Source organism: Cnephaeus nilssonii (genome assembly GCF_951640355.1).
Source record: "Cnephaeus nilssonii genome assembly, chromosome: X".
NCBI lineage: Eukaryota > Metazoa > Chordata > Mammalia > Chiroptera > Vespertilionidae > Cnephaeus > Cnephaeus nilssonii.
This window is the reverse complement of record NC_137071.1, coordinates 127,854,039-128,142,396: the sequence shown is the minus strand read 5'-3', so window position 1 is coordinate 128,142,396 and position 288,358 is coordinate 127,854,039. Positions and strand designations below refer to the sequence as shown.

The 288,358-nt window shown below is 41.9% G+C and overlaps 5 protein-coding genes, 1 long non-coding RNA gene and 1 pseudogene across 9 annotated transcripts; 5 read left to right on the top strand and 2 right to left on the bottom strand.

Moving 5' to 3' along the window:
* Positions 1–46,056: 46,056 nt before the first annotated feature.
* Positions 46,057–65,776, top strand: ZNF674 (zinc finger protein 674). 3 transcript variants are annotated; one of them, XM_079764957.1, is made up of 8 exons: positions 46,057–46,168; positions 47,507–47,611; positions 50,260–50,304; positions 54,735–54,861; positions 55,181–55,276; positions 61,323–61,369; positions 61,688–61,728; positions 64,157–64,323. In XM_079764957.1, the coding sequence occupies exons 3-8, from the start codon at positions 50,290–50,292 to the stop codon at positions 64,170–64,172; spliced, it is 342 nt and encodes a 113-aa protein (XP_079621083.1). In that variant the 5' UTR covers positions 46,057–46,168; positions 47,507–47,611; positions 50,260–50,289; the 3' UTR covers positions 64,173–64,323. The 3 variants fall into 3 exon arrangements, with proteins under 3 accessions (XP_079621083.1, XP_079621082.1, XP_079621081.1); XM_079764956.1 differs by lacking the exon at positions 61,323–61,369 and having other exon boundaries at positions 64,157–64,371; XM_079764955.1 differs by lacking the exons at positions 61,323–61,369; positions 61,688–61,728 and having other exon boundaries at positions 64,157–65,776.
* Positions 65,777–78,548: 12,772 nt separating this feature from the next.
* CHST7 (carbohydrate sulfotransferase 7) lies at positions 78,549–94,101 on the top strand. The gene is made up of 2 exons (XM_079764965.1): positions 78,549–80,172; positions 93,719–94,101. Exon 1 carries the CDS (start codon positions 78,679–78,681, stop codon positions 80,137–80,139), a length of 1,461 nt encoding a protein of 486 aa, XP_079621091.1. The 5' UTR covers positions 78,549–78,678; the 3' UTR covers positions 80,140–80,172; positions 93,719–94,101.
* Positions 94,102–96,133: 2,032 nt separating this feature from the next.
* Positions 96,134–214,245, bottom strand: SLC9A7 (solute carrier family 9 member A7). Its single transcript, XM_079764980.1, has 17 exons — positions 213,808–214,245; positions 157,511–157,710; positions 155,278–155,355; positions 152,536–152,612; positions 150,488–150,600; positions 139,945–140,050; positions 138,886–139,015; positions 137,675–137,804; positions 137,150–137,238; positions 136,944–137,057; positions 134,070–134,181; positions 130,038–130,191; positions 121,104–121,163; positions 117,747–117,810; positions 107,401–107,483; positions 104,496–104,601; positions 96,134–101,514 (listed from the first exon to the last, which is right to left on the bottom strand). Exons 1-17 carry the CDS (start codon positions 214,148–214,150, stop codon positions 101,263–101,265), a joined length of 2,211 nt encoding a protein of 736 aa, XP_079621106.1. The 5' UTR covers positions 214,151–214,245; the 3' UTR covers positions 96,134–101,262.
* On the top strand, positions 167,311–169,425 carry LOC307096061 (erythroid transcription factor-like; the record flags this gene model as incomplete). Its single annotated transcript, XM_079765640.1, has 4 exons — positions 167,311–167,740; positions 167,844–167,950; positions 168,452–168,577; positions 169,057–169,425. 4 exons carry the CDS (start codon positions 167,311–167,313, stop codon positions 169,423–169,425), a joined length of 1,032 nt encoding a protein of 343 aa, XP_079621766.1.
* LOC307095616 (adenylate kinase 2, mitochondrial-like) lies at positions 187,744–189,461 on the top strand (annotated as a pseudogene). The gene is made up of 2 exons: positions 187,744–188,293; positions 189,224–189,461. The product of its transcript is annotated as an adenylate kinase 2, mitochondrial-like (transcript).
* A 27,701-nt stretch (positions 214,246–241,946) lies between the features above and the next one.
* On the top strand, positions 241,947–277,814 carry RP2 (RP2 activator of ARL3 GTPase). The gene is made up of 5 exons (XM_079764969.1): positions 241,947–242,221; positions 254,184–254,849; positions 260,586–260,700; positions 269,219–269,304; positions 273,202–277,814. The coding sequence occupies exons 1-5, from the start codon at positions 242,120–242,122 to the stop codon at positions 273,283–273,285; spliced, it is 1,053 nt and encodes a 350-aa protein (XP_079621095.1). The 5' UTR covers positions 241,947–242,119; the 3' UTR covers positions 273,286–277,814.
* Positions 254,621–286,822, bottom strand: LOC307095628. Its single transcript, XR_013813207.1, has 5 exons — positions 286,183–286,822; positions 284,895–284,982; positions 283,153–283,304; positions 282,751–282,871; positions 254,621–254,745 (listed from the first exon to the last, which is right to left on the bottom strand). It is a non-coding gene; the product is annotated as an uncharacterized lncRNA (long non-coding RNA).
* Positions 286,823–288,358: the final 1,536 nt, after the last annotated feature.

The window sequence follows — 288,358 nt, the reverse complement described above, 5'->3', positions numbered from 1 at the left end:
AGTAAATTTAAGGTATGACACTTCACCCCAAATATTTCAGCTTGCATATCTTAATATAAGTTCATTCTCTTATATAAATAGCATAACATCTAGCACCCTTAAGAAAATTAACAGTAATTTTTCAATATCATTTTACTCTCAGAATCTCTATCTTCAAATCTTCCCAATTTACACTATAATGTCTTGTAGCAGTTTCTTTTTAAAATCAGGATCCATGGAGGGAAAGGGAGACTCATGTAATACTTTAAACAATAAAGAACTTAAATTAAAAAAAAATCAGGATCCAATCACAGTTCATGTTTGGTTTCTTTAGTCCCCCTATTTCTTCTTCTTCTTCTTTTTAAAATGACATTATCTTTTTTAAGAGACTTTGTATAAAGTCTTGCATTCTGGATTTATCTGATTATTTCCTTGTGGTGATATTTAACTTGTTCTTCTATCTTTTAGATTTCCTGTTGTTATGAGTTGAATTGTATCTGTCCCCTGAAATCATATGTTGAAGCCCTAACCCCCAATACTTCAGAATGTGACCTTATTTGGAAATAAGGTCGTTGCAAATGTAATTAGTTAAAATGAGGTTATACTGGAATAGGGTAGATACCTAATCTGAAATGACTGGTGCCCTTATAAAGGGGAACATGTAGCAATAGAGACACACAAGGAGAACACCATGTAAACATAAAGGTAGAGATTATGCTTCTACACATCAAGGAATGCCAGACTTCCAGCAAACCACCAGAAGCTAGGAGGGAGGCATGGGACAGATCCATTTTCAAAGCCTTCAAAAGGAACCAACTCTGCCCACACCTTAATCTCACACTCTTGGCCTCCAGAACTGTGAGACAATAAATTTCTGTTGTTTAATCTCATTATCCATTGTGATAATTTGTTATGGCAGTCCTAGCAAATGAATATACCTGTAACCTGGATGCAGGCGTCCTCAAACTACGGCCCGCGGGCCACATGCGGGTGTTTTTGCCGTTTTGGTTTTTTACTTCAAAATAAGATATGTGCAGTGTGCATAGGAATTTGTTCATAGTTTGTTTTTTTAACTATAGTCTGGCCCTCCAACGGTCTGAGGGACAGTGAACTGGCCCCCTGTTTAAAAAGTTTGAGGACCCCTGGTAGAGGCTTAAATAGAATCAGGTTAAGAATACTACATAGGTGATGCTCTGTAATCACTGTCTTGAAATTCTATGCAATTTTATCTTTACACTAGAGGCCCAGTGCATAACATTTGTGCACTGGGGCGAGTCCCTCAGCCTGACCTGCACCCTCTCACAGTTCAGGACACGCCCCCCCCAGGGGTCCTTAGTGCTGCCATGGAGGCCAGAGAGGCTCCCTCACCACTGCTGCACTCACCAGCCGTGAGCCCAGCTTCTGGCTGAGCAGTACTCCCCCTGTGGGAGCGCACTGACCACCAGGGGGAGAGCTTCTGTATTGAGTGTCTGCCCCCTGGTGGTCAGTGCGCATCATAGAGACCGGTCATTCCACCGTTCGGTCCATTTGCATATTAGCCTTTTACTACTATATATAGGATTTGTGTTTGGTAAGTGGAGTCCAATGGGATAATGGAGCATGCATTAGAGGCTTGGAGCCTCAGCTTATGTGTGGCTTCCTAGGACAGATTCTTGAGGACCACTCCCCCAACCCCCGGTGCCATAGGCCCTGCCCAACCTCCCTGTCCCCAAAGTTTCTCAGCAACTGTTGTTGCCTTCTGTCCCCAATGGGAGCCTGGGTTTGAGTGCAGGAAAGGTAAGGGTTGAATGCATTTGCCCTACCACATCTTGGGATAAGGCATGGTGGTGGTGTTCACACCCCAGGCTGTAATGCCACATCAAATTCAACAGGTGCCTAGGCAAGGATAGCCTCTCATCCAACACCAATTCAGGTCCTGAGTGCATCTCAGCACTGAGGTTGTAATACGATTGGAGGCCTCCCATTAGGTGTTGGTTTAAGGCAGTGGTCGGCAAACTGCGGCTCGCGAGCCGCGGTTTGCCGCTCTGTTGACTAATGAGTTTGCCGACCACTGACCTAGACTCTCGATTCCAATAATTACAGGCTGTTGTTGTTCCTTGTGATTAAACCCCTATCCCAGTGGTCGGCAAACTCATTAGTCAACAGAGTGGCAAACCGCAGCGGCTCGTGAGCCACAGTTTGCTGACCACTGGTTTAGGGCAGCAGGCCAGTGGGAAGGGGAGATGCTTGGCTTGACTTCCCTGCCTCTAACCAAGAGGGCACATCACATTGCATTAGCCTAGAGAGTCCAGGAGTGGTAACCTGGCAACCAACAGGCTGGAGTGCCCGCATGCCCCATATCATGGAGCAGGGCCCGTGGGTGCCTATGAGCATCTGCATTTGCCCCCTGAGGGTTCCTGTGCAAAGTGAGTATCCCATACTAAGATAGACCCTTGCCTCTTCCTCCTACCTTCCTGAATCTGGTTTATGTTAGTATCTTCTGACAGCTCAAGGCAGTCTCCAGGACAAGTCACAAAATACAAGTTATAAAATTTTAGTTATTCCACATGCAAATTAAGTGCTCTTACATTTGCTTTTATTCATTTTTATTTTTAATATCCTCACCCAAGGATATGCTTTTCATTAATGGGAGGGAGAGAGAGAGAGAGAGAGAGAGAGAGAGAGAGAGAGAGATATCAATCGAATGTTTTCCATATGTGTCCCACCAGGGATCTAACCGGCGACTTGGGTATGTGCCCTGACCAGGAATCAAACCTGTGATCTTTCAGTGCATGGTAGGGCGCTCTAAACAACTAAGCTACACAGACCAGGGACCTTTGCTTAAAAAAAAAAGCCTTTAAAACATTTTAAATTAATTTCTAGAGAGAGAGGAAGGGAGGGGGACAGAGAGACAGAGAAACACAGATGTGAAGGTGTAACATAGATCAGCTGCCTCCTGTCTCCCCCTACAGGGGACTGAGCCCTTGACCCAGGCATGTGCCCTGACCAGGAATCTAACCAGCAACCCTTCAGTGCATGGGGCGATACTGAACCAACTGAGGCACACTGGCCAGGGCCAGGGACATTTGCTTGTATTTTTGTTGTTGTTAATCCTCACCCAAGGATATTTTTTCCATTTTTTTAAGAGAGAGTGGATGCCCAGCCGGCATGACTCAGTGGTTGAGCATCAACCTGTACACCAAGAAGTCGCTGGTTTGATTCTCAGTCAGGGCACATGCCCGGGTTGCAGGCTCGATCCCCAGTGTGGGGTGTGCAGGAGGCAGCCGATCAATGATTCTCTCTCATCATTGATGTTTATATATATAAACATTTCCTCTCTGAAATCAATAAAAATATATTTTTTTAAAAGAGAGAGAGAGTGGAAGGGACAGGGAGAGACACACACAGGAAAACATTGATGTGAGAGAGATGCATCAATTGATTGCCTCTTGCACGCACCCCGACTGGGGCCAGGAAGGAACCTGCAACCCAGATAGTGCCCTTGATCAGAATCAAACCTGAGACCCTTCAGTCAGCGGGCTGATGCTCTATCCACTGAGCCTAAACCAGCTATAGTCAGGGGCATTTGCTTTTAAAACAGCCACTACACAATATAAAGATGAAGGGTAAAATTCATGCTAATTAAAAATTAGGCAGAGGATCTGAATAGACATTTCTCCAAAGAGGACATACAAAAGGCCAAAAGACGTATGAAAAAAATGCTCAACGTCACTAATCATCAGAGAAATGCAAATCAAAACCACAAAGAGATATCACTTCACACCTATCAGAATGGCTATTCATAAAAAAAATCCACAAACAAGTGCTAGTGAGGATGTGGAGAAAAGGGAACCCTAGTGCACTGCTGGTGGGAATGCAGACTGGTGCAGCCATTATGGGAAACACTATGGAGTTTCCCAAAAAATTAAAAATGGAACTTCTGTTTGACCTAGTAATCCCACTTCTAGGACTATATCCTAAGAAATCTGAAACACCAATCAGAAAGGATATATGCACCCCTATGTTCATAGCAGCACAATTTACAATAGCTAAGGTTTGGAAACAGCCCAAGTAGATGAATGGATTTAAAAAAATATTGTGGTAGATTTACACAATGGAATACTATGCAGCTGTAAAAAAAAAAAAGGTCCCTCTTACACTTTGGGACAGCATGGAGGGACCTGGAGGGCACCATGCTAAGTGAAATAAGCCAGCCAGAGAAAGACAAAGATCACATGATCTTACTTATTTTCAGAATCTAATGAACAAAATGAATTTACCATCAAAATAAGACCCAAAGCAGGAAGGCATGGAACAGACTGACTTACCTCGATGTGGGGCTGGGAGGATGAGAAGAGATAAATCAAAGTCTATTTCTAAAACTTTTCCAATGGTCAAAACAAAAACTCTATAGCCATCCTATCTAATAAAAGAGTAATATGCAAATTGACTGTACCTCTGCTACACCCACAAGCCATGCCCACCAGCCAATCAGGAGTGAATATGCAAATAAACCCAACCAAGATGGCTGCAGCCACAGAAAGCAGGAGGGAGAGTTGGGTTTCCTGGCAATGGAGGAAGCCAAGCTTTCCGCCTGCCCTTGCTGGCCTAGGCCTCCACTCAAGGCTACAAAGTTTCAATGATAGAAGATAAATAAATCCAAACAGAAATGGTGGCAGCCACAAAGCTGGAAAGAGCAGGAGGCTTGAGTTGCCCCCCGCGATGGAAGAAGCCAAGCTTCTGAAGCCCTGGCCTACCTTGGCCTCCGCTCCAGGCTACAAAGTTTCAATTATAGAAGATACATAAATCCCAACAGAAATGGCTGCCGCCACGGAGCAAGCAGGAGGCTTGGCTCCACTCCAGGCTACAAAGTTTCAATTGTAGAAGATAAATAAATCCCAGATACCAGGGCCTCTGCTTGGGTTGCTGGGGGGCATGGCCGGCCTGCAAACCACCACAAGCCCCTCACCCAGGCTGCCCCACACCCCAAGGGAACCCCTACCCTGATCTGGGACACCCTTCAGGGCAAAGCAGCTGGCCCCCACCCATGCACCAGGCCTCTATCCTATCTAATAAAAGAGTAATATGCAGATTGACCATCACTCCAACACACAAGATGGCTGCCCCCATGTGGTCAAAGATCCTGCCCCCATGTGGACACAAGATGGCCACCACAAGATGGCCAGCAGGGGAGGGCAGTTGTGGGTGATCAAGCCTGCAGGGGAAGGCAGTTAGGGGTGACCAGGCCTGCAGGGGGCCGGCAGTTAGGGGCAAACAGGCTGGCAGGGGAGCAGTTAGGCATCAATCAGGCTGGCAGGGGAGTGGTTAGGGAGTGATCAGGCTGGAAGGCAGAAGCAGTTAGGGGCAATCAGGAAGGCAGGCAGGCGAGCAGTTGGGAGCCTGCAGTCCTGGATTGTGAGAGGGATGTCCAACTGCCCGTTTAAGCCCAATCCCAGTGGCAATCGGACATCCCTAGAGGGGTCCCAGATTGGAGAGGGTGCAGGCTGGGCTGGGAAACACCCCCCCTCTCCATGCACGAATTTCGTGCACCAGGCCTCTAGTTATGTAATAACTGCCTTTACTCCTCTGCCCTCACCCAGCCCCTGGTAACCTCCATTTTGTTCTCTGTCTCTATATACTTTTCTATTTGATCTTTTCAGCTTCTCTCATTATTACTTTCTATTCCTTCATCATTTTAGTTACTGTTCCCAAAAAGATAGCATATATTTGAAGGGAAGACAGAAATTGCAGCAGCCACAAAATAAATACATAACACTAATAAATGTCAGCTACAATGACAACAACAAGAAAAACTAAAGTGATTTACTAACTTCTAGGAGTTTTAGGTAATTATTTCATTTAACGTTTATATTAACATTGCAGGAAAGATATTATTAGTACCACTTTATGAATGAAAACATTTAATCTTGGAGAGGTTAAATAACTAAGCCAAAATCGTGCCTATATAAAAATGATGGAGTGGCAATAAGAATGCAAGTGCATTTGGCACTAGAACTTTTGCACTCCCCCCTGTGAAGAACTGAATTGAATGTAGGAACTCTCATTTAGAAAGAGGCAAGACATTCACTAGGGCCAGGTCTTTGCTTGTCCCAGATCCCAGAAATAAAATATCAGCCTCTAGTCCTGCATTAATTTGCTAGGGCTGCCATAACCAAGTGCCACAAACTAGGTGCTTGTAACAGAAATTTATTTTCTCACAGTTCTAGAGGCTAGAAGAGTAACATCAAGATGTTGGTATGTTTGATTTCTTGTGAAGCCTTTTCCTTGGCTTGCACATCTGCCTTCTCCCTGTGTCCTCACTTTGTCTTTCCTCTGTGAATGAAGGTCCCAAGTGCCTCTTTCGGTGGGAAAAGTTTCCTCTGGCACCCTAATGGCCTCATTTCAACTTAATTGCCTTCTTAAAGGCCCTATTTCTGAATCCAGTCACATTCGGAGATAGGTGGGACTAGGGATTCAATGTATAAATTTGGGGGCGGGGCAACAAAATTCATAAAAAATTGTATGTGATTCAAGTAGGTACAATCCTTCTGTTCACTTATGTTTTTCATCTTGTCCAGTGTCTTTCAAACTTTTTGCTACACCCATGAAAAAAATGTTTATGCATACATGCATAAATTTTATGGTCTATGCATAAGTTTCACAATTAATTCTGATTTTACTATGTGAAATGCATTCTGACATTTTCTTTTTTTAAAATTTCTTTATTGATTAAGGTATCACATATTTGTCCTCATCCCCCCATTCCCGTCCCACACCCCTCCCCACGCATGCCCCCACCCCCCTGTTGTCCTTAACCACTGGTTAGGCTCATATGCATGCACACAACATTCTGACATTTTCTATTTTATTTTGTTCTTTTTAATCAAAATAACTGCCCGTTGTCCCTCACTGCATTGATTTTAGGAACTACTTTTCTCAACGAACTGCTATTGGAAAATTAACATTCTGGTTTGTGTTACCAGCTGTGACTATCAATTTTTTTTTCATTCTATCACTGTTCTCAAAGCTCTTATCTCCTTCTCCCACCACCCTACACATGTATTAGATCAATTGGATTTTGTGTTTTTCAAAGTCTTTATGCACTCATCCATTAGATTCAGTCTCTAATACCGTCATTTCCGTCAACTGCCCAGGAAACTGTGGCCCCATTTCCTCTGTAACAAATAGAAAATTGCCATCTAATGGTGGGAGAGAGACAATGCAGGCCTACATTTAGCATCCTTCCTCCCAATTCTCCCTCTCTCTCTCTCTCTCTCTCTCTCTCTCTCTCTCTCTCTCTCCTCCTCCTCCTCCTCCTCCTCCTCCTCCTCCTCCTCCTCCTCCTCTTCCTCTTCCTCCTCCATCACCCGTTTCTGGTGCAGTTTTCACAAACATTTAACAGCATTTTAACAGGAACTCTGTCCTTTCAGAGACTTTTAATGAATCTTCCTGAAGTGATATTGCATTCTGTAAATTTAGCTACTCCTTTCACAGAAGTTTGAGGATCTGGGTGCTAGATGCAGCTCTGTCCTCTACTAGCTGTGTGACCTTGAACATACCACCTACCTCTCTGAGTCTCAGTTGCCTTAACCACAAAATGAGCATGATAAAACCTGCCCTGTCAACTTCCTTGGCTTGTCTTGTGGTTCAGCAAAGAAAATATAGCTTGCTTCTGTTCCTCTCCTCTTCTGTCTGTTCTCAATTCACAAGCCAGATCCTGTTAAAACTAAATCAGATCGTGTCACTCCCTGTTCAAAACCCCCCACTGCTTTCTCCGAGTAAAAACCCAAGTCCTTACAGTCACCAAGAAGGTCCTATATAAGGTAATCTGTTCAGCTCCCTGACACCATAGGGCAGGGACATTGGAGTACCACTGCCAGCTTCCGTGGGGTCTGGGGTGGGGGGTTAGGTGGAAGGTCAGCATCCTGCTTGGCCCCATTGGAACGCTGGTGGAGGTTGTGATGTGGTTGGCTGGAGTAGGGCCGGGTATTTTCAAAATCTTTTCTGCCCAGTAAGGCCACCTTTTCTGTTTCCTTGACTAGGGGAAACAGGCCTTTCTTGAGGCATTTTGTTTTTCTGCCTATTGACAGTTCCAAGTTGGGGGCTTCTTCAGCCCCTTGTCTGGAATATATGGGTGGCAATAAGGAAGCTGAAGAAATGGACTACCATATTGTTCCTCAAGTCCTGAGGTCCCTAGACAGTCTGCCTTCTTCTTTCTACCTTCCACAATCTTCCTATGCTTATTTGTATGTTTTTGGTGGTTTTTTTTTTCTGTAAGAGGTAGGACCTGTGAGGAATGAGTCTACTCCATCTTGCACAGAACTGAAAGTGGATATTAGATTTGAGAGCCTCTGAGAAGGACCTGGATGTTAAAAACAGAATGTTTTTATGTGCTGCCTTAAAGAACACTTTCCACATAGCACTGAAGAATCACCTTCTCTAGGAAGGGCCAAGGAACTCCAGTGTACCTGTCTTACAGAAACACTAAAAAATACAAAAAGCTCCCTGACTGGTTTGGCTCAGTGGATAGAGCGTCAGCCTGCGGACTGAAGGGTCCCAGGTTCGATTCCGGTCAAGGGCATGTACCTTGGTTGCGGGCACATCCCCAATGAGAGGTGTGCAGGAGGCAGCTGGTCGATGTTTCTCTCTCTTTGATGTTTCTAGCTCTCTCTCCCTCTCCCTTCCTCTCTGTAAAAAATCAATAAAATATATTTTTAAAAAAATACAAAAAGTGAGGCAACCAGCTAAGGTTGTGGAGGTTTTACTCTGAACAGAGGCATCCCACTGAGATAGTGAATGGGGCTTAAATTCAGTCACATTCCCCTTTCAAAACTCTGTGCCCTGGTGTGAGAAATTCATAAGGAAGATGTGTAATTCACTTACTAACAAGGATCACCATTTCCTATGCACCAAGGTGCTATATGAACTAGGAGGCACTGAATATACAAGTTATGTCTTCACTAGAATACCACCTTACTATAATAACCATACTCTTCCTCTCTGATTATGGACTCAGAGCTTGGTTTTTGGCTTTCTGGAAAAAAAGGGGTCTCCTCAAGGCAGCTCTCCTTTTTTGGTTTTCACATCAATAGGAACCTTTTCACTTTCTATCTTGCACAGTACACTTAAAAATTTTGTTCCACTGCTGGCACCTTTTTTTTTTCTCAGAGCTTTCAGGGATATTTTTTAAAATATCTATTTGAGCCTTAGCTTGTTTGGCTCAGTGGATAGAGTTTTGGTTTGAGGACTGAAGGGTCCTGGGTTCAATTCCGGTCAGGGGCACATGCCTGGGTTGCAGGCTCCATCCCCAGTGTGGGGTGTGCAGGAGGCAGCTGATCAATGATTCTCTCTCATCATTGATGTTTCTCTCTTTCTCTCCCTCTCCCTTCCTCTCTGAAATCAATAAAAAATATTTTTTTAAAAATATATCTATTTGAACAGTTCACTAGGATTTGGAAGAAAGGCAAGGCAAATACAAGTGCTGGTTTCTCATCTTGTACTTGAAATGACAATGACCTTTGAAAAATTTATCCAGCACGTCTGTGACCTATCAATCCTAAAATAATAAAAGATGCAATGAAATAAAGTGAGAAAAAAATTACAATGTAACTGAATTCTAAACAATACTGATATCAGAAGTTTATAAAAGAGGAAACAATAGACAAAAGACTTTGTAGCTCAGCCTGGCTGGGTGGTTCAGTTGGTTGGAGTGTCCTCCCATACAAAAAGGTTGCAGGTTCAATTCCCGGTCAGGACACATACCCAGGTTGAAGGTTCAACCCCCAGTCTGGGGGCATACAGGAGGCAACCAGTCTATGTTTCTTTCTCACATGGATGTTTCTCTCTCCCTTCCTCTCTCGCTAAAACCAATAAAAATATATCATCTGGTGAGCATTCTTATAAAAAGTGCTAAATTCCTTTAAAAAAGTAATAGACTATTCCACATAAATAGGTTAAATGAGAAAAAAATCTTATGTTAGTATCACATCACCAAAAAGGATATGGTAAAATTCAATACTCATTCTTGTTAAACCTATTAGCAAACAATAAAGAGAAACTTTCTCAACTTGAAAAAAAAGTTTATATAAGAAAGCAACATCAAATATCACACTTAGTGATGGAATAAATGTCAAGATTTTTTTTTTAAAGATCATCATTATGACTGGTATTATTCCATATTGCCCTAGAGGACATAGGTAATATGATTTTTAAAAGGAAGTGATATGATTGTCTCCTCCGAAGGCAGACTTCATAAGTTTATGGTCTTATATAAGATATATGATACCAATACTTACCTGGCAGGGGAGGTACCATGATCATGAAGATATATGATACAAGAGAAATATAAAAAATTAATAGCTTTCCTATGCTAACTATAATCAGATATAAATTATAATGACAAAATATTCCACTTACAATGGAAGCAAACCTATTTTAAAATCTAAGAATCATTTTAACAAGAAATTGACAAAAACTATATTAGAGTATGAAACTTCACTGAAAAAATCTGATTGAGTGAACAGATATACTAAGTTACTAGAGGGAAGACTCAATATTATAAATGCTTTGGCTCTCCCCAACATAATTATGAAATGTTAAATAAAACTGTTATAATTCTATATTCTCCATGTCAAATGTAACCTCCTCAAAAAGGCTTTCCCTCACCACTCTATCAAATATTTTACTTGCTCCCTCTTTTGTAACACTCTAGCCCTCCAATTTGTTCTAGTCTTCTTTATAAGTAAACTAGAGGCCCGGTGCAAAAATTTGTGCACTGGTGGGGTCCCTCGGCCTGGCCTGTGGGGGTCGGGCCAAAACTGGCTCTCCAACATTCCCTGAGGGGTCCCGAATTGCGAGAGGGTGGTTCTCAGGTGATGCACCCTGAAATCTGGCTCCCTCCTCTCTGGTTCCGGGTGCATCACCCAAGAACCGCAGCTGCCAAGTCACCACAGCTCGGCAGCTCCTGCATTGAGCATCTGCCCCATGGTGGTCATTGCACATCATAGCTACCGGTCGGACAGTCAAACAGTCAGACAGTTGCTTAGACTTTTATATATGTAGCTAATATAAAGCACTAACTTTATGTTACATATTTATTTGCTTTATCTTTTACTTCTCTCTTTATTAGAAATAAGCTTCATGAAAGCACATTCTATTTCTTATTCACCACTATTTCTTCAGATGCCAGAACTGTGCCTGGTACATAGTAAGTGCTCAATAAATATTTGTTGGATGAATGAATAAATGAACAAATGAAAGGCATAACATATTAGTTCATGTAATTCATTTACATATTGAAGTATTGAATAGGAGATATCTTTAGAGGTTCTATTTCTAGGATTAGATAATAATATATATTTGTAATTTTGACATCCCTAATGAGAAGCAATTGAAAATATTTGATATTTTTTATTCCCTTGAGTATTTAATCTCTCACTCTCAAGTATCATGAAATTTTTTTTCTATATTTATTTTTTTCCTTTTTAATTTTTTATTTATTTTTTATTGTTTAAAGTATTACATATAGTAGTACATATATCTCCTTTTTTTCCCCATTGACCTTCCCCCAGCCTCCCCTAGCCCCTGTTGCATGCCCTCATCCCACCCCAGCCCCCAGTGTCTTGTGTCCATTGGTTGTGCTTATATGCATGCATACAAGTCCTTTGGTTGATCTCTTTTGCCCCCTCCCCAAAACTCCCCAGCCTTCCACTGTAATTTGACAGTCTGTTCGGTGCTTTACTGCCTCTGTATCTATCTTTTTGTTCAGCAGGTTATAATGTTCTTTTATTTTCCAAAAATGAGTGAGATCACGTGGTATTTTTTTTTCATTGCCTGGCTTATTTCACTTAACATAATGCTCTCCAGGTACATCCATGCTGTTGCAAATGGTAGGATTTCCTTCTTTTTTATAGCAGCCTAGTATTCCATTGTGTAGATGTACCACTGTTTTTTAATCCACTCATCTGCTGATGGGCACTTAGGCTGTTTCCAAATCTTAGCTATGGTAAATTGTGCTGCTATGAACATAGGGGTGCATATATCCTTTCTGACTGGTGTTTCTAGTTTCTTGGGATATAATCCTAGAAGTGGGATCACTGGGTCAAATGGGAGTTCCATTTTTAGTTTTTTGAGGAAACTCCATACTGTTCTCCACAGTGGCTGCACCAGTCTGCATTCCCACCAGCAGTGCACGAGGGTTCCTTTTTCTCTGCATCCTCGCCAACACTTGTCGTTTGTTGATTTGTTGATGATAGCCATTCTGACAGGTGTGAGATGGTACCGAATTGTCATTTTGATTTACATCTCTCGGATAATTAGTGACTTTGAGCATGTTTTGATATGTCTCTTGGCCTTCCTTCTGTCTTCTTTCGAAAAGATTCTATTTAGGTCCGTTGCCCATTTTTTTATTGGATCATTTATCTTCCTTTTATTAAGTTGTATAAGTTCCCTGTAAATGTTGGAGATTAAACCTTTATCAGTGGTAACATTTGTGAATATGTTCTCCCATACAGTGGGCTTTCTTGTTGTTTTGATGATGGTTTCTTTTGCTGTGCAGAAGCTTTTTATTTTGATGTAGTCCCGTTTGTTTATTTTCTCTTTAGCTTCCATTGCCCTAGGAGCGGTATTGGTGAAGAAATTGCTTTGGCATATGTCTGAGATTTCTCAGCCTGTGGATTCCTCTAGTATATTTATGGTTTCCCATCTTATGTTTTTAAGTCCTTTATCCATTTTGAGTTTATTTTTGTGTATGGTGTAAGTTGGTGGTCTAGTTTCATTTTTTTGCATGTATCTGTCCAATTTTCCCAACACCATTTATTGAAGAAACTCTCTTGACTCCATTGTATGTTCATGCCTCCTTTGTCAAATATTAATTGAGAATAGTGGTTTGGGTCGATATCTGGGTTCTCTATTCTATTCCATTGGTCTATATGTCTGTTCTTGTGCCAGTACCAGGCTGTTTTGAGAACAGTGGCCTTGTAATACAGCTTGAAATCTGGTATTGAGATCCCACCTACTTTGTTCTTCTGTCTCAGAATTGTTGTGGCTATTCGGGGTCTTTTTTTATTCCAGATAAATTTTTGGAGAGTTCTTTCTAGGTCTGTGAAATATGCCGTTGGTATTTTAATGGGGAGTGCATTGAATCTATAGATTGCTTTGGGTAATATGGACATTTTAATGATGTTGATTATACCAATCCATGAACATGGTATGTTCTTCCATCTGTTTACATCTTCCTCTATCTCTTTTTTCAGTGTCCTGTAGTTTTCCGTGTATAGGTCTTTTACTTCCTTAGTTAAGTTTATTCCTACGTATCTTAATTTTTTTGGTGCGATGGTAAATGGGATTGCTTTTTTAGTCTCTCTTTCTGTAAGTTCACTATTGGTGTATAGAAAGGCCATACATTTCTTGGTGTTAATTTTGTATCCTGCTACATTGCCGAGTTCATTTATTAAGTGTATTAGTTTTTTTATGGAGTCTTTCGGGTTTTTTATGTACAATATCATGTCATCTGCAAATAAAGACAGCTTTACTTCTTCTTTTCCAATTTGGATGCCTTTTATTTCTTCTTCTTGTCTAATTGCAATGGCTAGTACTTCCAGTACTATGTCGAACAGGAGTGGTGAGAGTGGGCATCCCTGTCTTGTCCCTGTTCTTACAGGAAATGGTTTTAGTTTTTGCCCATTGAGTATGATGTTGGCTGTGGGTTTATCATATGAGGCTTTTATTATGTTGAATTATGATCCTTCTATTCCTACCTTACTGAGAGTTTTTATCAAGAAAGGGTGTTGGATTTTGTCAAATGCTTTTTCTGCATCAATTGATATGACTATGTGATTTTTATCTCTCAGTTTGTTTATGTGATGTATCATGTTTATTGATTTGCAGATAATGTACCATCCATGCATTCCTGGGATAAATCCACTTGGTCATGGTGTATGATCTTTCTGATGTACTGCTGGATTCGATTTGCTAGAATTTCGTTGAGGATTTTGGCATCTATGTTCATGAGGGATATTGGCCTGTAATTCTCTTTCATTTTGTTGTCTTTATCTGCTTTTGGTATTAGGGTGATGCTGGCTTCATAGAATGAGCTTGGAAGCGTTCCTTCCTCTTGAATTTTTTGGAATAGTCTGAGGAGGATAGGTTTTAATTCTTTTTTGAATATTTGGTAAAACTCCCCTGTGAAGCCGTCTGGCCCAGGCTTTTGTTTGCTGGAAGCTTTTTGATGACTGCTTCCATTTCTTCCATAGTTATTGGCCTATTGAGATGTTTAGATTCTTCTTTACTGAGTTTTGGAAGGTTGTATTTTTCTAGGAATATGTCCATGTCCTCCAGGTTGTCCAGTTTGTTGGAATAGAGTTGTTCATAGTATTTTTTAACAATCCTTTGTATTTCTGTGGGGTCTGTTGTTATTTCTCCTCTTTCATTTCTGATTTTGTTTATTTGGATCCTCTCTCTTTGCTTCTTGGTGAGCCTGGCTAGAGGTTCATCAATCTTGTTTATCCTTTCAAAGAACCAGCTCTTGGTTTTGTTGATCTTTTGTATTGTGTTTTTTTTGTTGTTGTTTTTGTTTGTTTATTTGTTTGTTTGTTTGTTTTTTGGTCTCTATGTCGTTTATCTCCACTCTGATCTTTATAATTTCCTTCCTTCTGCTTAAACTGGGCTTTTCTTTTTGCTCTCTTTTCTAGCTCTTTGAGCTGTAGGGTTCGGTAATTTATTACCATTGTTTCTTGTTTTTTGCAGTAGGTTTGTAGAGCTATGAACTTCCCTCTCAAGACTGCTTTCGCTGTGTCCCATAGATTTTGGATTGTTGTGTTTTCATTGTCATTTGTTGCCAGGATGTTTTCTATTTCTTCTTTGATCTCTCTGGTAACCCAGTCATTATTTAATAGCATGCTATTTAGTCTCCATGTGTTTTATTTTTTTGGATTGTTTTTATTGTAGTTGATTTCCAGTTTTATGCCACTGTGGTCTGAGAAGATGCTTGATATGATTTCTGTCTTCTTGAATTTGAAGAGACTTTGCCTGTGACCCAATATATGGTCTATCTTTGAAAATGACCCATGTGCACTTGAGAAGAATGTATATTTTGTGGCTTTGGGGTGAAATGTTCTGAAGATGTCAACTAATTCCATCTGGTCTAGTGAGTCATTTAGGATTGATGTTTCTTTGCTGATTTTTTTGTTTAGAGAATTTTTGCGATGGTGATAGTGGGGTATTAAAGTCTCCTACTATGATTGTATTGCTGTCAAAATCTCCCTTGATATCTTCCAGGAGTTTTTTTTATGTATTTGGGTGCTCCTGTATTGGGTGCATATATGTATACCAGAGTTATCTCTTCTTGTTGGATTGCTCCCTTTAGTATTATGAAGTGGCCTTCCTTATCTCTTTTTATGTCCTTCACTTTGAGATCTAATTTGTCAGATATAAGTATTTCTACCCCCGCTTTTTTTTCATTTCCATTCGCCTGAAAAACCTTTTTCCATCCCTTCACCCTCAGTCTGTGTGCGTCTTTTTTTCTGAGGTGGGTTTCTTGTAGACAGCAGATATATGGGTCAGGTTTTCTTATCCAATCCATTACCCTATGTCTTTTGATTGGGGCATTTAATCCATTTACATTTAAAGTTATTATTGATAGGTACTTGTTTGTCACCATTTTTATTCTTTACCCCTGTGTTCCTTCTTTGCTTCCTATTTCTTTTTTTTACAGCAGACCCTTTAGCATTTCTTGCATTGCTGGTTTGGTGGTAATAAACTCCCTTAGTCCTTTTTTGTCTGTGAAGCTCCTGATTTCACCTTCAATTTTGATTGATAGCCTTGCTGGGTACAGTATTCTTGGATTCAGACCCTTCCTTTGCATGACTTTGTATATTTCATTCTATTCCCTTCTGGCTTGATGTGTTTCTGTTGAGAAATCAGTCACTAGTCTGATGAGGGATCCTTTGTAGGTAACTTTCTCTCTCTCTCTCTGGCCGCTTTTAAGATTCTTACTTTGTTGTTGGTGTTTGCCAATTTAATTATAATGTGCCTTGGCGTCAGTCTTTTGGGGTTCATTTTGCTTGGGACTCTGTGAGCTTCTTGGATTTGTGTGGGTTTTTTCTTCCCTATATCAGTGAAGTTCTCTATCATTATTTCTTCAAACAGGTTTTCTATTCCTTGCTCAGTTTCCTCTCTTTCTGGCACCCCTATTATGCGGATGTTGTTTTGTTCCGTGTTATCCCAAAGTTCCCTTAGGCTCTCCTCCTGCTTTTTAATTTTTTTTTCTAGAAGCTGCTCTACTTGGGTATTTTTCCTACCTTGTCTTCTAGCTCACTGATGCGGTCCTCTGCTTATTCTAGTCTACTCTTGATGCTTTCTATTGAGTTCTTTACAGCAGCAATGTCATTTTTCATTTCTTCTTGATTCTTCTTCATTTCCTCTTGGTTCTTACACATATTGTCGAATTTGTCTTCCATTCTTTTCATCCACCTTATGACCATTTCTCTGAATTCTTTTTCTGACAGGTTGCTTGCCTTCATTTCATTTACTTCCTTTTCTGATGATGCCTGCTTTTCTTTCATATGCAGGCTGTTTCTTTGTCTCCCCATGTTCTCTCTTTTTCGCGAGTCTGGTTATGTAGTTCTCTCTCTCCTTTCCATGGTGGAGTGTAGACCTCTTCTGAATCTGCATGCTTGCGCCACTTGGGGACTGTTATTCTCAGGTTTGCAGCTGTTCATTGGGTCTATCATAAAAATTTTAAGTGGTGGTGTCCAGTTGAATAAAATTTTACTCTACATGTATGAAGCTTGTAACTATTCTTTCAGATTTTTTCAGGATGAATGAATTTATAACTAAATTCATGATGCCAAACCTGTGTAGCAATTTCCTTAGTTTAGTGAATTAAAGACCATTCATAGCAGTTATATTTCTCAAATCCCCTAGCTTCTTCTAATCCTACATTATCTAAGTGTTAACTTTCTTATTCTAAACAGTCCATGGGCATTCTTCATTATGTCATTTAAGGCAAGAAGAAAGTAAAATGTCATGCTCTCTTTTAATATTATAAAAACGATTATTTTACCAGTAGGAATAAATGGGAAAGGTTGTTTACTGGTCAATAACTATTTTTATATTCTGTGTGCCCTTAACTAGAACTTGACACCTCTTCCAGGATACGTCAGTCAAAGGACTTTTTATCTTCATGAGAGGGTCATTTCTAGTTTTTCCTGTGATAAAATGGGAGAACTTTTAATCCCTTACCTAATAGTCTAAATAAACAATCCTTTTAATCAGGGTGGGAAAAAGAAGGTAGAAAATAGCTATGTACCATTAGAGTTAAATAGAGCAGAGTCTGTTAGAAGAAGAAAATCAGCCAATGAGAAATAGATGCATGGGTCATTGCTTGTTCTACATCATTTTCTGGGGTTAAATACTCTACGATGTGCTTCAGGAGGCTAATACACCAGTATGCTTCACAACTCATCCATCTCCTTGTCAGGCTTTAACATTTTCCAGCCCATATACATTTCTGTCCTCAATTTCCCTCATACTTGTCCTCCAATCAACATCCCTTTGAAATATGATCTCCACCTTCTCCCTTTACGTAAACCTTATCTACCCTTCTAAGTACCAATCAAATCTCACCTCCTTGAACCTTTCTCTGACATTATCTGTAGGGATCACTGTCTTCTCTGAATTCCTAAATTACTTCTCAGGGGCAATGCACTGCAAGTCTGAGGAAGACAAATATAAGACATTGTCCCTGTCCTTCACCTCACACTGCCCAAGGAGTTTCTCATTTATTTAGACAAATGAAACAAAACAAAAATATACCACAATGGAAGAAACATTGCCAGTAATTAATTAATTGCTTGAGAATTTATAGAAAGGAGAAATCATTGAGCCCTGAAGTAGTTTGCAAAGGATTTGCCAAGAACACACTTGATCTAGGTCTAAGGGGATGGATAGGATACAGATATATGGAGAAGAGAGCATTATAGGTGGTCAGGACAGAAGTAAATAAAGAATTGAGATAGAAAAGAACAAGATATGTTCCAGGAAGAAACAGGAAAAATGTCTGGACTGTATTCTTTAATGTACTAACCATAGTAGGTGCTCAGAAAGTATCATTGATTGATAGAATGAACTGAGCAAAGTAATATTTTTGCCAGATAAAAATCTGCCATTCTGTGAATATATAAACAGAAGATAGTTTCATTTCAAGGAAGTATAAGAGCATTAAGTTCCCACAAATATGAAACATTAATCATCTGGTTATCATATATACTGATAGGCAGTATTATTAAGATAAGCTAAAGAGAACTCATCTTTTAAAATTTAGTGTAAATTAATAATAGAAATATAAGTATGATCTCAATTAACAATATTACTAATGGTTGCTCTCTATATATGGCTATCCAAAATGTCAATATTTAAGTTAAATATCTACAAAAATATGTACAATTTTAGCATAGTTCCATTTTATTATGTAGTTAACCTTTTTATTTTTGAAAATGCCTCTTTTGAGAGATGATGTCTTCTACGAATAAGGACTTATGTATTCAAGTAACCATTGGCTATATTGTTTCTGTAGAATAATAAATGATTACAAGAAGAACATATCTATTTCTGATTCCCAGAACCACCATTCCACAGTTGCTTGAGGCACTATGACAACAACCTTGAGTAAAGACTTTTCTCTTGCTGAAATCTGCAACATGTATCAGCAAGAATCAGGATGTCTGCTGTGGACTTGTAAGACCTGCTCCCTCATGCCTGACTTTGAGCAACAAACTGATCGCATCACAGCTTTTCCCCCCTAAGTGTCAGACAACCTGACTCAACTTTGAAAAACCTAACTGCCCAATTGCTTAATTTCATTAATCAAATAAGCTTATTTGTGTTCTGTGAGTGTGTATGTTTATGTATTATGTATACATGAGCTACGACGGTTAGTTACAGATTATAAAAACTCCAATTTAAAACTAAAACAAGAAAACTAGGTCTCAGAGAACATAAACCAATATGTCCGAATCATGACTACATGTTGGGAAGATGTCACATTTTCTCCACTAAGGCACCTTTGACAAGGTCAGTTTCTTCACACCCATGAATAATCTTTTGTGGGTCATTAGTTAGGCCCTTACATAATAACAAAGAAATTAATAAGAAAGCCTGATGTTAAATCAAAGATGCGAATTATTTCTCACTAAGAATGAGAAAGCTATTTTCATACAGTTAAGCAAATGAAGTGAAGTGTTTTGTTGAGTTAAATACAGGTTTAGTTAATTCACACAAAGGTACTTCAGAAGTTAAGGAGTTTTTAGTAGAGATGTTACTCTCAAAGAATACTCATGAGAGAGAAATAAGAAAATGAAATCAAGTTGGAAGAGAAAATTAATATATACAATTGTTACAATAGACCAGTTAATGTTGGTCTTAAAATTCAGTTATGAGAATAATATAGAAGCTGAACACACCTTAATTAATACAAGTGAGAATTAACAGTTACTTTCTGCCCCTAATTGTATCAAGAATTCCTCTTAAAGAGTATGCTCAAAATAGTACAGAGTTAAGAAATGGGCAGGGAGCAGTTTACAACTTCCCCCTCACAGCTAACCATCCTCAAACATACTGTGCTCTAAATTCAAAGTAAGCATAAGACATGAAAATTCTTCTAGTCTTGCTCTAGACACATGTCTTTTCATTTATCATATAGTGTGATGCTCCCCAGAATCATAGAATTTGGCAGTTATCTGAAAATGTCATGGGGAAAACACATAGGTAACAAATTTGCTTTGATAGTCAATGACACTTAGATCATTGTTCATGTCACTTATTTCTCCAATTATGGAAAAATTATCAATTTTAGTTGGAGATATAATTCTGGCATTCAGTCATTTTTTTCTTCCAATTTTTTGGCTTGGGCCAGAGTTATCCAACATTTAATGACATGAGTTGCAGGGCCACAGTCTTTTATCTGCCCTCCCACACTCTTCATATCACAAGGCCAAGAATACAAGTACCTGCCCATAGCGAATAGCTCCAACATGTTTGCTTACAAGTCTTTAAATCCCATGGAAACCAGGCCAAAAGAACCTAGGAAACTGGAAGAGAGTGCATTCCGAAACAACCTAACAAAACAGGCTCCTTTTTCTAACATATTTTACCAGTATGTTTCTTTTGAGAACACACAACTAAAAGTGGACAGGCCAATTGTGATAGTTAATTTTGTGTAAACTTGACTGGGCTAAGGGATGCCCAAATAGCTGGTAAAACATTATTTCTGTGTCTGTGAGGGTGTAGCCAAAGAGGTTAGCATTTGAACCAGTAGTCTGAGTAAAGAAAATCACCCTCACCAATGTGGGTGGGCATCATCCAATCACTGAGGGCCTGAGTAGAACAAAAAGATGGAGGAAAGGCAAGTTCTCTCTTTGCTTGAGCAGAGATATCCATCTTCTCCTGCCCTTGGACATCAGCACTCCTGGTTTTCAGGCCTTCAGACTCAGACTGAATTACACCATCAGCTCTCCAGGTTTTCCAGCTTGAAGATGGCAGATCATGGGACTTCTTGACTTCCATAACCACCAGAGTCAATTCTGGCAATAAAACTCTTCATATATACACTGAGTGACCAGATTATTATGAACTCTGAACGCATAATAATCTGGCCACTCAGTGTGTGTGTGTGTGTGTGTGTGTGTGTGTGTGTGTGTGTGTGTGTATTACAGGCCTGGTGCATGAATTCGTGCATGGGTGGGGTCCGGCCAGCCTGGCCAGGAGGAGGGGACATGGGCGGTTGGCCGGCCTGCCTGCTGGTCGAACTCCTGGTCGAGGGGACAATTTGCATATTAGCCTTTTATTCTATAGGATATACACTGAGTGGCCAGATTATTATGCATTCAGAGATCATAATAATCTGGCCACTCAGTGTATATACCATATTGGTTATGTTTCCCTGGAGAATCCTGAATAATACACCAATGTTTCTGTGGAATGTGGAAAGAATGTGGCTTTTTATATAACTTGGCGAAAGAATGTAGAAAGAAAGAAGGCTTTTTATATAACTTGGCGATATAAATACTCTTACACCGTTAAATCCAAACTTCCAAGGTAGAAAATGACAGTGGGAAGGAATGATCATATTTGAATTGTTAAAATATCCACAAGGAAGACATATAAGCTCACCACAGTGTGTTATAAAACATCAGTCATTAGCTATCTCATCCTGACATTAGTCTCAAATTTACCTTCGGAATATCTGAGCTTAAGCAAGAAAGATTAGCTATACTTGGAAATGTGGGAACAGAATCTTAATGGGAACTAAAAAAATTAACTTGTCAAGGAAAACATATTTTCTTAACATACCTATACAATTTCCCCCAATGAGACAAAAGAATTAGCAGTATACTTAAAGGAGGAAATGAGAGTATAAAGGATAACATTTCTAAAAGGAATTTTCTGCTTGCACACTGATTCTGCTTCATTACATTGATGATGTGCAGAAAACAAAAATAGGAATCCTCTGTGTTGACTAGGTTACCAGCCTGCATCAACAGTGACCCTGCTCATGGACCAAGGGCTCAGCACACCCAATAGAAATATAACCATAGCTGACATTGACCACAGGCCAGGCCCATACCAACTGCTTTACCTGCCTTTTATTATTTAACTCTCATAGCAACCATCTGAGATAGATATTTTTACTTCTATCTTAAAGTGAGGAGACAAAGACATCAAGAGGCTAACTAACCTGTCAAGCTAGCTGTATAGAGGCTAACAGAACTAGTAAGTGACAGAGTCAGGAGACATCCTAAGCCTTTCTGACTCCTCCCTTTAAGCAACTCTGACTTCATGCCCAAGGCTTCACAGTCTCTTTTTTTCACAGATATTCAAAAGATAATGCCATGATTAACTCATACAGCTTGGAAAAGGTCATTATAAAAATCACAGAGGCTCTCTCTGATATAGAAAAAGCCACAATATCAGTATGAAAAATAAAATTCAGTCAAGCCAACATTAATTCACCATGTCTTAAGAACTGAGTGCTAAATTTTTTTATTTGCTAATATATCCCATTCCTAAAAGTGTTGTATAGCTGATATTTCTGTTTTAAATTTAAAAAGAAAATTATAGGTTTCAAAACTGTTAAAGATATCATGACAGTGCTTAAATTTTTTTTAATTTAAATTTTTTATTGTTGAAAGTATTACATATGTCTCCTTCCCCCCCCCCCCGGCCCCCATTGACCTATCCCCACCCGCTCCCGCCCCCAGCACATGCTCTCACCCCCTACTGTCTGTGTCCATTGGTTATGCTTATATATATGCATACAAGTCCTTTGGTTGATCTCTTACCCCTCCTCTTCCCACCCTCCCCTGCCTTCCCTCTGAGGTTTGAAGGTTTGCTCGATGGTTCTATGTCTCTGGATCTGTTTTTGTTTATCAGTTTATATTGTTCATTATATTCCACAAATGAGTGAGATCGTGTGATTTTTTTAAAAAAAATTTAGATCATGTGATATTTATCTCTCTCCAACTGGCTTATTTCGCTTAGCATTATGCTCTCCAGGTCCATCCATGCTGTTGCAAATGGTAGGAGTTCTTTTTTTACATTTTTTTTTACTGAGAAATCTCAAAACCAGAGCTGGGAAGAGCTGGTTTGAATTAAAAAAAAAAAAAACTATTTTAGCCGACTTATACAGATGAAGCTCACATCTTGGATCTGTGAAGTCCTGGACTGCCTGTTGGCAGAGGGAAGCAGGGAGGTAATCTATTACAACCCACACCTCAACTTCCCCTTCCATGCTTCCAGTCTCTACCTAAAAGCAAAGCATCCCAAAAGAACTCAATTGTCATAAATCCCTCACCAGGAACAACTCTAATCTTCACTTCTCTAGGACAGAAGTTGACACCACAACCAAACACATTGTCACAACAGTATCATAACTCCCATTTATTCTCCCAGAAGTACTCATCTGTCCTTCCCCATCCCCTATTGATATTTAAGCTCCAAATTCTAACCCTCTCCTTGAGTCCCATTTTTTCTGTGAACTGCTGAATACCTATGTGAATATATATATATATATATATATATATATATATATATATATATATATATATATATATATTCACATAGTTTTATCAGTTTAATTTGCAGACCTCCAAGCACTTTCTCTAAGAGGGTAGAGAAAAAGTTTTTTTTCCTCTCCCTAAGTTGGATTTGGCCCAAGGGACATCGTTTTCCAACCCTGTATTGAATAATAACATCAAATTAGCAGGAACAATAGCTGCTGTGTTTCTTCATTTCCCCTTTCACTGAGGCAGACAAAACTTTGTTTCCAATTTGGATCAACACACACTCAATAAAGGGCTTCTCAGAGCTGATGTCTATGTGCCTGCTGCAGGGATGCAAAAATAAGTATGTGAAAATTCACTTATGAGAGTCCAGTATAGAAATATTTGGCATTTTATCGAATCATTTTCTCTATATATATTTCCCAATATATATCCTGTTACTTTTAAACTCTGCTAATTGTTGGCATTGAAAATAGATTCTGTTTTCAGAGTGATGTGCCATTTTCTACATATATAACATTTTCCCCTTCTTAAAAATTTCTTTTTAATTGAGGGGGAAAGCACATAAAAATAAATCAAAGTATTGAATTAAGTATTAACTATGGTATCAACTATATAACAAATGTTCACAGAATTGGTAAGTGAATACTTTTGTGTGTTGCGAGAAAAATTTTGTTTCAATAGGGAACTCCATCTTTTATAGCACAGGCTTCTGGGTTATCAGATTCAGGTCCTATTCATTGTCTTTGAACTATTTTGCATTTCTTTGTAAATTGCAGGTAACTGATAGATATACAAACTCTACTTGTCTGATGGAGATTTGATTGACTTCCACTCCCTCTGGGAAAACCAGTTTTGTTCCTTCCTGCAAATTAGACTGGATCCTGTTACTTTACCCAAATTGTCCATTCTTATCAAATGGTCGATTTTTCCAGTTTTCTTCAATATCTGACTATCACCCTCCATACTAACATATCTAATTTTCTCCCTCCTTCCTGACTCCGTCACTCACCAAGAACAAAAACCTGACTGCCCAGATCCCTGTTGAGACTCTGGGCTCCCTTGCAGCTGGCCCTTTCCCCCAGGCCCTGAATAAACTTTGTAAGTTGAGTCTCAAAGACTTAATATCAACCTTGAAGAACTCACTATCACAGTAGACCAGGCATGGGCTGGAATTCTGCTTGGATAAGCTACTGTGTAAAGTACTAAGGAAGTCCAGTGAAACGCTCAAGTCATGCACACCTTTATATGAGAGGTAACCAAGACTGTGGACAATATGACCAAGAACATGAGCATACTAACTGGAGAGCTTCAAGGAAGTCAATGAGCTGTGCTGTCTCACCAGCTGCTGCTCACATAATTCTGGTCTCCAGAGATGGTTCATGCTCAGTAGTAACTGCTATACATTTGTTCCCCAAAACTTCTCTGACATTTTCAGTCAATAATCACAGTCCAAGTGCCAAGAAAGAAATTTGTCAAATATCTATAATTCTTCTGACTCCTGAACAGATTTTCCTCCACCCATTTCTTGGAATCTAGTACACTGGTTACCCTAAGTGTTAAACTGGCTCTATTTTATGTAACTTTTTATTTTATATCAATGTTTCTCTTTTTCACTTCACGCATCCCTCTTTTGAAACGCTAGATCTCTGGGAGACTAAAACAACTTAACCTTTGCCAGCAAATCTCAACAGATGGTTTAACTGGTTTTACAAGTACAATGCCAACAAGAGTCCTAGAGAAACTATTTCTTAGACCCTATTTCCTCCACTTGGGAGGTTATGATCACCTTGGAGCTGTTAAGTGACTCATTATCTTTGTCTTGAACAAAAGGAGGGACTGACCATATTGAATTTTATCTGAGCCCTGTGTTTCTAGAAAGTAGCAACAGTTAAGAAATCCCACAGCCCTTTCCAGGAAAGGATAAATGCAAAGAACCACTCTGCCCTTGGTACCCAAAGATAAGACCCACCTCCATCCTTCATCATTGGGGCTCCTCAAAACTCACATTAGATTCCCTGTCCACGCTGCCACATGACTCCCTTGTTTCCTTACCTCTATAAAACCTCAGGGGTTCTCTTTCTTCTTTGGGGTATTCCTCATTAATGAACATTGTCCCTATTACAATAACCTGAACAAAATAATCTCCTTAATTGGCCAGTGTCTTATTTTCTTTGATTACATTTTTACAATCAACATTTATTATTGTAGGGGAGGAAAAACTTAACTTTTTTCTCTATCTTTCTAGGTTCTCCCATTGGGCCCTACAAATTAGCCCGACAAAGACAAATTAACAAGAGATAAATAGAGTTTATTAATGTGTGCACTGTGCATAAACACAGGAATATTCAGAGATTAATAATTCAAAGGGGTAGTTAGAACTTAGACTTATACATCATCTTAACAAAAAAATAATACATTTTATTTTTTAAAATTTTTTGTTGAAAGTATTACATATGTCCCCCCTTTCCCCCATTAACCCCTTCTAGCCCACCCCTCCACCCTATTGTCTGTATCCATGGGTTATGCATATATACATACAAGTTCTTTGGTTGATCTCTTTCCACCCACCCACCCCTGTCTTCCCTCAGAGATTTGAAAGTTTGTTCCATGCTTCTATGTCTCTAATCTAATTTGTTCATTAGATTCCACATATGAGTGACACCATGTGATACTTGTCTTTCTCTGACTGGCTTATCTTGCTTAGCATAACAGGTACCCTCCATGCTGTCTCAAAGGGTAAGAGATTCTTCTTTTTTACTACTTCATAGTATTCCATGAAAACCAATACATTTTAGAGAAGTGACAAGACACAGAACAAGGACTTTGAATTTTGGTGGGTGGCAAATTGTGGCAAAGTAAACATATGGGGAAACTAATGGAAAATAAGAGCTAGTTACTGAAGTTTGTTATATAGATTCCTATGGTGTCTAGAGTTGCCTCCAGTAATTAATAATATTTTTGGCTTTCTGGTAGAAAAGAAGGCAGAGATTTTCTCATGTCTCCTACTTAATCGCCTTTAGTTCAAAATAATCCTTATGCCATAGTAACATATTTTGGAGTGGCATATACGAAACATTATTCATATATTTAATAAAAAATAAGTAGCACAACAGTTCTTTTTTCTTTCAAAAAGTATTTTGGTTTTCTGTGATCAAATGATTTTTTTTTTAGTGGAAGAAAATGTTTTTTAGCTTTATGGCAGTTACTTTGCATACATTTTTTGAGATAGCTGTAGTTGTGGATAATTATGATCTCCATTTCACTGATGATTACACAGGCTCAGGGACATAAGGTCTTATTGTGTCAGACATAGTCTGTGCTGACATTTCACATTCTTGCACCTCCTTCTATGCCTCTCCTGGTTTTCAGAGGTTAGAAGTCTGGGAACCACATTTCCTAGACCTCCTTGCCAGCAGGATTCTGGATTCATTTTAGGTTCCCCTAATGAAATGGATATGCACAAAATTTGGAAGGTGAATAAAAGGCACCAGCAGGTAGAACTAGATATGTCAACAGATGTGAATTTTTTCTTTAGACTCCAGGTGTTTCTCTGCTAATCACCCTCCCTGATGATGCTGGAAGCTGTGATAATTGGTGGCAGTCTCCTGTGATTCCTCCTTTGGAGATATGAAGCAACTTCTGAAAGCTAGCAGTAAACCTGAGAGCTAGCAGTGGCTTTCCCTGACCTTTGCTCCTCCAGCCCTTCCAACGGTCATATAAGCATCTAAGTATCTGCATTATCACCCCTTTTAATTGAAATACCGAAAGTCATTTCTGTTTTGTTGTCCCAATCCTGAATAATACAGGGGTGCCTGGCATTACAGACCTTTTCATCACAGAGCTAAACTTGTGATCCAGTTGTGTTTGATTCCATAGACCAAGTTGTCTACCAGCTCCCTGGTTTGCCAGCAATGCCTATATTACAAATTCCCCCCCTCCCCTCACCTGCTCCTTGCGCCATCACCCTCATTTTGGTATATGACAACTCCATTTTGAAGTCATCCCTGATTTCTGATATCCTCATGTCCAATCCATCAGTTCTGCAATCCTGCTCTATCTTCAAAATATATCCAGAATATGACCTCTTCTCACTACTTCCAGTACAAGTCAACATGATCTCCTCTTCTCCTTTTGACTGCCAACAGTCTATTCTCAACACTGCAGCCCTGTCACTCCTCAGCTCAACACCTTCCAGTGACTTTAGCTCCCACCCAGAGTAAAAATTCAAGTCCTTTCCATAGCCCTATCTTATTTTCTTCTGCTTTCCTCCTCACTCCACATCACCATCCTCCTTGCTGTTCTTCAAACATGCTAAGTACAATCCAGCCTTAGGGCCTTTGTACTTGTTCTTCCCTCTGCTTAGAATGCGCTTCCCCAAAATATCTGCCTAGCTCATTCCTTCCCTTGCTAAAGATTTTGCTCAAATATTACATTCCCAGCAAGGCATTCCTCTTTCCCAACCACCTAATAAAAAATAGAAACTCATCTCTCCCCAGCATTTTCTAATTCCCTTAACCTGTTTTCCACTCAATACTTATTCATTTGTCGTCTGTCTACACCCACTAGAATATAATCCCTGTGAGACTGGAGACTGTCTATTTTGTTCACTCCTCTATCCCTAAGTCTAGACCAGTGCTGGGCACATCGTAGATACTTAACAAATAAGTAAACTCAGAAAACAGATTTAAATTAAGTGCTAGAATAGATGTATAATAAAACAGGCTTGAGAATTTTGAAGAGGAAGGAATTTATTCTGATATCTGTGGAGGGGTAGAAATCAATAATGTCTCACAAAAGAACTAATATTTCAACAGCCATGGAACATGAGTAGGTTTTCCATTCACTGAGAAAGGATAAAGGGCATTACACAATTCCTATGCAAGCAAAAACACATTATTACTTGAAATAAAATTTTAAAAAATAAATTTAAAAAAGTAAAAGGGATTGTTTCATATTGTAAATCAGGACTTTCCCTATCAATTATGAGATCAGTTGAAAATACAAGTATAGGGCAAAACTTATGCTGGAATAAACAATCTCAAGTAATATATAATTCTTAATAGAATCTGTTTAAGGATAATAAGTTCAATAACTTTACTGGGGGGGGAGAGAGAGAGAAGAGAGAGAGAGAGAGAGAGAGAGAGAGAGAGAGAGAGAGAGAGAGAGAGAAGAGAAACATCCATCGGCTGCCCTCCATATATGCCCATACATGCCCTGACTGGGGACAGAACCCACAACCCAGGCAGTGCCCTGACCAGGAATCAAACCAGCAACCTTTTGGTGCGTGGGATGACTCGCCAACCAACTGAGCCACTCTAGTCAGGTGGAAAGCAAGTGTTTTTGACTACTGATTTGAATAGTAGTGTCTTATAATAAAACCAGATTTACTAAAAAATGTTTATAAACATGTCTATTCTTACTAAGATTTCTAAACCAAACACTATAAAAACACACAAAAGTAGCTTCTTCAATTTTGCATGTGCTTCATGTGATGTAACATGTAAATAAAACAAAATGCAAATCAACATTTATTTTCTGTGCTACTATTTGTAAGAAAATGAGTAAAATTTTAAACTGAGTGACCCTGAAACTGAATCTATTCGATAAATGTATCACCTCATATTTTAACACTGTTTGGGTGGTCAGAGGTAAAACAAAGGTAACCTTGCTCAGAAGACAAAGCCCTGCATTCTGATATTCTGGTTTTGGTTTTGCCCCTTATAAGCTTGGGCAAGCCACTAAGTCTCATTTGATCTATACTATTTACAAAGTCAATTCCTGCTCTCATGTTCTATCTGTAGGAGGTAATGCATTTGGAATTAAATCAAACAGGCATTAAGGAAGCTTAAATGTTTTGAAATGCTGGTGCAGAAAATCATACACTTTCCCAAGGTAATCTGAGATTCAAGAGGAAGTTATTTTAATTGGTACAGATTCTGATTTTGACGTGCCTATGGCCTTACACCACGGTTCATTGTTTCCCCTTCTAAATTCTTCCCACAATGAACCATGGAATGTTACCATTAATCATTCAAGTTTTTAAATAATCAATTCACAAACCAGGTAAGTCAGTTGTGAATTTGAGAAGCCCTATCAGATCCAAATAAATTAAATGATACCAGCCTACACAATAAAGTCCAAGTAAAATGATGACCTTTCTATTTTTCTCCTAGTTTATTCTCATGTGACGAGAGAGGAAAGAAAAAAAAATGCTTCATCGCATGCCCCTACAAATTCCTTCCTAACTGGTGTTGAATCATGGATGGGGGATTATTCAATTAGACACTTACTGCTTCTCTTTCTGTCTACTTACAGGACAGCACATGTAGCAGCCTGAAACCTGACCTCACACACTGGTCTCTATGTGACCCTATGAACCTTGCCTGAGACAATTTGGTTATACACATTCATGAATCATGTGGCTATCACTTTCTCCTGTCACAGCTGATTAACCTCAGGGAATTACCATGGGAACCCATCAAGCACTAACGAGATGCAATATAGATACTGTGTACCTGCCCAACCTGTGAGTTCCCTGAAAAGTGCTTCTCTTTTCTCCCTGGGCCTCTGTCTCAGTGAGAGAAGGATTTTGTGTGGCCACGTACACCCCAAGACTTGCACATCTGTAATGAATTCTAAACCCAGGAGACTTACTTCCTACCCTTCCCAATGTTTAGATTTGAACTGGGATCTTTGAAACCCAAAGGTTTCCTCATTATTGTAGTAGCTTAGGAATTCCAAATATTTTAACCAAGGGGTGTTGCAGGAGTAACTTCAACACAGAGAAAATTACTTTCCTGGATGCCAGTGATCCCAGGGTCATGCTAGTGGCTTCAGTGTGCTGAGGTCTCAGTCTGGAAAGTCTAGTAGTGGTTCTGGAGGGCTGCTAGTGTGGGAGAAGATCCTGAAGACCTACAGTTCACTGACAAATTGCCTAGGTCTAGAAATATTCATCAAACTCACAGTCTTTTGTTGATAAGGTTAAGAATATGCTTGGGAAAGTGCATCATTCAACTCTCAAACAGAATCATGTAGGCTCTGAATTGCTTTTAGAAAAGGATGCATTTCACAGATATCTTCAGGGATTCCATTTTGAAGAGATCTTATAAGCCAGTTAGAACTACACACATAAGAAATGAGAAAGAAAAAATAGCATGGGGAGCTTCTTTCAAAGGAACTTCTGAGAAACTCAATTTGAGGTTCTTAAAAAATATCATGGGCCCAGCCAGTGTGGCTCAGTGGTTGAATATCATTCCATGCACTAAGAGGTCAAGGTTGGATTTCCCCTCAGGGCACATGCTGGGGTTCTGAGCTTGATCCCCAGGAGGGGGTGTGCAGAAGGCAGCCGATGGATATTTCTCTCTCATCGGTGTTTCTCTCTCTTCCTCTCCATTCTTCTCTCTCTAAAATCAATAAAAACATATTTTAAAAAGTATCACCACCATCAATGCAACCAGAGATTTGCTGGAGAAGAGAAGGTCAGTCTTAGGAAGAACTTCAATCAACTTCAGGAACATAACACAAACATCAATATCAGTAGCATGGATATTTGCTTAAGCTCACTGGCATCAATTGGTGTAAGCGTTACTGAAAATTCAATGCCCACAACAAATACTCAATGGGAACTTTCTCAGCAAGTAGGACCAAATAGGATCCTCGGGACCCAGCTACCATTCTCACACTCAAGACAACTCCAAAAGACTCTGTCAAATGGTCAGGCCATTCCTGAATTCATAGACGTTCACTGCAATCCAGATCAACAAGGCTTTTTGGAAATCAGAAAAACAAATGCCAAGTCAAAGGAGAGTTCTTTGTCTACAGGCAAGTGTCCAACAACTATAAGTCAAAAGGGATGGCAGATGGTGAAGGACTGTAAACTTCTCTGTTCACAGAGAAGACAGCAAACAAAATCATTTTTCTTCCCCCATGATGCAGGCTTTAAGAACAATAACTTGCACTCACTCTTAGAATACCAGAGAAGAAATAGTAATGGCAGTTCATGGGTGGGGATGAGAGTTGAGGTGAGAAAGAGAAGATCTGAGTACAAATAGCAGAACAAATAAAAAGCATTTCTTATTCCAGCAACTTTCCCCCTTATGTCAAGTTTCTTAACTCCAAAGCTAGGCATGTGAGAATTCATTTAAAGTAGAAAACAACCTATTCCCAACTTGATCATAAATTCCAGGAAATGCCAGGCGCTTTGATTATTATGGCCCATATGCCACGAATTCATTAAAACACAGACCTATTTAAGTTACAGGAAGCACCACTTTGTGGAATGAGTGTGTCCTGGCTTGACTGTTCTCTTTTAAGTGATGCTTAGGTCTTTTTCTGTATTTAACTCCACAATTGGAAAAAGGAAAAGGGGAGAGGGTGGGAGGGAGAGGGAGAGAAGGAAAGACAGAAATTCTCCATTTCTTCTGCGTATCATTCGGAGATGCTGTGAGAATTGACTAATAGCATCCTTAGAACATTGAGAGGTTTCTGGAAGCCCAATGTGGAGCATTTCCCAGAATTGCATGCCTCAAGCTTGGCTCTGAATAGCTTTCAGAAAAGGATGCATTTCACAGATATCTTCAGGGATTCCATGGGACTCCAAAGTGCCTGGGATGTTAAGAGGTTCATACTATGGTGTCCTCCTCCTTCAGCAAGGCTCACTTGTAAATTTTCTAAGAAGTATCTTTTTAAAGAATGTCAAGACAATTTAATTGAGGAAAGGAAGCTAAAGGAAACATCTCATTCAGTGATAAACAGGTTGATTCATTTAATCATTTCACAAACATGTTCCAGAAACTCGGCTAGTCTCTGGGAATGCAAAGCCAAATGAGGCAGGGCTCTGGCCTCAGGGAGCTTATGGACTCACAGGAGAGGAAGACAAACAAGCATGTGAACTGGTACTGTGCTGAAGGTAAGACTGGGTGCTAGAAGAGTCCATTGAGGCCACATCTCAACTGCACTGGGGTTTCCAGAACAGGGCATGCCTTGAGCTGGACTGTAAAGACACATAGGATTTAGGTTGAGATGGAGGAAAGGGTATTTCAGGCAGAAGGAGCAGCAGCTGCAAAAACAGGCGTGAAGCAGCTTTCCTACAATGTAGAGCAGGGGTCCTCAAACTTTTTAAACAGAGGGCCAGTTCACTGTCCCTCAGACCGTTGGAGGGCCAGACTATAGTTTAAAAAAAACTATGAACAAATTCCTATGCACACTGCACATATCTTATTTTGAAGTAAAAAAACAAAATGGCAAAAACACCCTCATGTGGCCCGCGGGCCGTAGTTTGAGGACGCCTGATGTAGGGAAATACTAAATGAGGTATGTGTGAGGAGCACCTACGAAAGAGTAGGCATTGAACAAACAGGTGGAACAAATGGAATAGAGTCAGTGAAAGAGCTAAAGAGCTTATGGTGGTGCCGGCATGAGAGCCTCACCTCATCCATGAGGCCCTGGAATTTATGGCTGGTAGGGGAACAGACAGGATGGTTGAAGTGGTACGCACAGGATCCCAGCCTTGGCCCTCTCATCCTCATCTTCCACCCTCAGACCTCCAATTGTAGTTCATATGCTGACACCATGTAGATAAAGGGAAAGTAACCATGTCAGAATGGCTTTTCTCAGAATCACTGATTTTATAAGATGTTTTGAGAAGCTGGGAACTGAATCATGTCTAGATTTATGACTATGGAATTGTAGAAAATGTGCAAGCAGAGTATCCTTAAGATGCAGCGCCCTCTGGATGCAGTGGTCTGAGAGTTTAGAGATTAGGCTTTGGTGAGTTGTAGCAGTTGCCATCTAAAAACACTATTGACAACTAATATTGATTGAGTTCTCACTAGATGCCAGGTAAGAAACAAAACAAAAAAACTCTTGTTCAATCTCTACAACTTCTAATTAACACATGAGGTTTCTGTTGTTCATATTTTAAGGATAGTCGTTTCTTTCAATTTGGCAGTCTAGAAAAGACATTTGGATCAAAGAGAGTGAATCACGTATATATGAGCTCCATTTATTCCAGTTTCAGGGGAGAAAGCTAGGAAAAACCTGGTCTCTGCTGCCCCCATGTGGCCACTGTTCATTCTTTGCTTTCAGCAACCACATGAAAATACATTTCATACACCAGCATCAGTAGAAGTGTGAAATTAAGAATTTGGGAGAATAAGGCTACAGTCTTGTGTAAGAGGTTCCTCCTTTTCCATGTCCCTAGGAAAATCCTATGATGAGTCCCGAGGAGATCAGTTGGTTGGAGGGTCATCCCCATACTCCAAGGTATCTGGTTTGACACCCCACCCACCCCCCAAAAAATCAGGGCATATGCAGGAGTCAACCAATGAATGCATAAATAAGTGGAACAACAACAACAAAGGGTTAAAAAAAACACTGTAAATCTCTTCAGGACAGCTTAAGAGATCCCAGTAGAAAATTCTGGTTTATCCGTTTTAAAACATTTTAAAATTAAAATATATTTGGCATACAATATTAGTTTCAGGTGCACAATATAGCGATTCAACATTTATATATCTTAAATATGATCACCAAAATAAGTGTAGTAACCATCTGTCACTGTGCAAAGTTATCACACTATTATTGACATTCCCTGTTCTGTACACTACATCCCCATTGTTTCTTTGTTTTATAACTGGAAGTTTGTACCTCTTAATCTCCTTCACTTTTTTCACCAATCCTCCCATGCCCCCCTCTGGCAACCATCAGTTTGTTTTCTGTATCTCTGGGTCTGTTTCTGTTTTGTTTTGTTTGTCCCTTTGTTTTGTTCTTTTAGATTCCACATATAAGTGAAATCATATGGTATTTGTCTCTTGTCTGTCTGACTTATTTCACTTACATAATATCCTCTGGGTTCATCCACGTCGTTGCAAATGACAAGATTTCTTTCTTTTTCATTGCTGAGTAATAAATTAATCACATCTTTATCTATTCATTTGAATTGAAGGCCCTTATTCTAGCATTCTAAATTCTATAAGTTTCTGCAATGTCCAAACTGGTAAAAAAGCAGTTTATGTCCAGGAATTCAGTAAACAAATTCTGGAAGCTATTTCAACCAATGTCTTAGCTATGTGCTGTGAGAGCTTTGAAGAATTTCAACCACACATCAAATTTATTATTTTCAGGTCTTCTTCAACTAACTTATCCTACAATCTCTCCTTAAGAATTTGTTATGAAATAAGTTTAGCCAAACAAATTAATTTGTTCTTCTCAACACATAAGCCAAAACTACTGAATCAAATTATTCTCCCACATTTATTTCTCCTTTGTGAAACACTTTATTCTTTTCATCACACCAATTCCTTCCACTCTAGGAAATTCTAATTCAACTTTTCTATGAAATGTTCTCAGACTCCACTCAGAAAACTTAAGCCAAAAATTTCAGCATCTTCAAGCTGGAGGAAAAAATAGAGACAGAGAGAAAGCAAGAGAATGACTAGGAAACCTTTGCTCTTTGTGTACTTACATAACTAGTATATATTATTCAAAGCAAAGACTGCCTCTAGTCTTTCCATTTTGTCTTTTTCTACACTATTACAAAGATAGATAGATGATAGATTAGATAGATAGATAGATAGATAGATAGATAGATAGATAGATAATAGATAGATAATAGATAGATAGATGATAGATAGATAGATAGATAGATAGATAGATAGATAGATAGATAGATGATAGATAGATAGAGATAGATAGATAGATAGAGAGATAGAGAGATAGATAGATGATAGATAGATAGATGATAGATAGATAGATAGATAGATATAGATAGATAGATAGATGATAGATAGATAGATAGATAGATAGATAGATAGATAGATAGATAGATGATAGATGCCGCAATCTTTTGCAGTGAGGATTCAGGATCTGGAAAAGGGGCCAACACACAAATGAAGACACTAAACAAGAAATATGAATTTAGAAGGCATGGAGGCCAGGCGGAAACATTTCTCTAGTGGAGAAGCTTGCTGAAGCCCTGGACCTGTTAGCTTTTATTCAATTTTAGAATACACATCTTGCCCTCAGTTAGGCATAGAATCCGGTAGCAGACAGACTACCTCAAAGGTCAGTAAATATTAGTAAAGACTTACTTTGAGACTATTAGGTCAGGAAATTGCTTGAGCCACCACTATCTCAACAGAACAATCGGTGCATAGCTTTTAGCCCTTGCAAAAGCTCAAGGTTCATCAGCCTTCTGAGTTCCTTGTTGCACTTTCATGATAGTGTTTGACAATGGATAGCTTCCTGCAGATAGATAGATGATAGATATAGATGATAGATAGATAGATAGATAGATAGATAGATAGATAGATGATAGATAGATAGATATAGATAGATATAGATAGATATGAAGAGAGAGGCATGAGAGGACAGTTCAGGATAATATTAAAAATCACATTTTCCAAGAAGAATTTTGAATTTTGAGATCAGGTGTGAAACATGAGAAATAAAAACATAGCATATTGAATGCAGTTCTATAAATGAAATTACCTCAAATTATTACATTTGCAGATATGTCTGTCTCATCTGTTGAATGTCAGGTACCTTGCATCTTGTGGGGAAGAACCATGACTGCTTTGGGTGTTTTTTTAAAACAGCTTTATTGATGAATAATGTATATGCCCTAAAATTCTCTCGTTTTGAATGTACAATTCAACATTTTGGGGGGAAATTTATAGAGTTGGAAGACCATCGACACAATCCAGTTTAAGAACATTTCCATCACTCAAAAAAAAATATCCTGCATGATGCTTGGAACAACCATTAAACTGCTTTCTATCCCTTTTCTGGACCTTTTATATAAATGGAATCAAACACTATATGGTCTATTGCTTCTGACTTCTTTCTCTTAGCATAATGTTTTTGCAATTAATCCATGTTATAGCATGTATCAGTATTTCATTATTTTTATTATCAATTGAATGAATACATACATTTTGTTTATTCATATATCAGTTGATGGACATTGAAATTCTTTCCACTTCAGCCTATAATGAATAAAGTCGTTATGAACATTGGCATACATGGCTTTGTTTGTTATATTTTCATTTTTCTTCAGTGGTACCTCAACAATTGCTGGGTTTTATGGTAACATTGTTTATTTAAGAAATTGTCAAACTGTTTTTCCAAAATGGCTGTCCTATTTTACATTCCCACCAGCAATATATGAGGATTCTAGTTTCTCCACATCTGCACCAACATTTTAATAGATATGAAATGGTTTCCTGTGGTTTTTATTTCCATTTCCCTAAAGATGAATGATGTAGAGCATCTTTTCATGTGCTTATTGGTCATTTGTACATTTTCTTTGATAAAATGTGTATTCAAAACGTGTGCCCATTTTTAATTGTCTTATTATTGAGTTGTGAGAGTTCTTTGTACATTCTGGACACAAGTCTTTTGCCAGAAATATGATTTGCAAATATTTTTCTGGTCTGTGGGTTGTCTTTTCATTTCCTTAATAGTTTCTTTTGAAGCACAAAAGTGTTTTTAATAAATCTTTATTGTTCAGATTATTACATATGTTCCTCTATTTTCCCCCCATAGCTCCCCTCCACCTGATTCCCCACCCCACCCCATGTCCTTACCCCCCACCACTGTCCTCATCCATAGGTGTAAGATTTCTGTTCAATCTCTTCCCGCACCCCTCACACCCCCTTTCCCCCGAGAACTGTCAGTCCACTCCCTTTCTATGCCCCTGATTCTATTATATTCACCAGTTTATTCTGTTCATCAGATTTTTTTATTCACTTGATTTTTAGATTCACTTGTTGATAGATATGTATTTGTTGTTCATAATTTTTATCTTTACCTTTTTCTTCTTCTTCCTCTTCTTAAAGAATACCCTTCAGCATTTTATATAATCCTGGTTTGGCAGTGCTGAACTCCTTTAGCTTTTTCTTGTCTGTGAAGCTCTTCGTCTGACCTTCAATTCTAAATGATAGCTTTGCTGGGTAGAGTAATCTTGGTTGTAGGTTCTTGCTGTTCATCACTTTGAATATTTCTTGCCACTCCCTTCTGGCCTGCATAGTTTCTGTTCAGAAATCAGCTGACAGTCATATGGGTACTCCCTTGTAGGTAACTAACTGTTTTTCTCTTGCTGCTTTCAAGATTCTCTCTTTGTTTTTTGCCCTTGACATTTTAATTATGATGTGTCTTGGTGTGGTCCTCTTTGGATTCCTCTTGTTTGGGGTTCTCTGTGCTTCCTGGACTTGTAAGTCTATTTCTTTCACCAGATAGGGAAAGTTTTCTGTCATTATTTCTTCTAATAGGTTTTCAATATTTTGCTCTCTCTCTTCTTCTGGCACCCCAATAATTCGGATGTTGGTACACTTAAAGTTGTCCCAGAGGCTCCTTACACTATCTTCATATTTTTGGTTTCTTTTTTCTTTTTGTTTTTTCTGGTTGGGTGTTTTTTGTTTCCTCATGTTTCAAATCTTTGGTTTGATTCTTGGGGTCCTTTGATCTACTGTTGAATTTCTGTATATTCTTTATTTCAGACAGTGTATGCTTAAGTTCTGACTGGTCCTTTTCCATTTTTTGGCATTCTCATTAAGATCTTTAAAGGTCTCACTAAGTTCCTCAGAGGTTTTTAGCAGATTCTTGAGTAACCTTATAAATGTGGTTTTGAACTCTATGTCCAGTAGTTTGCTTTCCTCAATTTCTTTCATGCGTGACATGTTTCTTTGTCTCCACATTCTGGCTGCTTCCCTGTGTTGATGGAGTGACTTTGTGTGGTAGGTGACCTATAGGGCCCAGTGGCTCAGCCTCCCCAGTCACCTGAGGTGGACACTCTTGGTGCACCCCTTTGTGGGCTGTGTGCACAGTCTTGTTGTAGTTAAGTCTTGATTGCTGTTGGTACACTGGGAAGAATTTACCTCTGGGGCAATTGGCTGTGAGGACCTGCTGTGTCTATAATGGAAGAACTTCTGTGCTAGAGACACCCTTATGGGGCAGGACTTGTTTCAGTGGGGCATTGGTGCTCACTGAGTCTGACTTTTGAATGTGTCACTTATGGATGTGAGAAGTTGAAATCTGGTGTCATCTCACACTGACCACTAGGTACACTGGCTTCTGGATCTCCAATGGCGTGCAGGTCAGCTACTGGCTGAGGCCACCCAGCAGGAGCTACAGAGAGGTCTGCAGTTTCTCCTGGTTTGGGTGGGTCTCTAAATTGGGTGGGGCGGGGTCTCGGGGAGTCACTAGGGCATGGCAAACAGTAATGGCTGCCAGTCAGCCCTCTCTGCATCTCCACGTTTCCAAGCCCCCGCGTCCCATGCCCCAGCGCAGTAAACAATGATTCCTGCACACAGCTCTGCAAGAAAGTCACCCTCACTTTCTGACCCGATGGCAGACAGTCTAGCTTCTCCCTGTAGGGGTCTGGGTCCCCAGAGTCTCACCAGAAACTGGAGTTCAGAGTAATGGGGAGCTGTGTCTCCCTTCGGGTTGAAAGAAACAGCACACCCAGTCGCCAACCGCCAGCCCAATTTGCGCGCCTGCATACCTCAGCTTTTCCGTGCTTGTGCACGTCTCCATGCTCTTTTCTCTTTCCTTCTAGTTGTAGAACTACTCAGCCAGCTTTCCCGTGGTTCTGGGTGATAGACATTTTGTCTTTTAGTTGTAGTTTTGGTGTGGTTGTGAGAGGCAGCACGTACAGGTGTATACCTTATGCCACCATCTTGGTTTCTCCTGAAGCACAAAAGTTTTATAATTTTCATGAAGTCCAATTTATTAATTTGTTCTTCTGTGTATTGTGTGTTTGGTGTTATATATAAGAAAATTTTGCCTAACCCAATATCACCACAATTTTCTCCCATGTTTTCCTTTAAAAGGTTTATAGTTTTACCACTTACATTTAGGTCTGTGACACACTTTGAGTGAATTTTTGTATATGCTGTGAGGTAAGGGTACAAACCCATCCTTTTGCATGTGGATAGCCAATTGTCCAGCACCATCTGTTAAAAAAGACTTTCCTTTCTCCATTGAATTGTCTTGACATCTTTGTCAAAAATCAATTGACCATACATGTAAGGATTTATTTATGAACTCTCAATTCTATACTATTGTCTATTCTCATGTCAACACCACACTGTCTTGGTTACTGCAACTTTATAGCATGTATTGAAATCAAAAAGAGAAAGTCCTTCAACTTAGTTCTTCTTTTTCAAAAGTGCTCTATTTCTTTCTCCCCCTTCTTTGTGCTATTGTCATATATATTAGATCTTTATATGTTATAAGCTGAATAATAGTTTTATAATTATTATTTTATGCAATCTTATATCTTTTGAATCTTAAGAGAAGAAATATTTTTAAAATGTACTTATACAGCATTTTATATTTAGCTACAAATTTAATATTTCCAGAGTTTTTGTTTCTTTGAGTGAATTAGAGTTATCATCTAGTGTTATTTCCTGGCAGCCTAAAGAATTTTATTATTTCTAGAAAAAAACACATATGTCTATGAAAAACAAGATTTTTTCAGCTTTATAAAATACTAAATAACCCAACCCAGAGGCAGATAAAATGAGAAGAGTACAAATATCTATATCATAAAAGGCCCGTGGTCGTCATGCAGTAACACCGTCACGACCAAAGGAGCAGTGGCTCTTGTGGCGGGCGGGGCGGGGCGCGAGCTACTAGCAGTGGAGAGCTAGGAGCATCGGAAGACGGGGCACAAGCTAGAAGCGGCGATGGGTGGGGTGGCCAGCTGAGGCAAGTGGAAACGAGCTACTCATGCATGATTTCGTGCACACTGGGCCTCTAGTTTTATTTATATCCACAAATTCCTGGCACGTTCATATTCTCATGTGGTATCTACACATATTCTGGAAAATTTCTTAGATTGTCAGTCCAGTATCTGCATCCAATCAATGTGGACCTCACCACTTCAAGCCAAGAGAGGGGACTTCAAAATAACTCAGAATAATGGATATTGCCTTCCAGATGGAGAGACTAACATCTGTCTCTCCCCCAGTGGCTGAACTGCAGAAACTCACAGACCCACTCAACCCTGTCTCTGGGGTGCAGCTTGAGAGAGTCTTTGGTAAAGCTTGTCCTTAGGATTTGGGGATGCAGGTAAGGATAGACTGATGACTGCTCCCACCTGGATGAACCTGTAGAGAGGAGGCTGATGTAGCAGCCTGAAATGTCAGGGTGAGGAAAGAGAGCAGCAGTGTAGACAGTGTGTGCATCCTTAGTTTGGTGAAATGAGGGTGTGTGGGTTTTTCCCAGGGGCCAGATGCATGCTACAGAAGGCAGCCAGCTGGAAGAATTTCAAATGGGTCTCATGGAAAGTCTTCCAGGTGAGGAGACTGCGGCTGTGGGTAACCCCTGTGATAGAAACTGAGGCAGTAAGTAGCTGAGCTGAGAAATGCTTGCAAATTCAATGTTCTTGGGCTCCTTTGACTATCAGGAACCCCCTATATTCCCTCTGCTACACTTCTGTATCACTGCTAAACCTATGCAGGATTGTTGCAAAGGTCTTGCTGTTATCAGTGCTTTGGTTTCTGTGAAAAGCCATGGCCAGCGTGGCTTTCGGGTTCAAAGGCTTGGAGAAAGAGCTGACATGCAAATTAAAACACAAGACAAGAAATATTAATTTGGAATTATGGGGGGAAGCCAGGGACATCTTAACTGTAGTAGTCAAGCTCCACTGAATCTCCGTTCCCAGCTGCTTTTATTTACTAGAATACACAATTGACTCTTAGGAATGCAAACAGACATATCAGTGGTAATGTTTAGTAAACAGTAAAATTATCAGGTTTGGAGGGGTTTGCTTTAGGCCAGTGGTCGGCAAACTCATTAGTCAACAGAGCCAAATATCAACAGTACAACGATTGAAATTTCTTTTGAGAGTCGAAAACCGACTTCTGCGCATGGGCCACGAAGTTTCAATCGCACTGTACGTGCGCATCTGCACTTGGTATTTTGTGGAAGAGCCACACTCAAGGGGCCAAAGATCCACATGTGGCTCACAAGCCACAGTTTGCCGACCACTGCTTTAGGCCATTGAGTCAGCAGTAAGTAATAAAATTAAGGTGACCAGACGTCCCGCTTTTGGCGGGACAGTCCCGATTTTTAACAATTTGTCCCGCATCCCGCGGCGTTTTAAAAAAGTCCCAATTTTTGGAAAGAATGCAGGACAAGCTAGGGAACGGCGGGAGAACAGGAAGGGAATATACGGTTTTCGGCGGCCATGTGGCTATTTAGCCAGGATATGAGTTTTATATTATTTTTGTTAATTTTATAATGTTAAACTTTAATAATAACAAATAATTGTTGAGAACTGATTATCGAGAACTGCTTTATCAAAGTTCGCATTGTTGATCAGTTGTTAGAATTCGACAACCATTGTTTGGACTTAATGAACAATGGCATTTTTGGGATTGGCAACGACGAAAACATTTTGTAACTGTCTCTCAGACGATACACATCGTACTGCGTGCTAGTAAGCTAGTTAAACAAGTGATGTCATTACAAATCAGCTATTCAGATAATTAGGTAATTTATTTATTTCATAAATACATAAATTTTCTTGAATTTAGCAGACATACTCGTATTATTTACATTTTATAGTGGCAGCAAAAAGTCTAGCGCCGGCCTTGAAAGTGACACTTACGACTTACGTTACGGCAAATTCATGACCTTTTAAACAACGACAGCAATCTACTAAAAAAAAATCACTCAAATGAGAAATATGCCAAAGAATAAAATAATACTATACATAATTTTTTATTTATTATATTTGTAAATTGTACTCATGTTGAAATTTAAAAAAATATATTACAATACTATTTTTGCGTTCTATGAAAATTTTTGTTGCTCCATATAGACCAAATTTTTAATCAAGAACATTCCCCCCCCCCCCCCCCCCGCCGGTCAATGGTGTCCCGCTTTACCAATGTTAAAATCTGGTCACCTTAAATAAGACGCAAATTCACCCTGTGAATATCAAAGGAGCCCAGATCAGCCTTCTGCTGGATTTCTCACATTTATATTAATTACTGTTGATCTTGGTTTCCAGCAGGTTTCATCCATTTGCATTCTGGATTCCTGAGGATTTATGTGACCATGTTTTGTTCAAAATGTAGACTGTGAATTTTTTTTCCACTTTCAAAACAGTTCTGTTCTTAAGATAGTAATCAGGGAAATCAAAACACCACAGTTATCATCATCTTGCCCTGATCTGTTAGTCTGATGCTGCCTTTTAGAAGAAGCCAGGCCAGTTAGCTTGTAGAATTCCCCAAAACAATCATGATTGTTTTTTCATGATGTCATTTAAACTTTAATCTCTTGTACCTTCTATAAACTTCAAGTTAGGTCTAGAGGCTTGATCAGTTTCAGGTTAAGCATTTTAAACAAATTCTTAATAATTGTTAAGAATACTTCATAGGTGCTACTGTGCTACCCACTACTAATGATGCTAAGTTTTCTACGTAATTAACAAATAATCTGTAGAGTGACATTTTGGTTCTACTAAAAAACATTTTACAAATGCTTTTAATATCTGCTATGGACTGAATGTTTGTGTCCCACCCCTCAAAATGCATGTGTTAAAACCTAAGCCCCAAGTACTAGGAGATAGGGCCTTGGGAGGTGATTAGGCCATGAGAATTGAGCCTTTATGAGTGGGATTAAGGCCTTTATAAGAAGAGACAAAGGAGTTAGCTCACCCCTTTTTTACCATGTGAGGATACAACAAGAATACAGCTGTCTGTAATCTGGAAGTGGGCCCTCACCCAACCATACTGGTACCATGATCTTAAACTTCTAGCCTCCAGAACTGTGAGTAATAAGTTTCTGTTGTTAATAAGCCACCCAATGTATGGTATTTTGTCATAGCAACTCAAGATGACTAAGACAACATCCCTTGAGGTGCCTTGCCTGAATCAATTATTACCTGGAGGTTTTCAAAATAGTGATGTATTAATTATATATTCTTTCTTTCTTTATTAGGTGACATTCTTCTATAAATAATTGCTGTAGTAAATACTGTGGTGCTCTGCTCAGACCTCCTCTTCAGGGCCAGTACATTGTCCCCCAGCTTCTGGGAAAGTCAGCTACTGACCGCACAGCTATGTCGCTCACTGGGAATGGCCCTCAGATACAGGGAACTGCTTCACTCAGGGGTACACACTCACTTCCCACCCCTGCCCAGGAATCAGGCAGTAGCCAATGAGTGTCTGATGTCAGAATACAAACATACAGCCCATTCGCCTCAATTTACTACAATTCTGAAGGGCTATCCCAGCTCCACAGCTCCCTGTAGTATTGTCTGAGGCCTCAGTTGTAACTGCATTACAAGTAAATTCTCCCGCTGTCCAATTCTATCTTCCTTAACCTTTGCAGATGATTTTTTCTCAGTAAATCTTCTGTATACAACTCTCCATCTCTGTTCATCTGAAACTCATTTTAAAACAATAAGAGAGCCCCATGCAGCCTGCTGCTCAGCCGTATGGTCGGGGGGAAAAACAACAACAATAAGAGCGTTCTCCTTATTTCCTTTTATCTTTTTGTTCATTTTTAGAGTATCACTATGAACTCATGGGTTTTTGTTTATTTAATGTATTACAATAAATTGCAGACCTTGCTCTTTTTGGTGTTCAAATGATCTCAAAAGTGGCTAGTGAAGGCCCTTCATGATGCCCCTATGTCCTTTAGACATGCCCCATTAGTCTTTAAGTGCATTCTTGCTTTCTAGCAGAATAAGATAACCATGCTCATCATGCATTCTTCCAGCCCCAGACCCAGAATCTAAAAATCTCTGGTTCCATTTCCATGGGAATGGTGGCAAGATATCAAGATCTGGGCACTAGGGGTAAACTGTTTTCTCTTAATTTCATTTTCTAAATGTGTTTTTGCTGTGATACAGAAATACAATTTATGTTTGTACAGAAATTTGACTGTGGTCACATCAGAATTACAATCAAGTTCTCCTGAATCTCAGTCTATATCAGTTAGAAATATTTTCAGCTGCAAATAACAGAAAGTTGGTTCTCAACTGACTAGGAAAACAAGATGTTTAATTAGCTCATTTAATAAAGAGTCTGTTGATAGCCAGTCTGTGACTGATATAATAGCTTAATGATCCTATCAGGGACCCAGTTTGTTACTATTTAACCACTTGTTAGTTTGTTCTCATGTTTCTTGCCTGGTTCTTACAAGAGCACTGGCCTACTCCCAGATATTATGTACATTCCAAGCAAGAATAAGGGAGAATAAAGAGGTTAATGATTAAATAAAACTCCTTTCCAGGCTTTGCTTTTTTTATTTGAGAAAGATGCCCTCTCCATATAATTCCACCCACTCGTTATTGGGAGAGCTGTCACAAGTCCGACTCTTGCTGTAAGGTAGGTTAAAAAATTGAGCAACTTGGGTCTGTTGGGATTACCCTTTACAAGAAATTTTAACTTAATCAGACACCGAACTGCCATTTCAAAAACATTTTCAGTTAGATATGAGTGGTGATCCTGGGCAAGGTTGGTGGCACGCATAGGCATAATTGCGCAAGGAAATGGCAAAGGGAAATCCTACAGTAAGGACAGGCACAGTGTCACCAGGTGCCTACAGTGGGACCAATCCTGGGCTTAAAACTCTCGAGATGGTCCTTTGAACAATCAAGACAGCTGTCTGGACAGGTGGACCTCAGATATGACATAGAAGAGGGTCTGAGGCCCAAGGGGCCAGGCAGAATATGGGTTGGAAGAATAAATATTCGTCAAATTCGCACTAAAAAATGCTGGCATTGCATGAACATCTGTATGCCCGTCACCAGGCCCCACCTGAACAATCAGCCCCTTCTCTTCCTGTGCAAGCACTTGTTCCTGTACAATCAGGATATGGAGTCTGACCAGGGCCAACGACCAGGTTTTCCTGCAGCTGGGATTTCTCTACTGTCCTCAGAAGACTGTCATACTAATTCTATTACCGTCTTCCTATCTCCTGATAGTGATGACAGAAAAGATGGTTATCAGGTCACCTCTCCTCTGGAAATAGATTAATGCCTCTGAACCTGGCCATCATTTCCAAAGGCACAATGATTTCACAGTAGGGGGCAACTCCCCACTCACATTCCCGACAGAAAACTGACTCTTTTCCTGGGACTTCTACACAAGGCTTGGACAGTCACTTCCCAGGAGAATTCTGGGTTGCAGATTTGGGCTGGGTCATCCAAACCACCGGGGGAATGTTAGTTAAGTGGCAGAGAGGAAAAGGAAAGAGAGAGAAACCAGTATGTTGGCTCTAGCACAGAAGGAATTGGGGTGTCTCTGAGTGGGACCCTGCCATGTCTCACCCAAGTTCTGTTTGGTGAGCAGACAGGTACAAGCGCTAAACACACACCTGGCCTCTTTTCCCCAGATACTGACAGGAAACAACTTTCCTCAAGGGCACTACGGGCTTTTTAGCATGGTGCCAAAAGCTGGCATTAGAGAGGGCAGCTGTCTGCTACTTGATGCTGAGTTTTCGAAAGAGCAGAAGCCAGATTCTCTGGGGTCCCTGAAATTGTAGCCTCTAGATTTATTTCAGGGCACCAGGCATCAGAGTTTCTCCCTCATTTGTGTACGTTGCTACCCTCCCCACAGCCAAGTGCAGTTCCCAGGTCCTCCACCAGGACCCTTCCAGGACTCCCCCCTCCCCACCCCCACCCCCACCCCCACTCCACACACACACACCCCTGAGCCAGAGAAGACAGCCCGACTCTGAAGGACTAGCCCTGGGCCCCTGTGCACTGTGAACAGCAGGCGCCGCTATTGTTCTTCTTCTATTCGGAGGAGCTGAAGAAGTGCATAGCGGGGCTTTGGAGGATGGAGGGACACCAAGTCCCTAGGGGACACGGGTGGGGAAAGGGGCCGCCGGAATAGCCCGCTTGCCTCTCGCTGCCCAGAGACCTCTCCCCAGCCTTTCAAGTCCTCACGGAAAATGGTCGCAGAGAACCACGTCAGATTCACTGTCCCCTAAAGACGCCATGTTGGTCATTGGGGGGGGGGGGGGGAAGGGAAACCGGGACGCACAGGTTCTGCGCTTGCGCCGAGCTCCGACCCCGGGCTCCGGGGTAACGGGGTGGCGGAGCGGAAGTGCTCAGCTGACCCCGAGGGCGTGAGAGTCCGCAGCCTGTGGTTCTCTGCCCGAAGCTGTCAGTTTCTGCGAGCAAAGTAAGGGGAGGGTCCGGGGGGTCATGGGGTGGGGTGTCCAGCGACAGAGCAGGGGTGCGATGTGTGTTGCGGGGCGGACTGCGGAGTTCAGCGAGTGATTGAGGGATTCATTGAGTGCCTCGTAAATGCCCTATGAGTAGGTACTACGATTATCTTGGTTTTATAGAGCGAAAGGAAGAACAGAAAAGCTCGGAAACCTGTCCATAGTCACACAGCTAGTAAACTGGGGAAGCGTTTCCTTTTTTCCTCCTTTATTTTTTTCCGTCTAGCACTATGCCTTTGTAATGTACCTAAACGTATTTATCAAGTTTGTTACTCTCTGTCTCCTCTGCTAGAATATAGCTCCACAAGATCAGGGAACTCGGATATTTTGTTCCCTAACGTATCTCCAATAGGAAGAAAGTAGAACAGGCACATAGCGGGCACTCACTTTTTTTAATTAAAAGAAGAAAAGGGGCAGAGCACACAGTTTGGTTCCAGAGCTCAGACGCTTCTGAAGTAAGGCATAGCTCCTGGTCCACCTACAATTGAGCTCTTACTAAATGTTAACACTTAAAACTAGAATGAGGCACTGTGCCTCCTGGTGTCCAGGAAAACACTGGTTTTCCTTGTGGACGAAAAGGGGCCACAGGTTAACCTGACTAGCTCAGGGAAGGCCTGCGTGGTGGCCTGGCAAACTCAGAAACCTAAAGTCACCACAAAAGATGGTCTGACATTCAAACGTTTTAAATTAGAAAGCAGCTGTGGTGGGTAGTCATGTCCTAGACTGGTATCTTCCCTGACAAAGATCATCTTAACTGAGCCTATTGTGGTATTTTGCATCTATGATAACATACCTGTGGAATGTCAGGTAACTTGTAACTTCCCTTTTCCCAGACCCCTCAGGGCACAGCCAATATATCTAGGCACCAGGGCAGAGACCACATATCCCCTCATTCTTATTGTTATCTTATTAACTATTGACTATAACTACCCTGTACCCACCTATGTAAAGGAAGTGTGTGTCTATCATTTTACTTTTTATCCAGTCCCACAGGTTTCCCCACTTTGCTTTCTCCCACCTCCCTAATCTATCACCAAGGGATTTCCTGTAACCCACTTACTAGTACGTCTCCTCCTTTAATTGTGATGTGTAAAACTAGGTGAAGAAGCTGCCATTCTCCAGAGCATTAGCTCAGTACTTTGAGATTCTGCTTCCCGGTATTTGTCAACAGTTTGGCTCAAATAAACTCACAAAAATTCTTTACAAATTTGAATGTTTTATATGTTAGCGTCCTCAACTTCACTCCATCATGAAAGTTGCTAGTTGCATTTCTTATGTGGTCACTATCTTTCCAGAGTCGGGGTGCATAACTGAAACTACTGCTCATCAACTTCAGACTCCAGCTTATCTGCCCTGGGCTTCTTTAGTCTACAGAAGACAGTCTGAAGCCCCGGAAGGAGGTAAGTTTCCCAGATCACACACAGATATCTGCTGCTAAAGCAATTGTGCCGCGCCAGCTCAGCCAAGGGTTCGGCGAGCCTGAGGGAGGGCGGTGAAGGATGTAGAAAAGACAGACAGAATAAGCTGGGTCTAGGTGGATCTCCTGTGCCTGGCTGAGGCCACAGAGAAAAGATCCAGATGGCAAGCTGAGCCTTTATTTTATAGCCAGAGGTAAACAAGGTAGTGTTCACCATAGTTACAATGTTCTTGTGAGTTTCACTTGTTTTGGCAGCACTTGCTGCACCTCCCACAGCCCATTAGCTTCCCAGGAAGGATCTAGGGAGTGTCATAAGGTCAAGCTTAATTATGCTAAGAGGGCTGTGCCCTCTAAGCTGGGACTTGTTTGTGGCCCTGCCACAGGTCAGTCCTATAGCTGCTCCCTACAAGTGATGGTCCCAGATAAGATGTGTTTATCTTTGAACCCTTCAGTCCTTCTTCCTTAGGAAACAGAGAGTTCGTGTGACAGGAATTGGAGAAGTCCCAGCCCAGACCCCAGACCTCCATGCTCAGAGCAGAGAGAGAAAGCTCATAGGACAGCAGGTCCTAGAAGAGCTGGACCCACAGTGGCCTCTGCCCCTCCCTCCCACTCAGAGAGCATGGCTGGTATGCTGACTCAACCTCCAGCCATACCGAAGGACTAGTGACAGTTGGCACTTGGACCACTACTGGAGAGATGAAAGTTACAGACACATGGAGGGGCACTGCCCTGAGGGAGGTGCCTTGGTGTAGTGCCTGCAAGGTCAGGATCAAGCTGGGAAGGATGGCTAGCAGCCTTCCAAGGCTTTCTCCTCTCCCAACACACCTGTGTGCACAGCGTTATGCTCCCCTCTTTTGCCATTGGCTACTTCTGGATGTGAGTCAGTTCTGCGAGATGAATGTCCCACCTGCTTCTAGCAGAAGTACTGAATCTCCTCTACCCTGCCCAAAGTGCACAATAGGTTTTTTAAATATGTTTTTAGTTTTGTTTTTTTAATTTGTGGAACTTCAGAGTCCTTGCTAGGTATGCTGTCATCTAGTTCTGCTGCCTTCTTTTTTTAAAAAAAGTATATTTTATTGATTTTTTACAGAGGAAGGGAGAGGGAGAGAGAGTTAGAAACATTGATGAGAGGGAAACATCGATCAGCTGCCTCCTGCACACCCACTACTGGGGATGTGCCCGCAACCAAGGTACATGCCCTTGACCAGAATCGAACCTGGGACCTTTCAGTCCGCAGGCCGATGCTATATCCACTGAGCCAAACAGGTTAGGGCCAGTTTTTCTGCCTTCTGTTGATGCTACTGTAACTGGGCCTGACAGCATGACTTATTAAGCTACAAGTGCTAAACCCTGTTGTCTCAATGCTGCCACACGGTTTGTAATAATGTTATTCTGCACAAAAGCTCCTTGCTGAAACTTTCTTTGCAAAACTGCCCAACAAGGAAGAGCATGGTAAGCAAATCGAAATCATGAGAAAGGGGGAAGGGATGGTGGGGTGAGCCAATGAAGGGCAAAGGGCGCAGGAGACAAAGTCAGTGGTTTCCAGCTCCATTGGAACTGACCAGTGCTAGGCTCTTCTCCTCCCAGCCCTCTCAGCCCTTGTTTGTCTCTTTTCCTCCAAACCACAGCAAGACATCCCTGTCCTCCAGACTTTGCTCAAGGTCTGTCACCTATAGGGCTCAGTGTGATAATCAGGGATTTGTAATAATTTTTAATTTTTATTTAACTAGTAATTAATATTCACTGTCAAAACTGAGAAATGCAAATAAACAAAAGAGGAAAGGTGAAATCACCATTCAAAGGTAACTGTCAACATTTTAATAAATGCTCTTCCAGACTGCTCTTCCTTAGTACACACATACTGCTTAACAAATGGGATCACACTGCAGTTGCTTTTTGTAACCTGATTTTAAACATGTTAAGAAATGAAAACAGGATCCACACCATTTTTAAAGCCCATGTGGTATTACTATTTGTATTTCTTACTTTTTTAAATATATATATATATATATATATATATATATATATATATATATATATATTATTGAGTTTTAAGAGAGAGGAATAGAGAGTTAGAAACATCGATCAGCTGCCTCCTGCACACCCCCCACTGGGGATGTGCCCGCAACCAAGGTACATGCCCTTGACCAGAATCGAACCTGGGACCTTTCAGTCCGCAGGCTGACGCTCTTTCCACTGAGCCAAACCGGTTTCAGCTGTATTTCTTACTTTTTAATAGAGTCCCCTTTGCTGGAGGTTTAGTTGAGTCCAAATTTTTGAATGGTGGAAACAACTACATTAACATCCTTGCAGCTTTGTGCTCTTTGTATTTGCTTTTTTTATGATAAATTTCCAGGAATAGAATTATTGAGAGAAAGGAGGTACCGGGTTATTAATAGCTTCTGAGTAGATGTTTTTAAACACAAGTTATACATCTGTCCAGGAAATGGGGAATATTCCATGTGCAAAACTCACAAGTGCTTAGCAACATCTCAAGGGAAAAGACTGGTGCTACCAGGCCATGTTTCCAGATTATTCTACCCAGGGTACAGGGTGATTATTATTAGGCTGATGATTATGGTCTCATGGTTGTTTGCACTGACCTTGACCTTCCTAATTCTGCCTTTGTAGATCTCCATCCTTTGTCCAGAGCAGAACAGAATGGCCATGTCCCAGGTGAGTGGCTCGTTTCCCCCCTACTTTGTTTCCAGTGCGCTTCAGGCAGTTTTGGGGAATCTATAATGTAACCTTGAAAAATCTGTTAATCCTCTCTGCTCTGGCTGTTTTCTCTTCAACCTGTTGTGCACCTCAGGTTTCTCCAATCCTTGCCCTCCCCCAAAAAAGAATAAGAAAAGATAAAAGACAAAGACTTTTCACATCTTATTCCTCTGAGAAATTCACCTCGTCTTTCTTCTCTTCCTTCTCAGAGAAGATTGTTTAAATACATAGAACCATCTGGCTTCTTCCATTTCTTCACTTCCAGTTCACTTTTGCTTTTTCTTTATGTTGAAAATAATGAAAGTAAATCGATGCTTAATGTTTTAATATGCATGAAAAATAGTAGGCAAAACAGTCCCATTTCTTCTCCCCCCAGTACCACGTTCTTCCACAAGATGCCCACTGTTAACAGTTTGGTGATGACATGGTGTGGATGCATTTACATCAGTTAAATTAACTAAAAACAGATACATATGTAATGTCATACATGTTTTTGCACCAATGCCATCCAGCTCCCATACCCATCTTGCTTTTCCCGCCTGATTATATATTCTGGGTGGTGTTCCTCATCCTATATAATAAAAGGTTAATATGCAAATTGTCCCCTTGACCAGAAGTTCGACAAGGGGGTGGGGCCGGCCATCCAACCTCCCGTGTCCCCTCCCCCTGGCCGGCCCAGCCGGATTGGCCCAATCCAGGCGGGCCAGCCGGACCCCACCCATGCGCAAATTCATGCACCGGGCCTCTAGTCAATACATAAATATTATTTTCGTTCCTATTTCGTAGTATGGATGTATCATTTAACTTTTTCTCTATTCATGGATACTTAGGTTTTTAATTTTCTTCTTCTATTATAAACAGTGCCTCTTGAACAACTTTCTAGGTATCTATCCAGTAGTGCAGATATTTATGGAGAATACACCTGGAAGTTGGAATTTTAAATCAAAGGTATTCACAATTCAAACTTGCCCTCCCAAATCCTAGATTAATTGCTACTTTCACAAAATTTTTAAGGCCAGGTCATTTCTATGTTCAGCTTTTCCAGGCTCTTGAAAGATGAAAAGGAATTCAATTCATTTTATGAAGCCACTTAACCTTACATTTGAAGAAGATACTAGGATGTAAATCATAGACCATTTTTACTTAAGAATATGCATACTAAATTTCTAAAAACATATTCTAAATAGTTAATGCATTGAATTGAGCATTTTTAAAAGTAATTTGTACATATGATAAAAATTCAAACAAAAGGTTTGTTTAACAAAAGGTGAAAAGAATTCTTCCTGTCCCCCTGTCCCCTCATCTCCATTTTTATACATTCTTCTAGATATCAGGTATGCATATCTATCTATCTTGAAATAAGAATCATTTTTTATTTATTTTCTTTTTCACACATTACAGCACATTCTGGTCCTTTTCATGATCATTTTCACTTCACTGTATTTGGTCAGCCCCAGGTTTTCTCAAATTGGCCTCTTGACATTTTAGGCCAGATAATGCTGTGTTGTAGGGGGCTTGAGTATGCATTGGAAGATATTCAGCAACATCGCTGACCTCTACCCTCTTGATGTCAGCACCTCCACCCCACATGGCAATGAAAAATTTTTACAGACATTGCCAACTATTCCCTGGAGGACGAAATCACCCAGGGTTGTACCCCATTTACAAAGTGGCTTATTGATATCCCACTGGCTGGAAATACCATTATATATTTACCTTCTGTGATGTACATTTAGGATGTTTTGATGCCATAAACAACATAGCAATACATATCTATGTACATTTCAGTTTGTATCCATATCTGATCTGGAAGATAACTTTCTAGAAGTGAGAATTCTAGGTCAAAGGCTGTGAATCTTAAATTTTGACAGTTTAGGGCTTCTAAGCCAGGTGGCCCCCTGTCTTCTCTAGTGAGGTCATGGTCCCTAGCAATTGAGCTATCATTTGGGAGGAGTGAGAGGAGAGGGTGAGCTGCTCTGAGAACTCCTGCTTCCTGTCTCATCCTTCTGCAGAGCTAAGTAAAACTGATGCCATGTAATGCCTATTGGAGCCTTGTGGGTGCAAAATGTTTCCTTGAATTCAAGACCACCAAGTGTTGGTGTGACAGTATAGAATCCAGAGTGTAAATAAATGGGTTATTGGTCTCTGACAGGAATCCGGGCACTTAGAAAAGTGAGTTTTTGTTTGATGGTGACAAGCCAAACATAGACCTTCCTTTTTTTACCTCAATCTGCTTACCAGGCCAGACACAGACCCTCCGGCTTCCTGTTTTGTTTTGTTTTGTTTTGTTTTTATGATTGACTAGCTAAGATTCGAACTGTTGGTCGTTGTAAAGGAAAAATCCATTGAGTCCCTTCTGTATAAGGGAAAACCCAGTTCTTCCCCACCATGTCTTTCTTGCCTGTATTTCTCCCTTTTGTGTCTCTTTCAGTATTCACACAGAACACTTCCTTTCTGCCACTTCTGGTCACCAAATGTGTGGAGGTTTTTCCCCACAGCAAGCACTTCTCTGTCGCTGGGTATCCTACAATCTAACCCAATTTTAACACTAACTACCTGGAGATAGCATCAGCTCCCACAAGTTAAAGGCTCAGTCCCACAAACTGCCTACCGCACCTGTGTTTCTGACCAAGCAGCTATAGATCGCAGAGGTTCCAGTGACGCCCCATCTTGGTTAATTTGCTGGAGTACCTCACAGAACTCAGGGGAACACAGGATATGATAAAGGATACAGATGAGCTGCCAGAAGAAGAGCTACATAGGGTGAGGCCTGGGAGGGTTCTGAGTGCAGAAGCTTCTGTCCTCATGGAGCTGGGGGGTGTCACCCTCCCTGTATGTGGGTATGTCCACCCACCTGGAAGCTCCCTGAATCCCTTACTATAGGAATTTCTTCAAGGCTTCCCCTCATACATACAATCAATTATTAACACCATTTCCAGCCCTGGACCTATCTCTGGAGGATGGTGGTTGGGGCTGAAAATTCCAAGCTTCTAATCATGGCTTGGTGTTTCTAGTGACCAGCCCCCGATTCAGGAGTCAATCAAGAGTCACCTCTTTAGAACAGAAGGCGTTCCTAGTGATTTTATCATTTAGGAAATTATAAGCGTTTTAGGAGCTCTGTGCCAGGAACCAGAGAGCAGATACCAAATATACACTGAGTGGCCAGATGATGATGATCTTTGAATGCATAATAATCTGGCCACTCAGTGTATATCCTATATAATAAAAGGCTAGTATGCAAATTGTCCCCTCGACCAGGCCAGGCTGGCCGGACCCCACCCATGCACGAATTCATGAACCTGGCCTCTAATACACACACACACACACACACACACACACACACTGAGTGGCCAGATTATTATGCATACAGAGATCATAATAATCTGGCCACTCAATGTATATTTTCTATTATCTCATAGTCATGATTGAGTAGCTGCATTTAGAACTGTTTAGTTCTGTAGTCTCTGTGAAGTCTTCTGTGTCAGCCCCAAGGAGAATTTACATCTTCCTCTCCTCTGTTCATAGTCTTCTCTGTCACTGTCCTCTGAGGGCCAGTAACCCTCCTTCCCTCTCACTTTCCCTCCCTCCCTCCCTCTCATATATGAGTTTCTAAGTGTTGTTCTTTTACCTCTGCTATACTGAAGCTCCTTCCATTCAGGAGGCGTTTGTTTTTATTAATCTTTACATCCTTGGAACTTAACTGCTTGGTCACTATTCAATAAATATAGGTTGAAAGAATGAATTTCCAGGGTAAGATATTTCTGACACTTAATCTGTTTTTTTTTCATAAAGCTTAAAATAATTTTGTAACATAAACACTTTATATCCTGTACTATGCCAAACTGTGGACAGTGAACAGCATAAGGACAATTATATAGAGGAAGGCAGTGCAGTGTCCTGTATTAAAATGTAGGTGTGGAGACCTGGCCAGTGTGCTCAGTGGTTAGAGCATCAGCCTGTGCACCAAAGGGTCGCAGGTTCGATTCCCAGTCAAGGACAGGCACCTGGGTTGGGGTGCAGGTGGGAGGCAACCAACTGATGTGTCTCTCACCTCTCTCTCTCTCTCTCTCTCTCTCTCTCTCTCTCTCTCCCCTCCCTCCCTCCATTCCACTCTCTCTGAAAAGCAATGGATAAAAATATCCTGTGGTGAGGATTAACCAAAAAAAATGTGGGTGTGGAAACCAGACCACATGGGTTTTAATTCCTAATTCCTAGGTGTGTGACCTTGGGTGAGTAACTTTACACTGTGTGTGCCTCACTATCTTCATCTGTCAGGGTTCTGGGTGGGGGCAAGGATGGAAATATTTAGGATAGGTACAGAGTAGGCAGTTGATATAAATCATGTATATCCAGTCCCCCAAGCGCTAAAGAAAAATGTGCTGTTGTAGGAATCATTGACCTTCAGAGACGTGTTTGTGGACTTCACCTTGGAGGAGTGGCAGCGACTGGACTTTTCTCAGAAGAACCTCTACAGGGATGTCATGCTGGAGAACTACGGCCACCTGGTCTCTGTGGGTGAGGGACTGCTCCATGGTGTGGCTAGAATACCCCTACTCATGTCTCCCTCTCTAGGCTGCTGCATGCTCAGGGGTGTCTGAAGCCCTGAATGAGTTCAGGCCTAAGGCTCACTGTCAAGAATTCATAATCCTGTTTGCTCCCTGCACAGTATGTTTGTGCTCTCGCTTTCTATGTGCATGTTCTGCATGAAGGGAAAATAGCTGTGCTCATGGGACAGTCACCAAGGCCAGACCATCTTCACTCTGCAAGGATGGGCCTCGGTTCTAGACTGCCTCCAGTATTAATAATAAAGTCCTGTGTTATTTCACCTCCACAGGATACCTGGTGGATACACCGGATGTGATCTTCAGGTTCGGACAAGGAGAAGAGGCTAGGAGGGAAGATGGAGAACCCATAATACAGAGCTGTCCAGGTGAGCCTGAGCCAGCCAGTCAGGACAGGGCCAAGAGAACACAGTAAAGCAGTGAGAGCCTGGCCTTGGGCATGCCTTTGAGCTCTTCTCAGAGCCCCAGCCTTAAGGACAGGACTCAGGTTGAAATGAGTTGCTGTGATATCCACAGGATGCCCCCCATACACTGGTTGCCTAGTGAGAAGGGCCAAGCCTTTTCTTCTCCATCTTTTCTGGAACTTTCAGGGCTTTTCCCCTCTTGGGCATTTATATTTTCATCAGAATAGAAGTAGATGCAGGTGTGATGTTTCCTCTTTATTTGCTATATGGTGGGCCCTTTGAGTCTGAAACTTGGAGTCTTGTCTTCAACCTCAGGGAAATGATCCTACCTGGTTTAATAGAATCAGTGTGGACAAAAAGCTTTGCTAATGAACTTCAACTCTACCAGACTAGGTACCCACTTGTCTTTGCCTGCCCTCACGGTGAACAGGGTCAACATTCACACAGGTCTCTGTTTTCTCTTCTTATTTCCTCTCAGACTATTCCAAAACTGACTTGTGACTGCTTGTTTTCATATTCCTCCTCTTATCAGTACTTCCTTCCCACTCAACTCTTTTGTCTTTTATATTATCTGTTTATTCAAAAAAGAAATAAAAATTGGAGGGGACATTACTTCATGGTGGCAAGCTTCAGTGAGCCATACCTCAGTCCTGGACAGAGCTGTTTTTTTTTTTTCTTTATCTGTTTGTTTGTGCTCTGCACCCCTAATGGGGATTCAGGCAATCTTCAGATGTTAGTTTTCCTCTTTCTCCCCCACTCACAGTGGCCACTCAGTGTCCCTATTCCAAATAAGTCTGTCTAGAATGCTGCTACTATTCAGTGTGGTTCATGGACTAGCAACATGATCAAGGCCTGGGCTCTAAGAAGAAATGCACCTCAGATTGACTGAAGCTGAATTTGCTGTTAAAATTAATGTCAGAGTTCCAGCTATAGTCAGATGCTGACCCAGCTGATCCCAAGTGACTCCTGGGTGCCTTTCCCAGAGCCCATGCCTACTGGGCAGAGGCATCCTCTCTCTCAGAACCTTCCTGTGCAGGCGTGCACCCACCACTCTGTAGCTTCTCCCAGGGACATTTTGGGCTACAATTTCCTCTTTATTGCTCAGTCATTCCCATATCTACTGCCTTGTAGAGATTCACCAGGAGTTCCCGTCTACTGATGGCATGCCTTTTCCTACTTCCAATGTTTCCAGGGATTGTAATGACTGTGAGTTCATTCTTATTTCAGTGGTAGCCTGGAAGGATTAAAAGCAAACTAGAGGCACAGTCCAGCCTTGGAGTTCTGATTCCCTTATATAAAAAGTATACAATATTGCCCTGGCTGGTATAGCTCAGTTGGTTAAGCATCATCCTGTGCACCAAAAGGTCACCAGTTCTATTTCTGGTCAGGGCACATACCCAGGTTTTGGGTTCGATTCCAGGTCCAGGGGCATATGCGAGGACACGGATCAAAGTTTCTCTCTAAAATCAATGAAAATATTTTTTAAAAGTATCCTTCCTTCCTATATAATAAAAGCCTAATATGCAAATCGACCGAACAGCAGAACAACTGGTGGAAAGACCGGTCGCTATGACGTGCACTGATCACCAGGGGGCAGGCGCTCAATGCAGGAGCTGCCCCCATCCCGCAGGCCCCAGGCCAGCCAAGGCGGGTGCAAGTGGGGGCCCCCCCAATTGACCCACATCACCCTGCAGAGGGAGGCAACCTGTGGCAGCAGCAGGGGGCAGGGCCAGTGAGTGGGTGGTGCCAGGCCAGCTCATTTCAACCTGAGTCCTGTCCTTAAGGCTGGGGCTCTGAGAAGAGCTCAAGGGCATGCTCCCTAATTGCCCCGCCGATCGCCCCACAGATTGGCCCTGATTGCCAGACAAACTTAGGGACCCTACCCGTGCACGAATTTCATGCGCTGGGCCTCTAGTAAGATATTAAAAGTAGTGGGGGTTCATATTATGTAGGCGTTCTGAACAGTATGTTATTTAGAGTAATCCTAGTGTGTTTCTAGTCATGCTTCCAAGTGCAGCCTCTTCTCAGGGTTTCTGTTTTTAATTCTTGGGAGTTTTTAGTTTTGCCACCCTTCTGTGAAAGCTAAGGATCTAGCTCAATTACACATTGGCCTTCTGCTCCCAGCTCCTTCACAAATTTTTTTTAAATAAATCTTTATTGTTCAGATTATTACAGGTGTTCCTCTTTCCCCTCCCCCCCATAGCTCCCCTCCATCTGATTCCCCCTGCCACTGTCTTCATCCATAGGTGTAAGATTTTTGTCCAATCTCTTCCTGCACCCCGCAGACCCCCTTCCCCCTAATAATTGTCCATCCCCTCCCTTTCTATGTCCCTGATTCTATTGTATTCACCAGTCCATTCTGTTCTTCAGATTTTTTATTCACTTGATTTTTAGATTCACTTGTTGGTAGGTATGTATTTGATGTCTTTTTGTTGTTCATAATTTTTACCTTTACCTTTTTTTCTTCTTCCTCTTCTTAACCCTTTGCACTCACTTGCTTTTTTCTCGATTCCTTTATTCTACTCGGGATTTAATTTTTTAAATACCCCAGATTTTACAAAGCGCGGCAGTAGAATAAAAAACTGGAGTTTCTTTTCATACAAACTTATTTATTTGGATTTTTTTATATTTCAAATGCATACGAGCTGCTACCGATGCTAACCGTGTCGAGTCACACTCGACATCCGAGTGCAAAAGGTTAAAGAATACCCTTCAGCATTTCATGTAATCCTGGTTTGGTGGTGATGAACTCCTTTAGCTTTTTCTTGTCTGTGAAGCTCTTCGTCTGACCTTCAATTCTGAATGATAGCTTTGCTGGGTAGAGTAATCTTGGTTGTAGGTTCTTGCTGTTCATCACTGTGAATATTTCTTGCCACTCCCGTCTGGCCTGCATAGTTTCTGTTGAGAAATCAGCTGACAATCGTATGGGTGCTCCCTTGTAGGTAATTAACTGTTTTTCTCTTGCTGCTTTTAATATTCTCTCTTTGTCTTTTGCCCTTGGCATTTTAATTTTGATGTGTCTTGGTGTGGTCCTCTTTGGGTTCCTCTTGTTTGGGGTTCTGTGCGCTTCCTGAACTTGTAAGTCTATTTCTTCTACCAGGTGGGGGAAGTTTTCAGTCATATTTCTTCAAATAGGTTTTCAGTATCTTGCTCTCTCTCTTCTTCTGGCACCCCAAAAATTCGGATGTTGGTACGCTTAAAGCCATCCCAGAGGCTCCTTACTCTATACTCACACTTTTGGATTCTTCTTTCTTTCCGCCTCTCTGGTTGGGTGTTTTTTGCTTCCTCATATTCCAGATCTTTGGTTTGACTCTTCGGGTATGGTGGTCTACAGTTGAGTGTCTGTATATTCTTTATTTCAGACAGTGTATGCATAATTTCTGACTTGTCCTTTTCCATTTTTTTTTTTTGGTATTCTCATTAAGGTCCTTGAAGGTCTCTTCAAGTTTCTCAGCGGTTTTTAGAAGATTCTTGAGTAACCTTATAAATGTGGTTCTGAACACTGTGTCGTCCAGTAGTTTACTTTCCTCCATCTCTCCTATTCGTGACATACTTCAGTGTTTCCGCATTTTGGCTGCCTCCCTGTGTTGATGGAGTGGCTTTGTGTGGTCAGTGACCTATAGGGGCCGGTAGCTCAGCTTCCCCAATCACCCTAGGTGATCGCTCTTGGTACACCCCTTTGTGGGCTGAGTGGAAAGTCCTGGTGTAGTGAAAAGCCTTGATTGCTGTTGGTACACTGGGAGGAATTGACCTCCAGGCCAATTGGCTGTGAGGACCCGCTGTGTCTATAATGGAAGCACTGCTGCGCTGGAGACACCCTTACGGTACAGGACTTGTTTCAGTGGGGCTTTGGTGCTCACTGAGTCTGCCTCCCGAATGTGTCACTTATGGATGTGAGGAGTTGAAATCTGGTGTCTCACACTGACCACTAGGTACACTGGCTTCTAGATCTCCAATGGGGTGCAGTTCAGCTGCTGTCTGAGGCCACCCTGCAGGAGCTACAGCAAGAACTGCCGTCCTCTCCTCCCTGCTTGGAGCTTGGAGGCTTTGGCGCTGTCTGTACCGGGTTGCAAGTTTACTAGTTTAAACTGCAATAGAGAAGGCCATTCATATGCAAAAGCCACTGCTAGGAGCTTGGGTGTGTTGGTAGATTGTGCGGGGCGGAGTCTCAGGGCATCACTAGGCTAGGGCGTGGCCAACAGCAATGGCTGGCAGTGAGCCACCTCCAACCGCGTCCCCGCAACCGCGTCCCCGCAGTCTCGTGCCCCGGCGCAGCCAACAATTCTACCTCCATGCAGCTCTGCTAGTAAGCCACCCTCACTCTCCGACCCGATGGCAGACAGCCCAGTCTCTCCACAGAAACTGGATTTCAGAGAGATTGGGGGCTTGTCTCTCTTCGGATTGAAGAAAGCAATGCCCGCCTCCAGCTGGGCTGCGCCGCCAGCCTGTATCATGCATGCACTCCCCTGTACCTCAGTTTTTCAGCGTTTGCGCCCTGATTGCTCCTGTCTCTTTCGGTCTAGTTGTAGAGGTTCCACTCAGCCAGCTTTCCTGTGGTTCTGGGTGATAGTTGTAGTTTTGGAAATTGTTGTGGGCGGCAGCAGCCCAGATGTTTATCTATGCCGCCATCTTGGATCTTCTTCACAAATTTTTTTTAAAAATTATTTTTAGTTTCTTTAATTTGCTGGTTCTTTATGTTGGATAATTTTGGATTCTATCGTAGATACTGGTGATTGTTTTGTTGTTTTTAATGTTCATTTATCATGTAATAAACCTGGTTAGATTCAGACCACTAGTTTCATCTCACCACCTGAGGGTGTTGATTACAGTCAGTTCAGTTTTCAAAGCCTTCACTGGCTCCTTTGGATCTGTGTTGTGTATGCACCTTTCAAGAGTTAATGTAAGACTTAAGTGATGGTTAAGTCTTTGTACAATTTTCAATCTTCGCTGTCCTGCTTTAGGTCTGTCTCACGCATGTGTTACTCAGGTGTTGGTCTCAGACTTGAGCTGTGGTTTAAATCTTAGTTTAGTTCAGTTCTTAAAGCTTTTGTATGAAGTTTTGGTTTCCTTGCATGCACAGCTCTTGGATGAGCTTATGTCTTATGGAGATTCATATGCCAAAGTTTTGTGAGAAAAACCTGAGTGATGTACGGCTGCTTTTCCACTTTCTGGTTCACCTTCAAGTCTCTATGCTTTTGTTTACTTGTTAGAATCCTCAAGTAGTTGCTTTACATATTTTGTCTAAAGTTTTTAGTTGAAATAATCAATAGACATACTTCATTGTGGCCAGACGTAGAAACCTTAATTTAATTAATTCTAGGTTTTATCTTATCTCTGTCCTTTTGCTAGTTTGAATTTAATTTTCTCTTTTCCTAGTTTTATAAGATAGAAGCTTATATCATTAATTTGATAGCTTATTTTTCTAATATAAGCATTGCAAATGCTATGAAAGTCTTTAAGAACTGATCTAGCTGTTTTAACACCCTTATTGTATAATTGACAAGAAATTGCACATATTTAAAGTGTACAATTTGATAAGTTTTGACATGTACACACCCATGAACCTATCACCACAACCAAGATAATGAAGTCATAGATGAGTTGAAAGTATTTCTGCATCTCTTCAGTTCTTTGGAAGAATTTGTGTAAAATTGGTATTAGTTTTTACTTAAATGTTTGATAGAATTCTCTAGTGAAGGCATCTGGGATTGGAGTTTTCTTTGTGGGAAGGTATTAAACTACAATTTCAATTTCTTTAATAGATATTGGGTTATTCAGATTAATCTTGAATTAATTTGATAATTTGTATCTTTCAAGGAATTTGTTCATTTCACCTAAATTGTCACATTTATTGGCATATAGTTGTTCATAATATTCCCTTATTATCCTTTTTATTTTTGAGGATCAGTGGTAATCTCATTTTAGTTTTTAAATAGTCTAATTGCGTGTAGTAGTGAAAACTATGAACTTCATTTAAAGGGAAATCTTTCCCACTTTTCCCCCTCTTGAGTCCTGCTCCCCTCATTCCCTCCCTGGACAAACAATATCAAGAATATGGTGAGTATCCTTCTAATCCTTGTTTTTATACTTTTACTACATATCTGTCATTAATATAACATTCTTCTTATAAATTTACCAGATTAGTGTTCTCAAACAATGGGGGTCTTTCTACAACTTGCTTTCTGTATTTAGTGTTGCACTTTGAGCTTTACCTATGCTGATATGTTACATTTAGTTCATTCATTTTAACTCTTGTATAGCATGCCAATGTCTGAGTATTGTAGTTCATTAATCCATACCTCTATTGGTGAGCATTTGGTTGTTTCTAATGCTTTTTTGCTGTTCTTGTACATGTATCCCGACTCACATTTGCAGAATTTGTCTATGGTGTCACTACAAGTGGAATGCCTAGTAGGGTATGTACATTTTCAATATCACTAGGTGTATTATCTCTTTTCTCTTATAAATAAGTTCAGTTTGCCTTGTGTGCTTAAGAGTTTTGCATCTATGTAAATGATATTTCTTTATAATATGCTTATATTCTGACCTTATTTGCTTTTGGCATTAAGTTCATTCTGTTTTGTATAATATTAAGCATTGTTTTACTATAATTTTATTTTCAACATTTCTCTCTCATTTTGTTCCAATTGTCTTTTGAAAGCAAAGAGCTGATGTTTAAAAATACAATTTAATATGGTTAGCTTTTAGTTAATATTTATTTATTGTACTATTACTATATTTGTATTCTTTACTTGTTTGTATTTTCTATATATATCCTGCTTTTTCTTTACCTCTTTTTTTCTGCTTTTGCTGTATTTTCTTTACTTCCCTTTTCCCCTTTGGCCATCTTCCTCCTGAATATTTCAAGTACCAAGCATGAGTCTTTTCTTGTCCAAAAATGTCTATATTTGTCATCTTTCTTTGAAATAATTTATCTAGGAGTAGAGTTACAAAATGATAGCTTCTCTCAGGACTTTGAAAATATTCTTTAATCTTTTGGCTTTTTTTTTTTTACCTAGATAGGGGGTCCCCAAGATCACTACCAGATTCAGATGAGAAGGATTCATGGGAATCAGCATATAATTGTGTTTACAGCTAATATTTATTACAGTGATGAAGTGAGCGTATATAATTAGATCATAAGGGGTAAAACACTAATAGATTCTGGAGGAATTCATGTATAGTATCCCTTATGCTTTCTCTCTCCCATGAAAGGTCACACAGGGTACACTTCTCCTAGTAGTGAAAATTCAGCAACCTATGTGATGTTTATGCCCAGAGAAGACTATTAGAGGCTCACCACCCCTCAGATTTTGTTGGAGGCTGGTCAGATACACAAACTTGGCCTAGCACATACCAAAATTCCAGACTCCCAGAAGGAAAGGAAATATTCAGCATAAATCACAGTGTTTGTATGAGCAGCCTTATCTCTTAGGGAATGGTGGGGACATTCCTGAACTCCAAATTCCCAGATGTCAGCCAAGGGCCAACCTCCCAAAAAGGCTTATCATTTCTCTATTTCTCTTAACATGTTTCTATTTTGTTAGCTCTTCATGCTACATTTTTTGTGTTATTTCTCAAGCTCTGTCATCTAATTCATTAAATCTGTCTTTATCTGTGATTAGTTCAACCTCTCTAGTTTAACAACACCTATATATTATTTTATATTTATATTTGTTTTCCCCAAAATTTCCTATTTTTCACCCATAGCCCAATTCTTATCTGATTTTTTTGTATACTTAAAATGTATTTATTTTAAAATCCATATGGTTCTACTAGTTATATTTCTAGGAATATGGGAGTATCTTTAAATGTATCTGCTAATTCTCTCTCACAATGATTCATTTCCTTGTGAGGTTTTTAATTGCTTTCTGTGAGCTCTTCAGTGAGAATTGGTTTTCCATAGATGGTCTGTGAGCCCTAAACTATAAAAACATAACAATATACCTTTTGGAAAGTTTGCCATTGCTAGGAACCTACTAATAACAGGACCAATTTTCAGGTTAATTTTCAGATTGTTGTTGTTGTACTACACTGATAATCACTTGAATAGGGTTACAGAACTAGGTTTTTTGTTTCTTATACACTAGAGGCCTGGTGCATGAATTTTGTGCACGGGAGCGGGGGGTGTTCCCTCAGCCCGGCCTGCGCACTCTCACAGTCCGGCACCCCTCGTTCTTTACTGCCTGCCTGCTCGCTGATCCTTACTGCCACCACTGCTATGCTCACCAGCGGTAAGCCTGGCTTTTGGCTGAGCAGCACTCCCCCTGTGGGAGCGCACTACTACCAGGGGGCAGCTCCTGCAATGAGCATCTGCCCCCTGGTGGTCAGTAAGCATCATAACGACCAGTCTGGTCATTCTGCCATAAGGGTCGCTTAGGCTTTTATTATATAGATAATATCCTTATTTTCAATTTCCTTGACCAGTGGGGAGTCCTTCTAGTTCCTGTTAAACAAACATGGAAACACCTTGTGATTCCAGCTTTAAGTGCAAATTACATTCCTGAACATTTGTGCCCTGTGGTCTGGAGTCCCCTGCAAATCCTCAAGCTTCAGTTTCTGTTCATCCCTCCACTTTAAATTCCCACTTCACTTCTCACATGTAATAAGTTTATTTTCTTGATTTTGAGCTTGACTGTGTTTTAAATTATTTTTGTTAAATATGGAACAGCATTTCTTTGCCTTTTCATTTGGTAGTGGTGGAGGAGCATAAGGAGGGTCTATCCACATCAGCTCAAATCTATTGATAGAAATTCTCAGTGGGATGTTTATGAATTAATTTTATCCCAGAACATTGTAGTAGGAGCATTTACAAGTTTGATGATATATTGCATTTTTTTCTAGAATTCTGGCAAGTTGATGACCAGAAAGATAATCACAAGGAAAGCCAAGATAAATCACTGTGGCAAGCTACATTTATACACCAGGAAACACTGAAGGATGCGAGTGACCAAGAAATAAGAACATGCAGAAAAAATATTTATCCCAGCACAGACTTTGTTTCTATAAGACAAAGACTCCTTAAACATTATTCATGGGAAAGATGTTCAAAACATAATTTTAACATTGTTAGTCAAAATAGAAGCTATGGGAAAAAGAAAGATGAATATCAGGCATATTGGAAATTATGCTTCCATTCTAATCTTGATAAAGTTCAACCTGGAGAGAAAATCTTTGAACCTAAACACCATGGAAAAGCCTTCCACCATAAGCAAGCCCTTAAAAGTCAGAGAATTCAAACTGGGGAGAAACTCTATGAATGTTCTGACTGTGGAAAAGCATTTATCCAGAAAGAAAACCTTGCTGTACATCAAAGAACTCACACTGGAGAGAAACCTTATGAATGCTGTGAATGTGCAAAAGCCTTCAGCCAGAAGTCAACCCTCATTGCACACCAGAGAACTCATACAGGGGAGAAGCCCTATGAATGCAATGAATGTGGGAAAACCTTTATCCAGAAGTCAACTCTAATTAAACATCAGCGAACTCATACAGGACAGAAACCATTTGTATGTGGTGAATGTGCAAAAACTTTTAAGAGTTCATATCACCTTATTAGGCATGAAAAAACACACATTAGACAAGCATTTTATGAAGTTATCAAATGTGGTAAATCAAGCCTTATGCATCAGAGGACTCAGATGGGTGAGAAATCTGAATACAATAAACATAGGAAAACCTTTTATGAGAAACCCACCCCCATTAAACATCAGAAAATGCATACAAAAGAGGAAACTTATGAGTGCAACGAATGTGGAAAAAGCTTCAGAGGAAAGTCAGACCTCTCTGTTCATCAGAGAATTCACACAGGAGAAAAATCCTATGAATGTGGCATATGTGGGAAGACATTCAGTGGAAAATCACACCTCTCTGTCCATCATAGAACTCATACAGGAGAGAGACCTCATGAATGCAGAAGATGTGGGAAAGCCTTTGGTGAGAAATCAACCCTTATTGTACATCAAAGAACTCATTCAGGAGAAAAACCCTATAAATGCAATGAATGTGGGAAAGCCTTCACTGAAAAGTCACCACTGATTAAACACCAGAGAATTCATACAGGAGAGAGACTCTATGAATGCAGTGACTGTGGGAAAGCCTTTAGTAGGAAGTCTACTCTCATTAAACATCACAGAATTCATACAGGGGAAAAACCCTATGAGTGTAGCAAATGTGGGAAAGCTTTCCGTGTGAAATCAACTCTCATTGTACATCATAGAAGTCATACAGGAGAAAAACCCCATGAATGCAAAGAATGTGGCAAAGCCTTCAGTGGGAAGTCAACTCTCATTAAACATCAGAGAAGTCATTCGGGAGATAAAATCTCTTAATATACTTAAAAGTGTTACATCAGTAGCAGTTGTACTCCATTGTATATCAATTCATCCTCTGAAGTAACTCTTAAAGGTCAGAAATTCTTCATATAGTATTTAATGTTCATTTAATAAAATCTACAAAAGTATAATTGCAGAAGCATATAATAAATGTGATCAATTTTTCACCCAGAATTCTTATCCATGCATGGCAAGTTGTATATCAGAATTCAAAAGTGGCAAAACTGTGTCTTGGTGTTGGAAAGCCTTTGGAGAGAATTGAAATGCCATTGCTTATCGGAGTATTTATGCTGTGGAAAAACTACAGATTTAATGAATTTATAAAACTGTTGGAAATTATGAGAGAATCCAAACATTGTGGAAAAGGTGCAGAGGCTGCAAATAAGCACTCATTAGTAACACTAAGATATATTCATTGTGGAATAGAGTATGACATTTTTAAAAGAACAGTACACTAAAGCATAAAGTATTAATCCTATCTAGGGCAAACTCCCAGTGCATTTCTTAAATAGAAAGGATGGGTCAGCATGATCCATGAGAGGAGCTCAAACAAAAGATCTTCCACATATTCAGTGCAGAATTGCAAACACAGAAAAGACATATAGTAAGTTTTGACACAACTTGCTTAGGAACGGTGCTTACAACATAATATTTTGCCTTTTAAGAAAAGTTAATAATTTTATGGTTACACTAGAGGCCCAATGCACGAAATTCGTGCAAGAGAAGGCCTTCCTTCCCCCGGCTGCTGGCACCAGCTGCCAGCACCGGCTTCCCTCTGGCATCTGGGACCCGGGTTTCCCTCGCAGCCCTCGTTTTGTCCAGAAGGTCATCTGGAAGGACATCTGATCTAATTAGCATATTACATTTTTATTATTATAGATTTTATGCCTCATTTTCTGAGGCAATGAAAGGTTTTTAATTTTTAGTGTATCTACCATAACAACAATATTATTTAAAATAGCAAAAAAATTGAATATTCAATGATGGGCAATTGATTGAAGCTATATCAAAAAGGTGGAATAATATGCACCAATTAAGAATTATCCTGTTTGGGGGAAATGTTCATGACAATCTGTTAAGTGAAAAAATCCTACCTAATAATAGACAAATATGCAAATTGACCATACCTCCGACACACCCACAAGCCACGCCCACCATCCAATCAGAGTGCGTATGCAAATTAACCCAACCAAGATGGCTACAACCACAGAGAGCAAGGTTTCCTAGGAAACAGAGGAAGCCAAGCTTTCCGCCTGCCCTTCCCAGGCCTAAGCCTCCACTCAAGCTACAAAGTTTCAATTATAGAAGGTAAACAAATTCAAACAGAAATGGCGGCAGAACGGAGCTTGAGAGAGCAGGCCAGGGTTGCCGGTGGCAACAGGGGAAGCAAAGCTCTCCTCACACCCTGGCCGGGCCCACCCGCTTAAGCTACAAAGTTTCAATTATAACCCCAACAGAAATGGCTGCCAGCCGTGGAGGGAGCCCCAGGCTTGGCTCCGCTCCAGGCTACAAAGTTTCAATTGTAGAAGGAAAATAAATTCCAGATACCAGGGCCTCCGCTTGGGTTGCCAGGGGGCGTGGCTGGTCTGCAAACCACCACAGGCCCCTCGTTCAGGCCGCCCCACACCCCAAAAGAACCCCACCTGATCAGGGACACCCTTCAGGGCAAACCAGCTGGCCCCCACCCCTGTACCAGGCCTCTATCCTAGCTAATAAAAGAGTAATATGCAGATTGATCATCACTGCAACACACAATATAGCTGCCCCCATGTGGTCAAAGATCCTGCCTCCATGTGGACACAAAATGGCCACCACAAGATGGCCAGCAGGAGAGGGCAGTTGGGAGGCACCCGGCCTGCAAGGGAGGGCAGTTGAGAAGGACCAGGCCTGCAAGGGAGGGCAGTTGAGAGGGACCAGGCCTGCAAGGGAGGGCAGTTGGAGGTGATCAACCCTGCAGGAGAGGGCAGTTAGGGGTGACCAGGCCGGCAGAGGAGGGAAGTTGGGGGCAAACAGGCTGGCAGCGGAGTGGTTAGGGGGTGATCAGGCTGGCAGGCATAAGCGGTTAGGGGCAATCAGGAAGGCAGGCAGGCAAGCAGTTGGGAGCCAGCAGTCCTGGATTGTGAGAGGGATGTCCGACTGCCCGTTTAGGCCCGATCCCTGGGAGTCCCAGATTGGAGAGGGTACAGGCTGGGCTGAGGGACAACCCCCCTCTGTGTATGAATTTCGTGCACCGGGCCTCTAGTAGATTATAAAACAATATACCGCATGACTTATATTGTAAAGAAATACATAGAGGATGTATATTCATATTCACAATTTATATAAGTGATTCTGGGTGGTAGAAATATAGCAGTTTTATGTTATATGAGTAAAATTATATGCACACATATAAGTAAACATTTGTATTATATTAAAATATATTTTAGGGCTGTGTCTAGGTAGACACAAAGATAAGGTGACCAGACGTCCCACTTTTGGCGGGACAGTCCCGATTTTTAACAATTTGTCCCGAGTCCCGCGGCGTTTTAAAAAAGTCCCGATTTTTGGAAAGAATGCACGACAAGCTAGGGAACGGTGGGAGAATGAGAAGGGAATATACAGTTTTTGGCGGCCATGTGGCTATTTACCAGGATATGAGTTTTATATTATTTTTGTTAATTTTATAATGTTAAACTTTAATAATAACAAGTAATTGTTGAGAACTGATTATGGAGAACTGCTTATCAAAGTTCGCATTGTTGATCAGTTGTTAGAATTCGACCACCATTGTTTGGACTTAATGAACAATGGCATTTTTTGGGATTGGCAACGACGAAAACATTTTGTAACTGTCTCTCAGACGATACACATAGTACTGCATGCTAGTAAGCTAGTTAAACAAGTGATGTCATTACAAATCAGCTATTCAGATAATTTAGGTAAGTAATTTATTTATTTATTTCATAAATACATAAATTTTCTTGAATTTAGCAGACAGTACTAGTATTATTTATATTTTATAGTGGCGGCAAAAAGTCTAGCGCTGGACTTGAAAGTGACACTTACGACTTACGTTACGGCAAATTCATGACCTTTTAAACAACGACAGCAATCTACTAAAAAAAAATCACTCAAATGAGAAATATGCCAAAGAATAAAATAATACTATACATAATTTTTTATTTATTATATTTGTAAATTGTACTTACGTTGAAATTTAAAAAAATATATTACATTACTATTTTTGCGTTCTATGAAAATTTTTGTTGCTCCATATAGACCAAATTTTTAATCAAGAATGCCCTCCCCCCTCCTCCCCCCCCCCCCCGGTCAATGGTGTCCCGCTTTACCAATGTTAAAATCTGGTCACCTTACACAAAGAACAAAAAACTAGGAAGGAAATGCTCCAAATTATTAATTATCATTTGGGCATTGGGATTATTGATGGTTTTTAAATGTAGTCTCCAGAAACTACCAATTGTTTAATCTTGTATATACTTAATTCTATTTTCCATTTATTTTCTCATTAAGCTTTGCCTTTGATATATGACATCATTCTCTTAAAAATGACCTAATTTTCATATGTGCGTGTGTGTGTGTGTGTGTGTGTGTGTGTACACGGGCATGCGTGTGTTGCCTATTCATTTTCCATGTGATTGAGTCTACGGTTCTGAGTATGTACTTTGCATCTTGAGAATATGTTTCATGTTATTTTAATATCTGGAATGTTATTTTCTTTTTTTTAATATATTTTATTGATTTTTTACAGAGAGGAAGAGAGAGGGATAGAGAGTTAGAAACATCGATGAGAGAGAAACATCGATCAGCTGCCTCTTGCACACTCCCTACTGGGGATGTGCCAGCAACCAAGGTACATGCCCTTGACCGGAATCGAACCTGGGACCATTGAGTCCGCAGGCCGACGCTCTATCCAGTGAGCCAAACCGGTTTCGGCTGGAATGTTATTTTCTTGATAAAAATAAAAACATCTCCCTAGTTCTTTAGTTTGTATCCACCAAATCTTGTGACATAATTTATCAGCTAACAAATTTTACAGGTCAGGAGAGATGAATGGTCAAAAGTACCACAAAGTAATGAGAAAACTGACTTCTGACATCCAATAGAAAATAGAAAGCTCATTCACCATTATATTTGTGAATGCTCATATTCCCCTCTTTTCCTTGTCCTGTTGTCAGCAATTTTATCATGTATACCCCAGGTGACCCCAATAATTTATGCCCTATACAATGCTCTCCCCTTGAGTGTGGGCAGAACTGAGACTTGCTCCTAGCCAATAGATTATGGCAAAGATGATGGGATGTGGCTCCATTTTAGCAGACTATAGAGAATTTTTCCTTGCTGTCCTGATGAAGAAAGCAGCCATGTTGACAAAAATCCATGTGGCAAGGAACTGCAGCTGGCTTTTAGGATCCAAAGAAACCCTGAAACCCTGAACTAAGACAGTGGGACTTGAGTGGCAAGACAAGAGAAGTGAAGAAAAATAAGACCAATGGATTGAGCTACTTTTTCCCACAAGGAGCTCACTGGTTGGTAAATGGCATGAGACAGATTCAGAGATGCACAGAAGCCAAGTGCCTGAATACTAAGAGCTTTCAGCAGAATTATGTGCCAAGGAGATCAAACGTAAAGTTCAGATCCCACCAGTGATGATAGGCCCTGGCAAAACCAGACTTTCAATTGGACCTTCTTTAAAAAAAAAAAAAAAAATATATATATATATATATATATATATATATATATATATATATATATTGTTGAAAGAATTACATATGTCCCCCCTTTTGCCCCATTGACCCCTTCTAGCCTGCCCCCCACCCCCAGCCCCAGACCTTCACCACACTATTGTCTGTGTCCATGGGTTATGCATATATACATATAAGTCCTTTGGTTGATCTCTTCCCACCTACCCCCACATTCCCTCTGAGATTCGATTGGATCTTCTGAAGAACTTTACCTAGGAATTAGTGGGAATAAATTTTTAAAATATTGATAACCTATCTTGAATTAGCTCATTAGCTAACCAAGTTAAGTTAATTTGCCCCTACTATAATTGCCTGTCAGAAACTACAAGTCATCTAGAGCAGTAGTCGGCAAACCGCGGCTCACGAGCCACATGCGGCTCTTTGGCCCCTTGAGTGTGGCTCTTCCACAAAATACTGGGCCTGGGCGAGTCTATTTTGAAGTGGCGTTAGAAGTTAAAGTTTAAAAAGTTTGGCTCTCAAAAGAAATTTCAATTTTTGTACTGTTGATATTTGACTCTGTTGACTAATGAGTTTGCTGACCACTGATCTAGAGCACCTACAATTTCTCTTGAAGAGTGGTATTAAAAAATTACCAGGCACAGAATTAAAACTGAGGAAAAAGTAGACAAGAGAAGCAGACCCACAGGTAATTCAGGCATAGAAGTTAAAAGTCATGACCTTTAGGCCTGTCCAGTGTGACTCAGTGGTTGAGTGTCTCCCTATGAACAAGGAGGTCACAGTTTAATACCCTGTCAGGGCACATGCTAAGGTTTCGAGCTCGATCCCCAGTAGGGGACATGCAGGAGGCAGCTGATCAGTGATTCTCTCTCATCACTTATGTTTCTATCCCTCTCTCCCTCTCTCTCTGAAATCAATTAAAAAAAACATTTAAAACATGCAAATATATTTTTTAAAATAGTCATGGTCTTTAAAATAACTGAATAATATGAACAAGAAAATTTATAAAATGAGGAAAATCATAAGAAAGCAAATTATTTCCAATAATTAATTACTTTTTTGCTTAGCTTTTTATTTTCCTGGAGTTTCAAGTTCCCCTTTTGTTTGTTTGTTTGTTTGTTTGTTTGTTGTTCCAGGGTCTCAAACATTCCATCTATCTATGGAATTCTCCTTCTCTCTGGTATTAGAGTTCAGGATAGTTATTAACTTTTAGGGGGAGGATTCTGAAAGAGTAAAAGGAGGACCCTCCAATAGGGTCAATAGCAAGCTAGAAATTTTGTCCAAAGAATATCTACAGAAGGTGGTATTTGCTATGCTCCAAAATCTTCATGTAATGAATACTGTGACCCACAGACAGGAACTTTCCAAAGGCTCCCTTCCTCTCTCTCTAAAATCCATTAAAAAACATATTTTAAAATACATTCTGTTAATGCCTGTCTTTTTTTTTCCAATTTTTTTATTAAGGTATTATATGTGTACATATCTTACCATTGCCCCCCCACCCCACTCCCATATATGCCCTCACCCCCCAGAGTTTTGCGTCCATTGGTTATGCTTATATGCATGTAATGCCTGTCTTTTAATTGGATAGTTTAAATCATTTATGTCTAAAGTGATCACTGATGAGGAAGAACTTTTTCTGTCATTTACTATTTGTTTTCTCTACAATTTGTGTTCCTCAATCCCTTCATTACTGCCTTCTTTTGTATTTCATTGATTGCTTTCCCTTTTAGTGTGCTGTTTTGATTACTTCCTCATTTCCTTTTCTGTTTATTTTTTTAATATGTCTTTATTGATTTTAGAAAGGAAAGGAGAGTGAGAGAAACATCCATCGGTTGCCTCCTATACACTCCCCAACCACGGATCGAACCCACAACGTAGATATGTGCCCTAAACCGGAATCAAACCCACAACCTTTTCAAAAAATATATATTTTTATTGATTTCAGAGAGGAAGGGAGAGGGAGAGGAAGAGGGAGACAGAAACATCAATGATGAGAGAGAATCATCGAGCGGCTGCCTCCTGCATGCCCCCTACTGGGTATCCAGCCCACAACCCGGGCATGTGCCCTTGACTGGAATCAAACCCAGGACCCTTCAGTCCGCAGGCCGACACTCTATCCACTGAGCCAACCTGGCTAGGGCAAACCTGCAACCTTTTGATGTAGGGGCAACACACTCCAACCAACTTAGCCACCCAGCCAGGGTGGTATACCATTGGATTTTTATTTCCCTGAGGGATAATGGTGTTGAACATCTTTTCATGTGCTTATTGGACATTTCTATATCTTCTTCTCATAAATGTCTATTCACATCCTTTACCCATTGCCTTTATTTTTGAAAAATAGTTTTGCTAAATATAGAATTGGCTGTTGACACGTTTTCTTCTGGAACTTTGCATATATTCTTGGTGCTTCCTACTCCTATAACACTGCTTTCTGGCCTCCACTGTTTCGAATGAGAAGTCATTGTGATTCCCTTGCATATAACATGATGTCCTTGTACCCGATGAGCCATTTTTCTATTGTGGCTTTTAGTATTTTGTTTTTGGCTGTCAATGGTTTGAATATGATATGTTTAGGGATAGAGATCTTTGTGTTTATCACACAGGAAATTCATTAAACTTATTTTATGTCTAGATTAATATTTTTCATCAAATCTGGGGTTGTTTTAGCCATTATTTCCGCCCCCCCCCCCCAATTTTTCTGCCCCTTCTCTTTCCTTCTGGTCAATATCCAGGGTCCTGAAGTGATAGTTTTTTGCAATTTTGTCAGTTTTACCATTGCTTCTCATTAAGCCATTTCGGAAGTTCCACCTATACAGTAGCTAATTTTAATACCTAATACTTCCATATCAGCTGAAAACAGGGGGCAAGTGGACCTGAGAAATAGTTGCTTGTTAAACCATTTAAAAGAATAGTTTATCTGAATTGTCCGTTGGAGAAAGTATATTCTTAAACAAAGCAGAGTTGTGAGTAATATTTGCTTATGTGACCTGGTAATTCTTCACTAACTGAAGTAGTATAATCATCTTTCTAAAAGAAAAGTTCTATAATCCTAAGTAGTTAATCATGTTGACTGGCAAAAAATAATACTTCACACAACAAAGTTGAATTGTACATTTTTTCTTCCTCCAGCAGATGGTGACATTTTATAGAATATGGATAAATTGTCCAGACCAGTAAGCTAAGTGACTAAAATAGAATTGTCTCTAGTTTGTTTTCTCTATCTACATCTTGAATTCATTTACAAAATGGCATTCATCAAGAAGTCACATTTATAAAAGAAGATCAAGAATAATAATAAAAAATCATGACCAATATTGACAGTGAAATTTTTCAAGTTCTTCAATGCTTAGCTGCATTGTGTTTTCACATTTGGCATGAAGTCACATCAGCCTGCCTATATACAAAAATAGAACAGCAAGGACAGAATGCTGAAGTGGGCATATTTTTCTTTATATAATGTCCACCTCTGATACCTCTTCATTTCTTTCTATGTGAGTTTCAAATCTAATGAGATAGACTGAGATGTGGAAAAAAGGCATTTCAGGCAGAAGGAACAAATTGAGCTCAGATTTAGAAGCATCAAACTATTTGACATTTTTGCCAGACCCAGAACAGTTTGGCTAGAACACACAGCATAAAACACACAATGTACCAACTGAACTGGAGTGGAGGATAGAAGAGGAAGGAAGTGGTAGGAAACGAGACTGTAAAGGTAGGTTGGGCCCAGACTATAAAATCTTTAGAAGGCATGCTAATGAGTAAGGACAACACTATGAAAAACCTTATGAGCCGAAACCGGTTTGGCTCAGTGGATAGAGTGTCAGCCTGCGGACTGAAGGGTCCCAGGTTCGATTCCGGTCAAGGGCATGTACCTTGGTTGCGAGCACATCCCCAGTGGGGGGTGTGCAAGAGGCAGCTGATCGATGTTTCTCTCTCATCGATGTTTCTAGCTCTCTATCCCCCTCCCTTCCTCTCTGTAAAATATCAATAAAATATATTTTTAAAAAAAGAAAAAGAAAAACCTTATGAGGTGTGCTAAGGAGTGTGAAGTTGATCTTGTGGGCCTCAGAGAGCTGTCTTAAAAAGGTGTGAACACAGTAAAAGAGGGAATCAAAGAGACCAATTAAAAGATGATGGATCACACAATGCTGGAGAGGAAAAACACAGTGTGGATTGATGAACGATGACATTTTGCATGGAAAAGGGTTAATGATGGAGCCATATTTGAGAGGCATTCACATGATAGGTAGACTATAAGCTAAGGTGAATGGCTGGATGTGCTGCCTGAGAAAAGGAGAGTCATGTACAAAGATGACTGTGGGATTTCCAATTCTGGCATGTTGACGTGTAATAATAGCATTATGCAAAACAGGAAATTCATGAGGAATAGAGGGTTGTAAAGGATTTGGTTTAGGACGGTGGTCGGCAAACTGCGGCTCGCGAGCCACATGCGGCTCTTTGGCCCCTTGAGTGTGGCTCTTCCACAAAATACCACGTCCTGGGAGAGTCTATTTGGAAGAAGTGGCGTTAGAAGAACTTTAAGTTTAAAAAATTTGGCTCTCAAAAGAAATTTCAATCGTTGTCCTGTTGATATTTGGCTCTGTTGACTAATGAGTTTGCCGACCACTGGTTTAGGATGAAATAATTTTGAGGTGCCTGGAGGGCATCCAGGTGGAGTTGCTGGGACAAAAGTAGAATTATGAGATTAATGAGTTCAAGAGAGAAATCTGGAAATGATATTTGAGTGAACAATGAAAACTTGCTGGGAAAGGCCATGCTAATTGAGTCCCAGGTGGTTGAATAAAATGAGAAAAGGATCTTAAGGATAGCGCTTTGGGATTCCCAATATTTTCGGTTAGGTGGAGACTATGTAGGAGATTAAGAAGGAGCCACTTGAGCCATAGCCAGTTTGGCTCAGTGGACAGAGCATTGGCCCTTGGACTTAAGGGTCCTGGGTTCGATTCTGGTCAAGGGCACATACCTTTGTTGCAGGCCCCCATGCATGTGCAAGGCAACCAATTGATGTTTCTCTCTCTGTGTCTCTACCCCTCCCTTCCACTCTCTCTAAAAATCAATGAAAAAAATATCCTCAGGTAAGGATTAATAAAATTAAAATTTAAAAAAGAAGGAGCCACTTGGGAGGTAGTAAGGGAACTACAGGGAATGGAGTCATCTTTGAAGAGGAAAGATTGTAAGTGACCTTCTTCTCACAGTACAACTTTTTTATTTGTGGGAAATGGAGTGGTATACAGTGATATCCTAACAATCTTTCTAGAATAATCCCTTTGGCCAGAGCTTGGAAACCTGTCTGATCCTTAACATGCTAGAAAGTCAACCTCTTAAGGATATGAAAAACTGAGCATAACATAAATTAACTAGAGGCCTGGTGCACAGATTTGTGCACATTGAAAGGAAATTAATTAGAAGGTGGCCGGCAGGGCAGGACTGGGCAAGATGGGCTGGACATTCCCTGGAGCCAACCTCCCGCCGTCCTTCCCCAGCTGGCTGCACCTGGGGCAGCACCAGGACTCGAAGGGTGTCTGCGGAGTGAGTGGGGTCCCTCTGGCAGGTGGGGTCCCACAGCCTGGCCTATGGGGATCGGGCCAAAACTGGCAGACCGACATCCCCTGATGGGTCCCAGAGTGTGAGAGGGCACTCCGCAAAGTTGCTGTTGCTCAGCAGCTCCTGTGTTGAGCGCCTGCCCCCTGGTGGTCAGTGTGCATTATAGCAACCAGTCGACCAGTCATTCAGTTGTTTGGTCACTTAGGCTTTTATATACATAGATTAAAGTTTGAGATGTACTAGTCTAGGATATCCTTTCTCATCTGTCTGGTGGTTGGGAGGCTGGTTGGTCTGGGAAGCGTCAGCTGGAAAGGCTTATTCTCTGATCTACTTGTATGTAGCTAGCCCAGGCTTCTTCACATGGCAACTTCAGGGTTCCCAAGAGCAGTAAGGGGGCAATCCCCACAGTGGAAGCTTTTTTCAAGCTTCTGCGTGTGACACATTTGCTACTATCCCTTTAATCAATACAAGTCACAAGACCATCCCAGTGTCAGTGTGGGTAGGTATTGCCAAAGGGCGCAAAGAGAGGAGGATAAAACTTCATGGTTATTTTAAAAACGTATGACACTACTGGAGTTTAGGCTTTGCGAATAAAACACCAGTGACCTTTTGCACTCTGCCCAGCCACATCCCTCCACTCAGGTGAGCACAGAGCCGCCTATTTGCTTAAAAGAAGACAGGAGGGTGGATGTAAAAACCTGGGGGAGGAAAAAGTTATAGATTTACATTGGAAAATATATTCTTGCCACAAAGGAGAAGATGGGTACAGATGTAAGTGGATGTATAGGTCTGGTATCAGAAAAGTGAGAAATTATCTAAAACAGTTTCATTTTCTCTGTGAAGTAGGAGGTAAGATCATCTGTTGAGATGGGAAGGAGTCGTGGAAGGCAAAGAGAGGTATCAAAGGTCTAAAGAGTGTAGACGTCTCCTTCTAGAAGGTCTGAAATAGTCATAATTGGACTTGAGCGTGGAAATTGACTTGGAAAGTACAGGATCTCAGGGACCATTTGAGATTGATGATTATGACTATCTTCATGCAATCTGTCCTGTAGGGAAACTTTTTGCAACAGTGTCTGCAGGCACAGAGAGAGCAAGACACAGGGTTTGGGAGATTTTGCTAAATAAGTAATTAAAAGACAGAGGAACACGGAGTTTAGGTTATTGGCAGAAGTATTATTAAAATAATGGTCTGGGGTCTTTTGCTGAATATGAAAATGAGTAGAAAATGGGGGTACTCCTCAATGAGGTTGGAGAGTAGAGAGGATTTGAGCAAGTGATTGAAAGGAGATGGAATTGTGGACAGAACATGGATGTTTGAACTAGTGATTTCATAGGTGGAGTAGTTTCTGTGATGAAAAAGATAAGACCTTTTGAGATGTTCTGAGTTTTCCAATTTGAACACCTTTCCCTTGTGATGAGAATTGCTTTATATCTTCCATTAACCATACAACACACCTTCTGCAAAAGGTGCTCATTATTCTTGCTCATTATCCTAGGAAACAAAGCAAAAATTATCCTTTTTAGTTCTCTTTTGGCTTTCAGGAACTCAGAGTTTAATCTGCCTCTTGGACTTCCTGTCACTTTTTCATCCATCCTTGAGTACATGTCCCTCCTTATGGGTCCTCTAAACACTGAGCTCCTGAGAAACTCCTCCATCTTCCCACTATGATTCTGTAAATGTATTTTTTTGCTCACTTGGGTCAGAATAGTCTAGGTTATTGCCAGCACCAGGAAGTACAGAAGTACTAAAAATCATTGCACTTTTAAAATGAGTAAACAGATCCTCAGGATGTCTGTAAAATATGCATGCCCCTCAGAGGGCAAAACTCAACACTTGAAATTTCACAAAGAATACACCTTAACAAAATGCGCCATGTGAATGCAGTAATCCCTCGGAGTTCTCGGGACCACCATGCAATGTGCAATCTTCTCTCTTTTTTCCCCCAATCCTCACCGGAGGGTATGTTTTTATTGATTTGAGAGAGAGAGGAAGGGAGAAATAGAAACATTGATGGGCTGTCTCCCATATGTGCCTGGCGGGGGATCAAATCCGAAACCTAGGTATGTGCCCTCACAGGGAATGGAACCTGCAACCTTTTGGGCTATGAGACGATGCTCCAACCAACTGAGCCACCGGGCCAGGGCGCAGTCGTGTATTGTTATCTTAGTGGAGAACTCTAACACTTATCCTGGGCGGATGTGGACACTGGATGTGGATAATGACCGGGAACCTTACTCTAAATAGTGTGGAAGCGAGTCTGCCTGTGATAGAGATGGCCAGGCAGGGGACATGTGACAAGAGAGGCAGTGGAGATCTCTGGGTGGGGGCATCATCCCATCACTGGGTACATTCCGTACACGAGCCCCTCCCTTGCCTGATGTTACTGATGTTAATTCATGGAGACTTGACTTCATTACGGAGGAGTTCGGGGAAAGGTGGGGTCTGGCTCCCTGCACCCCAGCCGGCGACTCCACCCCGCACCACCCACCCCCGCAACTCCGCCCAGCAAGGAAGGGGGCGGGGAGCAATTGCGGGCGGGGCGGGCGGCTGCCAAGGCGGCCAATAGGCGGCTGAGCCAAGGGACAGGGGCGCCGCCGCTAGCGACACCGCCTCCCAAGTTTCCCCTGCGGATGCACAGCCCCGGTGGCTCCGCTCCTCCCGGCTCAGAGGGGGCCCACGGGGGCCGAAGGAGCGGACTCCCGCCAGGGTTTCTGAGGAAGGGGAGCGGACTGGCGCCCCACTCGCTCTGAGGGTCGGTGAACGATGAAGAGCCGGCGGCGGCGGCGCAGGGAGTACTGCAAGTTCGCGCTGCTGCTGCTGCTGTACACGCTGGTCCTGCTGCTCATCCCCTCCGTCCTGGACGGCGGCCGCGACGGGGCCAAGGGCGCCGGGCACTGCCCAGGCCTGCACCGCAGCCTGGGAGTGTGGAGCCTGGAGGCGGCGGCGGCGGGAGAGCGCGAGCGGGGCGCGGAGGCGCGGCTCGCGGCCGAGGGGCCAGCGGGCCAGCCCCCCGGCTCTCGGGGCAACCTCAGCAGCGCCGTCGGGGAGCCGGCGTCGGGCGAGAAGCAGCACATCTACGTGCACGCCACCTGGCGCACCGGCTCGTCCTTCCTGGGGGAGCTCTTCAACCAGCACCCGGACGTCTTCTACTTGTACGAGCCCATGTGGCATCTGTGGCAGGCGCTGTATCCGGGGGACGCCGAGAGCCTGCAGGGCGCGCTGCGCGACATGCTGCGCTCGCTTTTCCGCTGCGACTTCTCCGTGCTGCGGCTGTACGCGCCGCCGGGGGACCCCGCCGCGCGCGCCCCGGGCGCGGCCAACCTCACCACGGCCACCCTCTTTCGCTGGCGGACCAACAAGGTCATCTGCTCGCCGCCCCTGTGCCCCGGCGCGGCCCGCACCCGGGCCGAGGTGGGCCTCGTCGAGGACGCTGCCTGCGAGCGCAGCTGCCCCCCCGTGGCCCTGCGCGCCCTGGAGGCCGAGTGCCGCAAGTACCCGGTGGTGGTCATCAAAGACGTGCGCCTGCTGGACCTGGGCGTGCTGGTGCCCCTGCTGCGGGACCCGGGCCTCAACCTGAAGGTGGTGCAGCTCTTCCGAGACCCGCGGGCCGTCCACAACTCGCGCCTGAAGTCCAGGCAGGGGCTGCTGCGCGAGAGCATCCAGGTGCTGCGCACCCGCCAGCGGGGCGACCGCTTCCACCGCGTGCTGCTGGCGCACGGCGTGGGCGCCCGGCCCGGGGGCCCTTCCCGCGCGCTGCCCGCCGCGCCCCGCACCGACTTCTTCCTGACCGGGGCGCTGGAGGTGATCTGCGAAGCCTGGCTGCGGGACCTGCTGTTTGCGCGCGGGGCGCCCGTCTGGCTGCGGCGCCGCTACCTGAGGCTGCGCTACGAGGACCTGGTGCGGCAGCCCCGCGCCCAGCTCCGCCGCCTGCTGCGCTTCGCCGGCCTGCCCGCCCTGGCCGCGCTCGACGCCTTCGCGCTCAACATGACACGGGGCTCGGCCTACGGGGCCGACCGGCCCTTCCACCTGTCGGCGCGCGATGCCCGCGAGGCGGTGCACGCCTGGCGCGAGCGGCTGAGCCGAGAGCAGGTGCGCCAGGTGGAGGCCGCCTGCGCCCCGGCCATGCGGCTGCTGGCCTACCCTCGCAGCGGAGATGAGGGCGACGCCGAGCCGGTCCCGGACGAGGAGACACCGCAGGAGGTGGAGGCCGGTGGCGCCACGTAGCCTCCCGCCCGCATCCCGGGGGGTTGGATCCGGGTAAGGCGACCTGGGGCAGGGAGGGGCAAGGAGGGGTCTGGAGGAGCTGGGACCAGCCCGCAGGGGAGGGGGTGATGCCGTCCCAGATCTCAGCCTGTCAGAACAGGTCTGAGCAGCGGGCAGAATTTGAACGTAGCCACCTGCCTCCTCAAGGGAGGGCCCTGAGGTGAGAGAGGTTAAGGATGGCCGAGCCTGAACCCAGGTCTCGGTACTCCCAGTCCCCTCGATGAAGTAGGAGCGAAGGTGATCTGTTGAGAATTGTGGGAGGGGAAGGGGAAGGGGGAGCAGAGGTCTGGGGAGAGCAGAGGCGGTTTGAAAGTCATAATGGAACTTGAGCCTGGGAATTGACATGCAGAGCATAGAACTGGGGGGACCATTTGAGGTTGCTGACGATGACTTTATCTTGATGGCAATCTGTGCTGCGGGGGGACTTTTTGCAAGTGTCTGCAGGCACAGAGACAGCCCAAAGCAGGGGTAGGTGGAAAGTTATTGACTCTTATCCTACCTCCCCCAGTCTGTTTCATATTTCTTCTCTGCCTCTATCTCTCTGATGTGCAGGTTCCAGAACTTTCCTTCTGAGTTCCCAAGCACAGAGGCATAGTCAGGCCTCTCTCTCTCTCTCTCTCTCTCTCTCTCTCTCTCTCTCTCTCTTAAATAAATATATATTTTATTGATTTTTTACAGAGAGGAAGGGAGAGGGATAGAAAGTTAAAACATCAATGAGAGAGAAACATCGATCAGCTGCCTCCTGCACACCCCCCACTGGGGATATGCCCGCAACCAAGGTACATGCCCTTGACCGGAATCGAACCTGGGACCCTTCAGTCCACAGGCTGATGCTCTATCCACTGAGCGAAACCGGTCAGGGCCCAGGCCTCTCTTGCAACAGCTTTGGCCCGTGTGTGCCTCAGGCGTAGAATGCACTTAGCTTTCCTCCTGGCTCATGTGGAGTCTCCCCCCACACCCATAGCTGGTGTTTGCAGGACATTGGACCATATCCCATTTACAGCAATTCCCAAAAGCTTCCTGGTCAGCTTCCTCTAGTGCCGACAAGACCTCAGGGCCCGGGCTTCATCCCATCCGTTTGAGAGATGGAACCTTAGATAGGCAGTAGCAGCTTTGGCTGTAACTGCAGAAGGAGCTTTGTGAAAAGACACCCGCCCCCTCCAATTTGTTTTGTTCTTTCTCTGTAGAGTATACAGCCTGAGATGCTAAAATGGGGCTTAAATTATCTCAGAATGTGTTCAGTGTCTGGTCAGCACATTGGCCGAGGGAAGAGTTTGTTCTGCATGAGGCTGACTTGAAGAGTCTGGTTAGTGGCATGGGGATAGGTTCCCCCAAACTGTGTGGGAGTTAGAAGGGTGAAGCTTTCTGCACTATGCAGTCCAGAGGAGGAAGAAAAGCAGTGCCGGGCGGGAGGAAGTGACTTAAGTTTCCATTCATTATTTTATAGTATAATTCACTATTCCCCTGGGATCACGCTCTGAGGACAAAGTTGAAGATGTTAATGAAGGTGGATATTGTTGTTAATAGAGCCGGGTTTCAGAAGCTGGCTGAATTTTCTCCCAGTAACCAAGTGGTTTTCTATGTCAGTTTCTGTCATTTCTGGGAAGTCGGTGTTCCTTCCTGATTTCCCGAGTAAAGGAAGGTAAGGCACAGGGCAACTTGTCCCATCGTAACAAAACATCCTTTGATCTGATGATCCTGTATTTACAGCTGTAAATAACATAATGGTCCCTAACCCTCCTTCAGAGGCCTGAGGGAACCCCTCTCCAGGGCAAATGCTGCATTTTATGACTTTCTGAACCGACAGTCTCCCAGAAACTTTCACTTTCCTCCCATTTTGACAAATATATTTTTATTGATTTCAGAGAGGAAGGGAGAGATAGCAACATCCATGATGAGAGAGAATCATGGATCGGCTGCCTCCTGCACACCCCACACTGGGGATCAAGCCCGCAACTCCGGCATGTGCCTTTGACCCGGAATCCCCAGTTTTATTAACATTTATTGAGTGCTGATTGGGGTGGGATAAGAAACAGAATAGAGAGGAGGGTTGGAGGACAAAGCTTCATCTTCTAGGAAGTTATAAAGGTGACTATGGGGGAGACACTGGTGCTACAGGGACATCTGGGAGCCAGTTTTAAGCTCTTCCATACTTTGGTGACTAATATCTTCCTCCCACGTTTCTGCTGGAATTATTGGACACTTACCATGTCTCCACCAACATTATTGACCCACTGATGAGTTTCTAAAACCCTGTCAGGCTCTACTTTAGGGAAGAGAAGGGAATGGATCCTTATGTACCATGCATTGAGTTGGGCATTGTACATATATCATTATTTGGACATGTTATCAATTTTACAGATGAGGAAGCTGAGACTCAGAGAAGTTAAGTAATTTGCCTGAAGTCACACCTGGGCTGGTGAGGGTGAAGCAGCTTTGGTGTTTGAGCCAAGAGCTCAGAATCTCTCCATTATAACACACCCTTACCTGGCCTCCCTTAGCATCCCCTGGCAGCACCATTGGTACTCCAGCCAGGCTTAGAGACTAATCTAGGGGTGATAAACACATTTAGCTTTATTACTAATATCTTCCAACTACTGAACAAATCAATAAAATATCCCGGAGCTGCCAACAACAACCTATACAGGATTGCTAGTAACTCTCCAGCCAGCCTCCCCATGGCTGGCCTTCTCTTGGGGCATCTGACCATGCCCTCAGCTCATCAGTGAAGAAGGGCTACACATTAATTGACCTGAGTAACTTCTGGGTGGTCCAGACCTGACAACCAGGATTTGCCAGGGAGGGAGTCGGTGCAATTTTTTCAGGGCTGGATGGGACTCTCAGCACCCTGAATCAAGTTACGAAGGACCCAGGCTCTTTCAATCTTTTGCATCTTTTTGGATTTCATGCACCAGCTTATCTTCCCACTGTCACGAGATGGTAGCCTCAGCAACAAGCATCACTTCCTCACACAACTACTAAAATGCAGAAAGGAGCCCTAGCCGGTTTGGCTCAGTGGATAGAGTGTCAGCCTGTGGGCTCAAGGGTCCCAGGTTCGATTCCGGTCAAGGGCATGTGCCTTGTTTGCGGGCACATCCCTAGTAGGGGGTGTGCAGGAGGCAGCTGATTGATGTTTCTCTCTCATCGATGTTTCTAACTCTCTCTTCCTCTCCCTTCCTCTTTGTAAAATATCAACGAAATATATATTTTTTAAAAATGCAGAAAGGAAAGAAACTGATTAGCAAGTAAGGAGTGGAAGAGTTTTTCCCTATCTGTCTCTCTTTCCTTCAATGTGGTTATAGAAACCTTTCCCAGAATCCCCTGCCCCCCAGCCAGCTTCCTTTTATGTCTCACTGGCTAGAACTGACTGGTCCAAAAATCAGTGAAAGTGACTAGAATCATCATGTTTGGACACATTACATTCACCTGCGGAGCTCTTGTTTCTAATGTCAATACCTGAGCTCCACCCCTAGAGACATTGATGTAATTGGTCCGGCATTGGGATGTTTTAAAAAGTTCCCCAGGTGACTGACTGTACTGTAGAGAGATGTTGAGGACCACTGACTTAGACCAGTCATGATTCATCCTCCAGGCTAGGTTGTTGCCACGGGAACAAGATCAGGATGGGGACTGTTAATGAGCAGCAAACTGTCTGCCACAGAAATTTCTGTGAAAGAACTTGGAATTGTGAAATTCCAAGCAGATGTAGGGTGTTAATGTGGAAAGGGGGAAATGTTTTAAATTATTCATGACTACGGTTCCAAGCAGACTGATGTGCTGTCCTATCCTTTCCAGCATGTATTCCTTTCACCTCTACCCTTGGTAGGACCCAGGCTTTCATTCCTGTAGGCATTTAAGACACCTCGAAAGGAGATAAGTGCACTGTACCCTAATTCCCAAGACTCAGAAAGCTTTCTTTCTAAGGAAATCATCCAAACAGAAAAGGCAATGACCAGCCACCCCCAAGTTCCTAACAGCATTTTGAAAGTCATTCCATTTTAATGAGGTTATTATGCTCCAAATGGGGTATGTATAAATATTACTGCAAGGAGAACCTCGTGCTTCAACACAGATGAAAAGGCATTTGTTAAACATTGTTCCTACACAGATTTCTCATTCAAGAAAATTTGTTTAAGTTTCCAATTGTAAGGCATTGTGGGTGCTGTGTTCAGGTTGAGAACCGCTAGCAGGGTCGCCTAAGACCATCGGAAAACACAGATATTTACATTACGATTCATAACAGTAGCAAAATTACAGTTATGAAGTAGCAACGAAAATAACTTTATGGTTGGGGGTCACCACAACATGAGGAACTGTATTAAAGGGTCGCGGCATTAGGAAGGTTGAGAACCACTGTGCTAGAGGGATGGAAGTTAGGAAGGAAAGTGCGTGTGTGTGTGTGTGTGTGTGTGTGTGTGTGTGTGTGTACACATAGATAGGTACCTGAGTGGGAGGGCTACAGTAAGGTGTAAATAATTTTTATTTTATTTTTAAATATATATTTTTTTATTTCAGAGAGCAGGGGAAAGGGAGAGAGAGATGGAAACATCACTGATGAGAGAGAATCACTGATCGGCTGCCTCCTGCACGCCCCACACTGGGGATCGAGCCCACAACCTGGGCCTGTGCCCTGACCGGGAATCGAACCGTGACCTCCTGGTTCATAGGTCGACACTCAACCACTGAGCCACAACCTTTTGGTGCATGAGATAACACTCTAACCAGCTGGGCGTCTTTACACATTTTCTCTATGCTCCTGAGAGCTGTCCTTATAGTCTGGGGGAGGGCAGAAGTGTGAATTTGCAGTTGCTGAGGCAGGACTCAGAGAGTTTTCAAAGAGGTATTGTTGTTGTTGTTTTTTTGTCTGGGCAGAGATTTTCTTCTCATGTATACACATGTAATATAAATAGTTGGCAATGATGCTTTAAAAAAAAACGTTTATAAGCAGCTGGCTTAAAATTCCTCAGTAAGCCTTTTCTCAGGCTCAGCATGAGCAACACAGAAAAGAATGAAACTAAAAGCTAAACTGGCCTTGTTTTTTGTGTGTCTGACGTTCTAGTCGCACAAGATGACTAATAAATGAACCTCCCTCTCTGTGAGGGCTTCTGATTCCCTCATCCTCTTGCTTCATAATGGAACCAAAGGAACTTGCTCTACTGAAAGAAACATTTCTGCTTAGGTGCAGTATAGAGAAAGAACGGTAGAGACTGAGAAACCTTGGCCCAAGTTCAAGAACACAGGGAAGTGAACTGTTAGGGAGCTGAATAGGAAGTAGCTTCAATTGGACAAAAGTTGCAGCGCTCAGTGATATGTTTGTGAGAATTGGAGCCCTTCAGTTTTGCTGCCTGCCCCCCATGGCCCACAGGCACCAAGCCAGCAGCCCGGTTTGACATTTCTGCAGCTGGTCTTGCTCACATTAAAGACCATCATGCTGGATGCTGGGAAGAAATTGGAACATTAGCTGATAGTGAATATATATAGGTTGTCCCTAAAAATGTATGCACAGTGTTTAGATGATAGCTCAATTGATGTTTCTTTCTTTTCAGCTTTGACCCATTGGAATGAATAATTATTCAAAGTGTGTATACATTTTTGGGACACCCTGAATATATATATCATCACCCGAGGAGGATATAATTTTAGAGAGAGAGTGAGAGAGAGAGAGAAACATTGATCAGCTGCCTCCCATACACACCCTAACCAGGGATGGAACCTGCAACCTAGGCATATGCCCTGACCAGGAATCGAACCCAGAACCTTTTGGTGCATGAGATAACACTCTAACCAACTGAGCCACCTGGCCAGGAATGACAATGAATATTTTAAATTAGAAGATTAAGTGGATGTGAAAAACAACCAGCAGATCTGACTTCCATTCTGACCATGTTTGTTTGGAGTAAGCAGATTCTCCTCCCGTGAAGAGTCACATGTCAAAAATACTCACCAAGGGAGACAGGTTTTTACTCATGGAATGGAAGCCCTTTCTGTGAACACTCCTGTCACAGGCCCCAGTGGGCAGCCCCAGAAGGCACAGGGAGAGTTGTAAGGGCCCAGGGCAGTCTTTGCGCTATGCCATCAAGAAGCGTCACATCTGGGCGAAATCCAAATGCCCAGAGGGATGGTTTGGAGAGATAATATTGTGTGATTAAGATCGTTTGGGCCTAGCTGGGGTGGCTCAGTGGTTGAGCGTCAACCCACGAACCAGGAGGTCACAGTTTGACTCCCAGACAGGGCACATGCCTGGGTTGGGGGCTCGATCCCCAGTAGGGGGTTGCAGGAGGTAGCCAATTGATGATTCTCTCTCACCATTGATGTTTCTATCTCTCTAACCCTCTCCCTTCCTTTCTCTGAAATAAATAAAAACATATTTTTTTTAAAAAAAGATTGTTTGGGGGTGGTAACCAGCAGCTTAGAATTCTAGCAGAGAAAGCAGCCTAACTGAAGGTCTGACACAGAACATTACAGAGACATTCATAAGGTATGGGAGCCAGTAGGGGTGCGAAACTGAGTTCTTTTATAAAGATGATGAACTGAAGAGAGTTATGAGCAACCCCCAGAGTGACCTGGGAGGCTAACTAAAGCAGTCCTTACATACATATAGATAAGGTGAACATTAAGGAAAAATGTCCCAACTTAGAAGTCACTTTCCCCATGACTAAGACCAGACATTACCAAAAAGGATGCATTCCTGCCTTGGAGAGATTATGGGAACAGTAAGCCAAAAATACTAAGATGAAGATAATGTTTTAAAAATAGGACTTCCTTTCAAACAGCGTGGAGTTTGGCATATGTTAAATAGACAGATTTTGGAAGCAATAAAAGCAGACGTTGTCTCTTGCTCTAATAAAGAATATCACCAACACAGATGTAATAAAGGAAAACAATACATTTTTCAGGTTCTGCAAACAACAAAAAGTTACATGTTGTTGCCTAAGGATAGCAAAGGGGGCTATTTTGGGAAGAGAGAGAGAGAGAGAGAGAGAGAGAGAGAGAGAGAGAGAGAGAGTTGGCTGAAAAGAAGCACTCCCCCAAAGAACAACAAAACTCTTAGCATGATTGAATGCTTTTTAAATTAATTCTATTTTTATTTCTCAACAGTCAAAAGGGAAGAGAAATACTTTTAACCTCAGGAAAAATCCATGTCCTGCTCCTAAGTATGGCCATCTCTGGCAATCCTACAGGCCCTGGGGGAGGACTGGTTTACATGCTCTAGTGTCCTATGCCAATAAACCTACTCTCAGCCATGGGGCCACTTTATCCTCAGCAGCTTGTGGACAGGGCTAGGAAAGGGAGGAACAGACACAGCGCCTCACTCTGCAGGGAGAGCTACCGGAAGTGACGGGCTGGACTTCGGGTGACACACAGACTCTGTATACTGACCAGCCATCCTAACCTGTGAGTCCTAAAACTGATGAAGGCAGCCCTAGAGCCCAGCACTCCTTTAGCCACGCCATTGGCTGATAGCTCCAGTGGAGGCCAAAGCATCGCCTGCGTGGCAGCTGCAAGCTCGGTCACTTCCCAGCCCCATGCCCTTACTAACCCCTGCCATCTCACTTGGTGGATGACAAACATCTGTAGGTGGGTGGTCAAATATATGTTTTAAATACTGACTCAGTTCCTTTATTTGACTTGGGAATGACCTTACTCACAAAAGCAATTATGTCTGCCAATTAAAATTGTATCTCGGAGCAGTTCAATGAACGGAAAAAACAAAAGTCAACTAGGCAAACTCAGCTGTTTTCAAATTTTATTAATACTGGTTAGGAGAACATTCATTTTGTTCTCAAGTGAACTCAAGAACTTGGGAAAATTTTAGTTGGGGTTGAGGTATGATAAAATTGGAAACGTTATTATTTAATTCTATTGGGGGAATATAATGGCCATTTAATCATTGCACTGGCTGACCCTGGGGCTTGACTAATGACTCGCATGGATTGAGGTTTTACTCTGATTTCTGGAGCAGAAAAGAGGGTCTTTTCCTCCCACTGTGGACAGAGAGAAGGGTAGAAGGGCAGCTTAGCTCTTTACATGGGTTGCTCAGGTCCAGGCAAATGACCTCTCCCCTAATTTCTCCCCGAAGTCCCCAGGCAAGAGATGTGTGTGTGTGTGTGTGTGTGTGTGTGTGTGTGTGTGTGTGTGTGTGTGTTTTACTCCGTCCCCATTTTCATCTGAAGCAAGAGTTGTTTCAAGTATTAAATACAACTGAAACTAATATTGACTAGCCCAAGTATGACAGCACCCCCTGCCACTTAACTTTTCAGATAGAAAATCTGAAAGTGATTTATCACATTTGTGCTGTTTAAAGTGCATTTCTAGGCTATTTCATGGTGGTGGTGGGATGGGGGGAGTTGCAGTTAGATTAGCAAACTGTTTCCTATTACAGTTTGCTTTAGATTCACAATGGAGGGATGCTTGCACTTTGATATTTCTAGTATTTCAAGTATTATTTTGCCATCATTCCTAAGCAGTTCCCTTTTAAAAAGTCAATAACTTAATGGGTCTATTGTTGTAAACATTGTCAGTCATTTCCGTTTTCCTTGGCACTGCATTTCACTGATTGGAGGTGAAAACAGGAAGGTTAAGAAAGCTTAACCCCAGTTAACAGATAAGCTTAGATGGTAACATCATCTACAGAGGGTGGCTCCAGGGTCAGATGCTGGGAGAAGACCCTACAAGAACACTTTGCTATTGAAAAGGAGGCTAACAAAGTCCTCGGGCCATTTGTTCTGGAGTGGGTCCAGGAGGAAGACTGTTACAATGGGCTGGAAAGTAATTCACCAGTGATAAAGGGACCTGCTGAATACCCGGAAATCTCAGACCCCTCAGCCCCAAGTGCCAAGTTGCAGCACCAACTTTTAGCATCTGTGAAGTCTCTTTTGGTGGTAAACCCAGGATGCTGCACCTGGCACAAGCAAATGGGCAGGGACAGATGAGTACTTTCAGATACAAAAACAAGAGAAACTTGAAGAAGGGTGGGTAAAAATCTCCAAGTGTGGTTCAAGCAGTGAAGTAATGTGTCCAAGCAAGTTCCCAGATACACTTGGGAGGCCCAGGGCTCAGTACCTGACTTGAAAGAGGACAGGAAGGCCACCGAGAGAGGCAGGGCTGCAAGTTCATATGGTTGAATCTTCTGTTCTCACACTTTAAAGCAAGCAGGAAGTTGATTCTTCTTCCTCCCCCGTCCCAGCTGAAAAAAGTATGATTAAAAAGCTGAGTGTGTCTTCCTGAGTTATTCTGCGATAGCCCGGGAGGCTCAGCACAACCAACTGCATGCAATCACAGTCCAGGCTCCTTCACCCAGAAAGAAGTTTCCCTTTGATGGCAGTGAGGCTATTTGGAGGTCACCCAGCTATATTTGGGGTCCAGCTGGTCATTTAAATACTCAGGGGAACTGTAGCAAAGGCCATAAAATATACACAACTCATTGGAGTATGACTTTGAATCTTTAAGTAAACAATCCTTTTTTTTTTTTTAAGTGCAAGGGAACTTGTGAATTTAGTATTAAGGAATGACTTCATATCTCAATGCCACATATTAAAAAACCCTTTTATGCACGATTCACAAAACAATGGTATACAGAAATCATGTATCACCGCTTGGGGTACTCCATTAAAAAGTGAGACATGGCTATTACAAGGTAATTTTATTTACTTGCAGCACAGGAGATTCATATCCAAAGCCCTGCCTTGCTAAGGGAAGCTTATCCATTAATTATATGCACTCTTTGGTCATTTATCTATCTATATATAAAAGCCTAAGCAACCATTACGACAGAACGACCAGTCAACCAGTAGCTATGATGCGCGCTGACCACCAGGGGGCAGACACTTAATGCAGGAGCTGTCCCTTGGTGGTCAGTGTGCTCCCACAGGGGTAGCACCGCTCAGCCAGAAGCCAGGCTCAGGACTGGCGAGCGCAGCTGTGGCAACGGGAACCTCTCCCACCTCCGCCGGCAGTGCTACTAAGCAGCAGCAGCAGGCACAGCGGGCTGGAATAAGTGTGAGCAGCACGGTGCCCAGCCCGTTTGGGCTCCTCCCTGGCCACCTGCTGCTTGGTGCACTGCTACATCCCCTGAGGGGTCCCGGATTGTGAGTGACTTGTCATAGCTTAGAAACTGCTACATCCCACACACAGTTAAACAAGGAAGTATTTGAAAAAGATATCTGTGGCTGCTTAATCCTAATTCATCAGAAGACTCTCCAAACTGTCCACATCCTGTTTATTCTACATGGGAATAAACATGCATTCCTATATATTGGGATTTAAAAATTAAAACCTGGCAAGGCTACTCTAATACTGAAAAAACAGGATGATGCAGCGATGACATGCATGGACTCTGGCTTGCACATTTTGTGGTCAGCCCTGATTCTGACACTTATAACTGTGTGACAAAGCCAATTACTTAACTTCTCTCTGCTTCAGTTTTCCACCCATAAGATGGGAAAAATGGTACTACTGCCCCAGAAGGATCATGTTATGTACTACTTTTTATAATCAGGGCAAAAAAAAAAATGTAGCTGTCCACACAACAGCAAGATGCCTTTCACCTGTATGAAAAGTATGGTCACTGGTGCATGCAGCATCCCGGATTGCAAAAGGGATGCCCATCTGCTGGTTTCGGGCCTAAACTGGCAGTTGGACATCCTTCAAGGGTTCCAGATTGCGAGAGGGATGTCTAACTGCCAGACATCCGCTGAGGGGTCCCGGATTGCGAGAGGGCACATGCTGGGCTGAGGGACCCCCCCACTGTGCACGAATTTCGTGCACTGGGCCTCTAGTATGTTGACATTTTCTTTGCAGTTGGCTACTTTCATACCATTGAGTTTCTTGTCAGCTCATCCTGTTTACTGCTGCGTCTGCAAAATACTGTGCTATACTTTAACATTTAGCAAGAAATAATATTTATAACTGCCCAGACCTTGAGATCCTTGTCCTATCTAACAAAATCTCTATAAATCTTTAAATTAATTGTACTAAGATAATTTTGGAATTATCTATTTTTTATTATCATACAACATAGGTCTTTAAATACTTTTGACTTAGAAATGACCAGAAGGGTTTACATTTGTTTCAGGTGGTTCAGGCAGTAACAAACATTTTCATTCTCCTCAAATTCTGGGTAAGTGGAAATAGTTTTAACCAAGAAGTTTAGTAGCTTAACATTTAATTTTTCATTGTCATACATCTAGTAGTTGAAAGACAGGGCAAGGCTAGCTACTTAGTCATTGTAGCTGGCTGATAAACTGAATGATTGCGTCTTAAATATGCATTCAAAGTTGAATATTTCATAGCTCCAACTGAAGAGGGCCCCACAGTATTAAAAAGAGTGGGATCTGGAGTGAATTTAATTTTTAATCCTATATCTAAAACATTGGGGACTTAAGAATTTTGAGAAACGTCACACTAAGAATTAATGGAAATAGGAACCAAGATGGTGGCATAGGTAAATGCCTGTACTCGCCACCTCTCAAAACCACATCAAAATTACAACTAAAATTAAGAACCCAGCTCAAGTGACTGGGGAGGCTGAGCCACTGGGCCCTATAGAACACCTACTACACAAGGCCACTCTACCAACTCAAGGAGACATAGCAGCTCTACCCAATACATAGAAACAAACACAGGGAAGCAGCCAAAATGAAGAGACAAAGAAATATGTCACAAATGAAAGAAATGAAAGAAAGCAAACTATTGGATATAGAGTTCAAAACCACAGTTATAAGGTTACTCAAGAATCTTCTGGAAACCTCCAAGGAACTTAGTGAGACTTTCAAGGATCTTAGTGAAAATGCCAAACACATGGAAAAAGACCAGTCAGAAATTAAGCATACACTGACTGAAATAAAGAATAATATACAGGTATTCAACAGTAGAGAATTCTAAGAATCAAATCAATGATTTGAAATATGAGGAAGCAAAAAATAACCAGAAGAGCAAAAAGAAATAAGAATCCAAACTATGAAGATCATGTAAGGAGCCTCTGGGACAACTTCAAGCATATCAGCATTCGTATTATGGGGGTGCCAGAAGAAGAGAGAGAGCAAGATGTTGAAACCCTATTGAAAGAAATAATGACAGAAAACTTCCCCTATCTGGTGAAAGAAATAGACTTACAAGTCCAAGAAGCACAGTGAGCCCCAAACAAGAGGAACCCAAAGAGGACCAAACCAAGACACATCATAATTAAAATGCCAAGAGCAAAAGACAAAGAGAGAATCTTAAAAGCAGCAAGAGAAAAGCAGTTAGTTACCTACAAGGGAGCACCCATACGACTGTCAGCTGATTTCTCAACAGAAACTATACAGGTCAGAAGGGAGTGGCAAGAAATATTCACAGTGATGAATAGCAAGAACCTACAACCAAGATTACTCTACCCAGCAAAGCTCTTATTTAGAATTGAAGGTCAGATAAAGAGCTTCACAGACAAGAAAAAGCTAAAAGAGTTCATCACCACCAAACCAGTAAATAATACCCTTCATATGAAATGTTGAAGGGTATTATTTAAGAAGAGGAAGAAAAAGAAAAAGATCAAAATGGGAACAACAAAATGGCAATAAATACATACCTATCAACAACTGAATCTAAAAATCAAAATAAACTAATAAGAAATCTAATGAACAGAATAAACTGGTGAATAAAATAGAATCAGAGGCATGGAAATGGAACAGACTGATGATTCTCAGAGAGAAGAGGGATGGGGAGGGAAGAGATTAAACAAAGATCTTATATGCATACTAGAGGCCCAATGAACGAAATTTGTGCAAGAGTAGGCCTTCCTTCCCCTGGCTGCCGGCCCCAGCTTCCCTCCGGCACCCAGGACCCGGGCTTCTCTCCGGCCGCCCACAGACACTTGGGACCTGGGCTTCCCTCGCAGCCCCAGCTTCATCCAGAAGGACATCTAGTCTAATTAGCATATTACGCTTTTATTATTATAGATATGCATTACCTATAGACACAGACAATAGAGTGGCAAAGGCCTGGGGTGGGGCAGGAACTGGGTGGAGGGAAGCAATTGGGGGTGGGGGAAAAGAGGGACATCTGTAATAATCTCAACAATAAAGATTAAAAAGAGAATTAATGGACATGTTTATATTTTAAACACCACAAAAATATTGAAAATGGTAGGAAATTTGCTGATAGTGTTTTTAGTCTACTTGGGGGCTACAGTTATAGCTTCAATCCCACCTCTTTCCCCCACTCTACCTAGCAGGTCTCAGTAAGCTCTATTTTCCTTAACAGGCACCCCATAGCAGCAGCTGCAGAAAGCACAGTCACACTGACAGAGGTACCCCCATCTTTTTCCTGTCTTTATTCTCACCTAACCCCTCTTGGGTCACACTTACTCCTGGACTGTCTTTACAAAGCAGAAATGATAGATACTGGTTCAGTATGGATTTCTAGCATTGAATAATGCAGCTTAGATAAGGAAGATTAAAGGTTTAATATTTAAGAAGCCTTATATCGTCAGGATTCAACAGGCTTTCTGTTTGTGAATTTTGGTGTTCTAAAGTTCAAACATCATTTGTTCCTTTCCTTCCAGGTCAGTCATCATGAACGGGGCACTCAGCATGTTGCCCCAGCACTGGAGAAGCCATGCTCTGGAGGCAATCTATCACGCTGTCAGAGACTGGGACTTGATTTGGTACCAACTGCTGTGCAATTCTGGAGAGCAGGAATATCATGAGCTTATTAAATAACTAGTGGCCCGGTGCACAAAATCCATGGACATTAAAAGGGGATTAATTAGAGGAAATATTTTGATATTGCTATTTTCCCTTTCTCAATAATAGAAGTGTCAGAGATGAAAGAAAATTAGTAAAATGTATATGAAAATCTTCCTCCTGTCAGAGTCTGGGCACACCACGGGACCCAGAGTCAAGTCCCCACCCACCCGCGGCACCTCAAAATTGTGCAAGACCCAGACCAAGCCAGCCCCACCCCCATAGGGCAAGATCCAGACCCGGATGGCCCCACCCAGGTCAAGCCCCACCAGTTGGGGGGCGTGGCCTGAGGTCCCCTGGCCTGGCACCAGGAGGGGAGCACAGCCTCAGGTCCCCCGTCAAGCCCCGCCAGGTGGGGGGAGCAGCCTCAGGGCCCCTGTTAAACCCCACCTGGTGGGGGGGTGCAGCCTCAGGTCCCCCAGCGCCAGGGTGGGAGGCATGGCCTGAGGTCCCCCAGCCCAGGGTGGGGAAGCAGCCTGAGGTCCCCCGGACCAGCACTGGGGCGGGAGGCACACCTTGAGGTCTCCTGTCAAGCCCCGCCGGGTGAAGGGCTCGGCCTCAGGTCCCCTGGCCCAGTGCCGAGGCGAGGTCACGGCCTGAGGTCCCCTGATCTGGTGCCGGGGCAGGGAGCATGGCCTGAGGTCCCCCATCAAGCCCTGCTGGACAGGGGGTGCGGCCTGAGGTCCCCTGCCCTGGCCCAGCGCCACGCAGCCTCAGGTCCCTGCTGATTGCTTGTTAAGGCTTGTTATGGGAACTCAGCCTCCATTGTGGGTGCAGCCATCTTGTGTTATGGAAACCCCACCTTCGCTGTGGGCGCCACCATCTTTGTGATGATGTGATGGTCAAATTGCATATTCCCTCTTTATTAGATAGGATGAGGGACACATTGGTTGAAACAGAGTTTCCAGTAAGGAAGCGCAATGTGGATAATTATGGCAATAAAATAGGAAGAGCTTTAGTGCCCAGCCTGAACCTGCCTCTGCTGGAGCCATTTCAACAAGGCGTCCTCACAACAAAGAAGACATGCGATTGGTACCATTTCCCATCAGCAGGTGTCTGGACAAAACATTAATGTGAATAAGGGCCAAGCACAGTCCTGTGTATCTTGATTAAATTACGCACTATTAAATAAAAGTCTAGGTGATAATTGTTTTAAATCTGACTCATCCAACCCTTCTTCAAACAGTTCCCCTTGCCACCACCCCTGAACTGATTTTTCAAAAGTAATTTCTCTCTGTACGGTGGGAGAGAAATGAACTGAAACAATTTTTTGCTTTTAAATTGTTCCATTTGGTGTTTTTGTAATTATACTATTAAATGACTGAGTCATGCTAATGACAGGATTTGTTTGTTTTGTTTTGCTAGGAAGCTTCGGATTTTATGATGTAGTTCAATTGAATGGTTCTGGGAAAAGCTAGTCTACTTAGAAAGGAATATGAAGACTATAAAATAAACTGCATGTTGGGTTCAAGATTCTTAGCAATTATCCAACATTTAAAGCCTACTAAAGAGAGTTTCAGGCCAGGAAAAGTCACAGGAAGAGATGAGTTTAAAGTGGTTCTTTTAATCCTGAGGCACATGTTGCCATGATTTTTAGACCCTATTTTAAAACTAAAGTTTTTCAAGCACCTAAATCAGGGGTTGGCAAAAACATTTTCTGTGAAGAGCCAAACAGTAAATAGTTCCTGCTTTGTAAGCAAACTAGTAGCCCTGCGTACGAATCTGTGTGCCATTAGCTCCCCAGAAGCTCGATGCCCCACCCTCCTGTGGCTCCCCCCGCCCCCCCTCCCATAGCTTGCTGCCCTGCACCCTGCTGTAGCTCTCCGCTGCCCACTTGTAGCCAGTAGCTCGCAGCCCCACCCTCCTGCTGATCTGTGATCTGGTTGTTAAGCTTCACAGCATAATGACCATTTGCATATTACATCTTTATTACATAGGATAGTTGCTCACTTCTGCTATAACTTCTCAGTTCTGCATGAAAGCAGTCACAGACAATATGCAAATGAATGAGCATAGTGTATGCCAATAAAACTTTATTTACAAAACAGGCAATGGGCCAGTCCGGATCCTGGTGCCGGCTCTAATTTGTCAACTCCTGGTCTAAATGAAGCTGGAGAGGAATCGCTTCCACCTAGAAAAGAACCTCTCAGTGAAGGAAAGAAACAAAGAATAGGATCATACTACACCTTCTACTAACAGACAATACTTTTAAAATACAAAACAAGATCAGTTCAGCCAGTTAATCTTTTTATTTTGAGTTTTGTAAAAAAAAAAATACAGAAAAAGCTTTGAGAAAAATGTGTTAAATATCAGCAAAAGCAGGAAAACGTGACTAGCTTTACAATGTCAATCTAAACATATACACAAAGGCAAACATTAAGTAGGATGCTACGGAAAGACAGCACTTTGGGGTCTAACTTCAGTTTTCTTTATTGCACATAAAGGTTGCTGATAACTCCAAGTCTTCACTTTTTCACAGTTAAACATATTGTAATATTATTTTGTATAACATGTTTATATAACATACTATAATGTTAATGTTATAAAACCACCAGTTCGCCACAGTTGAATGGAAATAGAAGACAAAATTCTCCCCAACTACAGTATTTAAGCTTTCTATAAAAAGTTCTCTAGGTCACATCATCCATGTTACATTCATCCTATTCTATTTAAAAAATTGCTTTGCAGCTATTAAATGAATATTGGTGGCCTTTCCATTTAATAAGTTTAATGAACAAAAACTTCTAAGTAAGAAAACCAGATGTATTTTACGTAAAAAAGAAAAAGACAACCTAAGAGTAGGTGACCCTACTATGAAATCATACTTTGAATGAGTGAGTGCAGAGATGAATTCCAAATCCATAGACTGACTCGATACCCACACAACTGAAAATCATTCTTCTGCTTCTCCAAAGCCCACAGCTGGAATAATCACAACAAAAGTCAACCCCCAAATGTCCATGCAGTTAGATGGTCACCCAGTAACACTGGATCTTAACTGATTTTAAGTGCTTTTGACAGAAATGTAGAGTTATTCAAGCTATTTACATGTCCTTTTTCTTCTGAGCTCCTCCAACATACACAGGCCCAAATCATTCTCCATTGGCCAAGAATTGAGGTGACTATGACATCCTGTTAACCCTTTTTAAAAGGTGGCCATCAGAATAAAAGGATGGCCTCTCCCGAGTGCTCTCATGTCTATTTCAGACCTTTTCAAAAGGCAGCAGCAGAACAGGAAGACCTTCCTTCTCATCTTCTCCAAGGCTCAAGTAGCAGAAAACCGGTGCCTATGTGTTCCAAGTGGACCATGGTTATCGTATACCCTGCTTACAAAAATAAAATTTACATCAAAAACTTTGGTTTTGCTCTTTACAATTTCTCCTAGCACTGGGTGACAAGATGTGTTTGTTAATTTTTTTAAAACTCTACTTACGAAAATTGAAACTGGAAAATATGGTTTACTTCTAAATCTTGTTTTGAAAGGATTGTCAAAAATCCTACTTGCTTTTCCTAGTCAGATACTCACATTGGTTTCTAGGGTGTTTCTCTGTATATTGTTCTTATTAGGTTTTAGGAAGGGGGAAGGTCTTTTCAGGTATCAAAGTGGTAACAGCAGCGTTCAGATGGGTTGTTTCTAAATTCTAACTCTTGCCCACTGGATTCTTCAACTTGCTGTGTGAGGACATAGCAAATGACACTGGCAAGCCAGATTCCCACTTAGAAAACAACAGAAGAGATCAGAACTCAATGACACCAGTCTAAAATTTCTGACAGATTAGCTCCAACAGTACTAACCCATCTGCAGAATCAACATCAAAGGCAGGCATGAAACTTGTCAAGTTCCCTATTCCTGAAGTGGAATAAGAAGTCATTCATTGAATCAGCAAGCCTCATTCCAAAGTACATTTGACAATAGATGGTAAAATCAGTTTTCTGATACACCCCTTAGAAGTCACAATGGGTACCAAGGTAGATTTCCAAGCAGATGATTCCCCACTGATGAGTGGCTCTCAATTGCCCTGGCACCAATCTCTAAGTACATCAGTGGTGTATCTACATTTAAGAGTCACTGTTCACACCAAATATCCAACATGATTACATTAACTTCTACTATGGACAGAAAAAGGGAGGGCTATGATGAGGGGTGAAGGAAGGATGTGAAACAAACTATTTTGGAAGGAACATCACCTCTTTGCTCTAGTCTGAAATGTTCATGGATAGTGACGATAACATTTTTGGTGTTTTCTAAAATTTGTTTTTTTCAACCAAACCACAGAGGGCATTTTCAGGTCTAGGAATCCCAGCCTAAAGAGCTCTTGCTATTTGGTTGATGAAACATTTGATGTCCTACTGTGGTTTTTGGCTGCAAGGCATCAATGCTTATTTGTCCGGTCAGTCCAATAAGTATCCTTGATGGTCAGTGTCCATTTAATTACATATGCCTTTCCTACACTTGCTTCCTAGGAAGAAATGCAGACTTATTTAAATCCCAAATTTCCTCTCTAGGAAAAGAATATTAAAAGGAATGTCAGGAGTTTATATCTTCCCTCTGTCAGTGCTATACACAAAGGTTTGCATCTCCTTAATTACCAGCTCCCAACACCACCACCACATGACAGCAAAGTGATCACAACCTTCCACTTAATAAGGGGCCTGTGCTCTGGCAGGAAACAGCCTTCCCCCTTATTTTAAGGAGTCCAGTGTGGATTCAGGCATGGAGACAAGTGAAGTGTGAAGAGAAAGAAAGTTCACTTGACTGCAAAGGGGACTATTAATTTAATCCCAGGTTAAATGGAAAAGACAGCTTATTAGAAACCTTCACATTTGATTAGTCTGCAGCTCAGTTAAGACAAAACCCCCTTTTTCCCACAAATCGGAGCAAAGATGACAGGTTTTAACCCCTCCAATATATACACTCAAGTCATCCTTCTCCCCCTTTCATGCTCTAAGGTTTTCTAATGTGACCTTTTTTTTTTTAGTTGTATTTATGGAATATGTTTTTGAATTCTACAAACATTATTAGCACAAAACTCACTCACAGCTACCCAGTCTGTATTATTGATCAACATTCAGTTTGTTCCACATGACCAGCAATTTAAAAAAAAAACAACTGAATTTTCTAGGTCATCCTTTAAGGTTGGGTCCACTGAAAGTTCTAGACTAAAGGCTCTCCACCTGAGCTGCAGATTAGAATCCCTGAGAATCCAAACGTAGCACGGAAGCCTGGCCCCACTCTAAACCTACTGAATCTGGATCTGTGAGGGTGGGCCTTTATGTTGGTATTTTCAATACATGGGCCAGATCATCCTAATGTGCAGCCAGGGTGGAGAACCTCTGGCCTAGAACAACTGACTTTGCTGAACTGTAAACCCCACCCCCCTCCCCCAGAACAAATACGCTTATAAAATGACTTGGGATTATCCTCTCAGAAGAATTTGGCTTAGTTGGATGTACCATTACTCAGCAGTTTCTATCTGGTTTATGCAAATAGTCAGTCTTGGGTTAGTTTCTTGACACCCTACTTTTTTACTTTCCAGCATAGTGGAAGCATGAGGTAAGTACGTTTAGCTTTTTTCCCCCAAACTTACAAAGCCCATGGATGACCATCAAATCAAAATGGCCTTTCGTGTAGATAGAAAGGAAAGGGGAATAAAAATCACCCAATTCTCGCATACTGAACCATATGAAATTGTCATTTTTGTTTCTTTAAAAAAATGGTTGAATACCAGCAATTTCATATGGCTCAAACTAATAAAAATTTTCTTGGTTTGCACAAATTATCGATTGGAAAAGAGGGTGAAACAATGTCTCATTTAAAAATTAACCATTAAAAATGCGAGTTAAGAAGGTTAAATGGCTGATTTCATGATGGGTGCACTAGATTGAGCCACTATTTTATAAGGAAGATGGCCACATTAAATGAAAGCGTTTTTTTTAGAATTTTTTTTTTAATAATAGCACTAAAGCATAGAGCACAGGGAGAATCTCAAACATGGTTTCCAAGAGTTCTCCTCAGTATTTCACTTACTACAGGTGTGGGCAGGCAGAACAGCTCACCCACAAAAGAACCCAAGGTAGAAAGCTAAATCTCAGACCACACTCACACATGAAGCTGGTGCAAACCTCCCCAGATCCCAAGAAAATGACCTTTCTCTACGTGGCACTCGGTGCCAAGACATCTAGAGTCTCAATCTGATAGTGGACAGGAACCTTCCACTGCATAAATAAAGCTTAACATTCCACTGCCTCGCCTCTGATTCTTCAGGTGACCACTGAAATCTCATTCATTTCTTAACTTGAAGTTTGAAATTCTACTAAGTCTTTAGAATACAATCTTGTGTTTTCTTTGCAGTGGTTTTTTTTTTTTTTCACAGTGAGATTTCTTCCCTCTAAATACTAGCGTATTGCCTCTGAGGGTTGTTACTGCCTTCTCAACCCCAGATCAAAGCACTCCACAAATTTTGGTGTTATTTCTAAACCCACAGTAGATATCTCAGTCCTGTTCATCTTTTTCCAGACAGTCAGCTCATATGACAGCCATCAAGAATAGACTGATATTTACAGTGATGCAATCATCAGTTTCTAAACAGTTTCTCCTGCCTTCACATTAATGAAAAAAAACAAAAACAAAACAAAAAAACACACAGCACTTTAACACTATTTTGCCTTTGGTTTGAAACATCCCAGTAACGTCTTCTTTATGGAGATTTCCAGAGAAGGAATTATAATTCTTTCCCCCGTGTTGAAATGTTGATGTATATATTTGCCAATCTTCAGTCTAGAGAAAATACAGGCAGCAAAAGAAGTCAGGAATCCAGAGATGAGGCTGCTGCCGCACAGCCCTGGTTGCTGGAGCCTCCACTCAAATTGCTTTTTCATGCTTTCTGTCCCATTGGACACCAGCTTCCCCTCATCCTTGGAGGTCCAATCTCATTGGCCTTCCTTCACGATCTCTCTTCTAGCCTGTTCTCCCTTCACTTGGTATTCCTACAGCCAGCTGGACTCGCACTGCTGTGTATGGATATGAAGCCTCTCCTGGGAGGGGTCCCAGCACCCACCACACCTTGTTCAGGTACCGCAGGTGAATGAATTAGAGACCAGTAAAGCATGCGATTGTTTTTGTTTGTTTAACTCTGAACAGTGCACTACTATGTGAAAAAGTGGGAATAGATCTGCATTTGTCTTGAGCCCCACCATCTGTATCTTGGGTTAAATTTTAAACGTTAAGATATCTTCAGACCTCAATCAAATAGAAGCGTTAGTTCCATTCAGTCACTGTCCCACCTCAATCAACACCGGAGCATGCAGCCAGCCCCACACCACCGGTGGGTCTACCCCATCGCTTCAGGGTTTTGGGGGAAAGTCATGCATTATCCTCCAGGGGGAACACTAGGCGGGTGCCCCGGCTTGAAACCTTCTGGTCTCCCATTCCCAGGTCTCGCTCCAGCACCTCCTCAGAGCCGCTCTTTGTTTTCCGACTGCCCTCCAGGCTCATGGAGGCCGTGTGCGAGCCTGAGGAGCCATTGGCAGTCACAGTGCTGTCCCCGTAGGTCAAGGTGAGGTCACCCTCAGTCAGGATGAAATCAGAGTCTTCCTCTCTCAGTGGCTCTTGGTTCTGAAAAGTGCAACAAATAACAATAACAACAAAATGAAGACTGGAATCTTCCAGAGCTCCAGCCAACCCCAACCTCAACTCCTCATCTGAAACTGGGGATCATGAAACTGGCCTGCATCGAGCCTCCAGCATGATAACTGGATGTAAACTGTAGAGTGCTATTCAATGTATAGCACTGTTGCCTGAATTAGGACTTGGAATAGCACAAAGCAGCTGTGATTTTAAATGCCTGGCAGTCTGTGACAAAACGGAAGAAAAGGAAACCAACCTGGATTTTCAGCTTCCCAACCCACAAAGAAAGGAAGGGCTAAGGTCACTGGGAAGACCTGCAAATAGGTTTCAGGTCCTCTCTCCTCTGGGAAAGGACCTCCTGCCCTACACAAACCATTCTAAACACACCTAGTGTACATGTGAACTACTCTTTACCCTAGTCAGCATAGCGGGAAGAAGACAAACCATTATTAGGATTTCCTTCCTGTCGCCACACAAAATCCCTGATGGGAAGCCCTCATATAGATGAAGAAAGTGATACAGAGGGAAGGTATATTTTCTTGAGCGTCTAATACAAGCATGTCAAACTCACGGCCCATGGGCCGCATGCGGCCCGTAACAAATATTTTTGCGGCCCAGCCAAAATAACAGTATGTAAGAAACATTTTAGTAAAAATGTCATAACTTAATTTTTACAATATCCTGTCATGCATATTTATTAATAATGAACTACAACGTTTGCTAATGACTGATTACTATAATCGTCTTGCATTCCTTTCCCTTATGCACCTTACGCGCAGGCGCACCATTTCTCTCCACTAATACTAGCAGTGAATATTTTAGCAGCCGATTGCCAAATCGTTAGTCTTGTACTGACTTGTTTGGTGTGCATAACAGGAAATATTTGACTTTCGGAGAAGAAAAATAGGTTTATTTGTGTTACACTTATTAATATGTGCAGCTATTCAGTGTGGGGTAAGGATGTTCAAGAAAAATATTAATCTTTATTAAAATGTTCTATTATTTTAATGATGACTCACTTATTTCAGCCCTTTGTATTCAGTATGTCGCTATTGAAATAAACCCACATTTCTATGAAAATTGAAGCTTTTGGTTTTTTGCAGCCCACAGAAACTTAAACCTTGTTTTTTGGGCCCGTGTTAGCCTTTGAGTTTGGCATGCTTGGTCTATTATATGCCTGCCAGGAATGTCACACAAGCTCTCATTTGGTCCTTACCCCTCTCCTGTGAAGGGTGCAAGCACATGTCACAGAGCAGAAAATCTGAGCTAAGAGAACCTATGAAATTTGCCCAAGGTTGTCCAGCTGGTAGGAAGCAGGTTTGGACTTATGCTACCTCCAGACTGGTTCTGCCCACCTAAAGGATATGCAAAGTGACTCCATTGGGAAGAGGACTGGTACAGCATCTCATAATAAGCAGCAGGTGTAGCAAAACAGCCTAGGCTGAGCAAGGCAGGCGTCAGCCAAGTGGCAGCCATTTGAAACTAAAAGATGGCAGGGAGAGAGTGTCAGGAAGCAGCGTGAGGTCAGACACAACCTTTCATTCTCCAATGGGTTCAACAAGCAAAACAAGGGTGGTGTGCTCCCCCACTCCCCTATTTCATGGCTGTCAAACACTGTGGACTTCCTTTTTTGTTTTGTTTTGTTAATCCTCACCTGAGGATATTTTTCCATTGATTGTTTAGAGAGAGTGGAAGGGAGAGGGAGAGATAGAGAGAGAAACATCCATGTGAGGGAGACACATCAATTAGTTGCCTCCCACACACACCCTGGCCAGGGCTGGGGATTGAGCCTGTAACCCAGGCATGTGCCCTTGACCGGAATCGAACCCGGGACCCTTCAATCTGCAGGCTGACCCTCTATCCACTGAGCCAAACCAGCTAGGTCTGGACTTCCTTCTTGAATAGCAAACACAGTTTGAAAACTGCTCTTTCTCTCCTTTTTCCTATCTACCCTTCAAAGCCCATCTGAAGTCCTACATCCTGTCCTCTACACAACAGGGTGTCCTCAGTGCAGGACCTGAACCTGCCCTGACAGTCCATGGTCCCCGCTCAGTCATGCTGCCCAAGGCCACAGGCAGATTCTCCTGTGTCCATGCCTGGACTCCCCATCTGGGTGAATCACCAAAGGGCAGTGACCTCCTTCCCCTCTTGTCGGCACCCTTCCTTGAGGTGCTTAACTCAGTAGGTGCTAGAGGAATGCCTGTTAAGTGCGCTGGCCTAGGGAGGACTCCTGGCTTCTGCCTACCTCACTTCTCTGGTCCCAGCCCATCTCTGTGCCCTTACTGGTGACAAACACATCCATGCTTTCTGCATTGTTTCTCAATGATGTCGACTTCTCCAAACTCCACAATGCGACTCCATTTAACCAATGCTGCAGCTTTTTTAACAGGCAAGCATGCAACTCCTCTTGCTTGCTGCCTCAAATCTTCACTGGAATTAGGCAGGATGCAAATGTATAATCAAATAAGAGTCCTCTAGTCAGGCAGAGAGAAATTCTAAAACTCGCTCCGAATTCCCCCCATTTCCTCCTCTCCATCACTATTTAGAAAGTCCTGAAATTCTGTCTGCCCGGTGATAGTTTTATTAACAACAGATGACATCATGTTCCCTGTTTTAGTACATTCCATTTCTCCCATTAATGCATGTGCTAAATATTGTTTTTGTTCATTTCTGTCAAAATACCTCTTCCAGGGCCCTTAGCACCCAGATTTCAGGGGGAGATTCCTCGGCATGTATTTCATTCTTTTTAAAGTTTGCAGCCTCAGAGGGACAGAGAGAAATCTTTCTACTATACCATAGCTGCTGATGTTTGGGAGCCCCATAACCCTGGTAAAAGGTTTCTCTGTTGCTGTGCACAATGTATTAGGTGTATGTAAGCTGGTCATTTGTAATCAATCATCTTCCTGGAGAAGCAAATTCTGTGAATTTGGAGGCTGCATAGAAATGCAGCCCTGACATGCTGTACTTACGTCATACACCTGGGGACTGGTCAGACATCGAGCGAACAAGCCACACCAGGCTGGGAGAGTGGTGGTTAATGGGGGGCCACTGTGTGTGAGGATGGGCTTCAAGTAACTTTAAAAAGAGAATTAAGGAAACAATGTCTGCAAAGAACCGCCCCCCCCCACAACAAAACGTGTTTAGAAATCTCAACAAGTAAATCATCTGACATTCTACCCAGAAAATGTCTCTTTCCCCATTTTACCAGTACAATACAGAAAATGTAGCCATTTTTTATTGCGTTTCTCTTTATTGCACTTCACAGATGTTGCGTTTTTGTTTGTTTGTTTGTTTGTTTGTTTTACAAACTGAAGGCAAGACCCTCCACACTGGCCAGGGTAAGATCTCTTTTTAAAATATACCTTTATAGATTTCAGAGAAGGGAGAGGGAGAGAGAGATAGAAACATCAATGATGAGAGAGAGTCACTGATCAGCTGCCTCCTGCACGCCCCACACTGGGGATCCAGCCTGCAACCCGGGCATGACCTCCTGGTTCATAGGTGGACACTCACCCACTGAGCCACACTGGCTGGGCAAGATCTTTCTTTTTTTAATGTAGGTATTTAATACTATAAACTTTTTGTCTCTTCTTAAAACTGCTTTTGCTAAATCACATAAGTTTTGTTATGTTGTGTTTCCATTTTCATTTGTCTCAAGATATATTTTTTATTTCCCTTCCGATTTCTTCATTGACCCATTGGTTATTGAGGACTGTATTGTTTCATGTGCACCCATTGGTTGTTTGTTCAGGAGTGTGTTGTTTGATGTATAAATGTTTGGAAAGTTTCCAGTTTTCCTGCGGTTATTGATTTCTATTTTCATACCATTGTGGTTAGAAAAGATACTTGCTTTAATTTCAATCTTCATAAATTTTCTAAGACTTGTTTTGTGATCTAACACACAGATCTATCCTGGAGAATGTTCCATGTGCACTTGAGAAGAATATACATTTTGCTGCTGTTAGATGGAATGTTCTGTGCATGTCTGTTAGGTTCATTTGATCTAAAATGTAGTTCAAGTCCAATGTTTCCTTATTGATTTTCCACCTGGATAATCTATCCATTGTTGAAAGTGGAGTACTATGTGCTGACAAGAATCAATTTCTTATCACTTTAGTATTTTGTCACTCTCCTGTGAACTCCCTCCAATTTTCTCTACATCCTTTTGAAGCCCAGTGAGTAACATGCCTTCTGGATTATAATGTGGACAAGTTCATATGGCTTTAAAAAACCTCTGGGGATCCTGACTGGTTGGCTCAGTGGATAGAGTGTCGGCCTGCGGACTGAAGGGTCCCAGGTTCGATTCCGGTCAAGGGCATGTACCTTGGTTGCGGGCACATCCCCAGTGGGGGGGGGGGGGTGCAGGAGGCAGCTGATCGATGTCTCTCTCTCTCTTCGATGTTTCTAATTCTCTATCCCTCTCCCTTCTTCTCTGTAAAAAAATCAGTAAAAATATATTTTTAAAAAAAGAAAAAGAAAAGAAATCTCTGGGGGTTCTATTTCAGTTAATAGCAAACAATCGTAAACAATAATTTAAACCATCCTTTACACTAAGAATGACTAGAAAAGCTGGTCAAGATAAAACACAACAAAATCTTCTGCTTAATGGCATCAGAAAGCTACCAGGGCAGTGAAGAGAGACAGAATCTGGAGGACACCCAAGTGGGGAACCTGGCGCTTGGTGAGCCACGTTTTCCCTAAAGCACCTCAGCAGCTGAGCAGAGCATCTGGCAGACTGAAAAAAAAAAGTGAATCTGACAAAAACTGGTGTCCAGAGCCTTCTGAGGAAGACTCCAAAACACCCTAGGCTCTAGGTTAGAACCCTAGAACAAAGAGTAAACAGAAAACAGACTAACCTTCACAGGAATGGCAGCCCAGCTTCAAATCACCTTTATTTCTGATTGAACTAAAGTGATCTGGAATTACTAATGCCCCTAACCTAGACCCAATGTAAGTTAAATTATCTCTGAAGAATGATAACCTCATCTAGAGCATTTCAAATGATCTGTATACTTTTTCATTTCCCATATCTGTCACTGAAAAAAAAAAAAAAGATGCACAGAAGAAAAAAAAAAAGCTCCTAAAGGATAACATAGGAAATTAGCTTCATGACCTTGAGACAGAGATTTCTAAAACAGGACACAAAGAGTACTGACCAGAACAGAAAAGATCAATGAATTGGACGAAGACCTTTTGTTCATCAAAAGAGTCTACTTAAAAGTGAAAATGTATCACACAATCTTACTCGTATGTGGAATCTAATGAACAAAATAAACTGATGAACAAAATAGATCCAGAGTCACAGAACCATGAACAGACTGATGAAACTAAGAGGAAAAGCGGGGATGGGGGTGGGAGGGAGAGATTAATTGGGAAATTTATATGCATATATGCATAACCCATGGACACAGACAATAGTGTGGCGAAAGCTTGGGAGGGGAAATAAAAAAAAAAGGGGGACATGGGTAATACTTTCAACAATAAATTTAAAAAATAAAAAAAGTAAAAATGCAAGTCACGAGTAGCGAAGTTATTTTTATAATACTTAATTAGCAAAACACTAAGCCCAGTAAATAATATGCTCCACTTCACTTCCTGACCACACCAATTCACCTACAAAGCCACATTCCTCTTGTATACAAAGCTCTGAAGAACCACATGAGTCTACCAGGCTATGGGTCGGCTAAATCTCTTGCCCAAAGAGATGCTCACCAGGACTACCTGTGGTTGAATGATCACTGCATGAGTCCCAAGAGAGAACTGACTACACTGTAGCAAGCACACATCCTTCCTTACTTATCTGAAGTCATTTACTGGCAACTCAACAGGACGATTTCATCAACAATGTTTCAGGGAAACTACTTCAAAGGATACTTGTGGTCAAAGCTGTACCACAGCCTGAACAGCCATGCACTCTCCTGCTTTGTCCGGTTTCCTCCAGCAGAATCTGGACCATCCTAGGAAAAAACAATAAGACAGATGCTTAGTTGTACAAATGGATTGAAATAAGGAGGAAAAGCTTTATTTTAACCATAATTTTTAGTTATTTTGAGCTCAGAATCATACATCCTGTATCACCAAAGCATCAAAGTTATATTGGGAAGTAAATTTTTTAAAAATTGAATAATTTCAAAGGTAGGCAAATCAATCCCCCAAATGAAACAACTTGCTTATGTCTGTGGGTAGATCAACTCAAAGTAATACAAAATCTCCTTTGGTATTCTTGTGATTTTCCTCGAAGTGTCTTTCAGAAGATTAATTACCCTTAAGTAGTCTAGATCCTTACAGGCCAAAATTGATTTATAGAGAATATTAAAGAAAGCTCCTGTAAAAACCAACTTTCCAGGTCCCCCAAAGCTGGTCTGGGAAAACTGTGCTTGGTCGAATTTCCTGACAAACTAGCTCTTGGTGGTCTTGACCAAGGCACGTGCACTGTGTTCCAGGTGGTGGAGTAACTTGTTCTACCAGCTTTAGGAAGGTGGGCGTAGTGGGCAGGGGGAATAGAGCTAGAACTAGCATCTCTGTTCTTTTATCTACCTTCAAGTAGTAAGTTCCTTTACTACTCCTTTCATGTCTTTTCAACTCAAAACATCTCCATCATTTGATTTTCAAAATAACTAGCAAAATCAAACAATCAATTCTGGTTTAAACAATCTGTTTTGTGCAGGTATTGTGAGCAGCACAATTACTACTAAAAGTGGACTAACTACATCACTTTGAGGACAGTGGTAGGTACTACGTTGCTGGATGACAAGCTCTGAGAGTACAGACTGCTTGGGAAGCACAGCTATTTTTATCATCACCCCCTTGAATGTCATATTGGGAGGAAACTGAGAGACAATCAGCAATAAGCAAATCAAAGTTGAGCCACAATTACAAGTAGCTCTAAATCACAGTGGGTGTAAATTCCACCTGTCATAGAAATACATGTTGTAGGATTACTTAGAGACCTCTGAGAAGCTAAGCACACAGGCAAGTAGAGGGAGGGACATTAGCATGCACTACTTAAATTCCTAAAGTTTCCAATGGCGAAGATTATTTTTAAAAATGAAGTCCCCGTGGTATTTGAGGAATGTTTAATGGCAAATACAGGGTGGGGCAAAAGTAGGTTTACAGTTGTTCCTATGTGAAACACAGAGTTTATTCTTGTATTATTTATTAATTATTCTATTATTTTGCATATGAACAACTGTAAACCTACTTTTGCCCCACCCTGTATGAAAACAACTTAGTTAAATGGGCCCTACTGTGGATGAGGAAATAAAAATGAGAGATTACAGAGACTAACTTTATTTCACGTTTTTATAACTGGTGTGGAAGAGAAAGGGTACAGAAATATCTCCACTTGAATAACAATCATTCATTCAGGTAATTACTTGCTAGCCCAATGACAACTCTAGAGAAAGTTCAAAATGCCACACAACTGAGTGGAAAAGTGGTAGATGAACATTCTGGGAAGCAAATATATTTATGGAAAAAATAAACAGTCTTTATAAAATGACAGGTTCTAAGTTCTCAGTTCCAAGTGCCTGTAGAATCTTACTGAAAAAAAGTGAACAAGATGATAAAATCATCAGGAAAGATACTCTAAACCAGGGGTGGGGAACGTCCGGCCCTCGGGCCACATGAGGCCCGTGAAATCATTTGGTCTGGCCCTGCCAAGGCATTAAGGGTGAGTTAATTACATATTTGACCAAATAGAGCAGGCTCATTTTTAAGTTGATAATTTTGTATAGCTCACGAATGATGTTATAAATATCCAGATGACTCTTGGTAGGAGAAAGGTTCCCCACCCCTGCTCTAAACTATCAGGCACAAGACAAGTTCCCTAAAAACAGTTTCATCTGCTCCTCCTTTAAAACAATAAAAATGGCAAACCCCTACTCTGTCATCCTCTCCTCTGCAAAACCACAATGTATTGTTGTCACTTGGGACACTTAAGTTCTTGCCATCTTATATCAAGGAAGCTAAGGAGACTTATATAAGCCCCAAGAGGGACAATTAAAATGAGTAAAGCAAAGGAAATGCCTCTTTTTTAAAGCAAACTAACAAATAGATCTTCTCAGGGTACAAAGAAATATGCCTGCAGTCCACAAATAAGATCAAGTGATCTCAGAAATGTAAGAAACTAAGAGATAGCCCTGAAGGGTCATGTGAAGCAAATTCAGGGCAAATCTAAAAGGGCAACATGGTAACAGGGGTGTTAAACAACTTCTTATTCCAAGAGATGGTGCCAAAAGCATGATTAGGTGGAGGAAGAGCTTAGATAAATCCACACAGTGGCTTTGAGGAAATCAGGATTAGTCTTGTAAGTTGACCCAGAAGACAAAGAACTGCTTCACAACATGATTTGTCACAGACCAGCCACTGGAGTCCTTCCTGTTGGATCTGAGCAGCAAGAACTGAGCAGGGGTCAGTGTGGACACAGGCTTATCTTCCAACGGGCAAGGCCTCGTTCCCAGTGGCACTTGCAGACTCTTGAATTTCCATTCAAGCATTACCCACAGGAAAAGCAGGAACTTGCTCTGTCACCACACCCCTCCTCAAAACCTGCATTCCCATCAGGGGGGTTCACACCCCATATCTTTAGCTCAGGCTGCTTCTAGAACCTGGAACACCTGTCATACTCTCAACTTCTCTGCTCACAACACCTACCCGGCTGAATCCTATTCATCTTTCAAGGCTGTACTCAAGGTCGTCTTCTCTGAGAAATGTTCCCGTCAAGGCAACAGAGCACTCCAAGAGGTGTGGGTGTGACCATCACAGGCTTTCTCAACAGACTACCTGGTTCCAAATCCTAGCTCAATTCATGACTGTGTCATTGCCTTGCTGTGTGACTGCGCAAGTTTAAATAGAAATATAATTGATATATAACATCAGGTATGTTTAAGGTGTACAATGTGTTGATTTCATACATTTACATATCCTATATAATAAAAGAGAAACATGTAAATTGACCGTACCTCCGCTATGCTCACCAGCCAATCGGGAATGAGTATGCAAATTAATCCAACAAAGATGGTGGGTTAGTTTGCATACACAGGTGCGGGAGGAGAGTAGAGCGAGAGAGCTGGTGGCTTGGAGGACTTGACAGAGCAGGAAGGGAAAACCAAGAACGTGGGGAGCACCAGGAATTCTGGGAATAGTAGTTCTGGTGGCAGACGGATCTCCTAGACACTAGAGCAAAGTGAGCCTGGAGCAAGTTACTGTTGAGGGGATGGAGGGAAAGCAAAGGTGAGAGACATAAGTAAAATCAGAGTGTCTGGGAAAAATTAAAGGGAAGATATCCTAAAACTTCCAGGAAATCTCCACCAATGAAGCAAAGAAAAAAAAAAGCCTCTATTATTCTGTGAGCACCAAACCAAACTGGGTTGGGGTCTCAGACAATTCGCTCATATGAACTTCCGGATTGGAGAGGGCTCCCAGATTGGAGAGGGTGCAGGTCAGGCTGAGAGACTCACCCCCCGTGCACGAATCTTCGTGCACCGGGCCCCTAGTCGCAGTACAATTACCACTGCAGTGTTAGCTAACACCTCTATCAACTCAATAGTTATGTCTTATTGTTTGTGGTGAGAACAATTAACATCTAGTTCCTTAGCAACTTTATAGTTTATAATACAGCATTTTTTACAGTTAGTGTGCTGTGCATTAGATCTCCAGATGTTGTTCATCCTTTAGTTACAAGTTTGTACCTTTAAATATCCCCTTAATTCCCCCAGCTCCTGGTAACTACCATTCTACTCTCTGTTCTTATGAGTTACATGAGGGATTTGTAAACACTTTACTGACATTATTAATAGAAAAGCCCCTTCAAGAATAAATTCCACCAACTCTGCTTATCAACAATTTTTGAGTATATAACAACAAGTATCTATTTCTTCTGCATTCATTAAGCACCAACTGTGTGCCTGCCAAGCACCAGGCTGGGTACTGGAAACAAAAAGAGGAATGAGACCCAGCACCTGCCCCTTGAGCACATTTCCAGAGGGGGAGACAGCTACACATATGGTGACAAATGCGATGAAGAAACAGAAAGCAGATTAAAGAACTTGAAAGTCCCATTTTCAAAATAATTTTTCTAGAACTAGTGAATAAGGATTTCAGGGTAGAATTGGACTTTATTTCATTCTTATTGTTAAAAGGCTTTTTAAAGTAAGGTCATTACAATAATGAGAACAGTTTATGCTTTTTTTCAGAAATGGAGCAAAATACTGGTCCCCCAAAGATTTCTACATCCTAATCACTGGAGCCTGTGACTGTGTTATGTTACATGGCAAAAGGGGCTTTGTAGATGGACTGAAGGCTTTCCAGGTGGGTCCAATGTAATCACATGGGCCCTTTAAGAGTGAGAGAGATTCAGTGGAAGAAGAGGCAGAATAGATTCAAAGCGTGACAGAGACTCTTCTCACTGCTGCTGCCTTTGAAGATGGAGGGGACCACAAACCAAAAAATGTGGGTGCTTCTAGGAGCTGAGTTTGATATCCGGGCCAATGGCAAGCAAGGAAATAGGGCCTCTGTCCTACAATGGCATGAAACTAAATTCTACCAACAACCTGAATGAGCCTGGAAGTGGCTTCTCCCCCAACGCCCAACCCTGCTGGTATCTTGACCTTGGCTTTGAGAGACCTGCAAAAGAGAAACCAGTGGAGCCCACCGGTCATCTGATCTACAGGACTGTAAGATTGTGTTGTTTGAAGCTGGAACGTTTATGGTAATTTGTTACAGCAGGAATATAAACCGAATGCAGACCAAATGAGTAAATAAATGATGCAACCAGATTTGGGTCTTTTTCATTGTCCCTGGGAGGATGGGGCCAAGATTTCTCAAAGGGGAGCAATAAAAGAGCTTAAAAACAGGGAATCGAGCTCCACAGTGTCCACTCCAGGGCTTCCCAAATTGTAAAGTGCACACAACCCTCCTAGGAGCCCTGTTAAAATGAAGATTCAGATTCCGTGGGTTGAAGTGGGGCCAGAGAGTCTGCATTTCTAATAAGCTCTAGTCATGCCCAGGGTGCTGGTCCACGGGGACAACCGGGGCAGCAGCAGGAGAGGTCTACAGTCTCTAGAGGAAAAGCAGATGAGGGCCTCCAGGAGCTCACCTCTGCCACTCTCCACCCTTATCCTTCATCACATCGTCACCAAATCCTTAAGGACAAAGACTCACCTGTCTTGTTTACTGATCTATTTCCAGAGCCTGAGAGAATGTCTGGAGTATAACAGATGCTCACTAAATATTTGTCAAATGAATGAATAACTTAATGTTAATGTTGAACTTTAAGAAGAAAAACAGAGAATAGCAGGAGGCAATCAGAAGAACAAAACAAGCCCTAGCCAGTGTTGGGTGGGTGTTGTCCCATGCACCTCAAGTTTGCCCGTTTGATTCCTGATCAGGGCACCCAGGTTGAGGGGTTGTGGACTCCATCCCTGGTAGGAATTGTGCAGGAGGCAGCTGATCAATCCTTGTTTCTCTCTCCCCACCCCCTTCCTTCCCTCTCTAAACATCTTAAAAAGAAGAAGAACAAAAAGAAAAGTGTGGTGGGAGGGGGATGAGAAAATAAGCATTTGAGAAAAGGTACTTCAGCACTGTTTGAAGTTAAAGATTTAAGTGAGTGGGTATCAGATTTCAGCTTGGAAGAAAATCTGAAGGAGAACCCAGAAACAGACAAATCCAACTTGCCCAGAAAGTTCTATGCCAATGCAACTACGAACCACTGATTTTCTGCAGTTTTTACACTTGTGTACATACACACACACACACACACACACAGAGAGAGAGAGAGAGAGAGAGAGAGAGAGAGAGAGAGAGAGAGAGACAGACAGACAATGCTCTGCTAACACAGAGGTTTCCTTTCCTCCACATTCCACTAATATCCGGCTTGGGACCTTGTCCTGCTGAGATGATAAAGCCAGGATACATTCAGATTCGGGCTCCTAGCTAAGCGTCATCAATGAGTGCTCTTCTGTAAACGTGGGGAAGGAAGTGAATGGTGTGTCTGCATGTCCGGCCAACATAAATCTCAGCTGGCTCTGGCATGAAAAGTCCCCACTTGAATGGGGTGTGAGGCCACCTCCAAGCCTGGGCAGTTTGCCTCCAGCTGCACTTGTTTTTGTTTTTGTTGCAAAGTCACCAAGACCTCCAAGAAACAAAGCAACTGAGTTTTTTGTTTTGTTTGGTTTGGTTTTGTTTTAATGAGTCAAACTTGCCAGGGACATGAAACTCAAGTCTGCCCACAATATTCTTATGCTTCCCTCACCCAAAGCCAAAAAAAGTTCAAGGTAACAGCTCCCTTCCTTCACCCACATGAGCTAATATTCTGTAGCCCTGTAGCCATGACTGTTTATAACCTTGGGCTTCTAGACTAGTGAGGAAAGTTGTGCTCTATATAAAAAAAAATGCTTTCCCATCAAATATCACTTTTCTGTTTGTTTTTCGAAAGATCATTTAGAAAACGAGGTAGAGAACTGCCCTTTCTTTTCTAATGGGGAACAAACATCTGGACTTTCTCCACCTCTCATTTCAGTTTCATGACAACAGTGAGTGTGTGATCTGGATCCATTTCAGGGGAAACTGCAAGAACCCAGGGTTTCACCCAAAAATGAGAAGCCCATTTATTTCCCTGTTTTACTGTTTCACATGACCACTGAGTACTCCCAGCACTGCCGTTAGTGGCTCACTATACCAAGAAGGTCAGGCCAGGAGGATTTAGAGAAACGGCTGTTTCTGCACAAAGGGCATGAGTCATTTTTAAGAAAGTGTCCTGGGGAACCAAATTTGAAGTTCATCTTTTTTTTTTTTTTTTTTTTTTTTTTTTTTTTTTTTTTTGTCCAGTCTTGACAGCAATCTTGAAATGCCAAGGGAACGGACTTAGGGGCCCTCTTCATGACTGTGTGAGAGACTTGGAAGATGGAAAGTTAAAGGGAAGCTGTGACACAGCTTCTAGCTTTGGGCTGGGCCATCTGGCCTTCACTGTGCAGGGAAAGTGGCTGTGCCCTTTTACAGTTGGTCCAAAGGGCCCTCCAGGGAGCTATCAGGAACACTGAGTCACTGAGTTTACCCACCCAGGAAGGTTTGCCTTTATGGGGCAGAGGGCACTATCTTAGCTGTCACTTCGTGGACTAAATGCACTGCCGGATCCCTTAGCACTTAGGACCTACTGCTTTCTCAAACATTTCCATGGGTAAGCAACAGCAAGTTTGTTACTAAGTCTGGTTACAAGCCCATTGTTTCCACGTGCAGTTCCTATGAGATGTATAATAAGTTCAGCTGCAAACCAACCAAACCATTTCCCATATTTCCTTTTACAGATGCTTGGGTCCAAAGGCAAGAGCAATAGTAAACAGCAAGAGGGCTGGGAGGTGTTTGACTGGTCTGAACTGTCAAGATGAAATCTCTCTAAACGCTGGCTATCCAGCTGGAATTGGCTGGCTTTTTCTTATAAAATTAATCTTGACTGGCTGTAGGTCTGTGGAGAATACTTTGGAATAGGGCGGTCATATCCTACCAGAGCCATAAGTAAAATAAAGACATCCATCACACTTTTTGCCCAGGTTTTCTCAGGGTGAGTTTTAAGATCTCCTAAACGGTTATGCTCTAAATTAGTTTCCCAGTGCACAGTTCTTGAACGCTGTTTACTGAAGTCCTTAATCACAGTAACTTTTCAAAAAGAACTTCTCATTGAAACCACATGTTCCCAACTGCTACGATGGCCAATTCTAATATAACAGCAAAGGTCTTCTGGAGCACCATTGGAGGGGGTACCAAATCTCCAATGTAGCTCATTGAAAGCTCTTCCCAAAATGCCCAGAACTTTCAGAGGCCATGGCTTTGTGTTCATTAAGAGACATAAACACCAAGGGTCATAAACACCAGGAATGCCTTATCAGGCTGTGACCATCCTCAAAGAGAAAAGAATCAGAAAAGCATCCTCTGGCCCCCATCACCGCACCGCATTTTGCAACACTTGTCACATGGGATTTGGTAGATGGAGTCATTTAGAAGATCCGATGGAATCTGAAATATGTAGACTGGACTTGGGATGAAGTGCAATGACGTGTTTAATTCAATGCTGGCTGGAAGAAAAAGCAACACTCGACATGGCTTCACAGACAACACGTGCATGTGGTCAGTAAAGCTTCCTATTACACTGTGCTTCATGCCTGCATCTGCCCATGAAATACCTTCTTGAGCTCCCCAGGTACCGGAACTATGCTCAGCACTGCAATGCTGATCAAAATTGCTCTTGACTTCCAAGGGCAAATAATAACATCTTGGAAACACATTTCTGCTCTTATAACTCTCCTTTCCTCCAGTTGGCCTGCCCAGGAAATGCCAGCCTGGGAAAGGAGCAAAACCTGGAGACAAAGTCATCCTGCCAGCCCCACAACCAGGGTGATATGGCAGCATTAAAACATGCTGACCACTTCGTTGATCCTCTTCCCATCAAGAGGTTATGGTCTCTGTCCCCTCCCCTTGAATCTGGGCTGCCCCTAGCAACTCGTTATAACCAATGGAAACTCACAGAAGTGATGCTGTGAGACTTCCAAGGTTAGGTCAGAAAAAGGTATGGCCCTGGCCGGTTTGGCTCAGTGGATGGAGTATCAGCCAGCGGACTGAAGGGTTCCGGGTTGATTCCATTCAAGGGAAGGCCATTGCAGGCTCCTCCCCCGCCTGACTCCTGGTCGGGGCACATACAGGAGGCAACCAATCGATGTGTTTCTCTCACATCAATATTTCTGTCTGTCTTTCCCTCTCCCTTCCACTCTCTCTAAAAATCAATGGGAAAATATTTTCGAATGAGGATTAAAAATTTTTTTATAGAAAGAAAAGGATATGTAGCTTCCATCTTGCTTGCTGGGGTACTGGCTTTTGGAACCATAAACCATCATATAAGAAGGCCAGTTCCCTGAGGCCCCATGGAGAAATCACAGTTCAGCATTCTAGTTGGCTGTCCTTATGTGAGTCCTCCCAGCCCCAGAGCCAGATATAGGAGCCAATCAGTCTTGGGATGATTCCAGCCTCATCCTCATATTATCCCAGGCCTTCTTCGTGGAGCAAAGGCAAGCCACCCCTTCTAGGCCCTTTGTAAATTCCTGACCTAGAGAATCCATGAGTAGAAGAAATTGTTCACTCTCCTACGTTTGGGACAGTTTATGATACTGCAATAGTAACTGGTGCAGATGGCCATACCAAGGGCCATCAGGATTCTCTGCTGCTGCAGGTACTCTTCCCTGCCTTCATGCCATAGGGCTCTTCCACTCATTGCCTCTACAGCTTCCTTCCCTCACACTCTGCTCTGGGCTGTCACTGCTTCCACTGTCCTGCCAAAGCCTTAACTGTTGGCCTTGCTGTGACCTTTAGCCTGCGCAGGGGTGAGGGATGCTACTCTGCAACCTCATGGCTGGAGGGAAACTCAGAGATACTCTGACTGGGAATCGAACCATGATCTCTTGGTTCATAGGTCAACGCTCAACCACTGATACACACCAGCCGGGCTGAATTATCCTTATTTTCAATAAGCATTGAAGGCTCTCCTGTTCTAGAGCCTGGGATCCTCTAAGCCAGTGGTTCTCAACCTTTCTAATGTCACGACCCACAGGTTGAGAACCGCTAGCAGGGTTGCCTAAGACCATTGGAAAACACAGATATTTACATTATGATTCATAACAGTAGCAAAATTACAGTTATGAAGTAGCAACGAAAATAATTTTATGGCTGGGGGTCACCACAACGTGAAGAACTGTATTAAAGGGCCGCGGCATTAGAAAGGCTGAGAACCCCTGGCTTAGAGGATCCCAGGCTCTAGAACAGGAGAGCCTTCAATCACACCCATTTCTTCCTCTGCCTGGATACCACTGAGAGACTCAGAATCAGTCACCATTTATCCCATACATCCATTCGTGGAAGGTAGGAAGTTGGGGACCTAAGTTAAACACTCTTTCTGGCCAGCCCACCTCCTTAATATGTTGTTTATGAACACTGTCTCTGGGGTCAAATCCTGGCTCCATCACTTTCTAATTCTCTGGCCTTACATAACTCATTGAAACTCTCAAACATCAATTTCTAATCTGTAAAATGGGATAACAGTACCTTCCTCATAAGGTCCTTGTCAAGATCACAGTGAGGGAATTCATGTCAAGTGCCTAGTGTGTAGTAAATGCTCAATAAATTTTAGCTATTTTTAATAATATCTTCCCTGAGAAGAAGCATGGCTTGTGACTTACCCCTTGTAAGACTTGAAAGCTGTCGTTGTTGGGTGGTGGGTCTTGATCTGGGTCAACACCAACTCTGTAAGTCACCAGGGAGAAAGACAAGGAGAAAAACGGAGAGCATTAGCTTGGACCATGGCGACCATTCTGGCTGAAAGTTGGCAAGAGGCTGACCATCTTCCCGAAGCAGAAGGAATGATTAGCTAGAAGAAGAGAAAGACCGTCATGCAAAAGTAACGAGAAAGAGGTTATACACACCAGATCCCAGGGATAGGAGGGGCAATACATCCTGTGTGCTTACACCCTGAGCAAGGCCTCTGAGGAACAGCACCAGCTGGCAACTGTTGGTCTGCCTTCCTGTACCAGACTGTCCGTCCTAAAAATGTGGGACCCACTGCACCAGGCTTTTCCTCGCCACTGCTTCCTCACATCGGCCCTGCCCTGCTTTTATTTCCCTAACCTTTTGTCATGAAACTTCTCATATAGCCAAGGAAGTGTTGAAAGAATTTATAGTGAACACCTATATACCCACCACCTAGATTCTACCATTAACAGTTTGCTATACTTTATTACATCTCCATCCATCTCTCTATCACCCATCTTATTTTTTGGATGAATTCAAATAAAGTCGCAGGTATCAGTACACTTCCTCTAAATACTTCAGCATGCATATCTAACTTTTTTATCCTGGTACCGCCACATCTTCCCACAGCAGAGATGACCTGTGAAGTCACATATTTGAGATCAACAACTGAAGACAGAAAACAAAAGCAAAGTGCCAAAATCCACCTATAGCAAATTCATAAAAGCACTATCTTAGCTTAGTAACATAACAACTGTTGCCCTGTGCATCTGTTAATTCTTTATCCCTGTGCCTTCCTGATGCTGACACAGATAGAACGGAGCAATGAAGGAGAAAACAAAGATGCCAGGAAAATTCTCTATCTTCCCTCACTTCCTCCAGTATCACAAAGAACAGATAGCATTATAAAAGGTAAAGAGAACACAGCTTTCAGCAGGTCTGATTGGAGCTTGAAGAGAGGTGCTGAATGGCCTTGACCAGAGGTGTTATCTGCAGTCCAGTACCAGGGTGCTGACTCCAGTGAGCAGGCAGCAGATGCACAAAGCCCTGTGTATGCATGTCTTTTCCTCTCCTCCTTCCCTCTTCCCCACCTGTGATGCCCAGCATATTTCTTGAGAAAAGAGACTAATGGAAAAGGGGAATAGAAAACAGCACAGAAGCACCCCACCTGCACAACCAACCTCTACTCTCTTACTCCAGGCTTGTTAAGCACTAACCCAAGGTGCATGCCCCTGGACAAGGCGGGTATAGAAGAAAAAGTAACAGTTACCCCATATTTTGATGAAGGCAAAGCTTAAACTCACAAGATGAAACCATGGATTTAGCAAATATTTATTAAGTACTTACTATGCCAGGCACTGTTCTAAGCACTGAGTTAAAATCCATAGTGTACCTAGTGTCAGATTTCCTCCCCATGGGCCTGAGGTTTGATGGGACCTTTGTAGTGAATTAGATGGGCTTCGCTGTGTCTATAGGCTGCTTCTAGGCAGGAGTTTTTGAGGGATGGAGTCTTGTCCTCCCAACTGGACATTATCCCGGGATTTTGAGCAACAAATCTCCCAGAGATTTTCTGATATGAAATCCATCTAATTCAGAGGTCCCAGGACTGTCCACAAAAGTCACACCAGAGCATCAGTGCACCCAAAGTGTCTAACGTACCAAAGTGGTAGAGGTCACCAACTGAATTTCTAGCTGTGATCCTGAACCCTCACCTGTTTGTTTGTTTTTCAATGTATTTTTATTGATCTCAGAGAGGAAGGGAGAGGGAGAGAGAGAAACATCAGTGATGAGAGAGAATCTTTGATCGGCCGCTTCCTGCACACCTCCCTACTGGGGATTCAGCCCACCACCCAGGCATGCTCTAACTGGGAATCGAACCTTGACCTCTTGGTTCATAGGTCAATGCTCAACCACTGATACACACCAGCCGGGATGAATTATCCTTATTTTCAATAAGCATGACACAAATGTGGAAATCCCACACCAACTGAGAAAATAAGCAATCAAATGGATGTGTTCATTCTGGAATGATTAAATACAAAAAAATGAATAATTTCTCTTCTGGTATAATATGTACATTCTGATTAACTGTCATAAAATGCTGTACAATTTCAGAAACTTTAGAACTTCTACAACTTAGAAGTTTAGAACTATCTACTCTAATTTGAATGACTGAGGTCCTAAATAATCTGAGAGACATTAGACACGTAGCTTCATACAAAACCTTGAACAACAGATCAGAATCTGAATTCTCTCACATCCCAAATGTAATCATTTGTACTTTCCACTTCCTTCTTAAAAGTGGAAAATTTCAAAGGAGGGGGTTTCCTCTGTCAGTATCTAAGGTCAGATCTCTGAAAATCAACCTGTGTGTGTATTTTAAACAGAAAAGAGTTAGAACCCAGGAAACTTAAACATGTCAATTAATTGTATGCGTGTCATTACAGAATACATCCAGGGCCTAGTGATATCCCAAGATCCATGCACCATGGCAGCTATATCTGCTTTCATCGCTGTGCTCGAAGAGTGAAATTCTTTCCCAATGCCAAGAACAGAGTTCAAGCCTATTTTACATTTATATTATTGACCAGCACCCAAAATCAGACCAGGAAGAAAGCATGCTGGTTAAAGATGTAGAAGGGAAAGAACATTAAAGTCTTCATTCTGATTGTCCAATATCACCACCCTTAAGCATAATCAAATCAAAAACCTGGATGCACACTGAGCAACAAATTGCATTAGAAGAGCCTTTAATTATCTTCCGGTTTAAAAACACCTGTTTTTTTGTACCTTCTGATTCACCGTGATAAAGCACAAGTACACACAAACATACTTAGAAAACTAAAATAGTACTTAATTAAGATGGTGTGAGCCATACGCCAGCCATGGCTGAAATATAAAATTCTAGTTCTCTTTCTAAGTTAGAAGCCTTGTTTACTAGAAAATAAGCAGAATTTTGTGGGGAAAGTATGTGTGGCTCTGCAAATGTGCTGCTCTCAACACTAAGGCCAGTTGTACAAGGAGACACTCGCCAGCACTGTTCAAAATGTGGGGTAAGGAGACACAATCTCAGGAACAGATACATCAACCAGCCGAGAGAAAGAGTGGAAAAGTGATTAGACTTGACCTGACCTCTTGCCCCTTTGCTAAAAGGGACAGAGGGTTGGCACACACAAGAAGAAAGCAAGAGACAAATGGCATAAAGAAAAACATCTCATGTTAGAAAGAGGTTAGAAAGAGGGGGAAAGCCAGGCCCAGTTAATTTGTTTCTGAGGATGCCCTTGTGTCACCTGAAGTACTGCCAGTGGTTTTCATTCTGGTCCTCTTCAAAGGGCTCCTGGACGCCAACTCTGGGCAGTAGAAGAAGGGAACATGAGTGTGACAGGGACAATAGGGGAGCCAGGGGCTCTGGGCACATGACCTGGACCATGTCCATCAAAGAATAGAGGGTCTCATTTTAAATATAAATCCATACCCTTTCTTACACTATCCCTACCCTCTAAAACCTAGAGAGGCAGAGGGGCTGCTAAATTTACATTTAAAGCAACAATGTTAGGAGCCAGGTCAAATGAGGATCAATTTAGAATGAGGATAAGCCTCTCAAAATATAATGAAATGAAATCAGAGGAATAAATGCAACTCAGGAAATGAATTTCTGCAATTTTTTCAGGAATTCATCTGTTTCATAAAGCAAGACACAACCATACAAAAATAAAAAAGTTGTTACTAAACACATATTTGCAGCATTTACACATATTTGACAGAAAGAGCAAAAAGCACTATATTATTGAAAACAGCAACAACAGTTAAGAAGACAGGGATGGCCTTTTTTCCTAGATAAGTATATCACATTGTCCATGTGTTCGACCTGAAGGTCAGGAACCCAACTTCTGCTCTTCTCTTTACCTCATGACCTTAGAGCTGGCATGGTCCATTTTCACCTTCCTTAATAATTGCTGGCTTCTTCAGAGTGCGTTTAAACTTCACCATTACATGAAGAGCAAGGTTTCACACACTTGGCACTATTGATATTTTGGGCGCTGGCCTCTACCCACCCGTAAGCACTGGGGTGGGTACCCCAGTGCAACCAAAAATGTCTCTAGATATTGCCAAATGTTCCCTGGGGGAAAGTTGCCCTCAGTTGAGAACCACTGCATTAGATCATGTATTCCCAATTGTGGGGGGGGGGGTGATATTGCCCCCAGGGGTGCGAAAATTGGTTCTTGTAGGACAAAAACGTTTTTTAGAGATTACAATGATTTGTACCATAGTATACAAATAAATATATACTAGATTTATGGTATTGAATTTCTTAAAAAGAAAAATAACAGTGGTACTAAAATTTTACTATGGTATTAAAACTGAGGAAAACATTTTTAAAGGCTCCTTGGAGGGGCAATAATAAAAAAAGGTTCAGAAACACTGTTCTAGACATGTCCAAATCCTCAAGCTACGAATCTCTCCTGAAATATGCAAGTGAGAAGGTGATACTTCTTAAAGTGTTGCTTTTAGTCACACATTCAGACTGTGACTTATCCAGACAGTATTAAAAAATACAAAGAAAAGCAAGCTAGATTCCATTAATGTAAGATCCACTTGTAATAATAATAGTAATCATAGCAGTAGTGATAACATGATTAGTAATGATAATAGCTAAAATATACTAAATGTTTACCATGTGCCAGATGGCCCAGTTAATGAAAAAACTCTCTATCACATTTATTCATCACCACATTTTGTCCTCACACTATTGTCAACCCCATTTAACCAGCAAAGAAACTGAATTAAATAAGTTGCCCAAGGTCACAAAGGTAGAAAATGGTGGAACCAAGATTGCGATTGAGTCTGTTAGACGCCACAGCCCCAGCTCTTCACCTTCCAGGATGCTGCCTTTGATTACAAAGTGTCATCTTGAAACTCCTTAAAAATATCCAGTTACAAATGCTATTACATAAAGAGCTCAGGGCTTCTCCCAGCCTTTATTCCTTAAGTCACCTTACAAAGAGCTTTATCATAAATTCTGTCTAACAGGATTATAGGGGACAGGGCTTCCTAACTCGTCCTTGAGTGATTGTATTACTACACTCTGAGGTAGGAGGGTTACCTGTTCAACTGCGTGGGTGTGCGCCATTCCACCCCCCACCATAATCACCACTTCATGTGTGTGTCACCTAAGCTGGGGGCTCCAAGAAGACAGCCACCATGCCACCAAAATGCCCTCAGGACACATGCAAGGTTTATCTGCTGAAATAATCCTGTGATCATTTTTTTAAGTTGCCAAAATTTTGTCCTTTGTGAATAGCAACACTTTTGCAAGAGACTAAAACAAATATTATGTAGTTTGTACATTTACAGAAAACAATATGAGCATTTTGCCACCATATTTTAAAATATTAATCACAAAATACCAATTTTAAAAGATAAGTTGGATTTCTGGAAATCAGTGACCTGGCTTTGGACTTGTGGTTATATTCATTTTTACTTTATACACAGACTAGAAATTAGCCATGCTTTAAAATCACAGCTAACTCTTAATTATTTATCATTGAACTCTGAGTCCTACCCTGGGCTTCTGACTTCTGAGCAGGGCCCCTGTCAGCAGCCTGAAGAAGTAAAAAACAAGCAGGTATTGATCTTACTGAGGTTACAGAGGTCAAAACACCATGCTGAATTTCAGGGGGTTTTTGAATCACTTTAGAATAAGAATCTGGTTTATATAAATAATTGTGGCCACTAAGTAACATAACAAAGTCACAAGCCAGAAAAAAACAATCAGTTTCATTTCCTTATTTTGGAGGGAATTTCTTTTTAGGTAATCTCTGTAAATTCCAGTTTCTATACATATACATATCTATATATATCTATATCTATCTATATCTATATCTATATCTATATCTATATCTATATCTATATCTATATCTATATCTGTATCTATATCTATGGTGCAGTAAAATGACACTGTATTTTCCACCAATGGCATACTTTGCTTCATTATGCTGTCAGGGTAGGGTTAGACAGAAAGAAGGAAATAATAAAGATAGGAGCAAAAGTCAATGAAATTGAAAACCAAAACAATACAGAAAATCAATGAAATAAAAAGCTAGTTCTTTGAAAAGATCAATAAAATTGACCAACTTCTAGCAAGACAAAGGAAAAAAAAAAAGAGAGGAGATACAAATTACCAATAGCAGGAATTACCAATTACCAAATGACCTATATCAGTGATATCAGGGGATAGCACTATAGATCTTATAGATATCAAAAGGATAATAAGGTAATGCCATGAACAATAATAAATGTAACTTAGATGAACCAGACCAATCTCACAAACTACCATAACTCGCCCAATCCTATATAATAAAAGCCTAATATGCTAAGTGTCCAGTCGTCCAGTTGTCTGTTCAACCAATCAAAGTGTAATATGCTAATGATATGCTAAGGCCGCTCAACCACTCACTATGACATGCACTGACCACCAGGGGGCAGACAGTCGACCTGTAGGTTAGCTTGCTGCTGGGATCTGGCGGATCAGGACTGAGTGAGACAGGCCAGACACACCCTGGAGCCCTCCCGTGGTCCCTCCCTCGCTGGCCAACCTCCCGCGTCCCTCCCCGGCCCCAGTCGTGCACTGGTGGGGTCCCTCTGCCTGGCCTGCGCCCTTTCAAAATCCAGGACCCCTCGGGGGATGCCTGAGAGCTGGTTTCGGCCAGACAGCGTAAAGACCAGTCACTATGACACGCACTGACCACCGGGGGGGCAGACACTCAATGCAGGAACTGCCCCCTGGTGGTCAGTGCGCTCCCACAGGGAAAGCACTGCTCAGCCAGAAGCCAGGCTCACGGCTGGCAAGTGCAGCTGCAGTGGCAGGAGCCTCTCCTGCCTCCGAGGCAATGCTAAGGATGTCCGACTGCAGCTTAGGCCCGCTCCCCATGGGGAGCGGACCTAAGCCATCAGTCAGACATCCCCTGAGGACTCTCAGACTGCGAGAGGATGCAGGCTGGGCTGAGGGCACCCCCCACCCCGAGTGCACAAATCATGCATCAGGCCTCTAGTATGAAATAATCTTAATAGCCATATAACTATTAAAGATATTGGCTTCATTATTTATTTTTTAAATATGTTTTAATTGATTCAGAGATAAGAAGGGAGAGGGAGAGAGAGATAGAAACATCAATAATGAGAATCACCGATCGGCTGCCTCCTGCATGCCCTCTACTGGGGATTGAGTCCGCACCCTGGGCTTGTGTCCTGACCGGGAATCAAACCGTGATCTTCTAGTATATAGGTTAACGCTCAATCACTGAACCCCACTGGCTAGGCTGGCTTCATAATTTAAAAATCCCTGGAAAAAAGTCTGTAGGACCAGATGGTTTTACTGAAGAATTCCATAAAACTTTCAAGAAGAATTAACACCACTTCTACACAATCTCTTCCAGAAAACAGAAGAGTAGGGAACATGTTCCAACTTATTTTGTGATGCCAGATTACGCTGATACCAAAAACAGACACAGCAGTATGAAAGAAGAAAACTACAGACCAATATCCCTCATGAACTCAGACACAAAATTCCTTAACAAAATATTAGCTAATAGCATTCAGCAATATTTATAAAATTTACACACCACAACCAAGTGGGATTTACTTTAGAGAAGTGAGGCTGGTTTGATATTTGAAAATTAATCAATGTAACCCACCATATTAACAGGCTAATCAAGAAAAACAATATGATCATATCAATTTATACAGAAAAAGTACTTGATAAAATTCAACATCTGTGTGTGATTTTTAAAATCTCAGAAAACTAGCAATAAATATAAACTTCCTCAACTTGATGACGAACATCTTAAAAAACCCTACAGATAACATCATACTTATTGGTGAAAGACAGAATGCATTCCCCTTAAGATCAGGAACAAGGCAAGGATGTCCACTCGCATCACTTTTATTCAACATAGCACTGAATGTCCTAGCCAGATCAATAAAACAATGAAAGAAAATAAAAGGCACACTGGTTGGAACAGAGAAATAAAGCCGTCTCTCTCTGCAAATGACATGATGGCCTACATAGAAAATCTCAAAGACTCTACAAAAAAACAACCCAAAACAAAACAAAACCCTCCTAGAACTAATATCTAAGCTTGGCAAGGTCACAGGATATCAGATCAACACACAAAAACCAACTGTATTTCTCTATCTTTGCAATGAACACATGAAAACTGAAAATAAGGTTGAATAATCTTTACAATTTCTCAAAAAGAAGAAATAATTAGATGTAAATCTAACAAAACATGTGCAGGCACTGTATACTAAAAACTATAAAATACTGATGAAAGAAGTAAGAGAAAATCTAAATAAATAGAGAAAAATACCATGATCATAGATTCAAAGACTCAACAGAGTAAAGGTGTCAATTCTTCCCAAATTGATATACAGGTATAACACAATTCTTATCCAAATCCCAGCAAGATTTTAAAAAAGATATAGACAAGCTTATTCTAAAATGCATATGGAAAGGAACTAGAATAGCTATGATTGTTTAAAAAATAATAAAGTGGAAGGACTCACTCTACCGGATGCTAAGTCTTATTATCTATATATATAAAAGCCTAAGCAACCAGTCAACCAGCCAGTAGCTATGATGCACACTGACTACCAGGGGGCAGACGCTCAATGAAGGAGTGGAAATCACAGGCATGGAAACATGGAACAGACTGATGAATCTCAGAGGGAAGGGGAGAAGGGGGAGGGTGGGAAGAGATTAACCAAAGATCTTATATGCATACTAGAGGCCCAGTGCATGGATTCATGCACCGGTGGGGTCCCTCGGCCTGGCCTGTGGGGATCAGGCCAAAACTGGCTCTCCAACATCCCCTGAGGGGTCCTGGACTGCGAGAGGGCGCAGGCCAGGCCGAGGGACCCCACTGGTGTATGAATCCATACACTGGGCCTCTAGTATAACTATAGTTATCACAATAGTGTGGTACAGGTGGAGAGATAGACACTTGAGTCAATGGAGCAGAAAAGAAACAGACCCACATGCATGCAGCCAACTGATGTTTGGCAAATGATCAATAATAATTCAATGAAGTAAGGATAGTTGTTTTTTTTAAGTGTGCTGACAACTGGATAGCAATAATCAGATAAAATAAAACCTCGATCTAAACCTCACTTCTTATATAAAAACTAGAGGCCCGATGCATGAAATTCATGCAAGGGACTCAGCCCCTGCTGCCGCCATGGCTGCGTCTACCTCAGCCCCCTCTGCCACAGTGGCTGCCTCTGCCTCGGCCCCCTCCGCCGCCTCTACCTCAGCCCCTGCCCACTGCCCGCTGCCATGGCACCTCTGCCTTGGCCCCTGCTATCGCAGCTTCATCCAGAAGGTCACCTGGAAGCACATCCGGTCTAATTAGCATATGACACTTTTATTATTATAGATTAAGTCAAAATGGATCACAGACTTAAATGTAAAGAGTAAAAGCAAAACACTTTTAGAAGATAATACAGAAAGAAATCTTGGAGATCTAGGGCTTGATGAAGAGTCCTTAGACATGACAGCAAGGGCACAATCCACAAAAGAAAAAAATGACAAAGTGCCTTCATCAAAATTAACATCCTCTCTATGGCAGACACTTTTAAAAGGATGAAAAGACAAGCTACAGCCTAGGAGAAAATGTTTGCAAACTATACATCTAGACTAGTATCTAGAATAAATAAAATACTTAAACAGATATTTTACCATAAAAGATGTATGAGTGGCAAATAAGCACACGAAGAGATGTTCAACGTTATTATCCATGAGAGAAATGCAAATTAAGACCACAATGACGTATCCCATATACCTATTAGAACAGCTGAATCGAAAAAATTGTGATAACACCAAATGCTGGCAAGGATGTAGAGAAATGATCTCTCATACACACAGTCATGCACATAGTCATCTCTGACCCATTGCTATGTGCTAGTGCTATGTTCTGAATGCAATCCAATTATTACATTATATTAATACATTTACTGCTTGTGTGCCTCAGCAAAAGTTGCCCACGCTCTCAGCTCTGGGTAGGGCTGTTTTCATGTCCCATTTATTTTTTTGTTAAATATATTTTATTGATTTTTTTTACAGAGAGGAAGGGAGAGGGAGAGTTAGAAACAACGATGAGAGAGAAACATCAATCAGCTGCCTCCTGCACACCCACTACTGGGGATGTGCCCGCAACCAAGGTACATGCCCTTGACCGGAATCGAACCTGAAACCCTTCAGTCTGCAAGCCAACGCTCTATCCACTGAGTCAAACCAGTTAGGGCTCATGTCCCATTTCTTGAACAGGGTTATGAGAAGTGCAAAATGTCACAAGTCAACTCTCTACTCTCAGTGGAAAATTATTTGATCCTGTATATGTTGGAAGAGGCAAACAAGGACTTATAAAATAGCATTAAAAAAACACAAACATGATTCAATCAGGCTCTGAGCTTCCAGGGTAATTACTTGGTGACCAAATAGGAGTAGGAAGTTATCTCAAAGGTCACTGAATGCAAAGATTCCCAACTGTGTGTAGGATAAACCTCCTTTCTGGTTCTTAACCTTTTGCACTCGGATGTCAAGTGTGACTCGACACGGTTAGCATTAGAATAAAGGAATCAAGAAAAAAGCAAGCGAGTGCAAAGGGTTAATCTGCTACACAGAACAAAGATTTCCCAAGTTTCAAGCCAAAAATCTGTAAATTTTCCTCTCTGGATTTATATTACCACAGATGAACTGTTTTCCTTAACATAACTCTTGAGATTCATGCCAAGAAACTGAAATTCTAATAATCCCAAATTTTACAACATAAAAAAGACCCTAACACAGCAAGCCTCCTTACAGGCAGTCACAGCACTATAGTAGTTGAGAGTGTGGACTCTGTGGCCTGGATTCCTATCCCAACTCGTCCACTTCAAGCTTTGTGACATTGGGCAAATTATTGCTCTGTGCCTCAGCGTCCCCAACTCTAAAATGAAGACAATAGAGGTAGCTCCCTTATAGGAATGTTATGAGAATTACCTTAATATACATGTGGCATCTTAAACGTCCCCAGCAGCACGTGTTAGCACGTGGGACTATCACTGAGAAGCCCCACATAGATTCTGCAGATCCCCGCTCTGCAGCTGAGACATGCCAGCCCCCAAATGGTAGAACTGGCAGTGGCCAAACCCCTGCCTGCCATCACTATGAAAGTCCCCAATGGGGGAAGACTATTCTCTCAAATCCCAGTTTTCTCCCTAACTCCAAGGATGACTGCGAGGTCCTTTTCTCTCCTCTGAGCTAGGCATGCTTGGCAGCTATCAGTCCCATGGACTCTACATTCTAGAGAAGGAATCACAAACTAAAAGCCAGCGGAGAATGGAAAAAGCATTGCCGCCTTGTGGCTTTGCAGAGCATTCCTCACGCCTCTGTACTACCCACGTGTCACCCTCTGCAGACCCAAAACTGAGGCAGGTGACGAGAGCACCTCCAATGATGGAGGGTGCTCACTTAGAGCTGAAGGCTCCCTGGGGGAAATCTGACAATGCGCTTTGATTTACTGTTGAGAGAAACTCAGGTCCAAAGACATGAGGGACTTGCATTAAACCAGAGCCAGAGTTGGGCTGCAGGTCTCTTATTCCCTGTTCCTAGGTCCTCATTACCATCGGGTGTTGGAGCTCACCAGCCAAGTTTGGAGTTTACATGCCCTTTTCAAAAAGCAAACCCAGGTCAGTGCCCCTTTGTTCTGACACAGCAGCAAATCCACAGGCAGGCGACATCCATGAGGCTGCAACAGATGAGGGTTCTGCAGGAAATGTCACCTCTTTTGTGCACTCAAGCAAAAAGAGGCACAGCAGTTTCCTCCTACAACAAAACTCTAATTGTGAACATCAAAACTTAATTGTGAAACACCAGACGTTGCCAACAGCAATGTCTATTCTCTCTCCTGCCGCTTTAAGACTTTTTGGACTCTTGCCCTAATGTCACTGCTCTAGAAGGTCCAGGTGTTTCTCATTCCTTGTGTTTTTACACCAACAAAATTTTTAACGACAACATTTTTTTTCTCCCGGAACATTCAATACGCTGAATTTTTATGGTTTTTCTGTTTTAATCTCTCTCAAAAACAAAATAAAAAACTGTAGAAACCTTCCAGGCGCTAAGCTAAAGCACATCCTGCATGCCCAGAGTGGTGCAGACACAAAACTGGCCTCGGTTTCAAACCAACCTTATATTAAGCCAAGACAACATGGGTGTTGTGCCTCCGCCAACGATCCAGACAGTGAAGAAGACAATGAGGAGGGTGGTCGTGAACATCATCTGGCGAGCATAGGATGCTGTGTCTCGGATGGCCAGTGCAAACGCCATTGCTCCCCTGAGGCCTGCAGGGACCAAAGAGGAAGATCTCCTGGTTATAAGGACACATGACAGCGTGACCTCAAATCCACTGCTGCCTCTCGGGGCTCATAAACCATATCCACTGGTATTTCCGGAGCCAAGCTGTTTTATTCAGAAAGAAGAATCTTAAAGGAATATCATTTTCTCCTATTTGAAGTTTTATTTTGCAAAATGTCCAAATGCAATGGTAAAAACACTGCACTAGCCAAGCTGGTGTGGCTCATTGGTTGAGCGTCAACCCATGAACCAGGAGGTCACAGTTTGATTTCCAGTCAGAGCACATGCCCAGGTTGTGGGCTCAATCCTGGTAGGGAGCAAGGCAGCCAATCAATGATTCTCTCTCATCATTGATGTTTCTCTCTCTCTCTCTCTCTCTCTCTCTCTCTCTCTCTCTCTCTCTCTCTCTCTTTCTCTCTCTCTCTCTCTCCCTTCTCTCTGAAATCAATAAAAACATGTTTAAAAGAAATACTGCAGTAGTTTATACAGCACATTTTAGAATAAACTCTTGCATTGCTGAAATAATTCTCCTGCTAGTCATATAAAATAAAAAGAAATGTAAATAAGAATTAATTTAAGCTCTCCAAGTCTGTGATCCAAGCATGACCAATGCACTACACAGTCATAAACATCAGAAACATGCTAGATATGACTATGTCAAATGTGTACTTGTGGTTCATGTACTATGAACCACAAAACAGTTCAGCATTTCCCTAGCAAGGCCACACAGAGAAGTAACCATATAACCTGATCTACATCAGGGGTTGGGAACTTTTTCTGCAAAAGGTGACAAATATTTTATGCTTTGTAGACCACAAGGAAAAAATTAAGGCTGTCATGTATAGGTCCTTATATAAAAGAGAGAAAACAAATTTTCACAAAATTTGATTGACGAAAACTAAGAATATAATAATAATGAGTACAATTCATCCTAATACAGGTCTACTACTGAAAAGAAAGGAATTCTTTGGGGGGTGATTATTTGGGGTTCAAAGTTATAAACATTCACCTGTGAAAGCCATTCTGAGCCCTCTGGGTATATGAACACAGGCAACACACAGATTTGGCCCAGGCACCTGTTTGCTAACCCTGAGTCTACATTAACGGGTATAAAGATTAAGCACCAACATTTTAATGTTTATCTTTCTAAGTTCTTTCCCATACCACGCTCATACTTTGTTCTATAGTTAAGACTGAATCCATGGTCTTTAACACATACAGTATTTAGTATAAATTCCTATTCACCATGAGCAAGATTGTGTGTCTATGAGAATGAAAGTTATGCCCACTGTATCTGTTTGTAGATCTTCCCACTTTTCCAATCATTTCACAATTAATCTGAGAACTTCACTACAACTTACTAAAAAAGAGTGACTCCACAAAAGTTACATAAAAAACTGAGCAAGGTTAATATTTTCTATTAATCTGTGCTAGTGAAATATTTATACAAATCTATGTTGCCCTACAAGTCAGTTATGTCATTGATCAATCGATCAATATTGAAGCCTCTAAAGAGATGTTATCTCAAAGAAGAAAACTTGTAGGATCAGAAAGAGACAATGTGTGCTATATTTTTCCTACTTTTATTAGGTAAACATTGTAAGCAATATGAAAGTGAAACCTCAGGTAGGTGAGTCCTCCCAACAGAAACTAATTTTTATAGGAGACTAGAGGCCTGGTGCATGAAATTCATGCACTTGGGGGGGGGGCCCTCAGCCCAGCCTGCACCCTCTCTCAGTCCAGGAGCCCTCGGGGGATGTCCCACTGCCGCAGAGGTGGGAGAGGCTCCCGCCACCGCCACTGCGCTCGCCAGTCTTGAGCCAACTTCTGGCTGAGCAGCACTCCCCCTGTGGGAGCACACTGACCACCAGGGTGCAGCTCCTGCATTGAACGTCTGCCCCCTGGTGGTCACTGCTCATCATAGCAACTGGTCATTCCACCATCCAGTCGATTTGCATATTAGCCTTTTATTATTAAGATATCTTTAAACAGCGCTGTGTACTTCTCAGTCTTTTAGTACAGAAGGTAAAGAACATATTTTGTTTATCTAGGTGACTGAGTTATGTCCAGTTCATTTTTCTCTTTCTACCATCACCTTCCTAATATGTGAGGAGCATCTTGTCACTGTCCTCCTCAGAAAACTCTAATGTTTCCCAGATCCTAAATAAACCCAAAGTGGCACAGCATTGCAGCTTCTCTGTGGTCCTCCAAGTGTGGTCCTCAAACCAGCAGCAGCAGAGAACATGTTAGGAATTTAAATTCTTGAGGCCGCCCTGTACCCTCTGCTTTAACCAACCCAACAGGTGATTCCAATGCAATCTAAAGGTTCATACCACTTTACATGTAATTTTCCTTTCCAACCTCACCTCCTTTCTGCATTACCCCATGTGTCTTACATTTCTTTTTTTAAAATATATTTTATTGATTTTATACAGAGAGGAAGGGAGAGAGATAGAGAGCTAGAAACATCGATGAGAGAGAAACATCGACCAGCTGCCTCCTGCACACCCCCCACCTGGGGATGTGCCCGCAACCAAGGTACATGCCCTTGACCGGAATCCAACCTGGGACCTTTCAGTCTGCAGGCTGACGCTCTATCCACCAAGCCACACCGGTTTCGGCAACATTTCTTGCCTTTCCAACCTGCTGCCTCCTGAAATCCATTTCTTCCAAGCTCAGTTCAAAGGTTACCCCTTTGTGAAGATGGCCCTGGCCCCTCCTCTCCTCCTCATTTATTCCATACCTCTTTTGTGCAATTCACCCCCTTTTCTTCAGAGAAAACACGTTGTACATGTGTCTCCCCCCACCCCCAGTAGACTGTGAGCTCCTTGCAGGAGGCTGGTTTCTGTATCCTCCACAACCTAAAACTGGCTTATAAAAAGAGAACGCTCGGTAAATGTTTGTCAGAGTGAAAGGAAATCATTATCGCAGGCTGTACATTTAAGGACAAATGCAAATGAATCCTAGACAGTGACTGCTTTGCTGAACAGGGCTAGTTGGTGTGGTTTCAGTATGACTCTCTGAGGCCCCCAAGAACCACTGCATGGCGTTAAAGGGCAACTACTCACTTTGCCTCCTGTACAGCCCTTCCCTACCCCCCACACAGGACAGAAGTAACCTTAAGGGTCACATTAGCCGTTTGCGCTACCATTTCCTTCCTGTGCTCTGCAGAAATGCTCTAACTTGGGTCTCATTTATCAACTCTGACGCTTACTACCATCTACTCATGCCAATTGTTCTCTCCTTCCTTTATCGCCACATAGTTCCTGCTTGTCCTTTATCTTCTCAGGGGCTTCTCCATATTTCCTAGCTTCATAGTGAAGAGGGGTGGCATCTGGGAGACAGGGTGAATGAGCTGTTGTTTTCCAGTTTGAGGTTCATCTTTCTTACGAGTGCATTTTATTTCTTTTGCTCCATAGAAAGTCCTAGTTAGGAGGAACTTCAGTTCAATTTCATTATTTTACAAGAGAGGATACTGCAACTGGGGTGGAGATGTTGAGTGACATTGTCCACATTCTTTCTCATTAAACACCTATTTTACTTATAATTTTAGATCTGGAGCCCTTCTTGCCGATTAAGGGTTATGAACAATGCACTAGAGAACAATTAAGCACTTTCAATATCGCCCTTTGGGTGATAGAGATGAAATAAAGATGCAAATATTTTAGGGGATAATGTTCACATTTGGTGGTAGAATTTGCAACATAAATATTAAGTCAGTTTACCATGTACATCTGTCTATTCAGCACCCCAGGGAATATGAAAGACCCAGAAACTTTAATTTTTCTCTTTTTATGAACCTTGTCAATACTTTAATGCTGCCTGCTTTGTAACACCCATTTTCTTTACATTTATACTGTCTTACCTGAGAACATCATCATGTGTTGAAAATTCCAGCCAATCTTATGTCTTCTGCCCAAGTTGAGAAAGAAGGAGAGTGGGTAGATATGTGCAGCTCTGCCCAGAAAGATGGCAACCTGAGCACCAGGTGGAGGTTAAGGGTTCAACAGGTTTCCAGAATGCCACCATCACAACCTCTGGTTGAACAGAGAATGTCAGGAATACTATGACATCTCATTATGATCAGGAGAATTGCACAAAGAAGCCAGGCTGTCTAGCTTCCCTCAAACAAGTCTCAAAAATAAGTGGCATTCAATTGACCAACTTTCCCAACCTCCTGTCCCACTGAAGTCATTCTTAGCACATTAAATGCACCACTGTAAATTCCTGATTTAATTATGCTGCTATGATCAATACAGTCTATCTTAAAATGAGTCCAGAAATAAACTAAGGTCCCATGAAAGGGGTGGGGAGCTGAGAGAGGCAAACAGGGTGTTGGGGTCTTTTGGAAGAAAAACCACAAGAAGGAAGAATTACTAACCTCTGAGTCAAACTATGAAGACAAAGTTTGCTGGGTAAGCTCATAAGCTGTGGTTGGAAGTAAACACCAGGGCCCTGAATGACCAGGAAGATCTACAGGTGCAGGAGGCAACCAATTGATGTGTCTCTCTCACATCGATGTTTCTCTCCCTCCCTTCTACTCTCTAAAAATCAAAGGAAAAAAATATCCTTGGGTGAGGATTAACAAAAGAAAAACTGAAAACCCCACATACTAAGACACATTCATGTTCCTCACAAGAATCAACCTGGGAAGACTCTTCCACTTCGGTGGCTTGAAATGTCTCTCAGAGATATGAGAAATGGAAAACGAAGTGTGGAAGAGGAACTGTACTGTGGAAACCAAAGAATTCAGGGAAACCAGTCATTCGTCACTTGCTGAATTTAGAACAGAGCCCAACAGAGAGCTCAACAGAGAGTGCACACAGCCCTCATCACAGAAGGAAAGCACCGTGGGAGCCAGAGGAACCGGGAGCTTCCGTTTCGGCAAAGCACCAGCTGCCACAGCTGCAGTTGTTTCAGACGCAAGCACGGGCAGAACTATCTTCTGCCTTCCCCAGGGTAAAGCGCTGACTAAAAATTTTCTTCTTTTATCTTTCTTTTGTGTTTTGTTTTTAACAAAAGGGAAACAGGTAGTGCTTATAAAGCCCATTCTACTCCAGAAGCCATGCCGAAGTCCTCCGTGGTAAGCAGCCTTCAGGATTCACAGAGGACCTGGCTGGCCCTCCTCCAGGGTCCTCATCTGTAAACAAGGGCTGGGCTCGCACTATCTCTCACAGGATGCCGTGCTAGGAATACAAATCAAAATGACATGCAAGGTCTTTCCTCATCAAGAAAAACAACACTGATCCCTCAGACTTCTAGCTGTTGGATTTTTTAAAAAAATATTCTTATTGATTTCAGAGAGGAAAGGAGAGGGAAAGATAGAAACATCAACGATGCGAGAGATCAATGATCATTTGCTCCTGCACGCCCCCTACTGGGGATCAAGCCTGCAACCTGGGCATATGCCCTGATGGGGAATCAAACTGGGTCCTCCTGATTCATGGGTCGATGCTCAACCACTGAGCTACACAGGCTGGGCTAGCTGTTAGTCTTTTGACAGTCAATCCAAGAAATGAACCCCAATGGAAGCAGATAACACTCTAAGTGCAAGGATTCTGGTGTGGCATTAGACCAGTGGTCAGCAAACTGCGGCTCGCGAGTCACGTGCGGCTCTTTGGCCCCTTGAGTTTTTAGCAAAGACCAGCTTAGGAGCACCCTAATTAAGTTAATAACAATGTACCTACCTATGTAGTTTAAGTTTAAAAAAATTTGGCTCTCAAAAGAAATTTCAATCGTTGTACTGTTGATATTTGGCTCTGTTGACTAATGAGTTTGCCGACCACTGCATTAGACCACCACCGCCATCTAGCTGCTTGCTGAGTATCACTTATTCCTGCACCAGAAATAAAAACTGAGAAGGAAAAAAAAAAAAGGCTTCTTTTTTGACAGCATCCCAAGACCTAAGGATATCCATGAGGCCTTGTAAAAAGCAAAAGTGAATGCCCAGCAATAGAGAACTCCTGCTCAGGATTTGAAAGTCCAGGCTGAGCTGGATTGCTACCGTTCCAAGCCTCAGAAAAGTTCATTTGAATGAAAACAACAGTGTCTGAGGCCAAGTGAGAAAAGCCCTCAGCTGTTGATCTACTGCTAGGTATTCACATCCCTCCTCACTTGAGAGAAGCTAACTCTCAAAACCGTGTCTCTCTTCCAAATAAAACCTGTGCTCCCAGTAGGACTAAATAAAGGAACCCAGAGTTTTTCCATTTGATCTTTCCTTCCTCTTCCTTTTCTCTTTCTGAGGAAAAGTCTTTTCCGAGATGATACGTTACGCTTGGGCAAAAGCGTTCTTACTACCTACAAGCTTCCCTGAGCTGCCAGCAAGGGCTGCCATACTGGTGTGCAGTCAAGAGCAAGAGTAACAACCTTCAGGTTTTCCAAATGGGGAACTTCCCGGATTGGAATTCACTTGGCAAAGACATAAAAATAGTTCTGGGGACAGACATGGTTGCCTACTGTTAGATCCGCTAACAAGGGCTCTTTACAAAACAAACTGCTGCCTGCCAAGCACCAGTGTAACAGAAAGGCCATCTTACACAGAGAATGCAGAAATCCATGCCAGTCCTTTGAATCAAACACATTCAGCTTTAGGAACCTCGTAAGCCTTCTTTTTTCTCCTCATAAAAATACCACGAACTCACACTGGCTCAGCCACCCACCCTACACAGAAATTATTACTATAGCTTTCTAGATGTCTCTGTCTAGAAAATAGTGGAACCCGGGGGGAAAAAAAGGATACAAAAGCTCCGATGATGAAAATGGGGCTGAAAACGTGCTTCTGGAAGGTAAACAGTGCCAGGCCCATGTAGGAGAAGATGAAATTCTCTGCCAAGAAGTGTAACACCTCAAAGAGCTGCAGGGAGAGGAAAAGGAAGCATTAAACCTGCGGATCCCCCTCCCCTTGTAGTCACAGGTAACTTGTGAGGACCCAGGGCTCTGACTCACCTGCTTCGTCCGACTTCTGGATTCCACCGACAGATTGTTGTAGGTGTAATGGGCTTGTGTGATTCCACAGAAAAGGACAGCTACAACGCCTAGCATGAGAGGTGTTATTTATTTTTTTATATATTTTTTTAATTGATTTTTTTACAGAGAGGAAGATAGAGGGATAGAGAGTTAGAAACATCGATGAGAGAGAAACATCGATCAGCTGCCTCTTGCACACCCCCTACTGGGGATGTGCCCGCAACCCAGGTACATGCCCCTGACCGGAATCGAACCTGGGACCCTTGAGTCCGCAGGCCGACGCTCTATCCACTGAGCCAAACCGGTTTCGGCGAGAGAGGTGTTATTTAAAAAAAAAAAAAAAAAAAGCAAAGGAGTAAAAGGCAGCAGGAAAAATCCCTGGTGAAACAAAAAGATAGGCAAGCCCAGCATCCCCAAAGCCGCTGCTATTGAAGAATTCTTCCCTCCCGTCAAGCTCCCAGATACAGTGAGGGAAATGGTGGCCCAAGGGGAGAGAAAACCCACCTGTAAACCCACAGGCTTCTGCCAGGAGGAAGGTGCTCCAGGACATCAGGAAGAACAGCGCCGTCTCCAGCAGGGGGAAGCAGTGCAGCTTGGTAAACTTGGTCACGTCAGCCCCTGTCAAGGAACTCATCTCCAGGAACAAGTACCAGAGTCACCAAGAACCACAGGCTATGAGCCCAGGAGCCTCTTCCTAAGAGCCATCCTTTCCCCCTCAACTCTTCTTTTGGGGTCCCAAAGGGGCTGCTTGCTTTTTAAAGGAATACAAATCAAGCTTTCCAGTAGAATAGAGGTCACCAAGGGCTGGGAAAGGGGGAGGATATTGTTTAATGAGGACACAGTTTCTGTGGGGAATGATGAAAAAGTTCTGGAAGTAGATAGTGGGGATAGTTACACAACATTGTGGTTGTACTTAATGTCACTGAAATGTACACTTAAAATACTTATAAGGGCAAATTTTATATTATATACATTTTACCACAATTAAAAAAAATGAGTAATGTCAAATCCCAAACACTGAGTTGTACACTTAAAAGGGTAAATTGCACAGTGTGAATTTTATCTCAATAAAACGGTTTTTGTTTTTAAATTAAGCTGTCTAAAAAAAACTGGAAATGTATTTTCTGTGCCCCTCACAATGCCTATGGTTCTGAAAGGCACAGTCATGGCCTGAGGTGTCTGTCAGGTTAGATCTGACAGTGGTGCGAGTGCCTAGGGATGGCTTGGGAAGATGAGGCTATGAGACCTTGACTTCTGCAGGACAGAGCTAAGCCTAGAGTTACACCACAAACATTTCCTCATACCCTTAGCTAGGCACTCAACTGTCATATGTTTTTATTGATTTCACAGAGAGGAAGGGAGAGGGAGAAGACTGTTAGAAGCATCAATGATGTGAGAGAATCATTGATCAGCTGCCTCCTGCACACCCCCTACTGGGAATCAAGCCCACAACCCGGGCATGTGCCCTGGCTGAGAATTGAACCATGACTTCCTGGTTCATGGGTCAACGCTCAACCACTGAGCCACACCAGCTGGGCTTGACTGTCATGTTTTACCAAAGTGACATTTCGGGAGCCCCCAAACCCCATTGGAACAATAGATTTAAGATTCATTTCTGAAAGGAAGAACTGACAACTTTCTTTTTGCAAGTGTAGTATCACACAATCATACCCAGGCAGGGGCAGGAAGTACAAAAAGGATATTAGAGCGGTCACAACCCCAGTCACAGCTCCCATGGTAAAAGAGCCACTAAATATACCTAGAAAAATGCCAACTGACTTAAAAAAGGCAGCAGCATCAAAGGCGTGAGTATTCAGCCCTGCTGGCTGGTAGGCAACAATAGACCTGGAGTTTGAAAAGAAGAAAAAGTTTTTAAAGAGCTGGCTTTACACCACGGTACCAAAAACATCAACAAACATAGGTATCTACAGTCCGCCAGGCACTCCCTATGGTGTCTTCACCGAACTTAATCTGTAGTCACCATGCTACGCTGGTACAGCATTCTGATTGCTGACGACTGGACAAAGCAATGTAACATTATCAATCAAGCTGAGAAACCTCCTTTAGAAAAACACCCAATTCAATAATTGAACACTTTCGCGCGCCCCCCGGGTCCCGGTGAGGCTGCGCGCCCCTGAGTCTGGGTGAGACCGCGCCCCTGGGTCCGGGCGAGACCAAACCAGAGGGAGTCGGACCTGCATTACCACCATTTGTCCACCATCCAGAGCTGAAAAGTCAGTGCCGACATGTACTCATAAGGAACTGGTGGACATTGAAATTGGGTCTCAAAAGAACTGTTGGTCCAGAAAGAAACTCACTACAGACTGATTCATTTGCCTGTCAGCATAACTATTATTGCTCGTCTCACATTCGGTTCTTATAAGTATATTTCTAGTAACACATGATCTCACTCAGCTAGGGGAAATGATGAACAACATAGACTGATGAACAAGAACAGAACCAGAAACAAGGAGGCATCGACCGGACTGTCGGGCCTCAGAGGGAGGGTAGGGGAGGGTGGGGGGAGGGGGGAGAGATCAACCAAAGGTCTTGTGTGCATGCATACGAGCCTAACCAATGGTTAAGGACAACAGGGGGGTGGGGCATCCAAGGGGAGGGGTGTGGGATGGGAATGAGGGATGAGGACAAATATGTGACACCTTAATCAATAAAGAAATTTTAAAAAAATAATAATAATTGAGCACTTTGAAGACAGGCCTCTGAGCATTCAGGAAGCCAGTCTCTCTTCCCCGGGCAGACATGGTGTTACTTACGAGGACAGCACGATGGCAACGGCGTCATTGAGGACGCTTTCTCCAAAGAGAAGTGCATAAAGGTCCACATCTGCATGTAACTCGTTAAATATCGCCAGTACAGTCACTAAAAAGTGAGCAAAAGCACCTCCGTTAGTTTCTGTCTCTAACCTAAAGCCATCGATGACAAATTTATAGAAGCAATTCTTATGTTCGGTGGGACAGGGCAGTTTGGAGTCAAAGGCGCGTTGTCTGTCTATGGCAGAAGTGAGAATGGCAATCTTCCTAATCAGGATGAGCTGTGAGATGATGCTTGGTTATAACCTTTTGCACTCGGATGTCGAGTGTGACTCGACACGGTTAGCATTAGAATAAAGGAATCGAGAAAAAAGCAAGCGAGTGCAAAGGTATAACACCGCACTGAAACACTGCCCTTTCCACTGGGATCCAGTCACACTTTGAAACAACCTCTATTACAGAACTTTAAAACACATAATCACAATTGCCTGGCCAGCATGGCTCAGTGGTTGAGCGTTGACCTATGAACCAGGAGGTCAGGGTTCGATTCCCGGTCAGGGCACATGCCCGGGTTATGGGCTCAATCCCCAGTAGGGGTCGTGCAGGAGGCAGGTGATCTATGATTCTCTCTCATCATTGATGTTTCTATCTATCTCTCCCTCTCCCTTCCTCTCTGAAATCAATAAAAATATATTTTAAAAAATACATAATCACAATGAATATGATTCGGCTCTACCATTGGGCAGAAACCCTATTTTATTGACCACTGTGCTCCCAGACCCCAGCAGAGGGTCAGGGAGCAAGAGAAGTCTTTAATGATGGTTTTAAAAATAAGTCTTTGTTTAGGACAGACTAATTACACTTCTCAAAGTCTCCATATTTCTTAAGTGTTTAAAAATCAGCTAGTCTCCAGACCTGCAGTTCTCAAACTTTTGGCTTCAGGACACCTTTACACTCTAAAAAGTCACTGAGACCCCCAAAGACTTTTAGTTTTCTAAGTTACCAATATATACTGCATTGAGTAAAGCAGAAAAAAATATTTATTCATTTAAAATTACTACTAATAAACCTATTATATGATTACATATTTTAATAGAAAGTAATTATATTTTCCAAAGCAAAAAAAAAAAAAATAGTGAGAAGAGAGCCATTGTTTTATATTTTTTCACACCTTTTAAAATCTTGATTAATGTAAGGCAGATGGTTCTTATCTCTGTTTCTGCCTTTGATCAAAAGATAGTCAATATCACATGTTAATACAGCCTCAGGAAAAACCCAATTCACTGTATACTTGTTAAAGAATGAAAGCTAAAATGATTAAAAATGTATTACTATTATTATTAAACTAGAGGCCTGGTACATGAAATTCGTGCACGGGTAGGGTCCCTAGGCCTGGCCAGCGATCAAGGCCAATCAGCGCCTTCCAGCTGCCGGCTGGGGCCTTCCTTCATTCCACGCCGCCCCCTGGTGGTCAGCACACATCATAGCAAGTGATCAAACTCCCAGTCTCCCGGTTGAACTACAGAAGAGACACTTTGCATATTAGCCTTTTATATATATAGATCAGTGTTGACCTTAAAGGGTTTGGACTTTCTCAACTTTGGTTCCATTGACATTTTGGACTAGAAAATTCTTTGCTGTGGGGGGCTGCCCTGTGCATTGTAGGATAGTTAGCAGCATCCCTGGCCTCTACCCACAGGATAGAGTAGCACTGTGCACTGAGCATCTGGATGCCTGATTGTAGTAGGAGCCTGGGCACCAGCTCAGGACTGTTAGCCAAGATAAACAGCTATTTGTTTAAGCTGGTATTGCCAGGTTTTTCTGTTATTTGCAGCCAAAAGCATTACAAACTGATGCAATTAGAAAAATAAACCAAACAAATGTTTAGCTTAATGAATTATAAGCCAACCACTCATGTAACCATCATCTAGTTCAAGAAATGGAACTTATCCAGCTCCACAGAACTCCCCCGTATGCTCCATCCCAATCTTAAACTCTTCCTTCACGCAAAAGTAACCATTAACCCGATTTTACAATAATTGCTTCCTTTCGTTTCCTTATAGTTTGACCACCCAATGTATATTCCCTGACACTATTGTTTGGTTTTGCCCATTTTAAAGTTTTCTTTAAAATGTGCTTTTTAACATCTCCTCCACTTCACGGGTCCCCCCTCCATTCCTTTTGGCCGACTCTCTTTTGATGATGCCCTATTGTTTAGTGCTCTCATTTTTAAATTTTCTAATCATGATATATACAGTTCTTTTATAATTTCTATCATTTTTTAAAATGTCCTTTAGGTTCTGTTGAAATAGTAAAGTTTTGTCTGCCTTGGGACCCTATTTTTTGGTATGACTCCACTTTCTGTAACTTTATTATTCAGAATGATTAACTTCATTTTTCTTTTTTTAAAATATATTTTATTGATTTTTTTACAGAGAGGAAGGGAGAGGGATAGAGAGTTAGAAACATCGATGAGAGAGAAACATCGATCAGTTGCCTCCTGCACACCTCCTACTGGGGATGTGCCCACAACCCAGGTACATGCCCTTGACTGGAATCGAACCTGGGACCCTTCAGTCCGCAGGCCGATGCTCCATCCACTGAGCCACACCGGCTAGGGCTAACTTCATTTTTCTTATAATAAGTTTGCATGAAGCTCAACCTCAATCCATTTCTGCTCCTCATATTAAGTCAGGAGTAGAAGGCCCAGAGTAGATTTCCTTGTTTCATGGCTCTGGGGCTCCCTCTTCTGGTTTTACATTGAAGTATTAAAAACATGGCCTTTGGGTGTAGCCACATCCCCAGCACTCAGATCTACTTAATCTGCTCTCCTCCTCCACTAGTATCTTAGCTTTCTTTCTCCTTCAAAGCCCCATCAATCAAGGTCCATGGTCCTAGCAGTTCATGTATAGGGAGTGGCTTCCAGATAGATCTTCCCTGGGTATTTTCTGAGAGCCCTGGGGGCCCAGGTCCCTCCAGAAGTCTCACACCTCCTCTAGTCTCCTTGCCCGCACCCACCAATTGAAGCCTGTAAAGTCCCTCCCAGTTTTACTGTTGTTATCTAATATGCCTATGAAGTTGTTTACTCCCAGTGGGAACCTTTCATTTTGAGTGTGAATACTTGTGGGAAATCTCTGGGTTCCCTGATAGTTAAAACGACCAGCAGTCCTCTCTTCTCCCCTCTGCTTCCTCAGCACAGCTGGAGCTTCTAGCTCTAAGTCTCATTGCTGCTGCTAGTTTAACCCACCAATGAATAGTTGTGAATTCATGAGGCTACTCTGTCAGGTAGTTGTGCAATGTGGGTGAGACACATCCAGTCTGTTAAAGGCTTGACTAGAACAAAAAGACAGTAATGGAGAACTCAATCATCTCTCTGCCTGGCTGTCTTTCAGCTGGGATGTCAGTCTCCTCCAACCTTTGGACTTGGACTGGAACTATAGCATTGGCTTTCCTGGTTCTTAGGATTTAGGACTGCTGATATTGGGACTTCTCAGCCTCCATAATTGCATGAGCCAATTCCTTATAATTTCTCAATTTCAATCTCTTTTTCTCTCTCTCTCTTACACACACACACACACACACACACACACACACACACACACACACATCTCCTATTTGTTCTGTTTGCCTGAAGAACCCCAAGTAATACAAAACTCTACTAGTTTATCATTACAGTTGACCCTTCAACAACGTGGGGGTTGGGGTGCTGACCCCCTTGCACAGTCAAAAATCCATATAATTTTTGTCTCCCTCAAAACTTAGTTATCCCTCAGTATTCATGGGGAATTGGTTCCAAGACCCACTGTGGATATCCAAATCCGAAGATGCTCAAATCCCCTATATGAAATGGGGTAGATCAGTGTCTTCCACATCTGCAGACTCCCAACTGTGGATTGAAAACAGTACAAGTATTTATTGAAAAAAACCCGCATGTAATGGACCCATGCAGTTCAAACCTGTGTTGTTCAAGGGCCAACTGTATATAACAAAAGAATTGTCTTGTTTTTAACCCAATGTTGAAGAAAAGTTAACAATGATAACAATTATTAAGGATTTGCCATGAAGCAGGCACTGTGCTAAACATTTTACAATCTCACTTAGTCCTCATAAAAGCCTGTGGGTAACACTATCATTTCCCCCAACTTAGAGAAAATAAATCAGGCCTTGTATAATGGGCCACCTTCTACTGCAATATCAAAATTCCTAAGCTTGGCCAATGTTGCTCAGTGGTTGAGCATCGACCCATGAACCAGGAAGGTCACGGTTCAATTCCCGGTCAGGGCACGTGCCCAGGTTGTGGGCTCAGTCCCCAGTAGGGATCATGCAGGAGGCAGCCGATCAATGATTCTCTCTCATCATTGATGTTTCTCTCTCTCCCTCTCCCTTCCTCTCTGAAATCAATTAAAAACACATATTTTTTAAAAATTTCCTAAAACCTCAGCAGTTGAACCCAAGAATAGTTTTATCCGTTATTCATACAACATGTCCACTGAGTGTTGGCACTGGAGACCTCTGTTCACATCAGTCACTCAGGGACTCAAGACTGATGGAGGCTAATCTCCACAAACAAACACAGGGCTGACAGCCCAGGAGATCTGGGTCCCAGGACTTTATGAGTCAGGGTCCTGGCAGGAAACAGATGGCACACCCTCAAACTGAGCAATTTGAGGAGTGTTTAAGAAGGGATTATTTATAGAAGTGTGGGGAAAGTACAGGAAAGCCACAAGGGAGAGGGCAGTACTTGAGGCTAAAACAGGGAGCTTTATACCATCACTAGGCCGAAAGGGACCAGAGAAGGCGTGATTGTCAGAACCAGGAACTGTACAGAGATGGTCACCTGACAGAAGCTATGACCTTTGATCAAGGGACGCAGCCAGCCCTCAGGGACCCTGCATTTCCATCTCCCTTCCATCCTCACACTAGTGCTTCCCTGTGGATAAATCCAATGGGAAACCAGAGGGCAAAGGAACCCCTGAAATCTTCCATACAAGTCAGCCCCTTGGCATGGAGAAGAAAGTGGAGAAGGGTGGCGAGTAACTCTAGAGGGGCCCACAGAGGCATCCAACACAGCCACCAACTAGCTATGAGAACTTAGCACACAGCAAAGTCTAAAGATTTTAGCCAAGTGAGGATTTGAACTACATGATTTTCAAAAGCTTTTCTGAATTTAAATACTATTTTCCTGAAATACTACAGTTACCAGTAATTTAAAAAGTATAGTTAACTCATATATCCATGACAATGAAGGCTAGCTTGCATAATTAATAACAATTAACATTTATATAGCACTGATCTGAATCTGACTGCTCTGAATTGATTTCTCATTCCTCCCACCAATCACCTTATAAAACAGGATAGAGCCTGGCCAGTGTGGGTCAGTGCTTGTGTGTAGACCCATGAACCAAGAGGTCACAGGATCCGTTCTCTGTCAGGGCACATACCTGGGCTGTGGGCTTGATCCCCAGTAGGGGGCGTGTAGGAGGCAGCCGATCAATGATTCTCTCTCATTATGGATGTTTCTCTCTATCCTTCTCTCTTGCTCTCTCTCTAAAATCAATTAAAAAAATATTTTTAAAAGAAAAAAAAAACAGGACAGGAACTCTGCCAATCCCCCCCACCCCCACCCCCAGGCAAGGCTGGGCCCAGCCAAGATTAGGAATATGAGTGCTAACACCAGGAAGATGAGGGGGGTATGGAAGACTGGGTAAGTGACTTCTAAAATGGGGAGTAAACAGACTCTTCCACCCCCAGCAGGACCATTGGAATTAGAGAACAGGGTCACATCAGCTGTTTCCAACTGGATAAGAACAGAGAAATTACAATGAACTGACTGATGACTGCTGGTACAGCTATCTCAAAAGCACTGGGGAAAAATAATAAAATAGCAGATAGGGGAAGAAGGAAATATTAAGAGCCTTAATTTGTTCATTCAACTAACTTTCCCTGAACACTTCATCTGTGTACTAAAGAGCACTTAGCACTTGCGAACATTCAGTACAAAGAGGTAAGTATTGTGTACAAAGTAGACGACTTAAAAGCTGTGCGAGCAAGTAACTGAAAGAGTGAGGGAAGAAGAACTAGGCAGGTGGCAGATTTGAACTGAGTCAAAAAGGATAAAAGAAATACTGACCAGCCCTGGCTGGTTTGGCTCAGCAGATAGAGTGTCAGCCTGGGGACTACAGGGTCCCAGGTTCGATTCTGGTCAAGGGCACATGCCCAGGTTGTGGGCTCCATCCCCAGTTGGGGATGTGCAGGAGGCAGCCAATCAATGACTCTCTCTCATCATTGATGTGTGTGTCTCTCTCTCCTTCTCTTTTCCTCTCTGAAATCAATAAAAATATATTTTTTAAAAAAAGAAATACTGACCAGCCTGAGGGATGCCACTAGATAATTACACTTTGACAACACCAATCATAGATTTTGAAACCTGTGAGCAGGCTTGATTGACTCGAAGGGTATAAAAGTGACAGAATTAAAATGAGAGGAGTCACTTCATAGGAAGGAATAGCATTCGTTTTCTTTGGAAGCTGCCTAAGAATACACTATGGATTGGAAATTTCATTTTCTTTCCTGAACTGTGGATCCATCTAAAGTAACAGTCCACAAAGATGGCACATGGCACCCACGACACATAACCACAGAATGGAAAGGGCTCCTGGTCACAGAGCAGCTTCCACCATTCCACACATGTGGTATCCTCTTCAACAGGAAGACCAAAGACTGGTGTCTCAAGCCAAGTACAGAGTAATCAGAGACAAAGACTTTTATTCTTTCATATCAGTCAACTAGGGGCGTGGTGCACAAAGACTCGTGCACAGGAGGTGGGTCCCTCAGCCCAACCTGCACCCTCTCCAATCTGGGAGCCCTCTCCAATCCGGAAGTTTCTGTCTGTCTTTGCAATCATATGAGCGAATTGTCTGAGACCCCAACCCAGTTGGGTTTGTTGCTCACAGAATAATAGAGGCTTCTTTTTTCTTTGCTTCATTGGTGGAGATTTCCTGGAAGTTTTAGGATATCTTCCCTTTAATTTTTCCTAGACACTCTGATTTTACTTATGTCTCTCACCTTTGCTTTCCCTCTATCCCCCACCGCAACAGTAACTTGCTCCAGGCTCACTTTGCTCTAGTGTCTAGGAGATCCGTCTGCCACCAGAACTATGATTCCCATAATTCCTGGTGCTCCCCATGCTCTTGGTTTCCCCTTCCTGCTCTGTCTCCATCCCCAAGTCCTCCAAGCCGCCAGATCTCCCTCTCTGCTCTCCGTCTGGTGGCTTGGGAAGCCAAGTATGCAAATTAACCCACCATCGCCTATGTATGCAAATTAACCCACCACCTTTGTTGGGTTAACTTGCATACTCGCTCCTGATTGGCTGGTGAGCGTAGTGGAGGTATGGTCAATTTACATGTTTCTCTTTTCTTGTATAGGATACCACTACATATCCCAATACCAGAAGTTTTGTTTGATGTACCAGACACAAGAAGTCAATTTGGTCTCATGGTCCCCTCTAACTCTATACTTTAGTTTTTATTTCATGGTCCAAGTTTTCAAACCAATTTTGGAAAGCTGGTAAAACACCTTTAATTCTAAAAAACATTCTACATTTCAGAAAGATTTCCATTAAAAAGCAGTTAAAGTTAATGTCCTCATGATTATTAAGATTTAACTTTCCATTTCCTAGAACTTTCAATTTATATCAAACCCTTACTGTGCCAATCTTCACAGGCCAAAAAAAAGGTGTACCATGGAAATGTCTGCTATTATTTTCTACCACAGGATGGACACAGTAAAGTGGCACAATTACAAAGATAATCTGGAAAAATAAGCCTTTTTATCCAATTAAATGAAGCAATACTAATAGCTCAGAAAACATAATTTTAGTAATTTTTATGTTACACTAACCTCCCTTTGCTTGTTGGTGATACTAATATACTTTCAGAGAAACCAAACACCTTTCGTAGACTTATGAAGAATCTATTTCATTTTTAAAAAATATTGTTATTTATGTCAGAGAGGAAGGGAGAGGGAGAGAGAGATAGAAAATACCAATGATGAGAAAGAATAATAGCTCAGCTGCCTCCTGCAAGCCCACAATGGGGATCAAGCCTGCAACCCGGGCATGTGCCCTGACTGAGAATCAAAACCCGACCTCCTGGTTTATAGGTTGACGCTCAACCAACTGAGTCATATTGGCTAATCAGGAATCTATTTCTTAATAGACACATTTGGAGATAGTCACAGACATTACAGTATTAAAATAATAAAGCCACTATCAGAGTGCTTTTTAGAAACATGCTGGGGTTAACAGATGACCTGTTATTTATTTAAAACACACACACACACAAGGAAAACATAGAAATCTGTGCCTGATTCAGATGTGGCTAGAGACCAATATAATTAGCAGGTGCTATGCTCAATGCTTTACATGTGTTATGTCATTTAATCTTCACAATAGCACTAGGAAATAGGTACCATTATTCCTACTTCATAAATGAGGAAACTGACAGGCCACCAGCTCAGTGACTGGCAGGGCTTCAATGAAAACCTCTGCCTACAACTCCACATCCCACACTCTTTACACAAACAAGGGTGCTTCAACCAACCAACTCTTCAATATCGATACTTAGAGTGTTTGGAATCAAATATGGTGATAAGAGGGTCAATGGTTTGGGGAACATTGAGATTTTTTAGAACCACATAACTGTCTAGAGCTGTGCTATCTATGTGTGGCTATTTAAATTGAAATTACTTAACAAAATAAAATTTAAAATTCAATTCTTCAGTTGCACTATCACATTTCAAAAAGCCACATGTGACTACTGGCTACCACAATGGACTGCGAAGGTTACAGAACATTTCTACCGCCACACAAAGGTCCATGGGATACCACTGATCTAGAGGACCCCCAAGAGGCACAGTGAAGTAAGAGGGAAATTTAGTATCTTTAAGATCATTACTGTCCAGAATGTTAGAGTACATAGTAGACCTTTCCATCCCCACTATTAGGACAGGATCAGCTTTTTCTCCGTAAATTCTTTCCCTAAAGTGTACCCTCAATAGTTGACGTTAAAGGAAGGAATAGCTGTAACTATTTTATGCAAACTGATTTAATTATGGGTTCTGACTTGGAGAAGAGAGGTTGTCTTGTTTTACTTTGCTTATTTGTTTTTGAGCTGCAGGGGAGGAAAGACATATAATAAGAACTGGTATAACTCTTACGAATTGGTTCAACTAATTCTAGACTTGAAAAATACAAGGTAAGAAATTTATGTATAAGAACTACATCACAATGTGAAGTCATGCAGGAACATTGCACGAAAGGAGTTTACAAATTAAATTACATTCACTACAGGTATCGTGTACATTTCACTAAGAATAACTGTTATTTAAACCAAATGACATGGTTCCTGTAAGGCAAAAGCACAGCACTGAAAAAGAAGGTAGTCTATGTATAAAAATTATGAACAAATTGGACACTCTCAAGTGAAAGACAAAAGTTAATACAGGTGAAAGCAATCCAAGTTTCCATTGGCAGATGGATGGCTAAACAAAATGTGGTATATCCATAAAATGGGATATTATTTGAGCTTTAAAAGGAAGGAAATTCTGGTACATGCTATAACACGGATGAACCTTGAAAATGTTATGCGAAGTGAAATAAGCCAGTTGCAAAAGGACAAATACTGTATGATTCCACATATATGAGGTCCTTAGAGTAGTCAAACTCACAGAAACAGAAAGTAGAATGGTGGTTTGTCAGGGACTGGGGGAGGAGGAAATGGGGAGTTGTTTAATGGGAAGTTTTGAGTTTCAGTTTTACAAGATGAGAAAGTTCTGGAGGTTGGTTAGACAACAATGTGAATACACTTAACACTACTGAATTGTACACTTAAAAATAGTTAAAATGGTATATTTTGTTCTATGCTTTATCACAATTAATCCTACATAATAAAAAGGCAATATGCAAATTGCATCACTCCGCTACGCCCACGATTGGGCCGGCTGGAGGCGCGGGGGGCGGGACTCAGGGTGGCCGATTGGCTGGCGGTAGGAGCTGGGGGCGGGGACTCGCGAGTCCCCGAGCCCCGCTCCTCCCGCCAGCCTAAACGGCCGACGCTGCGGAAGGACCCATGCGGCCGGCAGAAGACGCTGGTGGCGGAACTCGGGTGGCCAATTGCGTGGCTGCCGGCACCAGTTTTCCGCCAGCAGCAGTTTTCCTCTGGCCACCCGCCATCAGAGTGCCTCCCGATTGAAGTTCCTCTGGGGTAGCGGATCGTGCTGGCGGGAGGCACTCTGATCGGCGGGTGGCCAGAGGAAAACTTCTGCTGGCAGCCAGGTGAAAGTCTATTGCACGAAACTTCGTGCAACGGGCTTCTAGTTGTAATAATAATAGGGAAAAGTCATCTCTGTTAGACCGAGTGGTCTCTTTCTCCACCATTCCACGTTAATACTACAGTCTCCCTACTGCAACAAAAATTCATGATTACTCTGAACTTTTTAAGATTTAAATAATGAGATGTCATAATGAAAATGCCAAATATGCAAATACCTGGGTCAGTGGCAGAGATAATTGCTCCAAAAAAGAGACAATCCGTGTAGTAAAATTTATCCGAAAGCTGTCCCACCATCTTCATGAGCTTCACCACACCATACATGAGATTTCTGTAAGGAGGGAAGACACACTATGTCAGAGAGAAAATTAAAGAGAGCTCTTCTAAATGAGTAACCGAGCAAATATGCAAGCAGAGTAGTACTAGAATATTGTACTTCAAGAGAGAGCCATGAAAACATCAGGCAGCTGCTGTGGTTGGACACTTACCAGGAACATGTGCAATACGACTTTGGCACCAAGTAATTGTTTGCAGTTAATGTCATCTTGCTGAAACATCTGAACATCCCATTTTTTTAAAGTTGTGCTTATTTACAACTATAAAGTATGCTCCTCAATTAGCAACAAATGCATCTTAAGCAACTGAGTAATAGAGAAGAAAGAAAGAGAAAGAACCCTGCATAATGTGTAATAAATTGCCATAAAACTCACAGGATTCTAAGATAGTGTGTTTAAAGTCATGGAAATGAGTGGACTGGATGAAGCTGGAGAGGGAAAAAAATGGGTTAGCTACAAAGATTCAAGTGATCTATCTTTCCTGCCAAGAATTATTTCAAAGAAGGGAAAAGAGGCAAAACTCTCTAAATATCCAATTAAAATATCAGTGTACCCATTGGCATATCTGGCATCCCATTCGTTGCATGGGTTTGGCAGGCCAGCAAGAGCCCTCCTTATGCTACAGAATGTGCGGCCCAAGAGGGACCACCAAGTTCAGTATTACATTTCCTACAGGATAGCTTAGAAATTAGGATGAGTAAGGAGTGTTAAAAGGCCTAGTACATATCTCTCTCTCTCTCTCTCTGTGTATGTGTGGGGGGGGGAGGGGGGTGTGTATGTGGTGGCAGCAGCTGCAGGAGTTACGGGAATAAAAATAACCACAGAATAGACTCATTGTACCATACAGCCAATCCTCCGATAATAAAATTCTTGATAGTCAGAACCATGCCCTTGCTTGCCTTTGTATCCTGGGTGCCTAGAACAAGTAGACTGACTGAGCTAGGAGCTCAAGAACTATTTGCAGAATTTAACCCTTTTGAGAATAAGTAACTTAATGTTTGCTTACTGTGTGCCAGGACTGTTCCAGAAACTTGAACAGTTCTATTTCAACTTATAGTAACTCTATGATACAGACTGGATTTGCCCTTTGTTGCTTACCAAAGGCTTCTTTCATCAACCCTTTCAATATTTCCCGAAACCACACCTTTCTCTTTATTTCCTTCTACCACAAGCTTAGACATGGTTACTAGACTTCTCTGCAGCTTTTTCTCCATCTTGCCCCCCATCATCACCAATGTTTGTTTTCTGAGCACTTCCTTTATTTTGTGGCATTATAAGATTCTCCATTCTCCTCTTGGATATTTGCTGCCCCAGCCCTAGAATCAGCCATTTCTGCAAAGGGCCCTGATTCTTTTTATTGGAGAATGATATTAGAAACCAAGATCTGGGGACTAGGTATAATTTTATTTCATTTTAATTAATCTTAATTTTAATAGCCACATTTGGCTAATAGCTACCACACTGGAAATGTAGCTTTAGACCTTATATGCCATTATCATAAATGTCAAAATACTGGACCCTGGTGATTGCCAGCAGATGGATGGTGGGGAAATGGGGAGATGTTGTTCAAGGGTACAAACTTCCAGTAATAAGATGAACAAGTTTGGGGATCTAATGTACAGCATGTGATTATAGCTAATAACGCTGTAACATATACTTGAATGTTGATAAGAGAGTAGGTCTCAAATGTTCTCACCACAAAAAAAGGTAGCTGTGACAGGATGGAGGTGTTAGCTAATGCTATGCTGGTAATCATTCTGCAATTTATAAATGTATCAAATCAACACCTTGTACATCTTAAACTTACACAACGTTATGTGTCAATTGTATATCAATAAAGCTGGGGGAAAAGACTGGACTCTGTGGACCCACGTAGAACTCATCACTTTGGAAGATGTGCTAATTAGGTTACATGGCAAAGAGTCCCTTACCCGATAATGAAGCAGGAAACAGCAGTCCCCAAAAAGGCATAGGCCAGAATAGACCCAAGATTTCGGAAAAAGTGTCTCTGAATAAAACAGAAAAGCAGGAATCACATTGTCATTTTTCACAGTGAGCATTAGAAACACATTAAAAGTCTCTAAAAAGTGAAACTTTACTTACTGCTTCCGTTATACCAAGTCATAATGGAAATTACTCCTGAATTTGCCCTTGAACATCATGGTTTTAAAATATCCTTTGTCTTACCAATCACCGATCAAGCAAGCAATGTCTTAGTAAATTTCAGACAAAACCACTGCAACTAGTTATATTAAATTACATTAAGAGTGTGTGTGTGTGTGTGTGTGTGTGTACACGTGCGCACACGTGCACACATGTGTAAGTAGACCAACTGTTTTAATAGATTTAACCCAAACCATTTACTCTACTTCCAGTTCTGGTAGAACCTTAGAAGATCATTGCAGATATAAGTTTGAAACTAATAAAGCATGAAAGTGCCACCTAAGGAGCTTTCTGCTTAATTCAGTATCAGAAAACAATGTCCTAAGTATCAGCTCATGGCATCTGTGGTGTCTCCTGATATTCATCTGGATTAATCTTTAGAGCCTGGGAAAGATAGATGTGAAGAAATGAGAAACAACTAATTCCAGTTAAGATGGGCAAGCTTTTGCTCTGGCCCGTTTTCTCAGTGGTTAGAGACTCAGCCCATGGACTGAAGGGTCACAACCTCAATTCTGGTCAAGAACATGTACCTCAGTTACAGGTTCCATCCCCGGCCCCAGTTGGGGCATGTGAAGGAGGTAACCAATGGATATGTCTCTCTCAAATCAATGTTTCTCTCTCTGTCTCTCCCCATCCCTTCAAAAAATATCCTGGGGTGAGAATTTAAAAAAAAAAAAAGGATGGGCAAGTTTATAGATATGTTTATATACTTACATGGATACAAGATATAGCAATTATTCAGAAGGGGTAGCAAAACTGTAATTCTCTTAATGCCTCCGTACATTTACTGGCTTCTTTAACACACTAACACACACACACACACACACACACACACACACACACACACACACACACACAGATTTACTTCTCATTAAGCCTGTGGAATATTCTGATGGGGAAAATCCATGTTCTTGCGATCCTAAGCCATGGTTCTTACTCCTCAAGGCATAAATTATTTTCTTTGGACAATCAGAACTATTTAACAAAAACAGACAAACAAAATCCCCCAAACACCCTAATTAAACAGGGGCTAGGAACACTTTATCTTAAAATGTAAAGAGGCAGGAGGGCCCCAGCATGACAGCTGAGCAACATCAGAGACAAACAAGACACAAGAACTCAGCCTGGATCGAGCAGCCGCCATGAATTATGACCAGACAAAGGGCTGCGGGCATCCTCTGGCCTGTATTCCAGACAGAGGCTCTGAGGGCTTGGCTTTGGCCTTCCCCAGTGCTTGCCTCTCTTTGAGGCAGAAGAAGGTGTCAAGGAATGCCTACTGTCCTTAAACCACTGCTCAGAAGAGAAGCCTTCAAAGACTTGCCATACCACAGTGACCAAATGAGGGTGCTGCCTATATATATTATGGACACATGATGTTTGCCTCTTAAACTAGTCATTTTATTGCATGGGTAGATTCATGTAAGCACCACTGCCATCAAAACACAGAACTGTTGTATCATCAGAAAACTCTTCCTCACATAGTCACACACATCCCCTCTCACTCCCACATCCCTAATCCCTGGAAACCACTAATCTGTTCTCCATCCCTATAATTTTGTTATTTCTAGAATGCTAGAGAAATGATATCATACAGTATGTGGCCTTTCGTGATTGGATTTTTTTCACTCAGCATAATGCCTTTGAGATCCATGCAGAGTGCTGTATGCATCAATAGTTTGTTGCATTTTATTGGTAAGTAGTATTCCATGGTATGGATATTCATTTAACCATTCACTTATTGTAGGGCATTTTAGTTGTTTCCAGTTTGAGGCTATTACAAATAAAGTTGCTATGAATAATCACATACAGGTTTTTGTATGAACATAAGTTTTCATTTCTCTTGGATAAATCCTCAGGAATAAAATTGCTGGGTCATATGGGAATTTCAATTTTAGTTTTATAAGAAACTGCGGAACTGTTTTTCAGAATGGCTGTGCCATTTTCCATTCCCAATGGCAATGTATGAGAGTTCCAGATTTTAAATCAAAAATGAATCACTGGTGATGAGTCAACTATAGTCCCTGAGTGGGTACAGAACACAGTAATAAGCAATCTAGGAGAAGTAAAAAACTAGAAAATTATGCAGGTAAATTAACACAGAGATCCCCATACTTTAAGAAATACTGGCAAAAAAATCAGACTCCTTACATAATTTAAAGTCTTTCTACCTCTCAAGAGAAACTAAAACTTTAAACCAAGCAATAACACTATTAAAAGGTCAACCAGCAAGAAATCTGTTTGTCATGGGAATTCTTTCCATAGTTTCCATGAAGTTATTGGTACAGGTAGACCAGATCTACTTTGTGGCATTACCTTATATACCACACACACGTGTACTATTATGAGCAATAGTTTGGAATGTGTTTATAGTATGGTATATTTCATTTTTCAACTATACACACTTTTGTTTTTGTGATAATTTGTCCCAAGAATGTCATTATGTTATCTGTGGATAATTTATGACTATTTTTAAGCTTGAAAAAAAATAAATACTGGCAAAAATCTCTTACCTTCTTCAAACTGTATCCAGCATGGAAAATAATTGGAGGCAGCAGAATGTTGAAAAAGACCTCTGGGTCAAACGTTACCTAAAAGTTTAAAAAGAAAAAAGCTCATTTTTAGTTTAATACTAATTGGTGCTATGATGCTTGCTTAATATTTTAAGCCATTGGCTAAAGTGTCAATATTTAAAGCACATGACGTAAATGTGAAAAAGCATGAGCTCATCACAGAAGACAAGCCACAGCTCCCCTGTGGGCTGGCATGTTCTTTTCCACATAGCACTTCTGCTTTCTACTCTTGCTCTGCTGTTTAATACATATTAATATACGATAGTACAGTGCAATTTTGAGACCTCATACAAAGCTTTTGGTCATGTTTTTAAACAAGAAAGAAAACATCTTGAATTTTATCTAACCTTTATGAAGGCTCAACTGCAATAAAAGATGCAGTCATAATTCTGATTAATTTTCTGGATCCTCTCGCAGAATCATTTATAGACATAATTCTACCAAATTTAAGTCTTTTTGGAGTGGCCAGCCTTCTGTGACACATGATGTGGCCTAGATAAAAGTCTCCAGTGATGCTAATGGCTTCCTAAACATCAACATAAATTCAGCAGTTCTAAGGGGACTAAATTAACTGTAGGTTTGATACAGGAAAATCATTGTGAAATTATTAGACATCAAAGTCTTATCACATCCAGAAAACATAACCATTCTATAAACCTCCTAACTCTTTAAAAATTTGTTCATTTTACTGGTAGTAGATTATTTGGCTCTTATTTCAAGTAATGATTAAATCTTCATTAGAATTATTAAAACCAAAGTTAGCATTTCTCTTTAGAAACGGGTAATGTTAACCAGTCTAATTAAAAACAGAACGGTTCTCTCAAAATTATGTTTTATTCTATCTTCTTGCTGAAGGTAAGAGTATTCTGAAAAGCAGGGACTGTACCAAATGAGAAGGGAATTTGGACAATACCTATGGAGTATGAGGATACCTGGGCCAAACAGAGTGGAACTTGCTGGAAGTAATTATACCCAGTAATGCATGAAACAGCGCAAAAGTTTCTTGACTCCCACACCATCCCATGCATGCTTATGAAGGGTTGAAAGAAAAGAGCTCACTAGAACTGCCATTTTGGACAAGGAGAAGATGGGTATATTGAATGTTCCAGGTTGAGAATAATTTTCTTTAAGGATTAGGGTTGATCTTGCGATCAATAACCATTTAATTTTTGGAGCACAGTCTATACTCTGTCTTTGACTGCAAGCCTTCACACACATTAGCCTTATTCCATATTAAAAGGGGCTCCCACAAGTTAGATCCCCCAGACTTTATCCAGAAGCCTTCCTGCTGATAAGCCCGGGTCTATAAGGTACTAGAATATATGAGGATAAATACAAATATTTTGCTTATGCTGGAAATCACCCAAGTAAGGAGATACAGAATCCTTTTTCCTGTGGAGTATTTTAGCTACCCCCAACATCAAATGAAAACCAATGTTTGGATTCAAATTCTAAGATAAGAAATATCACCCTGACCGGTTTGGCTCAGTGGATAGAGCGTCGGCCTGCGGACTCAAGGGTCCCAGGTTCGATTCCGGTCAAGGGCATGTACCTTGGTTGCGGGCACATCTCCAGTAGGGGGTGTGCAGGAGGCAGCTGATTGATGTTTCTCTCTCATCCATGTTTCTAACTCTCCCTCTCCCTTCCTCTCTGTAAAAAATCAATAAAATATATTTTTTTAAAAAAATAAATATCCTTCCTCTGAAGAATAAGCCATTGGCATCAATCACCAATGAGAGGGAATTCTCAATCAATATTTATAGAATATGACCAAAGAATCATGAAGAACTAAGAATTATACTTCTGAATTCTGAATAAACAAGCTGAAAGTGAAACCAATCTTAAGAAAGAAATAACCTCATCCCTAAACCATAGTAACAGACATAGTAAAGAAAAGATGGGGAGTAGAGAGACAAGCTGAATGGGGATGTACAAACCCACCGCACCATCAGTGGCCCAAGTCAGCTACTGATCCTAGCAAAGCTGAAAGGCTCAAGTTCAAATATGGTTCCTTCTTCTCTTCATTATAACCCAAAAGCTTCCCAGTAAAACGGAGAGGCAGGAATGCTACCTATGCTCCAGGAGTTTAAAAGGGTTTCTCTCCATAAGATCAAGACAAAACTGGAAGTCAAAAACCATGTCAGACAACAACCACTGAGTGTCCCCAGCTCACCTTCCTCAGCATGTCATTCTGCTCTACACTGTTGAGCTTGCCAGGGCTGATTTCTCCTTTCAGGGTGTATTCAAAGAACTTCCCACTGACGTTGACTAATAATGTGCTGAAGGCCCTGTCTTCCTGCGTGCAGCTGAGTGACTTGTTATGGCCACTGGTGGCAGGGGTGCCGTACCTCAGGATCACCCCGACGATGAGCCCTGAAACAGAGTGGGGGGAAAAAACACACACATGAGGCCTGTGAAAGGACAGAGAATGCATGGAAATAATGGCATGAATGATTTACAACAACTAAGAAACTCAGAAATCATCTTAAAGCTCAGGTACAGGGTATGTATTTTAGGAGCAACTGCATAATCCTTTAAAGGGGTTAACCATCCCTCAGCCACCAGGAGGACAAGGTAGGACAGTATCTTTCATGGTTACTATGGCGATGAGTACTTTTTAACAACAGATCGCATCTCATTTCTCAGGCTTCTAATGAAGGAAGATGGGACGATAAGAAGCAATTTTTTTTTTCTGCCGAGGGTAGAACCTCTGAGCTCTTTGATTTGCACCAGCAACAGCCCTCAGGCCAGTCCTTCTGCCATCTGCCAACAAGGACCGGGCTGCACTGTAGGAATTTCTAGTTGTTAACAAATGCAATATGCTTTGCCACATACCAGAGAAAGAAGATAAAAAGAAATGTTTTGTTTAGGTCATGTAAAGGACTAGGTATCATGGAAAAAGTAATTACATCCCTTGGGAAGCTAAACACCACAGTGTACATTTTTGCAGTTATGATCCAGGGACTGTGCAGCCAACTTCCAGGGCCTGTGGCTATGATACAGATAAAATAATTACCTACAAGTCTTTTTTTAAAAAAATGTATTTTCACTGATTTCAGAAAGGAAGGAAGAAGGAGAGAGAGATAGAAACATCCACAATGAGAGAGAATCATGGATCAGCTGCCTCCTCCAAGTCCCCCAGTGGGGATCAAGCCCACAGCCCGGGCATGTGCCCTTGACCAGAATCAAACCTGGGACCTTTCAGTTCGCAGGCCGATGCTCTATCCACTGAGCAAACCGGCTAGGGCTACCTACAAGTCATTAAGTCTCATTTCTCCTTAGTAAGGTTTTTCCATTAGGAATTTTCACACCACCCCCACCCCCAATAAAGTTGTATATAAGCATTCAATTCCATGAGTGAGAAAGGAATGTTATTCCCCTGATCTTGGACATGAGTCACACATGCCCAAGGAAAAGTGAGTGAAATGTGAAAAAAACAAAACACACACACACACAAAACCACACACCATAAATAACCACCACTTTCTACATTTCTCTCTTAGTAGGAAAAATTCAGACGTCTCTCTATATTCAGTTCCTTGCTAGCAATAATAAAAGATAGAATGGTAAAATGTTCCCCTATCCCATTTTGCCATTGAAGGAGAAAGTTACATGAGAAAAAGATGAGCGATGTTTGCATATTCTATGTATATGTTTATAATGTCTCTTATCACCAAGATATGTGAGAATTCACAAGGCATTGTTGAATAAACAATATACAAAATCCAGGAAAACCTTAGAGTTCTTTAAGCCAAATTCTGTCTCTGTATTGTATCATCATCATCATTATTATTATTGACTTGTGTAATAGATACTTGCAGTTTGCTGCCTTTTGTGAAAAAAATCAAGTTGTAAAATGTTATTACATATTAAAAATCAGGTTCTTAATAATATCAACTTAACATGAAATAATTTTCAAACCTTTAAAGGGATATAAAAATCCCAGACTTTTTAAACAACATGTTGGTCAATACCAAAAAGAGTTGTCCTTAGAGAAAAATAATAAAAACCCCATAATACAGATAGTTCTAGTTATCTGGTCAATGGGCACAAAGCAGGCAGTTAAGGTCTTCGGCAGCAATCACTTGCTCAGGTCTTATTGCTGAAATTTCATATTAATTTCTCTTTGTTGAGCGACTGACCCAGATGATGGTAGAGATTGTTAAGTCCTCACTCATCCTCTTCCTGCTCAGCCTCGGAGCTGACTTCCCAACTGTGGTCTCTTCGCCATCTTGTGGTTTAGGGGTTTTTTTATATCTATGTTGGTAATGAAGTTTGGGGGACAGCTCCACTGAAGTGGCTGTTGACCTTGGGTCTCTTCTTGATTTTTTGCTCCTCTTCATTGCTGTCCTAGGTGAGGAGGGGCTCTTGAGTCATGGTCTATAACCCCAATAGCTGATCTGGCTCTCTGGTCAACTTTGTTCTCCTCCAACCTGATCATCAGCACCCCCATTGCTTCTCCTTGCACAGGCCTGGGATACTCTGGATAACACCCATGGTGGGGTCTTCTTATGGGGAAAGGTATGCATGCTGTTGGGTCTGGCACTTAGGGGGGCACTCTACAATCCCTCCTTCTTTTCCCCATTCTCTTTATTCAGGTAATTTTGCTGGTAAAATTACCCAGAAAACCTCCTACCACAGATAATGTTATGGGAAGGTGCTACCTGGGGGTTATTCTTCTTTATGGTAGGCTGGGGTACAAATGCATATTGTTTTTGGTGCCATGCCTGTGGATGAAACTATTATCTGTTTCTTACAATGATGACCAATGGGCTGCCGCTGCCTCTGCCTCTGCCCTTGCCCATGAAGCCACCTTGAGTGGTGGCAGCGCTGAGGAAGTGTATCAGGCAGGTGCTGGGTCTCAGCCCTGCCGCTCATGTTTACATTAAGGGGGTGGTGCCTAGAGATGACTGTGGCAGACATGGCTCCTCCCCAGCTGTGATGGTAATGGCTGTTGGTGGCAGGAGGGCTGCTAAGGGCTCTCTGGGGTTCACTGTCCACTCCAGATCAAACTTAATATTGTTTTTTATTCTTATTTCACTCCCTTGTTAGGTAATGTGGACAAAAAAGGGAAAGAAACCTCATAGGGCGATCTGATCACAAATTCCTAACTGAGCAGGTCACGATGGGTAGTCAAGCCCCAGGCTTGTAACTTCTTTAGTAAGAGGCTTATCTTTGCCTTAAGCAAGCCCTTTCACTTCTGATTTGGTGAACAAGTGGAGGTGCTGTGCTGGGAGAAAGGTTCACTCAGAGATCATAGGAACCCAGTGTCCCTTCCCACATACCTTGCCCTATGCTTCCCTTCCATATGGCTGTCCCTGGGTTATATCTTTTTATAATAAATCAGTAAACTATTTTCCTGTGTTCTTTGAGATATTCTAGCAAATGTGGGAGGGGCAGCAGTCATGGAGAACCAAGTCCTTAACTGTGGGATCTGATACTATTTCCAGGTAGTTAGCATCAGAATTTATGAATGGATTTAAAAAGCTGTGGTACATCCACACACTGGAATACTATGCGGCTGTAAAAAAGAAGGTTCTCTTTCCCTTTGAGACTGCTTGGAGGGACCTGGAGAGTATTATGCTAAGCGAAATAAGTCAGTCAGAGAAAGACAAGAATCATGTGATGCCACTTATATGTGGAATATAATGAATAAAATAAACTGATGAACAGAATAGATCCAGAGACATAGAAACATGGAACAGCCTGATGAATCTCAGAGGAAAGGCAAGGATAAATGCATGGGTGCGAAGAGATTAACCAAAGAATTTGTATGCATATATGCATAACCCATGGACACAGACAATAGGGTGGTGAAGGCCTGAGGGGGCTTGTGGGAGTGGGAGGGAGGGGGCAATGGGGCAAAGGGGGGCATCTGTAATACTTTCAACAATAAAGATAATTTAAAAAAAAAGAAGATGGTGAATTCCAAAGCTGCAAAAATTCAAGACTTTCTCAATTTAAAAAAATTCAATACTGTTTCGACTTGTGGGTATGAATTACACATGGTCTGAATTAGTCTGTAACTTGCTTTTCTTCACCCCACAATATGCTTTTGAGCATCATCCATATTGACACGTGGCTCTAGTTCCTGTGGTCTCAGCACTGCGCTGCACTTCAACATGTAGATATTTTTTCCTTCTGCTTCTCTATCCCAACTTCCTGGATAATTGCTTCAGATTCATCCTTTGCTTCACCAATTCTCTCTTCAATACTTTACCCTACCGGTTGAGTTTGTGATGCCAATGATTAATTTCTTGAAATTATATCTGGTTCTTTCCCAAATATGCCTGGCTTTTTGTTTGTTAACAGAACCTGAAGTAAGAGTTGAATATATTTACAATCCTCAGCTCCACTCTCTGTGGCTGCAGCTCACTTATTCCCATGTACTTCACGGGATGGATAACAACACATTATTATAAAAGGCCTAAGTGTCCCTTCCAAAGGGTACTGGTTAAATAAAATGTGGTCCCCTCACATAACAGAGTATGTAGCCATTATATTAAAAAGAATGCAGCAACACTACTTCCAATACATTAAGTGGGGGGAAAGCAAGGTGCAGAACAAGTTGTATAGCATTTACCTTTTGCCTGGGAATAAAAAGAAAATCGATCTCAGGTTTGTAAATGCAGCAAAACTCTGTGGAAAGATTTACCCAAGAAAGCGTAACAGTGGCTGTCTCTAGGGAGAGGACTTTCATGGCTGGGGGTCAGAAGAAAGACAGGACTTAATTTTCATTGTTGAGCCATTTTAGTTTTATACCATGTACAATATATAGGATATATATATATATATATATATATATATATATATATATATATATATAATCCTATCTAATAAAGAGGGAATATGCTAATTGACTGCCCTGCCCTCAAAAATGGCGGCGCCCACAGCCACAACATGGTGGCCCCCAGTCCCCTCAGCCCCGCTGGGTGGCAGGCATGCAGCAACGCCAGGCCGGTCCCCAGGTGGGCCCAGCCACTGCACGCGCCTGCCTCCAGAGTCCCCCAGTCCCCTCAGCCCCCAGCCACCCAGGGCCAGCCCAAGGCACAGGCAAGCCTCAGATGGCAGCCGCCCAGACGCCCAGGGCCACCTGAGGCTCAGGTAACCAGGGTCGCCCAAGGCTCAGGTAACCAGGGCCAGCCAATGCTTGTGCTGCCGGCAGTGGCAGCAGCAGAGGTGTGATGGGGCATCGCCTTCCCCTGATCGCCGGGTCGCCTTCCGCCCCTGAGGGCTCCCGGACTGTGAGAGGGAGCAGGCTGGGCTGAGGGACGCCCCCTCCAGTGCATGAATTTTCATGCACCGGGCCTCTAGTGTATATATATGTCCTATTAAAAATATAACTGATAGCCCAGCTGGTGTGTTTCCATGGTTGAGCATCGACCTATGAACAGGAGGTCACAGTTGGATACCTGGTCAAGGGCCCATGCCTGGGTTATGGGCTCAATTCCCAGTGCGGGGCATGCAGGAGGCAGCTGATTCATGATTCTCTCTCATCATTGATGTTTCCATCTCTCTCTCCCTCCCCCTTCCTCTATGAAATCAATAAGTATATGCTTTTTAAAAAAATTTTTAAAAGAACTGATAGCTAAGTACTGAAGCCAGGTCACTTCCTACCTCCCTGCTCTTGGTACTCACTGTCAGGTCTGTCTCCCAGTCCCCCACTCTCTCTCCTGCTCCCGCCTCTACTCCCACAATCAAGCTGGTCAGTTCCTATTCACCTGCAGTACTCAGCTGAGTCATTTAACCACTCCTTTGTCGTTTAACCACTCCTTCCTCTGTGCTGTCAGTGCCCACACAACTGTTATTGTGTGTCCTCCCCATGAGATTTCAGTCTCCACTGGCCCCAGCACAATGTCTGGAACATGCTCATCACTCAATTAATGGTTGCTGAAAGAATGAAATCATGAAAATAAAAAACTATAATCCAACTACAAATCATATTAACAGATTATACACATATGGAAGTGTTAGTTCCCTAAATTGTGAACATAATGCCTTCCCCCTCCCAATTTATGACTGGGTTTTGGCAGGCAAGAAAACAGTATCTGAAAAGATCAGAGCTTTGTGTTTTTGATGCAATTCTTTTGAGTCATGAAACTGGTGTCTGGGAAGTATCCAAAGTCAATAATCAGAGTCAACATTAATGACAAGAAAAGAAACACACCATATACTCAGCAAAACCTTTTACATGTTTATGAGGACAGAATAAAATGTAATTACTCACTGGTTTTAACTCCGCTCTGCTCAAAATCATATCCTATTTAACAGCCTACTTGATAAAACAAAGCACACAGTGGAGAAGCTATAATCGAAAATCTGTTGTTAATCCCTCTAAGAGTTGGTACCAAACACATTTACTCTGCATTGCAGGAGGGGAGGGTTCTTATCTGCCTGATGAGGAGACAGTGCTGGCCAGGTCACAGCACCTGCCCTACTGAGCTTCCATACAAACACCCCTGCCCTCCCAGGGAACACATAAGTAACAAAAAATCCAGTAAAATCGTTAACAAGCACCACAAAACAGAGGCATAAAAAGATGGCATAGCCCAGCTGGCATGGCTCAGTGGTTGAGAGTCGACCTATGAACCAAGAGGTCACGGTTCGACTCCCAGTCAGGGTATGCCCAGGTTGTGGGCTTGATCCCCAGTGGGGGGGGCATGCAGGAGGCAGCTAATCAATGATTCTCTCTCATCATTGGCCTTTCAATCTCTCTCTCCCTCTCCCTTCCTCTCTGAAATCAACCAATATATATATTTTAAAGTTGGCATAGCCTAGCCGGAGTGGCTCATTTGTTGATCATCGTCCCCTGCACTGAAGGGTTGCTGGTTCCATTCTGGGCCAGGGCACAAGCCTGGTTTTCAGGTTTGAGCCCCTGCAACTGATTGGTTTCTTGCTCGCTCTCATTCTCTGTGTCTCTGTCTCTCTGTCTCTCTTCCCTCCCTCCCTCTCTCCCTCCCTCCCTTCCTCCCTCCCTCCTTCCCTCACATCCTCTCTCCAAGCATGTCCTTGGGTGAGGATTAAAACGGTAAAACATTTGAAAAGGTGCCATAGTGAAGAAGAGAATGAATAATTTTTCAGGTGAAAAAGTAGCTGAAGAAAACGTCACAGTGACTCCTCAGTTGTGTCTTTCAAGATGAGTCAGACTTATGGATGAAAGAAGAGGGGGTGTGAATTATATTTCAGATAAAGCCATCAGCATGAGGTAGGAAAGTGAACATTCACCATAGCAGCACGGCTGGAGCATACCCCATGTTGGGAGTAAGGGGGAGGGTGGAGACCAAGTGTCAAGGAGCGAGGCTGGTGCAGGGAAGATGATGAGCCATCTCTTTAAGCCAAGCTCCTGAGAGGAGATATTTCCCACAGTAAACAGAGGCCACAGAGACTCCTGGGCTAAGAAGGAACAAAATCAGGCCTGACTTTTATTTTATTTATTTATTTTTAATCAAGACCACAACCCAGGCCTGTGCCCTTGACTGGAATTGAACCTGGGATCATTTAGTCCGGAGGCTGATGCTCTATCACTGAGCCAAGCCAGCTAGGGCAGGCCTGACTTTTAGAAGATACTATAGCAGCAGTACAGAGAAGTAATTGTAGGAGAGAGAGGCTACAAGTACAAGACCTTTATCAAGCTTTCTTCCTAAAAACATCATGCCTCTCAGGAGAAAAAAATCCGAATTATTCCTCCAGTTAAATAGATCCCTACATTATCAATCGTGGATAAAAAAAAGTTTCTAGGGAAAGTAACCTCACAGCATCTGATCATAAATTCCTAACTGTGCAGGCTATGACGTGTGGTTACATCCCAGACACATAACTCTATTAGTAAAAGGTTTATCTTTGCCTTAAGCCAGCCCTGTCCATTGTTTCTGTGTATCTACGTTAATATGCCTCTGAAATGCCTCTTTTTTGAAGCTAACCGCCTTCAAGAGAGCATGTAATTTTGTTAACAACCCTGTAATCCAATCCCCACCTTGCTTTCTCCCACCTCCGTGTACTCTTCCTCACTTCCCTCAATTTCAAACGTGTAAAAGAAATTGTAAAACTCATTCTTGGAAGCACTTGAGATCTTGCTTCCTGGCAATGTTGTAAGTTTGGCTCAAATAAACTTTTCTAACAATTCTCTACGGGTTTCTTACATCAGCATTATCTTCTTTCTCCTCTTTCTTTTGTTCAAGCACAGGTCATCATTTGGGTTCACACAACTAGAACCCAGCATGCTCTGAAAAGTTATTCAACCAAACCTGCAGATTATCAACAAAATGGGGTTGCAGGGACCTTCTTTGCATTCTAAATCAAACTAAAAAAAAAACACAAAAAACGTCAATTGGGGAAATGTGAACTCACTGGATATTTAACAAATACAGTGTGTCCACAAAATGTATATACACTTTGAATAATTATTCATTCCAATGGGTTAAATCTGAAAAGAAACACTAAAATTAATTATTCAAAGAGTGTATACATTAAGACACCTTTATTGCTCTTATCAAGGGAATTTCAAACCTTTTCACAAAATTTTCAAATCTGTGACCAAATACGTATTTCTCAGAAAAACCACAATATCACAATACTATTGCCTCAACTTATATGTCTTTGAAATTTTCCATAATAAAAAATTTTCTTAAAGTCATCCATCCAGCCCAACCAGTCTGACTCAGTGGTTGAGCATTGATTCCCTGTCAAGGTACATGCCCGGGTTGTGGGCTTGATCCCCAGTTGGGGGCATGCAGGAGGCAGCTGATCAATGATTCTCCTCTCATCATTGATATTTCTCTCTCCTTCCTTCCTCTTTGAAAAATCAATAAAAATATATTACATAAAAAAAGAAATTCCCATCTGCAAACTCTTTGGGAACCCCGATTGAGTTCAGGACCTTGCTTCCATTGTTGACAATGAGTCCTGACGTCACTCTGCACACAATCCCTACCTCACACCCCACCCCACAGAGTCCACAGGAACCCGTGATCCAACTCTCAACATGAACCTCAGCCTGGAACTTACCTGGAAAATCCTTTCCTGGACCTGTGGGAGGCACCTGTCCTGAACCCCTGCATTAAGTCCAGACCTCATCCTATACAAGCACCTACAGCCTCACCCAGCATAGGACCCCCTGCCCAGACACTGGAAACACTCTCCTGACCCTGTATAGGAGCCCTGATGTGACTCTCTCTCTCTCTGACAGCCTTGTTCTGTAAGCCTTGCCCTCACCTTGTACAGGAGCCACTGTCCTGACTGTGGCTCGTGGCTACCACATGAAACAGCGTAGCTCTGGGGAGTCTACAGAATCCTAAAGCAGTCATTGCTGTAGGCTCATCAACCCTGTCCCCCTTTCTTCCTGACTCACTCCCTTTCCCAGCCTCCCTTACAATGACAGGTGGACATGTGACAGTTCTTATCAATGGAGTGAGCAGAGTAGCATACACAATTTCCAGGCCTGGCCCATAGGAACCTCTCATGGGCCCTGGCTGGTGTGATCAGTGGTTAGAGCATGGGCTTGTGCACCGATCCTCAGCCCTAGTCATGGCACATGCAGGCAGCTGCTGAACTGGCTTTCCTGGCAGGGTTCCATGCTAGTGGGGTTGCCATGGAGACCCTTAGCTAGGGTAGAACCCAACAAAGAGGCCATCTTGGAAATGGCCGGAAGCCTTCACGAGGCTATGTGGACCACATTGTCTACGTATGTGCAGGCCTGGGAATGTACATCCCCAGACGGCCACATCAGGAATGAATGTTGTAAGTAGGTGGGGGTGGCCCTAGTTGTTGAGTGGCCCATGGGGCTCCACACAGTTAAGCTCAAAGCCCATTGGGAAATGGCTGCAGGTGACTGCAGCTGCCAGGGTGACCAGTGGGGCTCAGATCCAGGAGTCCCTCAGGGCCAGCAGCTGTCTGGCAACCTATGGGAAGGTGGGAAGGGGGGAAGGTTGGCCACCATGCTGGGGCTGTTGGGCACCACTGCACCCTGAAAGCAGGATGGCGTCAGACCTTCTGTCCCCTTCTTTCTTCCTTCCCATACCCACCCTCTCAACAGGCTTCCAGGTGAACCCATGTCTCCGCTGTATGGAGGGGACCCCAGGGGGCTCACCATACACCAGCTGGGCCTATGGCAACACTGGGGTCTACCCTCCCTCCACTGTGTGCCCCACCCGGGAGGACGCCCCGCCTCAGGTCTCAGAAGATTCCTATGCGAGAGGCACCTTCCTAGAGACCTTAACAGCACAGCAACCGAGTCCGGACCTGCTGACACTGGGACCTGCAGTGCCTTCCTCCATCCCTGTCCCCAGCAGTGCCTCCGGGGCTCCCGACTTTCCTAGGAGCTTCTTTCCTCCTACCGGAAGCCCCCCCAATGCAACGGCCTATTCCTCCCCCAATCTTCATGGAACCCTGCCCCTGACCACCTGTGGTGAGGTTCCCCAAAAGGGAGAGGGGGGTTGAGGTGGGGGGGGGGAGTCCAAGGCAAAGTTGGGCTGAGCCTGGTCCCTCTTCCCCCCTGTCCACCTCTCCAGAGGCCATGGAGTGTGAGTACTGCAGAGCGACGGCCACTCCGCAGTGGTACCTGTGCAATGCCGATGATCAGACGATGAATAGGCAGAACAGGCCCAAAAAGCGCCCGGTAAGACCCCAGGCCTGCCTCCCCTCACCCAGGTACTGCTCTCTGTCCTCACACTCTACGAGAACCCAGATCCCCCCTCCCTGCCCCATCCACTCAGGGACCCAGCTCTGTACAGGAGTGTCTACCCCCAGCCCACCCTCAGGCTGCAAGCAGGCACGCCGTCCACTCCCTGTACAGCAGTCTTCATACTTGGCTGCACACTGGGACCACCGTGGGGCCCTCCCTAGATGTGTTGATTTACTTGGTCTGGGGCGCTGCCTGGGCATCAGGATTGGTTCCGACTCCCCAAGTGAGTCCAATGTCCGCCAACATTGAGAACCACTGATGCAGTCCCCCACACCATCTGGAAAGCCCCGGGACAGGAGGCATGTCCTCGCCCCTTAGAGAACCCTCAGTCTACGCCTTGTCCAGGAAGCCCTGCCTTCACCCTGACCCTCACCTCCTGGGTCCTCCACCCACCCACACCCAGTGCATTGACCCTCACATTCTTGCTGCCCCCAGATCGTCAGCAAGCAGGCAGGTGCCCAGTGCACCAACTGCCAGACAACCACCACAACACTGTGGCGGATGAATGCCAATGGAGATCCTGTGTGCAATGCCTGCGGACTCTACTACAAATTACACCAGGTGTGCCCTGCCTCTTGGAGCCTCCCCCTGCTCCCTCATCCCACTAACCCTGCCTTCCTTCTCCTTTTCCTTTCCTGTATTCTTCCTATCTCCCTTCCCTCTCTTCTTCATTCCCTTCCTCTCTTCTCCTTGTTATTCTCCTCCCTCCTCCTTCCCCCTCCTCCCTCTCTTCTCTGCACCTCCATCTCCTCCCTGCCTTTCTTTTCCCTCCTGCTCCCTTCTCTCTCCTCCATTTCTCATCTCCTTCCTCCTCCTGTCCAGCCATCAGCTAGTCCTATAGCTAGAGGCTCCCCCAGCCTTTCCCCAGCTTAGGGCCTCACAAGCTCATGATTCCTTGGGGCACTATTTGTGCCACAGCTGGGGCCTGCTCCCCTAGTCCTTGACCCAGTTCCCTACTCTTAAGGAGTGGGGTGGAAAGGGTGTTGACACAGAAGCAAAAGTCTGAGGTTGGGGACCACTCATGGCCTCCCTTTTGTCAGGCGAACCGACCAGTGACCTTGTGGAATGATGTTGTAAAGACTAGAAAGCGCAAGGCATCACAGAAAAAAAAGAAGCCAGCGTCAAGTCTGGGAGGCACAGGACCAGCTGATGCACCAGCCAGTGGCTTCATGGTGGTGGCTGGGGGCAGCGATGGTGGGAATTCTAGGGAAGTGGCCTCAGGCTTGGCATTGGGCCCGCCTGGCACTGCCCATCTCTACCAAGGCCTGGGCCCCGAGGTGCTGTCAGGGCCTGTCAGCCCCTTCATGCCTTTCCCCGGGCCCCTGTTGGGTTCACCCACAGGCTCCTTCCCCACAGGCCCCATGCCTCCCACCACCAGCAGCACTGTGGAGGCGCCACTCAACCAATGAGGCCACAGAGCATGGCCAGCAGTAGAGCCAGCAGTCTCTACAACCCACCCTCTGGGCCCCCCAAACCTTTTTGTCTGCATTGTCAAAGATTTGTGAAATAAAGGACCCATGTCCTGAGGTTGGAGGTGTGGGTCTGAGTGGGACTGAATAAAGAGCCGTGGTAGGGGGGGTGCAGCGGTGCCTGTGGTTCTCTGGGGATGGCGTGAGGCTGGGAGAGACAGCACCCGTGACCCTTCAGGATAGTGGGTTGTGATGTGCAAGTATAACAGTGCATGTGAAACCGCTTGTGACAGCAACCAGGGTGTATGATATGGCGTGTACATGCACACGTCATGGGAAGAGACAGTGTATGGTGGCTGATTGCTCTGTGAGATGGTGACCATGGGGGTGAGGTTGTGAGAGATGGTGGCCTGACACCAGGCGACTGTGAGGAACGGGGCACAAGTGACTGTGTGAGAGGACGTGGGGGTAAGTGTGTAACGGGGTGTGCGGAGGCAACATGTGAGGTTGTGCTCATGTGACTGTGCACCACGCAGGGTGGTTCTGAGACGGTGTACCAGGCACAGCATGTGTACCAGGCTCAGCATTGGATAAACAAACATTTCTGGAATGCTGAGCAGGGACTGTGTAGACGGTATGTGGAGACCTAGCAGCGTGTCAGGAGGGCTTTTTGGGTCTGGTAAGGGCAGTGCTTGTGCGACAGCATGTGTATGTGAGCGTATCCCATGTCATGTGCCCTGTCACGGTGCCTCTGAGTGGCTGACAGCGTGAGCAGCTCTGTACACGTGTTTGTGGAGGCATCCTATCTAACAAAGAGTGAATATGCTAATTGACCATCACTCCGTCACAAAGATGGCTGTACCCACAGCTGAGGCCAAGTTCCCATAAGGAGCCTTAACAAGCAATCAGCAGGGACCTGAGGCTGTGCCCTCCCCACCCCCTGTGGGTCTTCACAGGGGACCTCATGCTCTGTCCCGCACCCGACAGGGCTTGACAGGGGACCTCAAGGTGCACTGCCTGTCCTGGTGCTGGGCTAGGAGACCTGAGGCTGCTCCCCTTGCCTCAGCGCCAGGCCAGGGGACTTCAGGCCATGTCCCCCACCAGGTGGGGCTTGACAGGGGACTTCAAGCCCCGCCCCCCACCCCAGCACCAGGCCGGGGGACCTTAGACTGCACCACCCACCCAGGGGTATGCTTGACAGGGGACCTCAGGCCGCGCCTCCCGCCCTGGCACCCAGCTGGGGGACCTCAGGTGGTGACCCCCGCCCTGGCACCAGGCCAGGGGACCTGAGGCCATGCCCCCGCCCGGTGGGGCTTGATGGGGGACCTCAAGGTGCACTTCCCATCCTGGTCCTGGGCTAGGTGACCTCAGGCTGCTCCCCCCACCCCAGCGCCAGGCAGGGGGACCTCAGGCTGCACCCCCCACCAGGTGGGGCTTGACAGGAAACTTCAGGCCGTGCCCCCCACCCTGGCACGGGGACCTCAGGCCGCACCCTCCGCCCCAGCACCAGGCCAGGGGACCTGAGGCTGTGACACCCTGCCTGGCGGGGCTTGACAGGCACCTCAAGGGGCACCCCCAGTGCTGGGTCGGGAAACTCAGGCCACACCCCCCGCCCAGCAGGGCTTGACAGGGGACCTGAGGCTGCACCCCCCTGCCGGTGGGACTTGACAGGGGACCTGAGGCTGCACCCCCCTGCCGGTGGGACTTGACGGGGGACCTGAGGCTGTGCCCCCCTCCCGGTGCTGGGTCGGGGGACCTGAAGCTGCGCCCCCCCCCACCGGGCAGGGCTTGACGGGGGACCTCAGGCCATGCCCCCCACCCAGTGGGGCTTGACAGGGAATCTCAGGCCATGTCCACCACCTGGCGGGGCTTGACGGCGGACTTCAAGGCACACCCCCGCCCCGGTCTTGGCTGGGGGACCTCAGGTCACACCCCCCATCCTGGCACTGGGCCAAGGGATCGAAGCTATGTCCCCTGCCCAGCGGGGCTTGACAAGGGTGGGACTGGCCAGATCTGGATCTAGCCCAATGCAGGGGGCCGGGTCTGGGTCTCATGCAATTTTGAGGTGCATGTGGGTGGGCGGGGACTTGACTCTGGGTCCCATGGTGTGCCCCAGACTCTGATAGGAGGAAGGTTTTCATATACATTTTACTAATTTTCTTTCATCTCTGACACTTCTATTATAGAGAAAGGGCAAATAGCAATATTAAATTATTTCCTCTAATTAATCCCCTTTTAATGTGCACGAATTTCGTGCACTAGACCACTAGTCAAATATATAGTTTCAGTCTGTAAGCTAGGGACCCACCTCCAAGGGACAGAAGACATGTTCAGGACAGGAATGGGAGGGAAGAGTGGGGCTGGAATGGCAGCCAGCAAGAAGGGCAGAAGGCCAGTCTGAGACCCTGGGGTTGTCCATGGGCCCTCCTGTCCCTCATCTCTTATCTCTCTCAGCGCCGCTCGGCCTGCAGCCCTGTGGGAAATGGTAGAGGAGGAGGGGGGAGATTAGGAGACAAAATAATCTCTAGGGGGGACATTTAGACCCCACAGGTGGGGAGCTCCCCACAGTGCCAACTCCCTCCTCAACACACCTACCCACCTGGGTGAACTGCTCCCCCTAAAGTGGAATCTGTTCTCCCATGGAACACACCCTCACATCGGACATGCACGGAGTCAGGTGGCATCCTAACCCAGAGAGGTTAAGGGGCTCTCCCAGGGCCACACAGCTGGTGGCACAGGGCTGAGCCAGGCTCCGGGGCTTAGCCTCCACACCGCCCAGAGGCTCCTAACCCCAAGCAGCACCGTTTCCTGAGTGCTCCCTGTGCTCCACAACAGCTGGAAGGCTCAGCTGCTTTCATTCGTGAACACCTGAAAAAACACTCTAGTCCAGCCAGTGTGGCTCAGTGGTTGAGCACAGACCCATGAACCAAGAGGTCACTGGTTTGATTCCCACTCAGGACACATGTTCAGGTTGTGCGTCGCATCCCCAGTGTGGGGCGTGCAGGAGGCAGCCGATCCATGATTCTCTCTCATCATTGATATTTCTATCTCTCCCTCTCCCTTCCTCTCTGAAATCAATAAAAATGTATTTTTAAAAAAGTTATTTACCCAACATGAAACTTTAAAGCACTGATTCCAGCAGTTTTCTCCCCCATGCTCAACATCCCCCTAACATGTAACTCAACAGATCTAAGAGTTAGGTAACTCTCAGTCCACCCTGTAAACATTGTTTCTCTTCCCCATTTCCTGTTCCTGTGAGAACCAGATACCTGTGAGTCATCCCTTTTTCATTTATCCCCAAGGCAGTCATCTAGTTCTGCAGAGGAGCAACCATTCTTCTAACACAAACTCTTTTTAACAGCCTTCTAGCCTCCCTGCACCCATTCCACTCCTCAGCAGCCAACCTCAAAACCACAAAAAGAACAGTAATTCTAAAATAAACATATCTGCCTAGCTTAAAGTCTGCCAGCTGAGGCAGGATAGTTAGATGTTAGGAGAATTTTTGACAAGTGGGAAAAGGGAAACTGAGGCAAATGGTTAGCAAATAGGGCCAAACAAGTCAAGCAATTTACAGCCATCTAGTAAATCCCAAGATCTTATCTTCCCTAACCAAGGACACTTGAGAGCAAACAGCTTACACCTCTGCTCCCTAACCAGAGAGTAAATAAGTTAAATCACCTGGTCAAGGAGATAGATAACAGAGACCCAATTAGTGCCCAGCCAAACGCAAGAAAGAACAAATGAAGTCAGGGGAACAAATAACAAAAGACCCAATTAGACCAAACAAATCCAAGATAGATGCAAAGCTGGCCAGAAAATGACCCTGGTGTCTCTATGAACTCATTTTGGTGCATCAACATATTAAAGAACACACCTGGAAAACTGATGAATATTCTGCTGAAACCCTCCTCTGAGACCTCCCCTGAGATTCTCAGCTGCAAAAGAAAGATAAAAGCCTTCAAGACAAAGGATACCAGCCTGGGTCTCCCTCTGGAGCAAGCCCATGCCATATCTCAGGGGTGAACTTTTTATTCACTTTCTCCTAAACTCTCACTGTCCTCAGCTTTAATAAACACACTCTTAAAATCACTTGGACTTGTGTTGTGAAATCTTTCCTGCACTACACACACAGTACAGGCTGACCTGAGGCAGACTCAGGTCCAGTCCCCATCCAGTGACACAGTGACTCCTTACAATTCATAGGACAAGAGCCTCCACTCCTCAACAAAGCACGACCTGTTGATTTCTTTGTGTTTATAAGGTCCTGAGGTTTTCCTTAATACCATCTTAGTGAATGGAGCTAATTTTCTGACTAGTGAGCAGCATGCCCAGTTCACATCTGATGTCCACAGTCACCGTAGGTAGGGGATCAACCAGCCGTGACTGGAAAGTTCAGGTCACCAGTCAGCCAGCACCTTCTCAGTTTCAGAAGAATGCCAAGGCCTACCTGACTGCCCCCACAGGAGAAGGGACCCAAGGCTCATATATGGGGTGTCCCAAAAAATGTATACACACTGTAACAGCTGATAGCTCAATTTTGAAAATGAAACCCATTTTAATAAACACCGCCTTTGTAACTATTCAAAGTGTGTGTATACATTTTGGGGGGGACACATTCACGGCGGCTGGCTGGCTGAATAAGCAAAATGTGGCCACAAAAAGGAATTTGCATCTGTGAGACTGATCTATTTAAGGCTATTGCTCAAATCCAATCAACTGGCCACCTAAGCAAAGGAGTCCAAAGAGAGATTAACCATGAAAGGAAGAGAAATTAAGCCAGGAGAAAGGACATACTTTCTGTTCAGAATAACAAAGAGGGACATATCACCTTCATTAAAGGTACTCACAATAGGTGAACAAAATAAAAGGGGGAGTGTTTGGAGAATATGCCAGCCACTGGAAAGTAGAACCCAAGATAGTCTTTTTCCACCACCATGGACTAGGTTGTCTATTTCTTCCTTCCACGTGCCTCTCAGTCACTCAGTCCCAAACTATAGCTTTTGTTTGCAGAGAGATAAAAAATGTCTCCCTGAATCAAAGTACTGACACCAAGTAACACTGAACAGAACAAACAGTAGTAACCTAGGATCGGTAAGAGCAATCCATTTAATGACAGCATACACAATTGGAATCTCACCAGGTTACACATTCAACAAGTATTTATTGAGCAGTTTACCACATGCCAGGCACTGGGAATACAGTGGTCAACAGAGTGAGAAAAATCCTAATCGTAATGCACATTCTAGTAGGGGAAACAACAATTTAAAAAAAAGATATATAGTCCTGGCCAGATGACTCAGTTGGTTGGAGCATCATCCTGTACACCAAAAGGCTGCAGCTTCGATTCCCAGTCAGGGCACATACCTAGGTTGCAGGTTTGAACCCCAGTTGGGATGAATATGAGAGGCAGCCAATTGATGTGTCTCTCTCTCTCTCTCTCTCTCTCTCTCTCTCTCTCTCTCTCTCTCATCTCTCCATTCCTCTCTCTCTAAAAATCAATAAAAAGATACCCTTGTGTAAGGATTTAAAAAAAGATAAATAAATTACATAATACTTTAGAAGTACTATGGATGAAAATAAAGGAGGGAGGAGCACAGGTAGTGTTGTGTGTTGTGGAAGGTCCTGGATTAGGACAATGGTGCAATATTACAGAGCAAGAAAAGAGGTTTCAATGAAAAGAAAATGTGATAAACCATCATAAATACAGCAGGTTCCCTGCTCATCTTCTTGCCATTATATTCTCTGCCAGTAATTTTTTCCATGTTTTTAAAAACAAAATCTCCACATCTTGATTACTTAAACTAACAAAAACCAATGTTCATCTCATCATGTGACAAATATGTGTTGAGAACCCATTCTATGTATCAGGCCCTGTAAAGCACTAACCCTACCACATAAAGTGCACAGTGGTTCCTATCCCCTGAGAATCCATAATCCAATTAAAGGTAAAATTGTAGAAAAGAAAAAAATAAGCACTGGTAGAGAGTCTAGTGATCATCCTTTTACTTGTATTACAGCAGTGGGAGCTCACAGTTCTCATTGAGTCATCCGGCAGTCGAATGCTGTGTGGGCAGGGAGGTCACCTCACAATCTAGAGGGGTGCAGACAGCAATCTAATGTAACAGAAAGGAAAGATCCGCTGCAAAATGCACCGTGAATAAGTTGAATATAGTGATTAAGATACGAATGAGGCAAAAGAACAAAGAGAAGTAAAAGAAGACACCAACACTTTGGATACCATTTACAGAAGTGAGAATGTCCAGTGGCCAAGCTGGCATTAAAAACGGAAGGTGCTATGTCTAAACTGATTTCACAGCGAAGTACCTTCAGGGGGAAATAGCTCAAACGATGAGACCATTTGCTTCCAAGAAAGAGAACGGGACAAATTCCTGTCCACGGACAAAGGGAGGCCTATTTTTCAGTTGTCTTCTCCTGGAACTTTTGAATTCTGTACTAGTGCATGTACTAGTATTATCTTATTACAAAAATAATTTTTCAAAGTAGCGGGTTTCAGGACTGTATTGTAGAAATTACATACAGGACAGGACATAAAGACCTGTAAGCCAGCTATGTAAAAATGATACCTGAAACCACAGATCAGAGAGTAAAAGAAAGTTATCAGAACAAGGACTACATGATCTCACTCATTTATGGAATATAATGAACAACATATACTTATGAACAAAAACAGTTCCAGAGACAGAGAAACATCAATCAGACCATCAAACCTCAGAGGGAAAGTAGGGGAGGGTGGGAGTAAGGGGGAGAGATCAACCAAAGGACTTGTATGCATGCATATAAGCCTAACCAATGGACACAGACACCAGGGGGCTGAGGGCATGAGTGGGAGGATGGGGGGGATAATGGGGGAATAAGGACACATATGTAACACCTTAATCAATAAAAAAATTTTTTTAAAAGAACAAGGACTGGCCCCTCCCCATTTAAGCAAGCTGAGTGAAAACAGGGACAACTGGGCAGTCAGAAAAACCTCCTACATGACAGGAAGAACCCCATTCAAAAATACTACTAAAAGTATCCTGGAATGCACCTGGAATAGGGGAGCAGATATGAGGACCCCAACAGATTTAAAGGCAAGAGAATGAAGGTTGTCTTCAGAGTAAGGCAGCAAAATTGCCATATGTTAGATATAATTGGCATTTGTGGGAGTAAACTAGGGGATTAGCTGTTTGTGCGCCCTAAAGAGCCTGGGAATCCCCAAACTGCAAGTGACCCACCTGGAATGCACCTGAAATTCATTTGGGGGAAATCCAGTCCACTCAATGGTAACCAGTTTGGGAAAAAAATACTATGAAAAAAAGAGGAAGAAATGCAAACCCCCAAAAGTCAGATGGTGAGATCATCCATACAGCCACTGGCTTAATTGACATAGAACCTTCCCTGGCCAACAGTGGGAAAAATACAAGGCTATCCCTACCAAGGAGATGGACCCATCAACCTTTTCTAGTCTATATATGAGCATATCATAAGCGATTGCCTCTGTTCTTATTCTGTCATAAGTAACCTTCTGATGACAACCCGGGATTCCCTGCTGCTTGTCTACACAGAGAAGATACTCTGCTCTGCTTCAACTTACATCTGGTGTGCTTCAAGCCAACTCTCTTCTCCTACATCTGTGGTCGGCAAACTGCGCCTCTCGAGCCACATGCGGCTCTTTGGTCCCTTGAGTGTGGCTCTTCCACAAAATACCATGGCCTGGGCGAGTCTATTTTGAAGAAGTGGCGTTAGAAGAAGTTTAAGTTTAAAAAATTTGGCTCTCAAAAGAAATTTCAATCGTTGTACTGTTGATATTTGGCTCTGTTGACTAATGAGTTTTCCGACCACTGTCCTACATTAATAAAGTGGCACTGTGTTTGAGGTTTGGGCTCTCTGAACCTGATTAACATGAGCCTAGTCCTGACCACTCAGGCTGCTGACAACTTCAGCTTATGGTCCGGCAATGTCATTGTCTACACTCTGGGCCCAGGTACATGCTAACTATGTGGCTCTTGTAGCCTGCAAGCCTTTTCCTGGCAGCATTTGTGCTACAGGCCTTAACATAAAACTGCAAAAGTGTCTGTTTTCCCAGTTCTGTTTCACAGCTCACCCCTGAAATGACAATTATGGCTGTATCCTCCAGGTCTGTTTTAAGGTTGACAGAGAGTACCAATGTTCTCTGCTAATCTAGTCACTTCAAACAGGGGTATAAATCACTGTTAAAAGCCATCAAAAAACACCTTGGCATAAAGCAATCACAAAAATCTCAAACATACGGACTCTTTATCATTCATTACTGACTTAACAGTCCTACTTGGCCTTGGCCGACTGAGCACTACACACAGAAGAGAGAAAATCTCTTATGGCTTAGGGCATAAAGGGCAATCTGTATTCTTCCCCTCCCAGTCCCATTCCCTCCCTTCTGCCTCTACTACAACCATCACTCATTGTAGTCTATATCCAGTCCAAGGTTTAGTAAATATACATATCCAAAAATATATAATATTCTTTTGCTTCTTGTAACTTACATAAATAGTATCATATAGAATTAGGAAACAGGTTTAGTTGCTGGAACAAAGACCAAAATAATAGTGGCTTAAACAAGACAGGAGTTTATACTTCTCTCAGGTGAGAGTCAGAGCATAAATATTCCTAAGACAACATGGTGGTCCCCCTGTCTTACTGGTCTACCAACCTCAGGGTGTTGGCCTCACCATCAGGCTCACATTTCAGGGAGAGAGAATTAAGAGCAGGACAAGGAAAGGCTCTTCCCTTCCCTTTATGAGGACAGCCTCTCTTACACCCACTGGCCACCACCTGGTCACATGGTCACATATAGCTGCAAGAGAGGCTAGAAAAGAAAGTTTTCTTTCTAGGAAACCATTTCTCCTTCTAAAATTCAATAACTAAGGAAGAAATAGAAAGCAGATACTGAGGGACAAGTAGCATTCTCTGCTATATTTACTGGATGTATTTTGCTGCATCTCCCTTTTTTTAATATTATGTTTTTGAGAGTTACCCATGTTCAAAACATATAATTTCATGCATGTTCATTGCTGTTAACTTATACATTGTACATCTTATAAGAGCTAATGTGACATATCTGTTTCAGAATTTAGAATCTAAATTCTAAATGTGATGTATGTAAATATAGTGTATAGCCTGGTAGGTGTGGCTCAGTGATTAAGCATCAACCCATGAACCAAGAGATCACTGGTTCAATTCCCAGTCAGGGCACATGCCCAGGTTTTGGGCTCAAAACCCAGTAGGAGGCATGCAGAAGGCATCCGATCAATGATTCTCTTCGGTGTTTCTTTTCCTTTTTTAAAAAGATATATATTTTTATTGATTTCAGAGAGGAAGGGAGAGGAAGGAAGAGAAAGAAACATCAATGATGAGAATCACTGATCGGCTGCCTCCTGAGCCACCTCCCCACCCCCCGGGATCAAGCCGCAACCCAGGCATGTGCCCTTGACCGGAATTGAACCCGGGACCCTTCAGTCCATAGGCTGACGCTCTATCCACTGAGCCCAATCAGCTAGGGGTCTCTTCAGTGTTTCTATCTCTCTCTCCCTCTCCCTTCCTCTCTGTCTCTAAAATCAATAAAAACCTACGAAGTAAATAAATAAAGCGTATATTTATAAAGTGTTTGGAAATGTGATGTCAATTAAATGCTAAACTATATGGATCAGTCTCAGATACAGTCTGGTTGTTTTATAAAGCCTTTACAGTAGTACCCTACAGCAAGCCAATTAAAATAGAAACTGATAATACTAAACTATATAGAAGAGGAATTAAATGGTCCTTGACTTTCTGTTACGGTATGCAGTCAAGCATGACATGGATGGTGTCCTGGGTTTCGTGGCAATTGAAACAAAAAGAAAAACACTGTGTTCCATTTGATTTGCATCATTTTGATAAAGGGAAATAAATAAGTTAAGAGAAATTAAATGTTTGCTTAATCCTAATTCTAAAACAAACCTGACATGTGACCCCTTATGAAGGCTCAATTAACAAAAAAGGATAACATCTTTAACAACCACTTATACAGAAAATGCACAAGGTTTCTCCAGGAAAATGTTTTCTTGGTTGATCCTTAACAAGTAGAGAATTTAACATTAAAAATTTATCTGCAGCCCAGCCAGGGTGGTTCAGTGGTTGAGTGTCAACCTATGAACCAGGAGATCACAGTTGGATTCCCGGTCAGGGCACATGCCCAGGATGTGGGCTTGGTCCCCAGTGTGGGGTGTGCAGGAGACAGCCAATCAATGATTCTCTCTCACCATTGATGTTTCTATCTCTCTCTCCCTCTCCCTTCCTCTCTGAAATCAATTTTTAAAAATGTATCTGCAGAGGATCATGTTAGTGTTCCAGGTTCATGTCGACGTGGATTCCTATCCAGGAGGGAACATCTATGAGGACCTGTCCACTCAGGAAAGGCCAATTCTGCCCAGAGCCTGGTCACTTCCCTTTGGTGTGGTACTTTGGAAGCCATATTATTAGTGACTCTAGCATAATAAGGGGATTTTTCTCTCTCCTATAATTAACTCAAGGTTTCAAACCATTTTGAAGAAGTGAAAAGATACTGGTTATTTCTGTGGACCTTTTTTTCCATGACTGTGAAACATCCAAATATAGTATCTTTCTTTTAACTTTTACTCATATTCAGAATTATTTTTTCTAAACCACAGTTAAAATATATTACCCCGATGTTGTTTGCTTCTAAGTAATTTGGCCCAAACAGAAAAAGTATATTTCAGTATGTTAAGATATAATAGCTTCAAATCAATCAGTGCAGGATAAGAAATACTTATTGAATACCCACTTTATGTATACTACATGTTTTACTTACAACATTATCTCTTCATTTTCAACATAACTTTATGAGCTAGGGATTATTAATGCTACTTTATCATTAAGAAAATCAGATCTCCTAATAACTTGCTTATTTCCAGTTAAGCAGTCAAATATCCTTGAAATTTGCTTACTATTTATTTTTATTAGAATCTTATTTTTAACTTTTTGAAATTCTTACTTTTACAAAAATAGAACCTAGAAATAATTTATACTGTGGCTAATCCCCAATCATTCCTGAAATAAATTGAGTCCACATAGATGAACAGATTAAAAGGCTGTGGTACATTTACACAATGGAATACTATGCAGCTGTAAAAAAAGAAGGATCTCTGCTGAAACCGGTTTGGCTCAGTGGATAGAGCATCAGCCTGCGGACTGAAGGGTCCCAGGTTTGATTCCGGTCAAGGGCATGTACCTTGGTTGCGGGCACATCCCCAGTGGAGGGTGTGCAGGAGGCAGCTGATAGATGATTCTCTCTCATCGATGTTTCTAACTCTCTATCTCTCTCCCTTCCTCTCTGTAAAAAATCAATAAAATATATTTTTTTAAAAAGAAGAAGAATCTTTTACCCTTTAAGACAGCAAGGATGGACCTGGCGAGTATTATGCTAAGCAAAATAAGCCAATCAGAGAAAGTCAAGTATCATATGATCGCACTTACATGTGAAATCTAATGAACAAAATAAAGTGATGAACAAAAATGATCCAAAGACATTGAGGCATGGAACAGACTGATGAGTCTCAGAGGTGAGGGAATGGGAAGAGATTAACCAGAGAATTTCTATTCATATATAAATAGCCCATGGACAGACAATAGTGTGGGGAAGGCATGAGTAGGGGAAGGGAGAGGGTTAGAGGGGGCAAATGGGGGGGAAGGACATCTGTAATACTTTCAACAATAAATTTTTAAAACCCTAAAAAAAATTAAGATATGCATTTTTTTCCTAAAAAAAAAAAAAAGCTGGTTTCAAGGAGAAAAGGAGAGATTAGCATATATAGTCAATGGAAGAAAAAACACGGGGGGAAAAAAAGATTGCTAAGTTAGATTTTAAAATACTAATTTCTATGGTCTGAACGTTTGTGTTCCCCCCCAAAATTCATATGTTGAAAGCCTAACCCCAAAGCAGATGGTAAGAGATGGAACCTTTGGAAAGTACTTAATTCACAAAGATGGAACCCTCATAAATCAGATTAGTACTTTATAAAAGAGGTTCCAGACAGATCTCTAGCCCCTTCTGCCATGTGAAAATACAACAAAAACAAAACAAACAAAAGAATAAGTTGACTGAATAGGTTTTTCTCTGTAATGGCTAAAGTGCAGCTATTGCCTGAAAATGGTCACAATCCTACATAATAAAGAGGTAATATGCAAATTGACCATCATTTCAACACACAAGATGGCCACCCCCACATGGACACAAGATGGCCGCCACAAGATGGCCGGCAGGGGATGGCAGTTGGGAGGGACCAGGCCTGCAAGGGAGGGCAGTTGGGGGGGACCAGGCCTACAGGTGAGGGCAGTTGGGGGCAACCAGGCTGGCAGGGGAGGGCAGTTAGGGGCAATCGGGCCAGCAGGGGAGCAGTTAGGTGTAAATCAGGCTGGCAGGGGAGTGGTTAGGGGGTGATCAGGCTGGCAGGCAGAAGCAGTTAGGGGCAATCAGGCAGGCAGGTAGGCGAGCAGTTGGGAGCCAACAGTCCTGTATTGTGAGAGGGATGTCCGACTGCCCGTTTAGGCCTGATCCCGCAGTTGGACATCCCCTGAGGGGTCCAGATTGGAGAGGGTGCTGGCTGGGCTGAGGGACACCCCCCCACACACACACATGCATGAATTTCATGCACCGGGCCTGTAGTATTTTAATAACTATGATATTATTCATTGCTCCTCCAATTCAAATGAGTCCAGTGATACAAGATTAAGTTATGGATCTAATAAAATTTTTGGTTAATTAAGAATGACAAATGTGATATATAGTGTATTTTTCAGCCTTGAAAAGTCTTTGCGCACACATTACTTAATTTTTTTCCCTAATGCATGCATTAGTCTTCTTTTATAAGTCAAGATACTGGAATCTAGAGATAGTAAATGATCTGCTCAAGTACCAATAGGTACTGAAAGAGTGAAGCAGCAACTCAGACCCGAGATTTCTGACTCCTGAACGAGTGCTCACATATATAGAACTGGATGCACAATACATTTTAAAGTGGCTAACTGACAAAGCGAATGTTTGCAGACCCTTAGAGGGCTCTGCCGTCCTGTAACATATGGTAAAGATATGCTTTTTTGTAAGAGTCCCTAAGCTTATAGCAAATGAAAATCAAACAAAAAAGGACTCCCTATTGCCTGCATTACTCAGCCACTAGATGCTGAGAGCCCTGAGATGACTAAGGCAGGATCCCACTCTGTAAGATAAGAAGCTCTAGCACAGAGCAGAAGTGCTGCAGTAGAAACAAGTGCTAAGGGAGCACGGAGGAGGGGAAGTAATTACCTTGCCCAAATATGCTTTCAAACTCCCCACTGACTCATCTAAAAGAACATTTGAAATAACAACTGTGAGGATCTAAGCCTATCTATCATGAAGGCACTCACTGTTCTGGTTCAAAATATCCAGCAGCAGCAGCAAATTGGAGGTCTAACTGGTTTATACCCAAACAGGAAGCAATGATTCTGATCATCAACAGGCAAATAATTCTCAACTCTCTTCAAGACCCTATTTGGAGCTATTTTGATAATAATTTAGTTTTTCTTCATTCCTTTTTCCTTTTTTTTTTTTTTTGGTCTGAATCCAGTTTCTTGCTGTTGGTGAAAGGGAAAGCACCCTGTCCAAAAGTCAGTTGGCTTCTAGATAAAGCCAGAAATCTGACCAAAAGGGTAGGGCTGCCTAGGACAAATCAAAACAAAAACACTAGACCTGGTCCTCTATCCTGCACATCCGGTCACATGAGTTATGCCAACATGCACTCACCAGAATAATCTAATTGCATTTCACCAAAGAAATAATGAAATAATTGGAAGGGGCCATCACATTCTTGAACATTGCAGACAGGAGCTATGTCATAAAAAGCAAAGTTGCAATTGCAGTCTATATTCCTGGGAAATACTCGAATGGTGCTTCAAGTCCTATAAATGGACATATATGTTATAGACATTCATTACACAAGGGGTCAAGTGAATAGAAATCTCAGTACCACAAAAATTGCCCTAATATTTCTTTTGGTAATTGTGATTATGTTTGGGTAATAAATTGTTACCTTAAAGTCATTAAGAAAAAATACTCTTCAAGGAAATCTAAGCAGTCCTTTCCTCAAATCTATATATATCAAAACCTAAGCAACCATTACAACTGAACAGCCAGAACGACTGAACAACCAGTCACTATGATGTGCACTGACCACCAGGGGGCAGACGCTCAATGCAGGAGCTGCCCCCTGGTGGTCAGTGCACTCCCACAGCAGAAGCACCGCTCAGCCAGAAGCTGGGCTCATGGCTGGTGAGCTCAGCTGTGGTGGCAGCAGCAGCAGACACAGCAGGGCCAGGATGAGCGGCAGCAGAGCGGCACCTGGCCCCAGCTGGGGCTCCTTCCCAGCCGCCTGCTGCTTCAACACTGCTACATCCCTTGTGGGGAATGTCGAACTGCCAGGTTTCAAGCCTGGCCTGCAGGGATCAGGCCAAAACCCAGCAGTCTGACATCCCCTGAGGGTCCCGGATTGCAAGAGGGCACAGGCCAGGCTGAGGGACCCCACCTGTGCATGAATCCATGCACTGGGACTCTAGTATCCTAATAAATATTGATGTAGGATCATCCAAAACCTTCATTCTCCTTAGAAACATACTTTAAATACTTATCCAACTGATGAGTTAAAGTAAACACATAAATCCAATTAGAACATCAATGAGCACAATATGAAAACGGACAGAAGCCCAGCCAGTGTGGCTCAGTGGTTGAGTGTTGACCTATGAACCAGGAGGTCACGGTTGAATTCCAGGTCAGGGCACATGCCCGGGTTGCAGGCTCGATTCCCAGTAGAGGGCGTGCAGGAGGCAGCCGATCCATGATTCTCTCTCATCATTGATGTTTCTATTTCTCTGTCCCTCTCCCTTCCTCTCTGAAATCAATAAAAATATTTTTAAAGAAATAAAAAGGACAGAAGAAAAGCCATAATCAACCAAAAAAAGTTACCTGAAGAAAACCATTCAAAATAAGCTTAAAATTTTGCACTTTTGGCTGACAAGAGCAAAATGGAAAGCATGACAATAAACATGAGTTTCATATTCTAGCCTAAGCCTTCATATATCAAAAATGTATTTCATTGCTCCTGTGCTCTAAGAAGAATCTGTCACAGGGTTCTTGTGGAAATTGGGAGGAGGGGAACCACTCATATCAACAATAACTTTAACATTTTTCTCCAAAATGCCAAGGCATTCCACATAAAAGTAGGCCTCAGAGAAAACTAAAGACATAATGTTAGTTTGTTTCTATAAGGGCAATCCTGGGGGTAAAATATTGGAGGGCAAAATAATATGATCCAATCTGTCATTTCCTGATCTTTTTGACTGAAATTATTTTTTGAAGAATTAATAATATATTCTTTAAGAACATTTCTTTCTCAAATACCAACATTTTCAGCCAACCTTCTGACAGGAGCTGGATGAATAACCAACACGACTAAGGTCATTACTGAGAACCTCAATAGCTGGTCATTTAAAAGCTCTATAAGCTTTGGTTCCAGGTGTGTCGGTTATAAAGATGTTTGTTATTAAATAAATCAAAGCCCTAGCTGGTTTGGCTCAGTGGACAGAGAGTCGGCCTGCAGACTGAAAGGTCTCAGGTTCAATTCCAGTCAAGGGCACATGCCTGGGTTGCAGCTTGATCGCTGGGGGGGAGGCAGGAGGCAGCCGATCAGTGATTCTCTCTCTTCTCATCATTGATGTTTCTTTCTCTTTCTCCCTCTCCCTACCTCTCTGAAATCAATAAAAATATATATTTTTTTAAATCAAAGATCCTGATATGTATATTCTTGCCTGCTGAAGAGAAGTTCTAAAATCACAAACAAGAGTTTCCTCAGAAAGCATTTGAGCAATTACTTGATTCAAGCACAAAAATGTGGTACCACTGAGCAGGCACCTCATCACACCCACATCCTGTCTTTTCCCAGTCCTGACAACTGTGATTATCTTTGTGATCCGATTTGAAGATATAATTTGATTGAACTGAGTTGTTCATACAAAATTCCAGAAAATAATTTTATCCTTAATAGAGTTTAATATAAAAGTCTGATTAGATTCAACAGCTCTAATAGATAAGGCTCTTTCTACTTCTGAAGTTAAGTCATTTATGATATCTGCCAAGAGACTTTATTAATAATTCTCCAGAATGGTAGAGAACACAATGTGTCTCCACTTTACCATTCTAATCATCCAGGAGAAGAGTGGAATTTTCAAAGAGGCAAATAGTTCTCCTCGGTCATGTTACCCTGGATAGAAATCAAAACTGCAAGAGAACAGGAGACAAGGGAAATGGCACACTCAGCCGCTGGTTCCTCTAGCTTCCAAAGCTAGGAGCAAATAATTCTCTTTTTAAAAATTCATCCTTCCAAGAAGTAAATACATTTGCTTTGAAATTCAATTTCCTGTAGAGTCATCTTCAGATGCTGCACAGTTTTAAATTAGTGCAATTATCACAACCTAGCCTGGCTTCTAAAGTAATGGCCCAGGACTGAACAGAGACCCTCCCTCCATGCTTCCCCACCAAAGGCTATGGAGACTCTCAGGCAACCAATCATTGACCAATCGCGAACCACGCAATCAAGGACCATGCCTTTACAGACCTTATGGTCTAGTGCAGGTAGGGAAGAGTAGCCAAATAAGTTTTTTAAAAAGAGATGATGATGTATTGTGGTAAATGTGTAAGTGAAGGCCGTTGGTAACATTCATCAGCAAGAGGCATTTTTTGTTACATTTTGCTTCCCACATCCCCAATCAACATATAACTTCATAGTTTGAACTATTAATTGTACAAACACTAGAATAAACATGGGTTTTCTATTCTAGCCTAAGTGTTGATTAGCCAAAAAACCAATTTTGATATCCTGTTCAAGGAAAACTTGTCTCTGTTTTTTGGTGGGTGGTGGGTGGGGTGGGGACTAGATACCAGGAACAACAATAGCCTTAATTTTACTTTGCCCTAAAATTCAAAGGTGTCCCACACATAAGTAGTCTATGAATATGGGTTTCAAAACAAACATAAAGCCTTAACTTAGTTTCATTATGTTTTAGAACTGTCCCTACCTTAATGTCTAAACAACTATTTAAGTCCTCCTAATAAGGGAGAAATGCCTATTTGTTTATGGCTTTTGTAAATATAAATACAGTGACCTATGGCTCTTTTATTTTTTTAATATTTATTGTTGAGAATATTACAGATATCCCCCTTCTCTCCCCCATTGAGCCCCTCCTCCTGGTTCCCGCTCCATCTCAGGCCTTCACCTCACTATTGTCTGTGTATCCATGGCTTTTTTAAAAAAAAATATGCTTTTATTGATTTTAGAGAAAGAGGAAGGGAGAGATAGAAATATTAATGAGGAAAAAAAACACCAATCAGCTGTCTACTGCATGCCTCCTACTGGGGATTGAGCCTGAAATCCAGGCATGTGCCCTGACCGGGGATCTAACCAGTGACCTCTTGGTTCATAGGCCAACACTCACCCACTGAGCCACACTGGACGGGCTCTATGGCTTTTAAAAAAAAAAAAAACATTTAGTTTCTGTGACAGTGCTGGATAATCTAGCTAACAGAGTTATTTGCAGAAAAATGGAGCACAACAGAGTTGCTGTTTTTTTAATCCTCACCCGAGGATATGTTTTTATTGATTTTAGAGAGAGAAGAAAGGAGAGGAAGAAAAAATCAATTTGAGAAACACCGATCGGTTGCCCCCATATGCACCCTGACCACCACCCAGGTTTGTTCCTTGACTGGAAATTGAACCCACAAACTTTTGGTGATATGGGACAACGCTTCAACTGATTGAGCCACCCCGTCAGAGCTAGAGTTTCTCTTATACAAGAACTGTTTCCTCCCCAAACCATAGTTACTTGAATTATTCTATGATTATTTGTAAAAACTAAACTTCAGTGAGGCAAGAAAATAATTTTATCAACCCCATTTATGATGTTTAAGTATTACATATAAAAAATTGAAGTATTAGCCGAAACCGGTTTGGCTCAGTGGATAGAGCGTCGGCCTGTGGACTGAAAGGTCCCAGGTTCGATTCCGGTCAAGGGCATGTACCTTGGTTGTGGGCACATCCCCAGTAGGGGGTGTGCAGGAGGCAGCTGATGGATGTTTCTAACTCTCTATTCCTCTCCCTTCCTCTCTGTAAAAAATCAATAAAATATATTTTTTTAAATTGAAATATTAAAGAAAGTAATCAAAGAAGACATGGATGGTGGTAAGAGGTTTCGGCAGCCATGGCTTTCAATGTGCCTGCAGCTGAATCCGCCCCAGAGTCCTAAAGGCATCCAGGCCCTGCTGCTGTGGCTGCCCAGGGCCAGCAGGGTACTCAGGCACCCAAATTGGCCCAAAACTTGTGCCTGCAATCTGGCTATTGGGGACATGCTGAGGACCATGGCAGCTTCTGGCTCAGAGCTGGGGGGAAAGCTGAAGGCAACTATGGATGCCGGGAAACTGATGAGCGATGCAATGGTAGTGGAGCTCAGTGAGAAGAATTTGGACATCCCTCCACGCAAAAATGGCTTCCTTCTACATGTCTTCTCTCGGACTGGGAGGCAGGCAGAAATGCTTGATTGACCTCATGGAGCAGAGGAAAGAGAAGCTTGATTCTGTGATGGAATTCCATACCCCAGGCTCTCTTCTGACCCAGAGAATCATGGGAAGGCTCATTCACCCCTTGAGTAGATGTTCCTACCATGAGGGGTTCAACCCCCCAAAGGAGCCCATGAAAGATGACATCACTGATCAGATGATAATGAGAAGGTCTTGAAAATCCACCTGGAGGCAGTCCGCAGGCTGACGCTCTATCCACTGAGCAAAACCAGCTAGGGCATAAATGTATTTATATGTATTCTTCATTTTCCTGTGTTGTTCAATATTTGTGAGATACATATATGTTGTTGCATGTAGTGTAGTTCATTCATTTTCATTGCTGTATAGTATTTCACTGTATGACTACCACAGTTTATTTCTCCATTTCACTGATGATAGATATCTCGATTTTTCCAATTTGGGGCTTTTTTGAACATTGCCATTATGAACTTTTTTGTATATGGCAAGTGATCACAGAGATTTTTCTGGGATTAATTCTTAGAATTATTGGGTTGAAAGAAATGTATATCCTTAACTTCACTAGATAATGCCAAACTTTTCTAAAGAGGTTGATATAACTTATAGTCCTAGCAATAGCATATCGGAGTTCTTGTTCCTACACAGCTTGACAAACCTGATATTTATAGGGCTTTGCATATTTTGCCAATTTGGTAGGAATGAAATCTGATTGATTTCCATATGCATTTCCCTGATTACTAATGTGTCCTTTTAAATATTAACTATTTTGGACTTCTGGATTTGTGGGTCCTCTTCAAGCCTTATCAATTATTTATCTACTTCTCCGTGTAGTTCTACAAAATTTTATTGTATATATTTTGTGATTTTGTTACTAGCTTCATACAAGCTTGAAATTGTTACATCTTACCTAGCAAGTGTTTTTTTTTATCTAATGATGCTCTTTGACTTAATGTAATATAACTACATGAGCTTTTTGTCTTGAAATAGACAAACTGTAAATGTTGATGAATGAATGACTTGCCTTTTGTACAGGCAGAAACTGCAGGACACTTGTAGCCTATTCAGGTGAACTGTTATTTATGTTGTCTTACTATCCCATGATTTGAATAAATCATTTTTAATTTAAAAGAAAATCCACCTGGAGGTTACCACACTCAGACTCCCCTGCTGGTGGAGTTCTACAGGAAATGGTAATTCACGCTGCCATTGCTGCATCCCAGACCCCTGATGTCGTGTTTGCGAGCATCCTAGCAGCCTCCTTCAAAACCAAATCCTAGTAACAGAAGGCCAGGTGAGACTGCACCACTGCTTCTCACCTGGAGGCATGATTCCTGTACTCAGGTGCGGGGCAGAGGGGAGGGGTGGTCAGGGAAGGATGAAGAGTGAAGAGTGGTGAGGGGCTCAATACAAATATTAGAAGAGCAGCAGTGTTGGAGTGAGGCGATTTCTTTTACGTATAGGAATCTTTAAAAGTATGAGTAATTATTTTTAAAAAACTAATTGGAGGGTATAAGTAGAAATAGGGAGGTGCAGTACTATTTCTAAGAAATCAAGTTTTCCTTTACTCTGGATTGGTGACAATGTTTTTTAAAGCCAGTGCCCTAAGTCCTCAGTTTTTATCTCAAAACGTCATGGTGCCAGCCAAGGAATGTAGGAAACCAGCCTGCTGTCCTGTCTGTCCTATAGTTTGGGACATGGAGGGTTTGACTACGGACCCTGGTTTCCCACACCATGAGATGGAAAAAGCATCTCCACAAACCCATTTTACAGGAGTCATAGGGAGGGTGGGGCAGGCTGGTCTCACTCCCTTCCTGACTTACCACACTGATTTACCAGTCCACCTGCTCTCATGGGTAAGTGCTCAGCAACCACTCAAAGTGTGCCCCCATCCTGCACTCCTGACTTCTTTCATCTATGATGTGTGAAGAGATCCTTTAAATAAATGAGCAAGTGACCTAAGCAACATCATCCAAAGACTGTCCTTCCTGTACTCAAATCCTGTGACTGGGATCTCTCACCAGCAGTGTAATGTATTTTCAATTAGGTGCCTTTAACAGACCAAATGCTACCTTGTTTGGCCCGTAAATCAATAAAGTATATATAAGTGTGTGTGTGTGTGTGTGTGAGAGAGAGAGAGAGGGGGGGGGGGGATATGAAGGCTGATCACAGTCTTTTCACAGGTACATATACCAAAGAAGCCATTAAAAATGACATTAAATAGGTGATTTGAGAGCTCCAAAACTTTATTTGACAGAATGATCCCTTCTCTGCGCCTGCAGGCCATCGTAACAATGGGAATGCGATTTACTAGTTGCTACTCAAGGTTTCTCCCGTGGGCTCAAAGCACAGGTGTGTGGGAAACCTCCCGAAGATCCTTCCTTAGTAAGCAGGTGTCCTTCTCTCATGTTAGGCCACCGCATGGAGACAACTGTCACTGACAGCTTCCGTCACAGCATGCTTCATTCGGTACAAAACATGGCAATGAAAATACCAACAACTTGATCAATTTTTCCAGCAGCCTCCGCTCAGCCAGCAGGGTGAGGAAGCTGGAGTGCTGTGATAACACATCAGGCTGCCAGCAATGTCGACCCAGAAACCCAGTCACCGCTTTCGGGCAAAGATTAAAAATCATGATGAAAAAGCTACATCAGCTCTACCCACTTAGCCAAAAAATAAAAAGGTGAATAAATACATAAATCACCACCACACATAAAAGGTGGACTTGATGATGTCAGGGGTAATGTAACAATTCATGTATTATAATACAATTTGCTTTATTTGCTATGACTAAAAGGCCTGGGTAGAATGCCCATGTTTTAACAATCAGATTCCTTCCAAGAAAAGGCAAAAAAAAAACAAAAACAAAAAACTACAACAAAAGCAATGTCTGAACCTGTGAGGGATCCCCAAGTGCACACCTATTGCTCAGACCTTGCTTGGGTTTTCTCCCAAAGCAAACTCACCCCCTCCCCTGCAAAGAGGCAAAGCTGCAAGCTACACAATGGATGCCAAGAACAGGAGAAAATACACCTTCTGATCCCCAAAATTTTGAGGAAGAAGCTATCTGAGTAGCAAAGGGGTCACATAAATGTTCCGTGAGGCCCTACAATTGTAGCATAGGCCTCCCCTGGTACTAGGACAGGGGTATAAGCCAAAGGGTAGGTGACATCCTCACTTATGTACCATGTAAGGAATCCGTGCTCTCCACCAACTGCCCAATCACATAACCTTGTGCGGCTGTAACCTGCATGAGGGTTCTGACTCAGTCCTTAACAATGGCATTTAAAAATCTATTCATTCCACTCATTTCCTATGAGGAAGAATGTGCGAGAGAGGCTCGAGGAATTGGAAGGGTTCAGCTCAGGGATTCTGGAGCCACAGTGCCTGGGTGCACCATTTACTAAGCTAGATGGCCTCAGGCAAGTTACTTTACTTCTTTGTGCCTCAATTTTCTTATCAAGAAACTATGCAGGTAAAAGGTATTGAGTTACAAGGAATTAAATTAGTTAATACTTATAAAGTGTCCAGAATAGTGCTTGGCGTATATCATGCTCTGTTTATTAATTTAAAAAGATAAAAATGTTTACACAAATAGGAAGAGCCTCTGACCCCATCCAGCCCTCTCACCAGAGCTGTAGTTAAGAGTTCTACCCTCCCTTCTGCCCAAGACCATTTGCCTGAATTGCTAATAAGAGTCTCAGCACTTGTCATGGATGCAGATGTTCACCATTCTCACCTTCTCATTGCAATAACCCCCATTCTGGTCCCCTTCATCCTCAATACAACTGCTCTAAAGGCATCTCCCCATCTGGTACTGCTAACTTTTCATTCAAGCCAGCAACCAGATCTCCAAGATCCAAACAGGTTTTCAGTTAACACGTTTACCTAGCTTTAGAGACTAATACAGGATGGGAAATACATCAGGGACAGGAGCTCCATCTCCATGGGAGACACAGCAGCCACCAAGTACATAGCTTCTTCTGCCCCCTCACCCACACAGGTGATGTATGACTGCTATGGTGACAGCCAAGATGTTTGTAGGTCTTGCTGATAACAGAGAAACCACAGTCCCTTTGGTCATCAATCTTTTATACCACCCTCACGCAGGCCAATGGGCCACACGCCAATTCACAGCTCCCAAGCTAGGTGCAGCTCCATACAACCACCAAAGCAGACACTACATCCTCCAATGATCTTTAAGGCTTTCAAGGACACAGAGTAGGGGAGACAAAGGTCATTTTCAGGCAGGCCTAAATCAACCCGAGATTTTACTCACAAATGCCAACCCATTTTTTTTAATAGAATGGAGCCTCAAAGCTCCAAAAGGGCAATTGAAGCCCACACTCCGTTCCCTGAATGTTTCCTGTATTATGTCTACAATTGATCCCAAAAGCCCTAACCTAAGCCACACAGCCTGACCTGGCTTTTGGTGCACACTGTACACAGCTGTGCTCCACTCAGTGTCAACTCATTGGGGGCAGAAACCTTTCCTTTATTTCCTCTTCCCATCACCTGACATCCCAGCATAGTCTCTTGAACACTAAGAGATCAGTAAAACATTAACTAACAAAGCTGGGTCACAGTTAATCTGCTAAAGTGAATAAAAGTTATGTAATTTTCAAAGTCTCAGTGTCTGGATGACAGTGAGGATATACTTGAAATGTTAAAGACCACAAGCCTCATCCAAACCAGAAGAGGGGGGGAAAAGCCCCAGAGGGATCATAAAGCTAATCTACTACCAACTCCCTCCACAGAGTGTTCCCATAGAGGTCCTTGTGAGTAGGGTCTGTGTCCCAGTACAATAAATAATCACAAATGCTTAGGTATTCAACATATGACTAATTTTGTGAAAATCATAATCGGGCTAACTAGAGCCTCTTTATGGAAATATTGAAATAGAAATTAATAGACAATACCAAAGTAAGTACAAGGAACCAATCTATAAATTAGGAATGTCCCAAAGTTTGACTTAGGCAAACAACAGATTCGGTCTTCAGAAGTAACTGAATGTCTCCTGCAGTGCCATTTTTGGTATTACTTAACTGGTAGTGAGCAATGACCATGTGACGGCATAGCTTGTCATCACATGTGACCAGCATAATAACATGAGTAACATAAAGCACACCATTTGTACTAAGTCAATTCACAACTTGGAGTGCAGATCGTCTTATGTGTTTTACATGCAGAAATTATATCAGTCTCCTGAGTAATATACAGTGGAACCTTGGTTCTCAAACTTAATTCATTCTGGAAGGCTGTTCAAGAAGTGCTTTGTTCTAAAACCAAATCATTTTTCCCATTAGACATAATGTAAATTGAATTAATTCACTCCAGATCCCCAAATGATTCCCTGTTTTAACTTTTCTTATATACAGTACTGGAGGCCCAATGCACAAAATTCGTGCAAGGGGCTTGGCTCCTGTCACCAGTGCGGCTGCCTCTGCCTTGGCCCCTGCTGCTGTGGCTTCATCCAGAAGGTCATCTGGAAGGTCATACAGTCTAATTAGCATATTACGCTTTTATTATAGATATGTCTAATGTACTATTTAATCTATAAACAAACACTTATTTTCTTACATTTATCAAATGACCCCCTACTAGCCTTAAAAGAATCACTTTCAGCACTTGTGCTAGGGGTGTCTTTCAGCATGCAACATCTTTGCTTTTTCACACGTCATTGCCTCCAAAATGCTGTCACCGGCTAACTGATTTTCCTTTATCCAAATCAACAACAGGTTTTCTACCTCTTCGATTGCCTGTGATCATTGCTTCTTTCACACCCTTAGCAGCATTAGCACTCTTGATAGCCTCTTCATGTTTTAAAATTGTGCTAATCATTTCACCAGGAACAAAAGCAAAACACACACACACACACACACACACACAAAAAAAATTCACAGCACAATTTCCTGAGATGTTAACAAGAAGTGTAGTGGTAAACTGACTCAACTGGTAAATTATCTCTTTTGTGGCCTGAGAGACTTTTTTAAAATATATATTTTATTGATTTCAGAGAGGAAGGGTGAGGGAGAGAGAGATAGAAACATCCATGATGAGAGAGCACCATTGACTGGTTGCCTCCTGCACGCCCCACACTGGGGACAGAGCCCACAACCCAGGCATATGCCCCGACTGGGAACTGAACCGGTGACCTCTTGGTTCCTGGGTCGACACACAACCACTGAGCCACACCCAGCTCGGCCTGAGAGACTTTTTTCTAGTTACATCAGCATGAAAGGGTTATCAGGTCAAGAACTGAAGTTTGTTCAACAACCTAGACATTTTTTTCCGTGAACCATTTGGTCGAGAACCAAATTTTCGAGATGGGAGACGTTCGAGAACCAAGGTTTGACTGTATTAATCTTTATTATTGTAAGAATAAAATACTGACTAATGACTGTAAGCTCTGTTAATTTTATATACAAAACAGTTAACTTAGGAAGAATGTATGAAGACGGACAAAAAAGGAAAAACCATGAAGGAAAAAACTGATAAATTAGACTTTATCAAAATCTAAACGTTCTATCCTTCAAAAGACACTATTAAGGAAATGAAAAGACAAGCCACAGATAGGGAGAAAATATTTGAAACCACTTATCTGATAAAGAATTTGTACCCAGAAAACATAAAAAATACAGCTCAAGAAGAAGACATGGGCCAAAAATATGAATAGAGGGACAAAGAAGGTATATGGATGGCAAATAAACATAAGAAAAGATGCCCTGCCCTAACCACTTGCTCAGTGGTTAAAGAGTCAGCCCATGGACTGAAGGGTCACAGGTTAGATTCTGGTCAAGGGCATGTACCTCAGTTGCAGGTTCGATCCTGGCCCTAGTCGGGGCAGGTGTAGGATGCAACCAATCGATGTGTCTCTCTCACATTGATGTTTCTCTCTTTGTCTATCCCCCTCCCTTCCATTCTCTGTCTAAAAACCAATGGGAAAAATATCCTCCAGTGAGGATTAACAAAACAGAAAAATTAAGGAAAAGACACTCCACATCATTAGTCATTAGGAAAATGCAAATTAAAACAAGATGCTATTTAACACTGGAATGTCTCAAATTAAAAATTCCTAAATAACAAATGTTGGTAAAGAAGTGGAACAATTGGAAATCTCACAAACTACTGCTGAGAATGCAGAATGTTCAGTCCTTTTGAAAAAGGTTGCCAGGTTTTTATAAAGTTAAACATACACTTACCATGCAACCCAGAAATCTCACTCTTGATATTTATCCAACAGAAATGAAAACACATGCCCACACAAAGACATGTAGGCAAATGTTCACAGCAGCTTTATTTATAATATCCCAAACTGAAAACAACTCAAATGTTCAAAGAATGGTGAATGTGTAAGTAGTAAACTGTGATACATTCATACAATAGAATACTGCTCAGTAATAAGATGGAACTAACTATTGATACACGCAACATTGATGAATCTCAAAAGTAATACACTGAGAGAAACTAGGCACAAAAGGCTACCTAATATATGAATTAATTAACATGAAATTCTAGAAAAGGCAAAAGTGTAGGGACAGAAAATAGATTAGTACTTGCCAGGTAGGATGAGGGCATGGTCTGCAAAGGTGCATGAGGAATTTGGAGTGGGGGGGACAGAAATGTTGTATATCTTGATTTTGGTGGTGGTCACACAAGTGTATACATATGTATACTTAAAAGAAATGTATTTTATTGTGTGCAAATTATACCCCAATAACCTGGCTTTTAAAAACGAATATACTAAGAAATAAAAAGGTAAACAGACCGTGAATATTTATTGAGTGAATTAAAGAATGAAGAGTACCATCACTAATTTAATAAAAAAACAATATATCTGGTTAAGTCAATATCTAAAATTTTAAGTAACAATACAAAATGAATAATGGATATTAGATTATAACATAATTCTAATCTTTGTAGAATTGTTTGGTTCCTTAAGATTCGTAGCATTACAAAACAATCTCTTAGAGTAGCATTTAATTTCTAATTATTTCTTTGGTATCACACACATATGACCTAAAGAACTCCCATGCAATCTAGCAGCTAGCAGTGCTGAGAAATTACACTTTGCAATGTCAAAATTTTAAAATATGACTTCTAACATTTTTAATAAAATTGCAATCATTATCTATTCCTTAAAAAAAATTCAGACTTATTTAACTCAGAGGTTCATTCTAAGTTAGTGATATTTTGGTTTAGTCTTGGCCAAATATTGATTTTTAACACTTACCATTCAACAACTAGTCAAAATAGTTATTCAGTGTATCCCTAATACATGTGACCAATCTGTTAACTTTCAAGTTCTGGTTCATGATTAGCCAGTCTCCACTAAACTAATACACTCTGGGTTCAGCCTTCTCTGCCTTCAAGCATTTATGATAAATCCAACATTCACACTAGAAACCCTAATCCATTTTCATACTTTGACTTTTTTACATTAATTTTCAAGACACTTCATTATAAGGCAAAAATATAATAAAAAGCATTTGACAATTTCTGGGAACTATCCTCAGCTATTAAATTGAGCATAAAGAAAATGAAAAATAATGTGGCTAAGCCCATTTAAAAGAAAAGAAATCTAGAACAACAATACAGTTTAACTATATAATGGACAAAAATACATCATTTATAATGGTAACAAGAATATAAAATATTAAGAATAAGGTTAAGAAGAAATGTGCTAAACTTAAGAGGAAAATTCAAAAACACTTCTGAAGAACACCAAGTCTTGAAAATTGTCAAGGTCCTTGTAGTAGGGAAGAATCAATGTAGTAAAAATGATTCTTCCCACACTGATTCATAAATTTGATGCTATCCCAATAAGAATACAAATAGGTGTTTGGACAGGAACTAGACAAGTTGATTTTTGAGACATATACAAAACTAAGCAGACAAGAAGAACCATGAAAACTCGGGGTGGGGGGGGGATGGTCAATGAGGGGGCATTAGCTCTACCAGAATTTAAAATATTCTAAGTGCTTCAAGCATCGGTACTAATTAATAAAGGTATATAATATTAATATTGGTGGCATTAATTTATGAAGAGAGACATACCAATAGAAAGTCCAGAAATACATATAGGCATTTAGTATATGGGAGAAGTGGTATTGGGACAACTAGGTTAGACATGTGGGAAACACCTTTCTATAGGTGAAGTCTATACATCTTAAAAGAAAAAATTGAAAACTCCAACTACTTGATAGCAACAACAATGTGGTGATGGCCAGAGGGAGGGGGGCAAGGTCTAGGTGGAGGAGGACAAAAGAGGGGAAAATGGGGGACATCTGTAATAGTGTCAGCAATAAAAATTAAGTGAAAAAATCTACTATCTTGTTAGCTGATATTTAATTGTTTCATTTGTTCTTTGTTTCTTTTTCCTCTTTTTATTCTTTCTCAAGGTTTTATTGAGCATTATTATTATTTCACTCATCACTTCTATTTTCACTTGATGCTTGTTAGCTTGGTAGTGGGAAAGTGGGAGATGGGAGCATTCCCTTGTGTTCCAATTAATCCTCAATATTAGGTAGGCACTGTGACCCTTGGTCCTGTGACTGTGGTCTTCATAAGCATTCCTGATCCTTCTCCAAACATAATTCTGGTCCTAGCAGGTATTCATTTCCTGTCCCAAAAGTAGAGTGTCTTTGTTTTCCTGTTCGCCTTCCACGGCTGCAATGGTTTTCCAGCAGTGCCCTCAGTTTCTGTTATCCTTCTTGAAGATCAAGACTTTTGTTCCTTAGGGAGATGGGGAGAGATTTCTAGGAAAATGTTGGCAGTGGTTGTTGTTTGCCTATGCCAGCTAGCACATGGGAGAAACTTTCTTAGGAATTTTTTTTTCATCTTCCCTGTGAGCATCTGGTGGGGTCCTGGAGGAAAAAAAAAATCTACAAGGGAGTGAGAACCTCCTATACTCAAAGCCCCAATCTTTAGCAATTCATTAAAAATCTCTAGTTTAATCTTACTGGCTTATATGACATTCAGCAGTGTCTGTCCCAGGTAAGCACATGTTCAGGTTTGTTTCTCCCTGCAGCGGCACCTGTATCTCTCCTGATTTGGGGCTAGCTGTTTGCCCGAAAATCTCAGTTTTCTGCTGGTTTCAAGAAAATTCATTAATTTGCAATTTGTCTATCTTTTTTCTTATTGTAAGGATGCGAGCTCCACAGTCAATGTCCCTGAGCTAAAACCAGAAGGCTGTTTATTAGTTTTTCAGGTGTACTGAGCAATGAGTGAAGAAAACAAGATGAAGTCAGTATAGCTGACTTAAAATGGAGTCTGTGTAGTCAAGCTGACAAAACGTATTCAGATCAAATGAGCTAATGAATGAGGAATAGATTTTATTTTCCTTTAGCCTGAAGACTTAAGCTTTTGAAACTTTCAGTTGTGCATCAATGCCTGGAGATGATTAGATAGATAGATAGATAGATAGATAGATAGATAGATAGATTGATAGATAGAGATAGATAGATAGATAGATAGATAGATAGATAGATAGATAGATAGATATAGATGATAGATATCACATAACCCTCTGAAGAACTTAGGAAATAATGTTCATGTGTCCAGACCACCTACATCCATTATCTAGGCCAGTGGTCGGCAAACTCGTTAGTCAACGGAGCCAAATATCAACAGTACAATGATTGAAATTTCTTTTGAGAGCCGAAAACCGACTTCTGCACATGGGCCACGAAGTTTCAATCGCACTGTATGTGTGTACCCGCATGTGGTATTTTGTGGAAGAGCCACACTCAAGGGGCCAAAGAGCCGCATGGGGCTCGCGAGCCGCGGTTTGCCGACCACTGATCTAGACCACCAGACACCTGGAAGATTACCATCTCATACCAATCCATAGGCTAAGAATGCAAAACTGATTTTTCTCAAGATTGAGCTTCTTACTATAAGAACACTCAGCTCTTCTTTCTTATTTTTAAACACTCTGGGTATTGCCTAGTTGTGTTGTTGATTTGTAAATCCTAAGACCCTTTAATAAATCTCTATCATTTATTCCTCCACAGAGCCTACTGATTCATTTACACTCCATCAACAGTACTTATGTATTATATGCAGTTTTTTTCCACAAAGAGGGGATATTTGAAATATTGAAAGACTGTGTCAATCAAATCACAATTTAGTGTAACAATTTGCTGAATATTTTTTTAGAAAAACAGAAAAATTGGAAAGTTCTATGATCTAATCAAGGTTTCTGATCAGTTTGAAATAACTGATATTCTTACCTTACTTGCTATAATTCCAAATAAAAGAAAGAACTTGTTTTCATTAACTTTTTGTTCTTGTAACACATAAATGCTTGATGTCCATTTGGCCTTCTGAGTAGAAGAAACTGCTCAAACCTGCGTCATATCTTTGATCTTATATCATTGGACCAACCAGGTCCTCCATACAAGTGAGGGAAACTGAGAACACAGCAGGTGCTTAACTGACCTACTTCCATGGAGATGTCCTCTTTTATAGATGCCTAACTCTAATTAGGAATTTTCCAAACATGAACTGAATTGAAGAAACGCTGCTATAAAACTAAGTAACATGCATTCAGAGAGATCAATATCCTCTACAGGCATAGTTCCCTGGCTGAACTCATCAAAAAAATGGCTTAGAGATGTTAGGGTATCACTGTTAAAGTGGTCCTGTAAAAAAATACATTGTTTACAGAAAATTTTAATAGTTTGCTGGTAAAATGATTATTGTATACATTACATTATGTTAGTTACAGTATAAAAGAGTCCTTCCTTCTCTCCTCATATCTACCACTATTTCCTCTCCTTAGATAATATATAATAATTCAATAAAACAGCATTGATAGATGAGCTTACAAAATAGTTGATGTGGCTGCTTTTTTTTTAATCCTCACCCAAGGACATTTTGATTTTTAGAGAGAGGGAAAGACAGAGAGAAATATCGATGTGAGAGAAACACACCGATTGGTTGCCTCCTGCACAAGCCCTGACCAGGGCACGGGCTGGGAAGAAGCCTGCAACCAAGGTATGTGCCCTTGACTGGAATTGAACCCGGGACGCTTTGGTCCACAGGCCAAAACTCTATCCACTGAGCCAAACCAGCTAGAGCTTGATGTGGGGGCTTTTAATGTATAAAATTAACATTTCAAATATGAACAACTGTTTATCATAATTACCTCCTTCCATCTTTTAGGCATACATTACCACAGCAAATCTAGCTTGTGCCCCAACACCTAGCTTCCTTTCTCCCAGAGTCTGCTGATAGAGATATTGGTTCTTTTGACTCTGACCACACAGTTTTTCTTCTCACTTCTGGACCATATCTAGGTATTAAATACACTGCATACCAGTTTGAGGAAGGGTACTCATTCCAGTCCTAAGCTAATGTGCCCTCTGATTCATTTTCTGCCCTTTCTTACTCTGCTACATGTTTAGGGGATGGAGAAGTGAGAGGAGAAGGTGACCCCTGTAGACTATATTTCCAGGTCTCCTTCCAAGTGACTTCCAGTTAGATACATCCAATGAGTGGCACAAGTGAGAGACTAGAGGGTGAGATGAAAGAAGAAGCCAGGGTAGCTCTACTTCTCAGCTGTGTGTACACACACTTGTGCTCTCTCCCTTTTTCCCTTTCTCCTTCTGTCCCTCTCTTCCTTCTCTCCGGCAATGGCTATGTGGTCTCCATCGCTGAAGCTCCCACCAGATAGCCCTGATCCAGCTCCAATGTCTCACTAGGCAGCTCCTCCACCCCCACCCCCACCCCAGTGGTTCCAGTTCCTGCCCAGCAACCTCATTCCTGGGCTCTGATAATACCATCTTCTCCCTATGTCAGCCCTAGTGGTGGCAGTGGCTTCCTGCTGTTGCTTATCACTAAGTTGCTTCAATGCACCCAGTTTGGCTTCTCAGCTCTTCCAACGCTTTGGTTCACAGTTGCCTCCTACTGAACTACTTGCCTCTTTTTTTCCTGAGTGGACTGGGGGGACTTCATCTGTCATATCAGAGTTCCACCCTTTCCCACATTTCCCCACAATAGATAAAAATCACTACAGTATTACCATCTTGTCTGTGTCTCTCTTCAGTGCCATAAACACTCTGCACAACACTGCCATTGAAAATAGACAATTCTCTCATTCATACCACTGAAGAGAATCACTCTGGCTCATTCATAGCCTACTCTGTTAATGAATGCAATTGTTTCTTTCCAGAAAGAAACAGACAAAGGCCCAGCAGGTAATAATATCAGTTATTTCAAACTGATCAGTGGTTCAGCATTGACCCATGAACCAGGAGATAACAGTTTGATTCCCAGTCAGGGCACATGCCTGGGTTGCAGGCTTGATCCCTGGTGTGGGGCATGCAGAAGGCAGCCGGATCGATGATTCTCTCTCATCATTGATGTTTCTCCCTCTCCATTCCTGTCTCTGAAATAAATAAAAACATTAAAAAATAGTATCAGACAAAGGTTTTTAAATAATTATTACATTTATGTTCAAAAAGTTAAGCAGAGACATGGAAGATATAAAAAGACCCAAAATGGAACTTCTAAGCATAATAACTACAATATCTGAGATGAAAAATACACTGGATAGAATTCATGGCAGATTAGATATTGTGAAAGAAAAGATGGGTTAACAAGGACACAGCAAAAAATAAAAAAATAATTAAAACACACAGGAAAAATATGAAAATACACTAGTGAGCTGTAGAACAACTTGAAGTAGTCTAAGGTACAGGCAACTGGAGCACATAACTATGGAAAGGATAAAAAGAATATATGAAGAAATAATGGCCGAAATTTTTCCAAACTTAATGAAAACCATAAAACCACAGACCCTGGAAATCAGATGAATCCCAAGCAAAAGAAACATGAAGAAAACTACGCCACAGTCAATTATAAGTAAACTGCTCAAAACCAATAATAAACAGAAAATCCTAAAATCAGCCAGAGGAGAAAGACGTCACATACAGAGGAACAAAGACAAGGATGAGCAACAACATAAACAAAAAGATGATGGAGTGAGAAATAGAGAAAATGGAAAAAACAGCCTAGAATTCTATATCCAGCAAAAACATCTTTCAAAATGAAGGTGAAAATAAAGACATATTTACACATACAAAAGCTGAAAGAATTTATCAGCAACCCACACTACAATAATTGTTAAAGCATACCCTCCTGACAGGAGGAAGATGACACCAGATGGAAATAAACACTGGACTGCAGAATACTGGAAATGGTATATAAATATCAATAATATATTATTCTTATAGGAGTTATTCCTTATTATTTAAGTGTCTTTAAAAGGTAACTGTTTAAAGTAATAACAATGGATTGTAGTGTTTATACCCTGTGAAAGTGAAACGCATAGAAAAAATAAAAAAGGTTTAGAGGGCAGAAATGGAAGTATACTATTGTAACATCCTTACACTAAAACTGAAGTGGTATAATATCACTTCAAGGTAGACTGTGATAAGTTAAAGATGTATACTATAAATCTTGAACTACTAAAATAAGAAAACAATGAGTTATGGTTAATATGTTACAAGGAAATAAAATAGAATTTAAAAATACTTGAGCCCATCCGGTGTGGCTCAATTGGTTGAGCATCGTCCCATGCACCAGGAGGTCACAAGGAAATAAAATAGTTCGATTTCCGGTCAAGGCACATACCTGGGTTGTGGACTAGATCCCCAGTAGGGGTGTGCAGGAGGCAGCCAATTGATGTTATACTCCCACATTGATATTTCTCTCTCTCTCTCTCTCCCATCCTCTCTCTGAAATCAATTAAAAAATTTTTAAAATACTTGAGTAATTAAAAAGAAGGCAGAAAAGTAGTAAAAGGGAACAAAAACAAACGGGACAATTTGAAAACAAATATCAAGATCACAAATTCAAAATAACTATATCAATAATCACATCAAATATAAATGGACAAATCATCCCAATAAAAGACAGAGATTATCACATTACATTTTGTTTAAAAAAGCAAAACACAATTACATGCTGCCTATAAGAAAGTCAGTTTAAATATAAAGACATAAATGGGTCAAAAGTAAAAATGTGCCCAGCAATTCCACTTGTAGGCATATACTCAAGAGAAACAAAAGCATATGTCCAAAGAAAAAGAAAGAAAACATATGGGCACACAAAAATTTGTACACAAATGTTTGTAGAAGCATTATTCATAATAACCAAAAAGTGAAAATAAACCAAATTTCCATCAACTAAAGGGATAAATAAAATATAGTATATTCATTCATTGGAAGAGTATCTCTATATATAAAAGGCTAATATGCAAAGTGACCCCTTGGGAGTTCAACCCACAGACTGGGAGTTTGATCACTTGCTATGATGTGCGCTGACCACCAGGGGGCGGCGCGAAATGAAGGAATGCCCCAGCCAGCAGCCTGAAGGCCCCGATCAGCCCTGATCACTGGCCAGGCCGAGGGACCCTACCCATGCACAAATTTCGTTCACCAGGCCTCTAGTTCAGCTATAAAATAAAATGAAGTAATGATGCATGTTACAACATACATAAACCTTGAAAATAGTATGCTAAGTGACAGAAGCCAGTCACAAAGGACCACATATTACATAAAATGGCCAAAACAAGCAACTCCATAGAAACAGAAAGTAGACTGTTATGGTTAATATGCCACAAGGAAATGTTAGAATTCCAACCAAACTATGGTTGTCTAGGGCTGGATATGTTGGGAAAAAATAAGATGTGACTACTAACGGATACAGTGTTTTTTGTGGGGGTGATGAAAAATGTTCTAAAATTGACTATGGTGAAAAACTGATAGAACTACATAGAAAATAGTGATGGAAGATGATTTGACTTTGCATGGTGGACACACAGTGCAATATGCAGATCTTGTAACATAGAAATCCACACCTGAAACCTATATGACTCTTAACCGATGTCACCCCAATAAATTTAATTTTTTAAAAAAAGAACTAGAAAATCATTAAGAATATAGAATATTCAAACTAGAACAGCTAAAACAATTTTGAAAAAGTATTAAGTTGGAGGGACTCAATTTTAAAAGCCACTATAAAGCTTTAGTAAGCAAGATGATGTGGTATTAGCAAAAGGCTAGATACAGAGATAAATGAAAAATCATAGAAAGTCCAGAAATATAGCCACACAAATATCTGCAACTGATTTTGGACAAAGTTGCAAAAGTAATTTAATGAAGGAAAGGTAATCTTTTCAACAAAAATGTTGGGAAAATTAAACAGCCATGCATTAAAAAATAAACCTAAACCTCATACCTTTTACAAAAATTAACTCAAAATACACTGAGTGGCCAGATTATGGTGATCTCTGAACGCATAATAATCTGGCCACTCAGTGTATATCCTATATAATAAAAGGCTAATATGCAAATTGTCCCCTCGACCAGGAGTTCGAACCAGCAGGCAGGCCGGCCAACCGCCCCTGTCCCCTCCCCCTGGCCAGGCTGGCCGGACCCCACCCATGCACGAATTCATGCACCGGGCCTCTAAAATATACACACACACACACACACACACACACACTCTGAGTGGCCAGATTATTATGCATTCAGAGATCATAATAATCTGGCCACTCAGTGTAAATCACAGATTTAAATGTGAAATACAAAACCATAAGACTTTTGGAACAAAACATAGGAGAAAACCTTCTTGACCTGGGCTAAGCAATGAGTTTTTAGACATGACACCAAAAGCACAATCAATAAAAAGGAAAAGTTAATAAATTGAATGGCATTAAAATTTAAAACTCTTGCTCTGCAAACGATGCTGCTATGATAATGAAAACACAAGCTACAAAATGGGAGAGAATATTTTCAAATTACATATCTAACAAAGGAATTGCATCCAAAATATATAAAGAACTCTAAGTGCAAAGAAAAACAATACAATTAGAAAATGGGCAAGAGACTTGAACAGTCACTTGAAAAAGGATATGTGAATGGCAAATAAGCACATAAAAACATGTTCAACATTAGGGAAATGCAAATTAAAACCACAATGAGATACCACTACACATCTATTAGAATGAATAAAATAAAAAATGCTAACAATAGTAAGTGCTGGAGAGAATATGGAGCAACTGGCACTCTTACACATCGCTAGGTAGAATGTACAGCCACTCCAGAAAAGTTTGGCAGTTTCCTTATAAAGTTAAACTTACTCTTACCCTATAACCCAACAATCCTATTCCTGGCTATTTACCATAGAAAAATGAAAAGTTATGTTCGCATAAAAACCCATAAACTAATATTTATAGTAGCTCTATTCATAATCACACACACAATTGGAAACAACCCAGTTGTCCTTCAACTGGCAAATGAATAAACAACCTGTTATGTCCATAAAATAGAATCTGACTCAGCAATAAAAATGAGCTAACTAGCCCTGACTGGTTTGGCTCAGTGGATAGAGCGTCAGCCTGTGGACTGAAGGATCCCAGGTTCGATTCCAGTCAAGGGCATGTACCGTGGTTGCGGGCACATCCCCAGTGGGAGGTGTGCAAGAGGCAGCTGATCGATGTTTCTCTCTCATGGATGTTTCTAGCTCTCTATCCATCTCCCCTCCCCTCTGCAAAAAAAAAAAAAAATCAATAAAATATATTTTTTAAAAATAAAAATAAAATAAAAATGAGCTAACTATACATAACATGCAACAGCATGGGTGAATCTCAAAGACATTATGCTGAGTGAAAAAACTAATCCCAAAAGATTAGATACTGAAAGGTTCCCGTTATACAACATATTTGAAAAGACAAAACTATAGTGATGGAGAATAGATCAGTGGTTGTCAGAGTGAGATTGTAGCATGAGAGTTTTAGGATGATGGAACTAGTGTTCGTTTCGATTGTGGTAGTGGTTGCACATATCTACACAAATGTCACAATCCATACAACTGGGCATCAAAAGTCAATTTTACTTGTGATAATTTAAAAATAAAGTAATAAATCTAAAAAAAGTGGTCATTTTAAAAATAAAAGTGTGGATGACACAAAATAAAAGAGTGTGCCCTCAGGAACGCCACGTGTAATCTGCAGGAAAGAGTTAACACAGTAGGCCTGACGTTGCTATCTCTAGGAGGACCTGCTTGCAGCACTGGTCCTTGCAATAGCTCCTGGGAACTTGACCTATAAAATATTCCGTATGCTCCTAAATGAGAGGGTTGTTTTGTGTGCCTGGAATACCGAATTCTGCCACACCAGCCTGGCTAAATTAATTGTTTCTGCAAGTGTGATTTATGGTGAACACCTGCTTTCTTTCTGGGAGTCAGAAATTTCAGTAAGAGAAGTCCCAATAAAAAAAAAAGTCTGGGTCTTAAGCAAGCGTCCCTGGGCAGAAACACTGTGCATGTGTTTAATGGTTGGAGGAAGAAGCTTGCTCTGTGAAACCCCACCCTAATCCCCTAAGGGAGAACTTTAGAAACCTACATCTAGACTCTTCCACATTCCACCTCTTACATCTTTTTCTCTTGCGGATCCTGCTGCGGATCCTATCACTGTAATAAATCATAACTGCAGCTACAAATGTCTCGGAATCCCATGAGTCTTTCTAGCAAATCACTAAATGTGTGGACGATTGTCAGATGTCCAAAACAGTTAGCAAATGTAAGTGGTACTTTAAATTTTAACCCTTTCCTAAAACCCTTTCTCTAGAACTGTACTGCCTATTCTTCAGCCTCCTTTAGAATCCCAAGCAATGCCATATCCACCATAGTCATAAACATCTGCCTCAGGTCCTTGAAACAGCCTCGTATGTCACACCAAGTTCCAAGTGGAAGTCAGAGCCTGGTGTAAGTAAAAGTTACAATTAGGTTCAGTAGCAAATAACAAGGACATATTTCTCTCTCACATATAAGGAGTCCAGAAGTATGGCAGCTCTGTGCAATCAGAGACCCCAGCTCCATTTGTAGGGTGTCTCCAAAATATATATATATATATATATACACACTTTGAATAATTATAAAGGCAGTGTTTCTTTTTTTAAAATATATTTTTATTGATTTCAGAGAGGAATGGAGAGATAGAAACATCGATGAGAGAAAATCATTGATCGGCTGCCTCCTGCACGACCCCTATTGGAGATTGAGCCCACAACCTGGGCATGTGCCCTTGACTGGAATCGAACCCGAGACCCTTCAGTCCACAGGCTGATGCTCTATCCACTAAGCCAAACCAGCCAGGGCCACAATGGTTAGAACACTCTTCTTGGCTTGTAGATGGCTCCCTTCTTGCTGTTATCCTCACGTGGGAGAGCGAGGGGGAGCTCTGGTTTCTTCCTTGTCTTATAAAGGCACTAATCTCGCCATGGAGACCCACCTTCATGACCCCATCTAACCTCCCCAAAGCCCCACCTACAAGTATTATCACATTGGAGATTAGGGCTTCAACATGGGAATGGGCGGGGGGGCATAAGTAAGTCCATAACAAACACTTATCTACCTTTCTGTTTCCCTCAACAAAGTCTTTCTGAAGAAACCATGGTAGATTGTCCCATGTCTTGGATATTTGTTTTTGCATGGTATTTTATCATTTGTTTCTTTGTCCCCTGTATTTCTTATAAACTGGAAGATATGCCTAAAACCTCGATTACCTTCCAAAGAAACGTTTAGAGATGAACACTACATGGGTAAAGCTGTATGTTTCCTATTACATCACATAAAGAGGTTCATAATACCAGAGAGTTTCACAGGGAGCAAGGATAAATTGGATGACTCAGTTGTAAGACTGTGACTGCTGCACCTCTCCACTGTAAAGGTACCTTCTTTCCTTTGTGGTAGTCAAGTAAATGTGGGGTGATACTCACCACCATGCAATTACACATGCTCCCCAACGTCTCACCTACAACTCTTTTTTTAAAAATACTGTATATTTTTTCCCTGACCAGTTTGGCTCAGTGGATAGAGCATCGGCCTGCGGACTGAAGGGTCCCAGATTCGATTCCAGTCAAGGGCATGTACCTGGGTTGCGGGCACATCCCCACTAGGACGTGTGCAGGAGGCAGCTGATCGATGTTTCTAACTCTCTATCCCTCTCCCTTCCTGTCTGTAAAAAATCAATAAAATATATTTTAAAAAAAATTTTAAATAAATAAAATAAAATACTTTATATTTTTCATTAATTTCAGAGAGGAAGGGAGAGAAAGATAGAAACATCAATGATGAGAAAGAATTACTGATAGGTTGCATACCCCCTACGGGGATAAAGCCCACAACCTGGGCATGTGCCCTTGACTGGAATTAAACCCAGGACCCTTCAGTCTGCAAGCTGTTGCTCTATCCACTTAGCAAAACCAGCTAGGACTCACCTACAACTCTTGAATTCATTGAACATCCTTATCTAAAGCAGTTATCATTGGGGGTTGTGAAATGGTGATTTTCTAATTACATCACTCTAAAAAAGGTTAACTTCTGAAAGTTCTAAGAAACACTTTCAGGGGAAAAAGTCATTTTTCTCGTTTTAAACTTTTAAATAACTAATGCTACCTAACCACATAACTATAATCTATTTCTAATTCATTTCTTGCTACATAGAATCCATTTGCTTTATTTTAAAACAACGTTCAATTGCAAAAGTAATGTGTCATTATTACAGGAATTTCAGGCCACTCAGAAGAACATAAAGGGAAAAGTAACATCTTCCTCCCTCTCTCCCAACAACTGGTCCCACTGCCAAAAGATAACCACTGCTAAGTTTGTATATCTTTCCAGAGAAGCACACATGTCATATATAAATGTCTAGACATTGTATGTATATATACATATATATCCTATATAACAAAAGGCTAATATGCAAAATGTCCCCTGGGAGTTTGACCCCTCACTATGATGTGTGCTGACCACCAGGGGGTGGCACGGAGTGAAGGAAGGCCCCGGACAACAGCCGGCAGCCAGGGGAAGGAAGGCCCCAATCGGCCCTGATCGCCGGCCAAGCCTAGGGATCCTACCCATGCACGAATTTCGTGCACCGGGCCTCTAGTATTACATAAAAGAATGAGATAATACTACACATGCTGTTCTGTGCCTTGTTTTTTCCACAACAGTATATGTGGACAGCTGCCTTAATTTAACCAGTGCCTTCTTGATGAGGTATTGCAACAAATCCTTGTTTCTACTGCAACAAATACTGCAGTGCAAGTAACATAACATGCTAATTAATGCCAGGATTTCTGAAGAATAAAGTCTAAGAATTGAGTCTGCTGGATAAAAGAGTAAGGTACCTATACTATACATTTTTTTCTAGTTATTAACAAATAGCCCACCAAAAAATTACAGGTCTCCTCATCCCCCTAACTGTATCCGAATGCATTGTCCAATTATAGCAGGCCTCTATGGAACCAACCCCAAATAGCAATGCTGACCAAAGAATCACAAAGTCTAAAGTGAGAGTGAAAACTAATATTTACCAGTGTTTAAGTACCAGAAACTGCACCTGGCCTTTAGAGTACCTCTTTCATGCAATGATCCTGTAAGGTGAGTGGCATTGTCTCCATTTTTTTTAATGACTTTATTTGAACCAAACTGATGATGTGCAAGGAAGCAAGATGTCCTTGTCTCCATTTTTGAGAAGAGGAAACGAAGGCTCAGAGAGCTTACTCCACGTTATACACAGCTTTATAAGTAACCAGGCCAGCATTTGAACCCATGCAATCTGGTACCAACGTGAGACCACACAGAGCTGCCCCAAACTAGGGCCAAAAGTAATGAGTTCTTTAAAAAAAAATACAAAAAAACGAGTGCTCCTGATTAACCAGGAAGAAGGTGGTACCAAAATGTTCGCTCACAGGGTCATATGTTAATCTCATGCTACTGCAGAAAGTCAAATTTCTCCCATTCAGACTCTGCCTATGAGCCCACTCTCAGGCTGTGCTTAACAATCCTGAGCTCCAACAAAGCAACAATGAGGCTACGGGCCACAGAACCTGGAGGGGCTGACCCACACGGACTTGGAAAGTTGATAGGCGGGGAGCAGGGGGAAAACAAGAAGCAGGTGGTAGGCTAGCGTGGCCAAGTTAGATATTTTGGAGCCGTATCAGTTGTCACAAAAACATTATGGGGGAAGTGGAACTACTGTACACATGAGAGAGAACCACAATTAACTGACACAGTCTGTTTATACCAGCTTTTCCCTGCCTTGAACACTTGCTATTTCTGCTGCACAGACATGCTGTGCCCAGTAACTTTAGGATGGCACTTAATCACTACAGAGCCAGACAGCTGGGAGCTCCCTGCCCTGACAAAACAGGTTAGACTGGTGGCCTTGCCTGCTGCCATGCAGCTCCCACGGCAAGGTCTGGAGCGCTGCTTTCAACTTCCCTGGAGTCTGATCTGTGGTCACCTTTCCTTGTAGCTGTCTGGGGCTTTTGTCAGGGAGGAGTGCTTATAACTCTCCCTTGGTCGATGGGGAAGTTCTTTCCATTTCAATGGTAAGCATTCACAGGGTATCTGTCTCTTATTGTCCTTAGGTCCTCTGCACCAAAGTAAGTGTTGTTATTGGATCTATTTGTGCACACCACTCCTAATGCAATATCAGCTATTCATTGGTAATAATGGGATTAAAAGAAGGAGAGAGGGAGGGGAAGAATCTTCCCCTTCCCCCATATTGTCTCAATTCTAGGAACAGGGCTCCAGAAGCTCCATGGATACAGACAATTGAAAGGTCACAGAAAACTGACAACATAATGTGATGTAAATAGGGAGAAGTGGGTATCAAATTGGATGATCTGAGGAGCATCTTAAAATACCATCACAAATGCCACAGAATGAAGGCATGGACACACTTCCATAGTTTAAAAATCAAATAGCACAAAAGGGTAGAGAGTGCTGTCTCCCTCCCACCCCTATGTCACGGACACCTAGTTCCTACCCACACTCCAGCTCACCAAGGAAACCAATGTGACTTAGTCTATTGCATGTCCTTCCACAGATATTTTATGACTATACTGGCAAATATATATTATCACAATTCATTTTAATACATTACTACATATATAAAAGCCTTCCCTCTCAGATTAAAGTACCACTTAAATATTTTTAAGTCGCAGATATTAGATTTTTTTTTTTGTATTTCAGAAAGAGGAAGGAAGATATATATATATATATATATATATATATATATATATATATATATATATCAATGATGAGAGAGAATCATCAATCAGCTGCCTCCTGCACACCCCTACTGGGGATCAAGCCCGCAACCAGGGCATGTGCCCTCAACCGGGAATTGAACTGTGATCTCCTGGTTCATAGGTCAATGCTCAACAACTGAGAAACACCAGCCGGGCAGAAATTAGATTTTTTTTTAAATTTCAAAATGAAGAGTTTTGAAATTCACAGTTGAACTCTTTCACTCATAAAAATGTGCCCACATTCAAAAGTTAAATTGTTTACCTCCAGAAATGAAGCTGGTCACCAGCATGCAGCAACCGTTTCCTTGGGTTGTTTTGTCCTTTATTACTCAGAGGCAATAGGACAATTACTCACTTCCTCTATTGATCTCGACAAATGCAATCTGATTTCTTAATATTAAAAAAGAGAAGTCCTGAAAATCTGTACTGCGTCTACTTAAGTGTTCAAAGATTTTCATACTGAATTTTTTATCAGAATCACAACAGTCTTCAGTACATAATGAATAATTAGCTAATCAAATGGCATTAGAATTCAGATGGGGGTAGCATCTTGAAACAGAGAGTAAATATCCCTAAAAGAGAGAAATGTTTTCTCACAATTATAGGCAACCACATCAAAATAGCAGTATTTGGTATAACCCAGGCCATCATATATTGACAAACTAAATTTCTTAATGCATTTCAAAGCAACGCTAAGACCCAAAGACGTAGTGCAAAAATTACACGGCATGCTATGAGATGATGTCGCCTTTTCTGAACAATCATCAATTAAACCAGATTTTGGTAACACGAAATGAAACAACATAGTGTAGCACGGCTCCAGTGACTGAAAGCTTGTGATGAGTTTAAAAAGTACCTATCAGCAAAGGAAAATTCCACTGCCGTTTCTAAGCCTTAAGATAAAGGTGACTGAGCTCCTAAGAACACGGAGTACTCCTCAGAAAATGTATTTTTAAATCCCCATTTCTTTTCTATGCACTTGAGTATGTACTTATGAGCCTGTCAAAGCTACCCTCTAAAAGTATTTCACAGTGTGCTTTAATGAATTGGATATAGGGGTTATAAAATAAAAATATTTTCAAGGCTACATAATATAAAGGCAATCTTCATTTGCGTTCCGGCTCAGAGTCCATCGCCAGAAATGACAACGTTCTTGAACACCACACTCTGCTCTCCGCTCAGGAAACCCCCTAGCTGAACTGCAGCTTTAGCTTCAAACATTTGTCACCAACTGACTCCAACCACAGAGCTCACGAACGGCCAGGCATCCAGGCCATAGATTATACCTGTAATTTGCAACCACCAAACTCCGTGTTGGACCTGGTCCTGTTGTTTCAATTCAACATCTGTGGAGGCCAATGCCCCCCTGAAAAGCCCAGGGCTCCCGACAGCACTTCTAACCTTGGTGGCCAAGAGCCTGGGCTGGCAACAACCAGACCAGAACCATGAGGAAGCAAGGCCCAGGGCCAAGGGTAATTTTCACATTAAAGATTAAGGTGTCTGCTTTCCATTCGCTCCTGAATGGATATTGAGTGGAGAGATCGCTCCAGTATAAGCGATCAAGTAAAATGCTGCCCATTGGGAACAGTTGTGGAGTGCGCTCTTCCATTTCACCTGAGGACGCCAACATGGGCTTGAACTCTGCTGAATTAAATTCCACATGAGAATGCTTGGTTCCAGTTTGGAGTCATGGAGGGGGCGCAGTCAGAGGGGCATAGTGGGGGGGGGGGGAGGATTCAGATTATGGCTAAATGACACCTATGTAATGACAGGAGATTTGTACTGGCCTCTGGGCATGTGACACACCATGTACCATTAAAGCCAGAAAAAGGAAGGCTGACGCCCGTATGAAAACCACTACTTTGCCTCTTCATACATTCACAAACGTTTCTTCAGAGTCGAGCCCCTGTTACAATCTGGGGAAAACAAAAGCTCCTCTCCGCCTGGAGAAGGCAAGGTACTGGGTCTAACTTCCCACCTGGACACGAGGGTGAAAGGCGGGCGGACAGGGCCGATGGGTCCTGGCCCACCCTCACCTTTCTGGGCGCTTCCTGTTGCCACTTCATTCACTAGAGACCGGGACACACAGGTCTCAGAAGTGGACGCCCAGGCAGATCGCCCATGGACGTGGCATCCACCAGGCCCCACCAGCCCATACCAAGCCGAGCCCTCAGCCCTGGTCCCCACCCTCGCTGTGGCCTGACTCCTGGGGTGGCGCGGTCCCTGGCCAAGTCACCCACTCCTGCCAGGTCACACACACCCCGCTGAGCTGAACTGGGGCGGGGGTCCGGGTCGCGATGGGGGGGGGGGGGGGCGGGGGCCGGCCAGAAGCCGGGGGAACAGAACCAGGCCACCTCCGTGCCTTCCCTTTTCCTGGTTCCCCATGAAGAGACGTCGAAATGGGGTGGGACTCTTTTGAACGGTAACAGAAGCCCAGCCAATGCACACAGTTGACCTTGGAAACCAACACCGTCTCCGCGGGAAAAGGGACGAAACACGTTGAGAGTGAAGGCGAGCACAGTGAAGCACGAGGGAGGGGGAGCGCGGCGGCCGGGCCGCCCCAGGGGTGTCGGGGTGGTGGGCTCGGGCGGGGGTCGGGGGGGGGCGGGGGGTGCTCACCATAGATCATGGCCAGCCCGGTCTCGTGCAGGAAGCGCACCCGGCGGTGCTTAAAGAGCCAGATGGTGAGGATGGTGAGCGTGAGCAGCAGGATGAAGGTGAGCAGGCTCACGCTGTCCTGCCGGTGGCTCTCCTCCGCCTCCTTCTCCGTGGCCAGCTCCTCCATGGCGCTGCTGTCCTCGGCCGCCGCCCCAGACGAGGAGGCCGCGGCCGCGACACGCAGCCCCCGACCCAGCAGCGGCGGCGGCGGCAGCAGCAGCAGCAGCAGCAGCAGCAGCCGCGGTGGCAGCGCCCGGGCTGCCCGCCCCAGGCCGGGGCGCGCCGCGTCCCCCCCGGGCTCCATGGTCCCCCCGCTGCCCGCGCCTCCCGCGCGCGCGGATCAGCAGCCCGCGCCGTCGGTGGGTTGACTTGGCGCCGCCGACCTGCCTGCCTGCCTGCCTGCCTGCCGGAGTGGCGGTGGCCGCCGCAGCTCCTCCTCCCGCTGGCGCCCGGTCGGGGGAGGGGAGCGCGCAGTGCGCAGGATCCCCAAGCACCGCCCCCCCCCCCCCCCCCGCCCGCGCACCTGTTCGGCCCCCAGCCGCGCCGGGCCCAGCGTGGGCCGCTGGAGCCGGGTTGGCCCTGGTCCCACTAGCCAGCCCACCAGCCCGCCAGCCCCTGGCCTCTCTGCGCCCCTCCCCCCGGTCCTGGCGTACCTGGCCAGGCCGTCTGGGTTCCCCGAGTCCCAGAATCTGCCAGGCTTCCTTCAAACCTCTGCTCTAGTCTGCCACAAAATGAGGACCCACAGGGGGGGTCGGGATGTGGGGAGAGCGTTGAAATGCATCCTTTACCACTTGGGAAATAGACTGACTTGTTAATTCTGGGAAAGGCGTTGAAGGAACTGAACATCTGCCATTCCAGGTAGATGAGCAGCGGGGTGGGTAGAGTATGAAAAAATTATTCCCGACACAAATATACTCCAAAGAAAACACTCCATTATCTATACATATTTATATATGAAAACTAACCTATACAATACAAGGGTTCTGATTCCAGTTAACACAGAACAATAACAAATGCAGACAACAACAATCTGAATGCAGCAATAAACCTGAACAGAATGCATGGAGCAACTACTTAAGGACTTTAAAACATAAATTGTACCAGGTAAATTGAGGATGAATACCAGAATTTGAAGTATAACAACTGGCAGTGAATTTACTCTTTTTCCCCTCCAGTAGCCACTGGACTGGACTTAAGGCAGCCCAAATCCCAGAAGGGGGCATCAACATGGACAGAGAGCACCAGTAAGAGTAGGAAATAGATCTAAAGTTCAGAGAAAGTAACAAAGACCACCATTTTTTTTTTCAATTCTCTCGCACCCTAACCAATAGGCAATCTCCCTTTGACAGTGACAATGGAGGGAGCAGTGCTATCAAGTACTTAAAATGCTAAGGGATAGAGGACCCTTTCTCTATGGTTGGAGTAGCTAAGGTTCCCAAATAGTGGGGGCAAACCCCCATAGATATTTTCCCCTCTCTGTCCTCCTGCTTCTTGGCCCCAGATATGGGCAAAGTTGCAAGAAGTGCAAAGCAGAGAGAAGTAAACAAAGACTCAGATTTCTTGCCAAAGGAGCAAAATGGAGAACTCCAAAGAACTGCAAAGTAGTAGAAAGATTATGGAGAGGGAGGAGTTTGGGGAAAACAATCCTATCAAGTCATTATGAACTCCTAGATTCACCTTGACCTGCATGGGGGTCTGATCTTAAACCACATACCAAAGCCTGTGATAATTGAACTAAGAATCAGATCACCCTAGACTAGCCACTGGATAAAACACCTGTGAGACCGTTCTAAATAACACTGCAAAGTTTTGAAAACTGGAGTGACTTTGGAGCCATGATCCACAAAAGGCAGGTCAGAACTTGTGATCTGGACTCAACCATGTTGACTACAAACTAAAACAAATATATGAATGTTCCTCCTTAGGCTTAAAACAAGATATAAGACCCCACAGCACACTATTAAATATGTCCAGGATACAAGCCAAAAATTTTCAGCACATGAAAAACCAAAAAATCTCAACTACCAGTTGCCCATTGAAGAGGCAATCAATGGACACCAAATGCTGAGATGACATGACACAAATGTTTGAATTATCTGAAAAATAATTTGAAGCAGGTGTTATAAAATATGTTTCAATGAGAGCAAATAATCTTGAAATGAGTGTAAAGATAGAATGTCTCAGCAAAGGAGTGAGATCAAAGAAGAACCAAGTTGAAATGTTGTAACTGAAAATATAATAACTGAAATTTTAAAGGTAACTACATGGGCTCAATAGAAAAATGAGGATGAACGAGTCAGTAAATGTGAAGATAGAACAAGAGAACTTATCCAACCTAAACAACAGAGGAAAACTTGAGAGGTAAATGAGCATAACCATAAGGATCTGTAGAATAATAACAAAAGGTCTAACATTCACGCCTTTGGAATCTCAGGAAAGGAGAAAGAGTGTAATGCAGAAAAAATATGTGCATATATAAAAACTGAAAACATTCCAAATGTATCAAAAGGCATAAAACTGCAGATTCAAGAACCTTAGCAGAGAAACCAAGATGGCGGCATAGGTAAACACCTGAACTGCTGCCTCGCACAACAATTTCAAAACTACAACTAAAAGACAAAACGGACATCATCCAGAACCACAGGAAGGCTGGCTGAGTGGAAATTCTACAACTAGAAGGGAAGAGAAAAGCACACTGAGACTCACAGGAGCTGCGGAAGTAAAGGCAGAGGTATGGGGGTGCGCATGCGAAGAGGGCTAGCAACTGAGTACGTGGCTGTCTTTTTCAAGTGAGAGGGAGACAAAAGCTCCCAACTGTTCTAAACTCCAGTTCCGGGCGAGACTCTGGGGACCCAGACTCATACGGGGAGAAACTGGACTGTCTGGCAGCGGGCAAAACTCGAGGGCAGCTTTCTCTCAGAGGTGCATGCAGTGATTACTGTGGGACACTGAGACTCAGAGGCCTCTTAGGGCAGGGCTGACCAGAAGCCATTGCTGTTTGCTCCGCCCTGAGACTCCACCCCATCCAAGCTGAGCACAGAGGCTTTTGCATATGAATAGCCTGGTCCTTTGAAATCTAAACTTACCTAACAAACTGCAGCTGAGTCAGAACATCCAAAAGAAGGCCCAAGGCCCCACAGCAGCTTGCATTGCTTCACAGCTGGGACTCATCTGGGCACCTCCAAAACCCAAACAAAGAAGAGAAATCTGCAGATCTCTCTGTAGCTCCTGCTGGGTGGCCTCAGGCAGAGGCTAAATTAGCACCTCATTGGAGATCCAAGAGCCAGTGTACCCAGGGGTCAGAGTGGGACCATCCAGATTACAGCTCCTGAGATTCATAAGGAGGTCAGAGGGCAGACTCAGTGAGCACCAAAGCCCCTCTAAACCAAGGCTTGCCTCATAAGGGTGTCTCCAGCACAGAAGTTCTCCCATCGTAGACACAGCTAATCTTCACAGCCAATTGGCCTGGAGGCCAATTCCTCCCAGTGATACCAACAACAATCAAGGCTTAACTACAACAAGACTGTGCACACAGCCCACGAAGGGGTGCACCAAGAGTGTCCACCTCAGGTAACTGGGGAGGCTGAGCCAATGGGCTCTATAGGACACCTAGCACACAAAGCCACTCTATCAACTCAGGGAAGCAGCCAAAATGCGGAGACAAAGAAACAGGTCACAAATGAAAGAAATGGAAGAAAGAAAATGAATGGATATAGAGTTCAAAACCACGGTTATAAGGTTTTTCAAGAACTTTCTAGAAAAGGCCGATAAATTTAGTAAGACCTTTGAGGATATGAAAAAGGACCAACTAGAAATTAAGCATACACTGACTGAAATAAAAAATAATATACAGAGATCTAACAGAAGACTAGAGGATTGCAAGAATCAAGTCAAAGATTTGAAATACAAAGAAGCTAAAAACACCCTACCGAAAAAGAAAAAAGAATCCAAAAATATGAAGATAGTGTAAGGAATCTCTGGGACATCTTCAAGCATACCAACATCCGAATTATGGGTGTGCCAGAAGAAGAGAGAGAGCAAGATACTGAAAACTTATTTGAAGAAATAATGACAGAAAACTTTCCTCACCTGGTGAAAGAAATAGACTTATAAGTCCAGGAAGCGCAGAGAACCCCAAACAAAAGGAATCCAAAGAGGACCACACCAAGACACATCATAATTAAAATGCCAAGAGCAAAAGACAAAGATAGAATCTTAAAAGCAGCAAGAGAAAAACAGTTAATTACCTACAAGGGAGCACCCATACAATTGTCAGCTGATTTCTCAACAGAAACTTTGCAGGCCAGACGGGAGTGGCAAGAAATATTCAAAGTGATGAACAGCAAGAACCTACAACCAAGATTACTCTGCCCAGCAAAGCTATCATTCAGAATTGAAGGGCATATAAAGAGCTTCACAGATAAGAAAAAGCTAAAGGAATTCATCACTGCCAAACCAGGATTATATGAAATGCTGAAAGGTATTCTTTAAGAAGAGGAAGAAGAAGAAAAAGGTAAAGATAAAAATTATGAACAACAAATACATATCTATCAACAAGTGAATCTAAAAATCAAGTGAATAAAAAATCTGATGAACATAATAAACTGGTGAATATAATAGAATCAGGGGCATAGAAAGGGAGTGGACTAACAATTCTCGGGGGAAAGGGGTGTGGGGGGTGCAGGAAGAGACTGGACAAAAATCGCACACTTATGGATGAGGACAGTGGGGGGGTAAGGGCAGAGGGTGGGGTGGGAACTGGGTGGAGGGGAGCTATGGAGGGAAAAAAGAGGAACAATTGTAATAATCTGAACAATAAAGATTTATATTTAAAAAAATAAACCAAATTGTAAAACTAAAAAAAAAAAAAAAAAGAACCTTAGCAAAAGCCAAACAGGAGAAAATCATATGAATCAATGCTCAGACATATTATATTTAAACTATTGAAAAGAAAGACAAAGAAAATATATTTAAAGCAGAAAAAGAAAAATGATACATTATATTTAGGGTAATAATCCAAATGACTATGAATTTCTCATCAGGAACCAAGGAGGTCATAAAGAAGTGCACAATATCTTTAAAGTGCTGAAAGAATTGTCAATTCAAAATAATATGCCCAGTAAAAATAGCTTTCAGGAATGACAGTCAAATAAAGATATTCTCTAAAGAAGAAAAAATAAGAGAATCCATTGCCAGGTGACCTGTTATAAAAGGATGGCTGAGAGAAGTTCTTCTCTTCACCAGTTCTTCAAAATATTTTTTTTTTGGTTTAAAACAAAAGTTAAAACGGTCTAATGGGATTTCAAAGTGTGTGGATATATTTCAAGTTTAAAAATACATGCACCCCTATGTTCATTGCAGCATTATTCATGGTGGCCAATATATGGAGACAACCAAAATGTCCTACAATAGAGGACTGGATAAAGAAGATGTGGTACATCTACACAATTGAATACTACTCAGCCATAAGAAAAGATGAAATACTGCCATTTGCAACAACATGGATGGACCTTGAAAATACTATGCTAAGTGAAAAAAGTCAGTCAGAAAAAGCTAATATGTGTGATATTGAAACTTGGGAACACAAACAGGAGTGTGGTAGTTGCCAGAGGGAAGGGGATTGTGAGTGAAAGGGATTCTAATATATGGTGACAGGAGAATATTTGACTTTGGGTGGTGGACACACAGTGCAATATACAGATCTGAAACCCACATCTGAAACCTATATAATCATATCAAACAATGTCACCCCAATAAATTTAGTTTTAAAAAGGGAAAGGAAAAAAGCAAGAGTAAATAGTATCTATCTATATCATAAAAGGCCTGTGGCTGTAACACCGTGATGCCGTAACGACCAAACGACCAATCACCAGGAGGTGCATGGAGCACCTCTTGGGCCCTCCCCTGACCCCATCCTACCCCCGGGGTACCGGCAATGCCGGCGGAGCATCGCAGGGCACCGGCAGCATTCGCAGAGCGTCGCAGGGTGCCAGCAGCATCCATGGAGTATCACGGGGCACCCGCAGTGTTCGCAGAGCGTGCGAGACATGGCCCTGATGGCAGGCTAGGCCTAGGGCAGCGATGACGAACCTATGACACACGTGTCAGCACTGACACGCATAGCCATTTCTGATGACACGCGGCCGCATGCCGAGGATGAAACATTTGCTGCTCCTGAGGATGAAACATTTGCGACTAGAGTCTTGGAGTTAGTTTGCATATGAATGGCCTGGTCCTTTGAATGTTATGTTAGTTTTTTCCTCAAAGTGACACACTACCCGAGTTATGCTCAGTTTTTTGGCGAAGTTTGACACACCAAGCTCAAAAGGTTGCCCATCACTGGCCTAGGGGACCCTCTAGTGTAGATATAATACCCAAGCAACCACAACATAAAGGGAGGAGAATAAAGGATCCTATATGTTAATATGGTTTCTATATTCTACTTGAATTAGTAAATATTGATTCTAGGTAGATTGTAAAAACTTGAGTGTGTCTATTATATTCCCTAGAATATACAAAGAGATAAATTAAATGGAATACTAAAAATACTAAAAATGCTCAGAGAAATTTTAAAAGAAGTGAGAAAGGAGACATAGAGGAACAAAAAAAAACAGAGGGAACAAAGATAAAACAAATAATAAAATGGTAGACCTAAATCCAAACATACCAATAACTACATTAAATGTAAATGGTCTAAATAAAGCAATTAAAAGAGAGATTGCCATAATGAATAAAAGAACATCCCAAAATGAATGCCTACAAGAAACTCAGTTCAAATATTCTGACATAGGTAGGTTTAAAATAAAATGATGGAAACATATACCATATAAATATTAATAATAGAGAGCTCGGGTGACTTTATGAACATCAAACAGGTTAGACTTCCCAGAAAAGAAAAATATGAAGAATGAAGAGGGACATTACATCTGCATAACTGATCTATCCACCAAGAAGACATTACATTATATATCTGCATTAGTTTTCTATTGCTGCATAACAAATTACCACAAACTGAGTGACTTAAAACAACATACATTTATTATCTCATGGTTTCTGGAAGTCAGAAGTCAGGGAACAGCTTAACTGAGTTCTCTGCTTCAGGGTATCTGCAATCCAGGTGTCTGCTAAGGCTGCAGTCTCATCATGAGTTTGACTGGGGAAAGATCCACTTCTAAACTCACTCAGGTTTTTGGCATAATTCATTTCCTTGCAGCAGTATGACTAAGGGCCCTGGGCTGTTTCTGGCTATCCTTTGGCAGCCATCCTCAGGCTTCAGAAGTCACCTGCTGTTGCTAGGGGCTGGCTGAAGTTCCCCACCACATGTGTTTCCTCGGCATGCCTACTTACTTCATCAATCCAACCAAGGTATCTCTCACTGTAACCTGCTCAAATGGAGCCTTACATAATGTGAAACAATTATGCGAGTGACATTTCATCTTTACCATACAACATAAGCAAGAGAGAGACATCCCATCACCTTTACCATATTCTACTGGTTAGAAGCAAGTCCCAAGCCCTGCCCCCACTCACTGAGAGGGGATTACATAAAGGCATGAACATCAAGAGGTCAGTTCATTGGGACTCACCTTCTTAGGGACTGCTCATCACACAATTCTAGATATGTATCATTTAATACCAGAGCTTTAAAATACCTGAAGCAAAGGCTGACAGAACTGAAAGGAGAAATAAAAATGTCCACAATTAGAGTTGGAGACTTCAATACTCCTCTCTTAGTAATAGCTAGAACTAGTAAACTGAAAGCCAACAATGATTTAGATTTGAACAATATCATCAACCAACTAGATCTAAATTGATATTTTAGAATGCTCCACCCAACAACAGCAGAATACACATTGTCTTTAAGAGCACATGGAAAAGAGTCTGAGATCAGTTTCACAGGGCTCAGCTCAAGGTGTCAGCTGGGCTGGTTCATTTTGGAGGCTCTAGAGAAGAATCCTTTCCCTTGCCTTTTCCAGGTTATGAAATGCATCATGGCCCCTCCCTCCATCTTCAAAGCCAGCAGTGTAGCATCTTGCTTCCATTGTCACATCTACTTCCTTTGACCTTCTTGCCTCCAATTTTGAAGACTCTGGTGATTAGACTTAGGGCCAACTCAGACAATCCAGGTAATCTCCCCACCTCAAGACCCTTAACTGAATCACCTCATGTGGATTCCTGATCATCTACTTTATTTAGAACTCATACCTTAGTTATCATTTGTGTTTGTCTACTATATTTCCTGCCCCTTCTTACTTTTCTTGCTTTGTTTCTATGGAATATCAACTGGCAAAACCCACTTACTTGATCTGTGTTAGTAAACATGTGTAGTTAAAATTCAGTACAGCCCTAGGAAACTGAAAGGGTTTAAATGTCTTTGATAATATGTAACATGTTCCAAATTAGATAAAAGGTACTTCTAAATATAAAGAAAAGGTTTGAGATATTTTCACCTATTTTATCAATCCCAAATCAGAGCTCTTCATTCTTTTTTTTTTCCAAAGACCAAAATCCCTCTGCTCAATTTCAAAATATAATCTCATTTCAGAATCTCTAGAAGAAAAGCAAAGTCATTTCTAGGCACTCATAGTTTTGTTTTATGCTTCTCATTATACACATTGAGATTTCTCTACATGTGAGTCATTTAAGCAAAGCCTTGGGAAATCTCCAGGTTCTTTTTTAATTATCTGAAAGTAATATGAAAATATTTAAGCAAATGCTAGAGAGAATGTCCTTATTAGCAAGATGTTTTCAAATAAAAAAGAGCTTATTATAAGCTCAAGATACTCCTTAAAGCTCTTATTAACAATTCAGGTTTGGCCCTTCTATCTACCTGCTCCTATCTCACTACATTAAGCAGAATGAAGGTATTACATGTTTTAGCTCATTTTGGCATCCTCCAAATTTGGGCTTTCATCCAGGGCTCCCACTGCAGTGCACCACTCTGTGAATTGATGACAGCTAAGGTCAAAAGGCTCCTGGGGAACCTTCGTGGATGTGTTGACTACCACAGGTATAAACAAATGATCCTTTTCTCAATGCAAGTGAGGCAGAAAGACACAGGAAGACCCAGGCACTTCATGCCTGTACAAACCCACACAGACTATATGTTTATAATTCAGTAGCCATATTACGAAAGTGCTGTCTTTGACTCTAGTTAGAGGGGAGCCACAATATACCTTAGGAGTCCCTTCCATGGATATCCTTCTTTTCATAGCAGCTGTAAACCTCTGCCTCTGATATGTATAGGAATACCAATCAGTTGTTCATTAGAAATACTTTCGCTATACGTAGCAGAATACCTGTTTCTCAATGGCTGAAACAAATAGGAATTTATGTTGTTCACATAACAAGAGTTCTCTGCATAGGAAGGTGTTAGTGCGGGTTCAGTGCCTCAAGGATGTAAAGCCTGCATCTCCACGTAACCAAGTCTTTATGATTGAGAGGCCGTACTGCAGCTCCAACCATCAAATCTGGCTTCAGAGCAGAAATATGAGAAAAGGGCCCCTGTGACCTCTATCATCCATGGCCCCCCCCCCATTTTTTACTTTGTTAACATTTTAATTTACTTTTTTTTTCTTTTGCAGCCTTTTTGCTTTTATCAAGAAAGCAAAAGCTTTTCCAGACTATCTCCCTGAGGCCCAGAGCACTTCTGCTTGGGTCTCATTGCCCGGAGCTTAAGTGGCCACCTCTGGCTGCATGAGAGACTGGGAAAACAAGGAACAGGTTTGTCACGGTTGGCTTAATGCAGTTGTGAACCTGCTGCTTTGAAAAAAAACAAAAACATCAAGGATCCATTAGCTGTGAAGAGGGTACTTATACCAAAATCTGGGTAACGTCTGCCTCAGCAAAACTGTTCAGGGACATTATACCCAATTGTAAGGCAACCAATATTTGCTGGGGCCTTTGTTCAGAATGTGACATGGTGGGCTGCTACTGCACCTGCTAAAAGGATTCTCTTCCTGTATTCAGTCATACGCTAGTAAAAAAGGAATGAAGTTCAGTCAGGTGCCTCTTAATGATGGGGGTACATTCTCAGAAATGTGTTGTTAGAACAAAATAGAAATAAGCCTGGATACATGGAACAGACTGACAGCTTTTGGGGGGGGGTGGATGGGGGACTGCATGAAAGAAGGTGAAGGGATTAAATAAAAAAACATACATATATAACACATAGACACAGACAATAGTGTGGTAATAGCCAGAGGGAAAAGGGGTAGGGGCGAGGTGGAGGTGGGCAAAGGCAGGTGGGAAAGGGGGATGAAAAGGGACTTTGCTTTGGATGATGGGAGCACGATGCAGTGTGTAGATGATCTTTTATTGAGTTGTACACTTGAAACATGTATGGTTTTGTGAACCAATATTACCCCAATAAATTCAATTTAAAAAAAGAAACGCGCCATGAGGCAACTACGTGGTTGTTCGAACATCATGGTGTGCATTTACACAAACCTAGATAGCATAGCCTAGTACACACCTAGGCTATATGGTGTAGCCTATTGCTCCTAGGCTACAAGCCCATGTCAATGTACAAAACAACATGAGATTAAATCAAGCACAAGAGAAATGATGCAATCAATAGACTCAGTACACACGAGATGTATGAGGCTGCTGCTAGTCTAACATGGCATACTATTTTGCAACAAACTTTTTTTTATAAATAGAGTTAACTCTTTCTATTTATAAAAGAGTAAAACAACAATAAAAGTATAGTATAGTAAATACATAAGCCAGTAAAATAGTCATTTATTATCATTAGAAGCAAGTCTCAAGCCCTGCCCCCACTCAGTGAGAGGGGATTACATAAAGGTATGAACATCAAGAGATCAAGAGGTCAGTTCATCGGGATTTACCTTCTTAGGGACTGCTCATCACACAATTCTAGATATGTATCATTTAATACATATAAGTATTAGGTACTGTACATAATTGTATGTGCTATACTTTTATTCAACTGGCAGAGTAGTAGGTTTGTTTACACCAGCATCACCACAAACATGTGAGTAATGAGTTGTGCTATGACATCACTAGGTGATAGGAATTTTTCCAATCCATTATAATATATATTTTTTTATTTTTCACAGAGAGGAAGAGAGAGGGATAGAGAGTTAGAAACATCGATGAGAGAGAATCATCGATCAGCTGCCTCCTGCACAGCCCCCACCGGGGATGTGCCCGCAACCAAGGTACATGCCCTTGACCGGAATCGAAACCGGGACCCTTCAGTCCGCAGGCCGACGCTCTATCCACTGAGCCAAACCGGTCCTGGCCCAATCCATTATAATCTTACTAGAGGCCTGGTGCACGAAATTCATGCATGGGTACGGTCCCTAGGCCTGGTCAGCGATGAGGGGCCTTCCTTCTTTCCGTGCTGCCCCCTGATGATCAGTCAGTGCACATCATAGTGAGCAATCAAACTCCTGGTCTCCTGGTCAAACTCTTGAGGGGACACTTTGCATATTAGCCTTTTATATATATAGACTAGTGGCCTGGTGCACGAAATTCGTGCACAGAGAGAGAGAGGGTTCCCTCAGCCCAGCCTGCACCCTCTCCAATCAGATATCCCTCTCACAATCTGGGAACGCTGGCTCCTAACTGCTCATCTGCCTGCCTACCTGATCGCCCATAACTGCCTCTGCCTGCCTGCCTGATTGTCCCTACCCCTCTGCCTGCCTGCCTGATTGTCCCTAACCCCTCTGCCTGCCTGATCACCCCTAACTGCCTCTGCCTGCCTGCCTGGTTGCCCCTAACTGCCCTCCCCTGCCAGCCAATTTGGTTCTGATTGGTCAGTTTCTATGCCAGTCAACGTCAAAAGCTCCGCCTTCTGGACAGCCATTAGTTCCTCACACTTCACCCAAATTTGGTTCTGACTGGTCAGTTTCTATGCCAGTCAGCATCTCTGGGCCTATCAACAGGGCCTGATCAGAAAGGCGGGGCTGATCAGCAGCCCTAGTGGAGGCCTGGAGAGAAATGGAGGCCTGGCTACTGGCCAGGCCCAGAGTGAAAGAGAGAGGCAGGTCCTGATCAAAAGCTGCCACAGAGTCAATGGATCAGTCCCTGCTTCTCTCTTCAGGCCTCTCTGGCCCTGATTCGCAGCTCCCTCAGCAGTCAGTGCTGGGGCACCGCCCTAAAGAGGAAGCAGTCAGCACTGGGTTGCCACGGCAACCCAGCTTCCGGTTGGTCAAGCCTTGGTAGTTACCAGACGTTAAAATCCAGGGTTTTTATATATTAGGATGGGACTACTGGAGTACATGCAGTCAATCCTTGATTTGAATGTTATTCTACAGCTCATATGGCTGTGCTGATACATGTGGATAAACTTTGAAAACTTTATGCTAACTGAAAGAAGCCGGACACAAAAAAATCACTTATTATATTATTCCATTCATATGAATTATGCAGAATAGGTTAAACTATAGAGACAACACAGATGGTTACCAGGGTCTTGGGGAAAGGGACAATTGGGAGCAACTTCTTAATGAATTTGGGGAATCCTTTTTGGATGATGAAAATGTTTTGGAACTAGATAGAGGTGATGGTTGACAACATGGTGAATGTACTAAATACCACTGAATTACTCACTTTAAAATGGTTAATTTTGCCCTAGTTGGTATTGCTCAGTTGGTTGGAGCATTGTCCTGCACACCGAAGGGTTGTTGGTTCAATTCCTGGTCAGGCACATACCCGGGATGTGGGTTCAATCCCCAGTTGGGGCAGGTACAATGTTTCTCTCTTTCTCTTTCCCTCTCCCTTCCTCTCTCTAGAATCAATGAAAAATGTATCTTCAAGAGAGAATTTTTGTAAATGTTAATTTTATGTTATGTGACTTTCTCTTGCCTTCTTCTGAAACAATGAAGACCAGCCTTATGCAAATAATCTCTGTACAACATTTATTCTTCAAGTCCTACAAATCCATCTTGGCAGTAGTAATTTTAATAAGAGCCACTTATTTGCAACTGAAGCAGAGATAACTAGTCATTCTTTAATACCACCTTCTTCTATCCTTTTTTTCTTTAGTAACTGAAACCTAGTCAATGTACCCAGCTGAAAAGCAAAAACAAAAAGCCTCCCTTGCAGCAAGGTATAGCCATGGGATTAAGTTCACATATCAATTGTGTGTCCATATTTCTAAATGCTGTTATTTCCCAGTTGCTGCTGTATAGGATATTCACCTCTGAAATGTAAGTTGTTCCCACTTGAATGTAACATCTTTGAGGTCAGAAATCATGTCTGCTTTTCTCACTGCAGTTTCACTAGCACCTAGCACATAGCAGTCACTTAGCAGTCATGTCTGGTTGTTCAGATTGTTTTTAAGAATGCATGCAGCCTGGTTTATGTGGTCCAGTGGTCGACCTATGAACCAGGAGGTCACGGTTCAATTCCTAGTCAGGGCGCATGCCTGGGTTGTGGGCTCAGTCCCCAGTATGGGATGTGCAGGAGGCAGCCATCAATGATTTTTTCTCATCGTTGATGTTTCTCTCTCTCTCCCTCTCCCTTCCTCTCTGAAATAAATAAAAATATATTTTAAAAAATTAAAATTAAGATCTAGTGTCTTAGCAACTTTGAAGTTTATAATCACTGTTATGTAGGCCCCTCATTTTACACACTAGATAAGGCGTCCTCAAACTACGGCCCGCGGGCCACATGCGGGTGTTTTTGCCGTTTTGTTTTTTTACTTCAAAATAAGGTATGTGCAGTGTGCATAGGAATTTGTTCATAGTTTTTTTTAAACTATAGTCCGGCCCTCCAACGGTCTGAGGGACAGTGAACTGGCCCCCTGTTTAAAAAGTTTGAGGACCCCTGCACTAGATCCTAACCCTGGGCTTCTGGAAAACCTTGTCACTATTTCTTTTGCTCCTGGGAAGCACATCATACCCTCTACCGACTTCTGGCAGATGCTGGACCTTAGGCCCAAGGTCCGGCTAGGGCCTTTCCAGGTCAGTAAATTCTCCTCATGTGGCTCCCTGCCGCCACCTTCTGGCTATTGTCATCAATGCTTCTATGGGACTGTCTCTTTTTTTAAATAATTTTTTTATTTTTCAGTTAGAATTGACATACAATAGTATATTAGTTTCAGGTGTACAACATAGTGATTATACATTTATATAATTTACAAAGTGAGCACTCTGAAAATCTAGTACCCATCTGACACCATACATAGTTATTAAAATATTATTGATTATATTCCATCTGCTGTACTTTACACCCCCAGGACTATTTTGTAACCACCAATTAGTGCTTCTTAATCCCTTCACCTTTTAAATGAAGCCCCACAGCCCCCTTCTCCTCTGGCAACTATCAGTTTGTTCTCTGTATCTGTGAGGCTGTTTCTGTTTTGTTTGTTCATTTATTTTGTTCTTTAGATTCCACATATAAGTGAAATGATACGGTATTTGTCTTTCTGTGACTTATTTCACTCAGTACTATACCCTCTAGGTCTATCCATGTCATTGCAGTATTTTATTCTTTTGTATGTCCTAGAAATATGCCATTGTATATACTATGTACCACTTCTTTATCCATTCGTCTAACTTAGGTTGCTTCTATATCTTGGCTATTTAAAACAATGATGCAATGAATATATGGATGCATATGTCTTTTTGAATTAGTGTTTTGGGTTTCTTCGGATGAATACCCAGGAGTGGAATTGATGGGTCCTTTCTCTCTTGTGAGGGTTTTTGTTTTAATGTCTACCCCAGGTTTTGTTTTTTTCCCATTTTCATGAAATATTTTCTCATCCTTTTACTTTCAGTCTGTGTGTGCCTTTCAATCTAGAGTTTCTTGTAGACAACATATGTAAGGGTCTTGTTTTCTTATACATCCAGCTATCCTGTGTCTTTTGACTGGAGCATTTAATCTATATGCATTTAAAGTATTTATTGATAGATATGTATTTATTGCCCTTTTATTTTTCTGATTTTCTATTTCTCCTCCTCCTCCTCCTCCTCCTCCTCTCCTCCTCCTCCTCCTCCTCCTCCTCCTCCTCCTCCTCCTCCTCCTCCTTCTTCCTCTTCTTCTTCTAGAAAACCCTTCATCATTTCATGTAATACTGGTTTGATGGTGATAAACTCCCTTAGGTTTTTCTTGTCTGGGAAACTGTCTTTCGATTCTAAATGATAGCTTTGCTGGGTAGAGTAATCTTGGTTGGAGGTCCTTACTATTCATCACTTTGAATATTTTGTGCCAATCTCTGCTGGCCTGCAAAGTTTCTGTTGAGAAATCATCTGATAAACTAATGTTGTAGGTAACGAACTGCTTTTCTCTTGCTGTTTTTAAGATTCTCTTTTTATCTTGAATAAAATCTTACCATTTGCAACAGCATGGATGGATCAAAGGAAATTATACTAAGTGAAATAAGTCAGCCAGAGAAAGACAAATACCATATTATTTCACTTATGTGTGTAATATAAAAAACAGAGTAAACAAAATTGAAACAGAATCATAGATAGAACAGACTGATGCTAGCCAGAGGGGAAGGGACTGGGGGACTTGGTGAAAAAGACAAAGGGATTTTGAAGCACAAAATTGTAGTTACAAAATAGTCACAGGAAGGTGGGTTGCAGCTTTGGGAATATAGTCAATAGTATTGTAGTGGCTATGTGTGGTGTCAGGTGGATACTTAAGATACAAGGGAAAACACTTTGTAAGGTGTATAATTGTCCAGCCACTGTGCTGTACACCTGAAACTAATGCAAAGCAATATTGAATGTAAACTATAAATAAAAATTTTTTTAATAAAAAAATATCCTATCTTTGTCTTTAATCTTTGGCATTTTAATTATGATGTGTCTTCGTGTGGGCCTCTTTGGGTTCCTCTTGTTTGTGACTCCCTGATCTTCCAGGACTTGTATGTGTATTTCTTTCACCAGGTAAGGGAAGTTTTCTGTCATTGTGTTTTAAAATAGGTTTTCAATTCCTTGCTCTCTCTCTTCTCTCTCTGGCACCCCATGATGCAAATGTTGGTACGCTTCATGTTGTCCCGTAAGCTCCTTACACTATCTTCATATTTTTGATTAGGTGTTTTCTGTTATCTTATCTTCCGAATGACTGTATTCTTGTATCCACAGTGTCAGTAAGTAATTGTTGGATATATGAATAAGTGAATGAATTAGAAAGTAAATAAACAAATTTATTCTTGATATGATACAAATGAACAGAACTTCTGTGGATTGGTGTTGATCGCTTTTTCCTCAGGAATAGAACTTCAGATGTTAGCTAATGTTACAGTGGTAATCATTTTGCAATATATAAGTAGATTAAATGAATACATTTCCCCCTTAAATTTATACAATATTATATGTAAATTATACCTTGATAAAGCTGGAAAAGAAAAAAAGAAAGAACAGAGCCATAGGCATTTGTTAGCTCCACTTATTATAAAAATGGGGTAAAGTTGTCTTAAGATCCTGATTAGATAGGATCATAACGAGTGCTGAAGCTGATTCTTTGATTATGTTTTTTGTTGTTGTTGTTTTGACATTTTTCTTCCAACATAGATCCTATAGTTGGGAATCTCAGTTAATTCTTCCTCTGAAAGGACTACATGTCTCTTAATTCTATTTGTAAGGGGTTTGTTTTTAACGTGTATCATTTATCTGTTGACAGTAAATTCTATTGTTTTGATTGAAGGAAAGGCATTTTAGAGGGGGTTTTTTGTTTGCTTTTTGCAGAGGAAAGGCAATTTCCTGTTTACCATTTCCACTTTAAGCTTCTTCAAGGTTCTTCGTTTTTGTTTTTTTATGACAAGCATGAACAATTGCTGGTAGTCAAGGAGATGGGATCATTACTGCAGTCTGAGAGCTGAAAACATTCAGATGTGTCACATTATTAATTAATCTGCTTGCTGCATTATTTTTCCATCCTCTCTACATGGGCAGTCCCTTGCTACCCTGGTTATTAACAAGTAGTATAATTTATCCCCCAGAGGTGCTCAGAGTGACACAATTGTATTTTCAAAAACAGAATTACAAAACAAGGCAGGAAAATGTCATATATTTTATAACACCAGAGCTCGCTGATAAAGTTAAATAACCAGGTGTTTTATGACAAGTTAATGGTGACTTACAACTTATTATAAAATATTTTTTAAATCCCATGAGATAGAAATTAATGAGTCCTTTATTTTTTTTTTTACAAAAAGAATCTTAACTTTTTCCACACTGTACTCATTGTTCCCATTTCCTCTCCCTCCCATCTCTCTTGAACACTCTCCAGTCAGGCTTCTGTGCCTACTTCTATACCAAAACTTTTCTTGTCTAAGTCCCTAGTGGCCTCCATATAACCAAATGCTGAAGTCACATTGTTCTACATGAAAGACTTTCTTCCTTTGGCTTCTGGACTCTTCTCCTACCTCGCTGGTTATTCCTTATTTATTTTGAAATAATTAAGGACTCACAAGAAGTTGGAAAAGTACTCCCTGTACCCTTCACCCCGCTTTCCCCAAAGATGGCACCTGACATAACCATAATATATCATCAAAACCAGGAAACTGGCATTGGTACAATGAAACGACAGTCCTTACCTGGATTTCATCAGTTTTACATGTGCTTATTTGGGGTGGGGGTGGGTATAGTAGAGATTCATGTAGCCACCACCACATCCAGGACATACAACTGGTTCATCCCCACAGAGAAACTCTCCCCTTATAGTCATACCTTATCCTTAGCCCCTGGCAGCCATTAATCTGTTCTCATCACTAACATTTTGCAATTTTAAGAGTATTATATAAATGGAATCTTTTGACATTTGGCCTAGAGTTTTAGGCGATCCTATATAATAAAGAGCTAACATGCAAATGGTCATCATGCCCTCATGCTGTCACGCAGTCATGCCATAATGGCTCAGACACTCAACACTTGGGAGAGAGGAATGGGGGCTAGCCAGGCACAAATGAGCTCACAAGAGAGGAATGGGGGCCAGCCAGGCTGCGGTCCAGGAGAGGAACAAGCCACCCGCCCAATGGTCCCGGGCACCAGTGCCTATGGCTACGGCCCGGACAAAGCCGCTTGCCCATGGTCCCCTGCAGCTGTGGCCAGCTGAACGAAGCTGGCCCTGGTCCTGGGTGCCTGCAACCAGCCAGAGGGAGGGAAGCCTGGGTCCCGGATGTGGGGCGAGGCAAAGGTGGTTAGGGCGATCAGGCCAGCAGGGGAGCAGTTAGGGGTGATCAGGCAGGCAGGCAGAGGTGGTTAGGGTCAATCAGGCAGGCAGGCAGGCAAGGGGTTGGATGCCAGCAGTCCCGGATTGGGAGAGGCAGTCGGACATCCCCCAAGGGGTCCTGGATTGGAGAGGGTGCAGGCCGGGCTGAGGGACGCACCTCCCCCATGCACAAATTTCGTGCACTGGGCCTCTAGTTACAAATAAAGCTGCTATGAACATTACCTATAGGTAATGCATCATTTCTCTCTGGCTACTTTCAATATTTTTTTCTTTCTCTTATGGTTTTTAGAAATTTGATTATGATGTGTCTAATCGTGGATTTTTTGAGGGGGTTCTCCTGTTAGTATTTATTCAGCATGTTGAATTTTTAAATTTATATACTTTACTAAGTGTTGTTATTATCCTACAGGTCCCCAAGGCTCTGTTCATTATTTTTCTATTTTCTCTCTCTTTTGTTCATATTGGGTAATTTCCTTTGAACTGTCTTTAAAGTCACTGGTTCATTTCTCTGGCATTTTCATTATGCTATTTTGCCCATCAAGAGGGTTTTTTAAATTCAGTTATTATAGTTTACAGTTCTAAACTTTCCACTAGGTTCATTTTTATAGTTGGTGTTTGTTTTTTTCTTCTGAGACTTTCTATTTTTTATTTGTTTTAAAATGTTCATGATTGCTTGTTAGAGTACTTTTATGATAACTGCTTAAAACTGTTTTCAAATAATTCTAACATCTGTGTTATCTCAATGTCAGCAACTGTTGATTGTGTTTTCTCATTCAAGTTGAGATTTTTGTAGTTTTTGGTATGATGAGTACTTTTTATTGTATCCTAGAGATTTTTAGTACTATTTTATGAGACTCTTGTTCCGATTCAAATCTTCTGTTGTAGCAAGCAGTAAACTTGTTTCGGTTAAGAACACATATCTTGGCCCACTTTGTGGACTGTAATACAAATATCCATTTAGTTTTAAAGCCTTTTCAGTACTGTTTTGGTCTGTTCGTGTGTGTGCTACCCAGAGGTCAATCTAAAACCTGGGTGGTATTCCAGACCAGCATTTAGTTCTGAAACTTTTTGTTGTGTTGTTTCTGGTCAGGTTCATGGAAGGTGTCTTGAGCAAGGCAGCATCCCCAAAAGGAACCACTCACACACATTTGTATCTTTCCACAATGCCAGATTTATTAGGGGAGACCTCCCCAATAAGCCAACAGAGTTACATGCAGGTTGTGCACAGAAAGGGGAGAGCTTACAGATAGAAGCAAGCAGAGCAAGTATCTGCTGCGGAGTCTTGGTCACTGGCAGTGGAGAGACATGCAGGGTTCCCTCTTCAAATCTCTATTCTTTTCTACCTACATTCGTGCTTAGGTAATATCAACAAACACTGCTACTTTAATTACCATCACAAGTAGCTCTCAATAAATATCTTCAGCCATGGGCACTTTCCTGAATCTCAGACTCACACATTCATAGATGTCTAACAGACACCTCAAACTAGACACTTCCAGAACCAAATTCATGATTTCTCTGTCTGAACTAGCTCCCTTTTCATTCTTCCCCATCTCAGTAAATGGCAACTTCATTCTTTCAGGTGCTTAGATCATCTTTGATTCCTCTCTTTTTCTCTACCCCAATCCAATCCATTACTACATCTTGTTGGCTCTCCCTTCAAAATAAAACCAAAATCCAATTCATCAGTTCCACAGCTACTTTCCTGGTTCAACCCCAATCATCTCTTACTGGATTGTTGGAACAGGCTTCTAATTGCTTGCCCTGCTTCCATTCTTGCCTTCCCTACATTCTGTTCTCCACTTCAAAGTGCCCTTTTTTCCATGTAAATCAGATCATGTCATCTCAGCGTCCTTATCATATATCTACCTGACGCCATACTCCCGCCCTTCTCTCTAGATTTCCTGTCAATCCCCTTCTTGCTCACCATGCTCTACTCACACTGGCCTTTACGCTGTTCTTAGAACATGCCTAACATTTCCTGCCCTTTGGTACCAGCATTTGCCTGGAATGCACTTGTTTTAGATAGCCAAATGGTCTGGTCCCTCATTGCCATCAGCTTTCTGCTCAAATGTTTCCTTATCAAATGCCTTCCTTGACCACCCTCTCTAACATAATACCCCTGCATCCCCCTGTCTCTTGGTCATGATTTATTTTTCTCCTGAGCATTTGATCCAGTTATCTACTATGTCACAAACCATCCCCAAAATGTCATGCCTTAAAACAACAACCATTTTATTTACTCACCTGGCACCTTACATAGTTATTACAGTATTACTGACCATATTTCCTATGCTATACTTTAGGTCCCCGGGACTATTTTGTGCCTACCAACTTGTACTTCTTAATCCCTTCACCTTTTCACCCAGTCCCTTAACCCCTTCTCCCCTCTGGCAACCATCAGTCTGTTCTCTGTATCTATGAGTTTTAGATTCCACATATAAGTAAAATCATATGGTATTTGTCTTTATCTAACTTATTTCACTTAGCATAATACCCTCTAGGTCCATCCATGCTGTTGCAAATGGTAAGATTTTATTCTTTTTATGGTCTAGTAATATTCCATTGTATATGTGTACTACAGCTGTTTTATCCATTCGTCTATTGATAGCTTCCATATCTTGGCTATTGAAAACACTGCAATGAACATAGGGATGCATATATTCTTTCAAATTAGTGTTTTGGGTTTTTTTGGATATATACCCAAAAGTGGAATTGCTGGGTCATAAGGCACTTCCATTTTTTGTTTTTTGAGGAACCTTTATACTGTTTTCCACAGTGGCTGCACCAGTCTGCATTCCCACCAGCAGTGCATAAGGGTTTCCTTTTCTCTGCATCCTCGCCAACACTTGTTGTTTGCTGATTTATTGATGATAGACATTCTGAAAGATATAAGGTGACATCTCATTGTGGCTTTAATTTGCATATCTCTGATTACTAGTGACATTGAGCATCTTTTCATATGTGTAGGTTATAGACATTTTTAAATCTGTTGTTACACATTGTCAATTTGCTTTCCAGAAAGTTGATACCTACTTCTGAGTTTTGAGAGGACACAATTTCCCCATAACACAGACTAAGACATTCCTGCTTGTTCTATCACCAGTTGCTCAGTTTGGATAATTTGGCAGTACACTCTCAGAACAAGATGTTAGAAGAACAAATCAGGAAAGAACACATTTTTTTGGCAACTCTGAAACACCAAGAAGAGAACTACCAAGTTTGGTTTTCAAACTCCAAACCAAAATTCTTGAGGGGCACATTAATGCCAACGTTCAAATTTATTATTTTAGCTGTAGATTACTGGGAAATAGCAGCAATAGCACTGCCCAAGAATCATAATAAGAAAAATGAGACAAAACGTGGAAATTAGATGATTACATGGTCTTTCAATTCTGGAGCACTGTCCAGCAAACCCAACTAAGGTTCAGCTGACTCTCTAAGGGACTCTGACTTTTTTGCCATACAATTTACTATTGATTAGGACTCAGATCTTTTATAAATCTGTAAAGATAGAGGTTAACTTATAGAAAACTGGTAAAGTGTAATGATTTTCTTTTCAGCCCAGTAGAAAAGATCCCAAAGCTTATGGTTTTGTTGTGCTTTGAACATTAACCAGTTTTGTATCCATGGTAGCAATCTTATTTCAAAATGCCTTTTTCTTCACTGACTATAAAGTCCCACTTCTCATATCCTTTTTGAAACAGCTTGTAGTTCTTTAACTTCCTCATTAATGAATTAAATCAATTTTTGATACTGGTTCACTGTCAATGTGTATACGAATTTTTCTTTTAATATTTTGAAAATTATACTTTGGTGGCCTAGCTGGTTTGGTCAGTGGATAGAGCATCAGCCTGCAGACCAAAGGGTCCCCAGTTTAATTCCAGTCAAGGGCACGTACCTTGGTTGCAGGCTCCTCCCCAGCCCAGGCACTGGTTAGGGCTCGTGCAGGAGGCAACCAATCCATGTGTTTCACTCACATCAATGTTTCTGTCTTTCTTTCCCTCTCTCTTCCACTCTCCCTAAAAATCAATGAAAAAATATCCTTGGGTGAGGATTAACAACAACAACAAAAATAGAATGTTAACATTTATACTAATAAAAGCCTAGGTGGTCCTCAAGCGTGATGTCATCACAAGATGGCCACCACAAAGATGGCCACTAGTTGGGGGCAATCAGACCGGCAGGGGAGGGCTGTTGTAGGCAATTGGGCCAGCAGGGGAGGGCAGTTGGGGGCAGCAGGGGAGCAGTTAGGTGTCAATCAGGCTGGCAGGGGAATGGTTAGGGGGTGATCAGGCTGGCAGGCAGAAGTGGTTAGGGGCAATCAGGCAGGCAGGCAGGCAGGCAAGCAGTTAGGAGCCAGTGGTCCCGTATTGTGAGAGGAATGTCCGACTTCCGGCTTAGGCCTGATCCCTGTGCCAGCAGTCAGACATCCTCCGAGGGGTCCCAGATTGGAGAGGGTGCAGGCCAGGCTGAGGGACACCCCCCCTCCCATGCATGAATTTCATGCACCAGGCCTCTAGTTGTTAAAATAAAAGCTGGACAGAAAATGTAGGAACTGAGTTTGTTTCTGCTAGCAAGGAAGAGCAAGATGACAGGTTTGATAAGAACTCACACTGTCTCAACAGGAAGTATAACCAAGAGTCTTATAAACAACTTGAGAAAAAGAAAATTTGTAGTTATATGGGCCTGCATATAAATTTCAAAATTCTAACTTATCTTTCTCATTGGAAAGTTTTTAAGAGTTTGATAAAATTTGTACATCTGGTCCTCTGAATGTCTGATTCCATAGTTGTCTCTGCAGATTGTTAACAGGTCAGTAAATTTGCATTGGGAATTTTGTTCTTTCCATATATGACTCTAGCAGTTTATTTTTTTATTGGTTTTCATCAGCCTGCACCTATAGGTTTCTCTGTTCTCATGGAGGTTTTTCCATAAATCGTGGCATATTGGCAACATGGTCAGAAAAATATGGTGTTTTTAGACCTTTGTCTATATAGTGTGCTGTCATGTTTACATTCTGAAGCCAATTAGTATATAAAAAATGTAGTATGTGTAAATTTAGATCCTTACTCCCTAAGAAATAATCCCTAATACCTTTTAACAAGCTATAGTATAGTTAATGAAACATAAACTGTAGGGTCCCTCATTTGCACAGGTCCTGTACATACTCCAGAAGGGGCCTTAACAATTTTGTATTCATAATTTGGATTATTTTTCTTTAAAAGGAGCCAACGCAAATTGTATACACTACAAAACCTACAGATCCCAGATTTCTCCCTTAGAGTGAATCATTGATTATTAGATGCCATTCTTAGCACCACGAGAATTAGTGAATGCAGGAAAAAAGTGCTAAAGAGATGTTTTCCTCTCAGATTCACATACTTGTGCACTGTGCATCTGAGTGTTTGTGGTGGGAAGTAAGGAGGTGGGTATCATACAAAACCTAGCAGAGCAGCTCTTAGGGAAGATTTTGTCTAGACCAGTGGTTCCCAACGTGGGGCACACGCTCCACAGGGGGGAGTTTGAATTTTAAGGGGGACAATTCCAGAATGAGTTATTAACAGTGAATTTTTTGTATTTCTTATGGTTCTAGGGGCCTCATATACAGTATATAAATATTTATTGTGACATATTTATGCATTTTAGTTCTTTATTATTGTTTTGAAACTTTGCTATTTTTTTATATCACTTCGTATTCTTATTTTTTTAAACAATTTCTTAGTGATTTCTTCCTCAGTACTTCAACTGTCCTTTCGTCCTTTTACACTGAGTGGCCAGATTATTATGATCTCTGAACACATAATAATCTGGCAACTCAGTGTATATCCTATATAATAAAAGGCTAATATGCAAATTGTCCCCTTGACCAGGAGTTCGACTAGCAGGCAGGCCGGCCAACTGCCCATGTCCCCTCCCCCTGGCCAGGCTGACTGGACCCCACCCATGCACAAATTCATGCACCCGGCCTCTAATATATATATACTGAGTGGCCAGATTATTATACATCCAGAGATCATAATAATCGGGCCACTCAGTGTATTTTTCTCTTTCATAGATGCCATGTTCTTTGGAAGCTTGTTTAAACCAAGTCAATGGCCTTTTAGGCTTCCTCCATGTGAATAGGAGTTCACTTTTTGAATAATAAGAATTATATGTCACGAGGGGGAGGGGCATAAGGATTTTAGAGATGCTTAGGTGGGGCATGGCCAAAAAAAGGTTGGGAACCACTGGTCTAGAATGAGCCCTGACTTTTGTTTACCTTTGTCAAGAATGGGGGGAATGAAGAAAGGGGAGACTAGGGAAGAAATCTTACTCTTAAAAGTCCCAAGGACCATCAGGCCTACTTAGGTGTTTGCCATCTCTATGATATTAACCATTTTCTTGTGTATGATTTAGGAAATGCCATTAAATATCCTTTTACTAAAACTTTTATCTTGTGGATCAGTTATCTTACTCAAATCTTCTTTTTCACTATTTTGGAATTGTATACCATGCAAATGTTGACAAGTAACAATTATGTGGGTTGGGAATCTTCTCAATGTCAGATTGAGAGCTTATTTTTGGTCTGCATTCGTAGAAGAAACTAGGAAATACAATCTCTCATTTAACTTGGGTGAAAGGGAAGTAGCTCTCTTTTATTAATAAACTCCCAAGGATAAAAACAAATTTTATAAACAAACACATTCTGATTAGCTCTGTGGTTTTCGTTTTATCACAGTTTGTCCCTTTCCTGAAAGGTATTGAAATGAATATTTGGAAGATGGAAATTCCACTAGGAAAAGATTATTTGAGTCCAGAAAGTATTTTTTAAAATAGTTTCCATTGGAACTGCTTTGCTGTAAAAAAGTTACTGGAATTATTTTTTAATTTATGCTGCTAAAACCATTCACTTCCGAGAAGCCTTTCTTGACTCCATCTGAGTTAGAAGTCTGTTTCCCCCAGTATTCCTCTTCTGTAGTAACTTGCAAATAGTTTTACTTGGCTTACATTAAGCATTTTACCAACAACAATGAATAAAATACCCTATGCTAAAAGCCGTGGAAAAATAGCCTATCTAATAAAGAGGGAATATGCTAATTGACCATCACTCCATCACAAAGATGGCTGCACCCACAGCTGAGGCCAAGTTCTCATAAGGAGCCTTAACGAGCAATCACCAGGGACCTGAGGCTACGCCCTCCCCTTCCCCCGTGGGGCTTGACAGGGGACCTCAGGCCATGCCCCCCACCTGGCAGGGCTTGACAGGGGATCTCAGGCCGTGTCCCCCACCTAGTGGGGCTTGATGAAGGACCTCAAGGCATGCCCCCTGCCCCAGTCTGGGCTGGGGGCCTCAGGCCATGCCCCGCCATCCTGGCGCTGGGCCAGGGGACCTGAGGCTATGCCCCCTGCCAAGCAGGGAAGGGCGGGACTGGCCAGGTCTGGATCTAGCCCAATGGGGGGCCCGGCCAGGTCTGGGTCTCACACCATTTTTAAAAATATATATTTTATTGATTTTTTACAGAGAGGAAGGGAGAGGGAGAGAGAGTTAGAAACATCGATGAGAGAGAAACGTCGATCAGCTGCCTCCTGCACACCCCCCACTGGGGATGTGCCCACAACCAAGGTAGATGCCCTTGACTGGAATCGAACCTGGGACCTTTCAGTCCGCAGGCCGATGCTCTATCCACTGAGCCAAACCGGTTTCGGCTGGGTCTCACGTGATTTTGAGGTGCATGTGGGTGGGCGGAGAATTGACTCTGGGTCCCATGGTGTGCCCCAGACTCTGATAGGAGGAAGGTTTTCATATACATTTTACTAATTTTCTTTCATCTCTGACACTTACATTATAAAGAAAGGGCAAATAGCAATATTAAATTATTTCCTCTAATTAATCCCCTTTTAATGTGTACGAATTTCGTGCACCAGGTCACTAGTAGTGTTATAACCTAACTAGAGGCCTGATGCGCAACATTCGTGCACTGGGGGTGGGTTCCCTCAGCCCAGCCTGCACCCTCTCGCAGTCCAGGACCCCTCAGGGGATGAGGGGGTTGGGAGGGTAATGGGGGGATAAGGACACATATGTAATACCTTAATCAATAAAGAAATTTTTAAAAAGAGCTAGTTTGCGGAAAGATAGTGGTGGTGAGAATCCATTAGGGAGAGAGGAGGAAAAAAGAAGGAAAGAGTAAGAAAGAGAGAAAGAAAGAGCATGAGAGAGCTCTAGCACTAGCTCTGTTCATTGACTTTCTAGTTCCCAGTTTTAATACAAGGTGGCCCAGAAAAATGTATTTGCACAATGTCTGTAGATTCTATTACATTTAAAAAATGAAATGTATTTTAATAAACACTGCCTTTTATAATTATTCCTAGTGTGTATACATTTTTGGGACACCCTGTATTTATTGAAACTTAATTTTCCTTTTTCTTTTTTTTTTTTTGGGTGGGGGGTCAGGTAGGGGTGATGGTGAGATGACATTTAACAGAAAGAGGATTTTATGTTCACTTTTGTTTAAGGGTCCCTGAAGAGATCACTGCTGGAACCTCTCTTTCCTCCACTGTACTAGATGGTGATCACAATTTTAACATCCTATGGATATAAAATATCTAAGGACCTTAACCAAAACATCCTCATATAGACTTTCATCTCATTCTGAAGGAGAATTAGTATGCATTGGGTAAAGATCTTATTGCCTAAGATCTGGAACTTAAATTTGCAGTAATTTCTAATACTTGAGCACATGCACTTTTTTTCCTGATTCCGCAATAAGGGACAGGAAGTGAAAAGGGGAACATTCTTCATGCTCAAGTTAAGTCAGAGACTCATTTAAGATAGACATTAGAGGTGAATAAATGTGGGCAAGTAAAATGATCACCAAATTTGAACCTGAACTGACCTGCATTTAATGTCCTACCAAGACGTGAAAATACAGTCCTCAGAGAATTAAACCAACAACTCACCTTTTCTATTACTTAAGCAATATATGTGTATTATCATAAATTTGGCCCAAGTACAAATAATGTTAATATTTAGTGCATATATATGTATTTAGTATGTTCAAACAACCCCTATACCAATTTTTCAGAAGGGATCTGATTGTTTATATGACAATGCTTATGTCCTCAAGTAGGCTATAAACTCCATGAGGAGAACCCCTTTAGCAGAACTCTACTGCCCCCCCCCCCCCCACTTCAGTCACTTTCTTTGGAATATGGCAAAGGTTATAGATGCTTCCTTCACTAGCATGCAAGCATTCATTCATACATTCATTTAACAAACATTTTATTGAACACCTAGTACGGAATTGAGCAAGGCCTGGGGAATTCAAAGGTACATGCCCTTTAGACAGTTTCTTTCTCAAGAAATTCACAAGTCTGATACACAAATAATTCTTTCTTTAAGTACTTGTGCAATTTTAGCGTGACACGTAGAAGTATTAAGAAAGCACAGAAGAGAAAGCAAAGAGAGTGGGGCGGTCGTTGGGGAAAGCTTCCTGAGGGAGGTGACACTAGCCAGACCAAGTGTGGGCCGACGATGGGGGGTAAGGGGAGCAGAGGAGTGAGCAATACGAATTTCAGGGCCCCTTCCTGTGTCAGCAGCAATTCCTGTTCCCTCACAAAAACTGAAGTTCAACGTTAGACTAGGGATCCCTCCCGCACTTCGAACTTGGGAACTGAGAACTGAGGGCAACAAGACTGGGCTCAGGAGCCTGGACTCCCTCCCAGCAGCTAGGGAGCCCCGCGGACTCCTAGGCGGGGCGGGGCCAGCGGTGCGTGCGCCCCCGCGGCTGGGCCGGGCCCGCCCCCGGGGGCTGGCGCAGGCGTCCGGCGCTGATTGGCTGTCTGCCGGCATCGGCCCGCCCGCCATAGGCGGCGCAGGGCTGCTCGCCGGGCTCTGATTGGCTCGCGGGGCGCGGAGCGGACATAGCCCGTGGCGGGTCGTCGGGGAGACTGAGAGGGAAGGGGAGTAGGGGTGTTAGGCCTCGCGGGCTGCCTGGGCTGCGGGCTGCCGGGCCGTTCCGTGAGGCGGGGACCGGAGAGCTGCGGGGCCCGGGCGCGCGGGCTTCACGCCGAGCTCCGGGAGGCGCCTGAGCGAGCGGGCCGGCCCGCAGCAGCGGCCGGGAGTGCCCCAGCCGGGACCATGGGCTGCTTCTTCTCCAAGAGGCGGAATTCGGAGAAAGAGTCGCAGCCCAAGGGCGAGGAGGAGCCGCCGAAGCAGTACAGCTGGGACCAGCGCGAGAAGGTAACCCCTGCTCGCCGGACCCCCCCTCCCCGCCCCCAGCCGCCCCGCCAGGGTCCCCGGTGTCCCGGGAGGGCTGAGGGGAGCGATCGAACAGCTGGCTGCCTCTCTCTCCCTCCCCCTCCCCCCGCCCTCCCTGAGGTTATTTGAAATCGGGGTGAATGACTTTTTGGGGGGATCCAAGAAATAAGCGCCGGGGAGGGCGCTGCGGAGGGACCGTGCGGCGCTGGGGGGCTGAGCCGCTGACCGGGAAGATGCCCAGTGACCTCCCCGGAGGCTCGCCCTCCGCTCCACACCCTCAGGGTCCCGGGCTGGACTCCCGAGGAGGAGGGGGAGCCGGCCGCGCCCCGATGCTCAAATCCGCTCATTTCTCGGGCAGCGCCGAGCGAGTGGGGTTCGGTCCGGTCCTCGAGTTACACGCGGGACTGATTCTCATCTGCTTCGCGGCTTGTGATCTTTCTGGGGCCGCGTTCTCTTTTGTCCGCCCGCCCGCACAGCGCTCCGGCGCCTCTTGGTCTGTTTCACCGCGGAATTTTCTCACACCGGCGGGCTGTTCCGCGGCCGGCCCCCGCCCCCTTCGGTTACCCCAAAGGAGGACTGAAAATCCATCCGTCTTGGCCCTAGTGGTCGGCAAACTCATTAGTCAACAGAGCCACATATCAACAGCACAACGATTGACATTTCTTTGGAGAGCCACATTTTTTAAACTTCAACTTCTTCTAACGCCACTTCTTCCAAATAGACTCGCCCAGGCCGTGGTATTTTGTGGAAGAGCCACACTCAAGGGGCCAAAGAGCCGCATGTGGCTCGCGAGCCGCAGTTTGCCGACCACGGGCTTGGGGACTGTGTGTCAAGACTATATAACTAGCACGAACCAGGCAGAATGAACTGTTGCTGCAAATGAATGAAAACGTTCCCCTTTTTATTCTAATAGCCAGACATTTTTTAAAAACTTTGCAAATGTCCACTCTTGCACAAAACACACGTAGTCATAAATTTCATAATGCTTCCTCTTTCTACATAGTTCTCCATTTGTGTTTAGTAAAATGCTTTAATAGATGTATCCATTTTTTTCCTTCCAAACAAAATGAGAGCTTTTTTTTTAAATGGGTGTTATCAAGTTCACTTCTCCTTGTAACATATCTTGATCCGCGAATGCTTGATAGTCAATTTCTTGTCCCCCCCCATAGCTCCCCTCCACCTGATTCCCCACCCCACCCCACCCCATGCCCTTAACCCCCCCCCCCCCCACTGTCCTCATCCATATGTGGAAGATTTTTGTCCAATCTCTTCCCACACCCCTCAAACCCCTTCCCCCTGAGAATTGTCCATCCCCTCCCTTTCTATGTCCCTGATTGTTATATTCATCAGTCCATTCTGTTGTTCAGATTTTTTATTCACTTGATTTTTAGATTCACTTGTTGGTAGGTATGTATTTGATGTCTTTTTGTTGTTCATAATTTTTACCTTTACCTTTCTCTTCTTCTTCCTCTTCTTAAAGAATACCCTTCAGCATTTCATGTAATCCTGGTTTGGTGGTGATGAACTCCTTTAGCTTTTTCTTATCTGTGAAGCTCTTTATCTGACCTTCAATTCTGAATGTCAGATTGGCTGGGTAGAGTAGTCTTGGTTGTAGGTTCTTGCTGTTCATCACTTTGAATATTTCTTGCCATTCCCATCTGGCCTGCATAGTTTCTCTTGAGAAATCAGCTGACAGTCGTATGGGTGCTTCCTTGTAGGTAACTAACTGTTTTTCTCTTGCTGCTTTCAAGACTCTCTCTTTGTTTTGATTTCGTAGACCTGCCTGTGTGATTTCCAATCCCCAGAAGAATTTGTTCATGGGAACCCGGTTCTCCAAGTGCCAGATTTAAGAAAGTGGATGCTTTTTGCAGGCTGCTCAGCCCCATATTTCTGCTCCTGTCTTTCAGATTGTTCCTGGGTTTCATGGTGTATTTATTCTCTCTTATCCTTAATTATAGCAGCATTTTATAATATAGGAATGGAAAGTAATGTGCTTCCTGTCGTATAAGAAGATTGTACCTATGCTTCAAAATTATTGGTGGCATTTTTAAAGACTCATTTCCTCAGTTTTAGTATGTCTAACAATGCTGTTTAAGCTTCAGCCGTCTACCATAGAGAAGGCTGTGTATTTGTTTTTATTTTAGCTGTTTGTTTCGAAATCATAGGCCAAAACTAAACTAAAGTGCTTTTGTTTTTTATTTAGAATCATCTTGGTTGCCCTTTGAGTCATTACTTCGTAATAAATTGTTTTACAATTAAACTTCATTAACATGATGTTCGGGTTACTTGGAATCTCGCTTTTTAGTTAATCTTGCTCCTTTCAGATAAATGGGTGTGTTCTGTGGGGTTTTTATTCTTTTGCTCTTTGACTAAGTAAACTCATTGAAAATAGAAGAGGGGATGGCAACACCTAAGCTTCCCCCCCCACCCCCCACCCCCCCCCCCCGCCAAATGAGCATATAGTAAACTTCCAGTGGTAGACGTTGTTTTGAGTTTACAGGGACATTCTTTGGACATTCTTTGGACCACAACTTTGGTTGTAGAGCTGTAAGAGATGTTACTCCGTATGGAAAAGAAGCTCATGCTTCTGGGTATGTTTATAGTAAAAGTTAAAATCTTGATCAACTCAACTAATCACAATTTTTTTAAAATGTGCCTTAGATTCTGAAACCCAGCCCAGTTTTAAAATCTTTTGGACTATTAGAGAAAGAGAATTACTAGCTTACATTTCAAAATAATGGAGACACCACCATTTTTCATCATTTATAATAGCCTGCTACATTTTATATGATTTAAAGATTTTTTCTAGTTTCTTACCACTCATAAGGCCGATTTGGGCTAGTGTGCAAATGTTCTGTATTGGTCTAATGATGCTTTTACTGAGGTTAACATTGTTTTTCTTGCTCTCAGAAGATTTTAACTGTACCTTAAAAGCAATAGAATGCAAATACAGCCCAGAGAACATAAATGAGATGTTGCATGAATATTAACAGAATTGTTTGTATAATGTGATCGTGGAGTATAGCATATGCAGTTTTAAAATTATATCAGACAGTTACTATTCAGCTGGCAAGACTTTAGGTGTAAAAACAAAATGTGGTGCATGAAAAGTTTCCTCACAACTTGGAAAAAGCATGTTTAAAATTTTCCTTACGTTGTGTAATCAGAGTATCTTTATTGGGAGGCACCCTCTGGGTTTCGGGTTTTGAGTTGTGTAATTGGGCCAGTCTTAGGGGACTGGAGCTAGGAGAAATGGTCTCAATTAGAAAGAATGTTTGTGGACTAAATGTTGTCATGGTGACTGATACTGTAATCAAGAGTGTAAGAAGTTCATTTTCTATTGCTGCTGACTTCGGGGAAAAAAACTGTACAGTTACTACACTGACATAGTGAGAAATATTTTTGGATTGTAAGATGTGTTTAAATCTTTTGGAAAGAAATGCTTTTATCCTTGTTATCTGTATGCTGCCTCCCATAGCGATGCAAATTATTCAATATGTATATGTACTCAAATACCAAGGAAGAATCAAAATTAGAAGAATTACCCCTGCCCTTGAAGAGCTGACTAGCTTTTTTGAGTTGAAATCTTTTAGTACAACCAGAAGGAAGAGGAGTGGAGTGGTACAGAAAAGTAGTCTTCATTTTCCAGTTAGTCATATCAATACTCCTCCTAGATCAGTGGTCGGCAAACTCATTAGTCAACAGAGCCAAACATCAACAGGACAACGATTGAAATTTCTTTTGAGAGCCAAATTTTTTAAACTTAAACTTCTTCTAATGCCACTTCTTCAAAATAGACTCGCCCAGGCTGTGGTATTTTGTGGAAGAGCCACACTCAAGGGGCCAAAGAGCTGCATGTGGCTTGCGAGCCGCAGTTTGCCGACCACGGTCCTAGATGATAGAAATGATGGCATAAGTATGAAAATTGTGATTTTGAGTATGGACAGCACATCTTGTATCCAATACATCTGTCTCATATTCTATAGGAACTAGAGGCCTGGTGCATGAAATTAGTGCACTGTGGGAGGGGGGTGTCCCTCATCCTGGCTTGCTCCCCGGCTCAGGGCTTTTGGCTGAGCTGCACTCCCCCTGTGAGAGCGCACTGACCACCAGGAGGCAGCTTCTGCATTGAGCTTCTGCCCCCCCGGTGGTCAGTGCGCATCGTAGTGACCGGTTGTTCCGCCGTTCAGTCGATTTGCATATTGGCCTTTTATTACATAGGATAGGATAATACTAAACAAAAGCCTTATACCAGAGATTCAATTAACTGCATTTTTTTATTCAGTGTCTGTTATGGAACTTTGGATAAAGCAGCCAATTTGTGCATTTCCTGTTCCTTGGCTATCACATGGGACAGTGCTAAAGATTTCTCTACTATTTAATAAAGGCCTGTTCTTAGGAAGAGGGATTAGACAGTAATGGTTACCCCTGAGGATAGAAATAGACCAGAGGTGGGGAAGGACAGAATTGGTCTTAACATGAGGCAGTTCATAATTCCCTGAGTTCTTCATCAGTGGAAGTGTGGCTTTTTGAGGAACTGACCTCAATGGTAGTGAAACATTCAGATCAGAAAGAAGTGACTGCATTGCGTGGGGGGCTAGATGCTGTTTTTAGCCTTTTAAGGACATAAGGTATTCTGGTTATCCATTGCTGTGTACCAAACCACTCGAAACTTAATGGCTTAGAATAATGGCAAGTACTTATTTTTTCACAACTCTGCAATTTGTGTAGGGCTTATTAGGGTTGGCGCTCTGCTCTATGTGGCATCAGCTGGGGCAGCTTGACTAGGGGCTGGAAGATCTGCTTTCAATATGGCTTAATCACAGAGCTGGCTAGCAAGTTGATGCTGGCTTTCAGCTGGGAGCTCAGCTGGGGCGGAGGGCCAGGGGCCGCATCAGGTACCCCAGGCTTCCGCACAGCATGATGGCTGGGCTTCAGGGGCAAGTGTCCTACAGAGAAACTGGTAGAAGCTGCATGGCTTTTTCTACCTGGCCTCTTAAGTGAAGCTATTTCTACCATAAATGTCCACCCACATCCAAGGGGAGAAGACCTCTGGATGGGAGGAGTGTCAGAGAATTTGTTAACTACTTTAAATCCTTTACATAAAGTTGTGTGTTTTTTTTTAAGGAAATAAATAGTTCTTTGTTTATTCATTTTAAAATAGCTTTATTGAGAGATATGTAACTCATATACCATACATTTCACTCATTTAAAGTGTATTAAAATTCATTATTTTAATAAGTTCACAGGGTTAGGTTAGCATCACTATGATCTAATTTTAGAACATTTTTATCCCTCACAAAAGAAACCCATACCCACTCCCCTTCTCTCCAGCCTCTGTAAACCACACTTTTACTTTTTATGTCTGGAGCTTTGCCTGCTTTGAACATTTATAAATGGAATAATACAATATGTGGTATTTTGATACTGGCTTCCTTCAATTAGCATGTTTTTGAGATCATCATATTGTAGCATGTATCAGTACTTTATTCCTTTTTATTGCTGAATAGCATTCTATAGAATGCATATTTTATGCATTTATCCATTGACCAGTTGATAGACATTCAGGTTGTTTCTAACTTTTTATTTTATTATTTTGTTGTTGTTGTTGTTAATCCTCATCCAAGGATGTTTTTTCCATTGATTTTCAGAAAGAGTGGAAGGGAGGGAGGGAGAGAGAAGAAGAGAGAAACATCAATGTGAGAGAGACACATCAATAGGTTGCCTCCCCAACATGCCCCAACCTGGGTTGGGGATGGAATCTGAAGCTCAGGTAGGTTCCCTTGACTGGAAATCAAACCCATGGCTCTTCGGTGCACAGGACAACGCTCAATCAACTGAGCCACTCCGGCTAAGCCAAACTTTTTCAAAGTGTCTGTATGATTTTACATGTCCACCAGCAGCATTATAATTTCTTCACTCATATAAAATTTTGATAAAGGGGAAAAGCACAGGGAGTAGAAAGTGTGTGGAACTTGTATTCTGCACGACACTTCACCTTACTGATAAAGTAATTTAGCTTTTCTAGCCCCCATTTTCCTAAGATTCCTTTCAGTTCTCTAATTCTTTGAGCATCTCATGAGGGGAGGTAAGCATTGCTAGAAGCATTCAGGCAAATATGGGTGAACAAAGGGAATGTGATAAGATATAAAATTAAATTTAGATTAGTTGATAGTGGAGAATCCTTTCCAATTCTAAAATTTTATAATTCTGTTTTAACATGTGAGCTAATCTACACCAACAAAAGAGTAACATGCTAATTGACCATACCTTCATGACACCCACCAGCCAATCAGGACTGAGTATGCAAATGAACCCAACAAAGATGGCAGACGCCGAGTGGCTGGGGGCTGGGCGGGACGCTTGCATCATCACCAAGGTGATGACACAGGCGTTCCGCACCACCCCCAGTCCGCACCACCCCCAGCTGCTCCGGGCCTCTGGGCAGCATGGGAAGGCGCATAGGCGGCTCCCGGCTGGAGCGAAAAGGTGGCTCCGGCCAGAGCGAAGGCCGTGCCGGCAGCAAGGGTAAGAAAGGACCATTCTTGCATGAATCTTCATGCATCGGGCCTCTAGTATAAATATAATACTTCATCTTCTCTCATCATCAGTGTATAAAGGTCAAGGTACTGGTATTTATTATTTCTGTAATTACGTGGCACTACCATTTACATTTGTGGGAAATAACTTTTCAGTTACATAGCTATGTGACCCTGAAACTTAGTGTTTAAATTTTAAGTAATTTGTTTATTTTAATTAAATCATAATTTACATACCTTAAATTTATCCTTTTAAGTGTACAGTTCTTTGAGTTTTGACAAATGAATAGTCAGTAACACCACAATCGAGATATAGAACAGTTCCACCATCCCTCTAAATATCCTCATGCTCCTTTGTAGTCAACCCTGCCTCCAGGCTCTGATCAGTTTGCTTTTGTCTTTTAGAGAATCCTATATAATAAAGAGGTAATATGCAAATTGACTGTCATGTCCTCACAAGATGGCTGCCTACGACCAAGCCAGGAGGGGGGTTAGTGAGGGACAACCAAGCGACTGAACATCCGGCTGCATGGGGTGACTAGGCGGGTGGGGGGCAGTAAGGGGCAACTAAGCCAGCAGGGGGGGCAGTTGGGTCAACTAAGCCAGCCGGGGGGGCAGTTGGGGTAACTAGGCCGGCAGGGGGGGCAGTAAGGGGTGACCAGGCCAGCGTGGAGGGGGCAGTTAGGAGTGACCAGGCCAGCAGAGAGGGAGCAGTTGGGGGCAACCTGGCCAGCAGCAGGGGGCAGTTAGGGGTGATCAGGCCAGCATGCAGAGGCAGTGAGGGGTGATCAGGCCAGCAGGGACGGGGCAGTTGGAGGGCAACCAGGTCAGCTGGGGGAGCAGTTAGGGGTGATCAGGTAGGTCAGCACACAGAGGCAGTGAGGGGCGATCAGGCCAGCAGGGGGCAGGCAGTTAGGGGCGACCAGGAAGGCAGGCAGGTGAGCGATTAGGAGCCAGTGGTCCAGGATTGTGAGGGATCAGGTCTAAACCAGCAGTCAGACATCCCCTGAGGGGTCCCAGATTGGAGAGGGTGCAGGCTGGGCTGAGGGGAACCCCCTTCCCCCATGCAAGAGTCTCATGCACTGGGCCTCTAGTATCATATAAATGGAATCCTATAATATACTAGAGGCCCGATGCACAAAATTCGTGCAAGGGGCTCGGCCACTGCAGAGGTCCCCTCTGCCTCGGCCCCTGTCCACTGTGCCGGCCAGGGGCCTCTGCCTCGGCCCTTGCTGCCACAGCTTTGTCCAGAAGGTCATCTGGAAGGACGTCCAGTCTAATTAGCCTATTATGCTTTTATTATTATAGATACCCTTTTGAGTCTGGCTTCTTTCACTTAGCATGATAGTTTAAGATTCATGCATGTATCAGGAGTTCCTTTTTATAGCTGAGTAGTATTTCACTGTGTGGATGGTACCATGTTTATTTATCCATTCACCAATTGAAGGACATTTGGGTTGTTTCCAATTTTAGTACCGTATTTTCTGGCGTATAAGACGACTGGGTGTATAGAAGATTTTCCTGGGTTAAAAAGTCGTCTTATACGCCGGAAAATACAGTACCTATAAATCTACCATAAACCTTTGCATACAGATTTTTGAGTGAACATAAGTTTTCATTTCACTTGGGTGAATACCTAGAAGTGGGATTGATTGCTGAGTCATATGGAAATTGTATATTAAACTTTTATTAGAAACTGCCAAACTAGTTTCCGAAGTGGCTGTGCCATTTTGCATTCCCATCAGCAATGTATGAGAGATCCAGTTGCTCTTCCTCATTTGCAGTTGGTATGTTCTGTTTTTAAAAAACTTTTAGCCATTCTAATAGGAATCTAGTTTAATTTGCCTTTGTGATTTAATTTGCATTTCCCAATGACTAGTGATTTTGAACATTTTTCCATGTACTTGTTTGCCATCCATATATTTCCTTTGGTGAAGTGTTTATTAAAATCTTTACCATTTTTACTGAGTTATTTGTTCTCTTTTTGTTGAGTTTTGAGATTTTTTTAAATATATCCTAGATACAAGTCCCTTGTCATATAAAAATTTGCAAAAATTCTCCCAGTTAGTGATTTGTCTTCTCTTAACAGTGTCTTTTGAAGAGCATAAGTTTTCAATTTGATAAAAGTCCAATTATAAATTTTTTCATTTCTGGATTGTGTTTTTGGTTTCACATCTAGGAAATCTTTACCTAAGATTACAAAATAATTTTCGCCTCTGTTTTCTGCTAGAAATTTTACAGTTTTTGATTTTATATGTAGGTCCTATGATCCATTATGAGTTAATTGTTATATATGGTGCAAGGTATGGGAGATACTTTTTATTTTTCACATATAGATGTCCAGTTGTTCCAGCACCAATTGTTAAAAAGACTATTCTTTCTCTGTTGAATTGCCTTTGCACCTTTGTCAATAAATATGTGTCTATTTTTGAACTCTCTATTCTGTGCCATTGATTTATATACCTAGTAAATATTGGTTTCTGTTTGAATATGGTTGTGTACTTAGGAGCCAGGCTGCCTAGGTCTGAGACTGAGCTCAAGCATTTACCCCGTGACCTTGGGCAAGTTATTTAGCCTCTGAGGGCCTCAATTTTCTCACCTATAAAACAGAGATAATTATAGTACACAACCCTCATAGGGATTTTTATGAGGATTGAGTGAATAATTATAAAGCACTCAGAATGGTGGCTGGAACCTATATAGTGTTTCTTATACTCCTGGGTCTTATTTTGAACTTCTATCCTGACTGGATTTCCATTGAAGTTAACAAATTCCATTATTTTCTCTCAGATCATCATTATGGAAGTTGGACTGTGAGATGAATTTCAATGAAAATTTTATATCACTACTCAGTAAAAGATTAAAATGTTCACTTTTGTCTTCTGTTAGGGAAATAATGTTTAACTTAGTTGAGTAGCTGTATCAGGTGAATTCCAACTCCTGAAACACTTCTCTGATTTTGAAAGTATATCCATCACCTTTTACAGATCATAGTAAGAAATACAGCCTAAACTAACCTACTTCATAAGTGGCTCTTGTGAAAAAAAGTAGTTTAAAACATGGCCTTTCCATGTTTGTGATTTTAGGCACTTTATTTGAGAACTAGTAACTTTTGCAACATTATTATGCTACTAAGCTTAAGGTTGTTTATTACTTTTATTTTAAAGAACTTTGAATAATTGTTCAAAAAGTACAGCAATGTAAGTCCTAAATTTCTTCTTTATAGACCATATTGAGAGTCCAGATAATTTTATACTATAGAATTCTTTAGCTATAGGATTAATTTCTCTCCATGAACAAGAACTGAGATGTCCAAAGAAAATTCTTAGAAGAATAGTAAATTACATTAAACTCCTCAGCATTGGACTGAATGTTTTATGGTCTGAATGTTTCTGCCCCCACCCTCCAAATCCATATGTAGAAACCCTAACTCCCAGTGTGACTGCATTTGGAGATGAGGAAGTAATTAAGGTTAGATGAGGTCCTAAGGGTGGGGTCCTGATCTGATAGGATTAGTGTCCTTATAAGAAGAAACTTGCCCTGTACCCACCAAGGAAAGGCCATGTGAGGATATAGGAGGAAGGCAGTCATCTTCAAGCCAGGAAGAAGTCCTTACCAGAAACCAACCCTGATGGTACCTTGATCTTGGACTTCCCAGCCCCCAAAAATGTGATAAATAAATTTTTGTTATCTGAGTTACCTAGTCTGTGTTATTTTGCTATGGCAGCCACACTTAGTCGGCTTGGGATTCTAAAACAAAATACCATAGATTGGGTGGCTTAAACAACAGAAAATTTTTTCAAAGTTCTAGAGGTTGGGAAGTCCAAGATCAAGATGCCAGTAGATCAAGTGTCTGGTGTCAAAAATTAATACATCCTCATGCTACAGACCAGTGTTCCTTCTAATACATTATGTAAAACTGGACAAGTACCATATTTATTGTGCAATATTGAGTAAATAACTTTAAGATAGTTGGCTAATGATTACAGTGATTAAATTATTGGATTTTTAGTACTGTATCTATGGGAGCTCGTTTTTGGTGCATGAGTAGTTTTGCATAAAATTTATATACCCACAGAGAGGTAAGACAGTGCAAGTAGATTCAAAAGTAATTTGGAAAAATGGCCTTTTAGTGCCTATATTTTGATAGGCCAGTTAAACTTTTAAGAAGTAATCTGACTGATTCCAGGCATACTGTTTATAAAATTATGTGAGCTTTAGATTAGAGTATCTAACGATAGAAATGGTGGCATTTGAAAAATTACATTGTAGGAATCCTATATAATAAAAAGGTAATATGTAAATTGACCCTAATGGCAGAACGACCACTGGACCAGTCACTATGAGGTGCACTGACCACCTCTTGGATCCTTTCCCCGGCCGGCAGGCTCTGATCGCCTGATGGCCACCCGTGGTGGGGTGGGGCCGGCGGGCGGGCGGGCGGGCACAGCCGACCTCTTGGTACCTTCCCCCAGCTGTCAGGCACCGATCACCTGATAGTGAACAGGGAACTGGGGGTGGGTGGCAGTGGGGGCGGGGCCGGCTGCGGGCAGCTGGGGAAGATGGCCCTGATCGCAGGCCAGGCCTAGGCAACGTACCCATGCACGAATTTCACACGCCGGGCCTCTAGTAGCTCAATAAATGGTTGATTCAAACTTGTACCTTCAGGTTCTTCCATTTTCTGGAGTATATTGCAGAAATCAATCAGGGTTTGGAAACTAAGACCCATTCATCAACTTATGGAAGGATAGAGAAATATATTTCAATCTGGATGTACTTCCAATTTCAGAAATTTTTGAAGAAGCAGAAGTTTTAAAAGTAAAGCATCAGAAAACGAAAAAGGGTCAGGCTGGGCCGGTGTGGCTCAGTGTTTGAAGTCAACCCATGGACCGGGCACATGCCCGGGTTTTGGGCTGGATCCCCAGTAGGGGGCCTGCAGGAGGCAGCTGATCAGTGATTCTCTCTCATCATTGATGTTTCTATCCCTCTCTCCCTTTCCCTTCCTCTCTCTGAAATCAATTTTTTTTAAAAAAAACATATTAAAGAAAAAGGTCAGAGCTGAAATATTCCTTAATATCATCCAGTATTCTGTGTGTATGTGTGAGAATTTCTTCAATTGTTTCAAAAAAGTGTTTTTACAGTTGGTATGTTGAAACAGGATCCAAATACTGTCCACACATTGGTTGATATGTCCTCGAGTCTTCCTTTATCTATAACAGTTTCCTCCTATTTTCCCCTCATGCCTTTTGAAAAAAATTGTTCTATTCATTTTTCTAACCATGCTACAGTCAGTGAGAGTAGGAAGTATTATTTCAGCGCTAAGAATTGTTCCTGGCACGCAATAGACAATTAATATTTATTGAATAATGTTAATAATACTCAAGGTCTGTGTTTTGTCCCCACAGGTTGATCCAAAAGACTACATGTTCAGTGGACTGAAGAATGAAACAGTGGGTCGCTTACCTGGGAAGGTGGCAGGACAACAGTTTCTCATTCAAGACTGTGAGAGCTGTAACATCTATATTTTCGATCACTCTGCTACCATTACTATTGACGACTGTACTAACTGCATCATTTTTCTGGGACCTGTGAAAGGCAGTGTGTTTTTCCGCAATTGCAGAGATTGCAAGTGCGCACTAGCCTGCCAACAGTTTCGTGTGCGGGACTGTAGAAAGCTGGAAGTCTTTTTGTGCTGTGCCACTCAGCCCATTATTGAGTCTTCCACAAATATCAAGTTTGGCTGCTTTCAATGGTACTACCCTGAATTAGCTTTCCAGTTCAAAGATGCAGGGCTCAGTATCTTCAATAACAACTGGAGTAATATCCATGACTTTACACCTGTGTCTGGAGAACTCAACTGGAGCCTTCTTCCAGAAAATGCTGTTATTCACAACTACGTTCCTCTGCCTACTGCCAATGAGCTCCAAGCTGTCCGCATTTCCACAGAAGCCAATAGAAGCATCGTTCCTGTGACCCAGGGCCAGAGACAGAAGAACAGTGATGAGTCATGCCTAGTGGTATTATTTGCTGGTGATTATACTATCGCAAATGCCATGAAACTAATTGATGAGGTAAGGAGAGAGAGAAGAGAGATGAACGTACACCTGGGTAGCAACACACCACTTTCCAGAGAACGTTCATTCTTTTCAACTTGGCTATTAGAAATACAGATCATCCTTAAGTTATAGTCTTTTGTCCCCTACAGATTTATCTGTAAGCTGAATGTTTAGGCCTCAAAATACTTTCCCAAAGAAAATTTTTAAAAATATAATTCCATTCAGTAAGCATTTATTGAGCACTTATTACGTACGAGTTACTCTGTTACTCATTCAATTGAATGTATTTCATTGATTATAGGGTGCCCATTTGTTTTTGTACATTTTTGTTATCTGAAATGCATCTTACAATTGATGACAACTTAGAGCTGTTAAAATATAGTATATGCTGGGGTTGGAGATACATTGATAAAATTCTCTGCCCTCAAAGAACTCCCATTCTTTATAATAAATGATTTCCACGGAAGTTCACGAAGTGTAGTATTGCATAGTAAAGCTTGACCTTTTATAATTATTTAGTGGGGAAATATACTTGGAGTTTTAATTGGTCAGGAAGTGGGAAAGACATTGAGAAATATAACTTCTGGAGCCTGTTGTGACCATGAGAGTAACCTTGACATTACTTTCCTTTTTGTCCTTTGCCCTATTGCCATGAAGGAGAGATGGGTGCAGAAGAATGAGGTGGGAGCTGGGATAGCAGAGGTCATGGGCTCATGAACAGGGGCTTTTGGTGAGTTTGTGAATAGAGAAAGGTTCTTTGGGTAGCAGCTTCCACTTGAAATATAACGGGCTGTAGAGGCTAGGGGCTCCAGAAGCAGCAGTCTCCGTGTTGATAGGTGCCCCCGTAGGGAGGCAGCAGCAGTATATCTGATTATCCATTCATCAGACATTCTTCAGGAGGAGTCTGTTGGAATTTAAAAAGTCAAACTTCCAGGAATGGAGAAGTGAATGGAAATCTCAGCAAATCTCTTTTGATTAGACTTTTAAGGAGTTGTAACAGTTATGTTAAGAGGAACAATTTTAGGGCGAAAAACACTAAAAATTACTACCTTTTGTAGATATACAGTGTACAATGGAGAAAATTCATATCTGAAATCTACAAAGTATATCTGAGGTCTAGTTTTCAAAACAACAGAAGCCAGGGTATAATTTTAAGACTTTGATATTTCATTTTTTTATTACACCAATTTGATGAAAACATACTATGAATCTGGTAAGATATAGAAAAAATGTTTCTAGCCTTTGAGTTATCAAATAACATGTTAATCCAACATCTGAGAGGAAAATCTTTTCATTATAATATATAGCAATTTTTTAAATCTACAGATAGTTTTCAAAAGGTGTAATTATTCAGGTTAAATTCCTTTTTGGTAGGTAATGATGAGTGGACATAAAGAATATATAGTACTAGAGGCCTGGTGCATGAATTCATGTATGGGTGGGGTCCCGAAATGGGTAGGGGGGGCCAGGATGCGATTGGCCCTCCGGGCGGGTGGTGGGACGCCCTTACCAGCCTGGGATCTGGATGGGACATGTCCCGCTGACATTCGCACCAATTGTCAGGAGCCACCTGGTGGCCACTTTTATATTATTTCTTCCTTGTGGAGTGTCTTGGGAGGGGAAGCGGCTGAGGTGCCCAAGGCCAAGTTCCAGGAGGCCAGTGGCACTGTCGAGATCGGGCCTGCGGCGCTGGCCCATCAGTGCCTGGCCCATTCTCCAGAGATTGGACCTGCAGGACTACTGAGGGAGTGAGTGGCTGCCACCGGGCTGGTGGGCTGGTGGGCCACCAGGACGGGTCAGTCAGCTGAGTGGCGCTCCTGCTGTGGGAATGCACTGACCACCAGGGGGCAGCTCCTGTGCTGAGTGTCTGTCCCCTGGTGGTCAGTGCGCGTCATAGCAACCAGTTGTTCCAGTCGTTCGGTCTTAATGGTCTCTTAGGCTTTTATATATATAGTAAGTTTAAATAAAAAAGCCTTCAAGCCTGGCCAGTGTGGCTCAGTGATTGTCAGCCCATGAACCAGGAGGTCACAGTTCGATTCCCAGTCAGGGCACATGCCTGGGTTGTGGGCTCGATCCCCAGTGGGGAGCATGCAGGAGGCAGTCAATCTGTTTTTCGCTCTCCATCCCTCCCCTCCCTCTCTCTAAAATCCATAAAAATAGATTTTTTAGAAAGCCCTCAAAACAAACACTGTCTTCATGAGCCATCAGGTGTTCTTAACCTTTGTGTCTGATGTGTAAAATGACAGTGTTGCCCTGACCGGTTTGGCTCAGTGGATAGAGCGTCGGCCTGTGGACTCAAGGGTCCCAGGTTCGATTCCGGTCAAGGGCATGTGCCTTGGTTGCGGGCACATCCCCAGTAGGGGGTGTGTAGGGGGCAGCTGATGAATGTTTCTCTCTCATCGATGTTTTTAACTCTCTATCCCTCTCCCTTTCTCTCTGTAAAAAATTAATAAAATATATATTTTTTTAAAAATAAAATAAAATGACAGTGTTGTGTCCCTCGAAAGCAATATGACCGGTGAGGTTCTTTAGATATCCTTCTGGAATACAAAATAATTGAAAACAAACACATCTGATAATAATGATAATAGCTAACTTTTATATGTATAGTGTTTACTATATATTGGGCACTGTTGTAAGTGGGTTAATTCACTTAATTCATAATAACCTGTGAAATAGGTGTCACGGTTCCTCTTTTTACAGATAAGGGAAATGAGCCAGAGAGAGGATACGTAACTTGCAAAAAAAGTCACTCATGTAGTAAATGCAGAGCCATTACTGAAGTCCAGGTAATGTGGCATTGGAGGCCGCATCTTAACCCTTAAGCCTGATGCTACTATGCCATCTCAGTTGTAAAGAAAAGTTGCTAAATGCCTGGTGGAGCAGGAATGTGACCAAAAGTACATGGAGTCAAGACAGATACTGTCATCCATCCTAGAAGGAAAAACCCTGGGACTTTTTTGGCTAGTTGTCCTACGTAATTCTGAAACCACAAAATTAAGGAATAAAAAGAACAAAAAGAAGGAAATGCCAAGTACATGTGAAGAGGGTATCAAAACGTGCCGAAAACCAGTGACTTAAGAGAGAGATTGCATTTTTTTTTAAATTAAGCTCAAGTTCTTAGGAAAATATGTGTAGAAGCTAGTTAATTCTGAGATGGAAAAAATAAAACGAGTCTTTTTTTGTTATAACACAAATATCTTAGAACTGTCTTAGACTGGAACTGTGATTTCTAACTCTGGTTTTGTTAAATCCTAAGAGTATCACATAATTTTGTTTCATTTGTTTCTACAAATTAAACATGACATAATGGTTTTTGGGGGGGTTTTTTTAGATAGGAAGTATAAAACTTGAGAGGGTCCAGAAAAGCTGGGTCAGGCAAAAAGCACCTTGCATAGGGAGTCAAGAGAAGTACTGGGCCTTGGTTTTGTCACCTAAAAATCAGATTTTTTTCTGGCTGTTACTTAGATCACAGATATGCACAGGATAAATTAGAATAAATCTAATTTGAATTGTTTAGAAGTGTTGCATAATTCAAGTTGTGTAGTTACCACTATTTTCAAGTCTCTAAAAGTAGAATAATTTTCATGAAAATGTCTCTTCAAATATTTACAGTGAAATCATGTTTCAGAGTTCATTATCTGTTTTTAGGTAACGGTATTTTGAATTAGTCATCTTACTTTTGTCAGTTTATGTGTCTGACTATAAAATGAGAGGTAACGAGCAGTCTAGAAAATTAGAAACAGATGTAGGATTGTTTCTAATATTTTAAGTAACATTGCAGTCATCACCTGGCGGTGATGTCCGTATAATTTTCTGCTACTTTTTAAATTTTTTTTTTTCTGAGTTAGCATTGAGGGCTGGGAAAAATAATTGGAGTTTGAGTCCAATTTGAGTCATAGGATGAAATACTAGTAGTCATTAAAACTGATTTTATAGAATAGCTGGAAAATGTTCATAGTTAAGTATGTGAAAAAGTTGTAGATTACATAAGTATCTGATCTATTTTAAGTAGGTAAGTCTCAAAAGTTATAGATACTAAAACATTAACAGTTATGGTTGTTAGGAAGTGAATTAGGCAAAGGGTATTTTCTTTTTTGTAGTTCTATGGATCTTGCAGTGAACATGTATTATTTCTGTCATGGGGGAAAGTAAACTGGGAGGGTAAAAGGAACTATGCCAATATGGCAGTGACATCTTTGTGCATCTTGGTTGATGTTTCTATTTTTTTTTCAAATGTTCTTTATTGAGCATATATGTTACTTTCATATTAAAAACCCAGTACACTTTGCTAAAAACTGAAGTGGTTGAGTGACTTTGCATTTTAAAAGCTAATAATTATTTTAAAAATTAATATGTACTCATTGTGGAAAACTATAGAAATAAAGAGTAGAAATAAGTTTAAAAATCATAATTACTGTACTTTGAATAGTCTTTTTAAGAATAAATTTTTTAATCTGTAATCAGATTAATTGGTTTTTAAATATATATGTGTTTTTATTGTGGACAATATTATAGATGTCCCACATTTTCCCCTGCTTTACCTCCCTCCACCCAGCCCATATAACCCCCCTCCAGGCCTTCACCACAATATTATTTGTGTCCATGGACTTTGCATACAAGTATATAAGTTCTTTGCTTAACCTCTTCACGCTCCCCTAGATATGTCAGTCTGTTCCATGCCTCCATGCCTCAGGACTTATTTTGTTGGTCAATTTATTTTGTTCATTAGATTTCACAAATACGTAAGTAATATCATGTGATATTTGTCTTTCTCTGATGGCTTATTTCACTTAGCATAATAAACTCCAGGTCCATCCATACTGTTGCAAAGAGTAAGAAATTCTGCTTTTATACAGCTACATAGTATTTGAGTGATTGGATTTTTAAAAAATATATGTTTTTATTGATTTCAAAGAGAAGAAGGGAGAGGGGGAGAGAGATAGAAACATCAATGATGAGAGAAAATCATTGATCGGCTGCCTTCTGCATGCCCACTACTGGGGATTGAGCCTGCAATCTGGGCATGTGCCTTGACCAGGAATTGAACCTTGACCTCCTAGTTTATGGGCCAATGCTCAACCACTGAGCCACACCAGCTGGGCTCAATTAATTGTGTTTTAATCATAACTCTGTTACTTAATAGTTGTGTGATCTTGGGCAGGTTTCTTAACCACTCTGTGCCTTAGTTTTCTTATCTGTAAAATGAGGATAATAATAGTACCTAAAGTGAATAAAATGCCTGGTACAGAGTAAGTACTCCATTAATATAATCTATCATTATTGTGCTATACTCTATAAATTTGTATCATGTTTTTAAAAATTAACATTGTTATGTATGCTTTTCCCCATTTTATTATTTGTTATGTTTAATGAACTATGGTATTTTATCATGTCAGTACACCATAATTTACTTAACCATTCTCCTTTCATCATCACAAAACTAAGGTTTCCATCTATTCATTTCAGTCAAAAGATTTTTAATTATATTTAAAATTTTGAGGGATCATTCACGTTTGTTTGATCCTTAATCTTAGCAGTAGGCATTATGTATCAGTTCTTAATACACCCATCTGGAAGAAGGAATATTGTATGTGTGAAAACCTGTTATAGCAAACACCCCAAATTAGAGTTATAACTAAAACAAAACTCAGCATACTGGGTCATGTTTTATACAGAACTGTACTAGGAAATATTGTTTTAATCTCAGAAGGTCATTTTAAAATCTAAGTGAAATTCTGTTTTCCACAGATGGTTCATTTAGGTTTTCTCCTGATTCAGACAAAGGAAGTATCCATGAAAGCTGAGGATGCTCAGAGGGTTTTTCGGGAAAGAGCACCTGAATTCCTTCAACTTCTGAACAAAGGTACCTTCTGGCTGATTGGTACACTTTTGTGCTTATCCTCTTGAGATGCTGATTTGGTTTACTCTGGCCTTTAGCTTTTCTCTTACATTGCCTTCTCTTTCTCACTTGTTTTGTGTTTTTTCCTACTACTATTCAGAAATGTCAAAATTTCACATCATTCAGAAAAAACCTATATGATAATTAGAAATCAGACATTAACTTTTTTCCTATTCTGTTGCCTTAGTTCTGGAAAATCACATTTATTATGTGTTTTATTATTTTTTATTATTTTATTATTGTTGTATTATTATTCTGTCCAGAATTACAAAGCACTTGATAAGGATTCTTTCTGCCTTCAATGTGCTTTGACCATACATGAAAAGGAAGAAATATAAATAAAATGGTATAGTATTTTATGTAGTTGATATGATTGATTAACTTCCCATGCAAAAAAATAGGATTGTTTTCCCCAGCGGGCAAATGCTACCAATACATTTCAGATATTGAAAATATGTCTGCAAACAGAGGACCTAGAGTTAGTGTGCCCTTCTGAAGGGTTGCTGTCTGCCTGTATGTATTGAAGGTGTGCTGATTCTGGTGGACAGAGTACTTTTTCTTTGAGATGGGAACATTGTTTGCTTAAGGCCCTTAAGTATAATGGTATTGTGGTTATGTAGGCGATGCATGCTAATGTGTTGTGATATCTGCTATTTTCAAATGGCTCAGCAAAACAAAATTCAAGTGTGTGTGCACATGCACGTGTAGTATATGATAAAACAAATCAATATATAACCTTATTGTATGTGTGTCTGTTTAAAGACACCTTTTTTAGTATGTATTATTGATTCATTAGCATTGAACTTAGAGCCAACAGCACTATAACTCAGGCCTGAATGAAGCTTCCCCAACAGCTATTTTCTCTGTAAGACATACACAGTCTTTCTAAGCTTAGGAACATTATACAGCACTTCAGCACTGTTATTTGTGGGCCATTTAAAATAGCAAAATCACAACAAAAAGAACAAAATGCGGAAAATGTGGCACTAAATAGACTCTGAAAAGGACACTTGTTTACAGAATGATGCTGAAACAAGAAGGCAGAGCATCACTTTGTTCATTTTCACCTGGGACCATGCATGTCAGGCAACTTTTTTTTGCCACTCTGTGTGTGTCCACAAATGACCATGAAAAAACTATAAGTATTGATTTTGGGGTTACAAATCAATTTTTCCAGGTAAGCAGATTGACAAATAAAGAATTCACAAATAATGAGGATCAATTGTATACGTATTTCCTGTTAAACATTTTCCTTTAAGCACTGCTTTAAGCATCCTGTAAATTTTGATAGGATGTATTTTCATTTAATTCAGGGTTTGGCAAAATATGGCCTCCTGTATGTTTCATAAATGAAGTTTTATTTGGAGCACAGCCACACTCATTACTGTATATACGAGAGGCCTGGTGCACGAAATTCATGCACCGGGGTGGGGGGGCATCCCTCAGCCCGGCCTGCGCTCTCTCACAGTCCGGGATCCCTTGAGGGATGCCCGACTGCCACGGAGGCAAGAGAGGCTCCCACCACCACTGTTGCGCTTGCCAGCTGTGAGCCCAGCTTCTGGCTGAGCAGTGCTCCCCCTATGGGAGCGCACTGACCACCAGGGGGCAGCTCCTGCATTGAGCGTCTGCCCCCTCGTGGTCAGTTCACATCATAGCAACCGGTCGTTCCACTGTTAAGTCGATTTGCATATTAGGGTTTTATTATATGGGATTGTTTTGTTGATTTCCTACCTGATCCTTTATAGAAAAAGTATATTGACCCCCTTCCCCCCAATGTAGTTCAGAATATTTTTTAGTTTCCCTTGAGACTTTTCACTTAATCCATGGATTATTTAGAAGTGTATTGTTTAATTTCTAAACATTTGGAGATTGTCCAGATGTCTTTCTGTAATAGATTTGTAGATTAAGGTTATTATGGTCTGAAAATACACATTGTATGATTTCTGTTTTCTTTACTTAAGGTTTGTTTTGTGGTACAGATTATAGTGTATCTTAGCAAATATTCTATATACATGGTGGGAAGAATATATAATCTGCTTCTGTTTGGTAAAATGTTCTATAGAGACCCACTAGATCAATTTGGTTGATAGTGCTATTCAGGTCATCTACACTGAGTGGCCAGATTATTATGATATCTGAATGCATAATAATCTGGCCACTCAGTATATATGTATGTATGTGTATAGATAGATAGATAGATAGATAGATAGATAGATAGAGAGATAGATAGATAGATAGATAGATAGATAGATAGATAGATAGATAGATATATTAGAGGCCTGGTGCATGAATTTGTGCATGGGTGGGGTCCGGCCAGCCTGGCCAGGGGGAGGGGACATGGGCGGTTGGCCAGCCTGCCTGCTGGTCGAACAGACAATTTTCATATTAACCTTTTATTATATAGGATATACACTGAGTGGCCAGATTATTATGTGTTCAGAGATCATAATAACCTGGCCACTCAGTGTATATCCTTACTGATTTTCTGCTTATTTGTTCTATGAATTAGAGAGGAGTGTCAAACTCTCCAACTATCATTGTGGATTTGTCCATTTCTCTTTTCAGATCCTATCAGGTTTTGCTGTGAAAGTTTGTTGTTACATGCATATACATTTAGGATTGTTATGTCTTCTTGGAGAGTCCTTTATGATTATGTAATGTCCCTTTTTGTCTCTGATAATCTTCCTTGTTCTGAAATCTACTTTGCCTGATATATAGCTACTCCAGCTTTTGTTTGGTTGTTAGTGTTTCATCATATACTAGAGACCTGGTGCATGAATTCATGCACCAGTGGGATCCCTCAGCCTGGCCTGAGGGATCGGGCCAAAACCAGCTCTCTGACATCCCCTGAGGGGTCCTGGATTGCGAGAGGGCACAGGCCAGGCCGAGGGACCCACTGGTGCATGATCGGGGCCGGGGAGAGATGCAAGAGGTTGGCCAGCCAGGGAGGGACTACAGGAGGGCTCCAGGGTGAGTCCAGCCTGTCTTGTTCAGTCCCAATTGGCCAGACCCCAGCAGCAAGCTAACCTACTGGTTGGAGCGTCTGCCCCCTGGTGGTCAGTGCATGTCATAGCAACTGGTCGACCGGTCGGCTCTCTCCCCATGGTGGTCAGTGCATGTCATAGCAAGCATTTGAGCAGCCTTAGCATATCATTAGCATATTACGCTTTGATTGGTTGAACAGAAGACTGGATACTTAGCATATTAGGCTTTTATTATATAGGATCTTTATCCCTTTTTTAAAAAATATATATTTCTTTATTGATTTCAGAGAGGAAGGGAGAGACAGAAACATCAATGATGAGAATCATTGATCAGCTGCCTCCTGCATGCCCCCCACTGGGGATCGAGCTTGCAACCTGTGCATGTGCCCTTGACTGGAATCGAACCTGGGACCCTTCAGTCCGCAGGCTGATGCTCTATCCACTGAGCCAAACCGGCCAGGGCACTGGTTCTTGCTTTTTAATCCTTTCTGACAATCTCTTAACTTTTAACTGGTGTATTTAGACCATTCACATTGAAAGGGACTGATATAGTTGGATTGACATCTACCATCTTGCTAGCTGCTTTCTGTTCCATTTGTTCTTTCTTTTTACCTCTTTTTGTTTAATTGGCCATTATTTTATTTATTTATTTTTTAAATATATTTTATTGATTTTCCACAGAGAGGAAAGGAGAGGGATAGAGAGCCAGAAACATCGATGAGAGAGAAACATCGACCAGCCGCCTCCTGCACAGCCCCCACCGAGGATGTGCCCGCAACCAATGCACATGCCCTTGACCGGAATCGAACCCGGGACCCTCCAGTCCGCAGGCCGACGCTCCATCCACTGAGCCAAACCGGTCTCGGGCTGGCCATTATTTTATAACTCCATTTTATCTCCTCTCCTGACTTATTGTTTATACCTTTTATATAATGGTTGCCTTCGGTTTTATAATATACATATTTGAGTCCACCTTATAATAATATTATACCACTTTACCTATAGTATATAAGGTCCTAATAACATTATATACTCAAATCTTTCCACCCATCCCTGTATCATTATGACATATCTTACTGTTGCATATGCTACAAATATCTAATACACTGTTAATGTTATTTAAACTGTCAGCTATTTTTTTAAAAAATTAAAAATAATAAAAATATAGATAATATTTTACTGGAGGCTTTAGAGCAGAAGAATGTCATGGTCCCTTTAAAATGTAACTTTTATCATTCTGCTTGCTCTCAGGAGGAAGCAGAGAGCCATCTGGAGGCTGTTGCTGTAATCTAATTGAGACATGGTAGTGGCTTGTTCCAAGGTCATGTTAGATTACACAGAAGAGTTTATTAGATAGGGCATTCGGGAATCTTTTTTTGTTTACTTCAAAGTCTCACAATCTTTTTGACAGCTCAAATATTTAGATTTCAAGCTTCTGTGAACTATTTGACAAGACGTTCACATTAAAACACTAAAAGCATGACTAATGACCCCTGTTGACCTCATAGTTCAGTTTGAAATAAACACTGTAATTGTAGTCATCATTATTAGATAGAAAGACAAATAGGACTTCTTAAAAAGTACATTGTCAGCATTGTAGTTTTTTTAGTTTAGGATTGTCCATACATATTAATCAAAATTGATGCACTTGTCTACCTTTTTTGTTAGTGAGTTTGTTGACAAATTATTAGGTCGCTTACCAGAAGCTCATAATATTCTATTCAAAAAATATCAACCAAGTTTTACTCTTGGATAATTCTACCAAAATTAGATTTCTGAATTCTGGACTATGTTGTCTTTGTAGAATGCAGGAACTTTCAGTAATAAATGTCTGACTTTTAAAAATATATCTACTATATATCCTTGTACTGATCCTGACTAAAAGCATACTGTATTCTACCTTAACTCAAACTTTTCATTTTCTGCAAAACTGGAAACCCTGCATTTATTATCAACTTTTTCTTTTCTCAGTATTTATTTAATTTAAAACTAGAGGCCCGGTGCACGAAATTCGTGCATGGAGGGGGGTTGTCCCTCAGCCCAGCCTGTACCCTCTCCAATATGGGACCCCCCCAGTCCGCAGGCCGACGCTTTATCTACTGAGCCAAACTGGCCAGGGCTCAACTTTTTGCCATTCTTAAAAAAATAATTTATATCCTCCTTTTTTGTTAAAATATTTTAATCAAATTTTAATGTCTTGTCATTTCACCCCTACATATTAGTGTGTTTCTTCTTAAACAAAACAAAATTAAAACCAGGTGTTTTCTTAAGTAACCACAATATATTATGACATCAATCATGATTAATAATTCCTTAATCTCATCTAATAACCAGTCCATATCCAAATTTCCCTAATTGTCTAAAAACATTCTTTATGTATTCTTTAATATACTTTTATTGATTTCAGAGAGAGAGAGAGAGAGAAACATCAATGATGAGAGAGAATCATTGATCAGCTGTCTCCTGCACGCCCCCTACTGGGGATCAAGCCCCCAACCCAGGTATGTGCCCTGACCTAGAATCAAACTGTTACCTCCTGGTTCATAGGTCAACGCTCAACCACTGAGCCATGTCAGCTGGGTTCTTTATGTATTTTCATAGTTAATGTGATCCAGATTTAAAATTGTCCCACTATATGTCATTTTTTTGTATCGCTCTTAACAAGAAACAGGTGTCTCTCCCCCCACCCCATCCCTTTTTTTTTTTTTTTTGTCTTATAAAAGAAACCTGGTCGCCCTAGCCGGTTTGGCTCAGTGGATAGAGCGTTGGCCTGCGGACTGAAGGGTCCTGGGTTCGATTCCGGTCAAGGGCATGTACCTTGGTTGCAGGCACATCCCCAGTAGGGGGCGTGCAGGAGGCAGCTGATTGATGTTTCTCTCTCATCAATGTTTCTAACTTTCTATCCCTCTCCTTTCCTCTCTGCAAAAAATCAATAAAATATATTAAAAAAAAAAAAAAAAAAAGAAACCTGGTCAATTGTCCTGTAGTGTGCCTGGGTTTGTTTAATTTGTTCCTCTACAGTTCTTGTAGACTATAAGTTAGATCAAAGCCTTGTTTATACTCACATTTAGGGGTTCTTTTGGGCAAGAATATTTCACAGGTGGTACTGTTTCCTATATCATTACATGAGAGGGCACATAACTTAATTATTGCATGTTTAGTGATACTAGAATTGATTAAGTTCAGCTGGTGACAATCTTCTTATTGAAGTTTCTTATCACTCTTCCCTGTGGGATGCTAAAAACATTGATGATTGTTGCCTGATTAAATTATTTTACTAGGAGTTGCAAAATGATCATTTTCTAATCATGTCACTACCTCTATATTTAATAATGGATGGTAACAGAACTTCTTGTACAATAGAACTGTTTGGTTAATTTGAAATATGCTTCAGATCAGAAAAGCATAATAAAGTGAAAATAATTAAGCATCAATATTCAAAGTAATAATTTGGTGCCCTAGCAACCTATAGTAGTATCCAATGAATTTTCTTTGTTTCTCTCTTTTCTAAATATCATTAGTAGCTCATGAATTTTTATATATTCAGTATGTTTTAATAAATTGCAGTCATTATTCCTTCGGATCTCACTGAGGCTCATCTTTGGCCACTGGGAGCTCCTTCAAGCTGGCTCCTGTGTCCTCTTGATACAACCCCATTGGCCTTTGATAGCTTCATTGCTTTTTGGCTCAACAAGATATTCCCGGTTGATCTTACCCATTTCTTGCCTCAGACACAGAATTGTCCATTTTTCTGAGTTACCTCCTTTTCTTTACTCAGCACCTGTCTTGATCTACACTCTGTGATGCTGAAAAACCCACACTTTAATTTGTTCTCTGTATCTAATTGGATAGTTGACTATCGATATAGCCTACCTTTTCTGTATTTTTGCCTATATTAAATCACAGGCCCTCAGTTATTTTAGTTATTTAGTGGGATCTTTTTCCTCCTTCATGTACCTTGCCCTGTGGCACATGCCTACATTCACCTTAGCATTTCATTACTTAGTACTTCATCATTCTCTGTTGTTCTGTATTTGTTTAATGGTGTGTGGTGGTTTTTGGTTTTTTTTTCCAAGAAATGTGTAATTTCATGGAGGTCAGGACTTCTCCATTACTGTAGGAGATAAAAAGCAAATCTATTAAGAATACAGTGATAGCTGAATAAATATTAATTGAATTGAAGGGCATATTTTGCTTGGCTGACTTGTGGCAATGTTTGCCAACAGTTTGACACTGGGTAGTGCAAATGCTACATTTAAATCCAGAAATTAAAGTACAGGTGGTTTAAAAGTATATAAATTAATGTATGGAGAGGAAGCATAAATATTTTCAGAGAATTAAAAAAGTGACCGCTTGGTCATTGGATCTAGAACATAATTTTAAGGCTCACTCAAGAAATATACAGTATTTCACATAGTCATTACTTTTGGTGCTTGACCTCAATTCCTACTTGGCTTAACTTCATTATTGGTGGCCCAGAACTTGGCTGGTAAGGAGGAGAGTTGGAAGCAAGGCTGGCTGCCTGGCAAAAAACTTACGTTGACTTGAATTGCTTTTGATCTCTTTTGTCATTTGTCAACTGCTTTTTGTACTGCTAAATGGGTGGGCTTTTAATGTTTTTTTATAGATGAATGAAAACTAGAAAAGCCAGACTATTCACAACACTTAAAAATGTGATAGTCCACCCTGGCTGGTATGGCTCAATTGGTTGGATCATCGTCGTCCCACCAACCAAAAGGTTGCAGGTTTGATTCCCGATCAGGGCACACATCCAAGTTGCAAGTCTGGCTCGTATAGGGAGGCAACCAATCAATATTCCTCTCTCTCTCTCTCTCTCTTTCTGTCTTTCTCTCTGGCTTGCATGGGGAGGCAACCAATCAATGGATCAATGTTTCTCTCTCTCCCTCCCTCCCTCCCTCCCTCCCTTCTTCTCTCCAAAATCAATTTAAAATGTGATAGTCCTATAGTAGTAATGATGAGACTCTATGTTAATCCTACCTAATAATAGACAAATATGCAAATTGACCATACCTTCGCTATGCCCGCGATTGGCCAGGAGGCGCGGGGGGGCGGGACTCAGGGTGGCCGGGGTGGCCGATTGGGCCGGCAGGACGCTGAGCTCGCGTCACCAGCAGTGGCTGGAGCTCAGTGTCTGCGCCATGGCTGTGCTGCGGCACAGAAGGGGCCTCCGGCTGGGCGGAGGCTTCTGAAAGGCCTGGTGCACCAGCGGACAGGCACCCAGCTCTCCCGTGATCGAAAGCGAAAGCGTGTAGGGGACCCTACACGTGCATGATTCAATCATGCACTGGGCCTCTAGTTTGTACTATAATTAGAGTAGGAAGAAGTAACTGAAGTGATATTCCATCTATCTACTTCCTTCTTCCTTTTCTTTTACTTCCAAAGAAGAAGCTAGAGATTCTTCAGGGAAGTACAAAAAGATTAATTTTAGAATAGATTTGTATTCTTGATAAGACAACACTTCTTCGGTTTGCTTATAGGTCCTGTTATTGCCTTGGAGTTTAATGGAGATCGTGTTGTAGAAGATTGTCAAAATGTTGTCAACGAGATATTCAAGAGCACCAAGGTACAAGATTTCATTGACTGTATTTCTTCTTTTTTAGCCCCATCCTGAGCTGAGTTCAGCATGACTCAGCACTGCTGCTCTTCTGGCCACTGGCCCTGACATCCCTTGAAGACCCCAGATGCTTGCCTAGGCCCACATTCCCCTGGTGAGAAGGCATCCTGCCTGGGCTGCTTAGAGTGGCTCTACTGCCAAGCAGGCCCTGACCTCTCCCCTGATACTCCAACCTGCTGGAAGCCTCCATTAGGGCACTTACATAGGGTTGAGCTCCTGTCCTTTACCCCCCGCAATAACCAGCTCCGCCTCACTAACCCCAGCCTGGACCTAGCACACTTTCAAAAATGTACTTTGATCGAAAACAGACATCCCATCCACAGGATCCCAGAATCCAGGGCTTCTCTTTGTGACCTCGAAGGAGCACATGTCAGGCCAGACAGGGACAACCTCAGAGAGACTGTTTCAGAGTCGGAGAGAATTTCCAGCATCTCTGGCTGCCTTCAAATCAGTCTCCAGGAAATTCAGCTTCAGAGAGAATCCAAAGCTCATGTATGTCATCTCACCTTTCCCAATATCATCTCCAAGAAAAACAGTGGTCCCCTGAAATAGCCCCAAGGTATTCCAAGGTATTCAAAACTCCTTCTCAAAGGTTCTCCAAGACCCCCTACCTCTAACAAAAGCCCCTAGTAGGCTTCTAGAAACATCGCTCTCCCCCACTCCTAGAGGTGAACCCCAAGACTCTAGAACAACTGCCCTTTTAATCTTGAAAATCACCTCAAGGGCCTAAAGACCTCCCCCAGGAAGTTTCCAGAAAAACAGGGACTTCCATTGGGAACGGTAAGGCTACAGAAATGCCCCCACCTTTGAGGGAACGCCAGCACTCCCCTCCAACCCATCTTCCAGAGAGATCCCCAAGGTTCCAGAAATCATCCCCAATGATCTGGGACCTCCTCGTCTCCCAAAGCAAAACCTAGTGATCTAGAGGCCTCTGCACCTATGAGGAACCCCCAGGGCTCCAAAAAAGTCCGTGCTCTAGAGACAACCTCAGAATCCAACCTACTCCTGAAATACCTCCAGGACCCTAGGATCATTATTTACAGGGCTCCCAGTGTCCCCATGAATTCTCCACCTGCCACGGAGACCCCCCAGAATCCCTTGACTACCCAGAATCAGCCCTAGGCCCTTGTATCTCCCGAAACCACCCCCCTACCTCCTAATTCCCCATTTCATATTAGCCTTGGAGCTACAGACAACTACAGGCACACATGACTTCCCCACCTCCTAGGCAGGGTTCTGGGACCGACTAGTATTTGTATTTCAATCAAACCTTTTCATTTCCTTTCCCTTACAATCAAATAGTACTTTTTAGCCCCAGTGTTGCATGGAATTTTAAAAAAGCAGATCATGATTTTTAGAACCTACGATAAATAATTGGAAGCCAAGCTTTGGTTTTTCCTTGCCAAACTAAAATATTAATTGCTTACACACTTATAAAATAAGAATGTACTTATTAAAAACCATCAATAATACTTAAGTTTCTAAAGTGAAAAGTCTCATCAAAAGCGTCTTCAAGTCCTTTTTTTAAAAATAGTGAATGATCTATTGAAAAAATGTTATACAGATGGTTTGACTTAATGACTTTTAGACTTTAAGTGATAGGCATTCAGTAGGTATCATACTTCTAGAGATATGATTTACCTTACTCTCATAAGCTGGACAGCTGCAGGGAGTCACAGCTCCCAGTCAGCCCTGCCATCACAAGGGTAAACAACCAATACTCTACAGTGTGTATTCATTGTGGTAGGTTATTTTGTCCAACTGTAGGCTAATGTACGTGTTCTGAACACGTTTAAGATAGGTAGCTAAGCTATGATGTTCGGTAGGTTAGGTGGATTAAATGCATTTTCAACTTACGCTATTTTTTAAAAATATAACCATTTTTTTGCTCACAATTTTTTAAAAATATGTTTTTATTAATTTCAGAGAGAGGAAGGGAAAGGGAGAAATAGAAACATCAATGATGAGAATCATTGATCAGCTGCCTCCTGCACGCCCCCTACTGGGGATTGAGTCTGAAACCCAGGCACGTGCCCTGATGGGGAATGGAACCGGCCCCTTCAGATTCATGATCAATGCTCAACTACTGAGCAACACTGGCCAGGCAACTTATGCTATTTTTAACTTATGATGAGCTTATTGGTATTTCTAACATTATATACTTTATACCAGGAGTGGGGAACGTCCGACCCTCGGGCTGTGTAAGGCCTGTGAAATCATTTGGCCTGGCCCTGCCAAGGCATTAGGGGTGAAATAAATGTTTGACCAAATGCAGCAGGCTAATTTTTAAGTTGATAATTTTGTATGGCCCGAGAATGATGTTATAAATATCCAAATGGCCCTCGGCAGGAAAAAGGTTCCCCACCCCTGCTTTAGACAGATGATCCCATTGCCCAGTTTCATTTTTATTTGTTTCAGTAATGCTTCCTCAAAAATTGAACTGGAACTTTATCTAGATATCATTACAAATAGGTATTTTCTAGATATGTTGATGAAGTTGTGTATTTAAGAACTTCAGACTTAATGTAATTTAAAAAACAAACATGTAAAAGGATTAAACGATTATATATGTAACTGATTATTTTTGATAAATATACTACAGGCCCAGTGCACGAATTCGTGCACCAGTGGAGTCACTCAGCCTGGCCTGCGGGATCGGGCCAAAACTGGCCCTCTGACATCCCCCAAGGGGTCCCGGATTGCAAGAGGGTGCAGGCCAGGCCAAGGGACCCCACTGGTGCATGATTGAGGCCGGGAAGAGATGCGGGAGGTGGGCCAGCCAGGAAGGGACCTCAGGAGGGCTCCAGGGCATGTCTGGCCCATGTCACTCAGTCCCGATCCCAGCAGCAAGCTAACCTACAGATCAGTGTGTCTGCCCTCCTGGTGGTCAGTGCACATTCATAGCGAGTGATTGAGCGGCATTAGCATATCATTAGCATATTACATTTTGATTAGTTGAACGGCTGACTGGTCAACCAGACAGTTAGCATATTAGGCTTTTATTATATAGGATGAGAGGAAATTTGTGGGTTTTGTAGTCTGATTCGACTTATGGTTCCTTGAATTTGCGTAATTTAAAGTATTTTGTCTTTTACCTCATTTTATCATCACATACTATTAAGGTTGGGGCAAATATAATGAGATTGAATAAAAAAGGAAACAGAGAAAATGGTTATATGACTTGTTTTTAGGTCTGAATGAGTTAAAGATGATCTGACCGAACTTTCTCATTTTACAGATGTGGAAACAGCCCAGAGAGGTTTAGTAAGTTTTCAGCATCGGACAGCTAGTTTATAAAGCTAGAATGGGACTCAGGTCTCTTCTGTTTCCTGGCTGACATTTGTAAAAGCTTTTTTTAAAGGGTTCTATTGAGTACTGCTTTATTGTTGTTCAGAAAGTAGTTTATTTTAAATTGGTAATGTATCTTTAGCAGCTTTAAAAAAAGATAATCTCAAGTTTTGCTTCTCAGCCTATTGAAATTATTTATAGAAAATAGAAAAAAACTAAAAGTTCTTTAAATACAACTCTATTCAGTAGCTTTCATAATATTGAGTGTTGTATATTTTAAAACAGTAAAATCCCAAGTGTAATAAAATACAAGTGAAGTATTATGAAAGCAAAGACCTTAATTACATCATCAGTGCTTTTAAAGGAGCTTAATTTACATTATAGCTATTGAAACTATATTGCATGGATTCTACAGAAAATCTACACATTAAACATTATAAATGATGTGCTTGAATTTATTTTAAATAGCAAGCTTATGACTTTGTTCTGTGGAGAACATGGGCTTTGGAATTTGGGGATTACTAGTATTTATTTTTGTTTCTTTTATATCTAAAATAGACGTTTGTATCACAAAACAAGGAGACAGCATCTAGAGATATAGATGGCTTCTACAACTTTGCTGATATACAGATGGGAATGTGAAGTGCACCGTGGAACCAGGGACTTGGTATTAAAGCCCTTCTCAATTTGTATATTACCAACGGCTTTTACTAAGGCTAACATTGTTAAAGTTGATTCTTCAATAAATTATTGAATACTGCATCATTTACTTGAGGTTCAAAAATAGTTCATTTAAATTAAGTTGTTGTTTTGTTTTTTTAAGAATTTGGTACTTCACTGACCTGATTTTATTTTTCTATTTCTTAAGTATGTTTTTATTGATTTTAGAGAGAGAAGGAGGTAGAGAGATAGAAACATCGGTTGGCTGCCTCCTGCATGCCCCCTACTGAGGATGGAGCCCACAACCTGGGCATGTGCCCTGACCAGGAATCGAACAGTGTTCTCCTGGTTCATAGACCAATGCTCAACCACTGAGCCACACAGGCCGTGCTTAAATGAAGTAACCCACTAACCCACTTCATTAAACTTGCAGTTTTGATTCTCTGCATATGATACTGTTATTAGAAAATAGAAGTGGCTAACAGTTCATGGTTTTAATCCTAGTTAAATGTTCTTTCAAATCTAATAATTTAAACTTTCCTCAGTGTTCCATGATATTTGTTTGAGAATGCATTCCATTGCTTATTTTCTTTTTTAATTTAGAGGGATTTGTTATTAGTTGATCAATTAGAATGAACCTATGTGCATTTTTTTCATGTAGACATATCCAGTTAAAGAACTGCTTCCTAGCTGCTTAATATGGCAAATGAGAGTCTGTACACAGACTTGACATAATCATAAATTGAATTTTTAAATTAATAGGTATTTGATAACTGGTTTTGCAAGTAACTCTACTAACTGATGTTGGTAAAGCTGTTTAAAGACTACTTTGTGAGTAGTATGATTATTTGAATAATTTCCACCTTATTCAGTTTTTTACTATAACTGCTAGAGGACTCTTCTGCCTTCTGGTAAGAAAAGATATATGCAACACTAAGACTGTAGAAGCCCAATCACCAGCAGTTTTCAAAAAGATGATTACTGTTTTATTAGCTCTTGTGAGATATTAGTAGAATCGGAATAAAACCTTGTAATATTCAGGTAAGACATACTTAGGCATGATGATAAGCTATGTAGATTAAAAAGCTAGATAAATTTGATTTTCATTAAATATGCCACTCATAGCAAATAATGTTCAAGCATGATACAAATTATTTGGTTGCTTTAAAGCGTTATTCTCCAAATCAACCTACCATAATAATGTGCCAGGAGGCAGGGGATACTTGTTTAAAAGTCCAATTGTTGGAACCAATCCCCAGATGCACCGATTCAGTCTCCAGGGGAAACTCTGTTTTAAGGGGTTTATTGTAATTTGAAGTAATCAGTTCAGAAGATGTTGGGAGGTTGATCTTGTATAAAAGTGACTGATTTATTTCCTTTTATAATATTTAGATTTCCAGAATTATTCTTTCTGATTGTAAATCTAAAAAAATCTTGAATAGTTTAAAAGAAGCAATGTCCTTGTAATAAAATTAATTTCTTCTTTCTATGGGAAAAAGAAAAAAGAAAAGTGACTGAACCTACCATCCACATTTCATATAGCAGCTAATAGGAAATAAGCTTTTATAGGTCTATTTTTTCAAAAGAACCTTAAATTTAATTCTATTTTGATAAAACTAAAACTGAAAATAGCCACTTGTAAAAATTCCTCTTATTGTTACTAAAAATGTATTTTCATGTTTAAACTGTTTTTTGGATATTTTCATATTAATTTATAACTATTACATTGAATTGTGTATTGATGTCCAGAAATAATACATTAAACGACTTTTCACTTTAAATTAGTAATATTGAGCACTTACCCTGTGCCTGGCCTTGTGCTAACCATTAGCATTGCAATATTTCAATCTTTTTCTTAAATTTATCTTTATTTTTGAAAGTATTACAAATGTCCCCTTTTACACCCACCCCGAATCCCCCCAGGCCTACAGTAATATTGTCTGTGTCCGAGTGTTATGCATATATGCATATAAGTTCTTTGGTTAATCTCTACCCACCCACCCCTCCCCACTTCCCTCTGAGATTCATCAGTCTTCCATGCCTCCAGGTGTCTGGATCTATTTTGTTTGTCAGTTTATTTTGTTCATTATATTCCACATATAAGTGAGGTCATGTGATACTTGTCTGGCTAGCTTATTTCACTTAGCATAATACCCTTCAGGTCCTTCCATGCTGTCTCAAAGGGTAATAGATCCTTCTCTTTTACAGCTGCATAGTATTCCATGGTATAAATGTACCACAGCTTTTATATCCACTCATCTACTGATAGGCACTTGGGCTGTTTCCAGATATTAGCCATTGTAAATTGTGCTGCTATGAACATAGGAATGCGTACATTCTTTCTGTTTGGTGTTTCAGGATTCTTAGGCTATATTCCTAGAAGTGTGATCACTGGGTCAAATGCAGTTCTATTTTTAATTTTTGGGGAAACTACGTACTGCACCAGTCTGTATTCCCACCAGCAGTGTACTAGGATTCTCTTTTCTCCACATCTTGGCCAGCACTTGTTGTTTGTTGATTTATTGATGATAGCCATTCTGGCAAGTGTGAGGCAATACCTCATTGTTGTTTTAATTTGCATCTCTCTGATGGTTAGTGTCTATTTAGGTCCTTTGCCCATTTTTGAATTGGATTGTTTGTCTTCCTTTGTTAAGTTGTATGAGTTCCTTATATATTTTGGAAATTAAGCCCTTATTGGTCGTATCATTGGCAAATATGTTCTCCCATACAGTGGGCTCCCATTTCATTTTGTTGGTGGTTTCTTTTGCTGTGCAGAAGCTTTTTATTTTGATGTAGTCCCATTTCTTTATTTTCTCCTTTGTTCCTTTGCCCTAGGAGATGTATCGGCAAATACATTGCTACCAGAGGTGTCTGAGATTTTGCTCCCTCTGATTTCTTCTAGGATTTTTATGGTTTCACGACTTACATTTAAGTCTTTTATCCATTTTTAGTTTATTCTTGTGTACGGTGTAAGTTGGTGGTCTAGTTTCATTTTTTTGCATGTACCTGTCCAGTTATCCCAACACCATTTATGGAAGAGACTGTCTGGACTCCATTGTATGCTCTTGCCTCCTTTGTCAAATATGAACTGAGCATAATGGCTTGGGTCAATTTCTGGGTTCTCTGTTCTGTTCCATTTATATGCCTGTTCTTATGGCAGTACCAGGCTGTTTTGATTACAATGGCTTTATAGTATAATTTGATATCCAGTATTGTGATCCTTCCTACTTTTTTTTCCCCTCAAGATTGCTGCAGCTATTCGGGGTCTTTTTTTGTTCCATATAAATTTTTGGAGTATTTGTTCTAGATCTGTGAAATATGCCATTGGAACTTTAATAGGGATTGCATTGAATCTGTAGATTGCTTTGAGTAGTATGGACATTTTATTGATGTTAATTCTTCCAATTTATGAACATGCTATATTATTCCATTTGTTTGTATCTTCCTCTATTTCTTTTTCCAATGTCCTGTAGTTTTCCGAGTACAGGTCTTTTACCTCCTTGGTTAAGCTTATTCCTAAGTATCTCAGTTTTTTTTGTTACAATGGTAAATGGGATTGTGTTTTTACTTTCTCTTTTTGAGTATTCATTATTGGTGTATAAAAATGCCATTGATTTCTGGATGTTAATTTTGTGTCCTGCTACTTTGCAGGACTCATTTATTAAATCTAGTAGGGTTTTTTTTGGTTGAGACTTTAGGGTTTTCTATGTACAATGTCATGTCATCTGTGAATAATGACAGTTTCACTTCTTCCTTTTAATCTTTTTAAACAGCATTCTACATATACTACATAATCAACCTCTCCTTTAAATCAAAACAATTTCATAATATGCAAATAAAAATTGGTGACAGGTTTAATATAATTTTGATCATAATTTACAGATGAACTTTGCAAGTAGGGTCAGAGGGCACTAATTTTTCCCATCGTTAAGCTAAAATAAACATGTTCCTTCTAGTCATGATTACATTATTAAACCCCATTACTCACACTTACTCATAGTACTTTTTGTTTCAAAAATATAATACAATGGTATGCAAAGCTGTAAATTAAGCTCTTTATTTTATCTATGGTATTTTGGCAAAACTCAGGAATATAACAAAAAAGGAAGATGTTGATTTTAAATTTCCACTAAATTTAGTATCTGTTAACCAAAGCCTACATTTTTATATTCTTCAGTTAAAGAAGAGCTTCTACCCAAGTCTAATTTGTATTTAAGGACAGTCGTTTGTCTTCCGAATATTTGAAAATATTTTTTAAAATAAGTAGTGCTATGGTTGTTGTTTCTATAATTCTAAACTTTGATAGTAATTATAGTATACTCCATTTCCTTTCTGAATAGCTTTTGAAGTAATGAAAAATGAGTAATTTTTTAAGTTATACATGTGTAAACATTGTATTACCTTATTTCTCTTGTGTTGATAGTACTGCTTATGTTTTAGTACTGTTTTTTGCTTCTGTATATTTATGTGTAGCTTTTATATGTAGTTTACCTACTGTTTATAAAATTTGATTTATAATAAATGTTGTTTAAATGAAAATGGCTAAACACTTATTTTTAAGAGCACTTCTATAATAAACATTTACTCATATATGTGCCAAAATTTGATCATGACACAAATTTTTAATGATAAAAATAGAATAAAATTTTCTAATCTCTGTCTCATGTTAATGAGAAGTGAGCTGTATGCCATGTATGTGTACACACAAAGCACTCTGAGAAAATTCAAAGGAAGTAAAAAACCTGTTTTAATCTGAGGAATTTCCAATATAAGGCTTCCTTTGTTAAAAGATACATTTTATTATGATTAAATACTTACTAAGATTAGGCATCTTTCTTTTCTATATTTAAGAAAACAGTAAATTAGAAATACTTTCTAAATTAGAAAGTATTTCTATTTCTAAATTAGAAATAGAAAATAGTAAAAAAGAAGTACTTTCTTTTTTTTAAGTATTGTGTGTTCACCACCCCAAGTCAAGTTTCCTTCCATCACCATTTATCCCCCCTGTACCCTTCTACCGCCTCTGTGATATACTTTTCTCAGGTTTATACAAATGGATCTTATTTTTAAATTATTACCCAATCACCAGACTTTTGTACACTTCTCCCTTTCCTAGCCCATAAATCAGAAGTACTGAAACTGCAGATTGGTTGGTTTTAAAATAACATTTATTATCGTTATTTCTGTCTAAAGCTTCTACATTTGGGGAAAAACAGTAATGTACATACAATAACTAAAAATACTTCACATTTATTGGGTAATTCTTGCTGTGCTGAGCTTAAAATGTACTATTCTTATTTAAAAGGGGTGCATTTCACTCTGTTCTTATAGGAAGAGAAGATAGTGTAATTAGGGTGTGGTTACTCCTTCAAAGCTCGGTCTAGAAAAGACTTTACCCTTTAGAAGCATAACACTAAATGAGCCAAACTTCATTTGAATTTTAGTAATGGAAACCTTTTTTGTGAAAATGGAATCATTCACTGTTGACTTGGTTTTCTTTTTTTGGTAAATACAGGCATGCATGGGGAATATTGTGGGTTTGGTTCCAGACCACTATAATAAAGTGAGTATCACAATAAAGTGAGTTGTAATCTTTTTGCTGGTTGAGTGTTTTGCTTTCATTTTGTAAAAACCACACCACCTGTGAAGCACAATAAGCGAGGTCTGCCTGTAGAGTGTTGGGGGAGGTCAGTCTCACGTGGGAAGATATCTAGAAGCCTTGAACTTCATCTCTCTCCTCTGACATTTTGGCTTTCAGTGGCACACTCCAGCAAGATGTTCAGAAATAGCAGTTTGTTACTTTTCTAGGGTTTTGGTGTTTTCCTGGTGAGGGTGGATTCGCACCTATAAATAGATGGTGAGGGAACAGGAGCACAGGTAGCAGAGACATTCTCACCTCTGCTCTCACCCTCATTCTGGGCCTGCCTGCCCCATTTCAGTTAAATCTGGCCCATCTGCAATGGAACTAATGAAAAAGTCACTTGCAAGTGATGTGACAAGTCATTCACTGATGTTTGTAAATTGCCTTGAAGATGAAAGGTACTTTATAAATGTTAAGTATTATTGAGCCAGTCAAGTGAGTGTAGCGTTCTTTTGAAGTAATTCAGCTGTGAAGCCATACACTGCCTACAAATAGGCAACTGAATAGGAAAAAAGAAGTAAATAAGCTGTTAAGTGCTGTTTTCTTATTGTTTGATGTACTTTTGTCAAATGTAGGTCAGTTTGTTAGGCTCATTGATAAAATCTATTTCACCCTAACTTTAACAGGTCATATGTTAAGTGATTTTAAATTTTCTCTCATTAGAGATCATCTAGTTTTAGGACTTTGAAGGGTCTGGACCTTTTCAATCCTTCATTTTACAAATGGGAAAATTGAGGGTCAGAAAGTTTAGATGGGCTTGTCCAGTGGTCGGCAAACTCATTAGTCAACAGAGCCAAATATCAACAGTACAACGATTGAAATTTCTTTTGAGAGCCAAATTTTTTAAACTTAAACTTCTTCTAATGCCACTTCTTCAAAATAGACTCGCCCAGGCCGTGGTATTTTGTGGAAGAGCCACACTCAAGAGGCCAAAGAGCCGCATGTGGCTCGCGAGCCACAGTTTGCCGACCACGGGGCTTATCCATCTCACACCATAATCACTGCACTTCAATGAGACCTCTTGACTTTCTGCCATCACCTGGAAATCAAGACTCAGCTCATTCAGCCGCTCCTATATAAAGCCTTTCTAACACTCTCAGGTAGAAGGGTGCATTGCTTTATTGGTGCTCACACAGTACTCTGTAGATTTCCAAGTACCTGTGACCCTTTATTCCATTTCTTTTTAAAAATGTTTTTCTTGATTTCAGAGAGGAAGGGAGAGGGAGAGAGAGAAACATCAGTGATGAATGAGAATCATGGATCAGCTGCCTCCTGCATGCCCCACACTGGGGATCAAGCATGCAACTCGGGCATGACCTTCTGGTTCATAGGTCGATGCTCAACCACTGAGCCACGCTGGTTTGGCCTTTATTCCATTTGTTTATCCATGCTGCCCTTGTGACTTACAGTGTTGTCTGTGGACCAGCAGCAGCATCACCTAAATCTCTTTAGAGTCTCAGGCCCCACTCCTGATCTGTTAAATCAGGGGTCCTCAAACTACGGCCTGCGGGCCACATGCGGCCCGCCGAGGACATTTATCCGGCCCGCCGGGTGTTTTTGCTGCCGCTGCCTGTCCTGCTTAGCAGCCGACTTAGCAGTGTGCATAGGAATTTGTTCATAGTTTTTTTTAAAACTATAGTCCGGCCCTCCAATGGTCTGAGGGACAGTGAACTGGCCCCTGTTTAAAAAGTTTGAGGACCCCTGTGTTAAATAATCTATATTTTAACAAGGTAGGGGATTCATATGCATATTAAAGTTGTTGAACCTAGACCATTAGTTAGTTCCTCAAGCGCTAGAATCAAGGCTTAGAAATCTTTTTATTCCTAGAGAGTAGCTTAGGGTCCAGTAATTTATATATATAAAGGGCCAGGGTCGTAACATCCACAACGACCGGAGGCTTGACAAAATGCCAGGCGGCGCGCCGCAGGCGAGCAGGCTGAACTGCTGACCTCTCAGAGAGGCGGGGCTAATCGGCAGTGGCAGCGGCTGCTGGCGAGGCCCAGATAGAGAAGCAGGGTGAATTCTCTCTCCCGGCCTCGCCAGCAGCCAAGCCTCTCTCTCTCCCAGAGGTCAGCAGTTCAGCCCACTCACCAACAGCCTGGGGCAGCTGCTGATCAGCCCCACCTCTATAATCAGGCCTGGAGATGCTGACTGGCATAGAAACTGACCAATCAGAACCAAATCTGGGTGAACTGCGAGGAGCCAATGGCTGCCTAGGAGGTGGAGCTTTTGACACTGGCATAGAAACTGATAATTCAGAACCAAATATGGGTGAACTGCGAAGGCAGAACCTAAGGTGGGGGCTGAGGAGGGGTTTTAAGGGCAGCAGCTGTTTGGTGTAAGGTATAAGAAAGTGATTCAATTTTTTAATGACCCGTTTGGCAGTATAGTGCATATAGCTGGCTATCAGTCCAGATATAGGGATTACGTGTTTTTGTCTTCCAAGAGCATCTCCTCCTGCTGAAAAAGGCTCCCCCCCCCATTTAAGCAATCCTATCCTATATAATCTATCTATACTAATAAAAGGGTAATATGCTAATTAGACCGGGTCAACCGGCCATCTTCTAGATGTCTGACTTCCTTTCGGACAAAGCCATGGTGGTGGGGGCCGAGGCAGAGGCAGTTAGGGGCGATCAGGCTGGCAGTGGGGCAAGGTAGGGGCGATCAAGCCAGCAGGCAGAGGGGTTAGGGGCGATCAGGCAGGTGAACGGTTAGGAGACAGTCGCCCAGGATTGCGAGAGGGATGTCTGACTGCTGGCAGTCGGACATCCCCAAGGGGTCCCAGATTGGAGAGGGTGCAGGCTGGGCTGAGGAAACGCCCCCTCTGTGCACGAATTGTGTGCACTGGGCCTCTAGTGTGATCTGTATTTAATAAATCTTTTTGATTGAATGACAAGGATCTACAACCAAGATTACTCTCCCCAGCAAAGCTATCATTTAGAATTGGAGGTCAGATAAAGAGCTTCCCAGACAAGAAAAAGCTAAAGGAGTTCATCACCGCCAAACCAGTATTAATTGAAAATGTTAAAGGGTCTTCTTTAAGAAGAAGAAGAATTGAGATCAAGAATAGGAACAATAAAATGGCAATAAATACATGTCTATCAACAATTAAATCTAAAAATCAAAATAAAAGAACAAGCAGAACAGAAACAGACTCATAGATACAGAGAACATTTTGATGGTTGCCAGATGGGAGGGAATTTGGGGGTGGTGGTGAAAAAGGTGAAGGGATGTAGAAGTACAAATCAGCCATAGCTCATGCACACAGACAATAGACTGGTGAAGGCCTGGGATGATGTAGGAGACTGGTAGAGGGGGGGAAATGGGGGACATCTGTAATATACTCAACAATAAAATAAAATTTTTAAAAAGACATTCTATAATATTTACTGCCCCCCTCCCCATTTTGTGTTGAAATAGTAGCAGCAGTCTCTGCCCACTGAGGCTCTCCCTGGGACCTTTAAGAACACCAGCAGTATTCACTGGAAACAGAGATAAGAGCATGGCAGTTGCTGACTTAAATTTTCTTCTGATGTGTTTTCATATTCAAGTTTATTTTATTCAGTTGGGAAATGTTGCATAAAGCCTGAGTGGTGAGTTGATGCTGGGGCTGAATTAAAATTAAAGAGCAGTCAACTACTTGCTTTGGGCTTGTGGGAGAAGTTAGTCACTCTCAGATCTGTTATCTTCCTTCTTTAAAAAAAACAAAACATTTTTATTGAGCCCTAGCCAGTTTAGCTCAATGGATAGACCGTCAGTCTGTAGGCTGAATGGTCCCAGGTTCGATTCTGGTCAAGGGCACGTACCTCAGTGGCAGGCTCCTCCCCGGCCCAGGTCCTGGTCAGGGCAAGTGCAGAAGACAACCAATCGATGTGTTTCTCTCACATTGATATTTTTCACTGTCTTTCCCTTTCTCTTCCACTCTCTCTAAAAATCAATGGGAAAATATCCTCAAGTGAGGATTTAAAAATAATTTCTTATTGAATTTATTAGGATGACATTGATTAATAAAATTATATAGGTTTCAGGTGTACAATTCTATAGTATATCATCTGTATATTGTACTGTGTGTTCATCACCCCGAGTCGTCTCCTTCCATCACCATGTATCCCCCTTTTACCATCTTCTTCTTCCTCCCACCCCCCTTTCCCTGTCTCTGATAATAACCATACTGTTGGCTATGTCTATGAGGTTTTTTCCTTGCTTACCCTCCCTCTTGATCTCTTGACATCTTCCCACTTCTAGTGTTCAGGGGTGAGCTTGGCCGTCATCAATAAAACGTGCAGGGTTGTCCAGGGAAGTATTCAGTGTTGCTCCAAATTTGGGGGGGAATGCAGTGACAATGGCTTTTATTTCTTTCCTGGAACAAAGACTTAATTGTAAACCTAAAATTTGAAAGAAAAGTAAAATCCTGCCCTAGCAGGTGGTTGGGCTTCAGCCTATAAACCCAGGAGGTCGCATTTTGATTCCAGGTCAGGGCACAGGCCTGGGTTGCAGTTGTGGGCTCCATCCCCAGCAGGGGGCGTGCAGGAGACAGCCAATTGATGGTTCTCATCATGGATGTTTCTGTCTCTCCTCCCTTCCTCTCTGAAATCAATTACAAAAAAATATTTTTTAAACGTAAAATCCTAAATGCACATCATACTCTTTATTTATTTTAAATGGATTTTCTTTTGGTTACCTCTGTATAAATATATTGATGTCTTCATATGAGACTTAATTGGAATTTCTTATTTAGAAGGTACTTCTTTGCCTTCTAAATAGTAATAATGGTAGCACTCAACCAGGATTCAGGTGTCATATGATCACTGCCTTTCCATTACTGTTTTAAAGGTAACATAACAGAAAAAAAGAAAAACATGTGCATAAATGTGGTGCTTAGGTTTTAAGAGTCAGACATTTCTGACTTGAACCTGGGCTGAGCTTCTTAAAATTAAAAAAAAAATGCTGACCTCCTTTATACATCTTTATTCATGTTATAACATTATAAACCCTTTGGTGCTAACATGTACTTGTAAAACAAATGAATGACCAAAGCCTATAGCAATAGGGCAGCATTTGAGACCTATATTGTATCCTTCATCTATCCTGTTAAATTTTAAATGAGTGCGTTTTTTTATGGGAAAATGTTCCATTCCTCTGTCCACCCCTCAGAAGAAGTACCTCCCAACTCATCTGAAGTGGCAGAAATCATTTCAGCGTATTTGGGTTTGGGTTATTAAATGCTAAGTGCAGAGTCTGGACCCAAAGCCAGAAAGAACAGTTTAATTCCAAAATCCATAGTCTTAACCACTACATTATACTGCTCAGCAATAATAACAATAGTAAAAATAATAGCAACAGTTTATTGAGCACCTGCTATAATAGCCAGGTACCGTATTAAATACTTTGCATGCTTCAAGCCATTTAACCTTCACATCAAATGTATGAAGATCGTGTCATTGCTCCCATTTTGCCAGACGAAGAAACTGAAACTTACATCTAGTATCTCATTTGTTTAGGGTCACATGTTTGAGATTGGTAAGCAGGGGTCTACCAAAGCATGAGATCAATATGGTTGAGGATGTATTTCACCAAAGTAGAGCAGAACCTGAATCTTGCCCCCAATTACTTGGTTCCAGAGGTCTCCGAGGGAAATCTATGCCTGGAGTATAAAACAAAGCAAAGTGACTCTTGTATTAGCAGGAGCTTTGCCCCCAAATTCCAGTGCACCACTGCACGGATTGAGATTTTGCTATGCTAGAAAGTCTTGAGGCCCCCAAAGCCCACATTCTAGGTGTGGCTCTTTCTTTACTGATGTAACAAAGCCCCCTACCTAGGGTTGCAAGAAGGAAAGAAATACCATTTGTCTCCATGCCTGGGAGCCTCTGCCCCTAGAACATGGCTGCAAAGAGAGGGCGAGCAAAAGGGCACTAACAAAAGACAGAGACAGCCCGCAAGCAACACGTACCTCTTTAAAGGCTCCTCTGAAAGTGCCTCCAACTGTGACCGTGGTTCAACCTACTACCCTGGAGTCTTCCCAATCCAGATCAGCACTCCTGTGGAGGGGTGGAGGTAGGAGTGGAGGAGGAGAAGACTACCCCTGAGCTTCCTTTCACCTACAGATTAGCATTACTATAGCAAGTAAGTGGTAGAGCTTGGGTTTAAACTGATATCTGTCTCTTAACCACTATTCCAGAGGGAGGGGCCTGTCAAAATTCATTGCGGGTGTTTTTCAAAATACATATAGCCCTCCAGGCAGTTAGAAAGCCTAAATAAGGTAACTGTGCAAATTACTAAAGATGAGGGGGGAATCAAAGATGGGCAGAGAAACATTTAAATAGGATGAAGTAAAAACAAAACACCAAAGATCTCTATGTTCTGGTAAAGAGAAATGTTACTTTGAGGTTACAAAACCAAGGTCTAGAACAGTGTACCCACAATGTTATCTCATGTATAAGAAAGGGGGAGATAGCCTGGACGCAGTGGCTCAGTGGTTGAGCGTCGACCTATGAATCAGGAGGTCATGGTCTGATTCCCTGTCAGGGCATATGCCTGGGTTGCAGGCTCGAGGGCATGCAGGAGGCAGCTCATCAATGATTCTCTCTCATCATTGGTGTTCTATCTCTGCCTCTCCCTTATTCTCTGAAATCAATAAAAATATATTTTTGAAAAAGAAAAGGAGAGATAATAAGTGTGTGTATGCATGCTTAATTTTGTATAAAGGGCCACTGAAAGGAAAAATAAGAAGCCAATAATAGCTACCCATAGGAGACAAGAGGAAATGAGGGGTGTGGGGTCAGAAGTGGGAATGAGATCCCTTTTTTAAAACAATGATTATTGTTGAGAGTATTATAGATGTCCTCCCTCTATTTCTCCCATTGCCCCCCTCCACCTGGATCCTGCCCCACCCCAGGCCTTCACAACCCTATTGTCTGTGTTCCTGGGCAATGCATATCAATATATATAAAAGGCTAATATGCTAAGTGTCTGACCAACCGGTCGCTATGATGCTCACTGACCACCAGGGGGCAGACACTCAATGCAGGAGCTGCCATGATGCACACTGGCACTGCAGACCTGGCGCCCACAAAGCAACACTCAGCTTCCCCCAAGTAGGGCACAGGCCCTGCCACCACCCCGGAGCAACAGCCCACCAAATCACGGCCAACACTGCTGAGACCCCATGGTGCAAAATGTGGCCCACAGCCCAGCCCAGCCTGGAAATGGTCACTGTGGGCACCCAGTAATGTCGTCACCTCGCAATGCCCAGCTTCCTCTTTCTAGCGACAACTAGCCTCCTTCCAGTTTCTTCAGCCTAGGAACACGACTTGCTTTATAGCCAGGTGCAAACATTTCACACTTTAACCTAATGTCTGTGAAGCATTTTCCCATGCCTCATCTCATTTGATCCTCACGAAGTCCTGGAGTAGGTAGATAGGAGACTCGGTGGAATCCTCTTTTCTTTTCATTAGCTGGAAAACAGAGATTTAAAAAGCTTAGAAACTTGACCCGACTGAAAAGAAGTAAGAAATGGTGGACCTTGAAAATGACTTCAGGTTTTCTCACTGCACAGAATATATTCAAACACTGCTGCAGTTAAATATTTTACCCTTTGTTCTCCCAGCGTGATCTACAATAATAATCTGCTTCGCGTTGATATTTACTGCTGTGTTGCTGACAATTACCTGAAAGAGAAGTTGGGGTGCTTCACTGGGCTGGAAAAAGTTTAGCTACATCAGAAAGCAGGTCTAATTAAGCAAGTTTACTCTATATCTATAAAAGGCTAATTTGACTTGTGCATGCATGAAACATATAAAGCTCTCGCTGGTGCCAATCGCACGTGTGTGTTTCGATCTGTCATTGTTGATCACGAATTTGGTTGACACTTCTATTATAGAGAAAGGGCAAATAGCGATACTAAAACATTTCTTCTAATTTTCTTTCAATGTTCACAAATTCATGCACTGGGCCACTAGTATTCATATAAGTTCTTTGGTTAATCTCTCCCCATTCCTCCCCCCTTGTCTCCTTCCCTCTGAGATTCTTCAGTATCTTCCATGTTTCCATGCCTCTGGTTCTATTTTATTCATCATTTTATTTTGTTCATTAGATTCTTTGTTCGTTTATTTTGATTTTTAGATTTAATTATTGACAAATATGTCTAAATGTATACCTTTTTAGCCCAGCCAGCTTGGCTCAGTAGTTGAACGTCTACCTAAGAACCAGGAGATCGTGGGTTCGTTTCCCAGTCAGGGCAAATGCCAGGATTGCAGGCTTGATCCCCAGTGTGGGGTGTGCAGGAAGCAGCCAATGATTCTCATCATTGATGTTTCTATCTCTCCCTGTCCTTTCCTCTCTGAAATATTTTTTTTAAATAAATGTATACTTTTTTACAGTTTTGATTTCTCAACCTTTGTAAGCATATTATCTCTTTTTATATAAAAGTTGGTATTAAAGAAGCACGAAAAAAGGTGGTAAAGAAGAGTTTTTTTAAAAGAGTAAGGGGGCGGGGGACTGGAGGGAGTCAATGGGGGAAAAGGGGACATATGTAATACTTTCAACAATAAAGAATTATTTAAAATTAAAAATAAAAAGTGCTTCATGAAGAAAGAAAGAACGAAAGAAAGAAGAAAGAACGAAAGAAAGAAAGAAAGAAAGAAAGAAAGAAAGAAAGAAAGAAAGAAAGAAAGAAAGAAAGAAAGAGAAAGAGTAGAAAAAAATCATGACACTACTTTTCCAAAGACTCATGGGTGATTTTTTTTCTACTTGGGATGAAATTCAGGGAACGCAAAAAATTTAGTGCTCAGAGATGTCTGGAAAGAGATGACCTTTGGCTGGATACCACAGGCTGGACTTGGATTCCAGAGAACAAGACGTTTCCTGTGTGACTGAGGGAATTCAGGAAGAACTACTTGATAGGGACAGGAACCAAGTAACTACCATGCCACTGGCACATCTTTTATTGCTGTCCATAAGAATGCTACCAGTGTCGGTACCACTTATACTTCAGAAGAGCACATCTAAATCTTCTTGTCAAGATCCATTGGGTTGGTTTTTTTTATCACACTTCGTTCCCTGTAGCATTTTTTCACTGATAATCACTCCTTTGTTCTTTAAAATGTCTCCCACCTTGGTTCCTGTGATAATGAATGCAGTTATCCACCATCCGTGAATTCCTGAGCACTGCCTGGGCCAGGCATGCTAGACTCCATTTTATCTACTTCTTTGAGACTTGGTCTCTTTAGCTAGCTCGTTGCTTTCTTTCTCTGCCCTTCCTTTTCCCTCTCTATCTCATCTGTCATCATGTTACAAGGTTCGGTCTTGAATCCTCTGCTTTTATCCCTATATTCTTTATATTCTTTCTTCTAGGCACGAGCCTTTCTTACAGCTTCAACCAGCACCACTAAGCACAGCCATTCATCTGACTGCCAC

Bases quoted from the DNA above. Each gene is read 5' to 3' on its own strand.
- ZNF674 (XM_079764955.1), top strand. The intron at 54,862-55,180 runs GTGAGGGACTGC...TCACCTCCACAG, and splicing joins CGGCCACCTGGTCTCTGTGG to GATACCTGGTGGATACACCG. The intron at 55,277-64,156 runs GTGAGCCTGAGC...ATTTTTTTCTAG, and splicing joins CATAATACAGAGCTGTCCAG to AATTCTGGCAAGTTGATGAC.
- RP2 (XM_079764969.1), top strand. From the start codon at position 242,120: ATGGGCTGCTTCTTCTCCAAGAGGCGGAATTCGGAGAAAGAGTCGCAG. The intron at 242,222-254,183 runs GTAACCCCTGCT...TTGTCCCCACAG, and splicing joins GCTGGGACCAGCGCGAGAAG to GTTGATCCAAAAGACTACAT. The intron at 269,305-273,201 runs GTACAAGATTTC...TATCTAAAATAG, and splicing joins AGATATTCAAGAGCACCAAG to ACGTTTGTATCACAAAACAA.
- CHST7 (XM_079764965.1), top strand. From the start codon at position 78,679: ATGAAGAGCCGGCGGCGGCGGCGCAGGGAGTACTGCAAGTTCGCGCTG.
- SLC9A7 (XM_079764980.1), bottom strand. From the start codon at position 214,150: ATGGAGCCCGGGGGGGACGCGGCGCGCCCCGGCCTGGGGCGGGCAGCC. The intron at 155,356-157,510 runs GTGAGCTGGGGA...TTAAACTTTTAG, and splicing joins AGAATGACATGCTGAGGAAG to GTAACGTTTGACCCAGAGGT. The intron at 137,805-138,885 runs GTGACCGCTCTA...TTGTTCCTGGAG, and splicing joins TGGGAGCTGTGACTGGGGTT to ATGAGTTCCTTGACAGGGGC.